This window comes from Heptranchias perlo, chromosome 1 (assembly GCF_035084215.1).
Source record: "Heptranchias perlo isolate sHepPer1 chromosome 1, sHepPer1.hap1, whole genome shotgun sequence".
NCBI lineage: Eukaryota > Metazoa > Chordata > Chondrichthyes > Hexanchiformes > Hexanchidae > Heptranchias > Heptranchias perlo.
In genome coordinates, this window is record NC_090325.1 from 52,874,925 (window position 1) to 53,163,282 (window position 288,358).

Here is a 288,358-nt window from a genome sequence, read left to right on the forward strand (position 1 = left end):
AAGGAAGTTCTGGTCTATGTAGGCAGAATGCCCAAAAAAATCACTGCAAGCCGTTTTTTCCAGTGTAAAAATCGCTACTGAAACTCTTCACACTCTTCAGACTCACTGATTCCTCACTTCCGCTCATCACAACTGATCCTGGCAACTGGTGTGTTCTCTAATTCTGGGTCTAAGTTACCCCGGGCAATGATTTCGGGTCGAAAAACCGGCAGCTTCCGTCCCATTTTGTTACCAAGGCAAAAGTTACATGTTTTTCTCTCTCCACAGATGCAACGTGACCTGACCTGAGTGTTTCCAGCATATTTTTGTTTTTATTTCAGATTTCCAGCAGCCACATTTATTTATTTTTTTTTTGCTTTGGCAAAGGTTACTTGCCCTGATTACACCCCGACAATGAGGCTGGGACAGAAATTCTAAAGGAATCTCAGTGCATGCAACAGAGGTCCAAGTCCCAAGGCTGAACATTAATGTAATTTGTCCACAGCACGTGCAGCAGCGCTCACTGTAATTTCGTTTCGGGCGAGGTTCGAGTGATGTTCCGCCAGGCCGCGCCCCGGGCGCCGGGCACCAGTCAAAATTGGACGCTGGGTCCGCCCACCCGCAGGTTACCCGTGTGTTTACAGGTTGCTATGGTTTGCTCCCCAGCGCGCAGGCGCCGGGTTGGTTTCCTAGCAACGGTTTGTTGTCCCATATTTGTAAAAAGCGGCGGGGCGGGGCGGGCGGCGAGCTCCCGCTCTCTGCAGATGGAGGGAGTGGTGTGCGACGAGTCTTCTGTCACCAGGTTGCCTCCTTTTGAAGCCGGTGGGCACAGCGGGGGAGAGAGCGGCGACAGCGGTCCCAGATACGATGCAGGGAAACGAGGGGAAGAGGACAAGTACGGATGTCCGAAGTTCAGTGAAAGGCAGGGTGCGGGAGGACAGCCGGAGAATGGGATAAGTGAATACGGATGGAGGGAGGACGGCGCCGTGCAGGATGCGGCGGGATCAGGGGACGATACAGCGCAGCAGAACATTGAAGACCGCATTAAAAACAAGTGTCTGATCGGGAACTGGCAGGAACAGGTACTGATCCTTAAGCGAGGAATTGATGTGCAACTCCCAAAATCACTATGCTTTGAAGACAGCAATGCAATACTACTTGCCTCATTTTTTACCCCCATCTCATTTTCTCTCCCAGTTTCCGCTCCTCATCTCTTGAAGGTATTGATCCCTGCTAGGTTGCCACAGGTGCCACTTGCCCGCCAGTATCTTGCCCAAGTGGCCATTATTTGTGTGAGCCTTGACAACGAGCATTGTTAGGGGCACTATAGAAATGTAAATTGATGTTATTTCACTGTGGGATACTCATGTGAGCCCAGTTCTGTCCCCCATCCCATAGCCACATGTCTTTATTTCAAGCAGGGGTTATTGGCAGCAATGAGGTGAGGGAATCTTGACCAAATTTTCTCCTAGAAAACAACAGTGACTACAATTAAAAAGTAGCCCATTGGTTGTGAAAAATTTGGGGTGTCCTGGGGCCGTGAAGTGCTACAAAAGCTGGGAGCGTAAAACTGCTGTTAGTTTATTAAATTTAATAACTTAAATTAGTTTATTAACTGGACTAATAAAACTATAAATAAACAGGGGAAGGAGCTGATTGGCTGCTAGCTGGCGAGCGTTTCTTTTTTCTGTTGAGTGTTTTTCTTTAAGGCTTAATTTATTTTTGTTAAGTTTAGTAAACAATCCAATAAATCAAAGCATGTCAGGGCAGCTAACATCCCGTCGAATGCACAGCCTGTGCCATGTGGGAACTCCAGGATGCTTCCCGTGTCCTGGACGACCACAGGTGCAGGAAGTGTCGTCAGCTGGAGGAGCTCGAGCTCCGGATTTCGGAGCTTGAGCAGCAGCTGGTGCCACTACAGTGTATCCACGAGGTTGAGAGCTACGTGGAGAGCACGTTTCAGGAGGTGGTCACCCCACAGCTGAAGAGAGTACAGGCAGAGAGGGACTGGGTGACCGCCAAACAGAGAAGGAGGACCAGGCAGGTAGTGCAGGAGTCCCCTGAGTGAATCACGCTCTCTAACCAGTATTCAGTTCTGAATACTGGTGAGGGAGAGGGTTCCTCTGGGGAGTGCAGCCAGAGCCAAGTCTACAGCACCATGGATGGCTCAGCTGTACGGGGAGGGGGAGGGGGAGGAGAAAGGTCAGGAGAGCAATCGTGATAGGGGACTCTATAGTTAGGGGAGCATACAGGCGTTTCTGCGGCCGCAGACGTGTTTCCAGGATCGTATGTTGCCTCCCTGGCGCAGGGTCAAGGATGTCACTGAGCGGCTGCAGAACATTCTGGGGGCGGGGGGGAGGGTGAACAGCCAGAGGTCGTGGTCCATATCAGTACCAACGACATAGGTAGAAAGAGGGATGAGGTCCTGCAGGACCTCAAAGGTAGTAATCTCCGGATTACTCCTGTTTTTTTTTATTCGTTCACGGGATGTGGGCGTCGCTGGCAAGGCCGGCATTTATTGCCCATCCCTAATTGCCCTCGAGAAGGTGGTGGTGAGCCGCCTTCTTGAACCGCTGCAGTCCGTGTGGTGGCGGTTCTCCCACAGTGCTGTTAGGAAGGGAGTTCCAGGATTTTGACCCAGCGACAATGAAGGAACGGCGATATATTTCCAAGTCGGGATGGTGTGTGACTTGGAGGGGAACGTGCAGGTGGTGTTTTTCCCATGCGTTTGCTGCCCTTGTCCTTCTAGGTGGTAGAGGTCGTGGGTTTGGGAGGTGCTGTCGAAGAAGCCTTGGCGAGTTGCTGCAGTGCATCCTGTGGATGGTGCACACTGCAGCCACAGTGCGCCGGTGGTGAAGGGAGTGAATGTTTAGGGTGGTGGATGGGGTGCCAATCAAGCGGGCTGCTTTATCTTGGATGGTGTCGAGCTTCTTGAGTGTTGTTGGAGCTGCACTCATCCAGGCAAGTGGAGAGTATTCCATCACACTCCTGACTTGTGCCTTGTAGATGGTGGAAAGGCTTTGGGGAGTCAGGAGGTGAGTCACTCGCCGCAGAATACCCAGCCTCTGACCTGCTCTTGTAGCCACAGTATTTATATGGCTGGTCCAGTTAAGTTTCTGGTCAATGGTGACCCCCAGGATGTTGATGGTGGGGGATTCGGCGATGGTAATGTCGTTGAATGTCAAGGGGAGGTGGTTAGACTCTCTCTTGTTGGAGATGGTCATTGCCTGGCACTTATCTGGCGCGAATGTTACTTGCCACTTATCAGCCCAAGCCTGGATGTTGTCCAGGTCTTGCTGCATGCAGGCTCGGACTGCTTCATTATCTGAGGGGTTGCGAATGGAACTGAACACTGTGCAGTCATCAGCGAACATCCCCATTTCTGACCTTATGATGGAGGGAAGTTCATTGATGAAGCAGCTGAAGATGGTTGGGCCTAGGACACTGCCCTGAGGAACTCCTGCAGCAATGCCTTGGGGCTGAGATGATTGGCCTCCAACAACCACTACCATCTTCCTTTGTGCTCGGTATGACTCCAGCCACTGGAGAGTTTTCCCCCTGATTCCCATTGACTTCAATTTTGCTAGGGCTCCTTGGTGCCACACTCGGTCAAATGCTGCCTTGATGTCAAGGGCAGTCACTCTCACCTCACCTCTGGAATTCAGCTCTTTTGTCCATGTTTGGGCCAAGGCTGTAATGAGGTCTGGAGCCGAGTGGTCCTGGCGGAACCCAAACTGAGCATCGGTGAGCAGGTTATTGGTGAGTAAGTGCCGCTTGATAGCACTGTCGACGACACCTTCCATCACTTTGCTGATGATTGAGAGTAGACCGATGGGGCGGTAATTGGCCGGATTGGATTTGTCCTGCTTTTTGTGGACAGGACATACCTGGGCAATTTTCCACATTGTCGGGTGGATGCCAGTGTTGTAGCAGTACTGGAACAGCTTGGCTAGAGGCGCAACTAGTTCTGGAGCACAAGTCTTCAGCACTACAGCTGGGATGTTGTCGGGGCCCATAGCCTTTGCTGTATCCAGTGCACTCAGCCGTTTCTTGATATCACGTGGAGTGAATCGAATTGGCCGAAGACTGGCTTCCGTGATGGTGGGGATATCGGGAGGAGGCTGAGATGGATCATCCACTCGGCACTTCTGGCTGAAGATGGTTGCAAACGCTTCAGCCTTGTCTTTTGCACTCACGTGCTGGACTCCGCCATCATTGAGAATGGGGATGTTTGCAGAGCCTCCTCCTCCCGTTAGTTGTTTAATTGTCCACCACCATTCACGACTGGATGTGGCAGGACTGCAGAGCTTTGATCTGATCCGTTGGTTGTGGAATCGCTTAGCTCTGTCTATAGCATGTTGCTTCCGCTGTTTAGCATGCATGTAGTCCTGAGTTGTAGCTTCACCAGGTTGGCACCTCATTTTTAGGTACGCCTGGTGCTGCTCCTGGCATGCTCTTCTACACTCCTCATTGAACCAGGGTTGATCCCCTGGCTTGTTGGTAATGGTAGAGTGAGGAATATGCCGGGCCATGAGGTTACAGATTGTGCTGGAATACAATTCTGCTGCTGCTGATGGCCCACAGCGCCTCATGGATGCCCAGTTTTGAGCTGCTAGATCTGTTCTGAATCTATCCCATTTCGCACGGTGGTAGTGCCACACAACACGTTGGATGGTGTCCTCAGTGCGAAGACGGGATTTCATTTCCACGAGGACTGTGGAGATGAAATCCCGTGGAGATGGTGCCACGAGCTAGTGAGTGTAGAAATAGGAGGATAGAGCAGATGAATACGTGGCTGGAGAGATGGTGCTGGAGGGAGGGCTTTAGATTCCTGGAACATTAGGACCAGCTCTGGGGAAGGTGGGACCTGTACTGGCTGGACGGGTTGCACCTCAACGGAACTGGGACCAATGTCTTCGCTAGGGAGGTTCGCTAGTGCTGTGGGGAGTTTAAACTAATTTGGCAGGGGGATGGGCACCAGGATGTAGCAATGGAAAGGAGAAACAAGGGGCACAAAGGATTGAGGGAGAAGGCTAGCACTAGAGCAAGTAATAGTACAGTATTAGGTGGGATCAGACTAAGAGAGAGTACAAGAAAGTCTAAGACTGCTTTACAGTGCATGTGTAAACACACAAAGCGTGGTAAACAAGATTGGTGAGCTGCAGCTGCAAATAGCCGCATGGGAATATGATATCTTGGCGATAACAGCGACCTGGCTCAAGAAAGGGTATGATTGAATACTAAATATTCCTAGTTACAAGGTGTTCAGGAAAGATAGGGAAGGAAAGAAAGGAGAGGGGGGTGGTGGCAGTATTGATTAAGGAGAATATTGCAATACTGGAGAGAGAGGATGTTCTGGAGGGGTCAAGGACAGAATCTATTTGGTTAGAGTTAAGAAATAAAAGAGATACCGTTACACTACTGGGTGTATTCTATAGGCCACCAACTAGTGGGAAGGATATAGAGGAGCAAATTTGCAGGGAAATTACAGAGAGATGCAAAAGCTATAGAGTAGTGATAACTGGGGACTTCAACTATCCTAATATAGACTGGGATAACAATAATAATATAAGGGGCAAAGAGGGGGTGGAATTTTCGAAATGTGTTCAGGATAACTTTCTTAACCAGTACATTTCCGGCCCAACGTGGAAGGAGGCATTTCTGGACTTGGTTCTCGAGAATGAGGTGGGCCAAGTGGAGCAAGTGTTAGTGGGGGAGCATTTAAGGAGCAGCGATCATAGTATCATAAAGTTTAGAATAGCTATGGAAAAGGACACGGACTACTCTAAAGTAAAAATACTTAATTGGAGGAGGGCCAATTTCAATGGGATGAGAATAGATCAGGCCCGGGTAAATTGGAATCCCCAAAGATTGGCAGGCAAAATTGTAATTGAACAGTGGGCGGCCTTTAAGCAGGAGATGGTTTGGGTACAGTCTAGTTACATTCCCACGAGGCAGAAAGGTAGGGCAACTAAAGCCAGAGCTCCCTGGATGACAAAAGAGATAGTGTGTAAGATCAAACGTAAAAAAGGGGCGTATGACAGATGTGAGGTTGATAACACAAGTGAGAACCAGGCAGAATATAGAAAGTTCAGAGGGGATGTGAAAAAGGAAATAAGTGGGGCAAAGAGACAGTATGAGAATAGACTAGCGGCCAACATAAAAGGGAATCCAAAAGTCTTCTACAGGCATGTAAACAGTAAACAGGTCGTAAGAAGAGGGGTGGGGGCCAATTAGGGACCATAAAGGAGATCTACTCATGGAAGCAGAAGGGATGGCCGAGGTACTAAATGAGTACTTTGCATCTGTCTTTACGAAGGAAGAAGATGCTGCCAGAGTACCAGTAAAGAAAGATACAGTTGAGGTACTGGATAGGCTAAATATTGATAAAGAATAGGTACTTGAAAGGCTAGATGTACTTAAAGTAGATAAGTCACCTGGTCTGGATGGGATGCATCCTAGGTCGCTGAAGAAAGTAAGGGTGGAAATTGTGGAGGTACTGGCCACAATCTTCCAAACATCCGTAGATACGGGGGTGGTGCCAGAGGACTGGAGAATTGGAAATGTTACACCTTTGTTCAAAAAAGGGTGTAAAGATAAACCCAGCAACTATAGGCCAGTCAGTTTAACCTCAGTGGTGGGGAAAGTTTTAGAAACGATAATCCGGGACAGATTTAACAGTCACTTGGACAGGTGTGGATTGATTAGGGAAAGCCAGCATGGATTTGTTAAAAGCAAATCATGTTTAACTAACCTGATAGAGTTTTTTGATGAGGTAACAGAGAGGGTAGATGAGGGCACTGCAGTTGATTTGGTGTATATGGACTTTTAAAAGGCGTTTGATAAAGTGCCGCACGGTAGGCCTATCATCAAGATTGTGGCCCATGGAATAAAGGGGGCAGTAGCAACATGGATACAGAATTGCCTAAGGGTCAGGAAACAGAGAGTAGTGGTGAACGGTTGTTTATTGGATTGGAGGGAGGTGTACAGTGGTGTTCCCCAGGGGTCAGTTTTGGGACCATTGCTTTTCTTGATATATATTAATGACTTGGATTTGGGTGTACAGGGCACAATTTCAAAATTTGCAGATGACACAAAACTTGGAAGGGTAGTAAACAGCGAGGAGGATAGTGATAGACTTCAAGAGGATATAGACAGGCTGGTGGCATGGGCGGAGACATAGCAGATGAAATTTAACCCAGAAAAATGCGAGGTGTTACATTTCGGTAGGAAGAACGAGGAGAGACAATAGAAATTAGAGGGCACAACTCTAAAAGGGATACAGCAACAGAGAGATCTGGGGGTATATGTGCAGAACTCATTGGAGGTGGCAGGGCAGGTTGAGAAAGTGGTTAAAAAAGCATACTGGATCCTGTGCTTTATAAATAGAGGCATAGAGTACAAAAGTATGGAAGTCATGATGAACCTTTATAAACACTGGTTCGGCCATAGTTGGAGTATTGTGTCCAGTTCTGGGCACCGCACTTTAGGAAAACTGTGAAGGCCTTAGAGAGGGTGCAGAAGAGATTTACTAGAATGAATCCAGGGATTAGGGACTTTAGTTATGTGGATAGACTGGAGAAGCTGGGGTTGTTCTCCTTGGAACAGAGAAGGTTGCGAGGAGATTTGATAGAGGTATTCAAAATCATGAAGTGTCTAGACAGAGTAGATAGAGAGAAACTGTTCCCTTTGGCGGAAGGGTCAAGAACCAGAGGACATAGATTTAAGGTGATTGGCAAAAGAACCAAAGGTGATATGAGGAAAAACTTTTTTACACGGACTGGTTAGGATCTGGAATGCACTGCCCGAGTGGGTGGTGGAGGCAGATTCAATCATGGCCTTCAATAGGGAATTGGATAAGTACTTGAAAGGAAAAAATTTGCAGGGCTACGGGGATTGAGCAGGGGCGTGGGACTAGCTGGATTGCTCTTGCGTAGACCTGGCGCAGACTCAATGGGCCGAATGGCCTCCTTCTGTGCTGTAATCTTTCTATGATAAGTGAAAACCTCTTTCTTTTGTTCTTCTGAAATCCAGGTGTGTAATGAAGAGTAAACTGGGATATACTGAGTATATTCACATTTTATTTTTAGAGGCAACGTTTGGCAACATATAATCGAGGGTCTGTGTGTACCCACTTTTTATTTTTGGAGGCTGAGGTCCTGGCTCCAAAAGCACAAGATGACAGATCACACAAGGGGTTCTGAGTGTGTGTGTTCTGGGTTTCCCATTGTTCACATTATTCATAAATCATGTGGGGGAGGATGGTCTTGTAATAATATTATTAAAATTAGTTGATGGCACTACTGTGTGACCAGCTGACAAGTTTGAGAGATACTGATAAGGCAGAACAGGTCTGCCAGGATAGGTGGATGTAAAAGATCCCACGGTGCTATTCAAAGAAGAGCATGGAATTCTCCCAGTGCCCTGGCCAGAATTCCTCCATCAGTCACCACCAACAAAAGTATATCTGGTCATTCATTCATTTGCTGCTTTTGGGATCGTATTATGTGCAAATTGTTGCTATGCTTACCTGCATAACAATAGTGACTGCAGTTCAAGGGTAATCCGTTGGCTGTAAAGAGCTTTGGGATGTCCTGAGGATGTAACAAGGCCCTGTATAAATGCAAGTTCTTTTAATTGGCATTCCTAATCAAAGAGGCCACAAGAATGTCTCATGAGATTTGGAAACATTTCTGTGGCAATCAAGTGAAATTCTGTCTAATGAGCCACTATTATCATCATTTATTCCTTTACTTACTTACCTTAACTTGTGAATGGCAGCAATTTGCTTTCTTGAAATAACGTGCAGATATTTTGCTTTGTACTGAATGATTTAAGTAGCCTCTATTTCTGCATATTGACAAGATTCTAGGCCTGCTCATTTCTCAGCCACAAACCACAAGCACTCAACTGTGAAACAAATGCATTAAGTACAGTACTGGTCCATCACTGACATCCTTTTCATCACTAGCAGTAGCTATGAGATGTTTTTCTGCAGTAGGAGCTAAGTCATATTGGCCTAACAGAGTCATGGCAACTTTACTCTGTAGTTGACTGTGCTGTACCTTATCTGGGATTGCTTAATGCTGGCGATAAATTTCTGACTTTATGCTGCTGGCAGGCTGCCTCACAGCTATTGATAATTCAAGTGATTGCGGCCCACAATTTTCCAATTGTTAATTTCCAATGTGTGTGAGGAAGGCTCCCCTAGCAATGCAAAGTCAGAAAATTAGTCCTTAGGTGCTTGAAGTAGGAAAGTGTTCCATTGCCCAGCACTAACATGATCAGTTTACAACGAGAAAAAGTAACTGATAAGCTCAAGATGATGGGACTGTAAGAGCAATATATTTCCTTAATCAACTTCAGATTTCCAAAGTGATTTTGTTCGTAAGAGTTTGAATATCCTGAATCAACAGCCGGGACTCCTTGTTTTGCACATCTGTGGCAGTTGATGAACATTTCATCGCAAATCAAATGGAAGATTATTGTAAAGAAACAACTCCCTTTGTACCCAATTCTTCTTAGTAGTTCAGGTAATTACAATTACACATAATTGCAGTGTTGTTTTTTGGGATATAATAAGGAAACATAGATTTAAATGTCCTCAAATCAGCACTTTTGTTTTATTATGCTATGCTAATCACCATAATTGGACACATTTTTGTGGCAATCAAGTGAAATTGTCAAAAAAAAGTAGAACAGTAGCCTTTCAATAATGAATCATAGAATCGTAGAAATTTGTGGCACAGAAGGAGGCCATTTGGCCCATCGCGTCTGTGCTGGCCGAAAAAGAGGTTTCCAGATTAATCCCACTTTCCAGCTCTTGGTCCGTAGCCTTGTAGGTTACGGCACTTCAAGTGCATATCCAAGTATTTTTTAAATGCGATGAGGGTTTCTGCCTGTACCACCCTTTCAGGCAGTGAGTTCCAGACCCCCATCACCCTCTGGGTGAAAAACATTCTCCTCAACTCCGCTCTAATCCTTCTACCAATTACTTTAAATCTGTGCCCCTGATTATTAACCTATCTGCTAAGGGAAATAGGTCCTTCCTATCCACTCTATCTAGGCCCCTCATAATTTTATACACCTCAATTAAATCTCCACTCAGCCTCCTCTGTTCCAAAGAAAACAACCCCAACCTATCCAATCTTTCCTCATAGCTAAAATTCTCCAGTCCTGACAACATCCTCGTAAATCTCCTCTGTACCCTTTCTAGTGCAATCACATCTTTCCTGTAATGTGGTGACCAGAACTGTACGCAGTACTCTAGCTGTGGCCTAACTTGTGTTTTATACAGTTCTAGCATAACCTCCCTGCTCTTATATTCTATGCCTCAGCTAATAAAGGAACGTATCCCATATGTCTTCTTAACCACCTTGTCTACCTGTCCTGCTACCTTCAGGGACCTGTGGACAGGCACTCCAAGGCCCCTTTGTTCCTCTACACTTCTCAGTATCCTACCATTTATTGTGTATTCCCTTGACTTGTTTGCCCTCCCCAAATGCATTACCTCACACTTCTTTGGATTGAATTCCATTTGCCACTTTTCTGCCCACCTGACCAGTCCATTGATATCTTCCTGCAGTTTACAGCTTTCTTCCTCACTATCAACTATAGGGCCAATTTTTGTATCATCAGCAAATTTCTTAATCATGACCCCCTACATTTATGTCTAAATCGTTACTATATACCACAAAAAGCAAGGGACCTAGTACTGAGCCCTGCGGAACCCCACTGGAAACAGCCTTCCAGTTAGAAAAACACCCGTCGACCATTATCCTTTGCTTCCTGCCACTGAGCCAATTTTGGATCCAACTTGCCACTTTCCCTTGGATCCCATGGGCTTTTACTTTTCTGACCATGATATGCATTAATGACTATAATAACTTCAAATTTTACATAATTAACCACTATTATCATCATTTACTGTTTTATTTACTTAGCCTCATTGGTAGACGGGATCATTTTATTTTAATGAAACTGTATGGATGTTTTGCCTTATACTGAATAATTTAAGGAACATCTATTTCTGCATGTTGAGAGATTTTGTACATCACTCATTATCATGTGGGTGGAATTATATATAATTCACCCTGATACCAGCAAATTTATTCAACAGAGTTCAAGACATCTCAAACAATGCTATATTTAGGTATTGTTATCCTTGCTACATTCTTGTATTTCAGCTGCCTGGTTTGAATCACTTTATAAAACCAAGAGCAGAACATTTATTTCGAGTTATTAATGGAAGTAATGTCTGTGCATGGTACTGATCTGAAGTTAATGACAATGGCCTAGAAATTGAGCCATGCAGTGCCCATATTTCAGGCGCTACGCGTCCCACTGAGGCCCCAAAATGGCTGGCAGGAAGCGTACACACACTTGCAGCAGAAGTGCGCCGACCGGCATATTGGGTGAAGGCAAACAAGAGATGTCCTTTACCCAAACCTGGAGTTAGTACCTTTGCATATGCAAATAAGGGGCCTAACGCCCGCTTGAGGCCATCGCGGGCTGCACTCAGGGAAACTAGCCCTACTGAATGTCTGTCAATCAAGAAGGTAAATAACTTACCTGAATGTGGAGACGGGAGGAGCTGAAGTGCTCAATCCGACCCCACATTAAAGGATCCAATTGCCGTTCCTGACCACCCCCCCGCCACCCCCACCACCATCACCACCACTCCCCACCTGCAACATGCTATAGACAGAGCCAAGCGATTCCACAACCAACGGATCAGATCAAAGCTCTGCAGTCCTGCCACATCCAGTCGTGAATGGTGGTGGACAATTAAACAACTAACGGGAGGAGGAGGCCCTGCAAACATCCCCATCCTCAATGATGGCGGAGTCCAGCACGTGAGTGCAAAAGACAAGGCTGAAGCGTTTGCAACCGTGTTCAGCCAGAAGTGCCGAGTGGATGATCCATCTCAGCCTCCTCCCGATATCCCCACCATCACAGAAGCCAGTCTTCAGCCAATTCGATTCACTCCACGTGATATCAAGAAACGGCTGAGTGCACTGGATACAGCAAAGGCTATGGGCCCCAACAACATCCCAGCTGTAGTGCTGAAGACTTGTGCTCCAGAACTAGTTGCGCCTCTAGCCAAGCTGTTCCAGTACATCTACAACACTGGCATTTGTCCGACAATGTGGAAAATTGCCCAGGTATGTCCTGTCCACAAAAAGCAGGACAAATCCAATCCGGCCAACTACCGCCCCATCAGTCTACTCTCAATCATCAGCAAAGTGATGGAAGGTGTCGTTGACAGCACTATCAAGCGGCACTTACTCACCAATAACCTGCTCACCGATGCTCAGTTTGGGTTCCGCCAGAACCACTCGGCTCCAGACCTCGTTACAGCCTTGGCCCAAACATGGACAAAAGAGCTGAATTCCAGAGGTGAGGTGAGAGTGACTGCCCTTGACATCAAGGCAGCATTTGACCGAGTGTGGCACCAAGGAGCCCTAGTAAAATTGAAGTCAATGGGAATCGGGGAGAACTCTCCAGTGGCTGGAGTCATACCTAGCGCAAAGGAAGATGGTAGTGGTTGTTGGAGGCCAATCATCTCAGCCCCAGGACATTGCTGCAGGAGTTCCTCAGGGCAATGTCCTAGGCCCAACCATCTTCAGCTGCTTCATCAATGACCTTCCCTCCACCATAAGTTCAGAAATGGGGATGTTCGCTGATGATTGCACAGTGTTCAGTTCCATTCGCAACCCCTCAAATAATGAAGCAGCCTGAGCCCGCATGCAGCAAGACCTGGATAACATCCAGGCTTGGGCTCATAAGTGGCAAGTAACATTCGCGCCAGATAAGTGCCAGGCAATGACCATCTCCAACAAGAGAGAGTCTAACCACCTCCCCTTAACATTCAACGGCCTTACCATCGCCAAATCCCCCACCATCAACATCCTGGGGGTCACCATTGACCAGAATCTTAACTGGACCAGCCATATAAATACTGTGGCTACGAGATCAGGTCAGAGGCTGGGTATTCTGCAGCAAGTGACTCACCTCCTGACTCCCCAAAGCCTTTCCACCATCTACAAGGCACAAGTCAGGAGTGTGATGGAATACTCTCCACTTGCTTGGATGAGTGCAGCTTCAACAACACTCAAGAAGCTCGACACCATCCATGATAAAGCAGCCCGCTTGATTGGCACCCCATCCACCACCCTAAACATTCGCTCCCTTCACCACCGGCGCACAGTGGCTGCAGTGTGTACCATCCACAGGATGCACTGCAGCAACTCGCCAAGGCTTCTTCGACAGCACCTCCCAAACCCGCGACCTCTACCACCTAGAAGGACAAGAGCAGCAGGCACATGGGAACAACACCACCTGCACGTTCCCCTCCAAGTCACACACCATCCCGACTTGGAAATATATCGCCGTTCCTTCATCGTCGCTGGGTCAAAATCCTGGAACTCCCTTCCTAACCGCACTGTGGGAGAACCGTCACCACACGGACTGCAGCGGTTCAAGAAGGCGGCTCACCACCACCTTCTCAAGGGCAATTAGGGATGGGCAATAAATGCCGTCCTCGCCAGCGACGCCCACATCCCATGAACGAATTTAAAAAAAAAACAATCCTCCCCCACTGACCCCTGATCTCCCTGGCCCCGACCCCTGCTAGCAGTGGGCCGATTTTTCTCTGCACTTCCTCCAGTCATCGCCGGCAGGCCGTTACGCCACGTAGGCTCTGTGACAATGAGACTCGAGGCCCAATATCTCAGGAGCCTCGGACCTCACCATTCTGCTGCAGGGTACTTACGCTTTGCCCCGAGTGCCCAAAAATGGATGCTCCCGAATTTCTAGTCCAACCAGTCTTAAATATGGTGTACTTCAAAGATGCTCAAGCGACAAAACAGGATAACATGCCTGTGGGTCCTCACTGCTCTCTTTTTCCTGCTGGCTGTGGACTATGCCAAGATTGTCTTCCGAATTCAACCAAATTAGGGTAGACACAGCCTTGAACCCAATTTCTGATTACAAAGAATGGCATTATGGGGTAATTTCCACCCTTGTGCTCTCAGCAGGGAGCCTTGTCCGCTGTGAATGTATATTGGAAATTTGGGTGCACACTGATCACAATTTTCTGATCATCGAGCGCACAAAATCAGAAAATTACTCCTAATGTATCTACTATTGCCCTGTCAGTAAATAACCACATAGTTTGAATATTCAGGGTATCCGCTGCTTTTCCACTGCAATTGGCAGTGTATATGTCAATGTAACTTTGGAAACCAATTATTTTAAACCAATATCGCATAATAAAATGTACACTTGCAGTATACATTCAAATTTTTTTGACTCTTCTATTTTCTCAATTATCTTCACTTTTGTTCTTCCTTTTATATATAAATACATAGGTTACAATACAAAAACAAGCCATTTGACCCAACCAGTCCATGTCAGCGTTTAACCTCCACATGAGAAAATAGTTATAATCCTGTTTCCATATCCCTACAATCCCCTTTCCTTCATCCACCTATCCAATCTAAACTTAAATGTTGACTGTTTCTGTCTCAACTACCAATGCTGGAATTGAATTCCACAGCTTCACAACTCTCTGTGTAAAGAAGTTTCTTCTGCCTCTGTTCTAAATCTCTTACATTTAATCTTGTATCCATTGCCCCTCATTCTTGACCCCTCAAATACTGGAAACAGTCTGCTTCTATCTACCCTTTCCCATCTTTTCATAATGTTAAATGTTTCTATCATATTGCTCTTAAAATGCGTTCTTCTAAGAAAAGATACCACATTTTCCTCATTCCAGGCAGTATCCTAGTGAATCTGCATTATACCCTTCCTAAAACCTCAATAGTTTCCTAAAGTGTGAGCCCTATACTGAACGCAGTAGAATAATTCAGGTTGCTTAAAGTTTTATAATAGCTTATCGTTACCTCTTGGCTTTTATATTTTACCTTGTGATAAAGTCTAGAAGTTCATTAGGTTTTTTTTTACAGCCTTATCAACCTGAAGTGCTGCCTTTAATGTCCTGTGAACATGTATTCCCAAATCCCTCTGGTCTTCCATAGCACCACGCCCACTTCCATTTAGAATAAAATTACTGCTGTTTTTTCTTACTAAAATGTATCACCTCACACTTATTATTGACATTGAATTCCATCTACCACTTTTTAGTCCATTTTCCATCTTATCAATATCCCTTTGCAGCTTCCTTTGGTCTTCTAAAGAATTAACTACACTACCTATGTTGGTATTATCTGCAAATTACAGTGATCAAAGTATCTTTAGGTTTAGATTAGCTATGGAAAAGGACAAGGAGCAATCTAGAGTAAAAATACTTAATTGGAGGAGGGCCAATTCCAGTGGGTGAGAACGGATCTGGCCTGGGTAAATTGGAATCAAAGATTGGCAGGCAAAACTGTAATTGAACAATGGGCAGCCTTTAAAGAGGAGATGGTTCGGGTACAGTCTAGGTACATTCCCGTGAGGGGAAAAGGTACGGTAATCAAAGCAAGAGCTCCCTGGATGTCGAAAGAGATAGAGAGTAAGATGAAACAGAAAAAGGGGGAATATGACAAATGTCAGATTGAGAACCAGGCTGAATATAGAAGGTTCAGAGGGGAAATGAAAAAGGAAATAAGACGGGCAAAGCGACAATATCAGAATAGACTGACAACTAACATAAAAGGGAAACCAAAAGTCTAATCTAAGGGCATATAAATAGTAAACGGGTAGTAAGAGGAGGGGTGGGGCCGATTAGGGACCAAAAGGATAACCTACTCATGGAGGCAGAGGGCAAGGCTGAGGTACTAAATGAGTACTTTGCAGGAAGGAAGAAGGTGCTGCCAAAGTCACAGTAAAAGAGGAGGTAGTTCAGATATAGGGTGGGTTAAAAATTGAAAAAGAGGTGGTACTAGAAAGGTTAGCTGTATTTAAAGTAGATAAGTCACCCGGTCCGGATGGGATGCATCCTAGGTTGCTGACGGAAGTAAGGGTGGAAATTGTGGAGGTACTGGCCATAATCTTCCAATTATCCACAGATCTGGGGGTGGTGCCAGAGGACTGGAGAATTGCAAATGTTACTCCCTTGTTCAAAAAAGGGTGTAAGGATAAACCCAGCAACTACAGGCCAATCAGTTTAACCTCGGTGGTGGGGAAACTTTTAGAAACGATAATCCGGGACAAAACTAACAGTCCCTTGGACAAGTGGGGATTAATTAAGGACGGATTTGTTAAAGGCAAATCGTGTTTAACTAACTTGATTAAGTTTTTTGATGAGGTAACAGAGAGGGTTGATGAGGGCAATGCAGTTGATGTGGAGTATAAGGACATCCAAAAGGCGTTCGATAAAGTGCTACATAATAGGCTTGTCAGCAAAGTTGAAGCCCATGGAATAAAAGGGGCAGTGACAGCATGGATACGAAATTAGTTAAGTGACAGGAAACAGACAGCAGTGGTAAACAGATGTTTTTCGGAATGAAGGGAGGTATACAGTGGTGTTCCCCAGGCGTCGGTACTAGAACCATTGCTTTTCTTGATATATATTAATGACTTGGACTTTGGTGTACTGGGCACAATTTCAAAATTTGCAGATGACACAAAACTTGGAAGGGTAGAGAACAGTGAGGTGGATAGTGATAGACATCAGGAGGACATAGACGGCTGGTGGAATGGGCGGACACGTGGCAGATGAAATTTAACGCAGAAAAGTGTGAAGTGATACATTTTGGTAGGAAGAATGAGGAGAGGCAATATAAACTAAAGGGTACAATTCGAAAGGGGATGCGAGAACAGAGAGACCTGGGGTTATATGTGCACAGGTCACTGAAGGTGGCAGAGCAGGTTGAGAAAGTGGTTAAAAAAGCATATGGGATCCTAGTTTTATAAATAGAGGCATAGAGTACAAAAGCAAGGAGGTTATGATGAACCTTTGTAAAACACTGGTTCAACCACAACTGGAGTATTGTGTCCAATTCTGGGCACCGCACTTTAGGAAGGATGTGAAGGCCTTAGAGAGGCTGCAGAAAAGATTTACTAGAATGGTTCCAGGGATGAGGGACTTCAGTTACGTGAATAGACTGGAGAAGCTGGCGTTGTCCTCCTTAGAGCAGAGAAGGTTGAGAGGAGATTTGTTAGAGCTGTTCAAAATCATGAGGGGTCGAGACAAAGTAGGTAGAGAGAAAACTGTTCCCATTGGCGGAAGGGTCGAGAACCAGAGGACGCAAATTTAAGATGATTGGCAAAGGAACCAAAGGCGACATGGGGAAAAACTTTTTTACGCAGCGAGGTGTTATGATCTGGAATGCGCTGCCTGAAGGGGTGGTGGAGGCAGATTCAGTTGTGGCTTTCAAAAGGGAATTGGATAAATACTTAAAGGGAAAAAATTTGCAGGGCTACGGGGAAAGGGCAGGGGAGTGCAACTAGCTGGATTGTTCTTGCAGAGAGCCGGCATGGGCTCGACGGGCCGAATAGTCTCCTTCCGTGCTATAACAATTCTATGATTCTATGATTCTAAATTGTGACACCACTCTGGTCTTCCATAGTACCAAGCCTACTTCCATTCAGAGTGTAATTACTGCTGTTTCTTCTTTCTAAAATGTATCACCTCACACTTATTATTGACATTGAATTCCATCTGCCACTTTTTAGTCCAATTTCCATCTTATCAATGTCCCTTTGCAGCTTCCTTTGGTCTTCCAAAGAATTAACTACACTACCTATTTTGGTATTATCTGCAAATTGTGACACCACTCTTTCTAAAGCTATATCCAAATCATTGATATACACAGAGAACCAAAGTGGCCCCAGAATTGCACCCTGAGGCACATTACGAACCACTTCCAACCTTTCTGAAAAACTGCCTTTAACTCTTAATCTGTTTTCTCCCTTCTAACCAATTTTTAATCCAGTTTTTTTTTATCCTTTGCCGAAATGAGCCAGGATTAATTAAGTAATGAGCCAGGATTAATTAATAATGTCCTAGTTAAGGATCCCCTTGGAATGAGTGACCATAACATGGTTACATTCCATATCCAATTAGAGGGTGAGAAGGTTGGTTCTCAAACAAGCGTACTGAGCTTGAATAAAGGAGACTATGATGGTATGAGAGCGGAATTGATTAAAGTGGACTGGGAAAATAGATTAAAGGGTAAGACGGTACATGAGCAGTGGTGTTCATTTAAGGAGTTATTTTACAACTTTCAAAACAAATATATTCCACTGAGGAAAAAAGGGTGTAAAAGAAATGACAGCCATCTGTGGCTAAGTAAAGAAATTAAGGATAGTATCCGACTAAAAACAAGGACATATAAGGTAGCCAAACTTAGTGGGAGGATAGAAGATTGGGAAGTCTTCAAAAGACAGCAAAAAGTAACAAAAGGATTGATTAAGAAAGGGAAGATAGATTATGAAAATAAATTAGCAAAAAATATAAAAACAGATAGCAAGAGTTTCTACAGTTATATAAAAAGAAAAAGGGTGGCTAAGGCAAACGTAGGTCCTTTAGAGGATGAGACCGGGAAATTAATGGTGGGAAACATGGAGATGGCAAAGGTCCCGGCAGATTGGAAAACTGCCAATGTAACACCCTTATTTAAAAAGGGTAGTAGGCAGAAGGCTGGAAATTATAGACCAGTTAGCTTAACATCTGTGGTGGGTAAAACTTTGGAATCTATTATTAAGGAGACAGTAGCAGAACATTTGGATAAACATAATTTAATAGGACAAAGTCAGCATGGCTTTACAAAGGGGAAGTCATGTCTGACAAATTTGCTTGAGTTCTTTGAGGATATAACGTACAGGGTGGATAAAGGGGAACCAGTGGACGTAGTGTATTTGGACTTCCAGAAGGCATTCGACAAGGTGCCACATAAAAGATTATTGCTCAAGATAAAGAATCACTGGATTGGGGGTAATATTCTGGCATGAGTGGAGGATTGGTTATCTAACAGGAAGCAGAGAGTTGGGATAAATGGTACATTCTCGGACTGGCAACCTGTAGCCAGTGGTGTTCCGCAGGGGTCGGTGCTGGGTCCCCAACTCTTTACAATCTATATTAACGATTTGGAGGAGGGGACCGAGTGTAACATATCAAAGTTTGCAGATGATACAAAGATGGGAGGGAAAGTAGAGAGTGAGGAGGACATAAAAAACCTACAAGGGGATATAGACAGGCTGGGTGAGTGGGCAGAGATTTGGCAGATGCAATACAATATTGGAAAATGTGAGGTTATGCACTTTGGCAGGAAAAGTCAGAGAGCAAGTTATTATCTTGATGGCGAGAAACTGGAAAGTACTGCAGTACAAAGGGATCTGGGGGTCCTAGTGCAAGAAGATCAAAAAGTTAGTTTGCAGGTGCAGCAGGTGATCAAGAAGGCCAACGGAATGTTGGCTTTTATTGCTAGGGGGATAGAATATAAAAACAGGGAGGTATTGCTGCAGTTATATAAGGTATTGGTGAGACCGCACCTGGAATACTGCATACAGTTTTGGTCTCCATACTTAAGAAAAGACATACTTGCTCTCGAGGCAGTACAAAGAAGGTTCACTCGGTTAATCCCGGAGATGAGGGGGTGGACATATGAGGAGAGGTTGAGTAGATTGGGACTCTACTCATTGGAGTTCAGAAGAATGAGAGGCGATCTTATTGAAACATATAAGATTGTGAAGGGGCTTGATCGGGTGGATGCGGTAAGGATGTTCCCAAGGATGGGTGAAACTAGAACTAGGGGGCATAATCTTAGAATAAGGGGCTGCTCTTTCAAAACTGAGATGAGGAGAAACTTCTTCACCCAGAGGGTAGTAGGTCTGTGGAATTTGCTGCCCCAGGAAGCTGTGGAAGCTACATCATTAAATAAATTTAAAACAGAAATAGACAGTTTCCTAGAAGTAAAGGGAATTAGGGGTTACGAGGAGCGGGCAGGAAATTGGACATGAATTTAGATTTGAGGTTAGGATCAGTTCAGCCATGATCTTATTGAATGGCGGAGCAGGCTCGAGGGGCCGATTGGCCTACTCCTGCTCCTATTTCTTATGTTCTTATGTTCTTATTCCATCGCCCTTAATGTTCTCTAGTAATCTCCCATGTGGTACCTTATGAAAGCATTTCCTAAAGTCCTATACTCACTGTATTTCTCCATCTACTGTATCTGTTACCTCCTCAAATAATTCTATGGGGTTTGCCAAGCACGATTGTCCCCTTTGAAATGTGCGCTGGCCACTTCTAATTATTTTCTCTTTATCTAGATACATGTAAAATTTTCCTTACCACAGTTGTTAAGCTAACTAGTCTGTAATTACCTGGATAAGCTCTGTTTCCCTTTTTAAAAATGGGTATTACATTGGTCACTTTCCAGTCCTCCGGCACACATTCATGCTCAATAGAGCCCTGAAATATATATTATGAGGGCAATTTTAACTTAACCTGCCAGTCAGGAAACAGACGAATTCAGGTACAATACTAATTTTACACCCCATCCGATTTTACTCACCATTGAAGTCAATGGAGACTAATATTGGGCAAGGTGTAAAACCGGCCTTCCACCCAATCCCATGGGTTTCCTGCCCGGCGACTTAGGTTAAAATTGCTCCCTACAGAGCCTGGGCAATTTCCTCCCTCATATCCCTCAGGATCCTAGGATGTAGCCCGTCAGGCCTAGATGCGTTGGGGGTGATTTTAAACCCCAAGAACGGGTGGGTTGGGGGCAGGTGGGAGTTGAAAATAGTTGTTTTATGGGTAGCGACCACAACCTCTTGCTGGCATCAAGTGGCAGGACAGGGTTCCTAACAGTGATTTCCTCAAGTGCTGCAATACAACTGGAATTGAGGCCATGATCTAAAAGGTCCAGTTGCATTGGTCTGGGCATGTAATTTGCATGTCTGTTCATAGAATTCCCAAAGTCATCTGCTACGGTAAGCTGCAGCCTGAATATCGCATCCGAGGTGGGCAGATGAAACACTATAAAGACACACTGAAAGTCACCTCAAGATCTTGCAATATTCACCCCAACGCCATGGAAGACACAGCCCACCGACTGACTGCAATGTCAGCATGTCCGCCGGGTCGGATTGAATGAATTTGCGGCTGCAAGGTTGCGAGATCTGGCTGTCAATCACCTGTCACGCACAGCAACACATCTATCCTGGCTTTCACTGTGATATGTGCAGCTGTATATATGCGCCCATGATTGGGCTCTTCTCCCATCAATGCACCCACAACAACTGAGAATTATCCATCAATTCAATGGGAAACTCTATAAATATCCTTCTCTTTAGTAAAGACTGATGCAAAGTATTTATTAAATACTTTATTGATCATCATTTACAAATTTACAACCATCAACTCTCAGGAGTCGCACCTCACTTAAAAATTGCCTTTTTACTGTTATACTTGTAAAGTACTTCAGGAGAGGAGGAAGGATGAGAAGGTTCCCTGGTCTGTGGTGAGTTAATGATTTCAGTCTGTGCTGAGTTAGTTGAAAGTTGGCAGGCCATCTAGAATACTGAAATTGGTCTTGGTGCCATGTGCTAGAAAAGGAGTAAGAAGGTCAACAAGGCATCCCACATCTGATCGTGATCTAGTGACTCTTTCTGAAAAGTGAGTGTATGTGGATGTCAGGTGAGGATCGGATTGGGCTCTCTGTGTTGCTTTCTACAATCAATTGGTCTAGTAACACTTACTATCTGGGTCTACGAAGAATGTTCACTAGAAACATGAGGAGGAATGAGATTTTTTTAAAATCTTGATTCTGTCACAAACTGTGTAGGCATCAGAAATGTTTTGCATTGTAGGTTTTATTTTGTAATCTCAAATTTAGCTTGTTCTAAGTGACAAATGCTGACCATTAACAAACTGTATAAAGATTTTGACTAATACTCTTGTGGTTTAACTTAAAAAATCTGAACACCGTGAGTAATGGCAGGTGGTGCAATTTAATATCCTTTGACTTTTTCTTCAATTCTTATTCTAGCGAATTGTAGCTCCTTTAGATCAACATGAAGAAAAAACCATGTCGCATGCTATAGCATTCAAGAATGGACATAAAGGTCTTCTCACCACTGATTACTTGTCAAAAATATCTGACATAACCACATATCAAGAATCATACCCTCCCAAGGGAATTAGAGAACGGCAAAAAGGTAACCATCAGTTGGAAAAAGAAATAGGTTTTCATAACACTCATTCTCACTGCATACATTTCTTTTCTAACTTACGTAGATAGTTGTTACCTACAAAACTTGGCTGGGTTACTGTGTTATGGGCTGAGCATTCATTTAAATTTAAGCTACTGAATATTTTTTACATCTTAGTAAATCGAATAAAAAAAAAGAAATCCATTCTTTCAAAGATAGCCATTTGGTTTCTGTCCTCTACACTTTATAAAGGTAGCTGAGAAGGGCTTAGGTTCAATTCCTAGCTTGTGCTGAGTTATCCAATTGTAGCCAATGAAGTTGTGGGGCTGTTGCAATTTGGCTTCAGCAGTCCTGGCCAAAGGAAGAGGAAAAAATTGGTCAGGAATCCTAATTGTTTTTTGTGATCTCTGCTGGAACATGTTAGTGACATTCCAAGGTCAGTTTTATTGACGTCATAGGACCCCGATTTAAATACCTAAATTAGCTGTGCGCTTGCGGCCACCTGTTCCCCAGAAAAATGGCGACGGCCACTGTAATGGGAGGAACAGGCTTTGCCCCCCCGCCTTATTTCTCTAACCTGCTTCAGCCCTATCGCCCTCCCAGAACTCTTCTCCGACACTGGCCTCTTGTGCAACCCTCCCACCCTTTGCAGATAAGCAGAAAAATTCACTAACAAAGAATATAACACATAAAATGGATCTCATCATGCCCATGCCATGATGAGATCCATTTTATGTGTTTGGAATTAAAAGTTTTCAATTGAAATATAGCATCTCACTACACAGTTGGAAGCATAATTTTGAATGCTACAAGCTTTGTATTTATTGATGAATAATAAATTGGTTTAAGTGTTCTTTTGTAAAGTGTACAATCCAGAGTACATTTTATGAATGCATGCCATTAAATTAATTATAATTAAAATTAATTACACAAAGCAAGCTCCGAGTGGGTGAGTCTTCACGTGAGGAATATACATTTGTAAAGTTTACCCTTTTATGTCTTTATATTGTAACTATAGAAAGTGACATGTTGTGGCAAGCAATTTATAAAAATGCTCAAATATGCTCAGAAACTGGCATTTTCGCTACCTCTGGGACTTTTAATGCAAAATATGGGCAGCCAATCACTACAACATTCAATAAGTGTAGAAATTGTTTGTGAGACATTGCAGTGCATTGCAATCATGAATGTGCAAATACATGTGTATGTAGTGTATATTTGTGGGTTACTGAATAGAAGGGAGAAGCAATAATGTGTGTGGTGGGGGAAAAAGTTGATTAATTTTGAGTGCTGCATAGTCTCATTTGCACACATGTGAAATTAATTTTTATAGCTACCACCGGCTAATGTTGCTGTCCAGTAGCCAATAAACAATGCAACATAAGAATTTAAGTAATAGGAAAAGATCATGAAGCTTAACTGACCTATTCCTTTTTCATAGTTTTCACTCTCAGTCTCTACCTTCTTACCATATCCTTCAATCCTGTCTTTAGAAGCTAATCTAATTGCCTCTTGAAGGCATTTTTACTGGCCTCTCCTACTAACTTATTCCACAAGTTAAGTATGACAAAAAGTCCCACCTGACTTCATCGTTTTTAACTTTCATGATATTTGGTCCTTCTATTTCAACCCTTGACTACAGTGAATAATTTATATGGATCAATTTTGTCAACTTTTTTGATATTCTTAAACGATTAATTAGACTGCAATAAATATTCTATCATACACAGTTAATAACAGTGGTAATGTATAAATGGTGCTAAAATTAACCTGGCATGTATATATGGTTGAGCTAGATGTGTAATCTCCTTTTGTTTTTTGTACAGGAATAAAGAAACAACTTATTGAAAAGTACCTGAATCACAAGATATGGTAATTACAGTGGTGGATGTGGGGAGCAGCTGCGGAGGGAAGAATTTGATTTATGTGACATATTAAAATCGATTTTGTTCCTTATGCTGAGCAAAAATAGCTTCTCTTTCTAGCTATATTGCACCCCAAAATTTCTGTCAAATTTCATGTTGATTCTTTCCCGTCCTTAAATTGCTAATATCTTTACCAGATTCAAGATTGTCTTACAAGGGGCTTCATTTCCCTCTTTGTGCAAAAAGAGGTTAATAACTTTCTTTATCATTGCTTTTTACATGCTAACAAAATGGCAGGTCTACTTGGTTTTTAAATGGACAATTTTAGCCTTTGCAATTCTGGTTATGGTCATTACAAGAAAGGTTAATCAATAAACATTTGTAATTTTGAGAAACTTAACTTTTTTTTATTCATTCTCGGAATGGGGGTGTCGCTGGCAAGGCCAGCATTTATTGACCATCCCTAGTTACCTTGAGAAGGTGATGGTGGGCATCTTCTTGTGCTCATATTGTGTCCAGTTCTGGGCACCACACTTTAGGAAGGATGTGAAGATCCTAGAGAGGGTGCAGAAGAGATTTACTAGAATGATTCCAAGGATGAGGGACTTTAGTTACGTGGATAGACTGGACAAGCTGGGGTTGTTCTCCTTGGAACAGAGACGTTTGCAAGGAGATTTGATAGAGGTATTCAAAATTATGAAGGGTCTAGACAGAGTAGATAGAGAGAAACTGTTCCCTCTGGCGGAAGGGTCAAGAACCAGAGGACATAGGTTTAAGGTGACTGGCAAAAGAACCAAAAGTGATATGAGGAAAAACTTTTTTACACAGTGAGTGGTTAGGATCTGAAATGCACTGCCCGAGGGAGTGGTAGAGGCAGATTCAATCATGTCCTTCAACAGGGAACTGGATAAGTACTTGAAAAGAAAAAATGTGCAGGTCTATGGGGATAAGGCAGGGCATTGGGACTAGCTGGATTGCTCGATGGGCCGAATGGCCTCCTTCCGTGCTGTAACCTTCTATGATTCTATGATTCTATTGATTCTTTAACCACTGCAATCCACATGGTATTCCTTGTAGCAGTTTGATACAACTGAGTGGCTTGCTAGGCCACCAGAGGGTAGTTAAGAGTCAACCACATTGGCATGGGGCTGGAGTCACTTATAGGCCAGACTGGGTAAAGTCAGTAGGTTTCCTTCCATAAAGAACATTAGTGAATCATTTGGATTTTATGAGGATCCAGCTTCATAGTCACTTTAACTGATACCAACTTTTTATTTCCAGCTTTTTTTTTAACCTGGTGTAAGTAATGAAGAATTTTGGTAATCAAGCTGTGGAGAATGAAAACTGAGAAAATTCCAATTCACCCATAAGTCCTGTATGTAGATAAAACCGCTTTTTTTCCCAAATGTATAGGATGGTAATATATTGCCTTCTCTTTAAACTTGTGCAGTCAGTTCAGTGCTTTAAAGCAACTAGAAGTAAGTATTCCAGTTAAAACACAGAAGAGAGTTAATTTTTTACTTTTTTTTATTCATTCATGGGATGTTGGCATCGCTGACGAGGTCAGCATTTATTGCCCATCCCTAATTGCCCTTGAGAAGGTGGTAGTGAGCTGCCTTCTTCAATTGCTGCACCCCATGTGGTGAAGGTTCTTCTACAGTACTGTTAGGTAGGGAGTTCCAGGAATTTGACCTACCAACGATGAAGGAACAGCGATATATTTCTAAGTCAGGATGATGTGTGACTTAGAGGGAAACGTGCAGGTAGAGGTGTTCCCATGCACCTGCTGCCCTTGTCCTTCAAGGTGGCAGAAGGCGCGGATTTTGGAGGTACTGTCAAAGAAGCCTTGGCGAGTTGCGGCAGTGCATCTCGTAGATGGTACACACTGCAGCCATGGTGCGCGGTGGTGAAGGGAGTGAATGTTTAGGGTGGTGGATGGGGTGCCAATCAAGTGAACTGCTTTGTCCTGGATGGTGTCGAGCTTCTTGAGTGATGTTGGAGCTGCACTCATCCAGGCAAGTGGAGAGTATTCCATCACATTCCTGACTTGTGCCTTGTAGATGGTGGAAAGGCTTTGGGGAGTCAGGAGGTGAGTCATTCACCACAGACCACCCAGTCTCTGACCTCTTGTAGCCACAGTATTTATATGGCTGGTCCAGTTTAGTTTCTGGTCAATCGTGATCCCCGGGATGTTGATGGTGGAGTATTTGGCGATGGTAATGCCGTTGAATGTCAAGGGGAGATGGTTAGACTCTCTCTTGTTGGAGATGGTCATTGTCTGGCGCAAATGTTATTTGCCATTTATCAGCCCAGGCCTGGATGTTGTCCAGGCCTTGCTGCATGTAGGCACAGACTGCTTCATTATCTGAGCGGTGCGAATGCAACTGAACACTGTGCAATCATCAGCAAACATCCCCACTTCTGACCTTATGATGGAGGGAAGGTCATTGATGAAGCAACTGAAGGTGGTTGGGCTTAGGACACTGCCCTGTGGAACTCCTGTAGCGATGTCCTGGGGCTGAGATAGGAACGTAGGAACAGGAGTAGGCCATTCAGCCCCTCATGCCTGCTCCGCCATTTGATAAGATGATGGCTGATCTGTGATCTAACTCCATACACCTGCCTTTGGCTCATATCCCTTAATACCTTTGGTTGCCAAAAAGCTATCTATCTCAGATTTAAATTTAGCAATTGAGCTAGTATCAATTGCCGTTTGCGGAAGGGAGTTCCAAACTTCTACAACCCTTTGTGTGTAGAAATGTTTTCTAATCTCACTCCTGAAAGGTCTGGCTCTACTTTTTAGAGTGTGCCTCCTACTCCTAAAATCCCCAACCAACAGAAATAGTTCCTCTCTATCCACCCTATCTGTTCCCCTTAATATCTTATAAACTTCGATCAGATCACCCCTTAACCTTCGAAACTCGAGAGAATACAACCCCAATTTGTGTAATCTCTCCTTGTAACTTAACCCTTGAAGTCCGGGTATCATTCTAGTAAACCTACGCTGCACTCCCTCCAAGGCCAATATGTCCTTCTGAAGGTGCGGTGCCCAGAACTGCTCACAGTACTCCAGGTGCGGTCTAACTAGGGTTTTGTATAGCTGCAGCATAACTTCTGCCCCCTTGTACTCCAGTCATCTAGATATAAAGGCTAGCATTCCATTTGCCTTATTGATTATTTTCTGCAGCTGCTCAAGACATTTCAGTGATCTGTGTACCTGAACCCCTAAGTCCCTTTGGACAACGCTTCAGCCTTGGACAGGTAATTGGCCTTCAACAACCACTACCATCTTCCTTTGTGCTAGGTATGACTTCAGTCACTGGAGAGTTTTCCCCCTGATTTCAATTGACTTCAATTTTACTAGGGCTCCTTGGTGCCACACTTGGTCAAATGCTGCCTTGATGTCAAGGGCAGTCACTCTGACCTCACCTCTGGAATTCAGCTCTTTTGTCCATGTTTGGACCAAGGCTGTAATGAGGTCTGAAGCCAAGTGATCCTGGCAGAACCCAAACTGAGCATTGGTGAGCAGTTTATTGGTGAGTAAGTGCTGCTTCATAGCACTGTCGACGACACCTTCCATCACTTTGCTGATGATTGAGAGTAAACTGATCGGGTAGTAATTGGCCGGATTGGATTTGTCCTGCTTTTTGTGGACAGGACATACCTGGGCAATTTTCCACATTGTCGGGCAGATGCCAGTGCTGTAGCTGTACTAGAACAGCTTTGCTAGAGACATGGCTAGTTCTGGAGCACAAGTCCTCAGCACTACAGCCAGGATGTTGTCGAGGCCCATAGCCTTTGCTGTATCCAGTGCACTCAGCAATTTCTTGATATCACGTGGAATGAATCAAATTGGCTGAAGACTGGCTTCTGTGATGGTGGGGATCTCGGGAGGAGGCCGACATGGATCATCCACTTGACACTTCTGGCTGAAGATGGTTGAAAACGCTTCAGCCTTGTTTTCTGCACTCACGTGCTAAGCTCCGCCATCCTTGAGGATGGGGATGTTCATGGAGCTTCCTCCTTCGGTTAGTTGTTTAATTGTCCACTACCATTCATGACTGGATGTGGCAGGTCTGCAGAGCTTTGATCTGATCCGTTGGTTGTAGGATTGCTTAGCTCTGTCTATAGCATGTTGCTTCCACTGTTAAGCATGCATGTAGTTGTATGTTGTAGCTTCAGCAGGTTGGCACCTCATTTTTAGGTACGCCTGGTGCAGCTCCTGGCATGCTCTTTTACACTCCTCATTGAACCAGAGTTGATCCCCTGGCTTGTTGGTAATGGTAGAGTGAGGGATATGCCAGGCCATGAGGTTACAGATTGTAGGTGGAATACAATTCTGCTGCTGCTGATGGTCCACAGCGCCTCATGGATGTCCAGTTTTGAGCTGCTAGATCTGTTCTGAATCTATCCCATTTAGCACAGTGGTAGTGCCACACAACATGGTGGACGGTATCCTCAGTGTGAAGATAGAACTTTGTCTCCACAAGGACTGTGCGGTGGTCACTCCTACCAAGACTGTTATGGACAGATTTAGTGTAGGGTAGCATAACGGTTATGTTACTGGACTAGTAGTTCAGAGGCCTGGACTAATAATCTGTAGTCATGAGTTCAAATCCTGCCATGGCAGCTGGGGAATTTAAATTCAGTTAATTAATTTTTTTTAAAAATCTGGAATTTAAAAAAAGCTAGTATCAGTAATGATGACTATAAAACTACCAGATTGTCATAAAAACCCATCTGGTTCACCAGTCTCCTTTAGGGAAGGAAACCTGCTGTCCTTACCCGACAGCAATGTGGTTGATTCTTAACTGCCCTCTGAAATGGCCTTGCGAGCCACTCAGTTGTACAATCCCACTACAAAAAGTCATAATAAGAATAAAACCGGACAGACCACCCGGCATCGGACCACTAGGCACCGGACACGATAAAGGCAAAGGCAAACCAAGCCCAGACGACCCTGCAAAATCCTTCTCACTAACATCTGGGGACTTGTGCCAAAATTGCAAGAGCTGTCCCACAGACTAGTCAAGCAACAGCCTGACATAGCCATACTCACAGAATCATACCTTTCAGCCAATGTCCCAGACTCTTCCATCACCATCCCTGGGTATGTCCTGTCCCACCGGCAGGACAGACCGACCAGAGGTGGTGGTACAGTGATATACAGTCAGGGGGAGTGGCTCTGGGAGTCCTCAACATTGACTTCGGACCCCATGAAATCTCATGGCATCAGGTTAAATATGGGCAAGGAAAACTCCTGCTGATTACCACCTACCGCCTTCCGTCAGCTGATGAATCAGTCCTCCTCCATGTTGAGCATCACTTGGAGGAAGCACTGAGGGTAGCAAGGGCACAGAATGTACACAGGGTGGGGGATTTCAATGTCCATCACCAAGAGTGGCTCGGTAGCACCACTACTGACCGAGCTGGCTGAGCCTTGATGGATATAGCTGCCAGACTGGGCCTGCAACAGGTGGTGAGAGAACCAACACAAGGGAAAAACCTACTTGACCTCGTCCTCACCAATCTACCTGTCGCAGATGCATCTGGATCGATACTACTCATCTTAATTTGAATTATCTAATAATTCAAACTTTTTGAGCACCGAATGCCCACTTTGCTGTGTTATTTACATTGCTTAATTTAAATTATTGAATAATTCAAATTTTTAATGCTAAAAATGACTGAATTACCAGGAGTACACTCTAAACTGAAGCTAAATAGGTTACGAAGAAAGGGAACATGTGTCTTTTCATAGACTGGGAACCACCCTCTCCCCAAAAAAAACTAGTTTTTTTACTTCTCCTTCAACAGTAATATACTTTTATATATATTTATGCCTCTGAGATTTTTTTTCTAAATATACAATTTAAAAAAAATATTGTCTTATGAAAAAAACCTCACCCACTCAAATACACTGTTAGAAATATGACCAAGATAATGAAACATTTAGCTTAATTTTAGTCTGTGAAGGGCATTTTATGGATTAGTTATATACATAAATATTTTTTACTGTGAATGAATTCTCCTTTTAAATCAAAGATTTAATTTGTAGGCATTCATTAATAACCATAGCCCATACATTATTGTTTACAATATTAGATTCCAGCCACTTAATGTATGACATTTCTTTGTCCATTGTTTTAATCCATTAATCCAGCTGGTAATCCATTTAAAATGAATGGTTTAACACCTCTGTTAAAACAGCAGACAAAAGAATGTCACATAAACAATGATATTTCTGAATTTCTTGAAAGCTGCAGTTGCCGTCTGCGTGAGCTATGTGTTAAAGAGTCTCCTTCTTTTCACAAGTGTATATTAAGATCCACAACAAACTCAATCACAGGTGTTCTGTGCTTTAGGTTCTTGTTAAATCAATTTGAACATTTCCAGATTCAATTACTTAAATCATACATCAAATTTACTACAAATTCTGGCCATCCCTGATTAATGTTTGCTGGAGGGGTTGCTGCCACAGAGGAACAATACGACATGCATCGTGGTCTGACCACCCAAAACCACCCTCTGAGGCCCTCAGACTCTTCTAGACTCAACTGTGTTTTCTTGACCTCCAGCTTCTTGTGGGCTAACAAGGTTCCCACCACTTGCAACAAGGAGATTCATTCTGCTATTGTGGCACAACATACTCAAACCCTATAGTAAACATGTGGGCACAATAACTTTGAGATATATGGTACTCTGACCAAATGTTCTACTAGATCAGTATTTACAGTCGAAAAAGAGGATAGCATGCCGGAAATCCCAAGAAAACTTATATTGAATCGGGGACAGGGACTCGATAAAATTAACATAAGTAAAGCAACAGTAATGAAGAAAATAATAGCACTAAAGAGTGACAAATCCCCAGGACCAGATGGTTTCCATCCCAGGGTTTTAAAGGAAGTAGGTGAGCACATTGCGGATGCCCTAACTATAATCTTCAAAGTTCTCTAGATTCAGGAACTGTCCCTCTAGATTGGAAAATTGCACATATCACTCCGCTTTTTAAGAAAGGAGAGAGAGGGAAACTGGGGAATTATAGACCAGTTAGCCTAACATCTGTTGTGGGGAAAATGCTGGAGTCTATAATTAAGGATAGGGTGACTGAACACCTCGAGAATTTTCAGTTAATCAGAGAGAGCCAGCATGGATTTGTGAAAGGTAGGTCGTGCCTGACAAACCTGATTGAATTTTTTGAAGAGGTGACTAAAGTAGTGGACAGGGGAATGTCAATGGATTTTATTTATATGGACTTCCAGAAGGCATTTGATAAGATCCGACATAAGAGACTGTTAGCTAAGATAGAAGCCCATGGAATCCAGGGAAAAGTACGGACTTGGTTAGGAAGTTGGCTGAGCGAAAGGCGACAGAGAGTAGGGATAATGGGAAGGTACTCACATTGGCAGGATGTGACTAGTGGAGTCCCGCAGGGATCTGTCTTGGGGCCTCAATTATTCACAATATTTATTAACGACTTAGATGAAGGCATAGAAAGTCTCATATCTAAGTTTGCCGATGACACAAAGATTGGTGGCATTGTAAGCAGTGTAGATGAAAACATAAAATTACAGAGCGATATTGATAGATTAGGTGAATGGGCAAAATTGTGGCAAATGGAATTCAATGTAGACAAATGTGAGGTCATCCACTTTGGATCAAAAAAGGATAGAACAGGGTACTTTCTAAATGGTAAAAAGTTAAAAACAGTGGATGTCCAAAGGGACTTAGGGGTTCAGGTACATAGATCATTGAAGTGTCATGAACAGGTGCAGAAAATAATCTAGAAGGCAAATGGAATGTTGGCCTTTATATCTCGAGGACTGGAGTACAAGGGGGCAGAAGTTATGCTGCAGCTATACAAAACCCTGGTTAGACCGCACCTGGAGTACTGTGAGCAGTTCTGGGCACCACACCTTCGGAAGGACATATTGGCCTTGGAGGGAGTGCAGCGTAGGTTTACTAGAATGATATCCGGACTTCAAGGGTTAAGTTACGAGGCGAGATTACACAAATTGGGGTTGTATTCTCTAGAGTTTCGAAGGTTAAGGGGTGATCTGATCGAAGTTTATAGATATTAAGGGGAACAGATAGGGTGGATAGAGAGAAACTATTTCCGCTGGTTGGGGATTTTAGGAGTAGGGGGCACAGTCTAAAAATTAGAGCCAGACCTTTCAGGAGCGAGATTAGAAAACATTTCTACATACAAAGGGTGGTAGAAGTTTGGAACTCTCTTCCGCAAACGGCAATTGATACTAGCTCAATTGCTGAATTTAAATCTGAGATAGATAGCTTTTTGGCAACCAAAGGTATTAAGGGATATGGGCCAAAGGCAGGTATATGGAGTTAGATCACAGATCAGCCATGATCTTATCAAATGGCGGAGCAGGCACGAGGGGCTGAATGGCCTACTCCTGTTCCTATGTTCCTATCTCCATAGACAAAGGAAAGCACCAGGCAGTTTGGCCCCACCCCAACTGACCTTATCAATCCTCCCCAACAACCAGAAAAGGGTAGAATCTAGTTTTATAGCTGCAGTCTTTAACACAGATATCACACACACAAAAGTGTGTTGCTTTGATCTTTTTTCTTTACCATGGCACTTGGAACATTTTAGAAAATAAGGATTTATCAAATTATGAACAAATGCAGCTTTTCTAACCAGGTGTGAATCTGTGATTCACTCCAAGTTGACTGATCCACTGACTGGCTGGCACACTGCTCCTTTCAACTGTGAAACATGAAATGAGTCTTTTCTGTTCTTTCTTCTTTTTCTTTAGTGTTAAAGTATCAGCATTCCTTTTCTGGAAATAATTTTTAGATCATTATTGAAAACTATTAAAAATGGAAACCATCACCGTCTTGAATTCTAGCGATTTGTTTTATCCTGATCGGGTTTCATTCAAAATGTTGTTTACATTTTATTGTAGTAACTTACTCACTGTTGGCCTCATTTCTAAATCCAACCAAGTACCCAGCATATGACTGGCTGCTCATTACAGATTTCTGAAATTAGCCGGAAAATTGAAACTTAAAAGACTTCTTTGTGTTGGTTGAAATAATAGTGGAAGTTTAGTTTGGGTTTTATTACTGTTACACCATATTCTGTAGGTGAGTAAAGTTGCTTTCAAAAAGCTAGCTTGGAAATATTAACCATAATGCACATCCGCTTTTGTTAAACTCCTTTTGGTGTATTGCTTCCTCTGACACAAATAACTGGTGTGCCACACTTTAGATATGATGTGGAGATGCCGGTGATGGACTGGGGTTGACAATTGTAAACAATTTTACAACACCAAGTTATAGTCCAGCAATTTTATTTTAAATTCACAAGCTTTCGGAGGCTTCCTCCTTCCTCAGGTGAACGTTGTTGGAAATGAAATCCTCGTGAGGTTGTCACGCAAGCCCACGGACAACCTCACGATGCTCCACTTTTCCAGCTTCCACCCTAACCACGTCAAAGAGGCCATCCCCTATGGACAGGCCCTGCGAATACACAGGGTCTGCTCAGACGAGGAGGAACACGATGGACACCTACAGACGCTGAAAGACGCCCTAGTAAGAACGGGATATGACGCTCGACTCATCGATCGACAGTTCCGATGGGCCACAGCAAAAAATCGCATAGACCTCCTCAGGAGACTAACACGGGACGCAACCAACAGAGTACCCTTTGTCGTCCAGTACTTCCCCGGAGCGGAGAAACTACGCCATGTTCTCCGCAGCCTTCAACATGTCATCAATGACGACGATCACCTCGCTATGGCCATCCCCACACCTCCACTACTCGCCTTTAAACAGCCACCCAACCTCAAACAGACCATCGTTCGCAGCAAATTACCTAGCTTTCAAGAGAACAGCGTCCACGACACCACACAACCCTGCCACGGTAACCTCTGCAAGACATGCCAGATCATCGACACAGATACCACCATCACACGAGAGGACACCACCCACCAGGTGCATGGTTCATACTCCTGTGACTCAGCCAACGTTGTCTACCTCATACGTTGCAGGAAAGGATGCCCCAGAGCATGGTACATTGGCGAGACCATGCAGACGCTGCGACAACGGATGAACGGACACCGCGCAACAATCACCAAACAGGAGGGTTCCCTCCCAGTCGGGGAACACTTCAGCAGTCAAGGACATTCAGCCACCGACCTTCGGGTAAGCGTACTCCAAGGCGGCCTTCGAGACACACGACAACGCAAAATCGTCGAGCAGAAATTGATAGTCAAGTTCCGCACCCATGAGGACGGCCTCAACCGGGATCTTGGGTTCATGTCACGCTACACGTTACCCCACCAGCGAACAAATGTTATCTGTTTTTAATATAACGGGTCAGTTGCTGTCTTTTCTATGTTTCAACATCTCCATCTCTCTTTTTTTTTTGGTGATTTGTATATTCGGAGACCTTGCAGGTAACACCTGTCTATCTGCACACTGATTGCCTTGGCAACGGGCAGTTGAAAAAACTGTCTGTAATCACCAAGCATTGTTCTGTGATTTATAAATGCGATTTCATTTCGAGGATTTCATTTCCAACAATGTTCACCTGAGGAAGGAGGAAGCCTCCGAAAGCTTGTGAATTTAAAATAAAATTGCTGGACTATAACTTGGTGTTGTAAAATTGTTTACACTTTCGATAGTTTAATTGAATTACATTTCCTCAGCTTATTATGGAACTTGACTTTTACAGACAGATCCCAACCCAGCTGTTTTGTTTTATCTGGCGTCTGTTGTCATGTGTAAACCTTATGTGGCATATGAGAATTTTGGAGGCCTCTTGCTTCCCCGCTTCAATTCTTTGTGCTTTTCCATGCAATGGTGGTGGTAGACATGCAACAAACTCAATGGTTGATGCAATGCTAAGTGAACTCTATGCTAACACCCTTTTCTTGTACCTCTTTGTTCATGTTTCAGCAAGGAAGTATTTGATGAACACAATGCTATCTTTGCAATTGCACCGATGGAATCACTGTCCGTAACAGGACGTGACTTCAGAATGGAAGGCTTTAAATCTGTTCCATCTCCTCCTACTATGGTAAGCATCTGAGCATAAGACACTGATTATTTAGCTTCATGCCTCAATACCAGGTACAAATAAACTGAAGAAAGTCCAGTCATCCAAACATGGAAAAGACAGAACAGTCTAGCCATTTGGCACAGCACTATTTGAAATGCATGTGTGTAATGTGGGGGAGGGTTGTTGAAGCTGGATATCAAGTAACATTTCTAAAAGAGTAATCAGGAGAGAAAAAAAACTCAATGAAACTTTAACAAATTATAAACAATAAGAAATATCTTGCAGCAAATTCTGTATAATTTGTTTAGAATGGAAAATGCATGGGAACAAAAATATTTATAGAAATTTGACTTAATTTTTTGAAGCCCATTTACACTTCATGATTCCTGTGAGAACTACAGTTTATCTGTCATACCTTTAAACTATATTATACTCTGACTCCTTATTGAACAAGCAGTGGAAAAATCATATGAAGGTTTACTCATGTATTTCATTTATTATATACAAAACATGTCCTGACCATTCCCAGGCATTTGCCTAAATGGGGATAGTTATAAAAGAAGTTGTAACTTTATATACAGAACTGGAAAACTTATTATTGATTCCTATGTGATTGTAGCTGTTATTAACTATTGTATATAACTTCAATCAAGCATTTTCTTGTTCTTGGTTGCTGAAGATGACCAGGCGTTTCTATGAATTACTGCTGAATTAATTTATGTGAAAACTGGATAGAAGCAAATGATTACCAAGTTCCCAATCTGCTCCTGACTCCAGCCCCTATTCAAAGCTTTTGCTGATCCACTAAAATGTAGTTTCCCACAAATGGCTGGATTGTAAAACAAACAAGAATGTTTGCAAAGTAACATATGGACAAAATGCAGAAAATTGCATCCTAATATCTCAGGGGCTGTTTTGTGGATGAGGACCTTAGCTGGCACAGTACTGATATATTCACTTCTATTATACACAAGCTATTATATGTCAAGAGAAAACAAAAATAAAACTACAAGTGTTGGAAATCTGATCATAAAATACTGGAAGTCACAGCAGTTTGACCAGCTTCTGAAAGAAAAAATAACTTAATGTTTTTGATACAGCTCTTCAGCATAATGGGGATTGCTGCATTTTTTCAGCATATTCTGCTTTCTTTTTCATTATAAGTAATTTTTTGCAATAATAACTTACTGTTTCACGTGTGTCTATGTTTTCTTAAAATTATGTAAAGTTCACTTAAAGGCAAATGAACAAAAGTTTATTCAATTTTTTCCCCCAAATGATCACTATTTTAAACTAAATATGATATATAGGATCTTAGAAATCAGTTTATGTTACCATGTATTGTCTTTACCTGTTTTTTTCTGTATTTATGTGTGAACATTTACTTGCAGAACCATAATTACAAAACTGAACAACCTATTACGATCTGGTCTGACCATGTCAAGCAAGTACATGTAAGCCTATTTTTTTTTTTGGGGGGTAACATATTAATAGCTATGTTATGATAATACAGAGAAGAATCTATACAGTTGCATTTAGAGGTGTGCTTAAAATATTACACGGAGGGAATTAAAGACAAAGGTATACAATATACCAAAGCAGGACATTTTTTGGATCTAAATTTAACTGAAAACATAAGATCAAATAGTATTCAATTGATAATTTTCATTTGATAATTAAGGAAAATGCAGAGTTGCAAGATTTGATGTTGAAAATGTCCTTTATATAGTCTAATAAATTAAAGAAAAAGAAAAAAAACTGAAATTGTATCCTTGATAATAACTAGATTTTATCAGCTGTGGACACATTTGCAGACACTCTTACGCAAGCTTAAAAACTATTTCCCATCCATAAGCAATCTTGAGAAAACTAGTCTTTTTAATTGGATTATGCAAGTCTAGGTTGAATGCCTCATGTATTGAGATCAGTTAATTCGGAATTTCTGCCCACACTGGGCTCTCTGTTTCAACCTGAATCCCTGTGTGGTTGAGTATATGTGTTCCCATCTGAAAAGGAACTGTGTATAATTAGAAACCTCACTGACAGCTGTAGATTTACGAGGCAGGGGGTATGGAGGAGGAGGCCAACATTGACAGCTGCTTGACGCTTGTTAGAACAGTAATGGAAAAAAATGGCTAGGCCCAGAAGGTTATTTCAACAATCATATCTTGGGTTTAACTGGCTCAGTCCAGCTATTTTGAAGATTTATGGATGAGTGACATATTGGAATACTACAGTCCTTCTGTTGTTTTAGAGTCACATACTGTACATCAGAAAGCAAATGACTATTGAGGACTAACAAGCAATTTTGTTCAATTAAAGAAAGAAGCATGAATAATAGCCTAAAATAGGGATAAACTGGAATTGAAAATTAGTTGACATGCTTTTATATTTATGCAAGAAGCATAGGAACAAATTATTAGATTCAGAGGTATATACTGCTAACAAAATTGAGATCATTGAGATCGTTAAAATCATGAAAACATGGCTGTGAGACATAAGATAGAGCTAAGAATGTTTTACAAAGATGAATCTATTACGCTAGACAGAGGAGTGGTATTATTGCTAAGGTATGACATGACAACGTTTGAAAGGTTATACTAGCAGAAGGGTAGAAAGCAGGAGCAACATGACTAGAAATTAGTTGAATTAAAGGCAACAAAGTAGCAATTGATAAATGCAATTGATCATCAACTGAAATGAACTAGCTGTTTAGGCAATAAAGAGGTTGCAGTAATATAATTATGGTAGAATTCTCATATCCCAAAGGTAAAGTGGAAAGATCTGCGACAACTAAAAATATGGGGTAAAAGTTCAAGTAATTCCATACAGAAAGTGGACAACATGGGATGGATAATATGTTACTTTAGCATTTATCTATCCACCAGAGCTGACTAGCAACATGTTAATGCTAGGTTCTAATACTATTTGCATGGTTGGGTTGCATGTCATACTAGGGGGAACATTTCCACTGTTCACTATATGTAAAAAAAAATTATGAATCAGTGCAGAACATGTTTACAAATTTGTTACACATAGCACGCAACGGAAATCTTCCCCAATGAAAACTACAGCCTAAAATATATACATAAAATATATAGGTGCAAGACCTTAAAAGAGCACACTTTGAAGCTATAAAGAGAGTTCTAAAGAACACTAGGTTACAAGTGGAATTGGAAAACAAAACAGAGGAAAAATAAGAAAATGTTAAGACTACTGTCGGGAATGTGGGAAAGAAATATATGCCATGGAGAAAAAGAAGAAAATTGGCAAGACATAGACTGCAGTGGCTGAATGAAGAGGTCAAAACCAAACTAAAGGCTAAGCCAAATTGTTTGAATATGTGGTTACAAAAAAACAAAAATTGGGAATCACATCATCTGTCAAGGATAACTATAAGAGATAAAACAACCATAGAAAGGCTTTTATTAACACTGGAGAAAATACTCAAGCATTTTATAGGTTACTTTCAGTGTTCATTTAAAGATCAAAGACAGTGGAAGGATTAATCAGCATAGCTTTTGATGCAATAGGTCATAACGTACACATGCACTGGAATTTTTGAGGAAATAATTAAAATATTATCTACTGACTAAAAGATATCAATATAAATTTACAGATCTATCACTGCTAGAAGGGATCCATACACAAAAGAAGCGTGGGTTGGAGAATTAGCACTGTAGTGTTGTAATCCGATCTGTGTCCTGCATTCCCTTCCCATCTGGCTCTCTAGTGAGAGCGCAGGATCAGTGAAGTTACCCTATAATTTACTTGGATTTTCAGAAAGCATCCAATGAAGTTACATTAGAGGCTTTTAAAGTTATTAAAGTCCTTGGAATTGATGACAAATTAGCATCTACCTTGAAAAAGATATTGATGCTTTGGAGAGAGATCAGAGAAGATTGACAAGAATATTTCAATGACTTTCTATGGACTTGAAATTATGCTGGTGCGAATATTATACCCAGTAAACTCTCATGGTATCAGGACAGACTAAAGATCAGTGTCTTTACCCATTGAACCTGCAGAGGAAGACACACTTTTTTTTTAAAAAAGGACAACTTCTGTTGCGTTTTTGGGCCTTGCCTTGTGGAATGCTTTAGTGTTCGGTGAGGTTGTTAATCCAGTGAGATGTGGGCTGATTTAATTAGATCCTGTTACATTTTATTGTAAGATTAAGGTACCGAGTGTAACAATTTTTATTCCATCCGATACAAGGCACCTGGACTAAGAGGGTAGGTCCTCTATTTACTACCGGGACATGTCTTTTCTAATCTCTGCCATGCCTAAGGAACCCAAATTCCCCCTGTGTCCATTCGCAGGCACATTTTGGCCGCTGCTCCCCTTTTTTTTTTCTGTTGGCGCTTCTTGGTCCCTTCTCCCCTGTCTCCTCCCTTTCCTATCACCTAGCCACACCACCTTTCATTTCTCCTTTCTTATTTTTGGTGATTTCAGTCTCCATCTCAGCTCCTTTGCCCTTTCACCTATGAATTCTCTGCCCTCCTGTCTTCCCTAATCCTCTCCCTTTACATAAACTCTCCTACCCTTATTCATGTCTATACTCTTGCGTTGCTATCGCCTGCAGCCTCACTACTCCCATAGTCTCGATCACAAACTGCAGCTAAAAATTATTTTCCACAATTCACATGCAGTGGGCAATGTTGCTTTCCCCTGTATCTCAAGTCCATATATTTTTTAGATTGCTTAACTTTTTTAATGTATACCAAAGCTAAGGTCCCCTTTTGGACCATCGTGCTAATGTAACTTGTAAGATTTAGTAATGTGATAACAATACCCATTTTGTCCATTGGTCACTGACTCGCCGTATAATTAGGCAATTGAGCGGAAAGGCCTGCGGCCTACTCCACAACCAATGCGCCTAATGCTCCCCAATATTGCTGGCTCATGCATAGTTTGTTGGCAGCCTGAACACAATTTGTGCACAAGGCTTGTTACAGTTCCGATTTTTGTTTTATTAAGCCTGTTCCCCGTACTACAGTTGAAGTGCCTGAGCAGCAGACTAGTCGATCAGCACCCATTACAAATGAATGCTTTAAAGAAGGGCAAGCAGAAAATCTTTAACATTTTTTACCTTCCGCTAGGGCTATCCAGCTTACCTCCTGCTCCACGTAATGCCTCAAAAGACTTTTTTTCCTGCAGCATTGTGTTTCTCCCCTCCGCCCCCTCCCCCTCCCAAAAAAGGTCTTTCTGCTAGTGGTAGAAATCCCCCTTTCTCTACATTGGTCTCTCTGAGCATCCCATGACCTCGGAGTATGGGACTTAATCATCCCCATAGGGGAGGGGGGAAGATTGAAGAAATAGAGCCTAAAGCAACTTAGTATCACAACATTCAGTTATAATGATGCGTTAATGTCTGTGTTTAACAACATGTCATAAGTTATCAAATGGATTTGAAAATGGAACCTCTTACCAAATAATCCTCCGGCAACCATTACTTAGTTTAAGACAATTAGCAAGTTAAATGTAGAGCAGATCCATGAATCTTCTTTAAGTATTGATGATCAGCCATTGCTAATGATGGTATCCACACCTGGATTTTCATTGACACCAAATCCTAACACGAACTTCTGTGTTGAAAATATTTGTTCTAAAACTAAGCAAGAGTAATTGTTTTCTCTCTCTCTTTCAAAACAGGGCGTCACTGCAATAAAGACTGGTGATACTCCATTTAGAAAACATACCTCATTTACTAAACCAATCATGGAAACATTGGATAGCTAACAACTTACACCCTGGAAAATAACCTGGTTCCCATTCACAGAAATAAATCATTTACAGAAATCAGACAGAATGTATATATTGTACATGTTGCTCCTTATTGTCTTCGAACTAATACCTAGTCTATGAGGGACTTTTTCTTCTTACTTTTTTTTTGCAGAATCTGTATCATTAATTTATCATCAATTCTGAGACAAATAAAGGTCTGCTAAAAGATTAGAAACTAAACTTTTTGTACGTTTCAAAGTGTCTAGTAATAATGCAGATGAAATGAACAGTTTGTGCCAGAAACTGGGTCCCACCTAGTTAGACAACAGAAATTATGGGGTAAAAATTCCACAACACCTCCCCTGCTGTATGCCTGCAATGCAAGTTGCAAAATTGTACATTCCCAGCCTGCAATTTTGTATCCATTAAAATTAATGGGCATAAAATCATAGGTTCGGAGTGCATGAATTTGCGCAATGCTCTACCAGCATACACTAGTGGCATAGTGAACTTTTAACCTCTATTTTATCAGTTTTTGACGTTGTGCTTGCATTCTCAGTAAAAAAAAAATGTGTTCTCCACGGGTGGATTTGAACATACAGGCCCTGAAGACCCGTGATCCAGCTCTGCCACCGTAACAATGACGGGGTGGGATTTCCATTGCACCCCAGAGCAAAGTGCCATTGGATTTCTTAGGGTCAGTCAATTTGAATAATGTTGGCGGGCACCCAAACCAGTATCAGCAGAGCTGGGCCAGCCACTAGATAAGGTGGTAAGAAAAATACAGTGCTGGGCAACTATTTGGGGGCGAAGCAGGCAGGTCCAGCTGAGGAACGAAATAAACAGAACAAATCGGACTCTTTTCAGGAAGGCCTTTAATCTGGTGCCAAAAAGTCTTTTCCTAAGTGTTCCAGGCTATAAGTCCAGTATGGAAAACTCTTGTGGGCCCCACTTCCGCTGCTAAAATCTACTTGCATGCATACGGTACATTGGGGGCACAGGAGGCCAGACTAACCGGAATTCTGCCCAATGATGCCACCACACTCGGCACAACTCCATTTATTATGTCAGGTCGCAAGGGGGCTGACGCAACAAGCACCCGCCTCCACCCGCACAGCAACTCCTGCTGTAAGTTTCAATGGGACGGAGACCCGGCATCATCAGGTCCCATTCCAATTTCAGCCAGTAAAAGTCCTGAATCCGCAGTTAAGTGTGTGGGTTTTGGAGCCAAAAAATGGTCTCATGCAAGCCTTTCCAAGTACAATTAATGTTATGTGGTATTCCAAGAGGTAAAAACAGGCCGGTTTTGTCTGTATTTCAATTCTTTATTAGAAGCTTCACTTTGAAGTTTGTAGATGATATGAAAATTGGCCGTGTGGTTGATAGTGAGGAGGAAAGCTGTAGACTGCAGGAAGATATCAATGGACTGGTCAGGTGGGTAGAAAAGTGGCAAAATGGAATTCAGTCCAGCGAAGTGTGAGATAATACCTTTGGGGAGGGCAAACAGGCAAGGGAGAACACAATAAATGGGAGGATACTGAGAGGTGTAGAGGAACAAAGGGACCTTGGAGTGCATGTCCACAGATTCCTGTAGGTAGCAGGACAGGTAGGTACGGTGGTTAAAAAGGCGTATGGGATACTTTATCAGCCGAGGCATAGAATATAAGAACAGGGAGGTTATGCTAGAACTGTATAAAACATTGGTTAGGCCACAACTTGAGTACTGTGTACAGTTCTGTTCACCACATTGCAGGAAAGATGTGATTGCACTAGAGAGGGTACAGAGGAGATTTACGAGGATGTTGCCAGGGCTGGAGAATTTTAGCTATGAGAAAAGATTGGATAAGCTGGGGATGTTTTCTTTGGAACAAAGGAGGCTGAGGGGAGATTTAATTGAGGTCTATAAAATTATGACGGGACTAGATAGAGTGGATAGGGAGGACATATTTCCCTTAGCAGAGGGATCAGTGATCAGGGGGCATAGATTTAAAGTAATGGGTAGAAGGATTAGAGGGGAGCTGAGGAGAATTTTTTTCACCCAGAGGCTGATGGGGTCTGGAACTCACTGCCTGAAAGGGTGGTAAAGGCAGAAACCCTCAACTCACTTAAAAAGTACTTGGATATGCACTTGAAGTGCCGTGACCTACAGGGCTACGAACCAAGTGCTGGAAAGTGGGATTAAAGTGGATAGCTCTTTTTCGGCCGGCACGGACACAATGGACTGAATAGCCTCCTTCTGTGCCGTAACTTTCTATGATTCTATGAAGTAGCAGCAGTAACCTCCAACGAGTCACATACATGGGCACCTGGCTAGCTGGTAAGAACATACTTCATCCCAAATGTTCTTTATAAAATTCTTTGGAGAAATTTCTAAATTGAAATAAATCAATAAATAATTGCTCATGGTCGATGCTTTGTGAACTGGATATTACATCGAACTTGGCTTTGTTGAATATCAACAAGAAGTTTTGTAGGTTGATTTTGGATTTCAAATCAACAAACTTGCAATATAGTTAAACAAGTTTGATGTGGTTCATATGTACCTAATTGTAACAGAGTGAGAGAGGGACGATATGTAAGCCATAGAATGTTGCGAGATCTATATCCAAGATAGGAATTCCAAAAGAGATTCTGACAGATCCGGGACTCCGTTTGTATCTAAACTAATGGGAGACCTATGCACATTGTTAAAGATTAAGGCTCTACGAACCTCGGTATATCATCCCCAGACCAATGGGTTGGTAGAGTGTTTCAAAAAAACATTGAAAAGTATGTTAAAGTAGTAGACAGAACTGTGATGCCTTGTTACCACACATACTGGACTGGATTTTCCTGTGAGCAGCGAATGAGCAGAGAATGAACAGCGCCCACAGTTGGTTAGTCTTGCACTTGCCCGTATACTTTGCATGGGCTTTTGCACGACAAATTCCTCTCATGGAGCTCTCAATCCAGCACGACACCCTCTTCCGGGCATCTGGGACCTGTGTGAATGGATCAAGCAGCTGTGTATCCCCTTAACCAATCAGATTGAAGCAGTGTAGAGTCTGAACCAGGAAGTGTTAGAATAGTGAATTCAATGTCAAATCAAGTACAGAAAATGAAATAAAGAGAGGGTAAGAAATATTGAATTAAGAGACGGAAATAAAAGAGTCAAAGAAAAAGTAAAAAAATTTTTAAAAATTACTTTTTTTTAAATGTCCAACAACAATTAAAATCTGAAGGAATGAGTCTCCACACTTGTAAAAGTTAATTTTCAGTGCCAGAAAGCTTGTTTGGCAGTCATTAAGACTTACCACACCGTTAAAGGTGTGCTTAGACTTGAAATGACTTGACGTACCTTAGTTCGTATCCATCAGGTGAGTGCAGGAACTTCCGTTCATTTGAATAGGGAGTCAGCCAGCGAGATGCTGTTCTCGTAGAGTTTTTGGAGGAGGCGTGCATCTGGTACAGCAACTTCCGGATTTCCACATTTAACTGTGCATGTGCAGTTGCCGGAAGTTGCTCCACCAGATGCACAGAAATAACGGTGAGCCCTGTTAGTCTCGCTGTTATTTTCACAGGAAAATCCGGCCTAATGTTTGCAATTCGTGAAGTTCCCCAGGCCTCCACTGGGTTTTCACCTTTTGAGTTTCTCTGAGGGAGACAACCTCATGGACTTCTAGATATTATTAGAGAGGAATGGGAGGAACAGAATAGTCCATTGCGAAATGTGGTGGAATACATCCTGAAAATGAGGGAGAGGGTGAAGACAGTCACCCAAAGTAAGGGAATACCTGGAAAAGGCCCAAGCAAAGCAGGCCAGGGTCAGGCAGTTATGACAGGGCGACCGCGTTTTGCTTCTGCTTCCCATGCCTGGGAACAAACCAATGGCTCAATGGCAGGGCCCATGCGAGATTGTAGAACATGTAGGGTAAGTAAACTACAAAGTTAGGCAGCCTGGGAGAAGACAGAAGGAGCAGATCTAGCATATTAATCTGCTAAAACCATGGAGAGATTAGGAGATTCTTATGTTCGAGTCGGGGCCTCATTTGGAAACTAAGACCCGAGAAACCGGGGCAGTTCACCTAGGTACAGTAGCGACTAAAACTGCTAAAATTAGTTGAAAGAAATAGGGATTTTTTACCTCTTGACTCGGGAAAACTCATGTTATTAAATATGATATCATAATGCCTCTAGGGATAACAGTCTCGGTGAAACCGTATCGGATTCCTAAGGTGAAGAGACAGGAGGTCTCCCAACAGGTCAGGACCATGCTAGATCTAGGGGTAATAGAAGAATCTCACAGTGAATGATCAAACCCTATAGTCATGGTATGAAAACCCAATGGGTCGTGGAGATTCTGTAATGATTTTAGAAAATTAAACCATGTATCCAAGTTGATGCTTACCCCATGCCTAGGGTGGATGAGCTAATTGAACATCTGGGAAATGCCAACTTCTTGTCCACTCTGGACCTTACGAAAGGGTATTGACAGATAGCGTTAAGGGATTCTGCCAAAGAAAAATCTGCCTTTGTAACACCTGGCGGTCGATAGCAGTACCGAGTGGTGCCAATTGGTGCATGGGATCCTGCCACTTTTCAGCGGCTAATGGATCAGATTTTGAGGCCTCATGCTCATTACACCGCTGCGTATCTAGATGATATCGTAATCTATAGCAGCGACTTAGAGTCGCATCAACAAAAATTAGAAGCAGTGCTGGATAGATTAAGAAAGGCAGGTTGACAGCCAACCCAGGGAAAAGCCATTTGGGTTTGCTGGAGGCACGTTACTTGGGGGTATGTAGTCGGGGGCGGACTAGTTAAGCGCCAGCTTGACAAAGTAGAGGTTAATAGGAAATGGCCTAGACCCGTGACAAAACAAAAAGTAAGAACTTTTCTGGGCCTCGTCTGATATTATCAACGATTTATCCTGGACTTCACCACCAGGACAGCCCCTTTGACAAATCTAATCATTTCTTGGGAGCCGAATATAGTCCGACGGAGTGGAAACAGCATTTGGGGACCTCCAGGATGCCTTGTGCTCTGACCCAGTACTGATCGTTCCGGATTTCTCCCAGGAGTTCATCCTCATAAAACATAAAAGTGGACTGTAAAAGCTTCTACAAGTATGTAAAAAGAAAAAGATTAGTGAAAACAAATGTAGGTCCCTTACAGTCAGAAACGGGAGAATTTATAATGGGGAACAGGGAAATGGCAGAGCAATTAAACAAATACTTTGGTTCTGTCTTCACAGAAGAGGACACAAATAACTTCCCAGAAATGCTAGGGAACCAAGGGACTAGTGAGAAGGAGGCATTAAAGGAAATTAGTAGTAGTGAAAAAATAGTGCTGGAGAAATTAATGGGACTGAAAGCCGATATATCCCCAGGGCCTAAAAATCTGCATCCCAGAGTACTAAAAGAGGTAGCCATGGAAATAGTGGATGCATTAGTTGTTGTCTTCCAAAATTCTATAGATTATGGAACAGTTCCTGTAGATTGGAGGATGGCAAATGTAACCCCGCTATTTAAAAAAGGAGGGAGAGAGAAAACAGGGAACTACAGACTGGTTAGCCTAACATCAATAGTTGGGAAAATGCTAGCGTCTATTATAAAGGATGTGATAACACGACATTTAGAAAACATCAACGGGATTAGACAAACTCAACATGGATTTATGAAAGGGAAATCATGTTTGACAAACCTACTGGAGTTTTTTGATGATGTAACTGGTAGAATAGATAAGGGAGAACCAGTGGATGTGGTTTATATGGATTTTCAGAAGGCCTTTGATAAAGTCCCACATAAGAGGTTAGTGTGCAAAATTAAAGCACATGGGATTGGGAGTAATATACCGGCATGGATTGAAAATTGGATAACAGACAGGAAACAGTAGGAATAAATGGGTCTTTTTCGGGGTGGCAGGCGGTGACTAGTGGGGTACCGCAAGGATCAGTGCTTGGGCCCCAGCAATTCACAATATATATCAATGATTTGGATGAGGGAACCAAATGTAATATTTCCCTGTTTGCTGACGACACAAAATGAGGTGGGATGGTGAGTTGTGAGGAGGATGCAAAGAGGCTTCAAGGCGATTTAGACAAGTTGAGTGAGTGGGCAAATACATGGCAGATGCAATATAATGTGGATAAATGTGAAGTCATCCACTTCGGAAGGAAAAACAGAAAGGCAGAGTATTATTTAAATGATGATAGATTGGGGAATGTTGATGTACAAAGGGACCTGGGTGTCCTTGTACACCAGTCACTGAAAGCAAACATGCAGGTGCAGCAAGCAGTTAGGAAGGCAAATGGTATATTGGCCTTCATTGCAAGGATGTCTTACTGCAGTTATACAGGGCCTTGGTGAGACCACACCTGGAGTATTGTGTGCAGTTTTGGCCTCCTTACCTAAGAAAGGATATACTTACCATAGAGGGAGTGCAGTGAAGGTTCACCAGACTCATTCCTGGGATGGCAGGACTGTCGAATGAGGAGAGATTGGATCGACTCAGCCTGTATTCACTCAAGTTTAGAAGAATGAGAGGGGATCTCATTGAAACATATAAAATTCTGACAGGGCTAGACAGACTGGATGCAGAGAGAATGTTTCCCCTGGCTGGGGGGTCCAGAACGAGGGGTCACTGTCTCAGGATACGGGATAGGATGTTTAGGACTGAGATGAGGAGAAATTTCTTCACTCAGAGGGTGGTGAACCTGTGGAATTCTCTACCACAGAAGGTTGTGGAGGCCAAGTCACTGAATATATTTAAGATGGAGCTGGATAGATTTCTAGACACAAAAGGCATCAAGGGGTATGGGGAGAGAGCGGGAATATGGTATTGAGATAGAGGATCAGCCATGATCATATTGAATGGCGGAGCAGGCTCGAAGGGCCGAATGGCCTACTCCTGCTCCTATTTTCTATGTTTCTATGTTTCCAGATGGATGCATCAGATGTTGGGCTAGGGGCAGCATTGTCCCAGGTTATTGAAGGGGCCGAGCATCCCATAATGTATCTGAGTAGAAAGTTGCTACCTCGAGAACGCAACTATGCTATAGTCGAGAAAGAGTTTTCAGCAATCAAATGGGTGGTGGAGACACTAGCGTACTATTTATTAGGGAGAATCTTCCGGCTGGTAGTTGATCATTAAGTGGATACAGGCAAATAAGGAAAAGAATGCCCGGGTTACACGTTGTTTTTTGTCCCTCCAACCATATGTCTTTACAGTTGAGCATAGAGCCAGATTGGCACATGAGAATGTGGATGCCCTCTCTCGAATGTCGTGCCTTATGATAGAAATCACTCAAGCCCCTGTCTCTTTGCTGGTGGGGGGAATATGTAGCAGAGTGAGAGAAGGACGATATGAAAGCCATAGGATGTTGAGGGCTTTGTATCCGAAATAGGGATACAACTATAAAAAGTTATATAAAAGGTGGTATAGCATTAAGAAATCGTTGACCTTAATTGCCTTTAACCAGAAACAACTCCCAGCCTGTGAGAATAAAAAGCAGGGAAATGGTTCAGTTAGGGAGAGGGATAAGAGGTAAGCAATACCCTATCACTGTCTTATTCATTGCTGGAAGTAAAGACCCTATGTGGATGTGGGCGTTCATGGGATCTGGGTGTTGCTGGTGAGGCCAGCATTTATTGCCCATCCCTAATTGCCCTTGAGAAGGTGGTGGTGAGCCACCTCCTTGAACTGCTGCAGTCCGTGTGGTGAAGTTTCTCCCACAGTGCTGTTAGGTAGGGAGTTCCAGGATTTTGACCCAGCGATGATGAAGGAACGGCGATATATTTCCTATTCCTATCTCCCTTGTGTGTTTATCCAGTTTTCCCTTAAATGCATCTATGCTATTCACCTCAACTACTCCTTGTGGTAATGAGTTCCACATTCTCACCACTCTGAGTAAAGAAGTTCCTCCTGAATTCCCTATTGGATTTATTGGTTATTATCTTATATTTATGGCCCCTAGTTTTGGACTCCCCACAAGTGGAAAGATTTTCTGTACGCCTGCCCAATCAAACCCTTTCATAATCTAAAGACATTGAGCCAGTTGGATTTATTACAACAATCTAGTAGCTTTCATAGTCACTTTTTCCTCTGGTGTCAGTTGACAAATTGCCAGATTCACTGAATTTAGTTTCTCAGCTTGCAATCATGTGAACTCCTGACATCTGGGGTATTAGTCCTTTGCTAATCAGCTCTTGATTGTTTCCCATTGTTCCAATTTGTTGCTCTTTGTAGTTGATTTTCATTCCTGGTAAAACTTTCACCAGATTGATGTGCAGCTATCAACAGAAGAAGCCCAAAAGTTCATGGCCGTAGAACTGAAATACCTACCCAAGACTTGCATTCAAACAAGTATGACTGGAAGAAACAATTTTGGTTCTTTTGTGTGTCATACAAATAATTAAACTACCAAGCATCAGTGGAAAAATGCATTTTTACTTACTAACTTTTTTTTGTATGCCAGAGAAATAAAGAGTGTAAGGATAAACCCGGCAACTACAGGCGAATCAGTTTAACCTCGATGGCGGGGAAGCTTTTAGAAACGATAATCTGGGACAAAATTAATAGACACTTGGACAAGTACGGATTAATAAAGGGAAGCCAGCATGGATTTGTTAAAGGCAAATTGTATTTAACTAACTTGATTGAGTTTTTTGATGAGGTAACAGAGAGGGTTGATGTCGTGTATATGGACTTTCAAAAGGCGTTTGATAAAGTGCCACATAATAGGCTTATCAGCAAAATTGAAGCCCATGGAATAAAAGGGGCAGTGGCAGCATGAATACGAAATTGACTAAGTGACAGGAAACAGAGTAGTGGTGAACAGATGTTTTTCAGACTGGAGGAAGCTATACAGTGGTGTTCCCCAGGGGTCGGTACTAGGACCACTGCTTTTTTGATATATATTAATGACTTGGATTTGAGTGTACAGGGCATAATTTCAAAATTTGCAGATGATGCAAAACTTGGCAATGTAGTAAACAGTGAGGAGGATAGTAATAGACTTCAAGAGGACATAGACAGGCTGGTGGAATGGGCGGACACATGGCAGATGAAATTTAACACAGAGAAGTGCAAAGTGATATATTTTGGCAGGAAAAATGAGAAGATGCGATTATAAACCAAGTGGTACAATTCTAAAGGGGGTGCAGGAACAGAGAGACCGGGGGGTATATGTGCACAAATCTATGAAGGTAGCAGGACAGGTTGAGAAAGCAGTTAAAAAGCATACTGGGATGCTGGGCTTTTTAAATAGAGGCATAGAGTACAAAAGTTATGATAGAGTCATAGACATTCACTCAGAGGGTTGTGAAGCTTTGGAATTCTCTACCCAAGGGGGCTGTGGATGCTGAGTCGTTGAATATATTCAAGGCTGAGATAGACAGATTTCTGGGCTCTAGGGGAATCAAGGGATATGGGAATCGGGCAGGAAAAGTGGAGTTGAGGTCGAAGATCAGCCATGATCTGATTGAATGGCGGAGCAGGCTCGAGGGATCAAGTGGCCTACTCCTGCTCGTATTTCTTATGTTCTTATAAAAAGCTCAATGGGCTGAATGGCCTCCTGTGCTGTGTAACCATTCTATGATTCTCTATGATAAAGTTGATAGCTATAAGGCTACAAAATATTTTTCCATATTATATAAGTGATAGTTGCATTTTAATGGCAGCAGACCACCATATTCCAGTACTCCAAACAGTTGGATAAATTAGTCTGTTATTGTATTATTTGATTATTTTCTGAGTGAAGGTAAGGTGCTGCTCATAAGCTTTATCTTTGGGACACATCAGTTATCCATACTAACTCTCTGGCATCAGTTGTAATATATCCTGTGAGGCAATATCATTTGTGAACATCATTTCAGTAGTGAACAAGGTAATTACTGAAAATACAACAAAATATAATTTAGTGCTTCTGTGATTTTAGTTTATAAAGCATGCACTGGAGTAATTAAGCATCTGGTAACTTTGGAATTCATTTGAAAAATCAATGTGTTTGGTTTGTCAATCTAGAGTGTCAAAATCTGGACTTTACATCTCCAGTGTGGGATTTTAGATACATGATCACAATAACAATAAAAGAATTATTACAACTTAATGAATTTGTAATGTTAAGCTAATTAATTCATACATTTTGCATATCTGTTGGCTAACACTTTCATTGGTATGAAGCTTACTAGATGGTATACCTTGGGGAGAAGAGCATTGAAAAAGTTGTCAATCTTAATTGCAAATAAGGACTTGATCTCACAATTATCAGACTTCAGCTATTAATTTCTATGCATGTACTTAAAGTTTACATGAAGCTGTCTGAGGTAATGATTCTTGTAATCAGAATATGTCATTTGCATCTAATTTCACATGTTGCTGTTAAAGAAAGATAATTCTTGATTTCAACGACTGCATTATCATGGGGATGATAATTGGATGGGTTGTATAATGGACCGATGATCCGCTCCTCCAGACTACCGTCCAATGGTGAAGATGAAAATTTACTCCAATACGTTTTTGTATGTCTCACTCCCAACTCAATTAAAAAAAAAATTGTTCTTGACATGTGGTGAGCCTTCTCCTTGAACCGCTGTGATAATGGTGTGGTGATGTTAGGTACAGAATTCCCGGATATGGACCCAGTGACAGTGAAGGAACGATAATTCAGGGTGGTATCTGACTTGGGGAAGGGGGCAAGTTGTTAGTTTTTCAGTATTTTAAGTGATTTATTTACAATAACAAGTGACATTCCCAAATGTTTTACAAGGAAAAATGAATGGGAGTCTAAAACAATCAACAGTAAATTGAATGCACTATGTTCCACATTTTTATTAGTGCTATTTGAAAATGCATCAGAGCATCAATATTATCCTTTATTTGTCCACTGGTTATTATTTGAACAAATGGAACATATTTGACTTTGTTCAAGTGATCAATATGGTACAGGTTAGTTGGAATAATGCGATCTCCCTTTGGTGTGCTGACTGTGCATTTACCTGAACTGGAGAAGACAAACTTCTACTGCATGGACCAAGCTTTCCTAAGTTATTAACCTAAGACTTATTGCTGAGAGAACTAAGTTGGAGGGATGCAGTCAGAGACCTTTTCCTGTATTTTCCTATTATTTTTGTTGCTTTTCTCCCATAGTTTACTATGTAAATACGTGTGCAAATTCAACAATGATCTTTTTTTCCCTCATTTTTCTTTATTGGAATAATTTTATGAATTCCATGGAGCTTTGCATAGCAGGAGCGCATTTTAGTATTTCAAATGCTTGCTCCCTATAGTTTTCTGTCCATTAAAATGAAAATGATTTTCACATTTATGCACACATAAACCACCACCTGGAATTTCAGCAGGGGTTCTCCTGATCTCCCACTACAACCGCGGAAGCTGCAGAACCCCAGTGAAAAATCAACTGATATGTATGATGTGCTCCCTAAGGCAACCAAGCAAAGCTGCAGGAGACCATGGTCCCAAGTAACTCTCCCAATCACAGCTACCAGCATCTTTCCTTGATATAAATTAAAATGTCCTCTTCACTTGGGAATCTGTCAAGCTTCCTTTTTAAAGGACTGCAGTGAATTCATACTGACCACACAGTCAGGTAATCTGTTCCAGAGGGTGATGGTACTCCACAAAAAGAAATATTTCTTGTTATCTAACCTAACTTTTTGCCTATGGTTTGATATGGATGTCCTCTAGTCCTACCATTCCTCTCCATCTCAAATAAGCTATGTAACTAGAACAAGCACAATCCCTTTAAAAACCTCAATGATGATTTTTTTTTTATTCGTTCATGGGATGTGGGCATCGCTCGCAAGGCCAGCATTTAGTGCCCATCCCTAATTGCCCTTGAGAAGGAGTCATGAGTTCAAATCCCGCCACGGCAGCTAGGGAATTTAAATTCAATTAATTAAATAAAATCTGGAATTAAAAAAAATTAGTATCAGTAATGGTGGCCATGAAACTACCGGATTGTCGTAAAAACCCATCTGGTTCACTAATGTCCTTTAGGGAAGGAAGCCTGCCGTCCTTACCCGGTCTGGCTGATATGTAACTCCAGACCCACAGCAATGTGGTTGATTCTTAATTGCCCTCTGAAATGGCCCAGCAAGCCACTCAGTTGCAAAATCTAGTAAAGAAAGTCATAATAAGAATAAAACCGGATGAACTACCCGGCATCGGACCACTAGGCACCGGACACGACAAAGGCAAACCAAGCCCAGTCGACCCTGCAAAGTCCTCCTCATGAACATCTGGGGACTTGTGCCAAAATTGGGAGAGCTGTCCCACAGACTAGTCAAGCAACAGCCTGACATAGCCATACTCACAGAATCATACCTGTCAGCCAACATCCCAGATTCTTCCATCACCATCCCTGGGTATGTCCTATCCCACCGGCAGGACAGACCGACCAGAGGTGGCGGTACAGTGATATACAGTCAGGAGGGATTGGCCCTGAGAGTCCTCAACATTGACTCTGGACCCCATGAAATCTTATGGCGTCAGGTCAAACATGGGCAAGGAAACCTCCTGTTGATTACCACCTACCGCCCTCCCTCAGCTGATGAATCAGTCCTCCTCCATGTTGAGCAACACTTGGAGGAAGCACTGAGGGTAGCAAGGGCACAAATGTATTCTGGGTGGGGGACTTCAATGTCTGACACCAGGAGTGGCTCGGTAGCACCTCTACTGACCGAGCTGGCCGAGTCCTGAAGGATATAGCTGCCAGACTGGGCCTGCGGCAGGTGGTGAGCGAACCAACATGAGGGAAAAACCTACTCGACCTCATCCTCACCAATCTACTTAAATGCATCTATCCATGACAGTATTGGTAGGAGCGACCACCGCACAGTCCTCGTGGAGACAAAGTCCGGTCTTCACACTGAGGACACCATCCAACGTGTTGTGTGGCACTACCATCGTGCTAAATGGGATAGATTCAGAACAGATCTAGCAGCTCAAAACTGGGCATCCATGAGGCGCTGTGGGCCATCAGCAGCTGCAGAATTGTATTCCAGCACAATCTGTAACCTCATGGCCCGGCATATTCCTCACCCTACCATTTCCAACAAGCCATGGGATCAACCCTGGTTCAATGAGGAGTGTAGAAGAGCATGCCAGGAGCAGCACCAGGCATACCTAAAAATTAGTTGCCAACCTGGTGAAGCTACAACTCAGGACTACATGCATGCTAAACAGTGGAAGCAACATGCTACAGACAGAGCTAAACGATTCCACAACCAACGGATCAGATCAAAGCTCTGCAGTCCTGCCACATCCAGTCATGAATGGTGGTGGACAATGAAACAATTAACGGGAGGAGGAGGCTCTGTAAACATCCCCATCCTCAATGATGGCGGAGTCCAGCATGTGAGTGCAAAAGACAAGGCTGAAGTGTTTGCAACCATCTTCAGCCAGAAGGGCCGAGTGCATGATCCATCTCGGCCTACTCCCGATATCCCCACCATCACAGAAGCCGGTCTTCAGCCAATTCGTTTCACCCCACGTGATATCAAGAAATGGCTGAGTGCACTGGATACAGCGAAGGCTATGGGCCCCGACAACATCCAGGCTGTAGTTTTTTTTTTATTCGTTCACGGGATGTGGGCATCGCTGGCGAGGCTGGCATTTATTGCCCATCCCTAATTGCCCTCGAGATTGTGCTCCAGAACTAGCTGCGCCTCTACCCAAGCTGTTCCAGTACAGCTACAACACTGGCATCTACCTGACAATGTGGAAAATTGCCCAGGTGTGTCCTGTCCACAAAAAGCAGGACAAATCCAATCCGGCCAATTACCGCCCCATCAGTCTACTCTCAATCATCAGCAAAGTGATGGATGGTGTCGTCGACAGTGCTATCAAGCAGCACTTACTCACCAATAACCTGCTCACCAATGCTCAGTTTGGGTTCCGCCAGGACACTCAGCTCCAGACCTCATTACAGCCTTGGTCCAAACATGGACAAAAGAGATGAATTCCAGAGGTGAGGTGAGAGTGACTGCCCTTGACATCGAGGCAGCATTTGACCGAGTGTGGCACCAAGGAGCCCTAATAAAATTGAAGTCAATGGGAATCAGGGGGAAAACTCTCCAGTGGCTGGAGTCATACCTAGCGCAAAGGAAGATGGTAGTGTTTGTTGGAGGCCAATTATCTCAGCCCCAGGGCATTGCTGCAGGAGTTCCTCAGGGCAGTGTCCTAGGCCCAACCATCTTCAGCTGCTTCATCAATGACCTTCCCTCCACCATAAGGTCAGAAATGGGGATGTTCGCTGATGATTGCACAGTGTTCAGTTCCATTCACAACCCCTCAAATAATGAAGCAGTCTGAGCCCACATGCAGCAAGACCTGGACAACATCCAGGATTGCGCTCATAAGTGGCAAGTAACATTCGCGCCAGACAACTGCCAGGCAATGACCACTTCCAACAAGAGAGAGTCTAACCACCTCCCCATGACATTCAACGCCATTACCATCGCCGAATCCCCCACCATCAACATCCTGGGGGTCACCATTGAACAGAAACTTAACTGGACCAGCCATATAAATACTGTGGCTACAAGAGTAGGTCAGAGGCTGGGTATTCTGCGGCGAGTGACTCACCTCCTGATTCCCCAAAGCCTTTCCACCATCTACAAGGCACAAGTCAGGAGTGTGATGGAATACTCTCCACTTGTCTGAATGAGTGCAGCTCCAACAACACTCAAGAAGCTCGACACCATCCAGGACAAAGCAGCCTGCTTGATTGGCACCCCATCCACAACCCTAAACATTCACTCCCTTCACTATCGGCACACTGTGGCTGCAGTGTGTACCATCCACAGGATGCACTGCAGCAACTCGCCAAGGCTTCTTCGACAGCACCTCCCAAACCCGCGACCTCTACCACCTAGAAGGACAAGAGCAGCAGGTACATGGAAACAACACCACCTGCCCGTTCCCGTCCAAGTCACACACCATCCCGACTTGGAAATATATCGCCGTTCTTCGTCATTGCTGGGTCAAAATCATGGAATTCCCTTCCTAACAGCACTGTGGAAGAACCTTCACCACACGGACTGCGTGCGGTTCAAGAAGGCGGCTCACCACCACCTTCTCAAGGGCAATTAGGGATGGGCAATAAATGCCAGCCTCGCCAGCGACGCCCACATCCCATGAACAAATAAAAAAAAATGATCCATCAACTGCAGGTACAGGTAAAAAATTTTCTACGCAGAAGAAGAGATAAGGGGGTTAACAAGGTTCTGTCCCATCTGGACAAGTATGTGTTGTTTTGGGAAATACTTGATTGGATGTGTTTTACTGCAATTCCATTCTTTTTGGGTATAATTGGAGGGGGTCTGAGACTTTGTTAAGTGTAGGAGCGAGAGGCAATAGAAGCCAAAGGAGCGAGAAGCGGACACACCTTCTACTCAGGACGGAATGGGTAATAACATTCTTGTTCTGCACTGATAACTACTGCTTAGATATTTGCATGTGTTGATCCTTGTGTGAAGTTAATAAAGAATCATTATATCCAATTGGAGTCAGATTGAATCTTTATTAAGATTGTTTTATGCTCCATGGTCCTAGCTCTGCAACCTAAAATCCTAATTATATCCCGTTTTCCCACATTACACGGCTTCTGCACCTTTAATGAGTGATGAATAATTACCACCTGGTCAACTTTTTCGAGCCTTTGTCTTGTATCATTTCTGCCTCTGAGTCAGCAGATGCAGAGTTTGAACCTCACAACAGACAATTCCGGCAAATGGAGACTGGAGCTCCAGCTCCGAATTCTGGGTAGACATCCAGACATACTTGTGTCTGGTGGAAGTAGGTGCCCCACCTCTCATCGTATCAGTTGTGGGAGCCCATAAAGTCCTCCCGCTATATAGGAGTAACCACCCTATCGGCCGGTATAAAGATGGTTACGGCCATGGAAGAAGTGTTCACGTCACAGACTATCTCGACTGCACAGGCAATCTTAGTACAATTAGTGCATTAGAAGAGGGAATAGTGCCAGAGGACTTGCGGATAGCTGATCATCATATCATAGTATCGTAGCAGGTACAGCACAGGAGGAGGCTATTTGGCCCATCGTGCCTGTGCTTGCTGTTTGAAAGAGCTATCCAATTCATCCCATTCCTCTGCTCTTTCCTCATAGCCCTGTAATTTTTTTTCCCTTCATATAATGAGATTCCTATATTTAGAAAGGAAGATAGAACAAGTCCAGGGAGCTATAGACCAATTAGCTTAACGTCGGTGGTAGGAAAGATAATGGAATCCTTACTCAAAGATGTAGTAGAAAAACATCTAGAAACCGAAAATATAATAAAGAACAGTCAGCACGGATTTCAAAAGGAAGGTCATGCTTGACCAACCTTATTGAATTCTTTGAAGCAGTAACAGAAAGAGTAGACAAGGGTAATGTAGTAGATGTAATATATTTGAATTTTCAAAAGGCCTTTGATAAGGTACCACACAGTAAACTCATGACTAAGGTCAGAACATGTAGAGTCAGGGGACAAGTAACAGAATGGATAGCAAGCTGGCTACAAAACAGAAGACAGAGAGTAGGGGTTGAGGGTAGCTACTCAGGCTGGCCAAAGGGAGGAAGTGATGCTCCACAAGGATCGGTGCTGGGACCACTGTTGTTCACCATTTACATAAACGATTTGGACTCCGGAATCGGAAGTACAATTTCAAAATTTGCAGACGACACCAAATCTTTTCTATGGTTTTATGGTTCTAAATTGGGGGGTATATTTAACACTGATGAGGACTGCAACAAAATACAGGAACACATTAATAAACTTGCAGAATGGGCGTGTAATCGGCAAATGAATTCAATATAATAAATGTGAGGTGGTACATTTTGGTTGGAAGAATAAGGCCACAAATTCCTTCGAAAATAAGAGTCTAAATGGGGTGGAGGAGCAGAGGGATCTGTCAGTACAGATACACAAATCACTAAAAGTAGCAATGCAGGTTATAAGGTCAAAAAAAAGCAAACCAAGCACTGGGGTTCATTTCTAGAAGGATAGAATTGAAAAGCAGGAATGTTATGTTAAACTTGCATAGAACCTTGGTTAGACCACTTGGAGTACTGTGAACAGTTCTGGTCTCCATACGATAAAAAGGATATAGACGCACTGGAGAAGGTGTAAAAATGATTTATTAGGATAATACCAGAACTGAGAAGTTATACCTATCAGGAAAGATTGAACAGGCTGGTGTTCTTTTCTCTTTAAAAAAAAGACTGAGGGGTGACCTGATAGAGGTCTTTAAGATAATGAAAGGGTTTGATAGGGTAGACGTAGAGAAGATGTTTCCACTTGCGGGGGAGAACAGAACTATGGGCCATAAGTATATATATAGGTAGGCACTTATAAATCCAATAGGGAATTCAGGAGAAACTTCTTTACCCAGAGAGTGGTTCGAATGTGTAACTCGCTATCACAAGGAGTAGTTGAGGTGACCAACATAGAAGCATTTAAGTGTAAGCTAGATAAACACATGAGGGAGAAAGAAATAAAAGGATATGTTGCTGGGGTTAGATGAAGAAGGGAGGAAGGAGGCTCGTATGGAGCATAAACACCGGCATGGACCTGTTTGGCCAAATGGCTTGTTTCTGTGCTGTACATTCTATGTAATCTATGTAATACATTTCTTGGTGCTCTTTAGTCACTGATTTACGCCTGTTTAAATCCAATAGGGAATTCAGGAGAAACTTCTTTACTCAGAGAGTGGTTAGAATGTGGAACTGGCTACCACAAAGAGTAGTTGAGGTGAATAGTATAGATGCATTTAGGGGAAGCTAGATAAACACATGAGGGAGAAAGGAATAGAAGGTTATGCTGACAGGGTTAGATGAAAAGGAGTGGGAGGAGGCCCGTGTGGAGCATTAGCACCTGCATGGACTGGTTGGTCTGAATGGCCTGTTTCTGTGCTGTACATTCTATGTAATTCTATGCAAAAACAGATCGCAAAGGTTGGGTATGCAATTATATTGAGTTACATCAAACCTACAGCACAGAAACAGGTAATTCGACTTCATCTAACCCTATCAGCATACCCTTCTGTTCCTTTCTCCCTCATGTGCTTATCTAGCTTCCCCTTAAATGCATTAATGCTATTTACCTCAATTACTCCTTGTGGTAGCGCGTTCCATATTCTTACAACTCTTTGGGCAAAGAAGTTTCTTCTGAATTCCCTGTTGGATTTATTAGTGGCAATCTTATATTTATGACCTCTAGTTTTGGACTCCCATACAAATGGAAACATTTTCTCTAGGTCTACCCTATCAAATCCTTTCATAATCTTAAAGAAGTCTATCAGGTCACCCCTTAGTCTTCTATTTTCTAGAGAAAAGAGCCCCAGCCTGTTCCGCCTTTCCTGATAAATATATCCTCTCAGTTCTGGTATCATCCTTGTGAATCTTTTTTGCATCTTCTCCAGTGCCTCTATATCCTTTTTATAATATGGAGATCGGAACTGTTCACACTACTCCAAGTGTGGTCTAACCATGGTTCTAAAAAGGTTTAACATAACTTCTCTGCTTTTCAATTCTATCCCTTTAGAATTCTATCCCTTCCTTCCCTAAGACCTTGATTATGACCTCTGCAAATGGGGTGAGTGGTTTCACTCACCATCAATTTGTCCTCCCTAATGCTTGAGAGTTGACTGAGTGGCACTGCTAACTCTATGTGAGTCCCAAAAATTCCACTTTGTGGAGATACCAGTGGAAACCCCAATCTCCCACCAAGAAATTGTTATGGCTACAGAGACAGGGTTACATTAGGTTCCTGCCATTTCTGTGAGTTTCCAGGTTGCCTGGTAAAGGATGAAATTTCTGTCTGCTCCTTACAAGGAAAATGGCTGTCCAGGGTAGGGGACTTCCTAAGGTGGAAGTTCCCCCTCCTGGCCTTGGATGGGGTTCTGGTGCATCAGTGGAGGCCAGTATGCCATGTGAGATGAAACATACTGGCTTTGCCACCAGCAGGATCCAATCATGGCAAGTGACCTGGATCCCAAAAGATGGAAAGGTGGAGATTTGGTGGATATGAGTATAGAGGGCATGTATACACTAATGGCCCCTGGTGAAGAGCTGGACCGATCTATGCAGCCCATTCTTGTGCTGGCTAAACAGATCCGTGAGGTGAAAAGAACTCTGGAAATGTTTGAAACACTCTGCAAATAACCCTGGCTCTGTTGATATGTCTAATAATTGAGCATTTTTTTGTTGAAATATTCCTTGATTTGCTTGAAGGCCATTCAGAATCATGCCAGGGTTGGGGTGTGCTTGGGGTGTGAGGGGTTGGGCACTGCCCCTCCATGGTGGGGGGGTCAACACTTCTGCTTGCTGACCCCATGCTACCGAGGTGCCCTTCCACTGACCTTGCAAACTCCAGAGAAAGTTAATGGGTGAGAGCCCAAACTGCCAAGATTGCTGCCTGTGGAATTTGGGAGCCAGTCAGCCTCCAATGTTTCTCATCTGCATCTTTCTAGGTTATCATTTTATGGCCTGGTCTAACAGTTCTTAACAACTTTCATTATAAACCTACAAACATGAAAACATTGGACAGGAAGAGATCAGCTTGTCCATCTAGCCTGCCCCATACAGTTGTGCTGCCTTATGCATCAGGTCAAAAGACAGCCCACCCCCAAGGTGCCATGTAGTCTTCTGGGAGAGGTGATAAACCACATGAAAAACTCAAGACCAATTAGGGGAAAATAGTCTGGAAACTAGTTCAGAAGACCACACTGACCATGACTTATATTAATTAATTGGTACCTACCCTTTGTATGATGCAATCTCCGCCCCAGGTATCACATCCTGAGAGGAGCGGATCGGAGCGGAGGGAGCATCGCATAAAAAGGCGGGATTTCAGAGCGCTGAGAACAGCTGAGAGGAGTGGATCGGAGCAGGGGGAGCATCGCATAAAAAGGCGGGATTTCAGAGCGCTGAGAACAGCTGAGAGGAGCGGATCGGAGCAGAGGGAGCTGCGACCGAGTTCGAAGTGCCGTCAGGAATCAGAAAGGGACGCGACACAGGGGAGGCACCTGATTGGTGAGTATTTCTACTTATCTACAGCAACTAAAGTAAAAAGAAAGGTAAGGTCTGCAGGTCTTATAGCAAGTAGCGTTTTTTAGTGAATCAAGGTCCCTAGTGTAGTGAACATTCTCCAAATTAAGAATAATTTAAAGGAATAAACTCGTTAAAGGGATTGGTAAGTAGTTTTTCTTTCCTTTTTTTTCTCTTGACATTGTAGTTGTTGTTAAGCTAACTTGAGGGTTAAGTCATGGCAGGAGATCCCAGAGCTGTGTCATGTTCCTCTTGTGGGATGTGGGAATTCAGGGATCCTTCCTGTGTCCCTGGTTCCTTCACCTGCGGGAAGTGTGTCCAGCTGCAGCTACTGTTTGACCGCTTGACGGCTCTGGAGCTGCGGATGGACTCACTTTGGAGCATCCGCGATGCTGAGAAAGTCGTGGATAGCACGTTCAGTGAGTTGGTCACACCACAGATAAAAATTACTGAGGGAGATAGTGAATGGGTGACCAACAGACAGAGGAAGAGTAGGAAGGCAGTGCAGGGGTCCCCTGCGGTCATCTCCCTCCAAAACAGGTATACCGTTTTGGATACTGTTGGGGGAGATGGCTCACCAGGGGAAGGTGGCAGTGGCCAGGTTCTTGGCACCGTGGCTGGCTCTGCTGCACAGGAGGGCAGGAAAAAGAGTGGCAGAGCTATAGTGATAGGGGACTCGATTGTAAGGGGAATAGACAGGCGTTTCTGCGGACGCAACCGAGGCTCCAGGATGGTATGTTGCCTCCCTGGTGCAAGGGTCAGGGATGTCTCGGAGCGGCTGCAGGACATTCTGGAGGGGGAGGGTGAACAGCCAGTTGTCGTGGTGCATATAGGCACCAGCTATATAGGTAAAAAACAGGATAAGGTCCTACAAGCTGAATTTAGGGAGTTAGGAGTTAAACTAAAGAGTAGGACCTCAAAGGTAGTAATCTCAGGATTGCTACCAGTGCCACGGGCTAGTCAGAGTAGGAATAACAGGATAGCTAGGATGAATACGTGGCTTGAGAGATGGTGCAAGAGGGAGGGATTCAAATTCCTGGGCCATTGGAACCGGTTCTGGGGGGGTTGGGACCAGTACAAATTGGACGGTCTGCATCTGGGCAGGACTGGAACCAATGTCCTAGGGGGAGTGTTTGCTAGTGCTGTTGGGGAGGGTTTAAATTAATGTGGCAGGGGGATGGGAACCGATGCAGGAAGTCAGTGGGAAGTAAAGTGGTGACAGAAACAAAAGGCAGTAAGGCAGAGTGTACAGAACATGACCGGACAGATGGTCTGAGAAAGCAGGGCAAAGACCAAGGGAAGTCTAGATTAAACTGCATTTATTTCAATGCAAGAAGTCTGATGGGCAAGGCAGATGAACTCAGGGCATGGATGTGTACATGGGACTGGGATGTTATAGCTTTAACTGAAACATGGCTAAGGGAGGGGCAGGACTGGCAGCTCAATGTTCCAGGGTACAGATGCTATAGGAAAGAGAGAGCAGGAGGTAAGAGAGGAGGAGGAGTTGCGTTCTTGATTAGGGAGAACATCACGGCAGTAGTGAGAGGGGATATATCCGAGGGTTCGCCCACTGAGTCTATATGGGTAGAACTGAAAAATAAGAAGGGAGAGATCACTTTGATAGGATTGTACTACAGACCCCCAAATAGTCAACGGGAAATTGAGGAGCAAATTTGTAAGGAGATTACAGACAGCTGGAAGAAAAATAGGGTGGTAATAGTAGGGGACTTTAACTTTCCCAAAATTGACTGGGACAGCCATAGCATTAGGGGCTTGGATGGAGAGAAATTTGTTGAGTGTATTCAGGAGGAATTTCTCATTCAGTATGTTGATGGCCCGACTAGAGAGGGGGCAAAACTTGACCTCCTCTTGAGAAATAAGGAAGGGCAGGTGACCAAAGTGTTAGTGAGGGATCACTTTGGGACCAGTGATCATAGTTCGATTAGTTTTAAGATAGCTATGGAGAAGGATAGGTCTGGCCCAAAAGTTAAAATTCTAAATTGGGGAAAGGCCAATTTTGATGGTATTAGACAGGAACTTTCAGAAGTTGATTGGTAGAGTCTGTTGGCAGGCAAAGGGACGTCTGGTAAGTGGGAGGCTTTCAAAGGTGTGTTAACCAGGGTTCAGGGTAAGCACATTCCTTATAAAGTGAAGGGCAAGGCTGGTAGAAGTAGGGAACCTTGGATGACTCGGGAGATTGAGGCCCTCGTCAAAAAGAAGAAGGAGGCATATGACATGCATAGGCAGCTGGGATCAAGTGGATCCCTTGAAGAGTATAGAGATTGCCGGAGTAGAGTTAAGAGAGAAATCAGGAGGGCAAAAAGGGGACATGAGATTGCTTTGGCAGATAAGGCAAAGGAGAATCCAAAGAGCTTCTACAAATACATAAAGGGCAAAAGAGTAACTAGGGAGAGAGTAGGGCCTCTTAAGGATCAACAAGGTCATCTATGTGCGGAACCACAAGAGATGGGTGAGATCCTGAATGAATATTTCACATCGGTATTTACGGTTGAGAAAGGCATGGATGTTAGGGAACTTGGGGAAATAAATAGTGATGTCTTGAGGAGTGTACATATTACAGAGAGGGAGGTGCTGGACGTCTTAACACGCATCAAGGTAGATAAATCTCCGGGACCTGATGAAATTTATCCCAGGACGTTATGGGAGGTTAGGGAGGAAATTGCGGGTCCCCAGCAGAGATATTTGAATCAACAACTACAGGTGAGGTGCCTGAAGATTGGAGGGTAGCAAATGTTGTACCTTTGTTTAAGAAGGGCGGCAGGGAAAAGCCTGGGAACTACAGACCGGTGAGCCTGACATCTGTAGTGGGTAAGTTGTTAGAGGGTATTCTGAGGGACAGGATCTACAGGCATTTGGAGAGGCAGGGACTGATTAGGAACAGTCAGCATGGTTTTGTGAGAGGAAAATCATGTCTCACGAATTTGATTGAGTTTTTTGAAGGGGTAACCAAGAAGATAGATGAGGGCTGTGCAGTAGACGTGGTCTACATGGACTTCAGCAAAGCCTTTGACAAGGTACCGCATGGTAGGTTGTTACATAAGTTTAAATCTCATGGGATCCAAGGTGAGGTAGCCAATTGGATACAAAATTGGCTTGACGACAGAAGACAGAGGGTGGTTGTAGAGGGTTGTTTTTCAAACTGGAGGCCTGTGTCCAGCGGTGTGCCTCAGCGATCGGTGCTGGGTCCGCTGTTATTTGTTATTTATATTAATGATTTGGATGAGAATTTAGGAGGCATGGTTAGTAAGTTTGCAGATGACACCAAGATTGGTGGCATTGTGGACAGTGAAGAAGGTTATCTAGGATTGCAACGGGACCTTGATAAATTGGGCCAGTGGGCCGATGAATGGCAGATGGAGTTTAATTTAGATAAACGTGAGGTGATGCATTTTGGTAGATCGAATTGGGCCAGGACCTACTCCGTTAATGGTAGGGCGTTGGGGAGAGTTATAGAACAAAGAGATCTAGGAGTACAGGTTCATAGCTCCTTGAAAGTGAAGTCACAGGTGGATAGGGTGGTGAAGAAGGCATTCGGCATGCTTGGTTTCATTGGTCAGAACATTGAATACAGAAGTTGGGATGTCTTGTTGAAGTTGTACAGGACATTAGTAAGGCCACACTTGGAATACTGTGTACAGTTCTGGTCACCCTATTATAGAAAGGATATTATTAAACTAGAAAGAGTGCAGAAAAGATTTACTAGGATGCTACTGGGACTTGATGGTTTGACTTATAGGGAGAGGTTAGATAGGCTGGGACTTTTTTCCCTGGAGAGTAGGAGGTTAAGGGGTGATCTTATAGAAGTCTATAAAATAATGAGGGGCATAGATAAGGTAGATAGTCAAAATCTTTTCCCAAAGGTAGTGGAGTCTATAACGAGGGGACATGGATTTAAGGTGACAGGGGAGAGATACAAAAGGGTCCAGAGGGGCAATTTTTTCACTCAAAGGGTGGTGAGTGTCTGGAACGAGCTGCCAGAGGCAGTAGTAGAGGCGGGTACAATTTTGTCTTTTAAAAAGCATTTGGACAGTTACATGGGTAAGATGGGTATAGAGGGATATGGGCCAAGTGCAGGCAATTGGGACTAGCTTAGTGATATAAACTGGGCGACATGGACATGTTGGGCCGAAGGGCCTGTTTCCATGTTGTAACTTCTATGATTCTATGATTCTATCCCTTTGCCTGACAATTGCAGCGTGTTACTGGGTGAATTCAGGTTAAGTGTGATAAGCTACTCAAGCAAACATGCCTGACATCTGTAACCTACTTTTGTTGGCATAAATAGCTTCCTACATATATGGCAGCCTACATTTAGTTGTGAGGATCCTTATTATTAGCTGGGGACTTTTCTTGATGTCAAACACCTTTTTTCCAGGCCTCAGTTTGTAAACTATTAGTTGCAGATCCTCATTTGACAATCAGGCTTTGACCTGCTGCACTTTCCCTCCATTTTATCCAGAAATTGTTTACTCCACTGTACACTTTTATATCAATTCAAATTGTTGCTTGGCTAGTGAACAGCAGTGTTGCTGGTGCTTTCAGATTGGTATTAGTTTTAGAGCAGCCTAAAATACCTGAGCTGTTCGAATGTGCGCAGAATAAATTCAAGTGCAAAAAAGGGCAAAAAATGTAGTTTCTATTTAATACACTGCCTGTTGAATCACAGTGATCAGAAAAAACGAAACATTTCCCTGTAAACTACTTGCATCTAACAGGGTAATAAGAGTAATCCAATGCCAGGATTACAATTTTTTACTTGTCAACAGTTTACAAAAATAAGGACATCACCATAAATGTGCTTATTAGATATTTGTGTCTTTGACTGGATAGTCACAAAAGTGAACAACTTAGCTTGACATAATCAGATAGCTGTAGTGAATTATGTATATTATGACAATAACAGGTCTGTAGGCGCTTTAGCCTCAGTATAAAGTGACACAGGGAGAAGTTTGATATTTTATTTTATAGTCTCCACTAATGGTTTTCTGGCAGGGTAATAGCTGATTCATACTGTGTATACTGTACAGATCAGGTTGCTGCTTTCTATGATGTCAGTCGTTAAAATTTATCTTTTATTCTACCTTTTAAGACTGCTTTAGAGCTTCCAAATTATTTTCACAATTAAATAAAAAGACAATTACTGAGCTCTATCAGTTTATTTGTGATTTTAATAGTGGTGCAGATTGCTACCATTATCTGTCATGTTACTACTGTATTTATTTTTAGGTTTCAAATGGTTTAATTTTCATTTGCACTGCTTCAAACACAAATAAAACCCTCTATAAATTTTGCGTAAGGTGTTTTAGCAATAAATACGGCTAATGCTTTCTATTTGTGGATTATTTCAGCCAGTAAAAGTATACAAATTGAGCACTGCTGTTTCCTTACGAAGTGAGGGAATTGGAATATACACAATGGAAGAGCCAAAGCCATTATTTTACAGTCAATGCTTTCTACAAGGGTAACAGTTGAATCATAACACTGTGTGGATTGGGTTGCTTCTTTCTATGCTAAATAAATTGTTAAAATTGATCTGATGCCGGTGTCTGAGCTCACAGACAACCAACTTGGGTACGTGAGCCTGACACAAATAATCAGCTAGCATCCTCCTGCCTGATTCCTCATCTGGGTCAGTACTTAGATGTAGCACTACATTAGTTAGTTGAGCACAAAAGACACAGGGTTGAAAATCTGTAGCCTTTCCTGCACAGTGCTTGGTAATTGGCTGCATTAGATTTATTCTTTTTTTCAATGGATTGGACATACCTGGGAAATTTTCCACATTGTCAGATATATGCTAGTGCTATAGTTGTATTGGAACTGCTTGGCAAGAGGGGTGGCTAGTTCAGTTCCACAGGTCTTTGGCACTACAGCCGGGATGTTGTCAGAATCCATAGCTTTTGCTGTGTGCAATGCACTCAGCTTTTTCACATGTCACATGGAATGAGCCGAATTGACTGGACACTGGCATCTATGATGCTGAGAATGTCAGCAGAAGGCCAAGCAGGATCATCCATTTGACATTTCTGGCTGTAGATGCTGGCAAACACTTCAGCCTTTTTTTCTCATACTCACGTGCTACGTTCCACCATGGTTGAGGGTGGGTTTGTTCATGGATTCTCCTTTTCTTGTTAGTTGTCTGATTGTCCTCCGCCATTCTTAATTGGCTTTGCTGGATGTTCATATCTTTTGCAAATGTCCTTCTTCAACCTCTCTGAAGGCAGACCGAGCAAACACTCAGGAATACTTGTTCCAGGTGCAGCCTAACCAGGGGTTCTTAAAGGGACAGCTGGAGACCGCCACCAGAAAGGTAAGTTTTAAAAAAAATATTTGCCTTAATGTGGAGCTGGGAGGAGCAAGACTCTTCATCCTAGCTCCTTAGCACTAGCACTACTGTGGACCACTGACAGCCCCCCCGTTCGCACCCCCCTCCCCCAAATCACCTCCCCTCCTCCCAGGGCCAACCTGAGGGCCGCTACTGGCATCACAGTGGCCTGACATTCGTCCTTGCTTCATAGGCGAGCTGCCTGGGGACACGCGATAGGCATCCACAGCTCACCGGTATTACTTAAAAAAGGCCTGATATCGATGGATGTTTGTTGTCCACAGACGTAAGCAAGGTCCAATGCACTGAAGGCAGACCGAACAAACACTCAGGAATACTTGTTCCAGGTGCAGCCTAACCAGGGGTTCTTAAAGGGACAGCTGGAGACCACCACCAGAAAGGTAAATGGAAAATATGATGGCACACCATCATTACCCATTCATTTAATTATGCCCTCGAACATTGGCCACGCATTTCCAGTGTCCAACGAAAGATGATAAATGTGAGGACTAGGACTTTGCTGGCAGAAGGGGAGTGGTAGAAGCATAAGCAGGCGATGCTTCAGTGGTAAGAAAAATAGTCTTGGTAACAAGTTGAATATGACGAAGGAAGTTGAGCTCAGGGTTGTGTAAAGGTTCTGCACCTTTGGGATTAATCTGAGAAAACACCTGAGACGTAGCTGGAGTCAAGGCCAGAGGAAAGTCGCTATTTGTGGGGGTAAAAGAGATGGCTTTGGTTTTGCTGACATTAAGCTGGAGGAATCTTTGTCTCATCCAGGTCTTAATGCTGGATAGGCTGGAGAGAGTGTACAAAAGTACAACTGAGTGTTGTTGGCATATATGATTGCAAGCTTCTGAATGAGGTGGCCAATGGGTAGAATATAAGTAATGAAAAGGAGAGGGCAAGTATTGAATTCTGGGTACACCAGAGGTGGCCATGCAAGGATGGAAGGAGAATCTGTTGGATTCTGTCTTTCACAGAACACCTCAGATGAAGAGACCCATGTGAAATGTTAACTAATCTTTCTTTTTCAGATGCTGACTGATGTGCTGTGCATTACCAGCATTGTTTCATTTTAGAATAACTGGATTGTTGTTTCTTATGTAGTTAGTTTATTAAAACAAGTTACACCGTTTTCACTTTGATTATCAAGATACAACATTGCAACTAAAATCAAAGAATATATTTTTTGAAATTGACATGATGAAGAAGGTTTCACAGCTTTATCTTGCAATGGTGCTGCAGATCTTATATTGTCTTCTACAGTATTGTTAATAAGCTAGATTTTCTGCCAATCAAAAAACAGCAGCACATCATCATGAACTAAAAGTGGTGTCCAAGATTTGTTTCGAAAAACAAAGCCTAATTTAGGCAAACCTTCACACTCTTAATGATATTATTCAGACAGTATGTTATTTTTGCAACAGCTGGTTGTATTTATGTTTTCTGCACCTACACAAAATGACCTAATTCAGTGAACTGACCTATGGATAACCTCTGACTCATAGCTATTTCTGGGAGGCTTGAATTCCTTTTGCATTCCATTACTTTTTAATGTTTTGGTGCGTAACGCACTTAATAAAGTGCAAGTTACTGCAGTTCTAATGTCGCACAGACCTCACAGACCTTTCTATAAGCATTCTTCTGTTCTAGAAATATCTTTGTTCGTATTTTTTCCAATAACACCACTTTATTTCCTATCACATCGGTTCAGCGTCATTATTCAAAAAAACCCTATGATTAAATGGTATTTATACACTAGTGAATTTGCCGTACATTTTCTGTTGTTGAGTACATTTTTAAAAATATATTGACCCAGATTGAACAATCATCAGAACATCAATATTTTATACTGGTGTGCTTTTTCTCCTACCATGATGTTTGTTCATCCTTTTTACTTAATGTTGTTGTTTAGTGCTGACTTGCAAACCAATTTCCCATGGCAACAGCTACTCTTTGATGCTTTTTGTATTTTAAATATAGCTGAACAGGAAAGGTACAGTCATATTGCAGATAAGAAACAGAGGGGAGGTGAGGAGAATGTTTTTTACGCAGCGAGTTGTTATGATCTGGAATGAATTGCCTGTAAGGGTGGGGGAGGCAGATTCAATAGCAACTTTCAAAAGGGAATTGGATAAATACTTGAAAGGGAAACATTTGCAGGGCTCTGGGGAAAGAGCAGGGGAGTGGGACTAAATGGATAGCTCTTTCAAACAGCCAGCACAGGCACGATGGTTCGATTGGCCTCCTTCTGTGCTGTAAGATTCTAGGGGGAGAATTTTAACCCTCCAGGATGGGTGGGAGAGGGGTGGGGGGGTTAAAAATTAAAAAATGGGAAACCTGACCCCATCCCCCCTCCAATGGTTTTAACGGAGGCGGGCTGGGGGTGGGAGACTAACCTGCTCTCGAGAGGCGGGTCCCTAATTTAAATATTTTAATGAGGCTGCGTGCCTCACATCTTACCTCACCATTTACCTGTTTCAAATTTAATGGCTGAGGGCTGGGTTTCCCAGGGCTCAGGAAACCCGGCATCTGAAGGGAGGTGAGAACGGCTGGATCCAACAGGTAAGGGTCTTTCCAGAGCTGCATCCGGGCCAGGAGGAGCAGGACTAATTCCCCCGGCCCCCCAACAAAACCTGTTTCCCACTCCATGCGATCGGACCCCTGTGATTGGACCACACCACTGCGATCGGACCCCTGTGATTGGACCACACCACTGCGATCGGACACCTGCGATCTATCCACAGCTACCCTCCCGCCCGATTTCTCCGGCTTGTGATCTCTCCACGGCGCCCTGCCCCAATTTCTCCGCTCCCCCCGATCTACCCATGGCCCCACCTGATCTCTCCGGCCCCTGACCTATCTCTCCGCAGCAACCCCCCCACCCCGATCTATCCAGTGCCCCCTCCCCCCGCCCCCCCTGCTGATCTCTCTGCCTCCCCTCTCCGATCAAACCGTGGGAACCTCTATATCCCCTCGCGATCTCTCCCTCCCTCCCTCGTCTCAGCCGCAGGCCTTCCTGCCCGACTGCCAGCCGGCCTCTCAATCTGGCTGGCTGCTGGCCGGGAAACAGAGTCCAAACATTTAAATCAGGTCCTGCTTTCACCTTCCCCCACTCCCTCCCCGCCTCCCAGTAAATATCTGGGCCAATGATTCTATAATCTGTAGAGAGCGATTCTCAGTCGACAAATCCAATTATGCTGCCAAATGTTGCTTGTGATTAGACAAAGGAGCTCTGCACATACGTGTTTGGAGGCATGTGCAGACCATTGTTACATGGGTGGTTAATATTTAATGGTATGAAGGCAAGAAGGAGTGTATCTTTGCTCTTAAAAGTTAAAAAGATTGAAAAATAATTTTATAAAGTCTCCAATTCAATGGACCACTTGGAGGGGTGAAATTCGGGCCATTTAGCGCCTGTCTTTTAGGCGCTACGTTGCCAACTAAGCCTTGAAAATGGGGTCCATGATGCGCGCGCACACTTATGATGGGAAGTACGTAGGACGCCATCTTGATAAAGGGATTTGCGCGCGCACCTAACGACCGCCGGCAGCATGTAGAGTACGGTGAATATGACGCGAATCAGTGTGCAACATTGATTTAAAGGGACCGCTGCTATTTTGGAATCCACATTCCATCCAACGCATTAACCTCACACAGCTGAACATGACTTAAAGGGTATGAAAGACCCCCCACCCCACCACCAGCGGTATTAAAAGGGATCATGCAGGAGTTACAGGTTCGTTGCTGGATTATCTCTTCTGGCTATTGGTGCATTTGTACATGTTTTTGGAGGTTTCTTTTACTTGGATAAAGTTTTAATACTCTACAGGGAGTGGGCTGGCTGGCTGACAGGCAACAGCAAGGGCATTGGCGGAGTGGCAAGAGCAGGAATGCTGTCATCCTGAGAGAGGACAGCACGTTCATGATCCATGGCGCCACTGCCACTTGCTGCCTCTAATTGTGCACTACCTTCTCCTGCAAGAAAGAGGGAAGTGTGTCAGTGAGTGTCCTGCAAGATGTTGGGTGATGTGGCTGTCATGGTTGACTAGCTACCAGTGTGTGTGACCTGTGAATTGTTGGTGTGAGGCTTGCAACAGTGCTAAGTGTGTGAGGGTGAGATAAAGTGTATGATTTCAACAGCTGAGTATTGACTGAAAGATATTGTTGGTAAGTAGGTGATGGGAGTTTAATGAATTGAGCAGTGGAGGAGACTAGTTGTGCGGTTGGTATGATATGCCACTTGAAGCTTGAACTCACTCACCTTGACAACTCATTTCAAATCATCTTCCTGTGCTGCATCCATGTTCTTGGAGCTATGCTCCTGGCATTGACCTCTTCCCCTGCTTCCTCCCACTGCCTCCTGAGCATTTGTCTCAAGAGCCTCCTGCACCTCTATGGCTACAGGATGCCCTTCCTTCTCTCCATTTCTTGCACCAAGCCCTCCAGTGCCAGAGAACCTTGGGGCACGCTCCCTCCCAGACGCAGCCACTCTTCAAAGTATCACAGCACAGATTCAGTTTTGAAACGACTCCCACCACTTCTTGTAGCCACAATGCACCTCCCCTTTAAGATGTGCAGGCTGGCTTTAAAAAGCATGAGCACTGGCGATATCGGGGCCCCCTGCTGATGTATGCAGCCAATCAACAGCGCAGGTGTTGCTGGCTGCACGCAGCAATCATTTAAAACAGCAGGCAGCCCAAATGTATCGTACTGCCTGCATCGCAACCAATGGGCATGGGTTAATTGCGCTCCACGATCCCCATGCCCGTTTTCAAGGGTTATCCAATTTAACCCCTGGACACTTTTAATCTGCGGCTTTGAACTGGATTGGAGTTATACTACACTTAGTAGGAAACACAAGCACTGTGAGATTATGTACTACGAGCGTTCTCCCCGTGTCCTGGCTAACATTCCTCCCTCAATCAGTACCACAAAAAATACATTGACTGGTCAATGTCATATTTGTTTTTGGGATGTTGCTGTTGCAGAATGGCTGCTTTGCTTGCCTGCATAACAGTAAGTGCACTTTAAAAGTAATTTATTATTTGAAACATTTTTGAGACAATGTCTTGGTGCCTTCTCAGCAGAAGAAGAACCGGAGAAATTTCTGGTGATGGAAACATGGTACCTCTTATTAAAGACAGAAAGAAAGAGTCACTTTGATGTGATTGATGATTGTATACTGAAAGTGTTGAGCCCATGTGAAGCTGGTATCAACAAGGTTAATTGAGTATTAGGATACATCTCAAAGCCATTCGATCAAAAGTCAAAATAACTTTTTCTATCCTAGTATAATTCAGGCCACCTTTTGCCAAGTTTTACACACCCTGGGGATGAAGTTCCATGGGTGTTCCATCAGCTGTAACTCCAGTGGGAAACTGCTGAACCCATGTGGAAATTGAACCCCTTTTATCTTTAAAAGGGCATCGATGTATTGGTAAGGATTCTGAGAAGATTGTCATTGATGATCCAAGGATATAGAACTTAAGTTATGCATTGAGATTCACACAACTGTATATTCTTTCATTGGAGAAAGAAGTGCGCATCCCTGACTTTCATCGCTCCGCCATTGGCGGCCGTACCTTCAGCTGCCTAGGTCCTAAGCTCTGGAATTTCCTCCTGAAACCTCTCTGCCTCTTTATCTCTCTCTCCTCCTTTAAAATGCTTCTTTAAACCTATCTCTTTGACCAAGCTTTTGGCCACCTGTCCTAATATCTCATTATGTGGCTCGGTGTCAAATTTTGTTTGATAACATTCCTGTGAAGCACCTTGGGACGTTTTACTACATTAAAGGCACTATATAAATGCAAGTTGTTGTTATTGTGGGAGGACATGATCCAGGCTTTTTTTTAATACTGAAAGGTACTGGTTACGTAGATGCAAGTGAAATATTTTAGTTTCACTGTGAACACAAAACTAGAGGACAAATAAAATTAAGAATGTTCAAGCAAAAATAGGTTAGAACGTTTTTCATAGACCAGTGAATTTGAAGAATAGAGTCTCTGCAAAAGGGGTAGAAATTGGTTATGGCCTGTTTTCGGATCCATAACTAGCTGCGTGCCAAAAGTGCGTGCACCAACCAATAGGCCTGAGGTCACCCTGAAATTAGTCAGCGGGCCTTATTTGCTTAATTTGCTGGTGACTGTCGTGCCCCCCAGGCAGCTCAGCACTTTTCCAAAGCTGAATGTTTGGCTGTAAGGCCCGAAGATAAGTCACGGGGGGTGGGGGGGTGCTGGAGCAGCAACGAGTGGGGGGAGGATTGGGGGCGATCGAGAGTGCTGTGGAGTTGAGACCACTCCTTATCCTCCTGGTTTCACTTGCAACATTGCTTCCTCTGTTCCATATTTGTGATGAAATCCAAAATCAGAATATAAAGTTTTTATTTCAAAGGAATGTTCTGCTTTTCAGATGAATCATCAAATTGAGGCCCTGTATGTCTGTTCAGGCAGATATAAAAATCCTTTGCCATTATTGAAAGCAGGGTGAGATGTCCTGGCCAGTATTTTTCCCTCAACCAACATTTATCTTATTCGCTTTTTGTGATACTTCACTGTGCATAAATTAGCTGCTGTGTTTGCTGACAAGACAATAGTTACTACACTTCAAAATTAATTAAATGTATGCAAAAGCACTTTCAGACATTCTGAGGAGGTGATACGATGTTATATAAATACAAGTTCTTTCTTCTTTTCCCAATATCTTTTGTGCACGTAATTATCCTATGGAGTTTATATTCTCTGTTTGTGCAGAACATGCTTAAGGACTGCACAGTACTTTCCACTTATCGTCATCTATTACTGGCACTTGTTATACAAAAGGAAGCCTAAACTATTTTCTAATGATTTCTCTTCAAAATAAATTGGATTCAAAATCTTTGTTAATATTAGTGTGCATTTGCTGATGTCTATGGGAGACCGGCTTAGTCAAATTAATTAAATAACATTCCCAACTCTTTATTGTCGTCAAGCCCAGTTTACTTTCAGGCTGACAGTGTTTTAAATCTCTCCACTCAGCTTTATTTTATGTGATAGTCACAAAGTAAACTATTTAGCATTGGATATTTATTTTGGATTGTTTTCAACTAATTTAGATTCCTATGTTCCTATGCACATAACATTTGCAGTAGGCTTTGCAGAAGATGTCCGATAAATAAATTGGGCCTCTCCAGGATTAGGGCTTCCCATTTGGGTACTTGTCACAGAGTTCCCTTGTAGGGGGTGGTGGTGTGTGTCAGCTTCACCTCTGACTTCTGAGCGGTCCGAATCGCTCCCACTCCCTGGGTTCTAGACCTTGGATTTATTTGGGGGTTGTGACAAAGTGCAGCAGACAACTGATTTTGGTGCAAGAAACTTTGACCTTTATTCAAGAGAGGAAATACAACACAACAATCTTAACGCTCTAATAAAATGGGGAACACTTCGGTACACGCGAGGGAAATTACAGTAGAAAGATACCTCACCCCACCCAAATCCCACTGTACTAGTTAGGTTGGACTCTAAAGGACCAGGGATAATGCTCACCAAACGAATCCTTGACAGTAATTCACCCAGAGGTAAGTCAGGAATAGATCGTAGAGTGGAAACTTTGTGGATCTTCGGTTTTCTCCCGAGTTGGTTTTCTTTGATCGCGGTGGCTCAATATTACCCGGTTGGTTGGTGGTAATAATCGGTTGGTTGTTTCGTAAGGCCCTTGTTGCCGCGAGGTGTCTGATGGTCACTGGGACTGTTGCTCTGGTTTCTTCTTGTGTGTCGGCCTGCTTCTAGAGCTGCTGTCCTTCCCTGTCGAACTGCTTTCCTTGTTGTCTGCTAGAAACTGCTCTTCTTTCCAGACACAGGCAGAACCAAGACAAGCAGCCCACCAGAGCCAGCAAGCCAGAGAGAGAGCGAGAGAGAGAGCTTTCGCCTTGTGGCTGTCTCTCCTACAGTGGTCTGTTTAAAACAGTTCTTACAAAGTTCTTTGATGGCCTTTTGATGGTCCCAATCATATTGCAAATTGCTTCTCCCAATGTGTCATTGTTTTAATTCTGATTTAGAGCTTGTCACATAAGGCTTCCTTTTGTATCCAACGTCCTAGGTGTTGTTGGTTTTGCTTTAAAACAAAAGCATGGCCCCACCATGTCTGGAAAAGTTACCTCTTTCAATGGGAGTGATTGTCGACCCCCTGCGGTCGGTTTTGCATTAAAACAGAGACGTGTATGAAGCTCCACGGTGTGTGTGTTGTTGATTTCGTCTGGTGACCTCTCACCTATCCTTCCATCTTAGGATTTTAGTCAGGGTCCAAAGTTTTTCCATACTCAGGGAAAAGGTGAATTTCTTTAGGGCTTTTCTCTGAGTTTTTGGGGGATCTGTGAATTTTGAGAATCTTACACCCTCTAACTCCAGTCACTGATTTAATTTCCCATTCTGGAGCTGCCACATCCTGATGCCATGGATTCATGTATTCTGCCTTGGGCGTGGGATCATGTTCCAAACCCTTCCAGCTACCTCATGGTGCAACTTATATCCCCATCCCACCAAGTGAACAGAGATAAAATGCCTTTATCAGGCTAACTTTAAGATTAAACTGTTGAAAAAGAAACATCAGTTTCAATTCTGGCTGTGTGCAGTGGCACAGAGGCCAATCCCACAGTGACAGCTGATAGTTTAAATCCAAACAACTAAGATTCAAAACAACCTTTCAACAGGGTGCTTTATACCCCCAACCGCAACCTGAACTAACATGCACCAGATGTAATTTTGTGCACCCTGTCCAATGTTAAAATGTTCGATTAATCAACTGTTACTTATAGTCTGTGATGGCTAACTATTTTCACCAAACACTAATCTTCTGTTTTATTAAGCAAATTTTTACAAATTTGACATAAATTTATTCTTTTGCTAAATGGGAAAGAAAATATATCTGCACCCTGTATCAAGCAGCAAAACTATCACCCTGAAGAGATTTTGATGGTTTGAACATACAGGGATAATTCGCACTGCGCAGGTCCGACCAGTTCCTACCTAAAATGGCAATGGTTTCAGTAGGACCACATCACATAACATCAATATTTTGGTTGTAGCCCTGAGTTGAGGGGAAGCCTTAATCCTTTTATGGCCTTGGTTTCTATGGTGGCTGTGGCAAATGTTCATTCCTATTTTACCTTTATAGAAGCTCCTTTAATTCAGTCACTATCATAAGGGACCTGAAATGCCTGGGTTTGTGGGGGGGGAGGCGGGTGTTTTTGGTGCTTTAGGAGCGGGGACAGAACGCAGATCCAGCAGGTTTTTGACCCTGTTTTCAATCTGTCAGAAATGTTTCCAGAAATGGTGGCAGATGCAAGAAGTGCCTGCTCCCTCCCGGCTAACATATCGGGGATAATTTTAACCCCAAGGACAGGTGGGTTGGGGGCAGGTGTGAAGGTAAAAATTGTAAAAATGCAAAACTCTCAGGAGGCGGGTCGGTCAGTAAAATCTTTTAAGGCGGCTGCGGGCCTCCATTTCAATGGCTTTTTTATTTTGAACTCCTGCGGTCCAGGATTCCCGGGCCTTCTGATTCTCGCCTCGAAGCGGCCCGGATCAAAGGTAAGTGCCTTTTTACACTGTTGTGGGCAGGAGAAGCAGGAGTGTTTCCTTCAGGCCCAACAAACTTACCTGCTGCGATCCCACACATGCGGTCGGCTGACCGCCCCCCCTGTGTCCAACCTCTTCGATATCTCTGATCCCCTGATCTATTCACGGCCCCCCCCCCACCCTGATGTCTCCTCCTCCTCCTCCCCGATGTCTCCGACTCCCCCCGATGTCTCCAACATCCCCCCCACCGATGTCTCCGACCCCCCCCCCCCCATCAGATGTCTCCGAACCCACCCTCACGATGTCTCTAACCCCACCCCGCAGATTTCTCCGACTCCCCCCCCCCCCAATGACCAGCCCCAACCCCCGATGACCGGCCCCAAACCCCCGATGTCTGACTTACCTGGAATCCGCTCCCCAGCTGCTTTCCTCTCTGACAAACAGCCAACCTGTCAATCTGACTGGCTGTCATGTGGGAAACCTGCTGAAAAAGTTTAAAAGATGTCCTGACGTCAAAATCGCTAGGATGTCGGGGAAACCCATACTTCCATGTTTCCCATCCCGAAATCCCCACCCCTCCACCTCCACCATGGCTCGGAGTAAAAATCAAGGCCATGGTAACAATGGGAAAATGTCGCGTTGATGTCATCTGTCATAAATTCTGTCACCTTTGCCTTCCTGGACACCCTGGCAAAGTACAACTGTATCAAGCTGGTGAACTCGGCAGGACCAGCTGATCAATGCTCTCTTCAGGGAGCAGCACTGAAGTTGAGATTGGAATTTTACTATTTTTGAACATATGTTGGGAATTCATAGACCCATTTGACATTTCCTTTTCCCAATTCATCTGAAATCTTTGCCATCATTTTTGATCAGGTGGGGCACCAAAGAAATTTGGTATAAAGCCAGAGAAGCTGTAATTCCCTAAGGGAATTCTATTATACATGCTGCACCTATTGAAGAAGAGGAGGAGGAGGTACTGAGGGAAGTCAGATATATCTGGCAACATCAGAGAGTCAGAGACCTTCCTGGCGGTTATGTGCCACAAGGATCTATAGATCCTACCACAGCAACTGGCCAATTGCTGGGGTGACTTATGTTACTTGCACTCTCAGGAGTATATTAATATGCTGCCCCCAGTATTTGTAACGGGAAGGATGTGGGACTGACTCAAAAGCTGGAAGTCCTACCCTGCCACACTTCTGAGAGCAGAATAGAGACCCAGAAATGTTAAAGTTTAAAAATAAATCTATCTACAATCAAAAGGGGAGAATTTCCTTGCCGTTTTCAATGCAAATGAGGTGTATAAACAGGGCAGGAATTTTTTTTAGGCAAAAAAATTGGATGTAAGTCCACCCATTTTGTGCCATCAAAATGCTTCCCTTGAGTTTCCTTGTGCTTTTTGAACCCTCTGTGATCGGCCCGCTCAGTCCTCAGGTTTCATGGGTTTGCACTGCTAATGGGTTTGTACTCTGGGGAAGCTAGACTGAGATGTATGATGAGGAAAAGTTGCCAGGAGCACCTGTTCAAGGCAGTGAGGAGTTTTGAGTCTGAAGATAGTCTGAAGAGTATAAACATTGGCTTACACAGCTGGGAAACACTTTTTAAAACATTCTAATTTTGGATTTTTGACTACAAATACCTGGAATTGCTTCTGACAGGATATTTTCAGACCTCCGCCAAATGCTTTCAGGGCTTCTCAGGAGCAGATATGGCATTCCCTATGAACATACCATTGGATGCCATTATAATGGAGGAGCAGTAGCATAGGACGGAGCAAAGGATAAATGGGCACCATTTAAGGAGAATGCCCCCACCAGGAATTACCTCTTCCATTGAATATACAGGCAGCACAGGGCTTTTGAGGACATTTTTTTGGAGTTGTGCATAATTAAAGTGCACTTCAGCAAAAGGCCAATAGGGCATGGCTGTGATTGCTGCAGGAAGGCCTCTAGCCACAGTCAGCAGCTCGCATTACTCTCTGTGACTATAAGGTGGCTTATAGCTATACAGGTGCCAAGCGCTAGTGAGTTATAGAAATAGGAGGATAGAGCAGATGAATGTATGGCTAGAGAGATGGGAAGGCTTTAGATTCTTGGGGCATTGGGACCAGTTCTGGGGGAGGTGGAACCTGTACCAGCCGGACGGGTGGCATCTCAACGGAGCTGGGCCCAATGTCCTCGTGGGGAGGGATTAAGCTAATTTGGCAGGGGGATGGGCATCAGGATGTAGCATTGGAAAGGATAAACAAGGTGCACAAAGGATTAGGAGAGACAGCTAGCACTAGAGCAAGTAATAATACGGTATTAGATGGGAACAGACTAAGAGAGAATACAAGATGGTCTAAGATAGGTTTAGAGTGCATGTGTGTAAATGCACAAAGCATAGTAAACAAGGTTGGTGAGCTGCAGGCATAATTAGCCACATGGGAATATGATGTGGCGATAACGGAGACCTGGCTCAAAAAAGGGCACGATTGGGTACCAAATATTCCTGGATCCAAGGTGTTCAGAAAAGATAGGGAAGGAAAGAAAGGAGGTGGGGGAGGGGGGAGGTGGCAATATTGATTAAGGGGAATATTGCAGTACTGGAGAGAGAGGATGTCCTGGAAGGGTCAAGGACAGAATCCATTTGGTTAGAGTTAAGGAACAATAAAGGCGCCATTACACTACTTGGTGTATTCTGTAGACCACCAACTAGTGGGAAGGAAATAGAGGAGCAAATTTGCAGGAAATTACAGAGAAATGCAAGAGCCATAGAGTAGTGATAATGGGGGACTTCAACTATCCTAATATAGATTGGGATAGTAATAATATAAGGGGCAAAGAGGGGGAGGAATTTTTGAAGTGTGTTCAGGAGGACTTTCTTGACCAGTATGTTTCCAGCCCAATGAGGAAGGAGGCATTGCTGGATCTGGTTCTGGGGAATGAGGTGGGTCAAGTGGAGCAAGTGTCAGTGGGGGAACATTTAGGGAACAGTGATCATAGTATTATAAGGTTTAGAATAGCTATGAAAAAGGACAAGGAGCAATCTAGAGTAAAAATACTCAATTGGAAGAGGGCCAGTTTCAGTGGGATGAGAATGGATCTGGCCCGGGTAAATTGGAATCAAAGATTGACAGGCAAAACTGTAAGTAAACAATGGGCGGCCTTTAAAGAGGAGATGGTTCAAGTACAGTCGAGGTATATTTCCACGAGGTGGAAAGGTAGGGCAACTAAAGCCGTTGCTCCCTGGATAAGAACATAAGAACATAAGAAATAGGAGCAGGAGTAGACCACATGGTCCCTCGAGCCTGCTCCGCCAATCATTTAGATCATGGCTGATCCTCAACCTCAACTCCACTTTCTTGCCCGATTCCCATAACCCTTGATTCTACTAGAATCCAGAAATCTATCTATTCTCAGCCTTCAATATATTCAACGACTCAGCATTCTCAGCCCTCCGGGGCAGAAAATTCCGAAGATTCACAACTCTCTGAGTGAAGAAATTCCTCCTCATCTCAGTCTTAAATGGCCGACCTCTTATCCTGCGACTATACCCTCTAGTCCTAGACTCTCCAGCCATGGGAAACAACCTCTCAGCACCTACCCTGTCAAACCCCCTCTTAATCTTATATGTTTCAATTATATTACCTCTCATTCTTCTAAACTCCAGAGAGTATAGACCTATTCCACTCAAACCTCACCTCACAGGACAACCCTCTCATCCAGGAATTAATCTAGTGAACCTTCACTGCACTGCCTCTAAGGCAAGTATATCCTTCCTTAGATAAGGAGACCAAAACTATACACAGTACTCTAGGTGAGGTCTCACCAAAGCCCTGTGTAGTTGTAGTAAGACTTCCTTACTTTTGTACTCCAACCCCCTTAAAATAAAGGACAACTTTCCACTTGCTTTCCTAATAGCTTGCTAATTTTTGTGTTTCTTGCACAAGGACAGGCAAGTCTCTCTGAACACCAACATTCAATAGTTTCTCACCATTTAAAAAATATTCTGTCTTTCTATTCTTCCTACCAAAGTGAATAACCTCACATTTCCCCACATTATACTCCATCTGCCACCTTCTTGCCCACTCACTTAACCTCTCTATATCTCTTTACCGACTCTTTGTGTCCTCCTCACAGCTCACTTTCCCACCCAGCTTTGTATTGTCCGCAAACTTGGGTACATTAACATAAGAACATAAGAACATAAGAAATTGGAGCAGGAGTAGGCCAATCGGCCCCTCGAGCCTGCTCCGCCATTCAATAAGATCATGGCTGATCTGATCCCAACCACAAATCTAAAGAACACAAGAAGTCGGAGCAGGACCCGGCCACATAGCCCCTGGGCCCTCTCCGCCACCCACAGGGCATTGACCGATCCGAACTCAGCTTCACGTCCAATTTCCTGCCCGCTCCCCATAACCCCTAATTCCCTTTACTTCTAGGAAACTGTCTATTTCTGTTTTAAATTTATCTAATGATGTAGCTTCCACAGCTTCCTGGGGCAGCAAATTCCACAGACCTACCACCCTCTGAGTGAAGAAGTTTCTCCTCATCTCAGTTTTGAAAGAGCAGCCCCTTATTCTAAGATTATGCCCCCTAGTTCTAGTTTCACCCATCTTTGGGAACATCCTTACTGCATCCACCCGATCAAGACCCTTCACAATCTTATATGTTTCAATAAGATCGCCTCTCATTCTTCTGAACTCCAATGAGTAGAGTCCCAATCTACTCAACCTCTCCTCATATGTCCGCCCCCTCATCCCCGGGATTAACCGAGTGAACCTTCTTTGTACTGCCTCGAGAGCAAGTATGTCTTTTCTTAAGTATGGAGACCAAAACTGTATGCAGTATTCCAGGTGCGGTCTCACCAATACCTTATATAACTGCAGCAATACCTCCTTGTTTTTATATTCCATCCCCCTAGCAATAAAAGCCAACATTCCGTTGGCTTTCTTGATCACCTGCTGCACCTGCATACCAACTTTTTGATTTTCTTGCACTAGGACCCCCAGATCCCTTTGTACTGCAGTACTTTCCAGTCTCTCGCCATTAAGAAAATAACTTGCTCTCTGATTTTTCCTGCCAAAGTGCATAACCTCACATTTTCCAATATTATATTGCATCTGCCAAATCTCCGCCCACTCACCCAGCCTGTCTATATCCCCTTGCAGGTTTTTTATGTCCTCCTCACTCTCTACTTTCCCTCCCATCTTTGTATCATCTGCAAATTTTGATATGTTGCACTCGGTCCCCTCCTCCAAATCGTTAATATAGATTGTAAAGAGTTGGGGACCCAGCACCGACCCCTGTGGAACACCACTGGTTACTGGTTGCCAGTCCGAAAATGAACCATTTATCCCAACTCTCTGCTTCCTGTTTGATAACCAATCCTCCACCCATGCCAGAATATTACCCCCAATCCAGTGATTTTTTATCTTAAGTAATAATCTTTTATGTGGCACCTTGTCGAATGCCTTCTGGAAGTCTAAATACACTATGTCCACTGGTTCCCCTTTATCCACCCTATACGTTATATCCTCGAAGAACTCAAGCAAATTTGTCAGACATGACTTCCCCTTCATAAAGCCATGCTGACTTTGTCCTATTAAATTATGCTTATCTAAATGTTCCGTTACTGTCTCCTTAATAATAGACTCCAAAATTTTACCCACCACAGATGTTAAGCTAACTGGCCTATAATTTCCAGCCTTCTGCCTACTACCCTTTTTAAATAACGGTGTTACATTAGCAGTTTTCCAATCTGCCGGGACCTCTCCTGAGTCCAGGGAATTTTGGAAAACTATCACCAAAGCATCCACAATCCCTACTGCCACTTCCCTCAAGACCCTAGGATGGAAGCCATCAGGTCCAGGGGATTTATCCGCCTTGAGTCCCATTATTTTACTGAGTACCATCTCCTGAGTGATTTTAATCGTATTTAGCTCCTCCCCCCCGAGAGTCCCCTGTTTGTCCAGTGTTGGGATATTCTTAGTGTCCTCTACTGTAAAGACTGAAACAAAATATTTGTTCAGCATTTTTGCCATCTCCATGTTTCCCACCATTAATTTCCCGGTCTCATCCTCTAAGGGACCTATGTTGGCCTTAGCCACCCTTTTTCTTTTTATATAACTATAGAAACTCTTGCTATCTGTTTTTATATTTTTTGCTAATTTCTTTTCATAATCTAACTTCCCTTTCTTAATCAATCCTTTAGTTACTTTTTGCTGTCTTTTGAAGAATTCCCAATCTTCTATCCTCCCACTAAGTTTGGCTACCTTATATGTCCTTGTTTTTAGTCGGATACTATCCTTGATTTCTTTACTTAGCCACGGATGGCTGTCATTTCTTTTACACCCTTTTTTCCTCAGTGGAATATATTTATTTTGAAAGTTGTAAAATAACTCCCTAAATGAACACCACTGCTCATGTACCGTCTTACCCTTTAATCTATTTTCCCAGTCCACTTTAATCAATTCCGCTCTCATACCATCATAGTCTCCTTTATTCAAGCTCAGTACGCTTGTTTGAGAATCAACCTTCTCACCCTCTAATTGGATATGGAATTCAACCATGTTGTGGTCGCTCGTTCCAAGGGGATCCTTAACTAGGACATTATTAATTAATCCTGACTCATTACACAGGACCAGGTCCAAGGTTGCCTGCCCCCTTGTAGGATCAGTTACATACTGCTCAAGAAATCCATCCCTGATGCATTCAATGAACTCGTCCTCAAGGCTGCTCTGCCCAATTTGATTTGTCCAGTTAATATGATAATTAAAATCCCCCATAATTATGGCTGTTCCCTTATTACATGCCCCGACTATCTCCTGATTAATACTTCTTCCAGCAGAGTTGCAACTATTAGGAGGCCTATATACTACGCCCACTAATGTTTTTTTCCCTTATTATTCCTTATCTCCACCCAAACTGTTTCATTATCTTGATGCTTTGTCCCAATATCATTTCTCTGTATTACAGTGATTCCTTCCTTTATTAACATAGCCACCCCACCTCCCCTTCCTTCCTGCCTGTCCTTCCTGATTGTTAAATACCCTGGCATATTTAATTCCCAGTCGTTGTCACCCTGCAGCCATGTTTCTGTAATGGCCACAAGATCATACCCATACGTAGTTATTTGTGCCGTTAACTCGTCCATTTTATTACGAATGCTACGTGCATTCAGATAAAGAACTTTCAAATCTGTTTTGTGACGCTTAATTCCTGCTTTTTCCTTTTTTAACACTTTACCTATTACTCCATACCTTCTGTCCCTTCCTGTTACGCTTTCCTCTCTCTCCCTGCTCAGGTTCCCAACCCCCTGCCACTTTAGTTTAAACCCTCCCCAACAGCACTAGCAAACACTCCTCCTAGGACAGCGGTCCCGGCCCTGCCCAGGTGCAGACCATCCGGTTTGTACTGGTCCCACCTCCCCCAGAACCGTTTCCAGTGTCCCAGGAATTTGGATCCCTCCCCCTTGCACCATTCCTCTAGCCACGTATTCATTTGAAATATCCTCCTATTTCTACTCTGACTAGCACGTGGCACTGGCAGCAATCCTGAGATTACTACCTTTGAGGTCCTATTTTTTAATTTACCTCCTAACTCCCTATATTCTGCTTTTAGGATCTCATCCCCTTTTTTACCTATATCGTTGGTGCCTATGTGCACCACGACAGCTGGCTGTTCGCCCTCCCCCTCCAAAATGTTCTGTAGCCGCTCCGAGACATCCTTGATCCTTGCACCAGGGAGGCAACACACCATCCTGGAGTCTCGGTTGCGGCCGCAGAAACGCCTGTCTATTCCCCTTACAATTGAGTCCCCTATCACTATAGCTCTGCCACTCTTTTTCCTCCCAGCCTGTGCAGCAGAGCTACCCGTGGTGCCAGGAAGTTGGCTGCTGCTGCCTTCCCCTGATAAGTCATCCCCCCCAACAGCATCCAAAGTGGCATATCTGTTTGAGAGGGGGATGGCCACAGGGGACCCCTGCACTACCTGCCTGCATCTCTTACTCTTCCTGGTGGTCACCCATTCACTTCCTGCCTGTATACCCTTTACCTGCGGTGTGACCAACTCGCTAAACGTGCTATCCACGAGTTTCTCTGCATCGCGGATGCTCCACAGTGAGTCCACCCGCAGCTCCAGCTCCGAGATACGATCGGTCAGTAGCTGCAGGTGGACACACTTCCCGCACACATGGTCGGCAGGGACACTGGTAGTGTCCATGACTTCCCACATCTTGCAGGAGGAGCATATCACGGGTGCGAGGTCTGCTGCCATGACTTGCCTTAGCTGAGTTACCCCTTTTAAATTACGTTGAAATTAGAAAATGTTAACTATACTAGGGACCTAGGTTCACTAAAAAAAAAACACTATCTGCTATAAAACCTGCAGATCTTCCCTTTCTTATTACTTTACTTACAGTAAAATGGTAGAAATACTCACCTGAACCTACTCACCAATCAGCTGCCTCCCCTGTGCCGCGTCACTTTCTGACAGGTGACGTCACCCCGAACTGCCGCTGGTCTCAGAGTCTCGCTCTCAGAGTAAGCTCTGGTCTCGCTCTCTCCGCGCTGTTTATATCTCCGCTCTGGTCTCGCTCTCTCCCGCCGCTCACCGACTGGACTCTCGCTCTCTCCGCGCTGTTTATATCTCCGCTCTGGTCTCGCTCTCTCCCGCCGCTCACCGACTGGACTCTCGCTCTCTCCGCGCTGTTTTTATCCCCGCTCTGGTCTCGCTCTTTACCGCCGCTCACCGACTGGACTCTCGCTCTCTCCACGCTGTTTTTATTCCCGCTCTGGTCTCGCTCTTTACCGCCGCTCACCGACTGGTCTCTCGCTCTCTCCGCGCTGTTTTTATCCCCGCTCTGGTCTCGCTCTTCACCGCCGCTCACCGACTGGACTCTCGCTCTCTCCACGCTGTTTTTATCCCCGCTCTGGTCTCGCTCTTTACCGCCGCTCACCGACTGGACTCTCGCTCTCTCCGCGCTGTTTATATCCCCGCTCTGGTCTCGCTCTTTACCGCCGCTCACCGACTGGACTCTCGCTCTCTCCACGCTGTTTTTATCCCCGCTCTGGTCTCGCTCTTTACCGCCGCTCACCGACTGGTCTCTCGCTCTCTCCGCGCTGTTTTTATCCCCGCTCTGGTCTCGCTCTCTCCCGCCGCTCACCGAAGTTCCTGGAGGGCACGGTCAAAAGCCACCCCGTACACGCCAAAGGTGGACACGTGGCAACTGTACCCGCCTTGGGAGAGCGGCGAGCTGAGCAGTGTATCTGTGGTGTTAGATGTTGCAGACTGCACTGGGGTAAGAGGTCAGAGCATTTTTTATTTTGACACAGTCCCTTCATCTAAGTCATTAATGTAGATGGTAACTGCCGGAGGCCCAAGCACTGATCCTTGGGGTACCCCAATAGTTACAGCCTGCCAGCCTGAAAATGACTCGTTTATCTCTACTCTCTGTTTTCTGTCCATTAACCAATTGTCTATCCATGCTAATATGTGACCCCCAACCCCATGAGCCCTTATCTTCTGTCATAACCTTTTATGTGACACCTTATTGAATGCTTTTTGAAAATCCAAATTTACGACATCCACTAGTTCCCCTTTGTCTACCCTGCTGGTTACATCCTCAAAAAACTCTAATAGGTTTGTCAAACATGATTTCCCTTTCATAAAACTATGTTGACTCTGCCTAATCATATTACGATTTTCTAAGTGCCCTGATACCATTTCCTTAATAATGGATTCCAGCATTTTCCCGATGACTGATGTCAGGCTAACTAGCCTGTAGTTCCTTATTTTCTCTCTCTATCTCCTTTCTTGAATAGCGGGGTCATATTTGCTACCTTCCAATCCACTGGGACCATTCTAGAATGTAGAGAATTTTGGAAGATCATAACCAATGCATCCACTATATCTGCAGCCACCTCTTTTAGAACCCTCGGATGTAGGCCATCTGGTAGTGACTGTTGGAGGCCAATCATCTCAGCCCCAGGGCATTGCTGCAGGAGTTCCTCAGGGCAGTGTCCTAGGCCCAACCATCTTCAGCTGCTTCATCAATGACCTTCCTTCCATCATAAGGTCAGAAATGGGGATATTCGCTGATGATTGCACAGTGTTCAGTTCCATTCGCAACCCCTCAGATAATGAAGCAGTCCGTGCCCGCATGCAGCAAGAGCTGGACAACATCCAGGCTTGGGCTCATAAGTGGCAAGTAACATTCGCGCCAGATAAGTGCCAGGCAATGACCATCTCCAACAAGAGAGAGTCTAACCACCTCCCCTTGACATTCAATGGCATTAACATTGCTGAATCCCCCACCGTCAACATCCTGGGGGTCACCATTGACCAGAAACTTAACTGGACCAGCCATATAAACACTGTGGCTACAAGAACAGGTCAGAGGCTGGGTATTCTGCGGCGAGTGACTCACCTCCTGACTCCCCAAAGCCTTTCCACCATCTACAAGGCACAAGTCAGGAGTGTGATGGAATACTATCCACTTGCTTGGATGAGTGCAGCTCCAACAACACTCAAGAAGCTCGACACCATCCAGGACAAAGCAACCCGCTTGATTGGCACCCCATCCACCACCCTAAACATTCACTCCCTTCACCACCAGCGCACAGTGACTGCAGTGTGTACCATCCACAGGATGCACTGCAGCAACTCGCCAAGACTTCTTCGACAGCACCTCCCAAACCCGCGACCTCTACCACCTAGAAGGACAAGGGCAGCAGGCACATGGGAACAACACCACCTGCACGTTCCCCTCCAAGTCACACACCATCCCGACTTGGAAATATATCGCCGTTCCTTCATCGTCGCTGGGTCAAAATCCTGGAACTCCCTTCCTAACAGCATTGTGGGAGAACCTTCACCACATGGACTGCAGCGGTTCAAGAAGACGGCTCACCACCACCTTCTCAAGGGCAATTAGGGATGGGCAATAAATGCTGGCCTCGCCAGCGACGCCCACATCCCACGAACGAATAAAGAAAAAGGTCCAGGGGATTTATCAGCTTTTAGTCCCATTAGTTTCTCAAGTACTTTTTCTCTACTGATATTAATTACTTTAAGTTCCTCACTCTCATTAGACCCTTGGCTCCCCACTATTTCTGTTATGTTTTTTGTGCCTTCTACTGTGAAGACAGATACAAAATATTTGTTTAACACATCTGCCATTTCCTGATTCCCCATTATAATTTCTCCTGTCTCAGCCTCTAAGGGGCCCACTTTTGCTACTCTCTTCCTTTTTACATACTTGTAGAAGCTCTTACAATCTGTTTTTATATTTCTTGCTAGTTTACTCTCATATTCTATTTTCTCTCTTTTTATCAATTTTTTGGTCATCCTTTGCTGGTTTCTAAAACACTCCCAATCCTCAGGCTTATTACTCTTCTTGGCAACATTATAGGCTCTTCTTTTAATCTTATACTACCCTTAACTTCTTTAGTTAGCTAGGGGTGGATCCCTTTTCTCATGGAGTTTTTATTTCTCAATGGAATGTATATTTGTTGAGAATGTTGAAATATTTCTTTAAATGTTTGCCATTGCTTTTCAACTGTCAAACCCTTTAATTTAATTTCCCAATCTACCTTAGCCAACTCGCCCCTCATACCTATGTAATTGGCTTTATTTAAGTTCAAGACTCTAGTTTCTCTCAAACTCAAGGTGAAATTCTATCATGTTATGATCACTCTTCACCAGAGAATCTCTTAATTTGAGGCTACTAATTAACCCTGTCTCATTACATAATACAAAATCTAAAATACCCTGTCTCCTGGTTGGTTCCATGATGTATTGCTCCAGGAAACTATCTCAAATACATTCCATGAACTTGTCCTCCAAACTAACTTTGCCAATTTGATTTGTCCAGTCTATTGGAAGATTAAAGTCCCTCAAGATTACTGCATTACCTTTGTTACAAGCTCTTATTATTTCATGATTATACTCTGTCCAATGGTATTAGGGGGATTATAAATTACTCCCACCAGTGTTTTCTGCCCTTTGATATATCTTATTTCCACCTATAATGATTCTACTTATACTGATCCATATTTGGATGACGATAGAGATAGAGAGTAAGATGAAGCAGAAAAAAGGGGCGTATGACAGATGTAAGGTTGATAATACAAGTGAGAACCAGGCTGAATATAAAAAATTCAGAGGGGAAGTGAAAAAGCAAATAAGAGGGGCAAAGAGAGAGTATGGCGGCTAACATAAAAGGGAATTCAAAAGTCTTCTATATGCATATTAACAGTAAACAGGTAGTAAGAGTAGGACCAAAAAGGAGATCTACACATGGAGGCAGAGGGCATGGCGGAGGTACTAAATGAGTACTTTGTATTTGTCTTTACCAAGGAAGAAGATGCTGCCAAAGTCACAGTAACAGGATACGGGGTATGCCATTTAGAACCGAGATGAGGAGAAATTTCTTCACTCAGAGGGTGGTGAACCTGTGGAATTCTCTACCACAGAAGGCAGTGGAGGCCAAGTCATTAGATGTATTCAAGAAGGAGATAGATATATTTCTTAATGCTAAAGGGATCAAGGGATATGGGGAAAAAGCGGGAACAGGGCACTGAGTTAGACGATCAGCAATGATCATTTTGAATGGCAGAGCAGGACCGAGAGGCCAAATGGCCTACTCTTGCTCCTATTTTCTATGTTTCTATGTAACAGAAGAGGTAGTTGAGATACTGGATGGACTAAAAATTGAAAAAGAGGAGGTACTAGAAAAGCTAGCTATACTTAAAGTAGATAAATCACCCCGACTGGATGGGTGGCATTCTAGGTTGCTGAGGGAGGTGAGGATGGAAATTGCGGAGGGGCTGGTCATAATCTTCCAATCATCCTTGGATACAGAGGTGGTGCCAGAGGACTGGAGAATTGCAAATGTTACACCCTTGTTCCAAAAAGGGTGTAAGGATAAACCCAGCAACTACAGGCCAGTCAGTTTAAGCTCAGTGGTGGGGAAACTTTTAGAAATGACAATCCAGGATAAAATTAACAGTCACTTGGACAAGCGGGGAATAATTAAGGAAAACCAGCACGGATTTGTTATAGGCAAATTGTGTTTAACTAACTTGATTAAGTTTTTTGATGAGGTAACAGAGAGGGTCGATGAGGGCAATGCAGTCGATGTGGTGTATATGGACTTCCAAAAGGCGTTTGATAGAGTGCCACATAATAGGCTTGTCATCAAAGTTGAAGCCCATGGAATAAAAGGGACAGTGGCAGCATGGATACAAAATTGGCCAAGTGACAGGAAACAGAGAGTAGTAGTGGACGGTTGTTTTTCAGACTGGAGTGAGGCATACAGTGGTGTTCCCCAGGGGTCGGTACTAGGACCACTGCTTTTTTTAATATATATTAATGACTTGGACCTGGGTGTACAGGGCACAATTTCAAAATTTGTAGATGACACAAAACTTGGAAGTGTAGTGAACCGTGAGGAGGATAGTGATAGACTTTAAGAGGACATAAACAGGCTGGTGGAATGGGCGGACACGTGGCAGATGAAATTTAACGCAGAAAAGTGCAAAGTGATACATTTTTGTAGAAAGAAGGAAGAAAGGCAATTTAAACTAAAGGGTACAATTCTAAAAGGGGTTCAGGAAGAGAGAGATCTGGGGGTATATGTGCACAAATCATTGAAGGTGGCAGAGCAGGTTGAGAAAGCGGTTAAAAAGTATACGGGATCCTGGGCTTTATAAATAGAGGCATGGAGTACAAAAGCAAGGAAGTCATGATGAACCTTTATAAAATATTGGTTTGACCACAACTGGAGTATTGTGTCCAGTTCTGGGCACCGTACTTTAGGAAGGATGAGAAGGCCTTAGAGAGGGTGCAGAAGAGATTTACTAGAATGATTCCAGGGATGAGGGACTTCAGTTATGTGGATAGATTGGAGAAGCTGGTGTTGTTCTCCTTAGAGCAGAGAAGGTTGAGAGGAGATTTGATAGAAATATTCAAAATCATAAGGGGTCTGGACAGAGTAGATAGAGAGAAACTGTTCCCATTGGCGGAAGGGTCAAGAACCAGAGGGCATAGATTTAAGGTGATTGGCAAAAGAGCCAAAGGCAACATGAGGAAAAACTCTTTTACACAGCGAGTGGTTATGATCTGGAATGCACTGCGTGAGTGAATGGTGGAGGCAGATTCAATCTTGGCTTTCAAAAGGGAATTGGATAAGTACTTGAAGGGAAAGAATTTGCAGGGCTACGGGGAAAGGGCGGAGGAGTCCGACTAGCTGGATTGCCCTTGCAGAATGCCTGCACGGACTCGATGGGCCGAATGGCCTCCTCCCGTGTTGTAACCATTCTATGATTCTACCATTCTATGAGAAAGATGACCAACACCCTCAAAGTCCATGGCATGGAGTAATATTAGCAGGTGACAGGTGTCAGGGATCAGCACGGGCAGGCATTCATTCGGTCACTGGTGCCTTTTGCAGGAAGGAGGACTACTTCATCACCTTTGGCATTACAGCAAAGCAGCAGCGAAATTGGGCCATACAGTTTTGTGGGGTTACTGGCTTCTTCAAGGTCCAGGGTTAAATCAATGACACCCATGTTGCTTTGAGGGATTCCACTGAAGACGCACTCAACTATATCAACAGGAAGGGCTTCCACTCCCCTAATGTCAAGCTAGTGTGTGACAAAGCTCAATATACAGGAAGGTGCCATGATGCCATCATCTTCAATAATTCAACCCTCCCTGACGTCTTCAGTGAAAAGAATCAAATTAACGGATGCGACCAAGCCTATTCCTGCTCCCATCACTTACAAAGACAATAAGAGGAGCTGAAGTAGTACCTAAGGAGCATCACAATGAGGCACATACCTGTACTAGACTGGAGTTTGGCCTCGCCTATAGTCTATATTGGCATTTATCCTCCACCCTCTCCTGTCGCTTTATCCCCTTTTTCCTTCAACTACCTATCTAATCTATTCTTAAATGTTGATATGGCTGTGGTGATCTTAATGCTTTTATTATGTAGTTCTCAAACTCTACTCTTGAACACTTTGGTGTGTCTTGGAATCAGAATTTTGCAGTACATTCGGCCCATCGCGCCTGTACAGACTCTCTATCCACTTAGTCCCATTCCCCTCCCTTTTCCCCATAAACGTTTTTACATTTTTCTTTCTTAAATATTTATCTGCTTCCCTTATAAAAGCTATTATGGATCCTGCTTCCACCCTTTCTTTCTCGTAGGGCATTCTATGTCTGACAATCCTTTGTGTATCTTTTGATCATGATCTTAAATTCATTCTCCTATTACCAATTCACCATTCAGTGGAGCCATCTGCCATTGCCTTGGACACTTTCAAAGCTTTTCACAAAGTCTGGCATCATGTGCTTCTAAATAAGTTACCAGCATATGGGGCATGATTTTAATATTGAAAAACGGGTTGGTTGGGGGCGGCGGGGGGGCATTCAAAATCACAACGACCTCAGACCCACCCCCAACCAACCTCCAACCCGCCCATTTCCGGTTTTCACCGGGGCGGGGCGGGACGAGGGGCAGGCGACCAACCCACTCCCAGGAGGCGGGTGGGTGTTTAAAACCTTTCAAGGAGGCTGCGGGCCTCCATTTTTGCAGAATTTGCAATTTCAACCCCTGGAGGTTGGGATTCCCGGGCCTTCTCCTTCACGCCATGTGAAAGGAGGTGAGAAGGCACAAAACTGCAGGGAAGTGCCTTTCTGGCACAACTTGTGGGCCCGGAGGAGCAGAAGTGCTTCCCCCAGGCCCAACAAGTCTACCTGCAATGACCTCCAAGGATCGCGAACCCCCCGATCTCTGACACCCCCCAATGATAACGGACCCCCCCGATCCCCAACCCCCTACAACGATCATGGACCCCCCAATCCCCGACCCCCCCAACGATTGCAGGCCCCTGCAATGACCCCCGATCCCGACACCCCTCCGTGATTGAATCCCTATCCCTCCCCCCATGACTGACTTCTCCCCCCATGACCCCCATGCCCACCGGTACCCCCATGCCGACCCGTGCCCACCTATGCCCCCCCAAACCATACAATCAAAGACTTACCTGAAGACGTCCCTGAACATGTCCTCTCCCTGGCTGGCACCCGTCTGACTGAGACCAGCTGTACTTCCGGGTTTCCCGTCCGCAATTTGACCCCCCTGCCCTCTTCCTGGCTCGGGGTCAAAATCACGCCCATGGTCTCCAATAAAAGCTACGTTCATATCCATATCACATCCTTTTAAATCAGTCTCTCCATGTTGTAGTTGATGGTTCATCCTCCGACTCTTTTTTCATGTTAACTCTGGGGTTCCTAGGGCTCTGTCCTCTCTCCCACTATTTATTATAGTTTGGAATTCAGCTTCACACAAGTGCTTAATGCTTAGCAAACCATCGCTCAAACAGTTCTCATATTAATCAGTGTTCCAAGTTTTCTGAGTTTGACCTTTTTTCTCAGCGTTAATGGTAGCACCCTGGTGAAATGTTATGTTTAAAAAGCAACATTTTCAAGTAGTCCTGGAGCCCGTTACAGAAGTGATATGGAAATAAAAAAATGTCTCGTGTTGCTGCAATCCTGTGAGTTGTGACCCATTACAATGTGAAGAGAAGCATAAAATAAAATACAACACAACAGAAACCAAACAGCTATTGTGAATATTTACTCATTTAGGAATGCCTAATTTAGGTTAACTTTTGAGAAGCAAGGTATAGAACATCCAACATGGATTAATTTATGGTACTCTTGAGGAAAATTTATTTTTTATACCATAGTTCAAACTTCTGTTGAAGACCTCTCATTGTTAAATGTATATTGGAATGTTTTGTTTCTTTAATTACTAATAGCTATTCCAAATGAATCAACTGACATTGAAGTTCATTTATGGGATATTTTACAAATATCATAAAATCACTGAGCTAATGGTATAATAACTGAGAAAACTGGAAAAACTAAATCAAAGTAGCATATGACGAATGATTGATAGTTAAATTTAAAACATAAAATAAAGGGTAAGAGAGATCTTTGGGCTGGTACTATAATTTTGTTGAAAAGAGCCTTTATTTCTCACTCTGGAATTGGCCCTGTCGCCCATGTATTGGTGCATGTCAGTGCAGGTTCAAGTTAATGATAATTAGTTCCTTAACTGGGGTTACAAACAGCCAGTCTTTAACTTGCTGTGCAGGGGCAAACAGTGGGAGAATGGACAATTGCCGCAATATAAAGGCATCAAGAGCAGCTGCCAAGAAAGTGGGCACAAGCCCACATGATGTGCTGCTGGTTACCTTACATCAGTTGTACATTAATAGAGTGAATTCATGAAGATAGCCATGTTGTGTTAAAGAGCCCGCTGACCCTTGCGGACATAATTGAAGACATGGGGGGTGATTTTAAACCCCAAGAATGGGTGGGTTGGGGGCGGGTGGGAGTTGAAGATAGTTGTTTTCTTGGGTTGCAACCGCAAAATTTTTGGACTTTGCATTCCCAGTGGGAAACCTGTACTTTTACTCGCCGATGTTAAACCCGGAAATGAAGCCGGGTTGCGGTCGTGACCCAAAAAACAACTATTTTCAACTCCCACCCGCCTCTAACCCACCCGTTCTTGGGGTTTAAAATCACCCTCATGGGGTCACCTTCCACATGTACGCTGATGACACCCAGCTCTACCTCTGCACCACCTCGCTGGACCCCTCCATTACCTCTGTGTTGTCAGACTGTTTGTCCAACATCCAGTCTTGGATGAGCTGCAATTTCCTCCATTAATCATTGGGACGACCATGCCATCATCTTTGGCCCCCATCACAAACTCCATACCCTCACTACTGAGTCCATCCACTTCAACCAGCCACTGTCTCTGGTTGCACCAGAATAATTGCTACCTTGGTGTCCTATTCAATCCTGAACTGCAAATCTGACACCATATCCTTTCCATCGCCTACTTCCACCTCTGTAACGTTGCCCATCTTTGTCTTGGCTCAGTTCATCTAATGCACATCTGTGCATTTGTCACTTCCAGACTTAACTATTCCAGTGCCCCTCTGGCCAGACTTCAATCCTTCATGTTCTGTAAGGTTCAGCTCATAAAAAACTCTGTTGCCCATATCCTATCCCACACCATGTCCCGCTGACCAACCACTCCTATCCTTGCTGACCTACATTGACTCCCGGTTTTCCAATATCTCAAATTTAAAATTCTCATCCTTGTATTTAAATCCCTCCATGGCCTCGCCCCTCTCTATCTCTGTAACCACCTCAAGCTCTACATCCCCCTCAGAACTCTCTATTCCTCCGACTCTGGCCTCTTGTGCATTCCTCCCTCCCTCTGGCCCACCATTGACGGCTGTGCCTTCAGCCGCCTAGGCTCCAAGCTCTGGAATTCCCTCCCTAAAAACTTACACTTCTCTACATTCTTTTCTTCCTTTAAGCAATTCCTTAAAACCCATCACTTTGACCAAGTTTTTGGGCACCTATCTAATATCTCTTTCTTTGGCTCAATGTCAGTTTTTCTGTCTGATCATGCTTCTGTGAAGCTCCTTAGGGCATTTTTCTTCATTAAATATATAAATGCAAATTGTTGTTGCTTTCTATAATGACTCACTCTAATAGGTGAGATAAGCACAATAGCCAAGATGAGTCAGAGGGATGCAGCTCGGCATCAAACTATTTTTTAAAAATTTGAATATTGCTTCAACTTTTTAACTATTGAAATTGAAGTTTATATTAAGAAAAATATCAAGTAAATCTTTTTATGAATGAATTGGCATTCCTAGTGCAACACAATAAAGATCGTGGGGGATTGGCTGATCATGGGATACTGGTCTATAGTGCTCAGCCAGTTACAGTGATCATTTGTCCTACTTGTCAGATCAATCATTCTATCGAATTCTACTGCATTAGTATGTACAATATGTAATAAGTACCGGTCCAGTATCAGCAGCGTTGCTAGAACAGAAGATCAGGGAATGCCACTGAAGTAAACAGTTTAAAAGTCAGCAAGATATGTTCTTGAAGAGAGCAGTGATTTAGAAGGTGAGAAGTTGGGGTTGAGATCAATCAAAAAGGGTCAGGCTAGTTGGACCAATTGGCCTTTTTCACATTTCCCCCAAAAATCTTATGATCTTGAAAATGTAGCTTAAATTCTAATCCAGAATATTTTACACACAGTATGACCATCTCTCAATATGCTGAGCATTTACTGAAATGACAATCAAGTAGGTTTTATCTGGTTTATTTGAACAAAATATTTAGCAATATCTTAGATACACAGTATATTCAGCTTGTAGAAGGGGAAAATATTATATTTACATATCTTCTCAAACACATTATATAAATCTTAATATAGAAAGCACAAAAAATAAGGGTTTATTGTTGAAAAGTATTCACCTAAGAAGAAAAAAGATCTTAATAAAAATGACTTGTTTTGCAGCTTTGTTCAGGTACAAAATATACCCGGGATACATCTAGGCTACAGATATTTTCTATAAGATCTGTTCTCCAGAAATTAACATGGCCAAAGTTTGTTTCTGTAACAAATAAACTACAGCTTGAACAATCACTGCTCTGCAGTATAATAGTGTACAAGCAATTCACACCAGACTTCACGTTAGATGTTGGGAACACCCTTTTGCTCGCCAAGCAGCCAGTAGGTCCTCAATTTGCCTTTACCCTTTCAAAGAAGACAAAGCAAATGTTACTCAGATGCTGACACCATCATAAATCCTTAAACACTCGCAAATCTTTGAAAGAAGTATGGACACTACTTCCAGTGGCTTTGTTGATGAATGCACTGAACGCTATAGACAAGAAAGGTCTCAGATTGGATGCCCTGGATGTGCACAGTTAGTTTACCTCAATAGGCAGCATTTATGGGTCCTGGAATTGATCTCAGCCCTGTTAAATTAGGAAGGCAGGGGAGAAATAAACCAAGGTTCCTACTCCTAACTGCTAATCGTAATAATTCTGAGTGAGGAGTCAGATGTAATAGGGACAACTGAAACATAGTTAGATAAAGAACAGGACTGGCAATTAAATATTGCAGGATATAACGTATTTAGGAAGGATAGAGAAGGAAGAAGGGGGGTGGAGTAGCTGTATTAATTAGAAACAACATAATGGCAATAGAAAAAATGGACATAAGTAATATTAAGATGGAAATAGAATCTATATGGATTGAGACAAAGGATAGAAGGGATTGATCACGTTAATAGGTATATTCTATAGACCACCTAATAGTGGAAGGAAAGTGGAGGAAGAAATATGTAGGCGAATCTATGAAATGAGTAAAAAGCATTGATGAATAATTAATGGGAGATTTCAACTACCTGGCAATAAACTGACAAGAGATAGGGAAAGGGGAATAGAGTTTTTACAGTGTGTACATGACCTCTTTCTTACCCAGAATGTGAGAAGCCCAACAAGAGAGGAATCACTGCTGCATCTAGTAATGGGAAATGAACCGGAGCAGATAAGAGAAGTAAGTATAGGGGAACATCTAGGTAATAGCGGTCATAACATAATAAGGTTTAAAATAATGATTGAGAAAGACATAAGTAAGTCAAAAACCAATGTAATAGATGGGAAGAAAACTAATTTTATGGGAATGAGAATGTAACTAGGGAAGGTAAACTAGAAAAAAATATTGACAAAGAAATAGAACAGCAGTGGGAAATATTTAAAACGATGATCAATAGAGTTCAGGAGAAATATATTCCTCTAAAAAACAAGAACAAACTAGCCAATAATGAAACACCATGGATGAATAAAGAGATAAGGTTAAAACTGAAACAAAAAAAGGTATACTCTAAGTACACAGACAATAAAGGAGAGGATGACAAAAGGGAATACGAAAAGGTTAGGAAAGATGTCAAAAAATCAATTAGTAAGCAAAGAGGAACTATGAAATTAAATTATCAAGGAACATTAAAAGAAATAGTAAAGTATTCTACAGATACATAAATAACAAAAGAAAAAATCAGTATAGGGATTGGGTCACTAAGGGATGCATAAGATAAATGCACAGATGACAGTGAAATGGCAGAAATGCTGAATAGTTACTTTGCCTCATTATTTATCAGGGAGACTAACAAGGTGGGTATGGCATTAGAAGAGGAGAGCAAAAAAGGTACAAAGATATTTAAGATAGAAAGGGGGGAGGTAATTGATAAACTAATCAAACTTAGAGAGGATAAAACTCCTGGTCCGAATGGATTGCATCTGTACATATTAAAAGAAGTTAGGGAAGAGATAGCAGATTATCTATGTTTTTATATATTACATATATAAAAAAAAACATTAGAAAAGGCAACATTGCCAGAGGACTGGCTGACAGCTAATGTTATTCCTATATTTAAAAAGGGAGATAGAACCAGTCCAGGGAACTATAGACTAGTTAGCTTAATGTTGATGGTGGGAACAATAATGGAATTTTTTTTACTCAAAGGTGTAATAGAAAAACATCTAAAAAACAAAAATATAATAAATAGTCAGCACGGATTTCAGAAGGGAAAATCATGCTTGACCAACCTTATTGAATTCTTTGAAGAAGTAACAGGAAGAGTAGACAAGGGTAATACAGTAGATGTAATATATTTGGATTATCAAAAGGCCTTCAATAAGGCACCACATTGTAGACTCATGACTAAGGTCAGAGCATGTGGAGTCAGGGGACAAGTAGCAGAATAGATAGCAAGCTGGCTACAAAACAGAAAACAGAGTGTAGGGGTTAACAGTAGCTACTCAGACTGGCAAAAGGTGGGAAGTGGTGTTGCACAGGGATCGATGCTGGGACCACTGTTGTTCACAATTTACATTAACGATTTGGACTCGGGAATCAGAAGTACAATTTCAAAATTTGCAGATGACATGAAATTGGGGGTGCAGTTAATACAAAGGAAGAACAAATTAAAATGCAAGAAGACATTAATAAACTTGCAGAATGGGCATGTAATTGGCAAATGAATTTCAATATAGATAAGTGTGAGGTGATGCATTGTGGTAGGAAGAATAAGGAGGCCACATATTGCTTGAATAATAATAGTCTAAATGGGGCAGAGGAGCAAAGGGAACTCGGGGTATAGATACAGAAATCACTAAAAGTAGCGACATAGACTAATAAGGCCATAAAAAAGGCAAGCCAAGCACTGGGGTTCATTCCTAGAGGGATAGAATTGAAAAGCAGAGAAGTTATGTTAAACTTGTATAGAACCTTGGTTAGACCACACTTAAGAGTACTGTGCACGGCTCTGGTCTCCATATTATAAAAAGGATATAGAGGCATTGGAGAAGGTGCAAAAAAGATTCAAAAGGATAATACAAGAACTGAGAGGATATACTCATCAGGGAAGACTAAAAAGGCTGGGGCTCTTTTCTCTAGAAAAGAAAACGCTGAGGGGTGACCTGACAGAGGTCTTTAAGATAATGAAAGGGTTTGATAGGGTAGATATAGAGAAAATGTTTCCACTTGTGGGGGAGTCGAAAACTAGAGGTCATCAATATAAAATAGTCACTAATAAATCCAATAGGGAATTCAGGAGAATTCTTTACCCAAAGAGTGTTAAGAATATGGAACACGCTACCACAAGGAGTAGTTGAGGTAAATAGCATAGATGCATTTAAGGGAAAGCTAGATAAGCACATGAAGGTGAAAGGAATAGAAGGATATGCTGATAGGGTTAGATGAAATAGGGAAGGAGGAGGTTCGTGTGGAGCATAAACGCCGGCATAGACCAGTTCTGCTGAATGGCCTGTTTCTGTGCTGTAGACTCAATGTAACTCAATGTAATCAATAACTCCTGCTGAAAAGTGTATTTGTGGATGGTGGGTGAAAACACGAGTGGACTTAGCTGTGATGCTATCCACAAGTGATTAGCATGCTGGCACTAACTGTTTTGGCTCGTATATGAAATATGGCTATTTAGGTGAAGTACCAGAGGAGTTTAGGCACCTTTGAAACTATACTCAAAACATGCTCGAGGGGCTGGATGACCTACGCCTGTTCCTATGTGTTCAGTGTGGGCATCCCCAGGCAGCTCACCAGCAAAGAGGTTTGGAATTTCGGGCTGCTGCATCGCTGGCAGCAGTCTCGGGTAAGTGCTTAAAGGGGAAGGGAAGACGATCAGGAAGGAAGGTGACCAGGCATGGGGGGGGTAATGAGCGGCCGGCAATGATCTGTGGGACTGCAGTGGTCCCTTTAGGAATGGCTGGTTAGGTCTCGTGCAGACCTGGTTTTCCTGAATGCAGCCCCTTATTTGCAATGCAATGGGTCTAATACCTGCTTCTGGCGTGGGCCTTGGACGCTTATTTTTTTGCTTATACCAATATGACGGGCGGCACATTTCCAGCTCATAAAAGGCACGCATGCCATATTGGAGGCTTAGGCACCCATTTAGTGCCTGAAAAACGAGCGCGGTGCATTGAATATCTAAGCCATTTTGTTTTTTTAATATATTTTGTGCTCATCAAGGTAAGGGACGACTGTGTTCAGGAATGGAACTCTTCCTGTTTCAGACATTTAGCATCAGCATTAATCATTTTCAGGTCAGTGCAGAGTAAAGCTCCCTCAACTCTGCCCAAACAACATGCCTTAACTCAGAAGATGTGTGATATTTTTACCATTTCTCACACCAGCCATCCTGTGGCTTCTCTGAGTGAGATTGCCAAATTAGAAACCCATTTTGTACTGTACACTGATGCCCATTAGGAACTGGATTGAAAGTGCCCAAACTCATATCACATAGGGCCTTTACAGCCAGCAGACAGACTAGACTTTTAGCACAAGAAAATACTGCGGATGCTGGAAATCTGAAATAAAAGCAGAAAATGCTGGAAATACTCAGCAAGTCAGGCAGCATCTGTGGAGAAAGAAATGGAGTTAACATTTCAGGTCGATGACCCTTCTGATCTGACGAAGGGTCATCGACCTGAAACGTTCATCACATCTGTCCGGGCTGGATTTAAACCCAGGTCCCAGATGTGAAAAGCCACCCAGTTCTCTTCAACACAGATTTTATCAAGAATAGTGCCTTTGCTGCCTCCAGATATCATTGGAGGCTGGTGCACCTTCATAAAAATTAACAAATTTATAGCAGTGGTATCTTCAGCCCCCTTGCTTATGGTACATGACAAAAATCTTGCATAAGCACCAATGGCAGCAATCAAAATAAGGGATTTTTTTATGTGTGCCTGATAAATTATTACCCAACAAGTTATGGGACTAATTTAATTTAGTGGCAGCACACCTACTAATCAAATTTAGCCCAAACTTTTTTTTTGGAGCATACCATGAATTTCAACTAAGTCATTATTTTTAGAATTTTGCATGTTTTGATCCTTTAAATGTAGCTGGCAATATATATGGTTAATGAGAACACTGGTCAGATTTTCTTGCTCTGCTTCTTTACGGTAATCCTTATTTTGAGCTACTATTCTTAGCTGTTTGGCATTTTGTCTTTGATGCTGCCTTGTTTGAAAGCAGCTGAATGTAATGGAAACAGAAATGCCTGAACCTGAAATCTTCCACATTAGTATAATGTGTTTGAGAAAATATAAAATCGGGTGAACGCTGATTGGCTGCATCGATTTTGAGTCGGCTGTTTATTTGTAATGGCAAAATGGAAACTGGGAATTGAGCCAACTCTTTATTACAGCAGTGAGCAGAAAGAACACATTAGGATGTTAGCAGTTCAGATCATTAATATGCACACCTAGCCCTTCTGAATGGAACTGGTAAATGGTTTGCTCCACATCTAGGGCTTGGGGTTAATTACTTCTTCAAAACTGCCAATTTACGTGATTTTTTTTTATTGGTTAGATTGCCCAATGGTCTGATTGTGCATGTTACTTGTTTAGATTTGATGCATTTGGCTCAGTTTTCCCTGGAACCAACTGAACCACCTCGTTCATTCAACAAGCATAAACTCATCTTTTAGCTTAAGTTACAGGCCAGTGGTCACTTGATAAGGATATTGATGTCAAGAATGACACATGAAGCAGTTGGAGTCATTCTTTAATATTGGTCTGAGAATCCAAAGCCATGGTCTTCGGTCCCCGCCACAAACTCCGTTCCCTAGCACCGACTCCATCCCCCTTTCTGGCTATTGTTTGAGGCTGAACCAGACAGTTCACAACCTTGGCGTCCTATATGTCCCTGAGCTGAGCTTCTGACCCCATATGCTCTCCATCACTTAGGCTGCCTACTTCCACCTCCAACATTCCCTGCCTCTGCCCCTGCCTCAGGTCATCTACTGCTGAAACCCTCATTGTTACCTCTAGACTGGACTATTCCAATGCTCTATCAAAAGCAAAATACTGCGGATGCTGGAAATCTGAAATAAAAACAGAAAATGCTGGAAAAGCTCAGCAAGTGAAGCAGCATCTCAGATCTCAGCATTTCAGATGCTGCCTCACTTGCTGAGCTTTTCCAGCATTTTCTGTTTTTATTCCAATGCTCTGCTGGCTGGCCATCCACCTTGCAACCTCCATAAACTTGAGCTCACCGAAACCTTTCCGCCCATATCCTGAATTGCTCTGAGTTCCGTTCACCCATCGTCCCTGCGCTTTCTGACCTACGTTGGCTCCCGGTCCGGGAACGCCTCGATTTTAAAATTCTCATCCTTGTTTTCAAATCCCTCCATGGCCTCACCTCTCGCTATCTCTGTAACCTCCTTCAGCCCTACAACCCTCCGAGATCTCTGTGCTTCTCCAATTCTTGATTCTTGCGCATCTCTGATTTTAATCGCTCCACCATTAGCAGCCGTGCCTTCAGCTGCCTAGGCCCTAAGCTTTGGAATTCCCTCCCTGAACCTTTCAGCCGCTCTACCCCTCTCTCCTCCTTTAAGGCATTCCTTAAAATCTACTTTTTTGGCCAACCTTTTGGTCACCTGTCCTAATATCTCCTTTTGTGGCTCAGTATCAAATTTTGTTTGATAACGCTCCTGTGAAGTGCCTTGGGACGTTTTACTACATTAAAGGTGCTATATAAATGCAAGTTGTTGTATTTGTTGACTGCTGTCATTCCAAATGGTATTGACATTAATATTATTAAAAATTGCAGTTATTGCAAATAGAGGGGTGGAACAAGTTGTTTTTCTTTAAATTGCATATTTTCTCCTTTCTCCTTCAGATCCCCAGCTCCTATTATTTTCTTTTCTCCTGTAGTTTAGAAGACACTTTCCAACCCACAGTGATCTCAACAGTCATTGTTAATGCTACTCCTTAGTTATTTCACCAGAAGGTATCAACAAGCACTGAATGAAACTGTGATTCACATTCAATTTGCTTACCTTCACTGCACCAGTTTTGTCAGTTCTTAAACAGACATTAAGATTGAGAAGAGACATGATCCCAGGACTTTAAAATGTGAGAGACATGGTTGGCACAGGTACAAGCAAGCAATTTAATTCAACTATGAGCACCGAAGTGGACAAAATTTTAAAAATATACAATCTTGAAGCTACACCAGAGAATAGAAAAATATAGCAGTATTTATGGACAGTAGATTCCTCGCAAAACCAGTTAATGTTACTTTTTTTAAAAAATGGATGTGGCTCCCCCGATGATTCAGCTTTTTAAGACATGATTAACTGACCTATACAGATCAAAAAGGTCCCTAGAAGGTTAGCTGATCTCAAACAGGGTGATACTAGGGCTGCTACAATTGGCCTCAGTGCCCCATGATCAGAGAGGGGAGAAATGGCCAGGGTTTCTATTGCTGATTGCTATTCAGTGACCTGTGACAGGGGTACATGTGTGGATATCATGGAGGGCAGGATTGGGTTTGGCTGTGATGCCCCCACTGCCTATAACTGGCTTATTCCTCACAGAATATTATAACATGTTATGGTCAAATATGTCAATATCTTACAAATATCATGGTCCACTTAAAAACAGAATTATAAGCTATTAATATATTATTGCAGTGTATAGTATTTTGGGATCACAAGCATGTCTTGATGCTTTGGGTCATAAAGCCATGGTGCATCTTCCCTGCCAATACATTAGACAAAACCATTATTATTCTACAAACTCTTAGAGAAATGACTAACACGTCTACTAATATAGAATCATAGAAACTTACAGCACAGAAGGTCATTCAGCCCGCCTTGCCTGTGCTGGCTCTTTGAAACAGCTTTCCACATCCCAGCTTTTTCCCCATAACTCTGCAATTTAGTTCCCTTCAAGTACATGTCTAATTGCCTTTTGAAAGTTCCTATGGAATACGCTTCCACTACCCTTTCAGATAGTGCATTCCAGATCTTAACAACTCTCCATGTGAAAGATTTCCCCTCTATTTCTTTTGCCACTTATTTTAAATCTATGACCTTTGGTGACCAACCCACTTGCCAGAGGAAATAGTTTCTCCCTATTTGCTCTATCAAATAGGGGTGTAACGTTTGCAATCCTGCAGTCCTCTGGCACCACTTCCATATCCAATGAGGATTGAAAGATTGTGGTCAGAGCTTCTGCTATCTCCACCCTTGTTTCCCTCAGCAATGTAGGATGCATCCCATCTGGACCGGGTGACTTGTTAACTTTGAGTGACGCTAACCTATTTAGCACCTCCTTTCTATCTATTTTTATCCTATCCAATACCTCTACTCTCTCCTCCTCTACTACGACATTAACTTCATCCTCTTCTATTGTGAAGACTGCAAAGCACTCATTCAATACCTCACTCATGCTCACTACCTCCACCAGAAGATTTCCTTTTTGGTCCCTATAAAAGATTTTTGGGTTTTTGTTACCTGCTAATCTTTTCTCATACTCTCTCTTTGCCCTTTTTATATCCTTTTTCAATTTCCCCCTGCACTTTTTGTATTCTGCTTGGTTTTCCACTGTATTTTGCACCAGACATTTGTCGTAAACCTCCTTTTTCTGTTTTATTTTAATCGAAAATAGCTCCCAAGAGCTCTCCAGTGGTATTCATGACAACAGCTGCATAACCAGTATTCCAGTTTTGTCATATCTAATGGTACAGTCCTATAGAATAGGCAAAAAACCCAGCATAAGCCTGCTGGACACTACATGTATACAATGTGCATGCCTTACACCATAACGCATTGTGATTCATCAGTCCTCATTAATTAGTCAAATACAAGGTAAATTTTGTGAGGAGTGGCCTCCAGCACGGGGCCTTGCAAAATTTACTCTAATGGCTATTCAGTAGATTCCTGACATGCATCTTTCGTCCTTATGGGAATACGCTAACTAGTTGTCCTAAAAGAGACCGCTGCAAGGTGCTCCAGAATCGGAAAAGGAAAATTGAGCCGTTGATTTCTGTAGGGCCAGAGAGGCATGAATGGGACATCCAGTTTTTTTTAAAAGTAGAGTTTTTGTACAATCTTATGCTTAAATATTTCTGTTCAATTGTGCTGTTTGATAGTAATCCAGCTATGTGGTATTTGGATATCATTTACCCTCTTTGGATTTGGTGATTTATTAGTGGAAATATGTTGAGTGATGTACTTGGAACTTTGTTAACTTGCATCTCCATAAAAAAGGAGGGTGCATGTCAGGAATCTACTGAATAGCCATTAGAGTAAATTTTGCAAGGCCCCGTGCTGGAGGCCACTCCTCACAAAATTTACCTTGTTGTATTTGACTAATTAATGAGGACTGATAAATCACAATGCGTTATGGTGTAAGGCATGCACATTGTATACATGTAGTGTCCAGCGGGCTTATGCTGGGTTTTTTGCCTATTCTATAGGTCTGTACCATTAGATATGACAATACTGGTTATGCAGCTGTTGTCATGAATACCACTGGAGAGCTCTTGGGAGCTATTTTCGATTTGGGTGGACATCGAGACGGTGGTGTGCGAAACGATTGCACCGCCCACCTGATCGCCACCAGCCAGAGGCTTGAACCATTTTCATGATTGAGCCACATTACAATATTTTTGGCCAGCTGCCAATGCTCAACAAGTGCTGCTAGGCAGCTCGGCGATTGGGAGGGAAGCAGGAAATCCCGTCGGTTCCTCTGCGGAGCCAAGCTGGAAGTAAGGCCTTAAAGGGGTTGGGGAGGTCCCACTGTGCAACTGAAAGCGGGTGGGAAGATTTTGATAGGACCAGAAAGAGCATTCATGCCTTTTAGTTCAACTAGTTAGGCCGTTCTATGTCCAGTATCAAGGGTGCAGCGTACGCAAGGGCATGCTCTGCTGATTGGTACTTGAAAATTACATCATGCTCCTATATACGGTGTAGGATCCCAATTTAATTTGAATGGAAGTACTGCTCACCTATTTCCCAGCATGGTCCAAAATCACAGTGGACCAGACGTCAGCGGGAATGGAGTGGTAAGTAGCGTCCTTTGATTTTTGAATTGCTACCTCCCCCTTCCAGTCATAAAACAAGGATGTGAATCTATTCTCTTTCTTTTGCGGAATTCCTCCTCCCCCCTTCCCCCCATATCCTTATTTCCTGAAGGTGGCAACTCATGTTAGAATACAGGCCTACATATGGTGGTGGGCCTCCAGTAGATCATACAAGTGGTTATTCTTCATCTGCAGAGTGAGAATTGGTGCACTATTCACCAATACATGTTCATTGCTAGCTGGGATCGGTGGAAAACAGTCAGCAACCTGCCTAAATCTTCCTCTCCTTTGCCTTGGAATGCTGAGGCCGCTTGCAATGCTTGCATTCTCCACAGGTTTTAACTCAGCATAAACTAGAGGTCTGAAAACGTGGGCCTTTCATGATGTGGCTCAGTGGGATGATTTTCATCTTCACTGCTTGGTAGTAAACTGCCTAATTTTCATTTCAATGGACATGAAAAATGAAAATAAAAGCCTATGGGATCCAAAGGAAAGTGGCTAGTTAGATCCAAAATTGGCTCAGTGGCAAGAAACAAAGGGTAATGGTTGACGGGTGTTTTTGCGACTGGAAGGCTGCTTCCAGTGGGATCCTGCAAGGCTCAGTACTAGGTCCCTTGCTTTTTGTGGTATATATTAATGATTTGGACTTGAATGTGGGAGGCTTGATCAAGAAGTTTGCAGATGATACAAAAATTGGCTGCGTGGTTGATAGTGAGGAGGAAAGCTGTAGACTGCAGGAAGATATCAATGGACTGGTCAGGTGGGCAGAAAAGTGGCAAATGGAATTCAATCCAGAGAAAGGTGAGGTAATGCATTTGGGGAGGGCAAACAAGGCAAACTAGTACACAATAAATGGGAGGATACTGATAGGTATAGAGGAACAAATGGACCTTGGAGTGCATGTCCACAGATTCCTGAAGGTAGCAGGACAGGTAGATAAGGTGGTATAAAAAGGCATACAGGATACTTTCCTGTATTAGCCAAGGCATAGAATATAAGAACAGGGAGGTTATGTTAGAACTGTATAAAACATTGGTTATACCACAACTTGAGTACTGCGTACAGTTCTGGTCACCACGTTACAGGAAAGATGTGATTGCACTAGAGAGGGTACAGAGGAGATTTATGAGGATGTTGCCAGGGCTGGAGAATTTTAGCTATGAGAAAAGATTGGATAGACTGGGGTTGTTTTCTTTGGAACAAAGGAGGCTGAGGGGAGATTTAATTGAGGTCTATAAAATTATGACGGGACTAGATAGAGTGGATAGGGAGGTCCTATTTCCCTTAGCAGATGGGTCAGTGACCAAGGGGCATAGATTTAAAGCAATTGGTAGAAGGATTAGATGGGAGCTGAGGAGAAATTTTTTCACCCAGAGGGTGGTGGGGGTCTGGAACTCACTGCCTGAAAGGATGGTAGAGGCAGAAACCCTCAACTCATTTAAAAAGCACTTGGATGTCCACTTGAAGTGTCGTAGCCAACAGGGCTACGGACGAAGTGCTGGACATGATGGGCCGAATGGCCTCCATCTGTGCCGTAACTTTCTATGATTCTATGAAAAAAGTGATTTATGTAATGGACAGGAAATCCACCTACTGGTTCATAGTGGTGAAGACGAAAATCAACCCCAGTGAACCCTGGAGGAATGGAAATTTTTGGTTATTTACTACAAGTGTTTAGCAGAATAATTAGTGGTTCTATAGTTCCCAAGATACGTGTTTCTCATTTATAGGATAGAACCAGACGTTTTGAGGTTAAAGAGTAAATATTCAGAGGCATATAACACTGCTGGAAATGCAGCTGGATGGAACTTCTGCCCTTCATTTTCACTTGACCATTACCCAATCCTAAATCCCAGGGATGGGGTTATTTAAATAATTGTGGCAGCCCTGTAGTGGTGTAACAAGTGGGTCTAACTCATGGATCCACCGTAATCTGGGAGCGCCACCTTGATTTTCCAACAGTTGGGTGGGGGGGGGGAGGTGGGGATATCTGAGGCCAGATCGAGCCGAAGAACAAGCTGGGCCAAAATTCTTTCTTCTAATTCCAATGACAGAAGGTGTAGTCTGGAACAGTAATTAATTCCTCAGTGTTGGGGCTTACACTCAGCCCAGAATGGAACCTATGTCGTCTCTGAGGGGATGTACATACCTCGGGGCCTATTTGATGGGATTTCCAAAGTAGCCTGGGAATAATCGAGCATTCCACCCCAAATTCCAACCCCTCTGCTGCACTTTTGCCAGTACTCTGCTTCCCGCCTCTCCCCAACCCCCAACCTCCAGATAGAATGTCTAAGCTTGAATTTTTGAATATTTAACATATTCTAAAATAAAATATTCTAGTCCAAAACTAGGGGTCATAAATATAAGATAATCACAAAAAAATCTTATAAGGAATTAAGGAGAAAATGTGGAACTTGCTACCGCATGGAATGGTTGGGGCAAGTAGCATAGATGCGTTTAAGGGGAAGCTACGTAAGTACATAAAGGAGAAAGGAATAGAAAGATATGCTAATAGGGTTAGATGAAGTAGGGTGGGAGGAAACCCATATGGAGCATAAACACCAGCATAGACCAGTTTGGCCGAATGGCCTGCTTCTGTGCTGTAAATTCTATGTAAAAGGAATTATAGGAGTTCCATAAAAATCATTCATGATTGTGATTTGGCTGACTAAATAATGAAGCCCAAGGTTTAGCAAGAGTAATAATGAACATAACTTGAATATAAATTTACCTTCATTTCAACATCTCCACGGAGTTCCAGTTCAAAACTCCCAAACTCATCCAAAACATTCTTGGTCGTTGAGGATACATGGATTTTCAATGCTAACAAATAAAGAGGTAAAATGTCAGACAGCAGCAGAATGAAGACAGAAACATATTTGGACTGAATTTTCTTTAAATTGACTGTTGGGTATTATGTTTAACTGCCAAATTCTTTATATGGTTCTAATTTCATGAACTGTTTAGCTTAAGGGTTTAAATTAGCTTGGACTATTATTTGGCTTCTGAGAGTTCTTGCAGCCACATAAAGTTAGAAGATTGAATTTCAAGGGTACAAGAGTACACAAAGGGAAAAATATGGTCAAAGATTCGGACTGGCTGTCCTAATATCTGTTTGTAGCTCGTAAATTAGTCCAAAGAATGTTACAGAAATAACTGCTAACACATTTAAAAATAAAATAATGTTTGCTTTCCTTTAGAACTTTCACTTTTGACTTATTATTACAAAAAATTGTTCATAAATTTGCACACTGCGTAAATTGCTGATTCTAAATGTGTCTCTTTTTCAGCTACTTGCTGCAAGGCATGTGCAACAGTAACAGTGCTCTTTGGGGCTAATTGACAGGATGCAAATTCACAAGGGAGCGATCCTTTCTGCTGCAATCCTGCAGCAATGTTCCACACACAGACATAAAATGTCCGCCGGGGTTCTCCTGATGTCCTGCTGCGACTGCCGTGGAAGATCAGCGGAAACCCTGGGGAAACGGCATAAACAGCTGTTTGTGTTGTTTCTCCTGGATTTCTGCCAAAGTTACTGCGTGAGTTTGGGAGAACCTCGCAGAAATTCTACCCCATGTCATTTTACACTTGAGGGTAAAACCTGAAGCTATGAATTTCGCATTTCAGTGATATCCCCCCATTGTGGCAATAGAACAGTTAACTCGTACAAAAAATGAAATACTGGTAGACCAGATCATTTTTCTTTCACACCCTGTTGGAAGGAATGGAAAATTTAGAATCCTAATTTCTAAGCCATTATACAAGGAATAGGCATCTGTAAACTTAGAATAATGCAAAAGCAAAGAAAGGGCCTGCTGTTGTAAATTGTCTGGTAGCAATTACAAACAAACAAAAAATACATTTTATATGCTTTTCCTTCTATGAAAAACACCCTGTTAAATTCTACATTGCAGCGTGAACCTTTCAATGAAAATATCCTTCTTCAGAATAAGTGGTAAAGAATTTACTGATCGTATTACTGTAGCTCACACAGCAAGTAACACTTGTCAACAGTCTAACACTTTCTTTTCTTACTCTGTCTTTCCGACAATCCAAATGCTTATTATGGTCACTCTTGCAGAGAATAGTTCAATGGCAATACCCATTTCAAAAAGTAAGACTTTTCAATATAATTGGGGATGGCAAGATTACATTCTTTTTGTTTTTTTCTTTGTCACAGCCTTTCAGAATTCTTAACGAATAGAGATTCTGAACGAAACAGAACGGCTGTGAATTCAAGCAATAATCAATGACAATTTGTATAATGTAACAAAATATCCCAAAGCACTTCACAGATAGGGGTCAGACCCAGACTGGGGGGTGGGGAATTAAGGGTTCAGCAGGACTGATCACTCTTGTAAGCAGCTCCCTCGTCTTGCGTTCAGCGGCGTGTCCATACCGCCTAATATATAATCATACGCAGAGGCATAAAAGTATTCTCGTGATCAGAACTGAATATCACAAGAGTGAAATTCAACTTAGGTGGGGGTGCAAAACAGGCCATGGCAGATCAGCCACCTGTTATGCACCCGTCCGAGTTTCCTTTCCATTCAAGTCAAATGGAAAGGGAAATCTGGTGGGGTGTATAATGGGCAGCCAATCTGCTGCCGCCCATTTTACAATCCCACCAAAGTTAAATTTTACTCCCAATGTCTTTCTCACGTGTGCTTCTCCAACTTTCAGTAGGCAGACTGAGGCCATAAACAACTCGTTAAGCTACTTTATTTTACACACGGCAAGCAAGCATACAGAGTGACAGTTATAATTAAAACTTATTAGATTTAACCTCACACCCCGACTCATAAATAAGAAATATAATAAACCACATCACACTACCCCAAGTCAGTGAGCTAACTTAACCTATCCTGGTCAGCCTTCTGCTTCTGGCCAGCTCTGAGCGTAAGATGAAAGAGATTTTCCTCACTAGGCTGGGCTCCCTTACCAGATCTAACTAGGGCCACTGAAATAGAACTATAGTTTTTCTTTCCTTTTTGTTAGTTCTGACCATTGGAAGTGGGTGGGCTGTCCCTCCAACTCGTTCCCTTTTCAATGATTCACCACAAGGCCTGTCAATACGCCACATATCAAGAAACGGCTGAGTGCACTGGATGCAACAAAGGCAATGGACCCCGACAACATCCCGGCTGTAGTGCTGAAGACTTGTGCTCCAGAACTAGCCAACAATGTGGAAAATTGCCAGGTATGTCCTGTCCACAAAACAGGACAAATCCAATCCGGCCAATTACCCATCAGCCTACTCTCAATCATCAGCAAAGTGATGGAAGGTGTCGTCGACAGTGCTATCAAGCAGCACTTACTCACCAATAACCTGCTCACCGATGCTCAGTTTGGGTTCGGCCAGGACCACTCGGCTCCAGACCTCATTACAGCCTTGGTCCAAACATGGACAAAAGAGCTGAATTCCAGAGGTGAGGTGAGAATGACTGTCCTTGACATCAAGGCAGCATTTGACCCGAGTGTGGCACCAAGGAGCCCTAATAAAATTGAAGCCAATGGGAATCAGGGAAAAAACTCTCCAGTGGCTGGAGTCATACCTAGCACAAAGGAAGATGGTAGTGGTTGTTGGAGGCCTATTATCGCAGCCCCAGGACATTGCTGCAGGAGTTCCTCAGGGCAGTGTCCTTGGCCCAACCATCTTCAGCTGCTTCATCAATGACCTTCCCTCCATCATAAGGTCAGAAATGGGGATGTTTGCTGATGATTGCACAGTGCTCAGTTGCAACCCCTCAGATAATGAATCAAGACATGGACAACTTCCAGGCTTGGGCTGATAAGTGGCAAGTAACATTCACAACACACAAGTGCCAGGCAATGACCATCTCCAACAAGAGAGAGTCTAACCACTTCCCCTTGACATTCAACAGCATTACCATTGCCGAATCCCCCACCATCAACATCCTGGGGGTCACCATTGACCAGAAACTTAACTGGACCAGCCACATAAATATTGTGGCTACGAGAGTAGGTCAGAGGCTGGGTATTCTGCAGCGAGTGACTCACCTCCTGACTCCCCAAAGCCTCTCCACCATCTACAAGACACAAGTCAGGAGTGCGATGGAATACTCTCCCCTTGCCTGGATGAGTGCAGCTCCAACAACACTCAAGAAGCTCGATACCATCCAGGACAAAGCAGCCTTCTTGATACCCCATCCACCACCCTAAACATTCACTCCCTTCACCACCAGCGCACCGTGGCTGCAGTGTGTACCATCTACAGGATGCATTGCAGCAACTCGCCAAGGCTTCTTCGACAGCACCTCCCGAACCTGCGACCTCTACCACCTAGAAGGACAAGGGCTGCAGGCGCATGGGAATACCACCACCTGCACATTCCCCTCCAAGTCACACACCATCCCGACTTGGAAATATATCGCCGTTCCTTCATCATTGCTGGGTCAAAATCCTGGAACTCCCTACCTAACAGCACTGTGGGAGAACCTTCACCACACGGACTGCAGCGGTTCAAGAAGGTGGCTCACCACCACCTTCTCAAGGGCAATTAGGAATGGGCAATAAATGCTGGCCTTGCCAGCGACGCCCACATCCCCTGAACAAATAAAGAAAAAAACAACGGGTGTCTCCTATTCCCGTAGCAGAAGAGTAGATTCCTGGCAGAAATCCCATTCTGGGGTCAGATGATTAGGTCATCCCAATGATAATAGATATGTGTGTTAATAGGAAGCTAAGCGGAGATAACAAATGAACTATTGCCCTCGGATGTTGTGTAAATACATCTTTAATGCCGGCACATAGGCTGGTCACAGCTGCTTCTGCTCCGCCGCCGAAAACTTCGCTGGAAGCGTGACGGAAACCCTGTTACGACAACGGAGCTGAAGCAGCTCTGAGGAAATTCCCAGTCAGAAACTCCTTTTTTGTCTCAGCGGCTGCAGCATATGGGCGTAAGGAGAATTCTATCCCTGTGTGATCCACTTGAATTGAAAACACGGCACTTAAATGTCAAAACAAAAGCGAAATACTGTGGATGCTGGAAATCTAAAATAAAAACAGAAATGCTGGAAAAGCTCAGCAGGGCAGGCAACATTTGCAGAGAGAGAAGCAGAGTTAATGTTTCAGGTCGGTGACCTTTCATCAGAACTGCAAGATCATCAATGAAAAGCCATCGACCTGAAACATTAACTCTGTTTCTTTCTCCACAGACGCTGCCTGACCTGCTAAGTGTTTCCAGCATTTTCTGCACTTAAATGTAACTCATTTTGAAATTCTTTCTGTGGAAAAATGGCCCAAAAAATCCTGAAACATGACAGCAATCGAAAGGTGAGGAGGCTTTTGGAGGTGGGAGCGATGTAGCAAGATGGACGGGTTTAGGGAGAGAGCCCCAGAGTGTGGGGGAAAGATGGCTGGAAGCTCTGCCAACAACAAAACAGAAGAAGGAGGAGGGAACGCGCAATAGGCGAGAGTTGACAAAGTGAGGGGTTCGAGCAGGGAAGTGGGGTTGGAGGAAGTTATAGTGGTCGGGTGATTGAGACCATGGAGGGATTTGTAGAGGTGGACAAGGATATTTTCCTTCCTGCAGGATTAATTCAACTCAGTTAAGAATCAACTGCATTTAATCTCTGATAGAATCAAATGCCATTCATAATGGAAAGATTTCAAAGTCCTAATGCAGTCAGGCTGACAAAAATGGCTTAGAAACAGTGAAACCCTTCTTATAATAATACTTGGATATCACAAATAATATTTCATTATAGTAAACCTCTGGCTTTCATTTGCTAAATAAAAAAAAGATTTTGAGTTTTCTATGTATATAAACAGGTATCAATGCAAAACTTGATTTTATCTTTTCTTTCTTAAAGCAACCACTTACCCTCTCCAGTAGATTCCATACGGGATGCTGTATTAACTGTGTCTCCAAATAGACAATAACGTGGCATTTTTAACCCAACAACCCCTGCGCACACTGGGCCTGATGGTAGGTAGAAAAGAGAAAAAGGTTCCCTAAATTATTTTTTTAATCATACATACCATTTAAGCATTGTTTCAGAAGTACTGAACAGGATTTCACTGTGAATCCTTTCGGAACAGTAACAAAAAATGAATCCATTTTAAAAGTTTTCTTTTCTCCCAAATAACTCCATTATGCATATTTTGTTGTTCAAAGTTCGCCTACTGCCACATTGCAATCCAAAGTGAATTCAATCTCCAGGTGGAACTGAAGATTCATACCCCATTCATACTGCAGCTCTGCTTTTAAATGTAGGCCTGGCTTTGGATGCAGTGCACCACTAGAAATAAGATGGAATTTGTGCCTCTGAAGACATTGAGATTCAATTCAGGAGGTGGTTTTGCTGCCTGCCTTTGGGACAACAGTAAACTGCACTTGGTGTTGGATCCACCATTTTATTACTGGTCACTCAATCTGCCCATCCAGACCATGCAGTTTTAACACTGTTGGCTCCTGCTGGCATGCAGAGTTGTTCCAGTGTTGCTGAGGCTGCTCTAATGTATAAATGAAGCAAGTTCTGCAGCACAGAGACATATTGAAGTGATATAAATTGGGTATCTGAGCATGGGAAGATTACCACAGGAATGAAGGAGAGCTGACAAAGGATTGAAGGAATAGCTGGCAGGTACACACACCAGACCAGCAAGAGAAAAAAAATATGGGCAAATAGCAAAGGAAGGGGGAAGGGCATTAGCTGCCAATGGAAAATCACTGTACTCACTAACATCAGCCCCAAGGTTGCTTTGTAGATTTTTTCATCAAATGCCTCATTAATATTATTTTATATGATCGTATGAAAAGAAGTGCAGGAAAAGACTATCAAGCCCATTAAGCGCACCCCACTGATACATGGTGCAACTACATACATCACTGGCCAAGCCCCTAAATCACAGTAGATCCTGCGAGAGGCAAAAAGCAGCGGAAGCATTTATGACTCATGTAGGATAAATGCTGGGAAATTCCTCTCCAATTCCCTAAAGCAAAGCCCTAGATTGGTAATCCATAACATCTCATAATCCCAGCTAATTAGCAATTTACCATTTGTAATTGGAAATGTTCCCTTGTCTCAGGAACTTGTCAAGTTCTCTTTTAAAAGACTGCATCAAATCCTTATCCACCACATGTTTCATCAGTCTATTCCAGAGGGTGATGAAATACTTGCTGTTAGAAATACTTACTAATTGTTTGCTTACATATTTAAATACATCCCCTTTATTCCCACCATCCCGATCCATGTCAAATAATCTGTCCAATCAGCCTGAATCCAATCCCTTCATTGTTTTAAAACCCTCCATCATATTCACTCTAAGCCTGTTTCTCTAAAGTAAACAGTCCAAACTCCAGGAAACTACCCTCATGACATAAGCTAGATGTCTTCTATTGGTTGCAATGAAAAAGTTTTGCTCACATCAGCAACATGGAAGCCAGCAAGAATTGTTTTTTTTATTTCCAGTTTTCTCTGCTTCTTTCCGAGAAGCACTGATTCATGTTGGGGTAGCGTTTTACTGAAGCTGGCAGCCTTGTGGCACCTCACTAAAACGCCCATTTTTTATATGTGAGCCCTGACAGAGTAGCAACCCTAGCTGATTTTTTTTCCCCTTCCTCGGTCTATTGTATTACCTTAACGTGTCCCCTGCTGAGATCAGTTAATATAGCACAGGAACTGAATCTGCGGCTTTCCTAGTCATTATGGCTCAGTACCCAACCAGTTGAATATTACTTATGACCAGACAATAAAAGTGCAGAGTCCTGACCCCTGTGTTGGGAGTCGTTTGGATGAAATTTATTCCCAATCATCACAACTGGATACTGAAACCTATCAAGGGAAAATAAATATCCCCACAGAGATCTGTGGCTTGGATTAATGTAACTTACCAGTGTGCATTCCTATTCTTAGCTTCAGCTGGTCACTGGGTCTGTGCCGTATTTTAAATGATCTCACAGCTTCCAGTAATGCTAAGGACATTCTGGCAGTCTCTCGTGCGTGGAGTTTACCATTCCGCACTGGAAGGCCAGACACAACCATATAGGCATCTCCAATTGTTTCCACCTGATAGTGAGAGAACCAACACTGTGTTAATCAGAACCACTTAAAGTGGGAGATTTGATATTTACTATTAATACACTAAAGTGCAACATTACAGTTAACGTAGAATCTTTGGCTCTGAAAGTCCACTGGCGTTATAACTTTGGCGGGAGATCAGCACAACTCCCAGAGAAACATTGCAAATGTCCATTTTCATCTGTTTACACTGTTTCTCCGGGGCTTCTGCCAATTCAGGGCCATCAAACTGTTGAAGGTTACTGTACAGAAGGAGTCCATTCAGCCCATCATCTCTTTTTGCTCTTTGCTAAAGCAATCCAAAATGAATCCCACTGCCCTATGCTTTCCCAAAGCCCTTGAATGCTTCAAATGTGTACCCAATTTTCTTTTAAAATATGCAATGATCTCTGCCTCAATCACTCCCTGTGGCAAAGCATTTTGTGCTCCCGCAACCCTCCCTGCAAAGAAATTTATCCTAACCACTCTCTTAGTGATGATTATAGATTGATTATCCCTCGTTACTGTCTCCCCAATCCCGTGACCTCCACCACCTAGACGGACAAGGGCAGCAAGCGCATGGGAACACCACCACCTTCAAGTTCCCCTCCAAGTCACACACCATCCTGATTTGGAAATATATTGCCATTCCTTCATCGTCGCTGGGTTAAAATTCTGGAACTCCCTACCTAACAGCACTATGGAAGAACTTTCACCACACAGATTACAGCTGTTCAAGAAGATGGCTCACCTTCACTCAAGGGCAACCAGGGATGTGCAATAAATACTGGCCTTGCTAGCGACCTCCAAATCCCAATAATTAATTTTTTAAAATAGTCTTTCCCTATTCATCGTATTAAAACCCTTCATAATTGTAAAATCTTTAAAAGCATACAAAAATGAAGGATAGAAATAGACCAGCTGGTCTATCAAGCCTGCCCCATGCTATCATGGTGATTTACTACATACCATTATCCCTATCCAGGCTTCCCCCCCACCTCCCCCAACGACCACCCCCCCTCCCCAAACCCACACATACCAGCAGACAATCTCTCTAGGAGATGCAAAAAGTAACAGAAAAAACTTTAGGCCAATTTAAGAAAAAAACTCTCGGAAATTCACCTTTGGCCCACAAAGGCGATCAAACAAATTTCAGGAAATCATAGCGACTTGGAGACACATCCTCCAATACCCAGGCCCCATATGGAGTTAGGTCACAGATCAGTCATGATCTCACTGAATGGCGGAACAGGCTCGAGGGGCTAAATGGCCTGTTCCTATGTTCATATGTTATTTCTACAGGAGATATACACCTTTTTTTTGGCTGCTTCACTGTCTGGGATATTGTATAAATGAATACTGGTTACGCTCCTGTGCTCAAAATATTAGATATTTGGCTGATACTTTTCAGCTCACCATATTTAAAGCACAAGTATGAATTGATAGTGAGACATACGTGAGTTGTACAATACAAAAATGCAAACAAATTATTTCGACATGTGCATGGATGATCCAAAATTATGTATATTCTATAAACACCTCCTTAGAGTACAGCTGCATTGTGGTTTCCTGTGGATTGTTTAATTTCCTTTAATAATGTTACAAAATGTTACACAGCAGAGATTATTGATATCATGATTGTGTAATCACGTCACATAACAAAAGTTGATGCATTTCAAAGAAGGAATTGGAAATATTTCTGAGACATGAAATAAAGGGCCCGATATTAGGAGGGAGGCGGGTTGGCAGCAGTCGGGGGGGGGGTCGACTGGATGCGTGGGTAACAGGCCCAGTGAAATCGGTGGGTTTGGCACACGACTGTAAGTAAATTGAAGCCACTTACCTTGGCTTCCGGGTTTCACCCTCGAAAGCTGTGCAGCGGGCGGACTGCACACCCGCATCATAGGCCGTTAGCTGGAGGAGCCCTATTTAAAGGGGCAGTCCTCCATTGACTGATGCTGCAGAAAATAGGAAAAATTACAGCATGGAGCAGCCCAGTGGGGAGGCTGCTCCCAGGTTTAACGATGCCTCACTCCAGGTCCTACTGGATGGGGTGAGGAGGAGGGGGCGGACAGAGATCTTCTCCCCGGCGGACGGGAGGAAGTGGCCTGCTTCAGCACGCTGTTCAAACCATGCAGAGAAATTGCATTGAACCCAATTCTATCTTCGTTGGCATCTACATCACCCAGCAGGTGTTACTGGTTAGTAATCAGGAGCAGAAACCATAGCTGATTTTTTTTTTCTTTCCTCAGTTTGTGGTTACTGAGGCCAACTATAGTTTCCCTCTGCTGCCCTGGAGATCAGTTAACCCAGTATAGTCTAGTGAACGAACCAGAGTCCCTGGTCAGTCCACATCCCCACTGAGCCATCAGCAAGTCCACGCTACATTGGTTTTGTTGTGGTGTAATTCAACTCCCGTATCTTTGTTATTAGTTCCAGATAAAACTGATTTATATACCTCATGATCTGTGTACATTTTAACAGAAATCAGGTCTTTGTGCTTCACTGTGCATAAGTAAAGCTCACCAGACCAGAGAATTGTATCAGTGCCTGGAACATAAATAGGGCAGCTCTAATTGTTTACCATCTGTACTTGTGGCAAATTGTATTAGAGTAGCTTCAGGTGTCACTGTTGGATCTGACCCAAACCAGTCACCTTGAAAACTAATCCCATATTATTTGCTATGTATAATCAAATATTTAGAAATCATCTGGAAGCCACTTCAAGAGTGTTTGTCACAATGGATGTAGCATGACTATAATAAATCATATAGTTTTCAGTACAGTAAATAATATCATTAGAGCACTTGACAAACTGTTTCCACTGACAGGATGGTCGGTAAACAGAGGACACAGATAATTGGCAAAAGAATCAGGGGGGAGATGAGGAGATTTCATTTTATGCAGTGAGTAGTTACGATCTGGAATGCCTCGCCTGAAAGGGTGGTGGATCAGATTCATTAGCAGCTTTCAAAAGGTAATTGGATATATATTGTAAAAGGAAAATGTTGCAGGGCTGTAGGGAAAGAGCTGGGACTAATTGGATAGTTCTTTCAAAGAACTGGCACAGGCATGATGGGTCAAATGGCCTCCTTCTGTACTGTATGATTCTATGATTCTATTTAGTCTGATGACCATGAGGTAAGCTCAGCTAATTTAACACATACAGCTTGTATAAATATATAGCGAGTGGATCCTCGTTTACCTGAATATCGCCACATATGTTGGTGTGGTAATCACTTTTTCTCAATTCTCTTTGTACTCTTTTTTACATGCTTCATCCTTTTAGGCGTTTAATATGTCTGAATTTTTTTTCAGTTCGAAAAACTATTAAGACTGAGATATGATTCACATGTTATGTATTCACAGAATACAATATTTCATTAACAGCTGGCATTGCTCAACAAGTTTAAACAGTGTAAAAAACAATCTCTTAAGCAAAAACTAATCTAAAAACGTTAACTGGTGTCCTAAGCGGAACGCTGCACATAATGCAAATCCACATGTGCAGAGCTCTGCATTGTCAGGGTACAGGGTGAAACTGCCATTATTAAATTGGTGCTATTGGTTCACACCTCTCTAAAGGAGACACTGATGTCAAAGCAATATCTACAGTATGAAAGGACCATAAATAGCCTAATGCAAAATTAGTTAGTCTTACACTAATGTCATCAAGTTTCAGAAAACAACGCCCATTATGTTTGTTTGCATAACTATATCACTAAGTTTAGAAATTATATGGCACATAGCTGCTGCCTGAAATATAATTTCCATACCTTGTAGACATCAAAGTTGTCAATAATAGCATCAAAACAGGTATAGAGGTCATTCAGTAAGGTCACAACCTGCAAAAAAAAAACTTTTTAAAAGCTGATTTTTGAAACAATTCAGCAACAAACAAAATAATCGATAAGAATCGTTAGAGACAATAATTTTGGTATTAGCAGAGTAAAGCAAACTTTACAAGGAAAAAAATATTACAGAAAGGTACTTACTCAGGCAACCTCTTTCTAGAAATGCATCTCATTGTGTTTTGAACTCATTTATACTGTTTGCTTAAATGGCCTTCCCTGATAACTTGGGGAGAACTCCCACCATAACTTCGAAGGAATGACGTAAACAGCCATTTTTAACCCACGGAAATTCCAGGTGCTTATCAATGAAGATAATTATTTTGAAGATTTAATTTGCTATGAGGTGTTGGACTAACGCATGATTCATGCTATACTACAAATTGAGAAATAGCAGAGGCTACAACATCAGGTTATTTGAGGAAAGTGGAAGCCCCCTGCTAACTCAAAAATGTGAAAGTTTTTCACAAGTGCAATAAAGTGGGGTTTCCACTGTCCCCTAGTGTGTACTCTGTTCATGTGGCATCTGTGGGATTCCAGGATAATTACAGATAAGGCCATTCGCCCATATTAATTCATCCATCCAGAAAGACCTTACATTCCTCCCAGTGCAGCGTTTGTTTCTTAAATGATTCCAGGGGTTTCACATCCATCACTGCACATATGCAAATGGCCTAATGCCAATTTTTTGGCCTTTACCAATATGGCGGGTGCTGCACTTCCAGCTCGTAATGAGCATGCGCTTCCTGACCACCATATTGGAGGCTTACAAAGCAGTTTTTATAGGCCAGTGACTCATTTATATGGTCATCAATTTACAAATTTCCTCCCTAGGCTCTCTCAGAAAGCTGGGATAAATATCATCCAACTGTTTTGAACCCATTTTAGCCTATGATTTTTATTTTGTTTATATCAAGTCACTAATTATTCTTCGGTTATGTCTTCCTTAATGAATATTTGGAAGAAGTAATCATTCAGAATATTTACTATTCTGTGCTCATCCTCAGTTTTTAGCTCATTTTCATATTTTATGGTTTTCACTTCTTCTCTGACTGCCCACTCACTATTGCACTACTGAAAGAATATTTTACTATTATATGTTACCACTGCGGCTATGCTTTTTCTCGGTCTTTCTCTGCCCATTTGATTTTTTTAACATGATTCTACATGTTCTTATAGTAATCCCAGTGAACCCCTCCCCCTTTCTCCCCGCAGGGTTTGTAGAGATTATTTTAAGACGTTATTTCATGTTGAATTTGTTTGTTAATCCATTTAGGATCACATTTGTTTAATCTAAGCTTTCGGATTCTAGTTGTGTATTTATCCTACATTCTTGGCATTATCCCTTCAAGGACATTCCACCTTTTCTCTATTATAGTGTTGTTAGAAATCCGCCTCCAATTCATTTCCTTTGGTTGTTCCCTCATTTCATTGAATTTAGTCCTTTTAAAGTTATATATCTGCTTTTGGTTCTTGCTATAGCTGAATCTCAGATCATGTTAAACTTGGCCATCCTGTGGCTGCTGTCTGCCAGTAGTACTACAACTTCCTTTTTCTATTCATTGTCAGGATAACTAACAAATAGGTGAGCATTATCGCCTACAGCTACCTTGGCACACTGAGTCCTGAAGCAGTCATGCATTACATTTACCAATGTTGACTCTGAACTGCTTGGGTTTTTCTGCTTTATATTTGTCAATGAAGTCTCCCGTTAAAATAACTTTGCTGTTCTTACATACCCTTTTTATTGCTTCATAAAGCAAATTGTCCTCCTTCTTATGATAACTTGGTGGTCTGTACCACACCTCTAGGGCTTTTTCACATTTTAGATGCCTAACCAGAGTAATTTGTTTAGTAGCTTTCCACGACCCACAGGATCAACTTCATATACCTCCCAGGTGCTCCTGAAATATATGGACATTGTGTCCCTACACACCAGCTGATTACCTTCTACCCTATGATCCATCTTGTCTAGGATCCCATCTCGCATGACTCTTTGTTCCTTATTGGTTCTCTCCTGTGCAAATCATTAATTTTCAGAAAATGTTTCTAGTTATTTATGAAGGCAGCATTGTTGTTTTCACATATAATGCCAGCCACTTATTAACAAATCTCATTAGAAATTAATTCAAGTTGCATGTAGCTTTATTTTGTGAAGATTGTTAGAATGGGGAATGAATTAATAACTCATTATATAATATACAATGTCTCTCATTTCTCTCCAGGCGTCATCTTGGAATCATAGAATCTTACAACATAGAAGGAGGCCACTCAGCCCATCATGTCTGTACCAGCTCTTTGAAAGAGCTGTCCAATTTAGTCCCACTTGAACCACACCACCAGAATGGATTTAAATTAAGGATTAAAATCACAAAGAGAGTTATCTTGGTCCCAAATACTACCAGCTTCACTCGTGAGTCATGGAGCTAGAAGAAATTTGTTGTTCGATGACTTAAGACGAACACAAATCTAAATATCTTTCCAAGTCATGGTTGATCGAAAGACATTGCTGTTGGCACTTAATTCCCACCCATCAGGTTACATCACTGCTGTAAAATATGAAACAAGATCAATTTCTGCTAATCGCTAATGCTCTGATATGCAGACGATTGTCCTGCATCACCTTACCTCATGCCCATGGAATAAATTCCATACTTCACTCCTGTGAAACAACAGGTTAGATTCTCAACTTGCTGCCCAGGCCTAAAACTGATGTTGCAAATCGGCTGCCCATTATAGAAACCATTGATCTCAATGGAAATGAAAATCAAGCGATTTCTACAATGGGCTTATCATCAGCAACACCAATTGTTGCAAGGGTGACAAATTGAAAATCTACCTCAACATGAATTCAATTTATATTAATTTGCTGGCTAATCAAAATATTTTTAGTAATGGCAATGCTTCTGAAAGGATACAGAAGTTACTGTTTTGTTAAGTTTTTGACCATGTCGAAATGGTTTGAATTGTTGGCATAGTGCACATTACATCCCTTCCTTTCTTCTCCCAGTCCTAGGCCCAACTAATGAATATTGGTACGTATTTGCACACATTAACAACAGTTTAGTATTAGCTTTAAGTGCTTAGCCAGAAACAGCAGAGAGTCCTTTTGGTTTGTCAAAGTGTGTCTAATTTCATCAATAATGAAAATTATTTGTAGGAAATGAGTTTTCAAATGTTAAACGGCACAATATGCTGGTATCTATTGGAAGTCTGATATTAGATCCTTAAGGTAGTGCAGGGCCTTTCTCATGCCAATTAGACTGCGATTCACATTGAATTTATAATCACACAAGAATATAATACCATTTATAAGAATTGGAATTAAATTTTACTTTGGTACCATACAGAAGACTGAAGATAAATAGACCCCCAATTAATGATGTACTACCTGCAGCGGTGTGCTTTCTGCAGACATTGAAGTGAATCCAACAATATCGCTGAAATAAATTGTGACACTGTCAAATGCCTCTGCTTGTACTGTCTCACCCCACTTCAGCTGTTCTGCCACAGAGCTGCAACAAAGAATAACAAGCATTTAAATAAGCACAGCATCTCACATCATACAGCTTTTTCACTTAGACACATGACATGAATGATTGGATGTTTGAGGTTGATTTTCATCAGTCTGACTATGACACAAGTATCATATATCTTTAAACCATCACCTACACTAACACCTCTTTGAAATATCTATTTATTTTACTTCCTGACCTTTTATGACTCAGTTAATACACTCAGAACCTAAATTATTTATTTGTTGTTGAACTGCATTAGACGTTTTAATTTTTCAAAAAACCACAAGTTTGTTGAATTTTGAAATAAACAGTTTTTAATTATCCCTGATTCTTATCCCTGATTATCACCTATATTATGTGGAGAATTAGAAAAGCCTAAATTATCATTTATTTACCACCTGGGTTTCGTTGATAGTTGGGAAATGTAATCATTCTAATTGCTAACAGCCATCAGGCACAGAGAGACAAAGAGGGATACATACAGGGGAGTAGATTTTTGCCTTCACCCCATGGGTGATAATCTGCTGGAGCAGATCACCCATCCTTTATTGAACTCATCCAATTATCATTCCAGTAGCTCCACTACAGGAGTGTCAAACTCCAGGACCCCAGACCAATTGTGCCAAACCTCAGGGCCATTGCCCAATACAATCAAAGCCCAGGACTGTTCCCATTGCTACCAAAACTCAGGATTATCCCCAAATGCAGCTAACCACCATTCCCCACTCCAGCTCTGCTAGATACTAATATCTATCTCCAATTGGTGCATCTTGTAAGGATTAAAAATTATGTATATATATATATATATATACTTATGTGTGTATGTATAGTAACTCATGTACAGTTTTTGCAGAATAATGGACAAAGTTCTGGAATTTGATCTCCAAAGCACCAGTAAAAATTCCAAGATACCATTTAATAAAAATTAATTTTGACTTACACAGTCACTGTAAATCAGTTACCCCTGCACCCTTATTGTTATAAAGCACTGAATCTTCTAACTCAGCATGAGCAGTGCCATTGGAAAACTGTTAGTAATATTATTATGTTAATATATCTGTGTACTGTCCCTGACAACTATTTCTATTATATATTTCCATGTCAACATTTATAATGGAAACTACCTATGTAAATTTGTCACACTGTAATTATATCCTCCCACCCAGTGGAGGCACTCCATAGCCAAAAAAGCATAGACGGGGTGTGGGGGGGGGGGGGGGGTCCATCATTTTCTGCTTTGCACTCTCAGTAAATGCCAGCAGTGCTGAAGTGGAAAATCCAAGCAGGTATATTCATGAAAATATGTTTGACAAATTTAGCTACAAACTCATAGTGTAATTACATAAATCACATCAAAATGGATTATGATGTCAGTTGTGCCACACACTACCATGACAAAAATTAATCATTCTTATTTCTCATTGTCCTCTTCAAGTAAAAAAAAATTGGCCAAACATTTTTTCTTGAAACAGTCCACCTTAAAATTCCAGATATTTGCCTGAAGTAAATGCAAATATACAGTCATAATTTTAACTACTCCATTCTAATTGGGGGGGGGGGTGCAGGAACGGAGAGACCTGGGGGTATATGTACACAGGTCGTTGAAGGTGGCAGGACAGGTTGAGAAATCGGTTAAGAAAGCGTACGGAATACTGGGCTTTATAAATAGAGGCATAGAGTACAAAAGCGAGGTTGTTATGTTGAACCTTTATAAAACACTGGTTCAGCCATAACTGGGAGTATTGTGTCCAATTCTGGGCACCGCACCTTAGGAAGGATGTGAAGCCCTTAGAAAGAGTGCATAAAATATTTACTAGAATGGTTCGAGGGACGAGGGACTTCAGTTACGTGGATAGACTGAAAAAGCTGGGATTGTTCTCCTTAGAGCAGAGAAGGTTGAGAGGAGACTTGATAGAGGTATTCAAAATCATGAAGGGTCTAGACAAAGTAAATAAAGAAAAACTGTTCCCACTGGCGGAGGGGTCACGAACCAGTGGACACAGGTTTAAAATGATTGGCAAAAGAACCAAAGGTGACATGAGGAAAAACTTTTTTATGCAGCGAGTGGTTAGGATCTGGAATGCACTGCCTGAAAAGATGGTGGAAGCAGGGTCAATTGTGGCTTTCAAAAAGGAATTAGATAGGTACCTGAAGGAGAAAAAATTGCAGGGCTACGGGGAAAGAGCGGGGGAGTGGGACTAGCTGGATTGCTCTTGCAGAGAGCTGGCACAGGCTCAGTGGGCCAAATGGCTTCCTTCTGTGCTGTAACCATTCTATGATTCTAATTGTTCAAACCTAAATAAATTAAGTGAACACAACTAATGACATACCTAATAGAGAGAGAAATACAGCTTTGATTAATTGTAGATTTACTGTACTATTTTGTAACCTTGCTGGGCTCACAATTATGATTTTATTGCTTTAATAAAATATTCAAACTGCCATGAGTAACAATAGATTTTCTACAAGTGTAGACGACATTAAATTTGATAATAGCCTGGAGTCATTAAACCATGAGCTAATAAATTTGCAATCATTCTCAGATTCCAACTGATGTACTCAGTTACGCAGATTGTAGCTCAACTGCTCACATTTGTACTATAATAATTTTATATGTACTAGCAGATCTCCCATGGCAATTCTCATGGAGAGTTGAAAGATTACACTGTTTTACAGCAATAAAGGTGTTATGCAACGTAAGAAAAAAAGAACTTGCATTTATAGAATGTTTATTATAACCTCAGGATGTCCAAAAGTGCTTTACAGCCAATGAAGTGTAGTCACTGTTGTAACGTAGGAAATGCAGCAGACAATTTTGTGCACAGCAAGGTTTTTAGGTGCTGGTTGAGGGATAAATTTTGGGCAGGATAACTCCCTGTTCTTCTTCAAATAGGTCTGTGGAATCTTTTACCACCTGAGAGGACTGACAGGGCTTCGGTTTAATGTCTCACCCAAAAGTCAGCACCTCCGACAGTGCAGTGCTCACTGAGTACTGTCCTGGGGTGTCAGCCTAGATTATATGCTCACGTCTACTGGAGTGGGGCTTGAACCACTGACCTTCTGACTCAGAGGTGAGAGTGAAACCACTGAGCTAAGGCTGACACACATGTATTATTATCAGGCCTGCTAATTTATGTGCATGGCATTCTGGGATTTTTATTGGTGTTTTGGGGGAATAAATTTTGCAATTCTGTCCACTAAATGCTCAATTACTAACTCTTAGCTTAATTATTGTTGTCATAATTGTGGTCACATTTTTGTGTCAACATTTCCCATTACAAATTCCTCAGACCACATTTCCCATTCAGTTTTGCTATGTCATCTAGCACCTGTCACAAGTAATTACAGGCTCTGGCCACTAGGTGGTGCTGCATTATCTTTTCCCCATTAATCATTCAAATGCTTTCTGAAAAATATTCTTTGCCATTTTTTGTCAGTAATTAAAATTTATAATGTCCTAAATAAGGTTTAAAATAACATTAAACAATCAAGTAATTACATATTTCACAATTTGTTGATAAAATGTATGAATTATAAGTTAAATTGTCTTTTCATGCCTATATTTTTACTTTAAAGCCTTAGCCTTTTTCAAAAGCCTGGGTTTCACCTGGATATTTTTACCTCACAAAAGTTAGAAAGAATTTTCAATAACATTTGTGTGTGCTGGGTATGTTTTCAGGATTTCATAGAAAGCAATTTATACATTCTGAACAAGGGCAGTTTGCTGTATTTCCCAGCTTGCAATCCTATGTGTCCTCTCGTCCTGTGAGGATTTGAGAGTTTCTTGACTTTTTCCAAAAGACTTTAAAAGAACTGGAGATTGAATTCTCAAGGCTTTTATTTCAGGCAATTGAATTACATTTATATAAATCTATTCCTAATAGTGCCTTTCTGTGGTGAACTCCTCACAGACAAAGAACACCTGTGAACAGCATGTGTAAACACAAGCACCTACGATTGTGGTGTCTTTGTTAAAGGTCAGTAAAGAAAGCAAAAAACTCTCGTAGAGAATGGATTACTGTTTGCCGCTGTTGAAACTTCAGTGAAAAAATATCTCTGACCCATTTTTGAGGCTTATGAATTTTTTTTATAGATATGACAATTTGGAAACTGCTCAAACAATGAACTTTTGAGCAATTAATGAGGCAACTTTTATTTGTTTCTGAAAACTTATGTTCATTAAAGTCTGAATATATCAGCAAGCTCACTAATAGTGCACTTCTGTACTCGAAAGCACACCAGGAGCACACATCTGGAAATTGCACTGGAGGTATCAAGGAAAGTGTGCCTCAGCCATTTCTTAACCATTTTCCTCAATTTGAAAACAAATTGAGGAAAATGGTTAAGAAATGGCTGAGGCACACTTTCCTTTATACCACTGTGTCCTGTCGGTGACCTCAAATATACGTTTCGCCGTCTAACTACTCTGAAGGCCCATTTCACAGAGGTGTAATTTACGATTGACATCCTGCACACCGAAATGCTGGGAAATGGTGTGCAGGATGAACATGCTTCCAAATGAATACTGTAATGAAGTGCCTGCCTGTTTGAAGTGGGCCGTTCCACCACCGCTGTATCGTGTTAGGACATAGAGTGGATGGAGTTCTGATGGGGTAAGTCAGCCACCCAGTCTCTGCTCCCAGATACCCATTTTGCATTTTTACAGCAGGAGGCCAGCAGCAGAAATTCTACACCACAGATTTAGTTTGGTTGCATAATTCAGATTCCGCATCAACATGTACAATATGACATTTCATACTTGATCGAGCAAAAATAGCCCAGGGCTACCCACAAGCTAAAAGAGTTTGAAGTAGCATTCACCCACTCTACTTTAGCACCGCATTACTTTTAATAAACACCACCCTACATTTGATATGAAATTAATTGTAAGTGTCACTTACATCCTTCTTTTAATATTACACAAGCCTTCTAACTTGTGTAAAGTATTTAAGTTAGAATTTAAAAGCAGCAATATTTACATGCAAATTGCAGCAGATTTGTGGTTTTAATGATTATGATTTCAGTCCTCTCTCCATTAGACGGTCCTTTCATACCTTTTTGTTTCTCCTCAATTATCATAATAGCACAATATTATTTTGAAACATTTATAAATCCCTTCAATATTTTGGGATTATTTTGTGACTCATTAATGATAAGCATGCTATATTCAAAACCATGACAGTCTTACTGAGGTAAAATTTGATAGAGTAGATTTTCTGCTTTTCTCTTTTCCTCAAGATAGGCCTGCGTTCTCTCTTCTACAAGCTTCTCCAGGTTATTGGCATACTGTTCCATTCTTGAGAGCAAATTGTCCAAGATACTACTGCTGCCCTCCCTAAAAGAGATGAATGCAAAGAAAGGAGATGGATGAGAGATCAGTGTCATTCCAGTTTGACCCTTTTAGTGATGTGGTTAGATACAAACATATGTTTAGGTATCTATATAATTTCAAACAATATCCCCACATACTAGAAGACATACATTATATAGACGATCATACCAAGCAAAACTGTCTTTAATTATATTTTTGCTCCAGGTTCTCTCCATTTACAAATTTAACTTAACTTGAGTCTATTTACAGAGGAGAGCAGGATGGTTGAATCGAAATCTTAGTACCCAGGTTCCAGTACCTCTCTGACAAAATGACTGGAGATGGGTTTGCAGCAGGTTGATTTCAAGAGTGTACCTGTGCTTTAATTCCTTGTCAGTGGAATACTCTGTAAACCATTCCAACTACTAATTGACAAAACCCATTACAATTGAGGTGGGTAACTTTGAGTGTCAGGCTGCTCTGGAACCAGTGAATGCTGGACAGTGAAATAAATGCATTTCTTCAAATACTGGGATAATTCAGATCAGTGTAATAGCACTCGAGAGTCAGTCTAACTCAAACCAGAAACCATCATAGTTAACCAAAAATCTTATTGCTACATTCTTACTTTGAATTTTTTCTTAAGGAAGCACTGTTTATAAACATAGGTAAAGAATCTTACAACACCAGGTTATAGTCCAACAATTTTATTTGAAAATCACAAGCTTTTGGAGGCGTTGTCCTTCGTCAGGTGAATGGAACAGGTGTCAGCCTTTCAACTCCTCGGGCTCGATGTTACCAGGCCTGCGGGTTTCCGGCGGGTTGGGTTTCGGGAGCGTGGTCAACACGCTCGGTGAAATTAGTGGGTTGCCCGCGCGATCGTAGCAGGCAACACACTAATTGGAATCAATTAACTGCTCCTCCGGGGTCCGCGCTGCTGGCCTGTGCGTCGGGCGGGCTGCGCATGCGCAGTACGATCTGTCAGCTGGAGGCGCTCTATTTAAAGGGGCAGTCCTCCACTGACAGATGCTGCAACCAATGGAACAAATTACAGCATGGAGCAGCCCAGGGGGAAGGCTGCTCCCAGTTTAATGATGCCTCACCCCAGGTATCATCAGATGGGGTGAGGAGGAGGGCGAAGACAGAGATCTTCCACCCGGCGGGCGGGAGGAAGCGGCCAGCCTCTGCCACCAAGAAGGCCTGGCTCGAGGTGGCAGAGGGGGTCACCTGCACAACCAACATATCGCCCACCTGCATACAGTGCAGGAGGCGCTGCAATGACCTCAGTAGGTCAGCCACAGTGAGAACACGAAGTCTTTCCCCTACACTCCATCTGCCACAACACTGCCCCAACCCCACATCTCCTTCAGCACCGCCAACACTACTCTGTCACATCACCCCTCATACCCACTCAAACCCCATCCTCGTCTTACCTCCACCTACTCACCTCGCCAGTACTCATCCCGCCACTAACACGCGACCCAATCCTCATACAATCTCATGGCTCTATCCCATACTCACCCTCTCGTGCATCTCCCTTACGGCCAGCCTCACTCAACCTGCCACCACCTGTGCTGCAGCCACAGGGCATGCATCACATATGTGCAGTAGGCAGCGTAAGGCAAATGTTTCGTGAGCATGAAGGGGGTGCACAAGGGTGTCGGAGGGTTTGCCATGGGTGTTACCTATATTGAATTTCAGAGCAACAAACAGCACACATTATATTGGCACCATCACTGCCATGTCTCCGCGAATCCTGTCTGTTGTGTCCAATAATGCCCGCTCCTGGGTATCACTATGAGGACCCACCACTGATGCCACCCATTGTGTTACTGCAGAGTAGGTGCAGGTGTATTTGCAGGGCTCTTCCGCGCAGACGACTGAGAGACATCCGAGGTGTAGCCAGCTGCACCCTGGAAGGATGCGGAGGAGAAGGTGTGGAGGGCAGTGGTGACTTTGACAGCGACAGGTAAGCAGTTGGTGCTGGGGCCAGCCAGGAGCAGCTCGGCATGAAAGAGCCTGCAGATCTCCACGACTACATGTCGAGTGAATCTGCGCCTCCCTGTGCACTGCTGCTCGGAGAGGTCCGGGGAGCTGCGCCTCGGTCTGTGGACCCTGTGGCGAGGGTAGTGCCCTCTGCGATGCGTCTCTCTCTGCGGTAGCCCTCCCTCCTGCTGTGCAGGTGGGCGTGCAACAACACCGTGTTGGGGGGCTCCACGTCTCTGCGGCGGACGGCGTGGACTGCGAGGCTGCTGGGGCTGGTCATGCTGTTCGTCCTCTGAGGGTGTCCACGCACCACCCATCTGGCAGGTGTTGGTCTGAGGGGTTGTGCAGGGTAGGTGGGTGGTTCCTCGGAATGGGGCTGCAGATTCGTGTCGGTCTGTCCTCTGGCTTGGCGGGGGGTGGTGGGGGGCAGGGGTTTCCCTATGTGACGCGGTGGCCTCCTACGTGGGTGAGGGCTCTCCCCCGTGGGGTGCACCTTGGCTGCTGGCTGCAACACTTCCTCTTTTGACAGCTGATTCAGCTCATTAACTGACCTCAACAAGCAAGGTAAGTACTCTTTAATTGCCTCCGGGATTCCCACCAGCGGGGGCCACGCACGCAGCCCCGCACGTCATCGGGGAACCCGGAAGTGGTCGGGATCGCGGGGCGATCCGGTCACGTGACCGCATATTGGGATTTTCGGGGCCCCCCCGCTGGAAACCCGCAGGAAACCCGACCCTAAAATCGAGCCCCTCGAGTCTGTTCCACCATTCAATTAGATCATGGCTGAGCTGTACCTCAACTCTATTTACCCGCCTTTGCTCCATATCCCTTGATACTTTACCCAACAGAGATCTATCACAGAATCATAGAATCATAAAAAGGTTGCAGCACAGGAGGAGGCTATTCGACACATTGGGCGTCATTTTAGCACCCGCTATCGGGTGCGTTCCTGGTGGGGGGGCTCCGAAAATCGGAGAATCTCGGAGCGGGACCGGATCCCGCCCCGAACCTGCCCACTTCCGGGTTCCCCGCTGACGCGCCGGCGTGCGCGCGCAGCCCCCGCTGGTGGAAATCCCGCAGGCAATTAAAGCCAGCGGGATGCCACTTGAGAGTATTTATTTAGGTATTTCAGGTCATTAACTGACCTGATTAAGGGATTATGTGAGGAGGGGTGGGATTTTAGAGCAAATTGGGACTGTTTCCCACACTGGGGGAAACACTCCCAGGTCAAATGGACGTGTTGCAGCTGTCAGCCTGTGGCAGCTGCAAAGGTCCATTTGACAGGTGCGGGGGGGGCGGGGGGGGGGAGACCCTCACCCATTGCAGGAGGCCACTCTGTCACTTGGGACAAAGTTTAGCCTCCACCACCCTCCTCCTGACAGTCAAAGTCACCAACCTGCACACTTACCCCGGGGTCCGGAGACATGTACCTACCTTGTGGACCCCCTCAGATGTACATCTTGCGGATGGGGGCCGCCGTAGCTGCAGTCATGACCTCCTCAGAAGGCGAACAGCATCACCAGTCTCACCAGCCTCGCCATCCACCCCGTCCACCTCTGACACGTGGAGCTCCACAACAGAGTGCTGTGACACATCCACCTGTACAGCAGGAGGGAGGGCTACCGCAGAGAGAGATGCGTCGCAGAGGGCACTACCCTCGCCACAGGGTCCACAGACCGAGGCTCAGCCTCCTGGACCTCTCTGAGCAGCAGTGCACATGGAGGCTCAGAGTCACTCGACATGTAGTCGTGGAAATCTGCAGCCTCCTTCATGCCGAGCTGCTCCTGGCTGGCCCGAGCACCATCTTCTTACCTGTCGCTGTCAAAGTCACCACTGCCCTCAACAACTTCTCCTCCGCATCCTTCCAGGGTGCAACCGGGGACATCGCCGATGTCTCTCAGTCGTCTGCGCAAAAGAGCCCTGCAAATACACCTACACCCACTCTGCAGTGACACAATGGGTGGCATCAGTTGTGGGTCCTCATAGTGATCCTCAGGAGAGGGCATTATTGCACAAACCAGACAGGATTCGCGAAGACATGGCAGTAGTGGTGCCAATATAATATGTAATGTGAGTTGGTCAGAAATTCAATATACGTAACACCCATGACAAACCCTCAGACACCTTTGTGCATCCCCTTCATGCTCACGACACATTTGCCTTACGCTGCCTACTGCACATATGTGATGCATGCCCTGTGGCTGCAGCACAGGTAGTGGCAGGTTGAGTGAGGCTGGCCGTGAAAGAGATGCACAAGAGGGTGAGTATGAGATAGAGCCATGAGATTGCATGAGGATTGGGTTGAGTGGTAGTGGCGGGATGAGTACTGGCGAGGTGAGTAAGTGCAGGTAAGATGAGGATGAGGTTTGAGTGGGTATGAGGGGTGATGTGACAAAGTAGTGTTGGCAGTGCTGAAGGAGATGTGGGGTGGGGGCAGTGATGTGGCAGACGGAGTGTAGGGGAAAGACTACGTGTACTCACTTTGGCTGACCTACTGAGGTCATTGGAGCGCCTCCTGCACTGTATGCAGATGGGCGATATGTTGGTTGCGCTGGTGACCTCCTCTGCCACCTCGAGCCAGGCATTCCTGGTGGCAGAGGCAGGTCGCTTCCTCCCTCCTCCTCACCCCATGTATTGATACCTGGAGTGAGGCATCATTAAACTGGGAGCAGCCTTCCCCCTGGGCTGCTCCATGCTGTAATTTTTGCTATTTGTTGCAGCATCTGTCAGTGGAGAACTGCCCCTTTAAATAGAGCTCCTCCAGCTGACAGATCTTACTGCGCATGCGCAACCCGCCCGCGCGCAGATCAGCAGTGGGGAACCCGGAGGACCAGGTAAGTGGATCCAATTAGTGGATTGGATGCTACAATCGCGCGGGAAGCTGACTAATTTCACCGGGCGCGTTACCCACGCGCCCGATAGCCCCCCCGCCGAGATCCCGCAACCCTACTAACATCGGGCCCATTGAGTCCGCGCCAGCTCTATGCAAGAGCAATCCAGATTGCCCCACTCCCCTGTCCTACCCCGTAACCCTGCAAATGTTTTCCTTTCAAGTACTTATCCAGTTCCCTTTTGAAGGCCATGATTGAATCTGCCTCCACCACCCCCTCGGGCAATGCATTCCAGATCCTAACCACTCGCTATGTAAAAAGGTTTTCCCTCATGTCATCTTTGGTTCTTTTGCCAATCACCTTAAATCTATGTCCTCTGGTTCTTGACCCAGCCACCAATGGGAACAGTTTCTCTCTATCTACTCTGTCTAGACCCTTCATGATTTTGAATACCTCTATCAAATCTCCTCGCAACCGTCTCTGTTCCAAGGAGAACAACCCCAGCTTCTCCAGTTTATCCACGTAACTAAAGTCCCTCATCCCTGGAATCATTCCAGTAAATCTCTTCTGCACCCTCTCTAAGGCCTTCACATCTTTCCTAAAGTGCGGTGCCCAGAACTGGACACAATACTCCAATTGTGGCCAAACCAGTGTTTTATAAAGGTTCATCCATACTTATGTACTCTATGCCTCTATTTATAGAACCCAGGATCCTGTATGCTTTTTTAACTGCTTTCTCAACCTGCCCTGTCACCTTCAACAATTTGTGTACACATCTCTCAGTTCCTGTACCCCTTTTAGAGTTGTGCCCTCTAGTTTATATTGCCTCTCCTCATTCTTCCTACCGAAATGTATCACTTTGCATTTTTCTGCGTTAAATTTCATCTGCCACGTGTCCGCCCATGCCACCAGCCTGTCTATATCCGCTTACCATAAGAAGATAAGAGATAGGAACAGGAGTAGGCCATTTGGCCCGTCAAGCTTGCTCCACCATTCAATGAGATCATGGCTGATCTGATTCTGGCCTCAACTCCACTTTCCCGCCTGTTCCCCGTATCCATAGAACCATAGAAAAGATACAGCATAGAAGGGGGCCATTCAGCCTATCGTATCCGCGCCGGCTCGAAGAACAACCAGGTGCCCATTCTAATCCCACCTTCCAGCACCCGGACCATAGACCTGCAGCTTACAGCACTTTAGGTGCAGGTCCAGGTACTTTTTGAAAGAGTTGAGGGTCCTTGCCTCTACCACCAATTCGGGCAGCGAATTCCATACACCCACCACCCTCTGGATAAAAAAGGTTTTCCTCATGTCCCCTCTAATCCTTCCGCCAATCAGCTTAAATCTGTGTCCTCTATTTCTTGAATTCTCCGCTAGGGGAAACAGGTATTTCCTGTTTACTTTATCTGGGCCCCTCATAATTTTGTACACCTCAATCAAGTCTCCCCTCAGCCACCTCTGCTCCAAGGAAAACAATCCCAGCCAATCTCTCCTCGTAGCTGCAATTTTCAAGCCCTGGCAACATTCTTGTAAATCTTCTCTGCACTCTCTCCATAGCAATTACGTCCTTCCTGTAATGTGGTGACCAGAACTGCATACAATACTCCAGCTGTGGCCTTACCAGCGTTTTCTACAGTTCCATCATTATATCCCTGCTTTTGTATTCTATACTTCGACTAATAACGGAGAGCATTCCGTGTGCCTTCTTCACAACCCTATCTACCTGTACTGCCACCTTCAGTGACTTGTGCACATGCACTCCAAGGTCTCTCACTTCCTCTACCCCACAATATATTCCCATTTACTGCGTATTCCCTTTTACTGTTTGCCCTCCCTAAGTGCATATCTTTTGATTCCCTTGCTGATCAAAAATTTGTCTAACTCAGCCTTGAATATATTCAATAACTCAGCCTCCACCGCTCTGGGCCAAAGAATTCCAAAGGTTCACAACCCTCTGAGAGAAGAAATTCCTCCTCATCTCCGTCTTAAATGGACGACCCCTTGTTCTGAGACTATACTCCCTAGTTCTAGATTCCCCTATAGGGGAAAGATCCTCTCAACATTTACCCTGTCAAGCCCCCTCAGACCCTTATATGTTTGAATAAGATCTCCTCTCATTCTTCTAAACTCCAGTGAGTATAGGCCCAACCTGCTCAATCTTTCCTCTTAAGAAAACCCTTCCATCCTGGAATCAACCTAGTGAACCTTCTCTGAACAGCCTCCAATGCAAGTATATCCTTCCTTAAATAAGGGGACCAAAAGTGTACGCAGTACTCTAGGTGTGGTCTCACAAGCACCCTGTACAGTTGTAGCAAGACTTCCCTGCTTTTATACTCCATCCCTCTTGAAAAAGGTCAATATTCCATTTGCCTTCCCAATTACCTGCTGCACCCGAATGCTAACTTTTTGTGTATCGTGTATGAGGACACCCAAATTCCTCTGTACCGCAGCATTCTGTAGTCTTTCTCCATTTATATAATGTTTTGCTTTTTTATTCTTCCTACCAAAGTGGATGACTTCACATTTTCCCACATTATACTCCATCTGCCAAATTTTTGCCCACTCCCTTAACCTGTCTGTATCCCTTTGCAGACAATTTGTGTCCTCCTCAGAGCTTATTTTTCCACCTTTGTATCATCAGCTATTTGGCCACAGTACACTCGGTTCCTTCATCCTCTTGAAGTCTATCACTATCCTCCTCACTGTTTACCACCCTTCCAAGTATTGTGTCATCTGCAAATTTTGAAATTGTGCCCTGTACACCCAAGTCCAAGTCATTAATATATATCAAGAAAAGCAGTGGTCCCAGCATCGACCCCTGGGGAACACCACTGTACACCTCCCTCCAGTCCGAAAAACAACCATTCACCACTACTCTCTGTTTCCTGTCACTTAGCCAATTCTGTATCCATGTTGCTACTGCCCCCTTTATTCCATGGGTTGCAATCTTGATGCTAAGCCTACCATGCGGCACTTTATCAAACGCCTTTTGATACCAATTGATACTAGCTCAATTGCTAAATTTAAATCTGAGATAGATAGCTTTTTGGCAATCAAAGGTATTAAGGGATACGGGCCAAAGGCAGGTATATGGAGTTAGATCACAGATCAGCCATGATCTTATCAAATGGCGGAGCAGGCACGAGGGGCTGAATGGCCTACTCCTGTTCCTATGTCTTTTGAAAGTCCATGTACACATCAACTGCATTGCCCTAATCTACCCTTTCTGTTACCTCATAAAAAAATTCTATCAGATTAGTTAAACACAATTTGCCTTTAACAAATCCGTACTGGCTTTCCCTAATCAATTCTCCCTCATCCAAGTGACTGCTAACAATCCCGGATTATTGTTTCTAAAAGTTTCCCCACCACTGAGGTTAAACTGACTGGCCTATAGTTGCTGGGTTTATCCTTACTCCCTTTTTTGAACAAGGGTGTAAAATTTGCAATTCTCCAGTCCTCTGGCATCACCCCCATATCGATGGATATTTGGAAGATTTTGGCCAGTCCCTCCGCAATTTCTACCCTTACTTCCCTCAGCAACCTAGGATGCATCTCATCCGGACCGGGTGATTTATCTACTATAAGTACAGCTAACCTTTCTAGTACTTTATCAATTTTTAGCCCATCCAGTATCTCAACCATATCTTCCTTTACAGAAACCCTGGCAGCATCTGCTTCCTTGGTAAAGATAGATGCAAAGTACTCATTTAGTACCTCGGCTATCCCCTCTGCCTCCATGAGTAGATCTCCTTTATGGTCCCTAATTGGCCCCACTGCTCCTCTTACTACCCGTTTACATGACTGTAGAAGACTTTTGGATTCCCTTTTATTTTGGCTGCCATGCTCTCTCTTTGTCCCTCTTATTTCCTTTTTCACTTCCCCTCTGAACTTTCTATATTCTGCCTTGTTCTCACTTGTGTTATCAACCTGACATTTGTCATACACCCCTTTTTTCCATTTCATCTTACTCTCTATCACTTTTGTCATCCAGGGAGCTCTGGCTTTAGTTGCCCTGCCTTTCCGCCTCATGGGAATGTACCTAGATTGTACCCAAACCATCTTCTTTTTAAAGGCCGCCCACTGTTCAATTACAGCTTTGACTGCCAATCTTTGAATCCAATTTACCCGGGCCAGATCTGTTCTCATCCCATTGAAATTAGCCCTCCTCCAATTGAGTATTTTTACTTTAGAGTGGTCCGTGTCCTTTTCCATAGCTATTCTAAACCTTATGATACTATGATCGCTGCTCCCTAAATGCTCTCCCACTGACACTTGCTCCACTTAGCTCACCTCATTCCCTAGAACCAAGTCAAGCAATGCCTCCTTCCTCATTGTGCCAGAAACATACTGGTCAAGAAAGTTATCCTGAACTCATTTCAAAAATTCCTCTCCCTCTTTGCCCCTTATGTTATTATTATTTCGGTCTAGATTAGGATAGTTGAAATCCTCAGTTATCACTACGCTATAGCTTTTGCACCTCTCTGAAATTTCACTGCAAATTTGCTCCTCTATATCCTTCCCACTAGTTGGTGGCCTATAGAATACACCCAGTAGTGTAATGGCACCTCTTTTATTTCTTAAGTCTAACCAAATTGATTCTGTCCTGACCCCTCCAGCACATCCTCTCTTTTCAGTACTGCAATATTATCCTTAATCAATACTGCCACCCCCTCTCCTTTCTTTCCTTCCCTATCTTTCCTGAGCACCTTGTATCCAGGAATATTTAGTACCCAATCCTGCCCTTTTTTGAGCCGGGTCTCCATTATCGCCACAACATCAATCTCAGTCTTGAAAATTTCAATTGACCCAGCATCCACAGCCTTTTGGGGGGGGAGAGAATTCCAGATTTCCACTACCCTTTGTAGATCCTGTGCTCCAACTGGGGAGCCGCCCTCAAAGGGTGCACGGATCAGAGATCAGTGTTTAGCCTGCATCCTTGAAGGTCTCCTATTGCTTATTTACTTTTTTACCTGTCAAATCCTTGATACCAATCCACCTGGGCTATATCCCTTTTCAACTCACTGAAATTAGGCTTCTTCTAGAACTTTTGATTGTTCCTTGTCCTTTTCCATAACTACTCTAAACCTAATCATATTGTGATCACTGTTTCCCAAATGCTCTCCCACTGAAACATGCTCCACTTGCCTGTTCCTTCCACCATCTGTATAGCTCAGGTGCTCACCAAAAAAGTTTGTTATGGCATCAGGGGAGCCCTAAAACCTTGATAACTTTGACAATTAATACTTCCACATTATTAGACATAAAAGCAAGCAAGAAAAAAATAACTTCTGTTCTAAAAGTCAGATGATAGCACGTTTATATTTTATACAATTCCAGACACTGCACTCAAAAACTAGACTGTCTGGTCAGAACTAAAGAGTGGCGACCCCACTTTAGAGGCACGTGGAAGATGCCTATGTAGGTAAACCATTGTGACGCTGTCAGTTACCAAAATTGTTGATTTCACTGCAAGCTTTCAGACACTTCTTCAGGTTTTGAAGGCTACAAGAGATCATGTTCCTTCTGAGTTAAGTCATGTACTTCGTAGACCTGATGCCAATAATTACCACATTAAACCAGAATAAGGATCTGTGCTCTAAGCTATAGATGTTTGAGTGCTGGAAGAAATGCTGCCGTTGCCGAGTTAAAAAAGTCAGCCTGGCTGTCGAGGGAAATATAAGGATTATTTAAATGAAGTGATGCACTTTTGACTTACTTATTGAATCTTCTGATCAGAATCTTAATTTGGCTAAAATCAGGTCTTTCAGCAATGTCTTCAGCCCAGCACTTCTCCATGAAGTGGCCCAGTTCTTCACTGTGACAGTTGATGTCTGTTGTGGGCCTGAAATAAGGCTTCTGACCATTTCTGACCTTCTGGACAATTTCTGAAAAGATTATGATTTGCAGTGAAAACTGTTAAAACATTTTTGTGATGTAATAAAATACAGAATAATATTAAAACTATAGTGAAGCTAACAGAATTTCTTTAGGGCTCAGCCTCAGTAGTGCTGAAAGCCAATGACAAATGGATGGTACAAGTTGGATGCAATAGACGGTGCAAACCCTTGCATTGTAATGGCTCCAAGTGGCATTCTTTAAGACCGAGTCCAGATAGTGAAAGTCAATAGGCTATTTAACCATGAAGGGCTGATGCCAAACCTGATCTTGCCCTCACCTTGCCTCCAGACACGCATTTTCAACAGGAATCACTGCCATGAACCGAAACCCTGGCTGTTGTTCCTCTTCCTAATCAAGTGTGCTGAGGTTAACGGTAGCATCCCAACCGCTGCACTGGCTGAGTACAACTAATTCCCCACAGGCCAGTGTACGAAGCTGGGAGCTTTGCCCTTTATGCTTGAGTACCACACCATGTAATGTATTTACCCATAAAGTCTTCAAGATAGCTACCAGATTTGCTTTAATTGTTTTGATGGATATAACAATAGAGGAGGTGCATTCTAAGAGATGAAAAGTACCTTTTGGACTGAGATCCATTCCTTCTATGTAAAATGGACCATTTCTTAAGGCAATCTCTTGAAGAATAATGCCAAAACTGTACACGTCTCCTTTCGGGGTACCTTGAGGAGGTGCTCTTCCCCATCTTATTAATTCTGGTGCTGTCCAAAGTTTTTCTGTTGCAAAGATAAAGCATACACTTAATAATTTTTCACTCTCTCCACAATTATAGATAAAAATGTATAGTATACAAATCTGATAAAAGTAAACAAGACTCTCATGTTTGAAGCTCTTTGGCTCAGTTGTGTCTCATGTAGGTGCATGCTGTAAAATGGGTAAACTGCCCAAGTTAACAGGAGCTGATATCAGAGAGCAGGGCAAGTCATGCTTGTGATTAAGGAGCTAATATTCATTTGTCCAGTGAGCTTGGATGGGTACATTAGCTGAATGGAGTACCTCTCATAAATGGGACACAATTCCTGTATGATATCCGCACTCATTTTTTTTTCCAAACATAGGGTGACCTGTACCTCAGGCTGTTATTTCATGAGTGATCCTTATCTCACAGTCCACATGTAACAAATTCAAGAGCAGCTTTTGGAGTGCAGGGTCATGAGCAAGAAACTTTCAATGTCCCCAGTGACAAGAGGTCTATTCTGTATCCTGCATGTTTGGGTGGGGAGGATGAAGGGCTTTATAGTTTTAAATTTAATGCACAATTTAACAGCTAACATAGAGCACATGGCTAACCCATGATGTCACCAACATCAATATGAAAAAGATCCAGCAGCACAATGAGACCACATGAACAATGTAATCTTGTATATTTAAGAATTCATGAGCCAACAGAATTGGGGCAGTTTTATTTATTTGTGCTCCTGGTGTGGATCTTCAGAATTGGGCACATGAACTGCATGGTTTTCCATCCATTCCTGATGTGCACTCCTGGTGCACAAAGCTCCACACCTGGAACGTGAGTTCACAAAATTTCCCCTAATGGGTTATGGCGGAGCATACTGCAGGTCCTTTGCCCTGTGATACAGACTGGTAGGGTGCAGGTTTGTATCGGTGATAGGCGAGATCCCAATCCTGTCGGAAGGGGATAGCGTCAGGTCGCTCTGAGCCAATTGACCTTCAGCTGCTTAGAATGCCAGATACTTCGAGGCAGGTTATCCTCCAGTCGGTACTGTGAGTGAAAAAGGTGATCCAAGTCTAAAATAGAAATTCAAATGTGCACTGACCTTTTACTGATCACAGCAAAATATACCTTAATTTAACTTGCTTAACCTTTTGGCCAGGGAATGATGCATGTTGTGAGTAATACTAAAGAAGAGCATGTAGGAAAATGTTAAAAACTTACAAAAACCAAAATGTACCTGACAGGTTTATTATCCAAACAAATTCTGTTACTTGATTATTTCCATTACAATGTTCTCACTCCCCATAAACTGCAGAACTCTAAAATAGCCCAACCACACGATCCCTGGCTGTCGTTTAATTTAACATGCTTTATCTCACCTTGATTATAAAGTATAATATATTTCTTATTCTTGTTTTCTAGCCTATTCAATAAATTGACTTCATTCTCACAATGACCTTGACATATGAGAAAACAAACTTTCATTTTTAATTAGAATTACTTAACTTCTTTCTGAACCAGCAAAGTTTTAAAACTCCTTTATCTTCCTTGACTGACAAATTAAATACCTTCATTTTCTCTGTGAATCCCCACTCAGTCTTACCATATCCTGCACCATCTTTTATTGGCTGGCTAGATAGGCAAGAGAGCCCTAGGCTCTGCCAATGCTTTTCTCATTAGGATCTCATGGATGATAATCTGTAGGTGACTCACCTGATGATTTTCTCTTCCTCTGTGTGAGCTTGCATGTGTGCACGTGCATGTGTGTGTACATGCAAGTAGCAGATGTATGTGGGAGCGTGTGTGTGCACTTTTGTGTGCCCATGTGCATGTGCCTGTTTATATATGTATGTATGTGTGTTTGTTTTTGTATGTGTATGTGTGTGTTTGTGTATTGAAGGAGGCTGTAACTGAGTTCCCTGCTGGTTTGCAGAATCCTCTTATTTTCACCGGCTGACTGTTATTTTCAGACTTTGGCCATCTAAATTTCAGGTGGATGTAAATCTAATTTTTTTCAAATGATGATCTCAACACAAAGCCTACACTGATTACCTGACACAGACTTAAACTTACTTGCATAGAGTGCATATGAATCTTCATTATCACATGATGAATGAAAACTTGCCAAACCATAATCTGTGATTTTTAGCACAAAACGACTGTCAACAACGCAATTGGATGACTTAAGATTTCCATGTGACCCAATTATGCTGTTGTGTAAAAATGCCATTCCCTGCAAAGCAAAAGAGATCGGATTAGTAAACCATTTCGATCTCATATGGACTTTTCTTCATCCAGTTTCACTTGACTGCCCCCAGAAAAGGAAAAACAACAGCATGAAAGGAGCTTCTTTCTTTAAATCTGACTGATGAGATATATTGGTACAGATTCATTTTCTATCAGCAGCATCTGACGCTAGTAATTTTTGGTATGTTGTATCAGTCAGCATATTGCAATACCAGTAGTGAATGCGGTAATGTGCTCATATTATACTCCTTGTCCTCTGTATTAAGGGAGGCGTTAACCTAATTGTTTTAAGTGGATTTGTGTCTTTGTAAAAATGACACAGATAGAAGAATTTCATACAAACATGTTTACTGCTTTGTTACTAACGTTGCACTGCAAAATTTCAATCTTTTATACTTTTGTTAAGGGTTTTTTTTTTAAATAGTGATAGTGTACCATTGGCAGCAGGTGGCCAACCAGTGCCAACCATAAACTATCCATATAAAGAATACAAACTCCATAGCTTCAATGGCATTCAGGACCTGGCAATTCCTGAGTCCCAAAAGTGGCACTTCCTACTGACACTTCAATGGGCCTGGTAGGGTCTGACGACACACCAGTAAATTTAAAAAGAGGAGAGCAGCACTCAGAGGTCACAGGTCTCTATTTCAGTCCTGCTTTCCAGGAGCCCCAGCATCAGTGGAAAAATGCCTTTAAACTAGGGTCTTTGCACTGAATTTACCGCTGTCAAAATTTGACATGGATACTGAAGAGCAGCCAAATTTGCACTCTACTTCAGTTACTCCACTTCCACTGAGCCCCACTCAAGGGCACAGCTCAAGAGCAGTAGCACTGTGTCAGCTGTCACATGATACCTAAAATTAACACAGGAACTCAGAAATCAATGCGCATTCTGACCTTGCACTGTTGTGCCAAAACTGTAGAATGGTAGATTTTTCTCAGTCAGTAGATTCAATGGGGGTGAATTTCCGCAGGGTTGTCCCACTCATAATCCCGGCAGGAAATCCTGGACAAATGGCGTATATGGCATTGACAAAGTTATGGCAGACGAGCGGGAGAACCCCGTGGAAATTCACCCATAATAAGAACATAAGAACATAAGAAATTGGAGCAGCAGTAGGCCAATCGGCCCCTCGAGCCTGCTCCGCCATTCAATAAGATCATGGCTGATCTGATCCCAACCACAAATCTAAAGAACACAAGAAGTCGGAGCAGGACCCGGCCACATAGCCCCTGGGCCCTCTCCGCCACCCACAGGGCATTGACCGATCCGAACTCAGCTTCATGTCCAATTTCCTGCCCGCTCCCCATAACCCCTAATTCCCTTTACTTCTAGGAAACTGTCTATTTCTGTTTTAAATTTATCTAATGATGTAGCTTCCACAGCTTCCTGGGGCAGCAAATTCCACAGACCTACCACCCTCTGAGTGAAGAAGTTTCTCCTCATCTCAGTTTTGAAAGAGCAGCCCCTTATTCTAAGATTATGCCCCCTAGTTCTAGTTTCACCCATCTTTGGGAACATCCTTACTGCATCCACCCGATCAAGACCCTTCACAATCTTATATGTTTCAATAAGATCGCCTCTCATTCTTCTGAACTCCAATGAGTAGAGTCCCAATCTACTCAACCTCTCCTCATATGTCCGCCCCCTCATCCCCGGGATTAACCGAGTGAACCTTCTTTGTACTGCCTCGAGAGCAAGTATGTCTTTTCTTAAGTATGGAGACCAAAACTGTATGCAGTATTCCAGGTGCGGTCTCACCAATACCTTATATAACTGCAGCAATACCTCCTTGTTTTTATATTCTATCCCCCTAGCAATAAAAGCCAACATTCCGTTGGCTTTCTTGATCACCTGCTGCACCTGCATACCAACTTTTTGATTTTCTTGCACTAGGACCCCCAGATCCCTTTGTACTGCAGTACTTTCCAGTCTCTCGCCATTAAGAAAATAACTTGCTCTCTGATTTTTCCTGCCAAAGTGCATAACCTCACATTTTCCAATATTATATTGCATCTGCCAAATCTCCGCCCACTCACCCAGTCTGTCTATATCCCCTTGCAGGTTTTTTATGTCCTCCTCACTCTCTACTTTCCCTCCCATCTTTGTATCATCTGCAAATTTTGATATGTTGCACTCGGTCCCCTCCTCCAAATCGTTAATATAGATTGTAAAGAGTTGGGGACCCAGCACCGACCCCTGTGGAACACCACTGGTTACTGGTTGCCAGTCCGAAAATGAACCATTTATCCCAACTCTCTGCTTCCTGTTCGATAACCAATCCTCCACCCATGCCAGAATATTACCCCCAATCCAGTGATTTTTTATCTTAAGTAATAATCTTTTATGTGGCACCTTGTCGAATGCCTTCTGGAAGTCTAAATACACTATGTCCACTGGTTCCCCTTTATCCACCCTATACGTTATATCCTCGAAGAACTCAAGCAAATTTGTCAGACATGACTTCCCCTTCATAAAGCCATGCTGACTTTGTCCTATTAAATTATGCTTATCTAAATGTTCCGTTACTGTCTCCTTAATAATAGACTCCAAAATTTTACCCACCACAGATGTTAAGCTAACTGGCCTATAATTTCCAGCCTTCTGCCTACTACCCTTTTTAAATAACGGTGTTACATTAGCAGTTTTCCAATCTGCCGGGACCTCTCCTGAGTCCAGGGAATTTTGGAAAACTATCACCAAAGCATCCACAATCCCTACTGCCACTTCCCTCAAGACCCTAGGATGGAAGCCATCAGGTCCAGGGGATTTATCCGCCTTGAGTCCCATTATTTTACTGAGTACCATCTCCTGAGTGATTTTAATCGTATTTAGCTCCTCCCCCCCGAGAGTCCCCTGTTTGTCCAGTGTTGGGATATTCTTAGTGTCCTCTACTGTAAAGACTGAAACAAAATATTTGTTCAGCATTTTTGCCATCTCCATGTTTCCCACCATTAATTTCCCGGTCTCATCCTCTAAGGGACCTACCTTTGCCTTAGCCACCCTTTTTCTTTTTATATAACTATAGAAACTCTTGCTATCTGTTTTTATATTTTTTGCTAATTTCTTTTCATAATCTAACTTCCCTTTCTTAATCAATCCTTTAGTTACTTTTTGCTGTCTTTTGAAGAATTCCCAATCTTCTATCCTCCCACTAAGTTTGGCTACCTTATATGTCCTTGTTTTTAGTCGGATACTATCCTTGATTTCTTTACTTAGCCACGGATGGCTGTCATTTCTTTTACACCCTTTTTTCCTCAGTGGAATATATTTATTTTGAAAGTTGTAAAATAACTCCCTAAATGAACACCACTGCTCATGTACCGTCTTACCCTTTAATCTATTTTCCCAGTCCACTTTAATCAATTCCGCTCTCATACCATCATAGTCTCCTTTATTCAAGCTCAGTACGCTTGTTTGAGAATCAACCTTCTCACCCTCTAATTGGATATGGAATTCAACCATGTTGTGGTCGCTCGTTCCAAGGGGATCCTTAACTAGGACATTATTAATTAATCCTGACTCATTACACAGGACCAGGTCCAAGGTTGCCTGCCCCCTTGTAGGATCAGTTACATACTGCTCAAGAAATCCATCCCTGATGCACTCAATGAACTCGTCCTCAAGGCTGCTCTGCCCAATTTGATTTGTCCAGTTAATATGATAATTAAAATCCCCCATAATTATGGCTGTTCCCTTATTACATGCCCCGACTATCTCCTGATTAATACTTCTTCCAGCAGAGTTGCAACTATTAGGAGGCCTATATACTACGCCCACTAATGTTTTTTTTCCCTTATTATTCCTTATCTCCACCCAAACTGTTTCATTATCTTGATGCTTTGTCCCAATATCATTTCTCTGTATTACAGTGATTCCTTCCTTTATTAACATAGCCACCCCACCTCCCCTTCCTTCCTGCCTGTCCTTCCTGATTGTTAAATACCCTGGCATATTTAATTCCCAGTCGTTGTCACCCTGCAGCCATATTACTGTAATGGCCACAAGATCATAACCATACGTAGTTATTTGTGCCGTTAACTCGTCCATTTTATTACGAATGCCACGTGCATTCAGATAAAGAACTTTCAAATCTGTTTTGTGACGCTTAGTTCCTGCTTTTTCCTTTTTTAACACTTTACCTATTACTCCATACCTTCTGTCCCTTCCTGTTACGCTTTCCTCTCTCTCCCTGCTCAGGTTCCCAACCCCCTGCCACTTTAGTTTAAACCCTCCCCAACAGCACTAGCAAACACTCCTCCTAGGACAGCGGTCCCGGCCCTGCCCAGGTGCAGACCATCCGGTTTGTACTGATCCCACCTCCCCCAGAACCGTTTCCAGTGTCCCAGGAATTTGAATCCCTCCCCCTTGCACCATTCCTCTAGCCACGTATTCATTTGAAATATCCTCCTATTTCTACTCTGACTAGCACGTGGCACTGGCAGCAATCCTGAGATTACTACCTTATAGTTGGATATAGTTGGATAAAATGGACCACATACACGGGAGCCTTCGGTTACACCCTTGTTACAGAGGAAGAGCGCCCTGTAAACACAGCAATTATAGAGTGGCACACCAGATTACACCCGCCTCTAGGTGCATTATTGACTGACATGAGGAGTCGGACTCAGTCGTTAAGTGGCTCCTGTCACATGTTCGATTCTGAATGTTCTGTATGCTCCTGTGGTTAGAATGGTGTGAACACAATGCTATTGAATTTTCAGACTACTACTTTGACTGGCTCATAAAAGACTAAAACAGATGAGGGAGGTTATTCAGATCTAGCTCATCCTTCCATAGAAACCATCATGTCCCCATTACACCTTCTGAACAGGAGTTGGTACAGTCAGGGCTGTTTTTAGAGTCATAGAGTCATAGAGTCATAGAGTCATACAGCACGGATAGAGGCCCTTCGGCCCATCGTGTCCGCGCCGGCCATCAGCCCTGTCTACTCTAATCCCATATTCCAGCATTTGGTCCGTAGCCTTGTATGCTATGGCATTTCAAGTGCTCATCCAAATGCTTCTTGAATGTTGTGAGGGTTCCTGCCTCCACAACCCTTTCAGGCAGTGAGTTCCAGACTCCAACCACCCTCTGGGTGAAAAAGTTCTTTCTCAAATCCCCTCTAAACCTCCCGCCTTTTACCTTGAATCTATGTCCCCTTGTTATAGAACCCTCAACGAAGGGAAAAAGCTCCTTAGTATCCATCCTATCTGTGCCCCTCATAATTTTGTACACCTCAATCATGTCCCCCCTCAGCCTCCTCTGCTCCAAGGAAAACAAACCCAATCTTCCCAGTCTCTCTTCATAGCTGAAGCGCTCCAGCCCTGGTAACATCCTGGTGAATCTCTTCTGCACCCTCTCCAAAGCAATCACATCCTTCCTGTAGTGTGGCGACCAGAACTGCACACAGTACTCCAGCTGTGGCCTAACCAGTGTTTTATACAGCTCCATCATAACCTCCTTGCTCTTATATTCTATGCCTCGGCTAATAAAGGCAAGTATCCCATATGCCTTCTTTACCACCTTATCTACCTGTTCCGCCGCCTTCAGGGATCTGTGAACTTGCACACCAAGATCCCTCTGACCCTCTGTCTTGCCTAGGGTCCTCCCATTCATTGTGTATTCCCTTGCCTTGTTAGTCCCTCCAAAGTGCATCACCTCGCACTTTTCTGGGTTAAATTCCATTTGCCACTGTTCCGCCCATCTGACCAACCCATCTATATCGTCTTGCAGACTGAGGCTATCCTCCTCACTATTTACCACCCTACCAATCTTTGTATCATCAGCGAACTTACTGATCATACCTTTTACATTCATATCCAAGTCATTAATGTAGACCACAAACAGCAAGGGACCCAGCACCGATCCCTGTGGTACCCCACTGGCCACAGGCTTCCAGTCACAAAAACAACCTTCGACCATCACCCTCTGCCTTCTGCCACTAAGCCAGTTTTGTATCCAAAGTGCCAAGGCACCCTGGATTCCATGGGCTCGTACCTTCTTGACCAGTCTCCTGTGGGGGACTTTATCAAAGGCCTTACTGAAATCCATGTATACCACATCCACTGCGTTACCCTCATCCACACGCCTAGTCACCCCCTCAAAAAATTCAATCAAATTAGTCAGACATGATCTTCCCTTGACAAAGCCATGTTGACTATCCCTGATTAATCCTTGCTTCTCCAAGTGGAGACTAATTTTGTCCTTCAGAATTTTTTCCAATAATTTTCCTACCACTGATGTTAGGCTCACTGGCCTGTAGTTCCCAGGTTTTTCCCTACTCCCCTTGTGCCACAAAATCCCACAATGGGATTTTGTGGCACATTTCTACTGTTACAAGTGTAAACGCAGTGTAATAATCCTAGTATAATGACACAAGGAACACAAATCAAAATGGTTACTGTTCTTACACATGTTCACCTGTGCTAAGGAATCACGAAAGAGAAACACTCCTATTTAGACTGCGTACAGTAACCTTAAAGGGGCATTGCCTGCATGAAAAAGTGTTTGGCAAGCCTTTTATTGTTTAGAGGAAGAATTGTTTATTATTTTTGCACAATGATACCACGTACAAGTGACAATAGGATGCACAGTGACATAATTCATTTCAATGCATTATGTGTTTCTAAAAAATGAGAGAAAGGATTGCCAAATGCTTTATTGTCAAGACATCTTCTTGTTGAAATTCAGATGTCGAAAATAAATAACAACAACTTGCATTCATATGGCACCTATAACAAAGTAAAGGTTCCAAGGCGCTTCAGAGGAGTGTAATCAGACGAAAGTTGACAACGAGCCAAAGAAGGAGACATTAGGATAAGTGACCAAGAGCTTGGTCAAAGAGGTAAGTTTTAAGAAGGGTTTTAAAGGAGGAGAGAGAGGTAGAGAGGCAGAAAGGTTTAGGGAGGAAATTCCAGAGCTTAGGATCCAGATGGCTGAAGGCACAGCTGCCAATGGTGGAGCGAAGGATGTGGGGGATGCACAAGAGGCCTGAGCTGGAGGAACGCAGAGAAGGTTACAGAAACAGGGAAGGGTAAGGCCATGGATGAATTTGAACACGAAGATAAGAATTTTAAAATCGAAGCATTGGTGGACTGGGAGCCAATGTAGGTCAGCGAGCACAGGGGTGATGGGTGAACAGGACTTGGTGCAAGTTAGGATATGGGCAGCAGCATTTTGGATGACCTTAAGTTTATGGAGGGTGGAAGATGAGTAGTCAGCCAGGATAGCATTAGAATAGTCGAGTCTGGAGGTAGCAAAAGCATGGAAGAAGGTTTCAGCAGCAGATCAGCTGAATTTGGAAGGCCAAAACTTCAGACTATCCAAAGCAGAATCTGGTCTAAACATATTCAACATTGGCCTCTAATATGTATTTATTAAAAAGAACAATGCTTTCAGAACTCTCATAAACCAAAACTGTTTTATTGTTTTTTGTTCCCAAAGTGCAAGCATAACTTTTCATAACTGCTTGTATCAAAAATAACCGAGCCTGTGTTGTAACCATCTATATTATCTGTGGATCTTGTAACTAAACACTTTTAATATCAGAAGGCGCTAATTTCTTGGTTGCTTTTACTAAAATGCCCATCCTCCCGGGAACCAATAACCATTTTATTGGTTGCCTTTCCTAACATTTCATTCAACTTTTCTTGACTAAGCCCAGCTTGATTTCAATAGGAATATAAGGCTGCTGGGATGTATTTTACTAATATAATTTCAGGAATACATTTCATGCTTTAAGTCACATTTCTGTATTTCATTTGTGCTCGTGCCTCTTACCTTCACAATGTCATTAATCAGTGAATATCGAAACACCCAATCAAGGTTAATACTTTCATTTTCAAGTATATCCTGAAAAGACAAAAACAGAAGCCATTAAAATAAACTTACAATTCCCTTCTAATACATAATAAATCTGCAATGATTATATATTTTTTTCAGGTAGCAATTTCTTTAATCATTGTTTCCATAACAACAGCGATGGAAATGTTAGACAATTAATTTTGGAAAATTTCCTCGGAACATAAAATGCCTTCTTTAAAACAGAGGCAAGTTCAACTGGTCTGATAGATGGTATAAACCTGCAGACTCAAGTTTAAATCTGTCTGCTGACATTTGAACTCTCCTAAAGGTCAAGGTTCACCAGTCTTAGAACAATCATCTGTGGCCCGGATAGAAAATCAGCAGCAACACTGATAAAATAAATTAATTTTACTGGGCTTTGTCAAATCGTAATAAAAAGTGTTAACCATGTCTAAAAGTCATAAATGCAATTTTTAATAATTAGATTCATAGGGTATTAATTTGCTCTAAGCACACTGATTTTGCATTCAATAAGATTATTCCTGTCTTTTTTCAGCCCACTCATAGGAACACAAATAATGCATTCCTGGAACCTGGATGATTTACAATTAAAGCACAATTGAACAGCCAATCAGAAAAAGAAGCAATAATAGAATCACTTATCAAGCCCTCAGGTGCCATGTAAGCACGATAGATAAAACTCATTGTGTATGCAATGGAGTGTACAAATTGAAGGGAGTAAGGTGTAGAAAGACCTTATTTACTGGTGAGGTACTTCAATTTATTATGGATGCTCTAAGCGAATGGAGAAGTGCCCTCTACAGGTTAGAAGGACAACCCACCACTAAACATAGTGCCCAGCAGGCATATGAAGCAATTACAAAGGGGTCAGCATGATCGCCATAACCTGCTATGTTTGGAGGGATGTATGGAAGAAGATGTCAGATTTGATAAAGTGCCAATTTAAGCAAATAGAATCACTGTCAGTTACATTGCTATCCTGCACATGGGTATGACTGCCAATTATTTTATATTGTTATATATGGGTATGAGTGAGAGCATGCATTGGTAGAAAATGTCTTATTAAGAGGATTTCAGTTGTCAACAAAGTTTGCATAAATTGATTCACATAAGAGTATTGCTAACCCAAATTTAGCCAGTACCTTGCTGTAAGTTAAACATAAAAGAGACATACTGAAGACATTTTAAAACTATTACAACAGCTTAGAAGAGGTAAATATGCTTACTAGCAGCTGAAAAAATTGTTCACAAACTGTTCTTACACCGATCAAACCGACTACAGATAAGAGCAAACTCTGGGCTCGATGTTAGGAGGGAGGCGGGTTGGCAGCGAGGGGTCGACTGGGCGCGTGCGTAATGCGCCCAGTGAATTCGGGGTGCTCCGCATGCGATCGCAGCCTAATTGAAGGCACTTACCTTGGCTTCCGGTTTTCGCGCTGGAAAGCTGCGCAGCGGGTGGACTGCGCAGCCGCATCATAGGCTGTCAGCTGGAGGAACCCGATTTAAAGGGGCAGTCCTCCACTGACTGATGCCGCAGAAAGGAGCCAAAATTACAGCATGGAGCAGCCCAGGCGGAAGGCTGCTCCCAGGTTTAATGATGCCTCACTCCAGGTCCTACCGGATGAGGTGAGGAGGAGGGGAGGACAGAGATCTTCTCCTGGCGGATGGGAGGAATTGTCCTGCCTCTGCCACCACGAAGGCCTGGCTCGAGGTGGCAGAGGAGGTCGCCAGCACCATCAACATATCATGCATCTGCATACAGTGTAGGAGGCGCTCCAATGACCTAAGTAGGTCAGCTGAAGTGAGTACACTTACTCATTCCCCTACACTCCGTCTGCCACATCACCGCCCCCACCCCACATCTCCTTCTGCACTGTCAACACTACTCTATCACATCACCCCTCACACCCACTCAAAGTTCATCCTCAACTTACCTGCACTTACTCATCTCCCCAGTACTCATCCCACCACTACCACTCAACCCAATCCTCATACAATCTCATGGCTCTATCTCATACTCACCCTCTTATGCATCTTTCATGGTCAGCCTCACCCAACCTGCCACTACCTGTGCTGCAGCCACAGGGCATGCATCACATATGTGCAGTAGGAAGCGTAAGGCAAACGTGTCGTGAGCATGAAGGGGATGCACAAGGGTGTTTGAGGGTTTGTCATGGTTTTTACTTATATTTGATTTCTGATCAACTCACATTACGTATTATATTGTCACCACTACTGCCATGTCTTTGCAAATCTTGTCTGGTTTGTGCAATAATGCCCTTTTCTGAGGATCACCATGAAGACCCACACCTGATGCCATCCATTGTGTCACTGCAGAGTGGGTGTAGGTGTATTTGCAGGGCTCTTTTGTGCAGACGACTGAGAGACGTCGGCGATGTCCCTGGTGGCACCCTGGAAGGATGCGGAGGAGAAGTTGTTGAGGGCAGTGGTGACTTTGACAGCGACAAGTAAGAAGGTGGTGCTCGGGCCAGCCGGGAGCACTCGGCATGAAGGAGGCTGCAGATGTCCACGACTACATGTCGAGTGACTCTGAGCCTCCATGTGCACTGTTGCTCAGAGAGGTCCAGGAAGCTGAGCCTCGGTCTGTGGACCCTGTGGCGAGGGTAGTGCCTTCTGCGAAGCATCTCTCTCTGCGGTTGCCCTCCCTCCTGCTGTGCATGTGGACGTGTCACAGCACTGTGTTGTGGAACTCCATGTGTCAGAGGTGGACGGCATGGCCGGCGAGGCTGGTGATCCTGTTTGTCCTCCAAGGAGGTCATGACTGCAGCTATGGCGGCCTCCATCTGGAAGATGTACATTTGAGGGGGTCCACAAGGTAGGTACATGTGTCTGCACACCGGGGTTGAGGTTCCAAGTTTGTATTGTTAGGAGAGGGGTGGTGGAGGCTAAACTTAGTCCAAAGTGACAGAGTGGCCTCCTGCAGTGAGTGAGGGTCTCCACCCCCCACCTGTCAAATGGACCTTTGCAGCTGCTACAGGCTGGTGGCTGCAACACGTCCATTTCAACTGGCAGTGTTTCCCCCAGTAGGGGAAACACGCTCAGTTGAGATGAAAATCCCACCCCTCCTAAAATATCCTACAAATCAGGTCTGCACACAACCTGAACTATCTAATTAATTGCATTAAGTGGGATCCCACCGGCTGTAATTGCCAGCGGGAGTCCCGCAAGCGGGGGCTGCGCGCGCATCTAAGCGCATCACTGGGGAACCCGGAAGTGGGAGGGTTGGAGCCGGGCTCCAGACCCGCCTCGGGAATCCCCGATTTTCGGAGCTCCCCCGCCACAAACCCGTCGGCTCGGACATCCAAAAATCGAACCCTTTGTTTTCGTCTTTAGTTAGCAAGCTATTTCTGCTCTCTGCAAAAAGATAGTGCACAAATCTTTGAAGGTGGCAGGACAGGTTGAGAAAGCAGTTAAAAAAGTGTATGGGATCCTGGGCTTTACAAATAGAGGCAAAGAGTATAAAAGCAAGGAAGTTATGTTGAATCTTTATAAAACACTGGTTCGGCCACAACTGGAGTTTTGTATCCAATTCTGGTCACCGCACTTTAGGAAAGATGTGAAGACCTTAGAGAGGGTGCAGAAAAGATTTACCAGAATGGTTCCAGGAATGAGGGACTTCAGTTATGTGGACAGACTGGAGAAGCTGGGATTGTTCTCCTTAGAGCAGAGATGGTTAAGAAGAGATTTGGTAGAAAAAGTGCTCAAAACCATGAATGGTTTAGATAATGTAAATAAAGAGAAACTGTTCCCATTGGCAGGAGGGTCAAGAACTAGAGGACACAGATTTAAGGTGATTGGCAAAAGAACCACAGCGAGTAGTTATGATCTGGAATGCGCTGCCTGATAGGGTGGTGGAAGTAGATTCAATCGTGGCTTTCAAAAAGGAATTGGATAAATACTTGAAGGGAAAAAATTTGCAGAGCTATGGAGAAAAAGTGGGGAAATGGGACCAACTGGATTGCTCTTACAAAGAGCCGGCACAGGCTCGATGGGCCGAATGGCCTCCTTCTGTGCTGTAACTATTCTATGATTCTATGATTCTTAACTAAAATGAGTTTTTCACAAACACTCAGACCTAAAATTTACAGGCATCTTTTGGCACCACCACAAATGACCTTGTATTCAGTGTTGTTATCAATTAAACTGAAAACACACCTCCCTTTCACTGGTATGTCTGCTTCCAAGTACACCATCACTCATTTTAGCATCTTGTAACATCACTTGAACATGACATTCACTCCAATGTAATGCTTCAGTCACCATGAATAACAGTTCTTAATCGTTCTCATTTGTTTGTATTGCACCTACTGCTGGCAACAAGTGAATTTTCCTCCATAGCATGAATGTGATTTTGCTTGTTCTATGACTTGCAACATCTCACATAGTATAAACTTTGCCACAATTTCTATATACTTTCCTAAACATTGGGCAACTTTTGGGTCTGTGCTGCATTCCATAATGTCTGCATAACTTTCTCTTTTTTCTCTCTCTTGTTTAACTTCGATGTTTAGCATTTCTTTGATTTTTTTCTTAACACTTTCCTAACTACTGCCTGAATGATTCCATCTTCCTCACTTCACTTTATCTTGCCCTTTTCCTGTTTCTGCTGCTCGACTTTTCTGTGCTATCTTGTTTGTGATCAGTTCCGTTTCCTCAACAGCCTTTCTCTCAGATAGATATCTGGTATTCCACAAGGAGGAAAGAACAAAAGGGGAGGTTTGTGATAGGGTAGAGGGCACGAGTGATTAAATGACAAATGGGATGATGGTGCAAGGGAAGGAGGGTGGTAATGGGTCAAGTTAAGAAACAAAAGATTGGTCTAGAGGAGCTGTAAATATCAACAGTAGAGCCATAACCGTAATGTGGTGACCAGAACTGTATGTAGTACTCTAGCTGTGGCCTAACTAGTGTTTTATACAGTTCTAGAATAACCTCCCTGCTCTTATATTCTATGCCTCGGCAATAAAGGAAAGTATCCCGTATGCCTTCTTAACCACCTTATTTATCAGTCCTGCTACCTTCAGGGATCTGTGGACATGCACTCCAAGGTCCCTCTGTTCCTCTACACCTCTCAGTATCCTCCCATTTATTGTGCATTCACTTGCCTTGTTTGCCTCACACTTCTCCAGATTGAATTCCATTTGCCACTTTTGTACCCACCTGACCAGTCCATTGATATCTTCCTGCAGCCTGCAGCTTTCTTCCTCACTAGATTGCCCCCAATGGCTGGTTTGTAGTTTGGTGGTAAATGAATGAAATTACAGAAACGCCTTTATTTTCAATAGCAGTGAAAATAGATCCCTATGTCACTAAATATTGCTAGTGGCCCTTTTTATCAAATGGGTAAAATTAAAAATTCACCACTCTCTTACAAGACCACCTACTTTCACCTCTGTAATATTGCCTGTCTCTGCCCCTGCCTTAGCCCATCTGCTGCTGAAATCCTCATCCATGCCATTGTTACCTACAGACTCAACTATTCCAATTCTCACCTGGCCAGACTCCCATCGTCCACCGTCCAAAATTTCAGCTCATCCAAAACTCTGCTGCCCATATCCTACCTCGCACCAAGTCCCATTTTCCCATCACCCCTGTGCTCACCGACCTACATTGACTCCCCTATCTCTGTAACCTCCTCCAGGACTACAGCCCTCCAAGAACTCTGCACTCCTCCAATTCTAGCCTCTTGTGCATCCCTGATTTCCTTTGCCCCACCATTGGCGGTCGTGCCTTCAGCTTTCTAGGCCCTAAGCTCTGGAATTCCCTCCCTAAACCACTTTGCTTCTCTACCTCTCCCCCCTCTTTTAAGACATTCCTACCTATTTGACCAAGCTTTTGGTCATTTGTCCTAATATCTCCTCATGTGACTCGGTGTCATATTTTGTCTGATAACGTTCCTGTGAAGCGCCTTAGGATGTTTTACTATGTTAAAGGCTCTATGTAAAACACTAAAGGCACTATATAAATGCAAGTTGTTGTTACATAACAACCAATCCCTGGGCTATGCTGCAACCAGATATTTTGTGAATAATTACCATATGATCTCATCACCAATTATTTAGCTTAGCGACTTGGAACCACTGTCCCTCCCCACACATTCATTTTGCTCTCTTTCTCCCCCTTTCACAAACAAATGTATCCACCAATTCATAAATGAGAGACTAGCTCATTCACACTAATGCATTAAGCATGCTGCATAATTCTTAAATTTTACACATTTCATGGGGTGCTCTTTATGCCAGTAAGGATTTGCTTCCTCTGTTCCCATTACATATTATTGTTGAATTCCCATTAGTTGCTTCAGCCGGCCTCACTTCTATGAGTTTTACACCACTTTGTGCATGAGGGTATGGTGTGGTGATAACAATCAGACCACAATATTTTTTTAAAACTATATCAACACAGACATATTCTGCCAAGTGCATACTCCAAATCTCAAATTCTTCTTCAAACATAACAGTACAGGAGTAGTAGAGGATGGAGCCCGATCAGGTTAAATGAAACATTGAAAATGTTTTTAAAAATGCTTCAAGCCTGGAGCAAGTCTCAACTGGGATTAGGAGGAAAAAAATAGAAAAGAAAACTGTACAAAAAATATAGAGAATGATGCTTGCCCACCAATTTTCCTTCAGAGGATCACCAGAGGTCTGCATAAATGCTCAAATGTATCTTAAGGACAGTCGAGAGAACCTTCAAACTCAACAAAGCAAACTAACAGTGAGTTCTAGGTTTTGACTTAGATTTGGAGAGCTGATTTTTACTTCCTGGTGTGCAAAATGGTTTTAATTGTTTCTACATTCTGACATCATGAAGCCCATCACGCTTCTTGTAATTGATTGCTAGGGAGTAAGTTTGACTTTGTGCGATAGTGTAAAATGGGTGCTAACGAATCGGCAGCCCGTTTTACATCAAACACGATTTTTATTTCCATTGACTTCAACAAACTGCCGATTCAATATCACCCGTTTTATGCTGTCGCACAAAGTCAAAATTAACCCCATAAAGTGTAGCCGAGCACATGCATTATTTAAAAAATGTTAATTTAATATTATTCAAAATTATTAAAGAGAGACAGTAAAAATGGGCAATGTAAACTCCACTTACAGCCTTTCACTTCTGATCTGAACTGTGTAAGACTGTGTTTGAACTGTGGTGTGGGATCTGGAGCTCAGGTGTGAATCTCCAGATGTTGGAGTTCTCACTTCTACTCCAATGTGAAACATAGTGGCACTGCTTGGGAAAATTCTTGTTCACGCACCAACTTTAGCAACAGCAAAGTGGAAATGGCATCTGCTGTGATGCTGAAGTTGATGTATAAATGCATCCTGAGCTGCAGGCCAAATATATATAAAGCAATGCAGATAAACATACTACGTTTGAAAGCTCGTGCAGTTTTGGATATTCTACCTTCACAAGGACATTGATAATCAATTTTCAATTCACAAGCACAATAATGGGATATGTAACATGTAGCAATCACTCATTATTTTAGTAAAATAACTAGAGTTTCCCTGTTAGAAACCGAAGTTAAGAACCTCATTTCTTATAACCAGCTACATTAGTGCCCAAACACGCAGTGGCGAGTTCCAGCAAAAAACATTTCTAACCAGAAGTTAATGGAACATTAAGAAACTGCTGTGGGCTCAGTATTAATTTCTCATAAGTAGAGCACATCTTACCTGAAGACTTCCTCTAGGGCAATATTCTGTTACAATACAGATATTTGGTGGATCAATACAGGCTCCAATGAACCTTGTCAAATGATTAAACTGCACATCCCGCATCTGGAACAGAGACAAAAACTGGGTACACCTGTGATCAGGCACTTGCACATAGCTGATAAGGTACTGATAAGGTACTCTATGATGTGAGAGATGGGAAATTACACACTTACATGTTTTAATTCAAACAGCACTTGTCTGGTGAGCTCAATCCTTTTCTTATTTACATGTTTTATTGCAATTAAATTACCCTGAAAATAAAAATAAATACTTTAATTTAACAAGTAAAATAAAGGACATGGTGACGGAGAGAATTAAACAATCTTCAGTGTCTTTCAAAAGCAGTCTAAAAGGTAATTTAAATCATCAAAATTAAGTTTATTTTATTAACAGAAATAACACAAAAATATATTTTAAGAAAAAATATTTTCTAGTTTTGGATAAATATTGCACTTATGATAATCTGCTACAACAATTTACATCTATGTTGTGTCATTAATAGGTTTGATTTTTACATAAGAACGTAAGAAATAGGAGCAGGTGTAGGCCATACGGCCCTTCGAGTCTGCTCCCCCATTCAATAAGATCATGGCTGATCATCTACCTCAACTCCACTTCCCCACCCTATCCCCATATCCCTTGATTCCCTTAGTGTCCAAAAATCTATCGATACCAGTCTTGAATATACTCATCGACTGAGCATCCACAGCCTATTCTTTAGAGAATTCCAAAGATTCACAACCCTCTGAGTGAAGAATTTTTTCCTCATCTCCGTCCTAAATGGCCGACCCCTTATCTTGAGACTATGACTCCTAGTTCTAGACTCGCTAGCCAGGGGAAACAGCCTCTCCGCATCTACCCTGTCAATCCCTCTAAGAATTTTGTACGTTTCAATGAGATCACCTCTCATTCTTCTAAGCTTCAGAGAATATAGGCCGATTCTACTCAGTCTCTCCTCATAGGACAACCATCTCATCCCAGGAATCAATCTAGTGAACCTTCGTTGCACTGCCTCTAAGGCAAGTCTATCCTTCCTTGGATAAGGAGTCCAAAACTGTATGCAGTACTCCAGGTGTGGTCTCACTAGAGCCTTGTATAATTGTAGCAAGACTTCCTTACTCTTGTACTCCAACCCCCTTGCAATAAAGGCTAACATGCCATTTGCCTTCCTCATTGCTTGCTATATTTAATTTTTTAAAACATTTTATTCTAGTTTGTTATTATTACTTTACCAAGTTAGCATCAGCCAAGAGGGTGGGATGGTCCAACCCATGAACTGAATCAACACTGCTCATTTGCCCAGGAGATGTTCCTGAGTAGCATAAAAAGCACATCCATTGCACCCTCAAAGGATGACCTGTTCAAGACAATGAAACTCACCCACTACAGGGAGTCTGAATGTGAGTGTTAATTGCAAGTAGGAATTAATCTCATGCCTCCTGCTTCATGAGGCTTTCTGTAACTACCATACCACAAAAACATTCTGTGGGTTATATTTAATAAGCAGGAGAAAGGCATAGGTGAGAATTAGACTTACAAGCAGGCTATTTTTGTGAAATTGTGGAACTTTACATAGAATTACACTGAATCTACAGCTATTTGGCCCAACTGGTCTATGCCAATTTTTATACTCCACACAAGGTCCTCCCACTCTAATTACCTCTTCCCACCGTGCTCCTATATCTCTATTCCCTTCTACCTCATGTATGCAAACAACTAAACAAACTCAATGTTAGCGCTTGAAGAAAACCATTACATAAGGAATGCATAATAACATAATAGAGCTCATGACTAGATTTTTTGAATTCTACAATGAATTTGTGAGAGAATAAAGAGCAAGAGAGAAAGATTAAAGCAGAATCAGAGAAAATAGAACCTGCAGAAATAGGCAACAGTTTGCACAAGCATTTTTGCTATATTGGTAGTTGCAATTCATGCAGGGGCCTTTGAAATATAGATATAAAACATAACATGAACCATTTATCAACATCACAGTCAGTTTGCTGAGTATCACAAAATGGACTAAACATTTTTTCACGATGCTTGAGGATTTTGAGTGTGTGATAGTATTAAATCTATATTTAGTCCCACTCTCCCTAATTACTTCCCCCACACTGCATGAAGTTAAGTAGGTGACAAGTAAATCCAGAGAAATGTATAATCTATTCCTGTTCAACTGTAGTTTCTTCAGAAAGTAGTCAGGACGTTAACATTAAAATCTTGAATTTAAATTTCAAATACAGCTTAATTTTAAGTTTTATATTTTAAAAATGGAAAATTTCAAGAACACTTCAACTTCTAAAATAAAACTACATCCAATTGGAAAAAAAGGAGGGAAATTGGAAGGCTAGGTAGGGGATAGATGCTGCTAAAAGTATTATATAATATGTAATTGCTTAAAATTCTAAAAATGTCTAGCTTTAAAATATATATTTTTAATTTTTCTATTCTGGGTAGAGTTTTTAAAAAATTCCACTTCTAAGCATCTGGAAATAGCTTTTAAAATTACATAATCATGGTATGTCAATTATCCACATTCCTGTTATTTGCCATGGAAATTATCCACTAGAATTTATGCAAAGCAAAGCCGGCACAAGACATCGCCTAATTGTACACTTCCTTTTGTCATTTGTATTTCATCTCCTTTCCTTCATGAATAAAATGACATCATGTTTCTTTGTTATTTGCCTTCATTCCTCTATCGAGTGTGTTTTTATATCATGAGAGTAAGACCAAAATTTGAGGGCTCTAAATTACCCATCGGTTTGAATTACCGTTAACAGATACTATGCTTGAAAAGTCTTAATGAAAGCAGCATTGAAATGACAAAGGGACTTGATATTCACTCTTTCAGGCACCAATGTGACTTTTTTGCACAAATGTGATACAAAATGCATTTATTTACAGTTTTGCTCCATCTTGCAACAATCCGTCTGTTTCCAATTTGTTACTTTTACTTATATTCTGTAAGGTCATATGGGGCCAAAGTGTATTAGAGCACAAATATGTGACAATATTAAGCAGAGGTATGGTCAATTCCTGCCTCATTTCGCTGCGTTCCTAATATCAGTTGTGTTGTTATGGGGAGGTCTGGCACCTGGTTGGCCTCTGCTCTGTAGCTTCCTATGATTGAGGGGACAATCATTGCTGGGCCACTGTCATTAGCCTTTTACTGGCTGAAGAAAAGCATTGGCCAGATACCAGAAAGCAGGTTGTCTGCTCACCCTGTCACCTACAGAAAATGCTTAGCCTGGCAAGATCTACACTACAGGGATTTTGTTACCTATAAAAACACTTTAATGATATTGCAGTGAAGTTAATAAACTGCAGCTTCAGTACAGGAACTATGGTTCTGAATGCTAAGTGTATCATTATTTTATAATCTTCAGCTTTACGCAGAGATAAAATCGTCTCCTTACTCCTTTTTATTTCGATCATTGCACGAAGGGAGGATTAAGAGGTTTAGAGCTTGCCCCTTCCCCATCGATGTTTTCCTGTAACTATTAACTAGTACAACCCCTTTATTTAGGTAAAATGCAATTTCTGTTGTGCTTATGTTGGTAGGAAGGAATTATTAAGGCATTATCACAAACCCTCTATTTGTATTTATAATGGGTGGGGGGAAGGGATTTTTTAGTGATGTCACCAACACAATTACAGCTGAGTAGCAAGAGAAAAATCCCGCTCCATTACTTCTCCAGATGGTGCTTGGCCAAGGGAAAAAAAATGACAGTAAATATCTAGTTTAGCACTTTTAGATTGATTTTGCAATGAATCTATTTCCTTTCTGGGTCATATTTACGTGTGGGAGAATGGCAGGTGATAGTCAGTTTTTCTGTCTATGGCCTTGTTTGGCATTCTGCAGTTACATGCCTTGTAGATGTATGTCCTGACCAAGGGCCACCCCAGGGAGTTTACAGCATTAAAGCAATCTGAGGAACAGATTTCATTCTGAGTTGAAAATGGGAATAGATTTGTTGTTTCTGGCAGCTATGGATTTCTGGCGTCTGGCTGGTGCATTATTGCAAATCCTACTTCATTTTCCTTCACCCTTGTTGATTTGAAAATCTGACATCATGGCCACAAAGAAAACAGATACACTGGAGATAAAATTGAGATCAGTACCTTAAAGTACCCAGTCTTTGCAAAAAGCTGGTATTTCCCTTGTGTTGTCATTAACGAGCAATAACTGGAACCCCGCTATAGATGAAGCAAATAAGAAAATTAAACAATATGTCAGTAAGAGAGCATATTATCTCATTCACTTTAACTTGCAAAGCATTATAACCCAGTAACATTCAATGGTTTCCAAAACACAACAACATCCCTACTTTTTTCCCCTCAATGTACAGCTTTAGAAATGATACTAAAAGGGTAATTTTCCATCTTCACTCTGCCAGTAGGCTATGTCGCCCACCAAGGATTCAGATCAGAAATGTGGGCATACACATTTAATTTAAATGGTCAGAAAATTAGGCACAGCTTTACCTGAATTTCCGATATGTGCTACCGGCAATTGAGGCTTTTGGCTAGCATTGCAAAGTCAGAAAATTACCCTTTAAAGGTTTGGTGTACTGAATGTATTACAGCATACAAATATTTGTCCAGCTATCAGCGGCTGTGATTCCTCACACTGAATTTGCTGACCTAGGAAAGTCTACCAAAGGGAGGTGCTGAGAAGCTACAACATTCTTCTGTAGGTAGGAGGAAAGAAGTTACAAGGCAGGTCACTGCAGCTGTTCCAATGTACCTCTGACAGCTACTTACAGAACAGTATTAGCAGTAAGCAGCAAGTTGGTTTCCTGCCTGACTTCCAAAGAACAACAACAAGAAGCTGCATTTAATATAGTGCCTTCATAATGAAGAAAAATGTCACAAAGTGCTTCACAGAGGCGTAATCAGACATAAATTGTATGCTGAGCAAAGAAGGAGAGGTGACCAAAAGCTTGATCAAAGACGTGGATTTTAAGGAGATTCTTAAAGGTGGAGGGGTTTAGGGAGGAAATTTCAGAGTTAGGTGCCCAGATGGCTGAAGACACAGCCGCCAATGGTGGCCGGAGGGTGAGGGATGCATAAGACCAAAGGCAGAGGAATGGAGTGTTCTAGAGAGGTTGTTAGGCCAGAGGAGATTACAGAGTTAGCTAGGGACAAGGCCATGGAGAGATTTATCCTCCCTGCATCCAGCCTGTCTAGCTCTGTCAGAATTTTGTATGTTTCAATGAGATCCCCTCTCATTCTTCTAAACTCGAGTGAATACAGGCCGAGTCGACCCAATCTCTCCTCATACGACAGTCCTGCCATCCCAGAAATCAGTCTGGTGAACCTTCGCTGCACTCCCTCTATGGCAAGTATATCATTTCTTAGGTAAGGAGATCAAAACTGCACACAATACTCCAGTTGTGGTCTCACCAAGGCCCTGTATAACTGCAGTAAGACATTCTTGCTCCTGTACTCAAATCCTCTTGCAATGAAGGCCAACATACCATTTGCCTTCCTAACTGCTTGCTGCACCTGCATGTTTGCTTTCAGTGACTGGTGTACAAGGACACCCAGGTCCCTTTGTACATCAACATTTCCCAATCTATCACCACTTAAATAACACTCTGCCTTTCTGTCTTTCCTTCCGAAGTGGATAACTTCACATTTATCCACATTATACTGCATCTGCCATGTATTTGCCCACTCACTCAACTTGTCTAAATCGCCTTGAAGCCTCTTTGCATCCTCCTCACAACTCACCATCCCACCTAGTTTTGTGTCGTCAGCAAATTTGGAAATATTACATTTGGTTCCCTCATCCAAATCATTGATATATATTGTGAATAGCTGAGGCCCAAGCGCTGATCCCTGCGATACCCCACTAGTCACTGCCTGCCACCCCGAAAAAGAGCCATTTATTCCTACTCTCTGTTTCCTGTCTGTTAACCAATTTTCAATCCATGCCAGTATATTACCCCCAATCCCATGTGCTTTAATTTTGCACACTAACCTCTTATGTGGGACTTTATCAAAGGCCTTCTTAAAATCTAAATAAACCACATCCACTGGTTCTTCCTTATCGATTCTACCAGTTACATCCTCAAAAAACTCCAGTAGGTTTGTCAAACATGATTTCCCTTTCATAAATCCATGTTGACTTTGTCTAATCCCATTGATATTTTCTAAGTGTCCTGTTAGCACATCCTTTATAATAGACTCTAGCATTTTCCCTACCACTGATGTTAGGCTAACCGGTCTGTAGTTCCCTGTTTTCTCTCTCCCTCCTTTTTTAAATAGTGGGGTTACATTTACCACCTTCCAATCTGCAGGAACTGTTCCATAATCTATAGAATTTTGGAAGACAACAACTAATGCATCCACTATTTCCATGGCTACCTCTTTTAGTATTCTGGGATGCAGATTATCAGGCCCTGGGGATTTATCGGCTTTCAGTCCCATTCATTTCTCTAGCACTATTTTTTTTACTAATACTAATTTCCTTTAATTCCTCCTTCTCACTAGTACCTTGGTTCCCTAGCATTTCTGGGAAGTTATTTGTGTCCTCTTCCGTGAAGACAGAACCAAAGTATTTGTTTAATTGCTCTGCCATTGTTCCCCGTTATAAATTCTCCCGTTTCTGACTGTAAGGGACCTACGTTTGTCTTCACTAATCTTTTTCTTTTTACATACTTGTAGAAGCTTTTACAGTCCACTTTTATGTTCCTTACAAGTTTACTCTCATACTCTATTTTTCCCCTCTTAATCAATCTCTTGGTCCTTTTTTGCTGAATTCTAAACTGCTCCCAATCCTCAGGCTTATACTTATTCTGGCAACTTTATATGACTCCTCTTTGGATCTAATACTATCCTTAATTTCTTTTGTGGCTGGAATGAAGCTGAACTATCAAACTTTTCATCCAGTGAACCAAAAAGAAAAATGTCTGGTGTTACCTAAACCCAAAATGGAGATTAACAGCAGATCAGTCAGCTAATATTTCTTATTTTCTTATCAGGCTACTATAAATGACTATGCTGCAGCATGAGTGCCCATCAATTGTCTCCAAATCCCAGACACAGTCGTCTCTTACTAGGAGTTTATGACTAAATGTAACATTGCTAATTTTAGTGCAGCGTGACATTCAGAATCAAAAGGTGGGACTGATGGTTTAGGACTTGCTTTTGGTTTTGTCATTTTTGCTCTTAAATGTCTTTGATCCTGGTCTTTTGTTTTGAATTCAGCTTCAACACACACACCATTCACTAAAACCAAAGCCAGAGGTTTTTAGATTGTTCTGGTTCTGTTAAATCAAATCTCAGCTCATCAGAACTCTGTAGCAAAATGACCAAGGTATTTCATAGCTGGGAGTCAGGCCTGAGCAGGAGTTGTAGGAAAAATAAGGAAGAGATGAAAGGCTCAAAGAGATAAGTTTTAAGGAGCCTTTGGAAGATGGAAAAGATGTAGCAAGACAAAGGGGTTTAGGGATAGAGTTCCAGAGAGTCAGAGCAAGAAGGCTGAAGGCTCTGTCATTGACCACAAGTCACCAGTAGACCACAAGAGGTTGCAGAAAAAATGAAGAACAAGGCCATGGAGAGATTTGAAGACAAGGATGATTCTTATTCAACAACTGAGAAGTAATGTTTGACTGAAAAGGTGGTTCATTGTCAGAGACCAGCTTGGCAGGAAGTCCATTTTGGGCAAACAAATAACGTAACTCATCAATTGTCACCAATGCATCTGTTGATGACACCGTAACCACTTCGAGCCATTTGGAATGAAAATCCAAAATAAGTAAAAATTTCTGCGTGGAATCAACACAAATACGCCACTGTGGTTTTGTTGGCCATTGCCAAGTACTAGTTACCGCATTTTAATTTTAATTTTTAATGCTTGTTTTATGTTTTCTGGTTTAAAATTCAAAGTGTTCTATTGGACAAGATCATCATACCATTGTGACACCATACAGAAATATGAGCCTGCAACCTACATTGTGTGATATCATATGAGCATCTGTATCAAATTCCTGCCTTCGCTATTTTCACGAAGGGTTAACACTTTTATTTCAAATGGGTTGACAGTTCCGTTAAAATAGCAGACAAAGGAATTTGATACAAACATGTTAAATATTCATATGATAATATCACACCGTATGATTTCTAAGCTATACTTTTTATTTTACTGTTTATTCCAGATGAGCAAACAAATCTGAACTCTGGCTTCCTTTTTAACCTAGAATTTGTGCAATTCATGTGCAAACAGCAGTAATCTGCACACATTTCTTAAAATATTTATTTTTAGGATAAAATAACACTATTCTTGACAAAAATGTTATCCGTTATAATTTTTAAAAACAATTCAGTCCCAAAAAAGAAAAGTATGCCCCATGATTCTGCTATAAAAGGAATCAACAGCGTATTTTTATGCTCCCACATAAGTGTTAGGAAAGCATCTTAAAACTGTTTACATACTCAGTCAACTGGCGCCAATAAATTAACAGCACAGAAGAACACCGTACTTGTATTTTGTTTTAATCTACTTTTAGATGATGATTTATTCAGTAGTTAGGTCATTCCTCATAAGCCATCAGCTCGTTGTCCAAAAAGCTATATGTCGTATTTCTCTAGCTGTGGGGAGTAGATTACATGCAATTACACTTTTTGCTATAATATTACGATAGTGGTGCAGGGAGAATAGCTTTGTTTTCAATCAGTGTGTTGAGCATCTGATTTGAGTGTAAAACCAATACTGCTGAATGGCCTAAAACTACACCTTCTTTTAGTAACAAAACTATAAGTTTTTTTGCACTGCCTCTTATTAACAGCACATTAAAATGGGTGTGCTTGTGTGATTTTCTTATTTCTGTCTGATTTTCTTCCCTCCCCTTTTGAAAACAGTAATTCATGCCGAGCGGTTGCAGTTTGGGTATCTTGCTCAAATGGCTAGTCTTCAGATAGTGAGTGTAAACTATTTCATTATGGCCGGGTGGGCTGGCATTGCAGCTGGGCTCGTTCCTGTCCACAACGAGCAATCCCATGCATTGTACTTTCCAGCAGAAGTCATCAAATAATGATCAAGAGTGGGACCTTTGGACGATTTTCCCTTCCCTAACCCAAGGTTACTGAGCCCAATTGTAATGTCTCTACTGGCACCCTGGCTGAGATCAGTTACTTTGCATAGATCAGGGATTGAAGCTGGGACTATCCTGGTCTGTTCGGCTTGGTTCAATACAATTTCATCTAAACCATTAGGAAAGTCTCAATACTCCCTAAAATCTGACACCTAACACACCTGCATATAATGGGGATTAAATTGAATAACCCCCGAATCCGGGCTTGGGGGTCTCAGTGCGCGATTAACCCACGCCCGGTTGTTGAGATGCAAGCAGAACATAAGGTTCATGCTGCCTGGTCATTCACCTGATTCCTGCGAGCAGCCAGGCCTAGTTGTGCTATTGAATGGCTGCTCACCAACAGGGGGGCCCCGATATCGCGCAAGTGGCCAGCACCATTTAAAGGCAGCCTGCACCTCTTATTTGCAAAATATAAGATACAGGTCCGCACGGAATCTGAATGGAGATCCGACATCACACACGTAAAACTCAGATGCAGGTCCCGCTCTATGATTACGACTGTTGAGTTATGTCAAAACATTGAATAAACGTTACGCACTACTAAATCCCATATCCTCAATCTGCACGCCAGACCTCACCAATCTGCCGATCTGAATTTGTACCAGGCCTGCGAAAGAGCGTGCATCAGGGTTCTCTGATGATGCACTAAAGGCCTTGGTGCAAGAGGTAGACAGAGGAGGGGCATCCTCTATCTGCAGGGGCGACAAGAGGCCCTCCAGACATACGCTCAAGAGGCAGTGGGAGGCAATAGGGGACAAAGTCAATGTCAGGCGCATAGCACCACAAGCATGGATGCAGTGCAGGAAGAAGTTCAATGCTTTGACAAGAGTGGTCAAGGTGAGTGAGGTCAACTGTCAAGTGAATCTCCTACCAACTGCACCACGAGCTGCATCCACTGCTCCACTCACTACACCACCCATCTCCCACATACCAACAAACTCTTTCAATCAGTACTCAACTCTTCCAATCAGATGCTTCCTCTCACCCTCACACATTACCACTGTTGCAAGCTGCACATCCACAACTCACAGGTCACACACACACTGGCAGCTATTCAACCATGGCAGGCACATCATACAAACATCTTGCAGGACACTCACCGACACACATCCTGCTTTCTTGCAGGAGAAGGTGGCGCATAACAGGAGGCAGCAAGTGGCAGTGGCTCCATGGAACATGAACCCGCTGTCCTCTCTCAGGGTGACAGAATTCCTATCCCACCCCTGCCACTCTGCCAGTGCCCTTGCTGTTGCCTGTCAGAAAGCCAGCCCACTCCCTGTAGAGTGTTGAAACTTTATTATAGGAACATAGGCAGATAGGAACAGGAGTAGACCATTTAGCCCCTCGAGCCTGTTCTACCATTCAATGAGATCATGGTTGATCTGTGACCTAACTCCGTATACCCACCTTAGCCCCATATCCCTCAGTGTCAGAGCAGTGGGAGGCATTTAAGGGGGAGATTCAAGGGGTTCAGAGTAAACATGTTCCCATGAAGAAAAGGAGTGGGACTGCCAAAACTAGAGCCCCCTGGATGACAAGGAGCATACAGGGTAAGATAAGGCAAAAAAGGGAAGCTTATGTCAGACACCAAGAGCTCAATACTGCAGAAAGCCTAGAGGAGTATAGAAAGTGCAGGGGTGAAATTAAAAAGGAAATCAGGAAAGCAAAGAGAGGGCATGAAAAAACACTGGCAAGTAAAATTAAGGAAAACCCAAAGATGTTTCATAAAAACATAAAGAGCAAGAGGATAACTAAGGAAAGAGTAGGACCTATTAGAGACCAAAAAGATAACCTATGTGTGGAGGCGGAAGATATGGGTATGATTCTTAATGAATACTTTGAGTCTGTCTTCACAAAAGAGGGGGACGACGCAGAGATTGTAGTTAAGGAGGAGGAGGAGTGTGAAATATTGGATGGGATAAACATAGTGAGAGAGGAAGTATTAAGGAGTTTAGCATTTTTGAAAGTAGATAAATCGCCAGGCCTGGATGAAATGTATCCAAGGCTGCTAAGAGAAGCAAGGGAGGAAATAGCGGAGGTTCTGACCATCATTTTCCAATCCTCTCTGGCTACAGGTGTGGTGCCAGAGGATTGGAGGACTGCTAACGTTGTACCATTGTTTGAAAAGGGAGAACAAGATAGACTGAGTCAGTCTAACCTCGGTGGTGGGCAAATTATTGGTATTGATTCTGAGGGAGAGCATAAATCGTCATTTAGAAAGGCACAAGTTAATCAAGGACAGTCAGCATGGATTTGTTAAGGGAAGGTTGTGTCTGACTAACTTGATTGAATTTTTTGAGGAGGTAACAAAGAGGGTCGATGAGGGTAATGCATTTGATGTAGCGGACATGGATTTTAGCAAGGCTTTTGACAAGGTTCTACATGGCAGACTGGTCAAAAAAGTAAAAGCCCATGGGATCCAAGGGAAAGTGGCTAGTTGGATCCAAAATTGGCTCAGTGGCATTAATGCAGGAAGCAAGGAGTAATGGTTGATGGGTGTTTTTGTGACTGGAAGACTGTTTCCAGTGGGGTCCCGCAAGGCTCAGTACTAGGTCCCTTGCTTTTAGTGGTATATATTAATGATTTGGACTTGAATGTGGGGGGGCTTGATCAAGAAGTTTGCAGATGATACAAAAATTGGCTGTGTGGTTTATAGTGAGGAGGAAAGCTATAGACTGCAGGAAGATATCAATGGACTGGTCAGGTGGGCAGAAAAGTGACAAATGGAATTCAATCCAGAGAAGTGTGAGGTAATGCATTTGGGGAGGGCAAACAAGGCAATGGGAGGATACTGAGAGGTGTAGAGGAACAGAGGGACCTTGAAGTGCATGTCCACAGATCCCTGAAGGTAGGACAGGTGGATAAGGTAGTTAAAAAGTCATATGGATACTTTCCTTTATTAGCCGAGGCATAGAATATAAGAGCAGAGAGGTTATGCTAAAACTGTATAAAACATTGGTTAGGCCACAGCTTGAGTACTGCGTGCAGTTCTGGTCACCACATTACAGGAAAGATATGATTGCACTAGAGAGGGTACAGAGGAGATTTACGAGGATGTTGCCAGGGCTGGAGAATTTTAGCTATGAGAAAAAATTGGATAGGCTGGGGTTGTTTTCTTTGGAACAAAGGAGGCTGAGGGGAGATTTAATTGAGGTCTATAAAATTATAATGGGACTAGATAGAGTGGATGGGAAGGAGCTATTTCCCTTAGCAGAGGGGTCAGTGACCAGGAGGCATAGATTTAAAGTAATTGGTAGAAAGGTTATACGGATGCTGAGGAGAAATGTTTTCACCCAGAGGGTGGTGGAGGTCTGGAACTCACTGGCTGAAAGGATGGTAGAGGCAGAAACCCTCAACTCATTTAAAAAGTACTTGGATGTGCACTTGAAGTGCTGTAACCTACAGGGCTACGGTCCAAGTGCTGGAAAGTGGGATTAAGCTGGATAGCTCTATTTCGGCCGGCGCGGACATGATGGGCCGACTGGCCTCCTTCTGTGCCGTAACTTTCTATGATTCTATTTCTATGATTTGGTTAACAAAAATCTATCAATCTCAGATTTAAAATTAACATTTGAGCTAGCATCAACTGCCGTTTGCAGAAGAGAGTTCCAAACTTCTACCACCCATTGCATGTAAAAGCACTTCCTAACTTCACTCCTGCAAGTCCTGCCTCTAATTTTTAGGCTATGTCCCCTAGACCTAGTATTCAACTATAGGATACCTCCAAAAACAGGTACAAATGCATCAGCAGCCAGGAGCAAGAATCCAGCAACTAACCTGTAACTCCTGCATGATCCCTTTAAATAGCGCTGGTAGGGGTCCTCCATGCTGTTTATGGCCTGTTCAGCTGTGCGAGGTTAAGATAGTGCATTGGCTGGAGCACTGAGTTCCAAAATCGTATCTGTCCCTTTAAATCAGCGTTGCACGCTGATCTAACACATATTCTCCCTGCTTTACATGCTGCTGGCGTTCTTTATCTGTGCGTGCGCAAACGCCTTTACCAAGAGGCATTAGGCACATGTCATACTAGAAGCATGGGCGCGCATTCCGAATGCCATTTTAGATCCTTAGGAGGCCACGTAGCACCTACAAAATGGGCGTAATGCGGGCCAATTTATCGCCCAACATGTTCTGCTATTTAATAATTGCCATTTTGATAAAATTACAATAGCATATAAATTAATCCCTTATATTCACAAAGCATAAAAACATGCTTGCTAACTACAACTACAACTACTACTATTACTACTACCTACAACTATGATTATTACAGAAACAAAACAATGTACCTTTAACGCAGGCTAGGAAATTAAAGACAAGGATGAGGATTTTAAATTTAACATGTTGGGGCCAGGGAGATAATGTAGGTCAGTAAAGATGGGCAAATGTACAAGTGGGTCTTCGTGATGGACAAGATATGGACAGCTGAGTTGCACTACAATTGAACTGCATGAGCGTCAAGTTCACACAAAAGAAACATCTTGAAATGTCACAGTTACCGTTTCTTTCACTCCCACTCCCACTGTCATCTCAAGCTTTGGCACCACATGCCACAGGCACTTTGAATCACTCAATCTATTATTTTTCTCCTTTATCCCAATTTTAATCTGCTTTTTTTTTCTTCATCCTCTACTTTCGATCTATCCTGCACCACCTGCCAATTCCCAGTCTGAGAGGTCAGACAGCCAACCGAACTCCCAGGCCTCTGCTAATGCTGCTCTGTAGCCATTTGCAATGGAGAAGGACAACCCAGGATGTTCCCACTCTTCCAATAGGTTTCCCTCTCTCATCTACCCTGTACCTTCACCCAATGCTGTGATGAAGATTAAGAACTCACTGCTCGATGAATTGCAGACATGAACCCACATTCTATTATTATGTGGCAATGCATCACCAGAGCAACAAAAACTATGATCTGGAATTGAATGAAGCACATGTAAAAGCCTTATGGCTGTGATTCTCAGAAAGCTTGTGTATTTGCCTTTGTTATAACTTTACAGTGTGTTCCTCTATGGGAAACAAATAAATTATTTTTTTGGTGTCTGTCACATTTGAAAGGAAGATGCCACATACAGGTACTGGTGACGAATGCCACTCTTACCACTTCTGGGGAACGAAATGGGGCAGATGGAGCATGTTTCAGTGGGGGAGCATTTGGGGACCAGTGATCATAATATCATTAGGTTTAGAATAGTTATGGAAAAGGACAAGGAACAATCAAATGTGAAAATACATAACTGGAGGAGGGCAAATTTCATTGAGTTAAAAAGGGATCTTGCCCAGGTGGATTGGAATCAAATATTGGCAGGCAAAACAGTAGCTGAACAATTGGAGGCCTTCAAGGAGGAGTTGGTTCAGGTACAGAGTAGACACATCCCTACGAGGGGGAAAGGAAGGGTATCCAAAGCTAGAGCTCCCTGGGTAACTAAAGATATAGAGATTAAAATGAAGAGGAGAAAGGAGGCTTATGACGAATGTATGGTTCATAATACAATAGAGAACCAGGCTGAACACAGAAAGTACAGAGGAGATCAAAAAGGGGAATAAGAGGGGCAAAGAGAGAGTATGAGAATAGATTAGCAGTGAACATAAAAGGGAACCCAAAAGTGTTTTATAAATGTATAAAGGAGGGGTGGGACAAAAAAGGCAATCTTCTTGTGGAGGCAGAGGACATGGCTGAGGTATTAAATAAATACTTTGTATCCGTCTTCACTAGAGAAGATGATGCTGCCATTGTATCAGTAAAGGAGGAGGTAGTAGCGATATTGGATAGGATAAAAATAGATAAAGAGGAGGTATTTAAAAGATTGGCAGTACTCAAAATAGAAAAGTCACCCGGTCCAGATGGGATGCTTCCTAGGTTACTGAGGGAAGTAAGGGTGGAAATTGCGGAGGCTCTGGCCACAATCTTTGAATCCTCCTTAGATATGGAAGTGGTGCCGGAGGACTGGAAGATTGCAAATGTCACACCCCTGTTCAAAAAAGAGGAGAGTAATAAACCCGGCAATTACAGGCCAGTCAGCCTAAGGTCGGTGGTGGGGATAATTTTGGAGACAATAATCTGGGACAAAATTAATTGCCACTTGGAAAAGTATGGACTAATAAACGAAGGTCAGCACGGATTTGTTAAAGGAAAATCATGTTTGACTAACTTGATTGAGTTCTTTGATGAAGTAATGGAGAGGGTTGATCAGGGTAGTGCGGTTGATGTTGTGCATATGGACTTCCAAAAGGCATTTGAAAAAGTACCACATAATAGACTTGTTAGCAAAATTAAAGCCCATGGGATTAAATTGACAGTGGCACCATGGATACAAAATTGGCTAGGGGTCAGAAAGCAGAGAGTAGTGGTGAACGGTTGTTTTTCAGACTGGAGGGAAGTATACAGTGGTGTTCCCCAGGGATCAGTATCAGGACCACTGCTCTTTTTGATATATATTAATGACCTGGACTCTGATATACAGGGTATAATTTCAAAGTTTGCAAATGAAACAAAACTCGGAAATGTAGAGGATAGTAGCAAACTTCAGGAGGACATAGACAGACTGGTGAAATGGATAGACACATGGCAGATGAAATTTAACGCAGAGAAGTGTGAAGTGATACATTTTGGTAGGAAGAATGAGGAGAGGCAATATAAACTAAATGGTACAAATTTAAAGGGAGTGCAGGAACAGAGAGACCTGGGGGTGCACATAGAGTACAAAAGCATGGAAGTTATGCTAAACCTTTATAAAACACTGGTTAGGCCTCAGCTGGAGTATTGTGATCAATTCTGGGCACCACACTTTCGAAAGGATGTCAAGACCCTACTGAGGGTGCAGAAGAGGTTTACTTGACTGGTACCAGGGATGAGGGAACTCAGTTATGTGGAGAGACTGGAGAAGCTGGGGTTGTTCTCCTTAGAACAGAGAAGATTAAGGGGAGATTTGATAGTGGTGTTCAAAATCATGCACAGTTTTGACAGAGTAAATAAGGAGAAACTGTTTCCAGCGGCAGAAGGGTCGGTGACCAGAGGACACAGATTTAAAGTGATCAGCAAAAGAACTACAAACGGCATAAGGAAACATTTTTTTAGGCAGTGAGTTGTAATGATCTGGAATGCACTGCCTGAAAGGATGGTGGAAGCTGATTCAATAGTAACTTTCAATACGGAATTGGATAAATACTTGAAGGGAAAAAATTTACAGGGCTAAGGGGAAAGAGCAGGCGAATGGGATTAATTGGAGAGCTTTTTCAAACAGCAGGCACAGGCACAATGGTCCGAATGGCCTCCTCCTGTGCTGTTCCTGCTATGATACTATGATGCTATGATACCACAGCCAGGCTGCTCCTAGAACTTATTTTTATCTCAGTTCACTTTGGAGTTTTATACATGTAACCAAGGAAGAAAAGAATATTAAGCCTCTGTAACTGCATTCAAAGAGATCCTTTCAGACTGATCAGAATGCCAACAAATTCAATGTGCTTACAGTAGATTAAGGAAGGAAAGAAGCTGCAGCTATCCAACTTTCTATTCTGAGACTTCTGTTAAAGATAACTGTTGTGTGACTTGGTGCCAGCCTGTGAAGAAACGGATGCTTTATCAGTGGAGGGAAAGACACTGTTGCAAAAGTCTGTTGTCACCAGACATTCCTAAAAATGTATCGTTTCTCAGGTAGAAGGGGGGACAAAGCAGCCAGAGTTCCCATTCGTGATCATTGTCCAGTGACATGTGAATAAATCATAGGATTGGGCTCAGCTGTGATAAGCTTTCCATAGTTCAATAATCTGTCAACACTCATTCTCTTGAGTTCATACATAAAGAATGGCTATTTAGATCAGCACCCGTGAGACTGGAGCTTAGCATGAGACAGCATCCTAAGCCCTCAAAATTTTGAGGAGTTTGAGGAGCTAGGGGCTAAATTAATAAGCAGAACCTCAAGGTAATAATCTCTGGATTACTACCTGAGCCACACACAAATTGGCATAGGGTCAAACAGATCAGTGAGTTAAATGCGTGGCTCAAAGAGTGGTGTGGGAGACAGGGGTTTCAATTCATGGGGCACTGGCACCAGTACTGAGGGAACAGGGAGCTGATCCGTTGGGACGAACTCCACTTAAAACGGGCTGGTACCAGAGTCCTGGTGAATCGAATAACTAGGGTGGTAGATAGGGCTTTAAACTAAAAAGGTGGGGGGGGGGGGGATAAGGTAAGGAAAATTTAGAAATCTAAAGAGAAAAGTCAAGGCAGTAGAGCAGCGTAGCGATTTGAGTAGAAGTAAGTAGAGTGTGACAGGAAGGGACAGAGAGTTTATCGATAATAGTGCATCAGTGAATGAGGTCAAATCAGGGAAAAATGATAAAAAGTTAAAATTAAAGATGCTTTACCTGAATGTACGTAACAAGATAGATGAATCAATGGCACTGAGATAAATGGGTAGGATCTAGTAGCCGTCACAGAAATGTGGTTTCAAGGTGACCAAGGTTGAGAACTAATTATTCCAGGGTATTTGACATTTCGAAAAGACAGGCAAAAATAAAAAGGAGGGATGATAGCCCTGATAATAAAGGATGACATAAGGACAGTAGTGAGGAAAGAACTTGGCTTGGAAGATCAGGAAGTAGAATCAATATGGGTGGAGATAAGAAAAACAAGGGGCAGAAAACACTGGTGGGAGTAATTTATAGGCCCCTGAACAGTAGCTATACTGTTGCACAGAGTATTAATCAAGAAATAATAGGAGCTTGTAACAAAGGTAATGCAATAATCATGGGGGACTTCATATAGACTGGACAAATCAAATCGACAAAGATCGTTTGGAGGACAAGTTCATGGAATGCATTCATAATAGTTTCCTAGAACAATATATCATGGAACCAACCAGGGAGCAGGCTATTTTAGATCTTGTCTTGTGTAATGAGACAGGGTTAATTAGTAATCTCATAGTAAGGGTCCTCTGGGAAAGAGTGATCATAATATGATAGAATTTCACATTGATTTCGAGAGTGACGTACTTAACTCAGGAACTAGAGTCTTAAACTTAAAATAAAGCCAATTACATAGGTATGAGGGATGAGTTGGCTAAGGTAGATTGGGAAATTAGATTAAAAGGAATGACAGTAGATGAGAAATGGCAAACATTTAAAGAAATATTTCATAATTCTCAATGAAAATACATTCCAATGAGAAATAAAAACTCCAGGGGAAAAGTGATCCATCTGTGGCTAACTAAAGAAGTTAAGGATAGTATTAGATTAAAAGAAGAGGCTTATAATGTTGCCAAGAAGACTAGTAAGCCTGAGGATTGGGAGAGTTTTAGAAACCAGCAAAGGATAACCAAAAAATTGATAAAGAGGGAGAAAGTAGAATATGAGAGTAAACCAACAATAAATATAAAAACAGATTGTAAGAGCTTCTACAAATATGTAAAAAGGAAGAGAGTAACAAAAGTAAATGTTGGCTCCTGAGAGGCTGAGACAGGAGAAATTATAATAGGGAATAACGAAATGGCAGAGACGTTAAACAAAGATTTTATATCTGTCTTCAAAGTAAAGGACACAAAAGAAATACCAGAAATAGCGGGGAACCAAGGGTCTAAGAGTGAGGAACTCAAAGTAATTAATATTAATAAAGAAAAAGTACTGGAGAAATTAATGGAACTAAAAGCTGACAAATTCCCTGGACCTGATGGCTTACATCCTAGGGTTCTAAAAGAGATGGCTGCAGAGATAGTGGATGCATTGGATAGTGGATGATCTTCCAAAATTCCCTAGATTCCAGAATGGTCCCAGTGGATTGGAAGGTAGGAAATGTAACACCGCTATTCAAGAAAGGAGGGAGAGAGAAAACAGGGAACTACAGGCCAGTTAGCCTGACATCAGTAGTCGGGAAAATGCTAGAATCTATTATTAAAGAAGTGGTAACAGAGCACTTAGAAAATCATAATATGATTAGGCAGAGTCAATATGATTTTATGAAAGGGAAGTCATGTTTGACAAATTTATTAGAGTTTATTGAGGATGTAACTAGCAGGTTGTTAAAGGAAAACCAGTGAATGTAATATATTTGGATTTGCGAAAGGCATTCGATAAGGTGCCACACAAAAGGTTGTTACACAAGATAAGGGCTCATGGCGTTGGGGATAATATATTAGCATGGATAAAGGATTAGTTAATGGATAGGAAACAGAGAGTAGGAATAAACAGGTCATTTTCAGGTTGGCAGGCTGTAACTAGTGGGGTGCCGCAAGGATCAGTGCTGGGGCCTCAGCTAATTACAATCTATATTAATGACTTAGATAAAGGGACCGAGTATAATGTATCCAAGTTTGCTGATGATACAAAGCTAGGTGGGAAAGTAAGCTGTGAAAAAGATACAAAGAGTCTGCAAAGGGATATAGAAAGGTTAAATGAGTGGGCAAGAAAGCGGCAGATGGTGTATAATGTGGGGAAATGTGAGGTTATTCACTTTAGTAGGAAGAATAGAAAAACAGAATATTTTTTAAATGGTGAGAAACTATTAAATGCTGGTGTTCAAAGAGATTTGGGTGTCCAATTACACAAAACACAGAAAGTTAACATGTAGGTACAGCAAGCAATTAGGAAGGCAAATGGTATATTGGTCTTTGTTACTTCCAGGCTGGACTACTCCAATGGTCTCCTGGCTGGTTTCCCATCTTCCACCCTCCATAAACTTGAGCTCATCCAAAACTCTGCTGCCCTTTTTCTAACTGGCACCAAGTCCCGTTCACCCATCACCCTTGTGCTTGCTGACCTACATTGGCTCTCGGTCCGTGAACGCCTTGATTTTAAAATTCTCATCCTTGTTTTCAAATCCCTCCATGGCCTCGCCCCTCCCTGCCTCTGTAACCTCCTCCAGCTCTACAACCCTCCGAGATCTCTGCGCTCCTCCAATTCTGGCCTTTTGTGCATCCCCGATTTTAATTGCGCCATCATTGGCGGCCATGCCCTCAGCTGCCTAGGTCCTCAGCTCTGGAATTCCCTCCCTAAACCTCTCTGCCTCTTTACCTCTCTCTCCTCCTTTAAGATGTTCCTCAAAACCTACCTCTTTGACCAAGCTTTTGGTCATCTGTCCTAACACCTTCTTATGTGGTTCGATGTGAAATTTTGTTTGATAACGCTCCTGTGAAGTGCTTTGGGACATTTTACTACATTAAAGGCACCATCTAAATGCAAATTGTTGTTGTTGTTGTTGATTTTTGCTAGGGGATTGGAGTACAAGAGTAAGGAAGTCTTGTTGCAATTGTACAGGGCTTTGGTGAGATTACATCTGGAGTACTGTGTATAGTTTTGGCCTCCTTACCTAAGAAAGGATATACTTGCCTTAGAGGTGGTGCAACAAAGGTTCATTAGATTGATTCCTGGGATGAGAGGGTTGTCCTCTGAGGAGAGATTGAGTAGAATGGGCTTATATTCTCTGGAGTTTAGAAGAATGAGAGGTGATCTCATTGAAACGTATAAAATTCTTAGAGGGCTTGACAGGGTAGATGCTGAAAGGCAGTTTCCCCAGGATGAATAGTCTAGAACTAGGGGCCATAGTCTCAGGATAAAGGGTCAGGCATTTAGGACTGTGGTGAGGAGGAATTTCTTCACTCAGAGGGTGGTGAATCTTTAGAATTCTCCAGCCCAGAGGGCTGTGGATGCTGAGTCGTTGAGTATATTCAAGACTGAGATCGATAGATTTTTGGACTGTAGGGGAATCAAGAGATATGGGGATCAGGCGAGAAAGTGGAGTTGAGGTCGAAGATCAGTCATAATCTTATTGAATGACGGAGCAGGCTCGAGGGGCTGTATCCTTGGAATTTAATTATTTTCTCAAAGAAGCCGCTAACCTGATGATTACCTCAGTAGAGAACCAACATACAGCACTCAACATTGAAAATTTGCTTAATCAAATTTTTGGTCTACTCCTGTTCCTATTTCTTATGTTCTTATGTTCTTAAAATATTATAATTTCATTGTGAATATTAAAGAATATGGCCAAGAAATTCGTGTAACGACGGAAGCCAGCACGTAATGGGTTATGCGACTGGAATACGCGCTCCATGATGTTGGCTTGAGGCTCACTGGGAATTGGGCCTCAGGCCTCACCTGTATAATACCAGTGAGCTGCGGACGTCAATTGGGCACCCCGATGCAGCTCGCCGGTTGAGTCCTTAGGAAAATCAGCTGGCTCTGACGTCGAGCTGGCCTGCGGGCAGGTCCTAGGGGATAGAAGAGAACGGGAGGGGGTGGGGGGCAAGCCCAGACCAACTGAAGCTCACAATATTGTTGTGAAGCCGGGAGAAGCACTGATTTGGCTGCTGTACACCCAGAAAAACTGAGCAAAGTACGCACGGCACAGACAGTTTATGACGAATATTGAGCGGGGTCCTAAAACAAGCATTAGGCTTGGATTAACATATTCAAGGTACCTAATGCTTGTTTCAGGCGGGCACCCTGGACACTTGAAAGTCGCCGGCTTCCAATTTGGCAGCAGGCGCACTTCCAGGAGAGATCGGGCATGAGAGATCGCTCCCCGAAATTGTCCCAACACTAAAGCAAACCGGTGCAATGGAGAACAATTTTTCCCCCTATGTATTTCTGACATTTCAGTCGTTGAAAGTACAGAGAGGTGACCCTTAATGTTATTGGAACATGAGCTGATATTTAGTTATGAATAGAAACAAATGAATAATAGACTTCAGAAACAAACTACAGCATCATCTCCAATGAGAACAGGTTTCAGCTTCAGCCTCTCCATGAACATAATGCAGCATCAGCCTGTCCATGAACAGACTACAGCATCAGCCTGTCCATGAACAGACTACAGCATCAGCCTCTCCATGAACAGACTACAGCATCAGCCTGTCCATGAACAGACTACAGCATCAGCCTCTCCATGAACAGAATACAGCATCAGCCTGTCCATGAACAGGTTTCAGCATCAGCCTGTCCATGAACAGACTACAGCATCAGCCTGTCCATGAACAGACTACAGCATCAGCCTCTCCATGAACAGACTACAGCATCAGCCTGTCCATGAACAGACTACAGCATCAGCCTGTCCATGAACAGACTACAGCATCAGCCTTTCCATGAACAGACTACAGCATCAGCCTTTCCATGAACGGACTACATCATCAGCCTGTCCATGAACAGACTACAGCATCAGCCTGTCCATGAACAGACTACAGCATCAGCCTTTCCATGAACAGACTACATCATCAGCCTGTCCATGAACAGACTACAGCATCAGCCTGTCCATGAACAGACTACAGCATCAGCCTGTCCATGAACAGACTATAGCATCAGCCTGTCCATGAACAGACTACATCATCAGCCTCTCCATGAACAGGTTTCAGCATCAGCCTGTCCATGAACAGACTACAGCATCAGCCTGTCCATGAACAGACTACAGCATTAGCCTGTCCATGAACAGACTACAGCATCAGCCTGTCCATGAACAGACTACAGCATCAGCCTGTCCATGAACAGACTACAGCATCAGCCTGTCCATGAACAGACTACAGCCTCAGCCTGTCCATGAACAGACTACAGCATCAGCCTGTCCATGAACAGACTACAGCATCAGCCTGTCCATGAACAGACTACAGCATCAGCCTGTCCATGAACAGACTACAGCATCAGCCTGTCCATGAACAGACTACAGCATCAGCCTTTCCATGAACAGACTACAGCATCAGCCTGTCCATGAACAGACTACAGCATCAGCCTGTCCATGAACAGACTACAGCATCAGCCTGTCCATGAACAGACTACAGCATCAGCCTGTCCATGAACAGACTACAGCATCAGCCTGTCCATGAACAGACTACAGCATCAGCCTTTCCATGAACAGACTACAGCATCAGCCTGTCCATGAACAGACTACAGCATCAGCCTGTCCATGAACAGACTACAGCATCAGCCTGTCCATGAACAGACTACATCATCAGCCTGTCCATGAACAGACTACATCATCAGCCTCTTCACCAACATGATACATACATAGTATTATTTGTTACTGGTCTTGTCGTGATGATAATATCAAGACTCTGCAACATTAATACAATTTCACAAGAAAAGCCATGTGAGCACTTACTAGTGATAACGTAAGCCTGCTACCAGCACTCTTCCGATATTTATCACTGTTTCCCATTTGCAGTTCTTCCCAGCGGATTCGCCACATCATACTGGCCAAATCCTTCTCCAGCTTCAGTTTCCTATTTAAGTATCATTTTAAACAGGAGTATTAACATCCTTCACTGAATTATACATTATCTGCACCCGTTACAAATAAATCAACTGTAAAAGTAGTGGTGCTTAGAGGATTAAGGTAGGAATAAGAACAATTATTTACATAACGAGCATAAGAAATAAGAGCAGGAGTAGGCGATAAGGCACCTCGAGCCTGCTCTGCCATTCAATAAGATCATGACTGATCTTCTACCTCAACCCCAATTTCCCACCCGATCCCCAGAGAGTACAAGCCCATTCTACTCAATTGTTGAAAATACTGTAAAATTTTAATAGACAACAATTCTTAATCTGACTCTCATGTAAGAGAAGCTTTAATTGCTGAATGTAAATGATATATTTACCAAAATCAAAAATTGTCAAATTTCTTCCTAGTTTAAATGGACAAATATCTAAATACTATACCGGTAAACAAGAAAACTGGAGATTCCAAAAATTGCCATTGTGAGGCCTGTTCCCAGTGCAACTATTCCAAGTAGAGAGAAGGTGGCTAAGGAAACAAAAAGAGAATTACGTAAATGGACTCAGAAGCAGGGTCTGCTTTCTCGCTTCACTATACAACTCTCCTGTTTATCTGGTATTTTGCCTGAAAGACATTTTAAATGCCTGGAAGGCAAAGAGCTACTCATTCTTGCAAAGATATATTGACATTCAAATGACAGGAATTGGTCTTCTTCAGTTATAGATGATGTACTCAAGACTTCCAAATAATGAACCGTTTATCAGGCACAAATCTAGTTTAGGATTTGAAGTTTCACTGGGCAGGAATATCATTACCAAATTTTCCACAGGGCTTCCCCAGCCTCTATTGGGGTAACTATCTTTTGCACAACCCATATAGGTGGAATACATTAGTTGGGGATAGACATCTTTATGATGATCCAGTCTTGATTCTGCCCATTACAAATTTTCCTCTTCAGCGCCCAGATCTAAAAGTTTGGCAGACTGGAAGCGCTTATCACAAATTTGGCGCGAGCTGCTCAGAACTTTTTGTCCATTATAATTAATGGCTGGAAAATCAGAAGCAGATTTTGCCCTAATTTAAGACAAGCATTTGTTCGCCACCAAATTCCTACAGCTGGCTACTGAAGAGGAAAATCTGCACTGTGATGTTAACAGGAGAAAGAAAACAGTTCTTATTGCCATTTAATTTATTTAAGTTGGAATCGCATTCAGGATCCGAACCAGCCTGGAAACTTCCTAACATGGTGACATTGTGCACCCATACCCCTTTAATCAACATTATTCTTTTTGAATACTGACATGTTAACTAGCTCCAGGTTAATTTTGTAGGTTTAACAAGTAACTTACTTTGTGATTAGGCTGATTAAATTGTTGGCAATAGGACTGAACAACTTTTTAAAACTCATGTCCTCGGATAAAAAATTGCAGAAATTCAAATTCAAAAATGCATAGTTTTCAACTGTTAGATGTAAAACCTATCATACTAAATTCTGTACAGTAATTGGAAAAAATCTTCAGTTTAATAATTGCTAATCTGATATTTTATAAAAGAAATCTTCTGAAACTATTTTGTTATGTAATCTATGCTTAGGGGCATAATTCAAAGAAGTCTAGGGGAATGGTCCATCAAAGAAGCTGAATTAGAATTAAATGTTTGGTCAAGACAACTGAATATAAGATATTTCCATTTTAAATCTCTAGACATTGAATATAGGACTGCCCATTCAACCTTTGTGTTTCTACATTGTTTCTTGTTTTATTACATTGTAATACAGATCTATCTAAGGCAACTGGAGCTTTTCAGAACACCACATGACGAGAATCAATGCAATACCCTGCTTGCAGGCCGCGATATCAATTTCAAACACACACGGGGGGTTGTCTGTGGGAACAGAGCCCGACGGCCAGTGAATCTCTACATTGGGAATCCAGTAGATCTGCTTTTTTATGCCCAGATAGTGAGCTACAACCTGTGCAATATAAAGAAAATCAATTAAATCAGCACTACTTGACTTTAACCAATCTGATATATTCAAGATGAAACAATTCCAATCATACTTTTCTTAAACCTCAAAAAAGAAAGGAGGTATAAATATGAACTTGCTTACAGCACACTCTCCAAAATAGTTCCAATAATCATTAGTGAGAGGTACTGGTGACCCCAAAACAGAACACAGAGATGTTAGATTTTACGAATTGTTGCTTTCAACGCAGGCCTACCAGGAATGCATGTTGGGAATTTGGGGAGATTTGTAGACCCAGCAGGATTATCCATCCATTAGAATTGATGGATGTTAAATCTTGGAGGGCCTGCTGACTTCTGTGCCCGAATTCTGTGTTGTGGGCAAACAAAGCCCAAATTCGTAAAAATCTACCCTATTGTATTATCCCCTAAATCAACTGCATAATGGACACTGGCAAAGGTTTTCCCATTCTCTCAGGTCAATAATTTTTTTTCCAGTATATGTAGTGTTTACATTGACACTCACTGCACTGGCCACCTTCTTCCATAGCTCTCTTTGGGGCCATCTGTCTGTTTGTTCCCTCCTCGCCCAGCTTCCTATGGAAGCCCTTCTAACATCTGAATCTGCAAAGCTGGCAGCTTTGTGTCCTGTAACAGACATCTCTGAAATTTGGACAATAATAAGTGGGTTTCTCACAACCAAAATGATGCCTGGCTCTTTAAATCCTGCAGCAGCACATTATTTCCCACTTCTCAACATGTGAGTTCTCAATCTGAGGTCTTTCCAATGCCAGTAACTCAACTGAATTATTCAAATGAAGCTGATTCTGACTATTACAGTGAGGTCAGTGCTTGTGATATTAGGCAGGCATCATTTCTGGCAGGGATTGCCCCCTGTGAGAAAATGTAGTCTACAATATCCTAATTTGACCCAATGTATACCTAACCAGTTTCCATCAATACCCCATATCTATGCTTGAAACTTTCACCCTGTACAATGGACTATAGTGATAAGTTTTTCTTCCATCATAGTGCTTTTTTGCAAATGGCTAACAATTTTGTTGTAGCCATGGTAAAAAAAAGTGATTTTTAAATTGAAATCTATATAAAGATAAATTCAGTAATCCCATGTTTCTATTGGGGAGTATCGGCTGGAAATAGGAACACAACACTGTGATGTCAATTCTCCAACCTGCACTCCCTTCACATGTAACTCCCAGTTGGGAGTGAGGAATTTCTGAATTTATACTATAGATTTTAAACTTAGCTGTTTCTGAACAGTTTGAAGGGTTTCATACCTTGCACAGTCATCTATCATCATTAGAAATACACATTCACACATAACACATAAGTATAATAACCTCGTATTCTCCAGTTTCTGTGTTGACCATGTCCCAGAGACTAAAGTCGGTATCTCTGTCACCATTTTTATCAATGCTCACTAATCCAGTAACGCCTGAAATAAAATAAAAAAGGCATACAAATTATGGAAAATTAAATAAAACATCTAAAATAAATTTCAAATTCATAATACCATTTGTACACCTGAAACTAATTCCTAACACTGAAATAAAAAGTTATTTTATTTAATACATTTCTTTCTGCAATGAAAGGCACATTTAGATTTCAACTAAAAGGCCTTGTGTTAGATTATGGGAGCGGTTAGCACAAGATTTCTGATGGACGTCATACGCTCATTTGAAAATTGGTATATAAACATTTTCTATGTTAAGTTGTCCACACTTACCTGTTAGACTATTTAGCCCTGCCCACTCGGCAGAAACCAGGCAGTTAAAATTGCTCATGGGATCCACCTGCCAACATCCGCAGGCTTCTATTTTAACCAGCTCTTCTGAGCAGGCAAGAAGGACATCTACCAGAAACTGGCGGGATCCTTCTTTAAATATGTACATCAGGCTCCAATTACATCATTAGGGCCCGACTACTATTTTAACCATCAATCTGGGGGAGCGGTTGTGGTATTCCCACTAGGCCAACCTAAAGGAAGAGGAGTTGGGGCCAGAAGAAGCCCAAAGAGGTAAGTTTTTAAACTTTTTTTTTAACTTTCCTTGTAGGGCCAGGAAGAGCAGAAGTGTTCCTTTGGGCCTTACAAGGAAAGTTTAGGCCTTCCCTTACCCAGGCTCCTCAATCGCGAGACCCTCCCGAAAGCCCTCCCTTGCGACTTACCTGAGTACCAGGGGCCATTCTTTTGGTTAGCAGGCAGCTTGCTAAACCCAGGGGCCAAAAATGTGGTCGCTTTTCCTGGCCTCACAAAAATTCTCCAAAAAAATGTTGCAGGCCCAGAATCCCAAATGTTAACTTGTCTCCCTGATGCCTGGCTGAAAGATATCATGGAATGGGTGGAAAAACTCCTGGAACGAGAGGCAGAGCAGCCAAAAGTCATGGTCCGTGTTGAAACAATGAGATAACTAGAAGTACCTTTGAAGGTTTGCAGAGGGAGTTTAAGGAGTTAGGCTGTAGATTGAAAAACAAGACCTCAAGAGTGATGATCTTGGATTGGTCACTGTGCTAGACACTGAACAGATTAAGCAGAGGAAGATTAGGAAGGTCAATGCGTGGCTGCAGGTTTCATGCAGGAGGGAAAGATTTGCACTCTTGCGGCATCGGAGTTAGTTCTGGAACAAGGAAAGGCTACACGGTAGCCTTCTCCTCAATCAAAATGGCTGCCAGGACCCATGGAGAGGGTAAATAGAGCTGTGGGGAAGGATTTAAACTAATATTATTGGGGTGGGGAGGGGAATCCAGGTTCAAGACTAGAGAGGGAGAACAGGGTTAATAAAGCTGTTGCAATAGAAGCAGAAGGCTTAGCTGAAATAAATGGTGAGAAAATATTATCAGAGGGGAAAGCGGAAGAAACTGGCTGAGGCAGTGAAAGATAAAAATGACATTGTTGAAAGGTAATATATATTCAAAGAAACCGAGTTGTGCTCTACTTTTTTTCCCTCATCTGTTTCTTCAAGCCCTGTTATGTGCTCTTTTTCTTCCTCTAACTGCATTTTCTAGCCCCATTGCATCCTGTTTTTCTTTAACTACTTTGTTTTTTCAACCTTCATTGTATGTTGTTTTTCTTTGCCTGTTCTAAAAGGCCTGCTTCCTACACTTTCAGTTAAAATGCCTGTTCCCGCTGTCTTTTTTTAAAAGCATGTTTCCTGTGGTTTTTTAAAAGGTATGTTTCCCATGTATTTTTTTAAATGCCTTGCTTTTTAAATGCCTATTCCCCTTGGTCTTTTAAAAAAAAATGCCTTGTTTCTGGCAGTTTGTTTTTAAAGGCCTGTTTTTCTTTCATTCTTTAATTCTTTTTCTTTTTTTCATTTCTTCTCAACTAATCTTCTCCCTGTCCTTATTGTTTCTTCAACTCCGGTGTCATTGTCTTTTTCTTCTTCAACCACCAACCACTCTGCACACCCAACTCCTCATTGCTCCAATTCCCCGAATTACTCACTACTCCATGACTTCCTCCACCCCTCAACTACTCACCCATTCACTAGTACCTTAGTACCGACTAATTCCTCCCCAAAAATCCTCAATACAATCTTTCCCAATACTCACTATGCACACAACTTATACTTTCCCAAGTAATTACTCGCGCAACTCTCAAATCCTTACAAACTAAATAACCCGCTCCCACAAGCCACATCATCTCACTACCATAACCAGTGCCCCAGCAGGTCCACTTTCTCATAAAAGGGCAGATCCTCTCACTACCCTTGAGCAATGTTACAGGAGATATCTCTCACAAACTCTGAAGGGCAATCTAATTTTGAACTAAATTTTCCTAGAAATTATTAAAATCACTGCCCATTCTGGTATTGTTTCCAGTGAAAAAATGCCCTCATTAACATGCCCTCCCATTCAGACTCTCCTCGCCTGCTTCCTGTTCTGTTGCCGTGATTGGAGCCTCCCAGACAGACTCATCTCGCTTGCCTGTCCACTTGCTGCCTATTACAACTGTAAATTCCCACTCAGTGCCTCCTTGCCCCGTTGCCAGAAAAAATTCCCCCCATATTGTGGACTCTTGTTCTAGCGCTGTTGCTCTTCTTGGGAATGTACAAATCTTCCCACAATATAAAAAGACTACAGCCCCACAAAACGTCCTGTCTCCCCTGAGAATGCCACCACAAATTTAGCCTTGGGCCCTTGTGCTCTCCTCACTCCATGAAAATTTTCAGTTCCAAAAAATTTGAAATTACTTGCTTCCCCTAAAATCGCCACCTCGAATTAGGCCTCGTGTCCTCCTGGTTTCCTCACCCGCCCCTCTCCCTAGGTATTGCCCGTGGGGAGTTCAGACCTGTGCAGTGTTGAAAAGTTTTATCTCAATGTTCCCAAGGAATTTGATGACAATACACACCAAAGCAGTGGTCATCAGAAGTTGCTACTGCAATAACATGGAGATTAAAAAACAATAGAATAAACTAGAGATTGAATTAGAACAAAATGTGTTACTATTTATGATACCTTACATTTGCAACAGGAAAACTGGACCCACAGAATCCAATACAAACGACATGTATCACAACTTACTGACAACAATGAAAGGACACTGATGAACACTGTAGCACAGCTAAGCAGCTACCAGTGAATTAATAATTGAATGGAGCAATGGGCTCCACTGAATCAATAAAGTCATGGAGCAGCTGGAACTAGCGAATTAAGAAATTTAATACAACAGTGGGCACCAGCAAATTAAATGTAGAAATGGGCAGCAGGGAGATGCATAACCTGCACCAAGTGCTACGAGTGGGAGTAAGCTGCAACTACATTGTGACAGGCTACTGTTTACATAGGAAAATTCCCACTGTAAGTGTTTATATTTGCAGTTTCAATTGTAAATATTGACATAAAAACATTATTAAAAATCGTGACAATAGGAAGTAAGATTTATAGATGGGAAGTACAAGTTTTAACGTTCTGTAGATAAATCTCTTTTATACATATATAAATGTCTTCCATCTAATATGTATCTGTCAAAACCAGATATTACACTTCAAAGTCCCACATATTACTGATGCAAAACTATCTTAAATAAAAAAAGAGAAAGAAAGCCAGTCATTTCATGATGTGTTTTCCTAACCTGGACCCATAAATTTACAGGTAGTTACAACTGCCCTCTGATTGACCTCAGGAGTTTACAAGCAACTAAAATTATCTCGGTTTGCCTATTAAGACCACTTCCCCACAGGGACTTCTTGTGCAGTGACCTGAAAAGAACAAATCAACTTGGCGACTAAAAATCATAATTGTGTATGAGACCCCAGACTCTGTGTGAGCAATGCCACGGAAGATCAGCTAGTATATGTAACATATATATTTCCCACTAATCCACTGCAGGCTAAATTATGGCAATGTTGCAGTAACTACAACACAAATTTTAATCAGGCTTCTGCCCTCTTCAGACCCCAGGAATTTCAAAGCCATAACATGAGTTTTTCATGAAATCAGGCTGCGACATTCTATTAAATCATTTCACCGTTGTCTGTGTTCATTGCCAACATCTATAAATAGACAGCACCAAAGTAATCAAGCAAAGTTTTTCAAGTGTAGCAAAGTTTCCTCTCCCCAAAAATTGTTGCAATCTTTCAAGCTTTTATTGGAACTCTATGCACATTTTGACATTTGTTTAGAGTTGTATCATTTTAAAAAAACAAATGCTTAATCTCTAAGCACTGGATGTCCCTTGCATCTTTCAAAAAGATATATAACATGCTGTCAAAGAACATCTGCAAAAATTATTGCCTGCATATTTCTAATGTCAATTTATTATAAAATAGAATGTAAGAGCCTACAGAGTCACAAGATAGTTATGGTTTCTCTAAAGGGATTAAAACAAATTTGGCTAGAAAATCTGCAGGGGCAAGAAGCTGACAGTTACATCAGGATCACGCCCGGTGCGGACCCTACCCAAGTTGGCAGGATCAGGGAAAGGGACTTCCAAGAATGAGCCTTCAGCCAATTAGGGTGCAGCTGTGGCATCCCTCTGCCAAATATGACTGAACTGCCAGTGGAAGTTGACCGTTTCCCCCCCCCCCCCGACTCCACAAAGATTTCCCACTGATCTCCGGGACCTGACCCCCGGGAAAGCCCCACCTCCATCAGTAACGACCAGGTACTCCTGCTGAGACCAGGAGCACCTGCTACGCTGAGTCCTGGCTGAGGGCCAAGGGTCAGGAACTCCTGGCCTAGGGAGTCTCCACATCCCTCTTACGTCCCTTGTAGGCGTAGGCAGAGGCTCTGCACCCATCAGACAATCCCAGAAACTGTGGCTAAAGGTCGGGTCCCAGCTGACCTCGTGGCAATTTGAAATGTAAGTTCAACAGAAGGTCAGCAGAAACCCTGGAGAAAAGGCATAAACAGCTGTTTTTAACCATTTACGCAAGCTCTCACTCGGTCTTGTAAAAGGTGAAGCTTCCTCCCACCCCTTTCAAAGCCAGTGACATGGAGGGGATGGGGCTGGGTACTTCCTCCATTGAGACATTGAGAATCGTCACAACCTCGGTCTTGTAGAAGGGCATCTTTGGTAGTCAGTACACCCAGTAAGAAAAAATGTACAGACATCTTCCTAGGCAGATGTGGTGACCACAGCACAATATTCCCAATCTGAGAAGATACAGTACCTGCTCCCAGGCCCCTGCCAGTACTGCTCTTCTGTTGAATGCCAAGAATTGCAAGAGAGACCCTCAGGCTGCTTAGCAATCTGGTTTTCATTTGCTGCTTATTAGGAAATGGCCTCGATTTAGCTGCAACACCAATTCCCAAAATTGCGGCTGTGTTCAGGAGATTACCAGGCATTAAAGGGTTAAATTGTGGGAATGGTTGCATAAACTTTGCTTGTATTCCCTTGAGTTTAGAAGGTTGAGGGATAATCTAATTGAGATAGTTAAAATGATAAAGGGATTCAATGGAATAGATACAGAGAAACTATTTCCTCTGTTGGGGGAATCCAGAACAAGAGGGTACACTCTTAAAATTAAAGTTAGGCCATTTAGGAGTGAAATCAGGAAGCACTTTTCACACAGAGTGTAGTGGAAATGTGGAATTCTCTCCCCCAAAAGGCATGTAGATTTGGGTCAATTGAAATTTTCAAGACTGAGATTGGCAATTTTTTATTAGGTAAGGGTATCAAGGGGTATGGAGAAAAGGCAGGTAAATGGGATTGAGGTACAGATCAGCCATGATTTAATAGAATGGCAGAACATGCTCAAGGGGCTGAACAGCCTACTTCTGTTCTTATGTTCCTATATCAGGATACCAGAACTCCCGAGCTTCTTTAGATAATGCCATGGGATCTTTTACATCAACCTAAGCAAGTAAATTGGGTCCAGTTTAACATGACATCCAGCAGACAGCATCTCTGACAATGTAGCACACTCTCAGTAGTGGGCCAAAGTGTCAGCCTAGATTATGTACTTAAGTCCATAGTATGGCTTGATCCTACAGCCTTCTGACTCAGAGGCAAAAGAGTTACCAATGCACCAACCATCATGTTAATCCTATGACTGGTGTCATTATTCTGGTTCATGTATCAGGAATCACAGAGTAGGTACTTTGTAGTTTATAAATTGTGCAATTTATTCCTCAAAGGCAATGATGCATTTAGATAGATAAACAGATAGGCAGGTATAGATTGATATCCATGATGTCATTTTATATAACAATTCTAACCCCACATCCCCAAGATTGCCTACTTCCACCTCCAAACCATCACCTATTTCCAATCCTACCTCACTTCCAGTGCTGCTGAGCCTTTATCCATGTTCTTTTCACCTCCAGGTTCAACTTTTCCAATGCCTTCCTTGCTCTACCTTCATAAACTCCAACCCATCCAGAACTCTGCTGCCTGCCTTACCTATCACCCCAATCTGTACCAACCTCTATTGGCAACCCATCCCTCAGTGCATCAATTTCAAAATCTTCATCCTTGACTTCAAATTCCTCCATGGCCTTGCTCCTTCCTATCTTTATAACTTCATCCAGTCCCACGCTCCTGCTCTTGTCCCCACAGTCTAGAACTCCTTTCATCTTTGTACGTCTCTTTGCACCTTCAAAATTTCCATTATTACCAACCTCTAAACTGCTCCTTACATCACTTCAGGAAAGGAAAGGACTTGTATTTATATAGCGCCTTTCATGACCTCAGGACGTCCCAAAGCATTTACAGCCAATTAAGTACTTTTTGAAGTGTAGTTACTGTTGTAATGTAGGGAAACTTTCCCTAATCTTGTTTCCTATTCCTGCTCAAGTGTGACGCTCGACTGTGGGGCATCTTGCTATGTTAAAGGTGCTATATAAGTACAAATGATTGTTACAGGCAGGGAGATTAAACAATTCCCCATTATTAAAAACAGAGGATTTTCATAAATTAGGTTGAAATCATGCTGTGCAATATTAGTAATTAATTTGTTAACTGTTTGTATGAAATCTTTCTGCCTGCTAATTTTTGAAAAAAGGGGTTAACCATTTAAAATAAAAAGCTAACACTTAGCAGATGAAAGAATTTTATATGAACACTTTAACGCATATGTTAGTAATTTCATACATTGTAATTTCAACCTAAAGATGTCCTATGGTATGCTTTGCTAAGGATCTGAAAGAATCCCTAGATACATAGTGCATTTGATCTATTAGGGACCCTTTTAGTTACACTTTAATAGAGATTTGCTACTGACAAAGAAGAAGTTGACATTCTGGCCGCCTAGTGGTGATTTGGGTGTATCATGCTATCATGTATGCTGGACCACTGATCAGATCAATATTAAATGAATGACATTCTGTGTATAAAGGACACAGATAAAAATGCAATCAAATCAAATCTAGCATGATCACCAGGGATTGGGTAGTACTGTGATTTGGAATGTTGAGCCATAATTTGCTGTCAAAATAACGATGAGGCTAATGGCACGCGCCGTTATTTATGCGCAAGTGCTACAGCAATTTCAGGCGAGGGCAGACACGAGGTTGAACTCGGAAATCCAAAAGTTCCAGTCCGAGTTGCGCCGTTCTACCGTTAGCTTCACGAAAACGGCATCTCGCTGTCTGCCTCATCATTGAAATGCATTGAACGGCGTGAAGTTGTTGTATTTTCGCAGTTGATATGGACGAAACTCGCCACAGAAAGTTAAGTATTGTTTATTTCAGTCTAAGTACCCTTTTAATGATGTGATAAGTGTTAATTACTGCCAATCAAACTCGCTGGCACTGAAAATTAACTATTACAACTATGGAGTCTCATTCCTTCAGGTTTTAATTGTTGTTGGAGATTTTTAAAATGTAAAATTTTAACATTTTTTTTACTTTTCCTTTCTGTCTCTTTTTTTCTCTCTCTCACTTATTCCAATCTTTCTTTCCCTCTCTTTATTTCTCTTTCTGTACCTGATTTGACATTGAATTCACCCACTCTAATTTACACTTCCTTCTCAGTCCTTGCGCTGTTAATTTCACAATCCTTCAATCTGATTGGTTAAGGAGAATCAGAAGCAGTGGAAAAGCCGCCCAGGTAAGTTAAAAATCTTTCTAAGTACTTAATCTGTCACAGGTAAAGTGCCTTAAGTATCTCAAAGAGGTACACTTGGCTCTTTAACTGTCATCCTGCCAGGTTTAATTGCCGGCGGGATTTCCATTTTCAGGTCCCACGTGCACACACAAGTGAGTCCCTGGGAAACTCGGAAGTCGGCGGGTTGGAGCGAATGGGATTTCTGCGATTTTCAGAACCCCTAACACACCCGCAATTGCCTCCTAAAATCACCCCCCAGAACTGTGCATGGTACTCCAAATGTGGTCTAACCAAGATTCTATACAATTTTAACATAAGTTCTCTGCTTTTCAATTCTATCCCACTAGAAATGAACCCCAGTGCTTGGTATGCCTTTTTTATGACCTTATTAACCTGCATCGCTACTGTTTGCGATTTGTGTATCTGTGCCCCCAGATCCCTCTGCTCCTCTACCCCAATTAGACTCTTACCGTCTTAGAGAAGCAACGTTGTTACCTATTAGTAGAATGGAAATACTATTATACTATAGTGGGAGGGTTCACTCTTGTGAGATTGGAAATCAAAACAGATTGTTTAAGTAATGCAGAAAAAGTGTTACCCTGCATCCAACTCGTGCATCTAACTGTGGTTCCTTCATGCTGAGACTAGGTACTAAAGTAAGGAACTGTTCCATTTCCAAATAGTGACTCCCTTTACCTGCATGAGTACAGACAAATTACGTCACCAAATATTATGACCAGGAACTTTCATGGAACTGCTCCCGCTCTGCCGCCAAAACATCACAGCAGCAGAAACCCTGTTTACACCATAAACCTGGTCTCCACTGCATGTCTGGCAAAATTACAGTGGGAGCAACTCTGAAGAAATTCCAGACTTATATAATTATTTTTCATTCAATCACAAAACGCTAGAGAATAAGAAATGTTCTCACAGGTTGCATGATGCAATAAGTCACTACAGAGCGGTGAGGGTGGCTGCAGGTTTGCGTTTATGATACGCTCCCATCACTGGTACTCATCTTAAGCAGCTAATTGTGGCGAAGCATTGACTGAAACTCAAGGCCTTCTCCTCAGAGAGGGGAAAATCAGAGGCAAAAACCACTCACGTATGCCATTCTAGTGGCCAGTTTCAGAGATGCCTAAGAGCAGGTTATACATTCAGCCTCTCAATTGTGAATGGTACAAGGAGGCCTAACGGGGAAAAGCCATTAAAATAATTTGAAAAAGGGAATGTTGCTCTCACAAAAAAGGAGAGCTATTTGTTTCTGCCCATTTCTAAAATTATACTTTATGTCAATTGCTTTTAGATATCTGTGCATAATTCCTGTACAGGCCGATTCTACCAAAGCAGTTTGTGTTGGTATGAAGCAGTTTTGGCTTTGCATCAATGCAAACTGTGTAGTCTAATTTTGGTGCAAAGTAACCTGAAGCTCAAGCCTGAGGCCACCTCCGGGAGGTATTCTCACAGAGCTTGGCCTCATACCCGCAGCAGTATAGCTGCAGACCTGTGTGAAGCCAAGTTTTAAAAGTTCTCAGTCCATTGGACCACCTGGGACTTTTTAAATTTGATTTTGAATGTTAGGAAATTTCGACTCTTTCCTAACATTCAAATTAGTACTCAGATGCTGATGCTATCCTTGGGCAAACAATGACAAAGTAGCCATCAGTGTAACTTGGATCTGATAACTCCCATATCTCATTTAATAACACTCTTTATAGATGCTACATTAAAGAGGAGATCTGTAGTTTGAAAGCTGAAAAGATCTCTCAGTGCTTTACAGAGTTAATAAAAACTACAGCAAGATAAACTATTTCTCTGCTACATAAACAGGAAATGACTGCAGCTGTCACAAATGTGACGAGCGTTTTGAGGGTTAAAATAGATATAAAGTACATTACTTTCTGCTGTAGTTTCCTGGATGCCTCACAGTTTTAAATATTTATGGAGTTTAGTTTAAAGATGCATTACTTCATCCTATTAAGAAATACAGCAAGATAAACACTGCTGATTACACAACATCAACATTTATAAGCTGCAACAGAATCCTTTTCCAAACTAATTATTGACCAGTTAAAAGAGCTAAGTAGTGTTTAGTGGCCATCAGACTGACCTCTCCTCTATCCTTTAACATAAATTATGACCATTTTATATAATGTAGCAACTTTGCCAGGAAGAAGGCAATGGAGACAACTGCCTTGAATCAACAGCACTTGAATGTAATATTATGCTTTTTGCTGCCTTCCTACTTTGTGTTATTTGGAGGACTGATCATTGACAAGTTACATTTTTATAATGACTTTAATGTAAAAAAATGTCCTAATGTGCTTCATTAATGGATGTTGGGAATTGATGCTGAGTCAGGGAGAGAAAGATTATGATATGAGGTGGAAAGCTTGGCTGAAGAGATGGGTTTTAAGAAGATTTTTTAAAGTTGTATGAGACAGGGAAAGGTACAGTGGTCAAGGGAAAGAGTTCAAGAGAGCAGGACCAGTACCAATGAAGACTCTATCACCAAAGGTGTGCTGATGGTAGGGGAGGATGAAAAGAAGGCCAGAATCAGTGAAATAGAACATTCAGAAGGAGTTATAGAGCTGGAAGAACTTGTAGAGTAGGGTGGGATAAGATCATGGAAGGCTTCATAGACAAGGATGGGGTTCAAACATTTAAGAATGGGGAGCCAGCAAGGACAGGGGTCATGGACAAATGTGGCTTAATGTGGGAAAGGACAAGTTGGACTTTATGAACGGAGAATGATCAAAGATCAGCAGGAGAGTGTTGAAATAATTAGCCTGGAAATGACAAAAGCATGTATGAGGGTTTCAGCAGCAGAGGGACTGAGGTAGGAGCAGAGACAGGTAATGTTCTGAAGGTGGAAGTAAGCAACCTTGGTGATGGATAGGATGTAGCGTTTAAAGGTCAGTTTCGGATCAAATATCATGAATGGTCTGATGAAGCCCGAGAGATTGGTTGGGAAAGCAGATGGAATATAGGCAAGGGACGAGGACCAAAGATAATGGGTTCAGTCTTCCCATTGTTGAACTGGAGGTAGTTGGTTCTCATCCAAGACTTAATGTCAGACAAGCAGTATGACATCAAATCCTGCATGAGAACCAACTACCTTCAGTTCAACATTGGGAAGACTGAAGTTGAGGGGTCAAGTGAGATTGTTAGGTAGAGTCATACGTCATCAGAATACATGTGGAAGCTAACAACATACCTGCAGATGATAGCACCAAGGAGTAACATATAGATCACAAAGAGGAGAGGACTGAGGATAGATTCTTAGGGAACTACAGAGGTGCCAATGTAGGGGAAGGAACAGAAACCATTGGCTGCTTTTGGATATATAGGAATGGAACCATGCAAGGGCCGTCCCATGGAGCTGGATGATGCAGGAGAGGCATTGAAGGATGGTATGATCAACCTTGTCAAATGCCAGATAGGTCCGGGAGAATAAGAAAGGATAAAGTACCACAATCATAATAATGAGAATGCCATTCAAGGCTTTGGCAAGAGCCTTTTCAGTGCTTTGAGAATGGCAGAGGCCAGACCGGAAGAGTTCAGAAGGGAGTTTCAGGAGAGATGGACATGGAGCTGGGAGCTGGTTCAAAAACCCTAGGGAGTAAAAGGAGGCCAGCAATGAGGAGATAATTAGAGAGAACAAATGGGCAAAGAGTGGGGTTTTCAAGGAGGGGAATGATGATGTTGGTTTTGATGAAGGTTGCTGCCTGAGGAAATGGGAACCATTTAAGATTATGACTAGCATAGAGGCTAGGAAAGCAAGTTGAGTGACCAGGAGTTGTGTGGGAGAGAATTAGAAGAACACGTAGTGGGTCTCATGGAGAAGGTAGGGGGAGAGTTGGGGGCAAAACTGCAAAAAAGGCAAAGGTGCAGGATTAGAATGAGTAGGAGACGAGGGAGAGGTTAGGGGTAGGATGCAAGACAGGAGTGAGGAATTGGTTGAGGTCGTTTCATGGATGGTCTCAATCTTTGACAGGAAGAAACCTATGAGCTTCTCATACCTGGTGTTTGAGGTGAGGGTAGGTGATGGAAGAGGGATTTAAGGAAGTAACTGGCCATGGAGAAAAGGAGCCTAGGATTTGCCTTACCTTCCAGGATGATCCTGGAGTAATTGTAAACAATTTTACAACACCAAGTTATAGTCCAACGATTTTATTTTTAATCCCACAAGCTTTCGGGGGCTTTCCCCTTCCTCAGGCGGTGTGGAGATGACAATTTCGAATCCTTCGCATTTTAAGATCACATAACAAAGCCTGGTGATTACTGCCCATTGCCAAGGCAATCACAGTGAGCAGACAGAAAGGTGTCATCTAAAAGGCCACTGAATATACAACCCCCCCAAAAAAAAAGAGAGACACAGAACGAAGACAGTCAATGACCCGTTACATTAAAAACAGATAACATTTGTTCGCTGGTGGGGTTACATGTAGTGTGACATGAACCCAAGATCCCGGTTGAGGCCGTCCTCATGGGTGCGGAACTTGGCTATTAATTTCTGCTCGACGATTTTGCGTTGTCGTGTGTCTCGAAGGCCGCCTTGCAGTATGTTTACCCGAAGGTCGGTGGCTGAATGTCCATGACTGCTGAAGTGTTCCCCGACACGGAGAGAACCCTCCTGTTTGGCGATTGTTGCGCGGTGTCCGTTCATCCGTTGTCGCAGCGTCTGCATGGTCTCGCCAATGTACCATGCTCTGGGGCATCCTTTCCTGCAACGTATGAGGTAGACAACGTTGGCCGAGTCACAGGAGTATGAACCGTGCACCTGGTGGGTGGTGTCCTCTCGTGTGATGGTGGTATCTGTGTCGATGATCTGGCATGTCTTGCAGAGGTTACCATGGCAGGGTTGTGTGGTGTCGTGGACGCTGTTCTCCTGAAGGCTGGGTAATTTGCTGCGAACGATGGTTTGTTTGAGGTTGGGTGGCTGTTTAAAGGCGAGTAGTGGAGGTGTGGGGATGGCCATAGCGAGGTGTTCGTCATCATTGATGACATGTTGAAGGCTGCGGAGAACATGACGTAGTTTCTCCGCTCCGGGGAAGTACTGGACGACGAAGGGTACTCTGTTGGTTGCGTCCCGTGTTAGTCTTCTGAGGAGGTCTACGCGATTTTTCGCTGTGGCCCGTCGGAACTGTCGATCGATGAGTCGAGCGTCATATCCGGTTCTTACTAGGGCGTCTTTCAGTGTCTGTAGGTGTCCATCGCGTTCCTCCTCGTCTGAGCAGACCCTGTGTATTCGCAGGGCCTGTCCATAGGGGATGGCCTCTTTGATGTGGTTAGGGTGGAAGCTGGAAAAGTGGAGCATTGTGAGATTGTCCGTGGGCTTGCGGCAGAGTGAGGTGCTGAGGTGCCCGTCTTTGATGGAGATTCGTGTGTCCAAGAAAGAAACTGATTCTGAGGAGTAGTCCATGGTGAGCTTGATGGTGGGATGGAACTTGTTGATGTTATCGTGTAGTCTCTTTAGTGATTCCTCACCGTGGGTCCATAGAAAGAAAATGTCGTCGATGTATCTGGTGTATAGTGTTGGTTGGAGGTCCTGTGCAGTGAAGAAGTCCTGCTCGAACTTGTGCATGAAAATGTTGGCGTATTGGGGTGCGAATTTGGTCCCCATGGCTGTTCCGTGTGTTTGGGTAAAGAACTGGTTATTGAAGGTGAAGACATTGTGATCCAGGATGAAGCGGATGAGTTGTAGGATGGCGTCTGGAGATTGGCTGTTGTTGGTGTTGAGTATTGATGCTGTCGCAGCGATGCCGTCATCGTGGGGGATATTGGTGTATCGTGCCGAGACGTCCATCGTGGTGAGAAGTGTTCCTGGTTCAACAGGTTCGTGGGTACTGAGTTTTTGTAGAAAGTCTGTAGTGTCGCGACAGAAGCTGGGGGTTCCCTGCACGATGGGTTTCAGGATGCCCTCGATGTATCCAGAGAGGTTCTCACACAGGGTTCCATTGCCTGATACGATAGGACGTCCGGGTGTGTTGGCTTTGTGTATCTTTGGGAGGCAGTAGAAGTCTCCCACGCGGGGAGTACGTGGGATGAGAGTGCGTAGGATGTTTTGAAGGTCTGGATCGAAGGTCTTGATCAGTTTGTTGAGCTGATGGGCAGGCCATCCCCTATGGACAGGCCCTGCGAATACACAGGGTCTGCTCAGACGAGGAGGAACGCGATGGACACCTACAGACGCTGAAAGACGCCCTAGTAAGAACGGGATATGACGCTCGACTCATCGATCGACAGTTCCGACGGGCCACAGCGAAAAATCGCGTAGACCTCCTCAGAAGATTAACACGGGACGCAACCAACAGAGTACCTTCGTCGTCCAGTACTTCCCCGGAGCGGAGAAACCACGCCATGTTCTCCGCAGCCTTCAACATGTCATCAATGATGACGAACACCTCGCTATGGCCATCCCCACACCTCCACTACTCGCCTTTAAACAGCCACCCAACCTCAAACAAACCATCGTTCGCAGCAAATTACCTAGCCTTCAGGAGAACAGCGTCCACGACACCACACAACCCTGCCACGGTAACCTCTGCAAGACATGCCAGATCATCGACACAGATACCACCATCACACGAGAGGACACCACCCACCAGGTGCACGGTTCATACTCCTGTGACTCGGCCAACGTTGTCTACCTCATACGTTGCAGGAAAGGATGCCCCAGAGCATGGTACATTAGCGAGACCATGCAGACGCTGCGACAACGGATGAACGGACACCGCGCAACAATCGCCAAACAGGAGGGTTCTCTCCCTGTCGGGGAACACTTCAGCAGTCATGGACATTCAGCCACCGACCTTCGGGTAAGCGTACTCCAAGGCGGCCTTCGAGACACACGACAACGCAAAATCGTCGAGCAGAAATTAATAGCCAAGTTCCGCACCCATGAGGACGGCCTCAACCGGGATCTTGGGTTCATGTCACACTACATGTAACCCCACCAGCGAACAAATGTTATCTGTTTTTAATATAACGGGTCATTGACTGTCTTCGTTCTGTCTCTCTCTCTTTTTTTGTTGGGGGGTTGTATATTCGGTGGCCTTTTGGATGACACCTTTCTGTCTGCTCACTGTGATTGCCTCGGCAACGGGCAGTAATCACCAGGCTTTGTTATGTGATCTTAAAATGCGAAGGATTCGAAATTGTCATCTCCACACCGCCTGAGGAAGGGGAAAGCCCCCGAAAGCTTGTGGGATTAAAAATAAAATCGTTGGACTATTACTTGGTGTTGTAAAATTGTTTATAATTGTTAACCCCAGTCCATCACCGGCATCTCCAGATCCTGGAGTAGTAAGTGATTTTGGCTGAGGACAGTGAGACACAGTAACGTGGTCACGTCAGATATAGCAATTGATAACAAGTGTAATTGCATCCCACAAATGTTCAACTTTGTGCCTCTTGGTCTTGAGGGAGAATGATGGGGGTGGAAAATAGTGATCAATTTGAAGGTAACAAGGACAATGAAAAGAGAAGTGAGAGAAGAGTTAAGCAAGTCAATCATGGCAGAGAAATCAAGACTTGTAGAACGTCAAAGGTAGGTAAGAAGAGAGTTACAGATTGGGTTTGTGAAGGAGCTGGACAGAGATTATTCCAGCAACAGAAGGTAAGAAAAATGGGATGAAAGGTGGTGGGGAAATGTGAATGGAAAGAGAGACAAGAACGTGGTCAGAGATAGCCTTGTTATTGTTGAAGATCTTAGATGCAGAGAGGGAGCGAGAGATGATGAGTTCAAAGGATAGCAAAGGATATAGAAAGAAAAGAAAGAGAAAGAACTTGCATTTATACAGCACCTTTCATGACCTCAGGAGTTTGCAAAATGCTTTACAGCCAATGAAAAACTTTTTTTTGAAGTGTAGTCACTGTTGTAATTTAGGAAACATATGGGTGAAAAGGTTTCTATAACCTGTGGGGTTAAGGAAGAGCAGGACAGTGGTGAAGTCAGAGGACAGGGGCTGGGAGAATTAAGGTGTAGATTGAAATCAATGAGGATGAGAAGTGACAAAAGTTTTTTTTTTATTATTCGTTCATGGGATGTGGGCGTCACTGGCAAGGCCAGCATTTATTGTCCATCATTAATTGCCCTTGAGAAGGTGGCGGTGAGCCGCCTTTTTGAACCGCTGCAGTCCGTCTGGTGAAGGTTCTCCCACAGTGCTGTTTGGAAGGGAGTTCCAGGATTTTGACCCAGCAACGATGAAGGAATGGCGATATATTTCCAAGTCGGGATGATGTGTGACTTGGAGGGGAACGTGCAGGTAGTGTTGTTCCCATGTGCCTAAAGCTCTTGTCCTAAAGGTGCTAGAGGTCGTGGGTTTGGGAGGTGCTGTCAAAGAAGCCTTGGTGAGTTACTGCAGTGCATCCTGTGGATGGTATACACTGCAGCCACTGTGCGCCGATGGTGAAGGGAGTGAATGTTTAGGGTGGTGGATGGGGTGCCAATCAAGCGGGCTGCTTTGTCCTGGAAGGTGTTGAGCTTATTGAGTGTTGTTGGAGCTGCATTTATCCAGGCAAGTGGAGAGTATTCCATCACACTCCTGACTTGTGCCTTGTAGATGGTGGAAAGGCTTTGGGGAGTCAGGAGGTGAGTCACTCGCTGCAGAATACTCAGCCTCTGACCTGCTCTTGTCACCACAGTATTTATATGGCTGGTCCAGTTAAGTTTCTGGTCAATGGTGACCCCCAGGATGTTGATGGTGGGGGATTCGGCGATGGTAATGCCGTTGAATGTCAAGGGGAGGAGGTTAGACTCTCTCTTGTTGGAGATGGTCATTGCCTGGCACTTGTCTGGTGCGAATATTACTTGCCACTTATGAGCCCAAGCCTGGATGTTGTCCAGGCCTTGCTGCATGCGGGCTCGGACTGCTTCATTATTTGAGGGGTTGCAAATGGAACTGAACACTGTGCAGTCATCAGCGAACATCCCCATTTCTGACCTTATGATGGAGGGAAGGTCATTGATGAAGCAGCTGAAGATGGTTGGGCCTAGGATACTGCCCTGAGGAACACCTGCAGCAATGTGGTGTGGCTGAGATGATTGGCCTCCAACAACCACTTGTGCTAGATTTGACTCCAGCCACTGGAGAGTTTTCCCCCTGATTCCCATTGACTTCAATTTTACTTGGGCTCCTTGGTGCCACACTCGGTCAAATGCTGTCTTGATGTCAAGGGCAGTCACTCTCACCTCACCTCTGGAATTCAGCTCTTTTGTCCATGTTTGGACCAAGGCTGTAATGAGGTCTGGAGCCAAGTGGTCCTGGTGGAACCCAAACTGAGCATCGGTGAGCAGGTTATTTTTGAGTAGGTGCCACTTGATAGCACTGTCGACGACACCTTCCATCACTTTGCTGATGATTGAGAGTAGGCTGATGGGGCGGTAATTGGCCAGATTGGATTTGTCCTGCTTTTTGTGGATAGGACATACCTGAGCAATTTTCCACATTGTCGTGTAGATGCCAGTGTTGTAGCTGTACTGGAATAGTTTGGCTAGAGGCGCAACTAGTTCTGGGGAACAATGTAAGGGAAGATAAGGGAAGGCAGAAAAGAGGACATCTCAGGAAGGAAGTTGATATTAAACTTGGGGAGGCAATAAATGATGAGGATTTGAATAAGAGGCACAATGGATTACAAAGGTGAGGTATTCGAAGGAGAAGAAGCCAGAAGAATTAAGGGAGACGCCAAGATGAGACTTAGCAATTATGGAATGTGGGCCTATTAAAGACAGATGCAGGTAATAATAGTATCATGGATAATGAGGAAATGGCAGACTTGTTAAATGAATACTTCAAATCCGTTTTCACGGTAGAGGAAGAGGACAAAATATTAGCAGTACAAGGGAAACTAAAAATAAGTCAAAGGGAGAGACATAGCGGATTTAATATAAATAAAAAAACTAGCCATGGAGAAAATACTGGGACTTAAGGTAGACAAGTCACCAAGTCCTGATGGTTTCCACCCTAGGGTATTTTAAAAAAAAGGTGAGGTAATTGTAGATACATTTATCATAACTTTCCAAAGCTCTCTAGATTCGGGAAATGTGCCCTTGAATTGGAAAATTGCAACTGTTACTCCACTATTTAAGATAGAAGGGAGGGCAAAACCAGCAAACTACAGACCTGTCAGTTTAACATAAGTTGTAGGGAATTTATTGGAATCTATCATCAGGGACAGAGTGACTGAACATTTGAATAAGTATACTCTGATCAAAGATAGCATGGATTTGTGAAGGGCAGATGTTGTCTGACTAATCTAGTTGAATTTTTTGAGGACATCATAACAAGGTGGACAGGAAAGTGTCTATGGATTTTGTTTATTTGGATGTCCAGAAGGCATGTGATATGGTTCTGCACAAGGGATTATTAGCAAAAATGAGAGCGTATAGAATTGGAGATAACTTTGGGAATCGGTTGATAATTGGTTGGGAAGTAGGAGACAGCAAGTAGGGATAAAGGGAATGTACTTTGATTGGCAGAATGGGACAAATGGTGTTCCCCAGGGATCTTTACTGGGGCCTCAGCTTTTCACCATATAAATCAATGACTTGGATGAAGGAATGGAGAGTTGTATATCCATGTTTGCAGATGACACTAAGTTAGGAGTGTAATAGTAAGTTATGTAGATGGGAGCAGAAAGTTGCAAACAATGAAGTCAATGGAAATAAATTTTGGGAGAGATGCAAAATGGGCTGCCGATTTGTTATCACCTATTTTACACGATCACACAGTCAAAATTACCCCCATTAAGTGAGTGAGCAAAACTGTGGCAGATAGAGTTCATGTGGAGAAGTAAAAGGTAATCTACTTTGGATCCAAGAAAGACAAATATTTTCTAAATGGCAAGAGACTATAAACTGTGGAGGAGCAAAGGGATTTAGGTGTCCAGGTAAATAAATCACTAAAAGCTAGTGCACAGGTACAAAATATAATCAAAAAGGCTAGCGGAATGTTGCCCTTTATCTAAAGGGGACTGGAATACAAAGGGGAGAAAGTTATGCTTCAGTTGTACAGAGCCTTGATCAGACCCCATCTGGAATATTTCATTCAGTTCTGGGCACCTCACCACAGGAAGGCTATATTGACCTTGGAGGGGGTACAGTGAAGACTTACCAGTGGGCTTTAATGGGGACTGGTACTTTTGTGCAAGGATAATTCAGGTGCAATTTATTTTAGCAGTAAATTTGAGACAACAGGTTTTAAGAACCCATTTTACTCCATTTGCTACCCAAAGACAAGGAATGCAAACCTAGGGTCATTGGATATAACATTACCAAAACAAGATAGTAAATATACTAGTGACATTTATTTATTTAACCCACTTATTAACTGTTCATTTAAAATCTTTAATACATTAAAAAAATATACATCTACTTTTTGAATCAAGTTGTCTTTTGACAACCAACACATGTGACAGGAGACAACAAAGGTGGAATAAAAGGTCTCAATTAGAAGCATGAGGAATAGATTTCAACACATACCTTGGAACCGTCTATCTTTCATGTTCCTGGTAATTGCCAATCCATCTTTCTTGGATCCCCCTGCTGCAAGCGTCTCATTCAGAGCCATAGCATACAGTATGATACCATCATAAAAACAACCAGCAATAAAATTCACCTGCAAAAAAATTGGAAATGCATTTTCAGCTAAGCCTTTAGGCACAATAATAATGAGCCAATCTAATAGACTGGTGGGGAATGGTCCTGTGATTTAGTAACACTGAGAAATGGTCCTCGGCTTTGTCCGCACTGCAGTAGAGGGTCCTGTAGTTTGGTAGTAGCGTGGTGGGGCTGCTTGGGCTTGGCAGCATGGGGGAGTTTCTTAAATCCAGCCTCACTTGGGAGGGAAAGATGGGATTTGGCAAGACTTTAGTAGGGAACTTGAGGTTTGGCATTTTCCAGTGCTACAAAAAAATCAGGACCATCCATCCCCCAGTGCTACCAGAGCTCTGGATCGTCCCCATTGCTACCAAAGCACACATTGTTCTCAACTGGAGGACCAAGAGGGACAAGCAGCACTAGAGTAAAGAATAGTTCTGAAATAGGAGGGATCAGATAGGGGGCAAACGCGAGGTAGTCTAAGATGAGATTGGGATGCATGTGCGTAAATGCATGTAGCGTGGTAAATAAGGTTGGTGAGCTGCAGACACAAGTTGGCACATGGAACTATGGTATAGTGGCAATAACACAGCCTGGCTCAAAGAAGGGGTGGATTGAGTACTTTATATTACTGGCTACAAGGTATTCAGGAAAGCAAGGAGTGGGGGCAATATTGATTAGAGAAACTGTTATAGCACTGGAAAGGGATGATGTAGTTGAGGGGTCAAAGACAGAATCTATTTGGTTAGAATTAAGGAACAATAGAGGAGCTATTTCACTACTGGGTGTATTCCATAGGCCACCAAATAGTGGGAAGGAGATAGAGGAGCAAATTTGCAGGAAAATTACAGAAAGGTGCAAGAACTATAGTGATAATGGGGGATTTCAATTATTCCAATATAGACTGGGACAGTAACAGTGTAAAGGGCAAAGAGGAGGAGGAATTCCTGAAATGTCTTCAAGAGAACTTTCTGGAACAGTGTGTTTCCAGCCCAACCAGGAAGGAACAGGCTCGAGGGGCCGATTGGCCTACTCCTGCTCCAATTTCTTATGAACAGTGCTGGATCTAGTTCTGGGGAATGAAATGGGGCAGGTGGAGCATTTTTCAGTGGGAGAGCATTTGAGGAATTTGAGTTATGGAAAAGGGCAAGGAACAATCAAATATGAAAATGCTTAACTGGAGGAGGGCAAATTTGAGAGAGTTATAAAGGGATCTTGCCCAGGTGGATTTGGAATCAAGAATCGGTAGGTAAAACAGTAATTGAACAATGGGAGGCCTTCAAGAAGCAAATGGTGTGGGCACAGAGTAGATACATCCCTACAAGGGGGAAAGGAAGGACATCCAAAGCTAGAGCTCTCTGGATGACTAAAGATATAGAAATTAAAATGAAATAGAAAAAGGAGGGTTTTGACGAATGTAAGGCTCATAATAGTGGAGAAGCAGGCGGAATACAGAAATTACAGAGGAAATCTAAAAAAGGGGAATAAGAGGGGCAAAGAGAGAGTATGAGAATAGATTAGCAGTGAACATAGAAGGGAACCCAAAAGTACAAAAAAGGGTGGGACCGCTTAGGGACAAAAAAGGAGACCTTCTTGTGGAGGCAGAGGGCATGGCTGAGGTACTAAATGAATACCTCGCATCTGTCTTCACTAGAGAAGAGAATGCTGCCATTGTAGCAGTAAAGGAGGTAGTAGCGATATCGGATAGGATAAAAATAAAGAGAAGGTACTTAAAAGGTTGTCAGTACTCAAAGTAGAAAAGTCACTCTGTCCAGATGGGATGCAACCTAGATTACTGAGGGAAGTAAGCGTGGAAATTGTGGAGGTTCTGGCTACAATCTTCCAATCCTCCTTGGATATGGGGATGGTGCTGGAGGACTGGAGGATTGCAAATGATCCACCCCTGTTCCAAAAAGGGGAGAGGGGTAAGCTGAGATTGATAGATTTTTGGACTCTAGGGGAATCAAGGGATATGGGGATCCGGTGGGAAAGTGGAGTTGAGGTCGAAGATCAGCCATGATCTTATTGAGTGGCGGAGCAGGATCAAGGGGCCGTATGGCCTACTCCTGCTCCTATTTCTTATGTTCTTATGTTCTTATAAACCAGGCAATTACAGGCCAGTCAGCCTTACGTCAGTGGTGGGGAAACTTTTAGAGTCAATAATCCAGGACACCCTGTACATCTTGGGTGTACAGGGCATAAATTCAAAATTTGCAGATGACAAAAAACTTGAAAGTGTAGTAAACTGTGAGGAGGATAGTAATAGACTTCAAGAGGACATAGGCAGGATGGTGGAATGGGCAGACATGTGGCAGATGAAATTTAACGCAGAGAAGTGCGAAGTGATACATTTTGGCACGAAGAACAAGGAGAGGCAATTTAAACTAAATGGTACAATTCTAAAGAGGGTGCAGGAACAGAGAGATCTGGGGGTATATGTGCACAAATCATTGAAGGTGGCAGGACAGGTTGAGAAAGCAGTTAAAAAAGCATACGGCATCCTGGGTTTATAAATAGAGGCATAGAGTACAAAAGCAAGGAAGTTCTGTTGGATCTTTATAAAACACTGGTTTGGCCACAACTGGAGTATTGTGTCCAATACTGGGCACTACATTTTAGGAAGGATGTGAAGGCCTTAGATAGGCTGCAGCAAAGATTTACTAGAATGGTTCCAGGGATGAGGATTAGGTATGTGGATAGACTGGAGAAGCTGGGGTTGTTCTCCTTAGAGCAGAAAAGATTGAGAGGAGATTTGATAGAAGTGTTCAAAATCATGAAGGGTTTAGATAAAGTAAATAAGAGAAACTGTTCCCATTGATGGAAGGGTCAAGAACCAGGGACGCAGATTTAAGGTGATTGGCAAAAGAACCAAAGGCAACACGAGGAAAAACATTTTTAAGCAGCGAGTAGTTATGATCTGGAATGCGCTGCTTGAAAGGGTGGTGAAAGCAGATTCAATTGTGGCTTTCAAAAAAGAATTGGATAAATATTTGAATGGAAAAAATTGCAAGGCTACAGGGAAAGAGCGGTGGAATGGGACTAACTAGATTGCACTTACAAAGAGCTGGCACAGGCTCGATGGGCCGAATGGCCTCCTTCTGTGCTGTAACCATTTTATGAGTCTATGAAATGTAATTGGCACTTGGAAAAGTATAGGCTAATAAATGAAAGTCAGCACAGATTTGTCAAAGGAAAATCATGTTTAACTAACTTGATTGAGTTCTTTGATGAAGTAACGGAGAAGGTTGACGAGGGTAGTGCGGTTGATGTTGTGTATATGGATTTTCACAAGGCATTTGATAAAATACCACTAATAGACTTGTTAGCAAAATTAAAGCCCATGGGATTAAAGGGACAGTGGAAGCGTGGATACAAAATTGGCTCGGGGACAGAAAGCAGAGAGTAGTGATGAACGGTTGCTTTTCAGACCGGAGGGAAGTATACAGTGCTGTTCCCCAGGGGTCAGTATTAGGACCACTGCTCTTTTTGATACATATTAATGATCTGGACTTATGTATAGAGGGTATAATTTCAATGTTTACAGATGACACGACACTCAGAAATGTAGTAAGCAATTTGGAGGATAGCAACAGACTTCAGGATGACATAGACAGAGGGGTGAAATGGGCAGACACAAGACAGATGAAATTTAATGCAGAGAAGTGAGAAGTGATGCATTTTGGTAGGAAGGATGAAGTGAGGCAATATAAACTAATTGGTACAATTTTAAAGGGGGTGCAGGAACAGAGACCTGGGGGTATATGTACACAAATCTTTGAAGGTGGCAGGAGCAGCTGAGAAGACTGTTAAAAAGCATTAAGAACTTGGGCTTTATTAATAGAGGCATAGAGTTAAAAAACAAGGAAGTTATGTTGAACCTTTATAAAACACTGTTTAGGCCTCAGCTGGAGTATTGTGTTCAATTCTGGGCACCAAACTTTAGGAAGGGTGTGAAGGCCTTCAAGAGGGTGCAGAAGAGATTTATTAGAATGGTGCCAGGAATGGGGAACTTCAGTTATGTGGAGAGACTGGAGAATCTGGGATTGTTCTCCTTAGAGCAGAGAAGGTTGAGGGGAGATTTGATAGAGGTGTTCAAGATCATGAACGGTTTTGATAGAGTAAATAATGAGAAACTGTTTCCAATGACAGAGGGGTCGGTAGCCAGAGGACACAGATTTAAGGTTGTCGGCAAAAGAGCCAGAGGCGACATGAGGAAACATTTTTTTACACAGTGAGTTGTAATGATCTGGAATGCACTGCCTGAAAGGATGGTGGAAGCAGATTCAATAGTAACTTTCAAAAGGGAATTAGATAAATACTTGAAGGGAAAAAAATTACAGGGCTATGGGGAAAGAGCAGGGGAATGGGACTAATTGGGTAGCTCTTGCAAAGAGCCGGCACAGGCACAATGGGCTGAATGGCCTCCTCCTGTGCTGTACCTACTATAATACTATGCTACTATGAAGTGCAACTATACCCCATTTCCTCTTCCCAATTCCGATTGGCGCAGAGTAGCAATCCTGGCAAATCTCTGGATTGGCACCAGAAAACAGGGTGGAACCCAGTTCCGCCAGGATTCTGCCCATATTTTCCATTCCACCATTTTCCGTGGGGCTCTGTCTGCCCCATGTCAAGGGGGCATGTGTACGGGAGTTCTGGGCTACCCAGGAATTCAGCTTTTTACGTTCTCTTTAGGACTCAGAGGACCTCATGCTAACTGACAGCTGCCTTGAGTTCTGCTGAGGCCTACTAAAGGGTCCCAAACCTTTTTTAGGGAAAGTTATTTGATTCCTCAGGGGATCAGTAAGTTTCCCAAAGAGACTCGCCTCTTGAAGAAAAGGAGACATTTCTTCAGGACATCCTCTCTGCTGTCGGAATGCATTGGCGCCGCACCAAAATTCTGCTGCCAATTCGAAGTGGGATGCAAATCGGGCGGGTTATACAATGGGCAGGCAATCCACTCCGTTAAATTATCGTCCAGTCAGCAAAGTTGTAAATTACCTCCTCAACCTGCCATAAGCAGCACCAGAGATCAATGAGTATATATTTTATCAACACATCGTAATATTTGGTCTAAGATTTTCACAACATGTTGATGTAACATTGGATTCCGGCCAGGTTGCAACGTTTACAGCTTTTTTTTTTGCCTAAAACTGAGGTTTAGTTCAGAATAAACAGGCTTTAAAACCACAGGCAGCTTGGAAGCAGAAGTTATCTGCCCACTGTAAATCTGTCTGCCTTCAAACTGCAGTATCTTTGAGGCCAGTGCAAACTAATGCCTTGAGCATTTTGTGGCTATAAACAAGATAGTGGAAATAAAGTGCCAAAATTTCAGGTATTAAGGACTTCAGGTCTGAGGAAAGGTAATAGAAATTTCCCTTATTTTCCTTGGAAAAGAGAATTTGGGGAACTAAAGGCCAATTAGTCTAATGTCAGTTGTGAGCAAACTCTTAATTCATAATTCAAGATAAAATGAGTGAGCATTTAGAAATACATGGGTTAATCAAGGGCAGCCAGGATGGATTTGTTAGAAGTGTTTGGTAAATACAGAGGGGGTCATTTTAACTTTCGGTATTGATGTAAAATGGGCAATATTGGATATTGGAGAATCTGAGTTCACATCCCACTAAGGCAGCTTAAGAACTTGAAGTCAGTTTTATCAAAAATCTGGAAATCAAGAGCTGGCATCAGTAAAAATGACCATGAATCTGTCAGATTGTTGTAAAAACCCAACTGGTTCACTAATGTCCTTTACGAAAGGAAACCTTCTGTCCTTACCCGGTCTGACCTATATGTGAATCGAATCCCACACCAGCGCGGTTGACACTTAACTGCCCTGCGAAATGACATAGCGAACCACTTAGTTGTATTAAACCATTACAAAGAATTTCCCACCACCACCTTCTCAGACCAACTAAGGATGAGCAATGAATGCGACACCCACATCCCGGAAATTAATTTTTAAAAAATTGATAAAGGGAATGTGGTAGGTGCAATTTATATGGATTTTCAGAATTCATTAGTTGTGTAGTACTTCGCAATATTCTGAAGATGTGAAAAGTGCTATATATATGTAAGTTATTTCTTCTTTACTCTCAACATATAGGTTGTCCTCAATAAATGGTCTCCGTCCTTATTTTATTCCCCTAGTTACCTATCTTTCCTATGTGCATTTGCTCTCGTTATAGCATGGCCGTTCCATAATGCATCACCTTAATTAAACTGTCAATCTTGACATCCCATCACCTTGATTATATTGTTTATCTCCCTGCCATACCATTTTTGTTAAATTGTCATTGTCAATATCTTCTCTCTCCTGTTTAATGGAGGAGGAAATAACTATTCTCCTTGGGAGCAGTTAAGCAAGGTCAGCTTGGCTCAGTGGTAGCACTCTTACCGCTGTGTCAGAAGATAATGGGTTCAAGTCATATGTTAGGGACTTGATCACATAATCTAGGCTGACACTTCAATGTGGTACTGAGGGAGTACTGCATTGTCAAAGTTTCTGTCCATCAGGTGAGACATTAAACTGAGACCCTGTCTGTCTGCCCAGGCAGATGTAAAAAATCCCATGGCACTATTCAAAGAAAAAAAGGGATTCTACTGTCATGGCCAACATTTCTCCATTCTAGTTTCTTGATGAACCAATTACCCAAAATATTTTTAAAATAAATTGGTCTGTCTTTTTATTCTTAGTAACCAAGGTTCTGTGTTTGAAATTTCCACAGAATCCAGGCAAGTACGGCAGAGTGTGCTTTCCATCTGTAGCTTTGGCCTTTCTATAACCCCATCAAATACAAGGGACAGGGTCATTTAAATATTTGGGGGGCATCCTGTGCCTGTAAAGACACAGCAGAGATGGCCGCCTGGCTTTGCCACTGGTGCCCTGCCACTCCAAGAGTGGAGCCCTTAGCCCTTATCGCAAGAGGAACTGGCAAAAAATGCTTTGAAACTCCACAGGGAATGGAGGGGCAGGGTGTTATAGGTAATTGATCTCACTAGGATTGATTACCTTTGATGTTACATTTATTTGGGTCTTCAGGGCCCAGAACAGAACCCACACTTGCTTTCCTACATCACAACAGTGACTACACTTCAAAAGTACTTCATTGACTGTAAAGTGCTTTGGGACGTCCTGAGGGCTGTAGAGGAGTTTGGGTAGATGTGGCCGCCTCCCCTGGTCAGGACTTTCATTGTGGATGAATGGGTTGGAAACCTGGCAGACACAGTTCCACCATAAATTGTAACTCTTCTCAGTGCCACAGATACCCTTGCACACAGTTGATGGTCACTAAGCTTTGTCTCTAGACTTGAATATATAGGGTGTGCCCCTGGGAGGCGGCCGTGGGGGGTGGGGGAGGGGCAGCGTTGTTGATAGCGTGCACTGCATATCAGGCAAACACAAACTCTATTTGCATTTCTCAGTTTGGTTCAGGGATTCTTAAGCATGTTGTTGGGTTTGTGCTTATGTCAAACACCTAGCTGATCAAAAAAATTCCCTGCCTTCACAGTACAGTATCACAATACTCACTGTCCCATCAGTCTCATTATATGGTGTCCCACACTATCCCATCACCACTGTTACATTGTTACCTCATTATACAATCTGTCTTGCAGCACCTTTATTAACTGCTTGCCTTTGCTGCCATGGTCTTTAAATGGCAGCAAATGGGTGTTAGCAGTGCAATGGAGGCATTGTTGTGCCTGGACTAAATGGCAACAACAAACTGGAAGTTAATGGTATTTCTGGACTTCGTTGCTGAAGATTCATAGTCAGCTAAGCACTATTTTAAGTTGAGATTGATACTTTCCCTGAGAAGGGTCATAGCAGTGCCAGTCAGGTTAGTGATCTGTCTGAGCTGTGTTGTGATAATGTAATGAGGCTTTGTTGTCTATTTGAGATGGGCTGTAAAGCTCCTTCTATTTGTCTCCACAGAAGTAAAGGAAGCACTGTGTGCACTGAGGTGAGTTGTAAAGCATTTACTACCAGGATGGTTTCATGGTCAGAATATTGGTTTTGGGTGTGCACAGTGAGCAGTGATTAACAATTTGAATAAAAATGCACATCATTAACTTCAATAGCAGTGATGGATCAGCAACAACAATTTGCATTTATATAGCATTTAAACATGTCAAAGCATTTTCCTGGGGGAGAACTTGACATCAAACAGGATGTAAGGGATGGGTGGCAAACCAAAGGCATGGATGAAGAACTAGGATTTTCAGAGGCTTTTGAAGGCAAGTAGGGAGGCAGGAAGTCTAAGCGTTTAGAGAGAGTTTCAGATAGGAAGAGCATAATGATAAAACTGGTATTGGCTTCTGATGGTGCAATGGAAGGGTAAGTAGTAACCTGGAATCAGAGGAAAGGCAAATTATGGCTGAGATGTACGGCTGGGAAGGATTCCCAAAATAGGGTGGGGCAAGGCCGTGGAAGGATTTGAAAATGAGGGCGAGGACTTTGTTGATTTTCTAGACAATGGGGAGCTGGGCAAAGATGGAGGTGATGGTTATGAGGGAGTTTATGTGGGTGAGTACTCAAGCTGCAGAGTTCTGGGTTACTAAAGTTTGTGAAAGATGAGGGTGGGGAGGCATATGAAAAATTAATCCTCGAGGTAATGAAAATGTAGTTGAGGGTTTTAGCAGTGGAAGAAGGGAAGCAGGAACATAAATGAGCAATCTTGGTGGAAGAAGGTGATCTTGACAACAAAGCGAATGTGGTACAGAAAGCTCAGTTCAGGGTCAACCAGCTCACTGAAGTTGTGCACCATCAACTCAGCCCAAGTGAGCAGTCAGCAAGCATGATAAAGCTAGCAACATGTCAGCAAGAACCAAACAGAATGGCTTTAGTTTTGCAAATGTTAAGCTGCAGGGAGTTTTAATTCATCCATGACCTGAATAGGCATCCATTGTAATCTTCTAAATGTCAGTCTGGTTCAGTTGGTAGCACTCTGAACTTCTGTATAAGTAAGCTATGGGTTCAAGCCCTACGCCAGGACTTGAGTACATAACATAGACCCACACTTACTTGCTGTCAGTCAGATGAGACATTAAATTGAGGCCTGTCTACCTGCTCAGTTGGATATAAAAGATCTCATGACAAAGAAGAGCAGAGAGTTCTCCCAGTGTTCAGGCTAACATTTCTCCCTCAAGCAACACCAAAAAAAATTCTAGACATTCATTTGCTGTCTGCGATACAGGCTGCCATGTTTCATAGGAACTTAGGAATTGCTAGATGAGAAAAGGCCAAGATGCATTTAGTTTGTCTTCTACCATCCTGGTAGTCGCATGATACGACAATTTTGTCATTGTTAATGGAGATATTTATGACTGCACTTCATAAGTAATTCATTAGTTATGAAGCATATTGAGGCATCCTGTGGCTGTATGAAGGTGCTATTTCCAGCATTTGCAGTTTCTCATTTATATTTCTATATAAAGACAAATGTTTTTCTTTCTATTTCTACTTCGCGGAATAGCAGATATGTAACAAGGTGAAATTGTTTTGTTTCGCATTATTAACTGCTCAACTACATGAACTTTAGTATTTTAAAACAGTAAAAAATAGACTATAATTTAGGGAACCAAGCAGAAATAAAGTTGTATCTGAAATTATGATGATAAAAGCTGTCGTTTAGAGATTCTGCTGTTTATTTATTACTGTAAATTTAGCATCACAGTCCATGAACTGAAAACAACCAAATATAGTCGGCTCAGGCTGGCAAGAATTTCTCTGGACCTCTCAATAATCTATAGGGTAATTCTTTAACATGATACTAATGTATGCTGTGCCTTTGTAAACACTGCCTAGTTGCTTCTGAGAAGATTAGATTTACTCATGCGTATATTTTCCATCTTTATCTCATTCTGAAATTTATTTTATGCAGGTAGAGAAAAGAAGCACTAACCTTTCTATAAAAAAAATCTTTATATCGGTTTTATATTATGTTTTAATATCTTTCTTTTCCCTTTTGAAATCATATTCCCACAATCAAATTCAAAATAAAAATTTTATTGCACCACAATCACAAATCCAACAGAAACTGTTCTATTTCCAACAATAAAAGAAATTAATTCTCTCTTTTAGCACTCTGGTATTGGAGTACCTCTGTAACATTCTCCTTTCTTACATAAGTATTCACCCTCATACGCACATGCGAATTAAGAGCAGGAGTAGGCCATTCGGCCCCTCGAGCCTGCTCTGCCATTTGATAAGATCATGGCTGATCTGATTGTGACCTCAACCCTACTTTCCCGTCTATCTACTATAACCTTTGACTCCCTTGCTAATCAGGAATCTATCTAATTCAGCCTTAAAGATATTCAATGACCCTGCCTCCACCGCTATCTGGGGAAGGGAATTCCACAGAAGTATAACCCTCTGAGAGAAAAAATTTCTCCTCATCTCCATCTTAAATGGGAGATCCCTTATTTTTAAACTGTGGCCCCTAGTTCTAGTCTCTCCCACAAGGAGAAACATCCTCTCAGCATCTACCCCTTCTAGTCCCCTCAGGATCTTAATTGTTTCAATAAGATCACCTCTCATTCTTCTAAACTCCACCGTATACATGCCCAACTTGTCCAACCTTTCCCTCATCCCAGGAATCAGTTGAGTGAACCTTCTCTGAACTGCCTCTAAAGCAATTATGTACTTTCTTAAATAAGGAGACCAAAACTGCACACAGTATTCTAGATGTGGTCTCACCAATGCCCTGTACAACTGTAGCAAAATATCTCTACTTTTATATTCCATTCCCCTTGCAATAAATGACAACATTCCATTTGCCTTCCTAATCACTTGCTGTACCTGCATACTAACTTTTTGTGATTCATGTACTAGGACACCCAGATCCCTCTATACCTCAGAGTTCTGCAATCTCTCTCCATTTAAATAATACTGCTTTTCTATTCCTCCTGCCAAAGTGGACAAGTTCACATTTTCCCACATTATACTCCATCTGTCAATTTTTTGCCCACTCACTTAACCTATCTACATCCCTTTGCAGACTCCTTGGGCCCGATTTTACCAGGGGTGCGGGTTCCCGGCGGGTAGGCCTGCGGGCGCGTTCAAAACGCGCCCGGTGAAATTAGTGGGTTGCCCGCGCGATCGCAGCAGGCAACACAATAATTGGAGCCACTTACCTGCTCCTCCGGGTTCCCCGCTGCTGATCTGCGCGTCGGGCGGGCTGCGCATGCGCAGTAAGATCTGTCAGCTGGAGGCGCTCTATTTAAAGGGGCAGTCCTCCACTGACAGATGCTGCCACAAACAGTAAAAATTACAGCATGGAGCAGCCCAGGGTGAAGGCTGCTCCCAGTTTAATGATGCCTCACCCCAGGTATCATTAGATGGGGTGAGGAGGAGGGGGAGGACAGAGATCTTCCACCCGGCGGGCGGGAGGAAGCGGCCTGCCTCTGCCACCAAGAAGGCCTGGCCCGAGGTGGCAGAGGGGGTCAGCTGCGCCACCAACATATCGCCCACCTGCATACAGTGCAGGAGGCGCTCCAATGACCTCAGTAGGTCAGCCACAGTGAGAACACGTAGTCTTTCCCCTACACTCCATCTGCCACAACACTGCCCCCACCCCACATCTCCTTCGGCACTGCCAACACTACTCTGTCACATCACCCCTTATACCCACTCAAACCCCATCCTCATCTTACCTCCACCTACTCACCTCGCCAGTACTCACCCCGCCACTACCACGCAACCCAATCCTCATACAATCTCATGGCTCTATCCCATACTCACCCTCTCGTGCATCTCTCTCACGGCCAGCCTCACTCAACCTGCCACCGCCTGTGCTGCAGCCACAGGGCATGCATCACATATGTGCAGTAGGCAGCGTAAGGCAAACGTGCCGTGAGCATGAAGGGGATGCACAAGGTTGTTTGAGGGTTTGTCATGGTTCGTACTTCTATTGAATTAAAGAACAACTCACATCACACATTATATTGGCTCCACTAGTGCCATGTCTTCGCGAATCCTGTCCGGTTTGTGCAATAATGCCCGCTCCTGGGTATCCCTATGAGGACCCACCACTGATGCCACCCAGTGTATCACTGCAGAGTGGGTGTAGGTGTATTCGCAGGGCTCATCTGCGCAGACGACTGAGAGACACCGGGGATGTCCCCCGTGGCACCCTGGAAGGATCCGGAGGCGAAGAAGTTGAGGGCAGTGGTGACTTTGATGGCGACGGGTAAGAAGATGCTGCTCTGTCCATCCGGGAGCAGCTCGTCATTAAGGAGGCTGCAGATGTCGGCGACTACCTGGCGAGTGACTCTGAGCCTACGTATGCACTGCTGCTCAGAGAGGTCCATGAAGCTGAGCCTCCTGCGACGCATCTCTCTCTGCGGTTGCCCTCCATCCTGCTGTGCAGGTGGATGTGCCACAGCACCGTGTTGTGGGGATGCATGTCTCTGAGGCGGACAGCGTGGACTGCGAGGCTTCTGAGGCTGGTCATGCTGTTCGTCCTCCGAGGATGTCAACACAGCACCCATCTGGCAGGTGTAGGTCTGCGGGGTTGTGCACGGTAGAAAAGTGTGTCCTCGCACAGGGGTTGCACTTCCACGCCGGTGAATCTTCTTGCTTGGAGGAGGGTGGTGGAGGACAGGCGTTGCCCAATGTTATGGAGTGTCCTCCTGCGTTGGGGAAGGCTCTCCCCCCCCACCTGTGGAATGCACCTTGGCAGCTGCCAGAGGCTGCTGGCTGCAACACGTCTGTTTGGAGTGAGACTGTTTCCCCCAGTATGTGAAACAGACTCAGTTGAAGGTAAAATCTCACACTTCCTAATAAGACAGCTGAATCAGGTCATTTAATGACCTGAACAAGCAAAGTAAATACACTCAAGTGGCATTCCGCTGGCTTTAATTGCCTGCGGGATTCCCACCAGCGGGGCCTGCGCACACACCCCCGCACGTCAGCGCGGAGCCCGGAAGTGGCCGGGATCGAGGCGCGATCCGGTCACGTACCTGGATATCGGGATTTTCGAGGCCCCCCCGCCGAGAACGCACCGGAAACCCGGCGCTAAAATCGGGCCCCTTATGTCCTCTTCACAACTTAATTTCCTACCTACCTTTGTGTCATCAGCAAATTTAGCAACCATACATTTGGTCCCTTCATCCAAGTCATTGATATAGATTGTAAATAGTTGAGGCCCCAGCACTGCTCCCTGTGGCACTCCACTCGTTACATCTTGCAATCTGAAAATGACCCATTTATGCCTACTCTCTGTTTCCTGTTAGCTAACCAATCCTTTATCCATGATAATATGTTACCCCCTATACCATGAGCTCTTATTTTGTGTAATAGCCTTTGATGTGGCACTTTGTCAAAAGCCTTCTTGGAAATCCAAGTACACCACATCCACAGGATCCCCTTCATCCATGTTGCTTGTTACTTCCACAAAGACCTCTAATAAATTATTCAAACACGATTTCCCTTTCACAAAGCAGTGTTAACGCTGCCCGATTGCATTGAGATTTTCTAAGTGCCCTGCTATAACCTCCTTAATAATAGATTCTAGCATTTTCTCTATGACAGATGCTAAGCTAACTGGCCTGTAGTTTCCTGCTTTCTGTCTCCCTCCTTTCTTGAATAGAGGAGTTACATTCGCTATTTTACAATCTGGTGGGACCCTTCCTGAATCTAGGGAATTTTGGAAAATTAATACCAATGCATCTACTATCTCTGCAGCCATTCTTTTAAGACCCTAGGATGAAGTCCGTCAGGACCTGGGGACTTGTCAGCTTTTAGTTCTAATATTTTTTTCAGAACCCTTTCCCTGGTGATTGTAAATATTTTAAGTTCCTCCCTCCCTTTCACCTCTTGATTCACAATTATTTCTGGCATGTTATTTGTATCTTCTACAGTGAAGACGGGCACAAAATATCTGCTCAATTCATCCGCCATTTCCTTATTCTCCATTATTAATTCCCCAGACTCTCTCTCTAGAGGACCAACGCTCACTTTACTTACTCTTTTCCTTTTTAAATACATGTAGAAACTCTTATTATCTGTTTTTATATTTCTAGCTAGCTTTCCCTCATACTCTAATTTCTCCCTCCTTATTATTCTTTTAGTCATTCTTTGCTGTTTTTTATATTCTGTCCAATTTTCTGACCTGCCACTAATCTTCTGGGAATTGTATGCTTTTTCTTTCAATTTGATGCTATTGTTAACTTCCTTAGTCCTTCCCCTAGAGTCTTTCTTTCTCACGGAATGTATCTTTGCTGAGTGTTATGAAATAGCTCATTAACTGTCTGCCACCGTGACTCTACTGACCTATCCCTTAACCTAAGTTCCCAGTTCATTTTAGCCAGCTCTGTCTTCATGCCCTCATAATTGCCCTTATTTAAGTTTAAAACACTAGTCTGAGACTTACTCTTCTTGCCCTCAAACTGAATGCGAAATTCAATCAAATTGTGATCACTGCTACCTAGAGGCTCCTTTACAATGAGGTCATTAATTAATCCTGTCTCATTACACATCACCAGATCTAGAATAGCCTGCTCTCTGGTTGGCTCCAGAACATACTGCTCTAAGAAACTGTCCCGAAAGCATTCATACTCGTGCTTCACCTTATGAGATGCCTTCAGAAACCAACTGAAATAGGTTATCTCGAAACACTTTCTTTGCCCTAACATTCAGTTAATATGGGGCTGACATTTCTAGAAGCTTATCGGGCTTTAAATTTCTATTACGGAAGAAAATATGTGTAATATACTGTCGAAGGATTTTAAAAGTAAAATAAACAGAAATACTCTTTCCTTTTACCAGCTCAAATAACCCATCCTGACTCAATAGGGTGATATTCTGATTTTGTGCTGTAGACAGGGTACCTCGCCCACAGGATCACTTACCTCCCTCCTCCTATAAATTTCAAATTTTATAATCTAAGCTTCTTGTCACATAATCAGTACTTCCTGAATAACGTCCTCCTTGTTTTTACTCTTTACATCCTTGGTGCCATTCTGCCGTGGTCATTCAACTTAAGTTTCACAATAAATAAAATAAAAATCTAACTATTTCATTTGATAAAATAATCATCAGTGATCTGTGCACTCTGATTTATTTAGAATCGGCGTCAAAACCAAAAGAGAAAAAGGTGCAGCATTAAAACTTCATGTTTATCTGAGTATGAACTAACACTGTGGCTATACAATCTACCCTTGTTAATTCAAAGTTGTTTGGGCACTAAAAAAACCTTAATTACCCAGTAATTTGAATTAAGCAGCTTTGAATTAACAGGAGCAGACTGTGCTGCACTGGTAGTTAAAGATCAATAGCTCGAGAGTGCAATTCCCAGCTGCCAACATCCGGGTTATGCTGTGGATTATGAATCACATCTGCACACCAGAAGAGACCTCTGCACATGCGCGCTTACAGATGTGTGCACAGCTCTGCACCTTGGCCAATATATTTTGAATGTTTTCAGAATGTGGGCTGGTGTAGCTGCTTTCTCAAAAATGACCCTGGTTAAGTTTATAAAGTTCTCAGGTATTCCAACAGGCCTTAACGTCTATCTGAACAGGTGCATCAATTTAACATCTCGTCCAAAAGAGAAGACCTCCGACAATGCAACCTAGATTATGTGCTCAAATCCAATACAGGGCTTAAAACAACAACCTTCTGATTCAGAGATGAGAGTGCTACCAACTGCCAAGATGACATTTAAAAAGTAGTGACTATTTGGAGAAAAAATGGAACAAGTACTGAAGTTTTAACCACCTTTCATTTAGAAAAAATGGTGGTTATCAGAAACTATCGGGAAATATCTGAAAACACTCTATAATGAAATGTGGAATCCAGGTAATGTAAGCACAGTAACAGGAAGCAGGAGGTTAATAGCCTGAAAAATTGTTCTACACAGTGAATGATTTCCAATGGTGGTCTTTTTAAAGTAAACTAAAGAATGTGATTATAAAAAGACAAAAGATGCTCTGTTGCATTTTTTTCCCCAAAATGAATAGTCATGCCATCTAAAAACAATGAATTGTTACATGTTGGGGCCCCCAACAACAGTAAACCATCTGTTAATTGTCTGCACAGGATTATGTCAGCTAGCTAAATGTAACTGAAGGTGGTTGAGCTGTTCAATCCAGCAAAATCTAATACCAGTGTTAAAAGGACAAACAATAAATAATCACCACTGAAAAAAAATGTATTTGTTCAAATGCAGATTATTCATCTTCCACTTGATTTATTGTTTACTTGTACTAAATGGGCAAAGTTTCATAGCCTGCACTTAATCCTTCAAGAGCTGCCAATAGTACTCGTGCAGGAAGATAAGGCAGCTGTTCTCTGGAGAATGCATCGCAAAGCTACTAAGCATCATTTACTTTTGTAAGATTTGACTCCACTTTCTTTAAATCTATGACATTAATTTCAATTCTTTCACTTTTTTTTTGCAGCAATGGCTATAGCCAGGTGTCTATTAGGGATGAGCCTAGAATTACATTTTGAATCCAAATAGATCAACAGTTAAACTAACCTATATTTATTCTGAAGTTACTGTTTGCAACATTTATGTATGAAATATATTCATAAGATATTTCTCTATTGTTTTAACAGCAGTGTTAACCTATTTATTATAATGATGTTAACATGTTATGTGTTCATTCACTATTATTTCTAACAGTCATTTCTAGGCTTATAACGTTTGAAAAAAAGTCTTGATATTTTTGTGGAAGCTGAACTTATATCCTGATGTTGTTACTTTTGAAAAAGGTATCTACTAAATGAAAAAAAACTTAATTTTTATCCTGATATATATATGATTAACATAACTAATCCTGGGCTAAATCTTTTATCACTAATACTCCAAACACTCCTTCATACTTCAGTTATCCCATAATTGCTTTTTTAAAAAAGAAAATAACTGATTATAAAATGTAAGTATGACTATAGGATGATACAACGCATCATTGAATTAACTGACTAAAAACATGATTGTATACAAAGATATTCCAGAGGTAGCGACAACAAAATTGCAGGAAACAAAATATCAGGTATTCCAAATACTCAACTTTATATTACATCAAGTTTTGCAACAGCATTACCAATAAATTCAGCAAGTTGGTAAATAAAGCACATGACATTAACTTCATTACATATATAGTCCACTTCCTGGTTAAAGGAGCAGAAACATCATCTTGCCCAATACATCGGAAGTAGAATATTGCTTTGAAAAACTCTGCCACTAGGTACAATAAACTGCAGAGGTCAGCTGAAATGTTTGTTTGATAAACAAGTAGTGCATCACACCAGCAGCATGTGATTTACCTGCTAAACATCAGGGAGCCACAGCTAACTGCGATGACTAATAATATGAGGTCACTGGTTGCTGTCTGGTAGTTGCGGTGGCAAATATGGGATTACATGTTAGAGATGGCATAAGATTCCATTAGATGTTGACTGGGAATGCAGAATAATATAAGCTGTTGTAATACATTTGGATGGTCTAGATGACATAGTAAATTGAGAGAAGAAAACCTAAGTGATTTCTAAAAGTTGTTTGACCATGAAATTGGACTATAATTTTCAACTCACTTACTCCTTTGTGTTTGCCATTTTACACAATACACAACATTTTACATATTATTTGATTATATTTGTTATTAAAGGTTATTATATTGGACATAACAAGTGACTGAATGTGACACAGGCTGAAGAATTAAACATCACATCACAGGTGTTGTAGTTTAGAAGCAGCTTACTATTTATGCATTACATGTGACTGACTAACAGTTGGTTAATATTGAAGTACAAAGCAGTAATTAGGCTGAGGGGTTCTGAATACATTGTAAGTCATGAATATGATGCTTTAGCAGTTTATATCATTAGAAACAAAAACGTGGAAGTATTCTATTTCAAGCTGCTTTACTATTGTTAATGATATAAACTGCTAAAGCTTCATATTCATGAGCAGATAAATGGTAATAAAGATATGGATGACATTTGACCCAAAGGCATATAAGGTCACATGACTGCTCTTGTTGTAACACTAAATTTTTGGTGTTCACTGAAAACAAACATTTGGTAGCAAAGTACAGAAAAGGGTGAAATCTGAATCACCCACATTGAAAAGGGTGCAGAAACTTCTATTTGCTGAAATAAAATGCCAAATGCTTTCTCAATCTGTTTCAAAACAATGTTCAGTCCCTTAAGTGAGTCAGAATATGTCATGATCCAAATTAACCAATTTAAATGACCATAGTCTTTGGTATGCATTTGGTTACATAGTGGCATATTGTGTAATTAAATGTGGTGTTGTAAATCATTCCATAAAATGAATACAGTCAGAGAAATAAAATGAACTTAAAGTCATAGACAAGTCCTCTATGAAAATCAAAGTTTAAAACACACACACATTTATAATAATTTTGCTGGCGTCAACACAAATCAAATTCCTAAAACAGTCTGAACAGAAAAATAAGATTAGCATTCACAGTTGGGATTGGCTGCAGTCATGTTTACTTTTTACTTGATGTGTAATATAGAGGTACCAAAATATTAATCTGAATAGTGTGGGAATTTAACAATGATAATTAGAAAATTAAATTTGGTCTAGAGCCAAAAATGATATAGTTGCCAGCCATTAATAACGTCGTTACTTGAATTGTCTTTAAGTCTGCAGATTTTGCATTGTAAGTCTGCAATTACCAGCCTTCCTATAGGAATCATCGCTTCTGCGAGAGAAGTAAACATCGTAGTAAATGATTGGCGTTATATTGGTTACAACGGGTCTCCTAGATCGACATTGTTTTAAACCAACTGTATTTTTATCTCCTAAAACGATATAGCAGTAATATGCCGTCACTTCAAGATAGCAGTACACCAATCTACTACACAGGTCATTAGATCAAATGAAAGTAAACAAATGAATCTGAAATGTGATAAATATTCTGTGCTTAAATGAAACGTGAAGCACGTCCAGTGTTTACACTGCAGTATGACCAGAATCACCATTGGTCGCAGGTCCCTGTGCCAGATAACTGCCAGAATCTAACTTCTTTAGTTGCTCCCTTCAGTGCAAGGAAAATGAGTGAAGGATCTTTCTATATATTAGTACTGTTTGTCTGTCTATCTCTCTATCATCATCGTCTTCTATCTCTCTCTCCGCCTGTCTATCGATCAATCGATCTTTTGATCTGTCCGTCTATCTATCTATCTAATTAATCATTCTCGTTTGTATCCAGTAACTGACTTTCCAGTACTGTATTCCAGCGGATGCTTACCAGAGTGTTGTCCAGATCCACACTCGACACATTTTTGGCTCTTCTCCGTAAATCTTCTTGAAACTCCAAATATTCCGGTTCTTCTGGGTGTCGGTAGGTGATAATCATCACAGACTGAAACAAAAAAGCAGAGCAACAACGTCCCATTTAGTCTTAGTTCATTATAAATCCCCAAGCAGGTCCCATGCAGTTTGTGGGATGAAGAGCAGAGTACGAAGATTATGCTTTGTGGAGACTCAACTCGTTTCACAACCAACTTTTTAAACGTCATTCCACAAAGAACACAGAAACCACAGAGTCATAAAAACTGGGAATTTCAACATTTTGAGCAACTTTTAATGTAATCTCTTTTTGAGGAGGGAGTGTTGCTAACAAAATATGAAGGATGATTTTTTCTGAATTGCAAATAGGTTTCTTGTGAGTGGATGTGAGTCCATCAAAACGGTAATTTTCATTTGCCCGTGCTTTAACAGGGTCGTAAGAAAACTTACAGCAAAGCGAATATTTTATTCAATGCACGTCCTTGCTTCATTCTCATTATTTTCTGAGATTGAGATTGATAGATTTTTGTTAGTTAAGGGTACCAAGGGATATTGATCAAAGGTGGGTAAATGGAGTTCAGGTATAGAGCAGCCATGATCTGATTGAATGGCGGAACAGGCGCTGAATGCCCTACTCCCGTTCCTATGTTGACTTTTAAAGGCCATTGCTGTTATTATTATTGCTTACTGTAGGTAAAAACAGACGGCAGCGCCACGTTATATAAAGCATCTGCATAACCCTTTACAAACTGCACTTTTACAAACTGTACAAGACAGTTCTACTTGTCAGCACAAAGATTGCTAACAGGAAAGATACAGTTATATATTTTTTTAAGTACACAGGCAAACTATCTCCTAGATTATTTGAAATGAATTGAAAGAAATGAGTGTACTTTGAAAGCCTCCTTGAGGACGGGCTCGCTGTTGTGATTCATTTGCCAAGGTTTGTAGGACTCTCCCGATGACTTCACTTTTAGACTTTCTCCGAACACATCCACATAGAAAAAAACATAGTCTCCCCCCGTCAGTCCTTCTTTTTGCGCGTAGAACATTATCTGACGAAAAGCTTCGAAAGGGAAACATATGTACACAACTGGAAGAAAAAGGGAGAGACACTGTGTAAATCAGAGTCATTTGTGCACAGCAAAACACTCAATAGACCAATAAATGGTCCTTTACCCCTTCAAACTAACGAAACCGATATTAAGCAAAATACTTTTTCAGGCATGACGTTGTATTTTAGCTTTTTAAAATCCAGGTTAATCGTTTTGTGTCAAACAGGTGGTGCAAAGGTTAATATCGCGGAGATCTGTACACAAAGGGAAGCCACATTGTGAGCACTATTTAACGGCGAAGACCTCGCTGCCTTTTAATCGGTGCTCACACGCTCCTGCAGGCAATGCGCTGCTTGCTGTTGATGTAGGTGTTGTGTCTTTCACTATTTATTGCTGCAAATGGATTATGGCGAATTGTAAAAACAGGCGACGGCACTTGTGTGTATCTGCAGTCAGCGTTCGTGCTCCAGAACTCACATCTAATTTTGTACTATCTGCATGTCCAATACAATATACACACCACACCTGTTCCAGAGTTTGTAGGTCTTGAGATTCGAATAAGTGTACGAATCAACACCATTGAGTCGATTTCGCACATTATTATTCATAGAATTTCCACTTATAACGCTATCCAATTGTGTAGTAATTTCTCCTAAAAGGCTAACTTCCTTACTGTTTTCAACTGACGGATAGTTCTGGCTGGGCAGATGTGTTACAGATGTGTTTTTACATCGTACATTGTATTCTGGTTTGCCATCATAAACGTTATTTGGTGTGATACACCAAGAGTCAGAACTGCGTTCTTTTAACAGTTAAAGTGTCAATGTTGCACTGAACCCTTTGCAACAATCTACCCCGTCAAATTCAGGACAATTTCTTAAATCGAACCCCCCCCCGTTAATCTCTCTCTCCGGCGGGATAAAGAAGTTACGACCGCGGTCAAAAAAAGGATGGTTTAATCAGATTCAAATAATCCGCAATGAAAAAAAGGGTCCGCGGGAAATAGGATTGAAATCAAATAACACAATATGATGCTTATTTTTTTTAAAAAGTAAATGTCTATTAAAAACGCAAGAGACTGCACCGTGGAGAGAGAAATGTAGCCTTAACTGTTAGGATGCAAAATGTTAGATCATTTGATGACTTCACCCCTCTGAAACATGGAGTCTGGGGAATAAGCGAGAATTGGGCAAACATTTTCATATATATAATGGTGCGGCGTCGCATCCTAAACAATACCAAACCACTTTACTATTACCACATTTCATACAAGGGGTGGGGTCTGTAAATCCACTTACTCCGTGCATTGTCTTTAATGAATTGTACAATATCTATGATAGCCGTATGGTCCAGCTCTTCCACCACAACATTGTGGTAATTCACCGTGAGGTTTGTAAACTTGGTTTCCAGAGAGGTGTAAATTCCTTCCGTGATAAAGAAAAAAAGACGATCATCCGACTTGAGGTCCAGGTAAACGAGGGCCGCCCTCGAGGTCCAGTTGAAGATCTCGTGGATGTGGTTGGTAAATTCCCCGAGTTTGGAATAGATCGGTCCCGTCCGGATAGTCGTGTTGTATTCTCCCGTCTTGGCGGAGAAGCCGAAAGCCGATGCCCCGGCTGTGACCAGGGGCAGTCTCCAGTGGGTGGCGAACCTGGCCACCGGGGCGGCGGTGTAGATGCACCCGGGACCCACGAACACATCGGGGTCGTCCTCCAGCTTTAGGTCCACGGCGTGCAAGGGGGCGAGGGAATCGGCGCATTTGCCGTTCTCTTCGCTGCTCTTGAACTTGTAGGTGAGGACGTAATTCTTCAGGAGCTCCCCGTCCTTGTTAATCCTTTCGATGGCCAGTTGGATGGCGGGTCCGACCCTCGGCCAAGCCCAGGCGTACTTGGTGTTGTTATGAGGCAGCACGATGGCGATGTTGATGGTTTCAGGGGGACTTTGCGATCGCCCCATGCCGCTGGCGAAGTAGAGAAAAAGAAAGAAACATCCCACCTTCATGGTTCATGGAAATAAGCAAAATGTCAATGTTGTAATGAAACCTATCGATTTCTCTTCAAAATCCTTTCATGTTTTCGACGCAGGCTAAAGTGTAACTGACGAAGGTTGCTGAAATTGACCAAAAGTAATGAAATTAACGAGGAGCAGTAAAGCATGTGCTTTCTTTTTTTTTCCTTCTTGTTTTCCTCACTTAGTCATCAGCAGGTTATATTATTTCTCCTCCTTCAAACCGCACTCAAAAGGTTTCTCCTCGTCTTCGTTCTCCTGGTCCGCGCTTTTCCGTCTGGGTGACATTTGACCAGACCTGGTCCATTCATCTTTTTTTTTTGTTGCTCGTCTCTCGAACCACATCGATCGTTTAAGAGAAAAAAAACCCTCCCAACCTCAGTCATTACCATATCGGGCCTCCACTTGGTGTGATCAGCCCTTTCTCAGCACGTCAGCGAGAGGCAACACGTTACACACAACCAGGACTAAAGCGCCATCTGCCAGAGCAAAGCGCCACCGCCACCGACTCAATGCATTCTTCCCATTCAAAACACCGCAATAAGATTGTTAATGCTTAATATAGTACCGCGCCGACTTTATAAAATTACATTAAAACAATGCACGAATAACGAAATCGCTGTCAACAGTAAACGTGTGCATTGTCAGTTTGTCAATTGTTTCGTATTTCTCCCCATTTTATTCAGTCTCCCGAGGTTTTCAAAATATTAATTTCTAACAGGAAGCCGATAGAGAGGTTCGGAGGAATGCAAGCATTCTGGAACTTGATTCTGGATTATAACAATTTACACGAAATTTTAACTTCATTCCGCTTTCTATAACTGTTGCTACTCGGTTGGGCGGCTGTAATTCGCAATCGCATCGCTTGATAGGGCCCAGAACCTAACAACTGCCATATCAATAAAAAAAAGGTACTGAGCTCAGTTAATGTAATATATAAGTAGTGGATAGACTTTTTTTAAAAAAAATAACTTCTTATCTACAATGTATTTGCAATTCTGAGAGGGTAAGCACTCCGGCGTTGTCTGTTTTAAGGATATCGGCCCCTTTTTTCAGGCTCACGAAGACTGGGATTATTGCTCAACAAAAGTCTAACCTTTACCAGAGTCGTTTTTTATAATCTCAAGTTGGTGTTTGAAATAGTTCAAGCTCAAATAATACAAGGAAGGAGAGATAATTTGGTGATATTGGATACATTAGATCTACTGGTATTTTAAAAGGATGACAGCAATCAATGATTAGAATAAGCAGGCAAATTCTGTGAGGACAATTTGGAGACGATAGAAGCTTAGTAGAATGAACTTCTTTGGTTTCCACCCTACACTGACCAAATCGATATATCGATTTAAAATTAAATTTAGTAATTAACGTGATATCCAGTATGACACCTGCTGCATTTTTAATGACAAATTGAAATTTTGTTTGAGTCATTTTTACGCAATGAACCACGGCTGTAAGACTGGTATAGGGACATCTGGATAGCAAGAGTAGGATAAAGGTAATAACAGTGAAATGTTTCAGTCCAAATTACAAGAAACGGCGGTTTACCTTATAGGCTGCGCCGACCGTGACAATCTCGAACGTCTCAACACTCATTCTATCATTTGGGCGAATTCTGCGTTCATTTCGTTTTCCACTCACTGCAGAAATTTCAGAAAGTCCACGTTTACTTTTCTCCCAAACCTATGTCAACATTTAATAATCAAAATAAGACGAATGCTCAATTGGAACGAAACGGATTGTTTTGCTAGATTTCTATGTGTATATTGTAGCTTTAGTCAGTTTTCTTTTCCAATAGCTATTTTCATTTCGTTGTGAAATGAAGGAAACTGCGTCCAATCCCATGAGATGCCCTCCTCTTCTCAAACACACGACAAAAAAAAAACTATTCTTTAAAGGGAATTGGTTTTCATTTGCACGAAACTGTGTCAGAAAAACGGGAACAGGCTTTCGCAGCTTTAGAAACGTCACTTTGAAGGTGGAAGTTAGATTTGATCTGGATGGGCGCTCAGCCCTCACAATACACTGTAACCTGTGGTAACTGAAGTCAGTAAATAATAAGTGGCATTGGGAATATCGGGAGCATTTTAATGCTATCCAATTATTTGTGCCTCCCAGTTGGAACTGAATAGTTTAGGAATATAATAATAAAAATCATCTCTTAATATTAATTATATTGAACATAATTTTGTTAAATTAGATTTTCCAATTTTATTTATCAATTGGGCACCAGACCTCAGGAAGGATTTATTGGCCCTGGAGAGGGTGCAGCACAGGTGCACCAGAATGATACCAGGGTTAGAAGGTTAAATTATGAGGTCATGTTGCATAAACTTGAGTTTATATTTCCTTGAGTTTAGAAGGTTGGGAGATGATCTAATTGAGGTGTTTAAAATGTTAAAGAGATCAATAGGGTAGAGAGAAACTATTGCCTCTGGTGGGGGATTCCAGAACAAAGGGGGCACAATCTTAAAATCAGAGCTAGGCCATTCAGGTATGAAATCATGAAGCATTTCATAACTCAAAGCATAGTGGAAGTTTGGAATTCTCTTCCCCAGAAGCCTGTGGATGCTGGGTCAATTGAAATTTTAAGACTGAGATGGACAGATTTTTATTAGGTAAAGGATTTGAAGGGATATGGAGCAAACGCAGGTAACATGAGTTGAGGTGCGGATCAGTTATGATCTAATTGAAAGGTGGAGCAGGCTGGAGGGGTTGAATGGCCTACTCCTACTGTGTACCTCATAAATCAGAATTAGTTTGCAGTTGAGAATGATGGGAATAAGGTTTTATCTCCTGTCATCTGTATGGATCCAACGTATAACAATGTATAACATTCAAATTTTATTGATACATATATATATATACACGGAAATGTGTGTGTGTGGAGAGAGAGAGTGAATGAATGGAAGTACAAAGTGAACTCTGCCGAATTCAATTGTATTTATCACAAAGCAGTTTGCAAGTTTATTTGCTTCAACAACTATGGTAAAATGCGTATCTTGCACAACGCAGTCCGAAGTAGGATTTTGAAAGTTGCTAGGTTAAAAGCACAGTGGTTTGAACAGTGTAGTATTATTTTGTGTTAGCCAGATTAAGCGATTGTGAATCATTTATAACCTGCATATCTATGTAAGTATTGAATCTTCTAACAGTTAGACTTCGGCATTCACAAGAATTCGACTTGCCCATGTCGAGCTATTTTTTTTCATCGTCCATACATTGGTCGCTAATTTTTAATGTTATTAAAATATCATTTTCATCTACATAGAGCAGTGGAATTACACACGTGAGGAGTTCTGTTACCGGTCAGTTTTTTTTTTGATAATGTTAACGGTGTTGTAATCATTGATAAAACAGACATGGCACGCACTGTAAAAGAATATCAGGTAGTACAAAGTTAATATGCAATCTGAAAGATCATACCGAGTGATTTATAACAAGAGAACCAAGTCTAGCATCACGGTCTCATCCAGCAACAGCCTGAGCAAACACGCAAGACCTCGCTTGTGTCTGAATGTAATCGCAGTGACGGACTTATATGAACAGGATTTTGCCTCTAAACTATTGCAAACCGCGTTGCTGTTTATTTTTTTAGAGTATCGTGATTTATTCACAGTCTATTTAGGGACTGGTCACCACAAGCTCCAATGCGGGATATTTGGAAATAATTGCAGCCTTTCCTGTTTCCTTTCGGATTGTTTTTCTCTTTTTCAAACCTATTCTGCCATCTGCTGGCCAGTAACAAGTATATTTCTTCAAGATTAACATAGCGACCAAGTTTATTAAACGTTTACTTCTGATCGTGCCAAGCAGAATAAACAAAGTGTAGTGCGTTTGATTATTTATTCGGATCTCGGTAATGACTTAAGTGAAATACTTTTTTTTATGTTGTCCCCATTTTTCTCACTGAATCAAATACTGAAGTATTTATTTAATTAGAATGATATTGTCTTTGAAAAATACCTTCAGTTGTCCTAAACCACATTTTACAGCAGTAGTGCCCCCTTACGGTTAATGGGAATTACAAGTTACCCGAAATAAAAATAATTTTATCCCGTACAAGTGTCCACATCTTAAATGTTTCAATTTAAATCCCTGTATTCTGATTACTAGGTATCGTGGGGTTGAATTTCCGCTAGATCGTGCTGGTTTTATCAGCGAAATCTGGCCGAATCAGCACAGAAGATCAAGGAATTTCAATGTACGTCCAGCGTAATTCGAGTTTCCGCGACCTTTTGTGCTAGGTCAAAAATTATTGCGCTGAATAATTGACCTCGCCCACAAAACTGGTCATTGTCCCTTAACCTCATAATGAGGATGGCGAGTTTCCGCTGATTGCGCCTGTCTGTGGCCATTCGAGGAGGGTCTTCAAATTGAGCTCATTTTTATAGGCGCACTGACCCTAGTAGGCACGTTTTAAAAGTTTTTATACATAAAACAGTATTTAATTTACTAATAAACTGACTGGGTATACACAAATGAAAGTAGTAATTGGCTCAGTATAGATTTTTAAGTCATTTTCAGTGATTTAAAATCAGGTTACTCAGGTGGAGGATTAGACACTCTTATTAGAAGTGCTTATTGTTTGTGATAAACCCATTTTCAGCTGTATTAATAAAACTTCATCAGGTTACCACTCTTAAATAAATCAATAAATATTTTTTATTACAAAAAATAACTGTTGAATTGCGCTAATTCATGAAAGATTTAATGTTTGTGATTATGTTTATGCATTTTAGCAGTAACTCAAATTGTAACCCAGCTGGCGCAATTTTCACGCGCAATTTGCTCCCAATTGCAGATTGCACCCAAATTGGAAACTTTAACCTCCCCCACCGTGTTTTGCTGCAATAATGCGTCACTATCAAAAAAATATATACTGTATAAGGAGTGATTCATATATTTATACTGTATATAGAGTGATTTATATATATACTGTATATAGAGAGTGATTCACATATATATACTGCATATAGAGAGAGTGATTCATATATATATACTGTATATAGATGGAGTGATTCATATATATACCGTATATAGAATGATTTATATATATATATACTGTATATAGAGAGTGATTCATATACATATATATATACCATATATAGAGAGTGATTCGTATATATATTGTATATAGGGAGAATGATTCATATATATACATACTGTATATAAAGAGAGTAATTCTTGCAGAAATAGTTGGCCTAGACATTTGGATCAGAATTGTTATAACTTGTATTTATATTGAATCGACAACTTGTATCAACCCAACCAATCAATAATGTTTGATATAACTGCAAAACTGGGGTATTTTGAAAGACACTAAGGACAATTGTCAGGATATGTGATAACAATATTAGCCTAGAAAATCCTGTACCAATACGTAATGTGTTGGTATGGTATTGCTCTGTCCCTTATTCTAACAAGCGTTAACCCCTTTATTGGAAGACAGGGGCTACCTTTTGGGACGGGAGAGGGATTTCGAAGGTGGGTTGTTTTAGGCAACTCTTGCTCAGAGTACAAACGAGCTGCAGAATGACACTGACCAAAGACTACCAACAGGTTGCTTGTCTGTCCGCTTTCTTGGCGAATGGTGTGCGGTTGAGTAATAAATGATAAAATGAAACAAAATAAAAGAAACCCAGAATTGGAGGAAAAAAACAGAGGATAGCTTAGGATAAGAGAATAACTTACATTTACAGGGTGCCTTTTGTGTCCTCAGAATATTCCAAAGCACTTCACAGCCAATTATTTACTTTTGAAGTGTATTCACTGTTGTTATGTAGACAAACACAGCAGTCAATATGCACACAAGGTCCCACAAACAGAAATGAGATAAATGACTAGTTAATTTATTTTTCTGGTGTTAGTTGAGGCATAAGTGTTAGCCAGAGTACTGGGAGAATTCCCTTGAGCTTCTTCAAATAGTTCCATGGGATCTTTTACATCCACCTGAACAGGCAGGTGGGGCCTTAGTTTAATATTTTATCCAGAAGCCAGCACCTCTGACTATGCAACACTTCCTCAGTATTATACTGAACTCGACAGTTCAGTATAATACTGGTTGTTGTTACTTCTGTAAAATCGTCCTGCTCCTCGCTCCATGTTCTGCCTCAGCCTGGACTCCTGAACTTACACCTGAACCTCCATGCCTCAGCTTGGGAGCATTGCTCTGTGAGACGTACTAGTCATACATATGTGGATGTATGTGTATATGTTTATATTACATTATCAAACAGGAAAAAACAATTCCTATAACTGCTAAGCATTTTGTGTTATCCAATTATTTGTGCCTTCTGTTTGGAACTAAATAGATTACAAATATAATAGTAAAAAAAATCATCTCTTAATATTAGTTATATTGAATGTAATTTTTTGTTAAATAAGATTTTCTGATTTTATTTATCAGTTGTTGGAATATGTTTTCTTTAATTAACAAAATAAAGGACTGAGCAGTTAGAATCTAATTGCTTTACCTCATGAATTAGTTTCCAGCTTAGAATTATGGGCTAACTGTATGGAGCCGACGTGAAATGAACTTGGGTTACGTCAGCTTAGTTCTTAGTGGATGTGTGTCCATTCTGCAAAACTCTCCATAATTTAGCGCAACTGGTAGTTTCATTTGGAGAGGTTGCAAGATTGGCTCAAGCAGGAAATTGAAATCTGCATGAGGCAGATTGTTGTGACAGACTGGAAGAATATTTGCTTCACATCTCGCTTGTGCTATGCCTGACCTGGGTTTGCTTGATGCAAAATGGAAAGGAATTCTAATTCCTCAAAGTGACACCCCCCCCCCTTTAGTGAGAGATCACTAAAAATAATAATAATTGGTAATATTCATTTGTTTCATTTAACAGCTAAAATTCTCGGGAAAGTTATACAGCATGTTTAGAGAGGACAAGCAATGGTCATGTTAATAGTTTCCTCTCCAGCATGAATTTCGTGAAGGAGAATGGATAGAATTTCCTTTGTGATAAAAATGTGTTATTACAATCTAGATTCTCTCTTATTGGGCTCGATTTTCGCGTCGGGTTACCTGCGGGTTTCCAGCGGGGGGGCCCCGAAAATCCCGATATCCGGTCACATGACCGGATCGCGCCGAAATCCCGCCCACTTCCGGGTACCGCGCTGACGTGCGGGGCTGCGCACGCAAGCCCCGCTGGTGGGAGTCCCGCAGGCAATTAAAGCCAGTGGGGTTCCACTTGAGAGTACTTACCTTGCCTGTTGAGGTCAGTTAATGAGCTGAAGCAGCTGTCAAAAGAGGAAGTGTGGGATTTTGGGTTCAAGGCAGTGAGTTTCCCACACTGGGGGAAACAGTCTCTCTCCAACCAGGCGTGTTGCAGCCAGCAGCCTGTGGCAGGTGCCAAGGTGCACTCCACGGGGGAGAGCCCTCACCCACGCAGGAGGCCACTGCGTCACATAAGGCAACCTCTGCCCTCCACCACCCCCCGCCAAGCCAGAGGACAGACCGACACGAAACCGCAGCCCTAGTGCGAGGAACCACCCACCTACCCTGCACAACCCCTCAGACCAACACCTGCCAGATGGGTGGTGCATGGACACCCTCGGAGGACGAAGAGCATGACCAGCCCCAGCAGCCTCGCAGTCCACGCCGTCCGCCGCAGAGACGTGGAGCCCCCCAACACGGTGTTGTTGCACGCCCACCTGCACAGCAGGAGGGAGGGCTACTGCAGGGAGAGACGCATCGCAGAGGGCACTACCCTCGCCGCAGGGTCCACAGACTGAGGCGCAGCTCCCCGGACCTCTCCGAGCAGCAGTGCACAGGGAGGCGCAGATTCGCTCGACATGTAGTCGTGGAGATCTGCAGGCTCTTTCATGCCGAGCTGCTCCTGGCTGGCCCCAGCACCAACTGCTTACCTGTCGCTGTCAAAGTCACCACTGCCCTCCACAACTTCTCCTCCGCATCCTTCCAGGGTGCAGCCGGCTACACCGCCGATGTCTCTCAGTCGTCTGCGCGGAAGAGCCCTGCAAATACACCTGCACCTACTCTGCAGTAACACGATGGGTGGCATCAGTGGTGGGTCCTCATAGTGATACCCAGGAGCGGGCATTATTGGACACAACGGACAGGATTCGCGGAGACATGGCAGTGGTGGTGTCAATATAATGTGTGCTGTTTGTTGCTCTGAAATTCAATATAGGTAACACCCAGGACAAACCCTCAGGCACCCTTGTGCACCCCCTTCATGCTCACGACACGTTTGCCTTACGCTGCCTACTGCACATATGTGATGCATGCCCTGTGGCTGCAGCACAGGTGGTGGCAGGTTGAGTGAGGCTGGCCGTGAGGGAGATGCACGAGAGGTTGAGTATGGGATGTAGCAATGAGTTTGTATGAGGATTGGGTCGCGTGTTAGTGGCAGGATGAGTACTGGCGAGGTGAGTAGGTGGAGTTAAGATGAGGATGGGGTTTGAGTGGGTATGAAGGGTGATGTGACAGAGTAGTGCTGGCGGTGCCGAAGGAGATGTGGGGTGGGGGCAGTGTTGTGGCAGACGGAGTGTAGGGGAAAGACTTCGTGTTCTCACTGTGGCTGACCTACTGCGGTCATTGGAGCGCCTCCTGCACTGTATGCAGGTGGGCGATATGTTGGTGGCGCAGGTGACCCCCTCTGCCACCTCGAGCCAGGCCTTCTTGGTGGCAGAGGCAGGCCACTTCCTCCCGCCCGCCGGGGGGAAGATCTCTGTCCTCTCCCTCCTCCTCACCCCATCTGATGATACCTGGGGTGAGGCATCATTAAACTGGGAGCAGCCTTCCCCCTGGGCTGCTCCAGGCTGCAATTTGTCCCATTGGTTGCAGCATCTGTCAGTGGAGGACTGCCCCTTTAACTAGAGAGCCTCCAGCTGACAGATCGTAATGCGCATGCGCAGCCCGCCCGACGCGCAGACCAGCGCCGTGGACCCCGGAGGAGCAGGTAATTGATTCCTATTAGTGTGTTGCCTGCTACGATCGCGTGGGCAACCCACTAATTTCGCCGAGCGTGTTGACCACGCTCCCGGAGGACCACCCGCTGGGAACCCGCAGGCCTGCTAAATTCGAGCCCATTGTCTCTTCCCTATCCTCTGTTTATAACCAGGATATATCTAACCTAATCTTTGCCATGCCTATGTAACCTGAATTTCCTCTGTATCGATTTGTGTGCTCATTTTGACTGCTGCTTTGGACCCAAGCCGATTATTTCTATCTCCCTTTTTCATTCTCTTCTCTTTACCCTTCTTGGATCGTACTCCTGCCCATCTTGTTACCCAGTCATTCCTTCTTTTATTCCTTTTTTTTGGGTACTTTGCACCCCCAAATCCCTATCCCAAGCCTTCACTATTCCTCTACCTTGCTACATCCCTGCTGCCATCTCAGGCTTGACCACGGCATCCTTCTCCAATGCCTCTCCTCCTTTGTCCAGCTGAGTGGGACTGCCCTCACCTGGTTCCACTTTTACCTATCCAAGCACAGCCAGAGAATCTACTACAATGGCTTCCCTTTCCACCCCTGCACCGTTACCGATGGAGTCCCCCAAGGATCTATCCTTGGTCCCCTTCTATTTCTCATGTACATGCTGCCCCTCAGCCTCTGAAGACATGGGTCTAGAAATTCTATCGCACCTGTTGCAAGTGACTCAGGCAACACGTAATATTCATGCTGCCTGATCATTACCGTCATGCAGGAATGCGCCTTGGGACCTTTTCCTGTGTTAAACGCGCTATATAAATGTGTTGTCGTAGTTGTTGTTGTTGACGTTGACGACAACATGCTACAATGCCAGAAGAAATTCAATGATCTAACTAGAGTTATTAAGGTAAAAATACTGTTCTCTTACCCTGTGGTCACAGCTGCACCACTTACAGCCTCATTAATCACAACACTCACAGCACTCACAAGACTGCCTCCCCACTTCCCATCACTCTCTTACAATCACTACACCACAATTCACTACAGCTTCTGCTCCTCATACTCACACATTCACCACTATTTCAATCCTCATTTACCAACAATTCACATCTCAAACACTGACTAATAGCTAGTCTACCACGGTAGCCACAGTCTCGGAACACCTCACAAGACTCTCACTAACACACTCCCTTCTTTCTTGCAGGAGAAGGTTGCACACAACTTCAGACATCAGGCTGGCACAGGAGGAGGAAGAATACATCTGCACACCCTCTTCCCCCTCGAAGAAAGTGTGCTTGCCATCATGCAGGGGCAGAGTCAGGATCATGGTGACTGGCAACGCTGGAGGAGATATCGCGCAGGGTTTCTTCTTACCTTTGTCCCTCCTGAATTTTCTTTCACCCCATACACTCTGCAAGACAAGCTGCAGGTACTTTCATCACCCACTTCTTTCTTTCTGCTCTCCCTTCACACCACAAGCTAATCCTTGTCCCTCTCGTTCATTTCAGCTGCAAATGTGGAAGCCCCTGTGCCAGTGAAAGAAGATGAACCCAGCCTTCAGGAAGATGCACCATCACTCGATCTGATTCTCGCAAATACCAGCTCAGAAAGTGGCACCCCGGGGATGTTAGAGGGCAAGTTAGAGAAGGGATCTACATACTCACTGGGCACAAGTGGGCAGGAGATAGAGCAGGGGGATAGGAAGCCACAGGTTGCATATTAGTTCTGTTGTAGAGGACTCAGATGCTGAATTCGAGGGCCCAGACTACTGTAGAAGGCTGATGGGCATCTACCAGGAAATGCTAGATGCACTGAGCAGCCGGCCAGAGAGCTTGCGCACAATGTCGTGGAGCATGGAGGAGTCCAGCTCCAACTTGTCTCAAGGTTTTGCACAAAGCATGTAGATCATTCTGTTCAACATAGACCAATAACAACGCAATGGCACCTACCATGATGGAACCTCTGCTGATAGCTCGGACAGCTTCCATGGCAGCACAGTCTGCTATCGCCACATACATGGCTGCTATCTTGGCTCTGGGGGCCAATGTCGACAGGGCCCTCCAAAATGTTATAGCAGTATGAGTGCTGAGTTGCAGTCCCAGGCGAGTGGCCATGGAAAAGGTACCTGCTGTCCTCAAGGCGGTTCACAGGAGCGTTATCAAACAAAATTTGACACCGAGCCACATAAGGAGATATTAGGTCATGACCAAAAGCTTGGTCAAAGAGGTAGGTTTTAAGGAGTGTCTTAAAGGAGGAGAGAGAGGGGTAGAGAGGCGGAGAGGTTTAGGAAGGGAATTCCAGAGCTTGGGGCCTAGGCAGCTGAGGGCATGGTCGCCAGTGGTGGAGCGATGAAAATCGGGAATGTGCAAGAGGCCAGAATTGATGGAACGCAGAGATCTCGGAGGGTTGTAGGGAGGGGCGAGGCCATGGAGGGCTTTGAAAATGAGGATGATAATTTTAAAATCGAGACATTGCCGGACAGGGAGCCAATGTAAGTCAGTGAGCACAAGGATGATGGGTGAGTAGGACTTGGTGCGAGTTAGGATTCAGGCAGCAGAGTTTTGACTCTGCTCAAGTTTAAACTCAAGTTTAAGGAGGGTGCAAGGTGGGAGGCCAGCCAGGAGAGCATTGGAATAGTCGAGTCTAGAGGTAACAGGCATGGACGAGGGTTTCAGCAGCAGAACAACTGAGGCAGTGGGCAAAGGCTTTGGTCTTCCCAATATTTAGTTGGAGGAAATTTCTGCTCATCCAATTGGACAAGCATCTTCACAAATCAGATGCTATGGAGGGGTCGAGAGAGGTGGTGGTGAGGTAGAGCTGGGTGTCATCAATATACATGTGGAAGCTGATGTTGTGTTGATGCTAAGGGGCAGCATGTGAAGTGTTCCTCGATGAGTTGGTCTCTTGTGAGCTCTGGCAGGTAGGGTCACTGGTGGTTGCTGCCTCGCCTCCTACTCCTCCTTCTCCTCTTACTGCTCCTGCTCATCTTGATGCTGCTCCTCTTCCTCCTCCTCCTCCTCCTCCTCCTCTTCTCCCTGGCTCCTTCTCCTCTTCCTCCTCTTCTTCTCCTCTTCCTGCTGCTCCTCTTCATGCTCCTCCTCCTCCTCCTCTTCCTCCTTCTCTTCCTGCTCTTGCTCCTCTTCCTCCTCCTCCTTCTCTTCTTCCTGCTGCTGCTCCTCTTCCTGCTCCTCCTCCTCTTCCTCCCCTTCTTCCTGCTCCTGCTTTTCTTCCTGCTCCTGCTCCTTTTCCTTCTCCTCCTCCTCTTCCTGCTCCTGCTCCTCTTCCTGCTCCTCCTCCTCCTCTTCCTCCTCTTCCTGCTTCTCCTCGTCCTCCTCCTTTTCTTCCTGCTGCTGCTCCTCTTCCTACTCCTCATCCTCCTCTTCCTCCCCTTCTTCCTCCTCTTGCTATTCTTCCTGCTCCTGCTCCTTTTCCTGCTCCTCCTCCTCTTCCTGCTCCTCTACCTGCTCCTGCTCGTCTTCCTGCTCCTGCTCCTCCTCCTCCTCCTTCTTCTCTTCCTGCTGTTCCCTCCTCCTCCTCTTCTTCCTGTTCCTCCTCCTCCTCCTCCTCTTCCTGCTCCTCTTCCTTCTCCTGCTCCTCCTCCTCCTCCTTCTCCTCTTCCTGCTGCTCCCTCCTCCTCCTCTTCTTCTTGTTCCTCCTCCTCCTCCTCCTCCTCTTCCTGCTCCTGCTCCTTTTCCTGTTCCTCCTGCTCTTCCTGCTCTTCCTCCACCTCCTCTTCTTCCTCTTCTTCCTCCTCCTCCTTTTCCTCCTTTTCCTGCTCCTGCACCTCTTCCTGCTCCTCCTCCTCCTCTTCCTCCTCTTCCTGCTCCTACACCTTTTCCTGCTTCTCCTCCTCTTCCTGCTCTTCCTCCTCCTCTTCCTGCTCCTCCTCCTCTTCCTGTTCCTGCTCCTCTTCCCGCTCCTCTTCTTGCTCCTCTTTCTCTTCCTGCTCCTGCTCCTTTTCCTGCTCCTCTTCCTGCTCTTCTTCCTGCTCCTGCTCCTCTTCTTGCTCCTCCTCATCCTCCTCTTCCTGCTTTTCCTCCTGCTCCTGCTCCTGCTTCTCCTCCTGCACTTGTTGCTGCCCAGGTGGTGGTAAAGACTCATCCCTCGTGATGGCGAAGTTTTGGAGCACGCAGCAGACAATGACAAAACTGGATACCCGCTCAGGGGTGTACTGCAAAGGTCCTCTGGAATAGTCCAGGCAGCAGAAGCGTTGTAAGTCGATTGTTTGCTCGATAATGGTTCTTCTGGCAGCATAGCTCTTGTTGTGGGCCTGCTCTGCCATAGTAGCCATAGTAGAGTTATCATAAGACACTCCATCATGGTGGGTTCCACTGTGGCGCTGATGAGGCTGAAAACTCCATGTCGGACAGAATGGTCTCCATGTTCTGTGCAGAGCCTTAAGAGAAGTTCGAGCTGGACTCCTCCATGCTACGCAATGTTGCATGCAAGCTCTCTGGCAGGCTGTTCAGTGCACGAAGCATTTACCGATGTATATCCATGAGTCTTCTTCGGTAGGCTGGGCCCTCAAAGTCAGCATCTGAGTCCTCTGCAGCAGAATTAGTTTGCGACCTCACTTTCCGGCAAGCTGGCACCTGTGGCGTCCTATTCCCCTGCCCTTGCTCTCGCACATTGTGCCCGGTGAGTCACGACATGCAGCTCCCTCCTCTAACCTAGACTCTAAAGTCCGCATGGTGTCACTATCTGAGCTGGTGCTTGCGACAGTCAGATCAAGTGGTGGTGCATCTTCAGGAACACTGTGCTCCTCTTGCTGCACTGGCTGTGGGCTTTGGCATTCTCAGCAGCTGAAATGACAGAATGAGACAAGGTTGTGGTACGAAGGAGAGCAGAGAGAAAGAAATGGGTGTTGAAATCATCGGCAGCTTGTCGTGCAGAGTGTGTGGGGTGAGGGAGAAGTCAGGAGAGGGAAAGAGGTTTAGGTATAAAGAAACCCTGTGCAGCCTTTCCTCCAGCGTCACCAGTGCCCACAGCCTCCACTCTGCCATTCCCATGATTGCCAGGATGGTTTCCTCAAGGGGGGAAGAGGGTGTGCAGACGGGCTCTTTCTCCTCCGGTGGCAGCCTATTGTCTGCTGTTGTGTGCGACATTCTCCCGCAAAACAAACGGAAGTGTGTTAGTGAGAGTCTTGTGAGGAGTTTGGAGAATGTAGCAGTCATGGTGGAATAGCTGACAGTTTGTGTGTGAGATGTGAGTGATGGGTAATTGAGGGTTGTAATAGTGGTAAGTGTGTGAGCATGAGGAGAAGGATGTCTAGTGAAGTGTGGTGCAGTGATTGCAGGACAGTGCAGGGTAGTGGGGAGGGCGGTGTCGAGAGTGCTATGAGTGTTGTAATCAATGAGGCTGTGAGTAGTGCAACTCTGATGAGAAAGTATTTTAGCAGTCTTCTTACCTTAACAACTCTTGTTAGATTATTGTTCTTGGGGCAATGCTCCTGGCGTTGACATCCTCAGTGATCTCTTCCCACTGCCTATTGAGCAGCTACCTGGAGGGCTTCCTGCTTCTGCTCTACAACCTGAACCAAGGGTCTCCAGTGCAGCATTAGAGACTCTAGAACCTGCTTGCTCCTTCCGTCAGCCATTTCTTCCAGAGCTTGTTGCACAGTTTTTGCAACCAGAACGTACCTCTCCCTTAAGATGGGCTGGCAATCTTTAAGTAGTGTCCTAGACTCCCGATATTGGACCCCACGATAGGCGTGCAGCCACTGAATAGTATGGGAAGCACTGGCTGCTTGCACGAATCATTCTAATCAGCAGGCAATACGGATATTGGGTGCTGCCTGCATTGGTAGTTACTGGTGCGGGTAGTCTCGTGGCAGCATGACTCTCGTAGGCCTGCTCAGCAGCTGAAACAAAAGAAAGGGTTAGGTTGTGTTGTGAGGGAGAACAGAGAGAAAGAAAGATGAGGGTAGTCCGCGCCCCGCCCCCGCCCTGAAAATTCTTGCTCCTCCTGACCCCACCAAGAAAGATTAGATATTCCTTGGGCTGTGTTGTGAGTGGCCTCCAGTGGTCCCTTTTAGCTGCTCATCGCCTAGTGCAAATGGGAATAGCGTGCACGGTGCATGCTTTGTACCTTGAAATTTCAATTGGAGACCTATGTACGTTATAGAACTCCGATTTGCATAACTTAGTGAGGCTCCCGCTTGATTCAGGCGGATGCCTGGGCCACCCTTGTACAGGTCCTGGGCAAAGTGGTGACGAGTGGGATTGGAGCAGCAAGTGCAGCATTTAGATTTTAGTGCTCGTACCACCCGATTCTTGCCAAGTGGACCATGTTAAAATCAGGCCTAGAACCTCTGACAGTGCAGCACTCCCTCAGTACTGCACTGAAGCATCAGCCCAGGTTATGGAGGGAGGGTTGAACCCACAATCATCTGAGTCAGAGGCGAGAATGCTACGACTGCTCCAAGGCTGAAAAGACCAAGTTTAAAAAGGGAAATGAGTACCACCAGCTTCTTAACACCTCACACAGGACCATGGGATACGTTGCAGATTGCTTAAATTGGACCTTTAAAAAGGACCTTACAAGGCAAAGAGTACACCTTAGTGGTGGTAGATTGCTTTTCCAAATGGGTAGAAGACTTTCCAGTTAATAAGGCTAAAGCCATTCAAACAGCTAAAGTACTCACTAAGCACGTATTCACCCGATGGGGTCTGCCCAACATAATTGAAACTGATCGAGGCACTCACTTCACTGGACAGGTGATGAGAGAGACCTGCAGAATTTTGGGCACAAATACCAAATTTCACATCCCGTATAATCCCCAGGCTTCAGGGTATGTGAAGCGAATGAATCGCATAATTAAAAACCGATTGCTAAAGGCTCTATCTGAATCAGGCGCACAATGGGATACCCATTAGCCAATGATTCTTAAGACAATCCGAGGTCCCCAGGGAAAAGTACCGGGTACAGTCCATATTAGATAATGACTGGCCGCAAAATGCGCCTGCCAGAAGTATGGACGGCGGACCATATGTCCCAGCCTCAATTAGACGGGGTGGAAATGGACATTAGAATGCAAAAACTGCAGAAGCAATTGGGCCAAACAATTGGCCCGGAACTTAGGGCTTGCCCGGGGTCAGGTCCCTCCTCACATCCAGAACCCAACACTATGGGAGTCAACTTAGGAGGCCAGGTGATGATCCGCATCTACCTGTCTCAAGGCCATTGGCAACCCAAATTTGAAGGCCCCTATCCCGTAGTAGATGAAGTCAGCCCCAGTGTATATGAAATGCACTGTCAAGGCCAAAACCGGAAAGCAGGAGACTGGTGGGTCCACATCCATCAACTAAAATCTTACAAGGTTCAGAACTAAAAGGTCAGATAGATAGCACACGCACCATGATATTGGAAACTGCAGACGAATGGTGGCTGCACCCTGAGCCTATGAACATAATAAACATTGCGGCTTCGAGCTTGACCCACGGCAACACCACAGTGGATTGCCTCCGGTGACTATGTCTGCATCGTGACACCCCCTCAACTGAAATCAAGAAGGAAAATAAAGAGGGTGTTAATCAGTCCCCGATTCAGTAAACAGTACAAGTAAATATGATCTACGCTGATACTAATATTTACTAATTGATCTAACCAGGTACGACAAACAACCCAAAGCGGCTGATACACCAACTGTGCAGAGAAATACCGCCACGAGAAGGATAGGAGTCCGAGGGATGATAATAGCAACAACAATGATTTTTCTGATAACAAACAGCTACGTGCAAACCGGCTGGGTCAATAAGGACGGAAGATACATTGGCCGTGGATACCTAGGCAGAGAATACCAATGTACGCTCTTGTTAAAAGGAGGCAATGCCTTTACTAACACCTCTGGCCCCGAATGATCATGGTTTTTATAAACTGTAACCAATGGCAGGTAGTCCTGCAACTCTACTTGCAACATATCAATGACTAGGCCCAGTTATGAAATGCCGGAAAGACAAGGGATATGCATTTTATGCAGCTGCTCTTTTGTATGTTCGGCTGTAACATCATTGGACACAGCGGCCGAGGTACAGCCACCACCCATATTCTGGAAAAGGGGACAGGGAGGGTCCAACTGGACTGGGATAGGAAACAACATGATCCCAGCTCAGGAAGGACACAAACTATGTTGGCTCAGTTCTGGTCAACTAAAAAGGGCACATATACCCGTCGATGTAATAGCGAAAGGCCAAGTGTAACCCCCTTTACCGGGTCGTGCTATGATATGTGGAGCATAAAGCTAAATGCTATACAGTTATCAATATGAAAGTACAAGGTACCAAGGATGATGACCCAGAATCACACCTGCCCCACTAATGGACTAAAAGCTTGAGACACGGGACAATATCTATTTAATGATGTGCGATATGAAATATTTCCGGTGATGTTTAACTTTAATAATGTGCCTGTGCCAGAGATTCCGTGCAACCCGACATATGTAACCTTTTACAAACAGTTGATAGAGCGCATGCTCTAGAACTCCCTGGATCGAGTTCCAGCCCCCGCCCCCACCACAACAAATGAGGTTAACCAGTCTTCTGCTCTACCTCTCTCCTGACCCTGTAAAAGGCAGGGAGTGGCCGAATGGTTGGGTGCTGGAGCCATGGGGGGCACTGCTAGGTGGAATAGGATGGACATCACGTCCCTAGTGGAGAGTGATGAGAAACTGCAACGGCAGCTTAAAAGAACTTTGCTGAAGGTAAAACCAAATGCTAGATGACCAGGGAGGGGAGGTTAGACAGGTGTTGTTCTCAATGACTGACTTAATGTCAAATGACCAGGACAAAATTAACATAGTCATCAAAGAGGATGCCCAGGCTTCAAGTGACGCCTCAAAAGGAGTTGCTTGTAGCGTGTATGGGGAATTCGTTCTGTCCCAACTGGGACTGGATGATATCGAGAACAACAATATCCCCACCTTTGTGTCAGGAGAACAGCTCGCGAAATGGAAACTGATTGCTTCCACGCATCCCATCTGTGAACTAAGGAGGTTGGGCAGGGAATGGGCTACATCTCATCAGTGTCATGATAAGGCCAAGAGTCTGGTAGGAATGGTTATTGCACTACCAAACTTGGAGGCCCACCTATCCAAAAAGGTATGGGCAGTAGAATCAATTGTGGTATTTGAAGGGTTCTCAAAATTCCCACATTTTTCATATCATCAACAAGGATATGACTTTTGGACTTTTATTGCAGAGGACCCAACTGCTGGGTTAAATGTGGAACCCTGCAGACAGGAGGTTAGGCTCATAAGGGCCTGGGGCTTGACATGCCCGGGCTTGTTGGGTGCAGTGTGGATTGTTGCCTGAAACCAGACAACGAGAGTAGACAGAATACGCATTCATCCCTTTAAAACAATCAACCCAGAGAAAGACTTCATCTTACACGAAACTAAAGCCCATCAAAACCTTGCATAAATAATCACTACTAACTACTAAGGCAGGAAGGCAACAATGGAGAAATTATGCAAGCCCATCAAGACTTCACATATACAATGGCTTTCAGTTCAAGACTAGTTACGGGTGCAGGAAGGCAACGATAAACACTATGCAAGCCCATTAGAAATAATGAAACAACCGCCCCAAGGGCAGTGTCCTCGGCCCAACCATCTTCAGCTGCTTCATCAATGACCTTCCCTCCATCATAAGGTCAGAAATGGGGATGTTCGCTGATGACTGCACAGTGTTCAGTTCCATTCGCAACCCCTCAAATAATGAAGCAGTCCGAGCCCGCATGCAGCAAGACCTGGACAACATCCAGGCTTGGGCTCATAAGTGGCAAGTAACATTCGCGCCAGATAGGTGCCAGGCAATGACCATCTCCAACAAGAGAGAGTCTAACCACCTCCCCTTGACATTCAACAGCATTACCATCACCGAATCCCCCACCATCAACATCCTGGGGGTCACCAGAAACTTAACTGGACCAGCCATATAAATACTGTGGCTACGAGAGCAGGTCAGAGGCTGGGTATTCTGCGGTGAGTCACTCACCTCCTGACTCCCCAAAGCCTTTCCACCATCTACAAGGCACAAGTCAGGAGTGTGATGGAATACTCTCCACTTGCTTGGATGAGTGCAGCTCCAACAACACTCAAGAAGCTCGACACCATCCAAGATAAAGCAGCCCGCTTGATTGGCACCCCATCCACCACCCTAAACATTCACTCCCTTCACCACCGGCGCACTGTGGCTGCAATGTGTACCATCCACAGGATGCACTGCAGCAACTCGCCAAGGCTTCTTCGACAGCACCTCCCAAACCCGCGACCTCTACCATCTAGAAGGACAAGAGCAGCAGGCACATGGGAACAACACCACCTGCACGTTCCCCTCCAAGTCACACACCATCCCGACTTGGAAATATATCGCCGTTCCTTCATTGTCGCTGGGTCAAAATCCTGGAACTCCCTTCCTAACAGCACTGTGGGAGAACCGTCACCACACGGACTGCAGCGGTTCAAGAAGGCGGCTCACCACCACCTTTTCGAGGGCAATTAGGGATGGGCAATAAATGCTGGCCTTGCCAGCGCCGCCCACATCCCGTGAACGAATAAAAAAAAAACAGTTAAGGCGAAAACCATAATCACCTGAAGAAGCCCACCTAAATCAGACAAAGATTTGGCGCTCAGATAAGAAATTCGAAAAACAGTATAACTGGGCCACCAGTTACGAAGGGGGCAGGTTGTAAGCAGGGTTGTAAGCAGGTTGAAGCAGAGTTTAAGCAGGGAGAGGTAGCTGAGCCAAGCGGAGGAAGGAGATCCGGAGGTTCGCAGGCCCGCAGGCAACATCATGGCAAGGGGCACGGTGTGGCAGGCTCAACCGAAGACAATAAGGCCGCAACCGAAGACAATAAGTCCGCAACCGCAGCCCTCCACGAAGATCGACCACCTACAACCCGCCTTACTGCATCAGCGGACTCCAACCAACTGAAGAACCTTCGCAGATTCCATAAACCAGGACCACGTGGGGATGGCAGGCCCCAAAGGACACAAAGAGCGCACCCCAAAACTGCAACCGGCTTACCTGGCTGGATTTCGAACTGTCAAGGAACCCTGGTTGGTGAGCATGATCCCTGACCTCTCCTAGTTCAATTTAGTTAGGTTTTGGGGGTGGGACAAGGGTAAGGGGATTAGTGGCGTGATTTTCCCTCGTTATGCCGTGTGTTCCCCATTCTTAACTAAGTGTACTTTTGTAGGTCTGTATAATCTCAGTGTAATCCTAATGTCATAAGTTCATTTGTGACTTCAATAAACCCAGTTTTTCTTGCACCAAAACTAGTTGTCTGCTGCACTTTTTGTCACAACCCCCAAATAAGTCCAAGGTCTAGACCCAAGGGAGTGGGAGCGATTCGGACCGCTCAGAAGTCAGAGGTGAAACTGACACACACCACCACCCCCTACATATTGGAAGGGCAAATTCTTAAGGAGTATCACCCCTTCCCACCGTAAGCGAAACATGGACAGTGCCAGACATGGCAGGATGTTCCTTGATCAAAGACACATGGTTGTGTCGATATTATCTAATAGAAACATCCTATCTAATAAACCACATGTGGATTTGCGTGGAATAAAGAAACCCCCAATTGTACCATGTCTGTAACAAGTTGGCACCTGAGACAAACTAAACATACTATGTCAGGTAGGGACACTATTGTGTCGTTACAACTGCGACCTCTTTTGAGTATGGATCCCTCAGATGCCCTGTCATCCACTCCTCTTTGTTTTGAACCAAGGTAGACCATGAGGTCCCAATACCAGTGACCAAGCATGGTTTTACTAAATTCACAATGGACGTTGGCACGCTCTCAGCAACTGACAAATTGTTGATTTGATATGGATATCCGATTTCCCCCCGACACTTAAAATAAAGGAGATTATAGAATGAACCGAGATCTCAGTAAATCATCTGTACCAGTTACATCAGGAATATCAGGAGCTGGCAAAAGAAATTGAGGGGCCAGGAAGGAAATCATGGTGGGAACATGTAAATAATATATCGATATACCCCTGGGTATGAATTGGTGCACAACTGTTAGTTATTTTACAATGTTGCGTATTGTTGCTGGTGATTTATCATATGTGTGTTGCTTAAACAAACCCATACCAAATTGAAGAGGAAAACAGCCAGCCAAGTTAAAGAGCTGTCTCAAGTTTGGAGTACAGGGAACTAAAAGAATGAGTAAATAAAAGAAAAGGGAGCTATTGAAGCAATATGTATATGTTATGTATGTTTATGTAAATATAATGTCAATAAAATGTAAATTCAAGATGATCCTAGGCAAAACCAACAAGAAAGTTAAGGGGTAAGGTGAAAATTAAACCAGAGTGGTTTCACTCAGGTTCAAAAGGAGGGAGAAATAAGAAAATGGTTTAAACAAGCATGGTCAAGTATCCCATCTCGCATAGCTCCAAGCATTTTAGCAAGAGGGTGGATGTTGGAGGGGGCAGAGTCGTGTCTCTGTGTGTGAACAAAGACAGTTTGTAAAAGAAAGAGAATGATGAGACTTCAGAACTATAAAACACCCAAAGGTCAAGAGATGGCCCATATCTAGATAAGGGATGTGGTTGCTAAGAGACCGACATTGGTGGTGCTATGCAAGGCCGTAAGTAGGCTGGTACCCAGATAAGGGGATCCTACGTATCCCTGAGAGGGACAAACTGTTTATACAGCCAAGATAAGGATGAGGTAGTAACGCTGCATGATACAATTGATCCCGAGTTGTTTAACACAGAGTCAGCATGTGGGTGTGATGACTTACGACTAGATGATAAGACCAGAGATGCTTACATGCAGAACAAAACAGCTGAATAGTATAAAGATAAGGCATGCTCCCTCCCAAGAGTTAGAGCTCTCAGGACAGTCGGAAGTCCATAGCCTAGAAGGCAGCCTATGGACATCAAGTCTGATCACCTTGAGTCTGTGGGGAACCAAGTTGTATTAATTGCTTGCCATTTAATGTAATGCTGAAGAAGGTTGTATTATAACACTGTTGTGAGTCAATATATTAAAGCTTGTTGTTTAATAACCACTCATCCCCAAATCACGTGGAAGTTATTGTTGAAGGATTGATAACCCTTTTGTTGCGATAGTAAACGAAAAATCCGCTTACAACCCTGGAACAACTATTGAGTGCACATAACAGAATTTCTGCAATACAGGAGCATTATTTTGAAAAGATACAAGTTGGATTCCTGCTCCTCCTGAGCCCCAAAATAATTCTGGACTTATCCTTTGGCACTTTCTTCATTTCACCGCTGCGTGGACTATGCATGGCGCATGTTCCGCCCAGTTGCCCCTCGCAATTACCTCGGGGACTTACATACATTATAGGACCCTGATATGCACATTATACTGAGGCTCCTGCCTGATTCAGGTGGGTACCTGGGCTGCCCAGCAGCAGGCGGGATCTGAGCAGGATTGAGGCAGTAAGTGCAGCACAGCCATTTTAGGGCAGCTACCACCCCATTTTCTCCAACTGGGCCATTAAAATCGACCCTTTCGTTTGTTCAGTCTCTCATAACTAATGCTTCTGATCTACGGTGTCATAGAATCATAGAATCTTACAGCACAGAAGGAGCCCATGTGGCCTATCATGCCTCTGTGGGCTCTTTGAAAGAGCTGTCCAATTAGACCCATTCCCCTGCTCTTCCCCCGTAGCCCTGTAAATTTTCCCCCTTCAAGTATTTATCCAATTCTCTTTTGAAAGTTACTATCTGCTTCCACCTCCCTTTCAGGCAGTGTATTCCAGATCATAACAGGTCATCTTGGAGAATTGCTTCTGTACACGCTCCATCACCTTGCCACCCTTCCTTAAAGTAGGGCACCCAAAACTGGACACAATGGGGTAGAAATTCCTTTGCTTTTTGCCGAGTTTTTGAGCGAAATCGGGGTTCCACTTACCAATTACTTGGTGGGACATCCTGAGCCGGAAGTGTGCACAAAAACCAATGGCTGCCTTATTGATTAAGATGGTCATTTGATGTCCATAGTAGCTGCCTGACATGAACGTTGGCCTCATTTAACTATGTACATAGGGGTTTTGTGCTTGTATTAGGACTCCTTAGGGAATTTGGTGCCTGGGAGCATTTATTCGCTCATTGTTTTGACCACTCAGAAGAATACTCAGAAAGCAGGCTGAAGCAACAATATTTGAAGCAACGTTATTTGGAGGGACCCCCCAGCTCCATTCAGGTAAGTCTATGGATAAATGGTGTTTGGCTGCTGGGGACTTTTGGAGCCATATTTTGGCTGAGTTTTGGCAGTTTTTGATACAACTGAGGTGTTGGAGAGCTGACATTTGGTTGCAGCTGCACTGTTTGACTTCATTGGCTGCAGCAGTACTGGAACAGATTGGTATGTTGCTTGGACTACCATTGAGGCTGCCACAACAGCAGCAACAGCATTAGCAGCAGTAAGCACCGCAGCACAGACCTGTGGAGGCTCAAAGAAGACAGCGAATGAGGCAAGGGCTAAGGAGGCGTCACAACGTGCAAATCATCCCAAACAGGATGTCTTACCTCAACATGACAGATGAGCAGTGTGTGAGGAGGCTGCACTTCCAAAGGAAGGCAGTCATTGACCTATGTCACCTACTGCAGCAGGAAATGGAGCCAAACACCAGGGCACACGCAGAACTGTATGTGGCTGTGAAGGTTATGGTGCCCCTCAACTCCTATGCCATAGGTCCATTCCAGGCTACAGCAGGTGACAGAAGCAACATCCATACGACCATGAAGCAGATGATGGATGCTCTCTTTGCAAGAAGACAGCAATACATCACCTTCCCAATGCAGGCTGCTGCTGATCAGGAGGAGCGAGCTCTCGGATTTGCTTGCATTGCTAGGTTTCCCAAGGTGCAAGGTCCCATTGACTATGCACACATTGCCCTGCATTCTATCCTTCCAGAGATGGCCCGAAGAGGGTGGGGTTCCACTCCGAGTGTTGAGCTGGTCTGTGACCACAGGCAGTGATTAATGCAGGCCTGTGCCCGGTTTCCTGGCAGTAGTCATGATGCCTTCATAGTGTGCCAGCCCTCAATCCTCTCTGTCTTCGACACAGATCAGCGGGTGTCAGCCTGGCTCCTTGGAGACAGAGGATATCCGCATTGCACCTGGCTTATGACTCCTGTCAGGAACCTTGGCACAGACGCTGAGCAGCGATACAACGAGAGCCATACGCAAACCAGGCCTCTAACTAAGCAAACCATAAGTGTCCTAAAGCAAACGTTTCGGTGCCTGGTCCAATCCGGAGGGGTCCTTCAGTTTTTTTTATTCATTCATGGGATGTGGGCATCGCTGGCAAGGCCAACATTTATTGCCCATCCCTAATTGCCCTTGAGAAGGTGGTGGTGAGCCGCCTTCTTGAACCACTGCAGCCCATGTGGTGAAGTTTCTCCCACAGTGCTGTTAGGGAGGGAGTTCCAGGATTTTGACCCAGCGACGATGAAGGAACGGCAACATATTTCCAAGTCGAGATGGTGAGTGACTTGGAGGGGAATGTGCAGATGGTGGTGTTCCCATGCGTCTGCAGCCCTTGTCCTTCTGGGTGGTAGAGGTCGTGGGTTTGGAAGGTGCTGTCGAAGAAGCCTTGGCGAGTTGCTGCAGTGCATCATCTAGCCATGGTGCGCTGCTGGTGAAGGGAATGAATGTTTAAGGTGGTGGATGCGGTGCCACTCAAGCGGGCTGCTTTGTCCTGGATGGTGTCAAGCTTCTTGAGTGTTGTTGGAGCTGCACTCATCGAGGCAAGTGGAGAGTATTCCATCACACTCCTGACTTGTACCTTGTAGTTGGTGGAAAGGCTTTGGGGAGTCAGGAGGTGAGTGACTCACCGCAGAATACCCAGCCTCTGACCTGCTGTTGTAGCCACAGTATTTATATGTCTGGTCCAGTTAAGTTTCTGGTCAATGGTGACCCCTAGGATGTTGATGGTGGGGGATTCAGTGATGGTAGTGCTGTTGAATGTCAAGGGGAGGTGGTTAGACTCTTTCTTGTTGGAGATGGTCATTGCCTGGCACTTGTGTGGTGCGAATGTTACTTGCCACTTATGAGCCCAAGCCTGGATGTTGTCCTGGTCTTGCTGCATGAGGGCATGGACTGCATCATTATCTGAGGGGTTGCGAACTGAACACTGTGCAATCATCAGTGAACATCCCCACTTCTGACCTTATATAGTACAGTCTCAAACGAATCTCCGGATTTGTAGTAGTTTGCTGCATACTACGCAAATATGCACTCTAGAAAGCCATACCTTGCAGCCGCCACAGGAGGACAAAGATGAAGAGGAGGATGAGGAAGAGAAAGACCAAGGCCGAGCATTGAGCAAACCATAGGCGACCTGGTAATGTCCTGCAGTATAGCCCCAGTGAGTCTCCGGATTTGTAGTGATTTGCTGCATGCTACACAACTATGCCATTCTGAGCTTTGCTTTGCTGCTGCCACATGAGGAACTAATGCAGGAGCAAGATGAAGAAAGGAGCAAGGAAGAATAAGATAAAGAGGAAGACCAAGGCTGAGCAGTACTGCCAGTTGCTAGAACTGTATGGCAACAAATTATTGAGGAGCGATTCTCCTAAGCAAACCCTCCTTCTGAATGCTCTCCAGTATGGCTACCTCAAGGGTCTTCCTCTTACGTAACTGTGAATATGAAGACCAACCTCAATTCAAAAAAGTCTTCTTTAACTCTCATTGTGCACATTGTTGATTTAACAATTTTTCCTTCTCTTGCTAATGAACTGAAGTCACCCTAGCGCAGTCACTCAGTGCCTGGCCTCTGTGCTCGTATATCTATTCCAGTGCTCCTACAAGATGGTTCCCCTGTCACAGGAGAAAGGAGGTGGAAGTTGCTGATCATCCACTGAGGGCACTTGAGCTGGCTGTGTTGCGTGACCTCAAGAAGCTCTGGGCCTTGAGGTCCTGGCTGCAGACTGCTGTGTCTCGGCATTGTCTGGGGCAGTCTGGGATAGCTGGCTGTGTGGAACCAACAAAGGCACTGGGTCAGAGGCTGGTAAGGAAGTTGGCACGCTGTCATCCTGAGAGAGCAGAGCATAAGCCTCTCCCATGATGGCAATGCCGCTGTTATGGGGATGCGCCTCTACCCTGCTGCTGCTCTGCAAGAGAATAATGAGTCTAGTGATGCACTCCATGCACTCCTTCATGGATTGAAAACCTGAGGAGATGCTAGACCCCAGAGCCACGATGGCAGCAGTCTGAGCTCCCAGTGAAGCTGTCTGAGCTGTCACCAGAAGCCCCGTCATTGTGGGCCCCACTGCAGTGCTCATAGAGCTGACCACTCACTCCATGGTTGACTGCATGTTCTCAATGCCATGCTGGATGATCCCACACAAGCTGAAGCGGGACTCCTCCATGCTCTGTGCCATTATGCACAAGCTCGCTGGCAAGCTTTATAGTGCACTTAAAAATTCTTGCCTCTTTCGCATCCCCGATTTCCTTCGCTCCACCATTGGCGGCCGTGCCTTCAACTACCTAGGCCCTAAGCTCTGGAATTCCCTCCCTAAACCTCTCCACCTCTCTACCTCTCTCTCCTTCTCCCTCTCTCCTCCTTTAAGTCACTCCTTAAAACCTACAACTTTGGCGCAAGGTATCAACACTATGCAGTCAACCATGGACTGTGTTGTCACCTCTATGGATGCTGCAACCAGATCCTCACAACTGGAGTCTGTGTCACCAACTTTTGCAGTTTTATTGGATGCTCAAACTTGCGCCGTTCAGTCTCTGGGCTACAACATCTGGTCTACCTTGGAGGGATTAGTAGGCCACATGGATAGGGGCTTTAAAGGTGTCACTGATCTCCTGAAGTCTGCTCTCCTGCAGATTAGTGGGAGTGCTGAGCTGCAGCCCCATGGTAGTGGCATTGGCACACTGGGAATGGCACGTGTTGTTCTCTCTCATGGTGACAGCATGCCTGCTCCCTGCCATCCCATCAACCAATGCCTGCCATGGTGCCAGAAAGCCAGTTGGGGCAGACTGCCCCAGCAGCAGTTGAGGTGCTTGGTCTGCAGCCAGGCCCTCTCAGACCCAAGCTCCTAGAGGTCTCAGGGCCCCCCTACTGAGCATTAGCTGCCTTCCGCAATCCATGTTGAATCCATGGGGGTGTACTTTGTAGTTGTAGCAGAATACGAGAAAAGAGACATAAAAAAGGCATTATGGGATGATGTCTGAATGACTGTTATTTCTTTTGGCATTTATGAGCACGATTAAAGTGTGAAACCTTTTTATTTTATGATGTTGTCAGCAGAGTATTTCTATAGTAGCTGCAGACTTGGCAAAGCCAGGTGACATGTATATGAATAATGGTTAGTGGGGTGGAAATTCTTTATTGCAGGATAGATGGATGGGTTCTGCTGATGTTCTGGGTGGGAAGTGGAGATTGTATTGGGGATGGGGGAAGGAGTTGTTTCGGAGAAGTGATTTCAATGAGATGCTGACGTACAGCTCTGGCGGCAGACTGATGTTGGAGACCTGCCACTGCTAATGCTCAGCAGCTTCCTCCTCTTCATGTGGCAGATGGCCCTCTTCATCTGCCAACAGTAGCTCTGCCTCTTGAATGGAAAAGTTACGCAGGAGGCAGTAGTCCACTTGACACTCTCTCAGGCAGTGAAATCATTGTTTAATGACTCCTATGGATTGCTCGATGACTGCTCTAGTTAAGCCATGACTGCTGTTGTACCTGATCTCTGCAGGCATCCATGGGTTTTGGAGTGTTGTCATCAGCCAAGCCTGGAGAGGGTATCCCTTGTCCCCTAGCAGACAGCCTGTGACATGTTGCCCCTTGTCAAAAAGAGGGGTAATATTGGACTGCCGTAGGATGTAGGTATCATGACAACTGCCTGGAAAGGGCACAAACGTATGGGAACCATTGCCAGTGGTCACAGACCAGCTGGACATTAAAGGAGTGAAACCCATTGGGAATCATGAAGGTGCCAGACTGCTTGGCAGGAGGCCACATGTGTGCAATCGATGGCACCTTGTATGTGGGAGTGTGGGAATCATGCAATGGTTGAAAACCTCACAGCGCTTTCTTGCTAGCTCCTAGAGTCTATGGGGAATGAGACAGAACCATGGTTAGACCACACATGGAGTTCTGTGCGTAGTTCTGGTCTCCATGCTACAAAAAGTACATTGAAGCACTGGAGAAAGTGCAGAAAAGATTTACGAGGATGTTACCAGAATTGAGAGGATGCAGCTGTCAGGAAAGATTGGAAAGGCTGGATAAGAGAAGATTAAAAGGAGAACTAAAATTATGAAGCGGTTCGATAGGGTAGACACAGAGAAACTTTTTCCGCTTGTGGGTGACTCCAGAACAAGGGTCATGAATAGAAGATAGCCATTAACAGATCTAATAAATAATTTAGCAAGAACTTCTTTACACAGAGAGTGGTGAGAATGTGGAACTTGCTGCCACATGGAGTGGTTGAAGCAGATAGCATTGATGCATTTAAGGGTTTGATGCATACATGAGGGAGAAGGTAATGAAGGGATATTGGGGACAGGGTGAGAAGAGGCAGTTTAAATGGGAGGAAGCTCATGTGGAGTATAAACGTCGGCATAGACCAGTTGGGCCGAATGGCCTGTTTTTCTGCTGTAGGTTCTATGTAATTCTCTGAATTCATTAGCCCTGGCAAAGAGCACGTCTGTGACCTTTTTTATACAGGAGTGCACTATAACCTATTGCATATGTCTCCAACTCCAGCCTGAAATGTCATTGATGCATAGAAATTCAGGGCTGTGGTCAACCTTAACTGCCAGAGTCAATGTAGTGTCAGCTGTGGTCATGGGCTCCAGCTCCAGCTGCAACACTCTGCAGATTTCGGATACAGTCTCCCATAGGAAGCACAATCTACTCCTCACTGAGATACAGATAGCTCTGTCTGGGCTTGCAGGGTAAGGATGCCTGCGCGTAGCTGTCCTCTTTCCTGCATTTCTTGCAGGGCCATGTGTTCCTCGTTGAAGCTCCCCACCTGTTTTTGCTGCTGCTCTTGTTCCTGCAGCCAGTAAGAGATGGCCAATGTCACTCTTGTGAATCAAGCACCTCTCTGTGTTAAGAGAATGGTTGAAATGGCAAAAAAGCAACATTTCAGCCAGAAAACATTCTCAGAAAAGCTCCTTCAACATAGATACCAATGAGCTGACTATTTGCAGGTGAGCGTCCCTTTAAATATCGTTAGAGATGTTCATTTCCGACCTGTACCACCCAATAGTACTGGTTGGGTCCAGTACTGAGCGTTCACCATGTTAAACTGAATGAAAATGACATCATGGTCCTTTTAATTCACAGATCTTTGATTTACACACTTTAATGAGTCTCCTGACTGTTTGAGGCGGGAGTTCAGGCTGTCTATGTTTAGGCTTGAAATGGCAGCAAATGGATCAGCAGCAAGTCAGTAAGTTCTGCCCACCAATTTTCATTTGATACCATCCTGTTCCTGCCCAAAAACAGGGATGGAAATCAACCCCAATAATTTTGTCAACTCTTTCTGGGAAATCTTACAAGGTTCTTCCCCTTCTCTCGCTCTCTTCCAGAGTGGTCAAAGCATCAAAAATGAACATAGGAAGCTACATGTGAATAAGGGCAACTGCCTCGACATTGATGACAGAATGTACCGAACAATGGTTCAGGCCAAAGATATCCATTGATAGGCACTGGAACATCCCTGGCGTCTAGAAGTTCAGTCTCTCATTACAATGATTGCCAGCAAAACAAGAGTCCTAAGTGTTCAGTGTGACTGCAGGTTGTGCTCCAAGGGATAGCTTATGTCACTGACAGTCTCCCCGGATGGCTTAGCCTGAGCCTTTTCTCATGGCTCTTCTCAGGTAGCTGATCCTGGGGCAGTAGATTCATTGCCAGCGATAGGATAGGGAGGGTGTGCTCAGTGGCCTCTGCAAAAGACAGACAAAATGGAAAAGGAAGGTGGGGGAAAGCCCTGATAATAAAGGCTGACATAAGGACAGTAGCGAGAAAGGATCTTGGCTCGGGAGATCAGGAAGTATAATCAGTATGGGTAGAGATAAGAAATAACAAGGGGCAGAAAACACTGGTGGGAGTAGTTTACAGGCCTCCTAACAGTAGCTATACTGTTGGACAGAGCATTAATCAAGAAATAATAGGAGCTTGTAACAAAGGTAATGTGATCATCGTGGGGGACTTTAATCTTCATATAGACTGGTCAAGTCAAATTGGCAAAGGTAGTCTGGAGGACAAGTTCATGGAATGCATTCCAAACAGTTTCCTAGAACAATATGTAATGGAATCAACCAGGGAACAGGCTATTTTATATCTTGCCTTGAGTAATGAGACAGGGTTAATTAGTAATCTCATAGTAAAGGATGCTATGGGGAAGAGTGATCACAATATGATAGAATTTCACATTGAGTTTGAGAGTGACATACTTAAGTCCGAAACTAGAGTCTTAAACTTAAATAAAGCCAATTAAATAGGTATGAGAGGCCAATTGGCTAAGCTAGATTGGGAAATTAGATTAAAAGGTGTGACGGTAGATAAGCAATGGCAAGCATTTAAAGAAATATTTCAAAATTGTCAACGAACATACATTCCATTGAGAAATAAAAACACCATGGAAAAAGTGATCCATCTGTGGCTAACTAAAGAAGTTAAGGATAGTACTAGATTAAAAGAAGAGGCTTATAATGTTGCCAGGAAGAGTAGTAAGTCTGAGGATTGGGAGAGTTTTAGAAACCAGCAAAGGATGACCAAAAAATTGATAAAAAGGGGAGAAAATAGAATATGAGAGTAAATTAACAATAAATATAAAATCAGATTGTAAGAGCTTCTACAAGTATGTATTAAGGAAGAGAGTAACAAAAGTAAACATGGGTCCTTTAGAGGCTGAGACAGGAGAAATTATAATGGGAATAAGGAAACGGCAGAGATGTTAAACAAATATTTTGTATCTGTCTTCACAGTAGAAGACACCAAAAACATAGCCGTAATAGTGGGGAACCAAGGGTCTAATGAGAGTGAGGAACTTAAAGTAATTAATGTTAGTAAAGAAAAAATACTAAAGAAATTAATGGGATTAAAAGCTGACAAATCCCCTGGACTTGATGGTCTACATCCTAAGGTTCTAAAAGAGGTGGCTGCAGAGATAGTGGATGCATTGATTGTGATCTTCCAAAATTCTTGAGTAGTCCCTATGGATTGAAAGGTAGCAAATGTAACACTGCTATTCATGAAAGGAGGGAGAGAGAAAATAGGGAACTATAGGCCAGTTAGCCTGACACAGTCGTCAGAAAAATGCTGGAATCCATTATTAAGGAAGTGGTAACAGGACACTTAGAAAATCATAATATAATTAGGCAAAGTCAGCATGGTTTTATGAAAGGGAAATCATGTTCAACAAATCTATTAAAGTTTTTTGGGGATGTAACTAAAAGGGTTTATGTGGTATATTTGGATTTTCAAAAGGCATTCAATAAGGTGCCACATAAAAAGTTGTTACACAAGATAAGGGCTCATGGGGTTGGGGGTAATTTATTAGCATGGATAGAGGATTGGTTACATTCAGAATATATAGAGTAGGAATAAAAGGGTCATTTTCAGTTTGGCAGACTGTAACTTAGTGGGGTGCCGCAAGGATCAGTGCTTGGGCCTCAGCTATTTACAATCTATATCAATGACTTAGATGAAGGGACCGAGTGTAACATATCCGAGTTTGCCGATGATACAAAGCTAGGTGGAAAAGTAAGCTGTGAGGAGGACTCTAAAGGGAATCAAGGGGTATGGGGATTGGGCGGGAAAGTGGAGTAGAGGTTGAAGGTCAGCCATGATTTTATTGAATGGCGGAGCAGGCTCGAGGGGCCATATGGCCTATTCCTGCTCCTATTTTTTATGTTCTTATGTTCATTTATGAGCTGTTGAGTCCTTTTCCTCCTCCAATACTTTATTAATATTGATACTGGATTCTCCCTTAATGCTGATCCTGCCAAGAAAAACAAAATGCCACTGAAACTAATTTGCTGCCAAGATCTTCACAGCTTTTCTAGCAGGAACCTGTACTGGTCTGATGGCAACACTTATTTGGAGAGAAGCACAGTACGGCCCAGGATTTCCTGCAATGGCGTGATTGGCAACGTACGTCCAAAATCTTGTATTGTGTACCAATTGTACTGTTGCGAACTTACTCCAAAATTTCCTGGATTTGTCATTTGAATACACCTCAGCGAGCGTAGTAGCAAATCAGAAGTGGCGCAGCCAATATCCGAATACGTTATAGAGAGTTCCACCATTTACTTCAATACCCAGGACAGAATTAACAGTCACTTGGACGAGGGTGGGTTGAATAGGGAAAGCCAGCACAGATTTGTTAAAGGCAAATTTAACTAACCTGATAGAGTTTTTTGATGAGGTAACAGAGAGGGTAGATGAAGGCAATGCAGTTGTTGGGTGTATATAGACTTCCAAAAGGCTTTTGATAAAGTGCCACATGGTAGGCTTATCATTAAGATTGCTGTCCATGGAATAAAGGGGGCAGTTCCAACATGGATACAGAATTGGCAGGAAACAGAGATTAGTGGCAAATGATTGTTTTTCGGACTGGAGGGAGGTGTACAGTGGTGTTCCCTAGGGGTCGGTGCTGGGACCACTGCTTTTCTTGATATATATTAATGACTTGGACTTGGGTGTACAGGGCACAATTTCAAAATTTACAGATGACACAAAACTTGGAAGGGTGGTAAACAGTGAGGAGGATAGTGATAGACTTCAAGAGGATATAGACAGGCTGGTGGCATGGGCGGACACTTGGCAGATGAAATTTAACCCAGAAAAATGCAAAGCGATACATTTTGGTAGGAAGAACGAGGAGAGGCAATATAAACTGGAGGGCACTATTCTAAACAGGAACAGAGAGATTTGGGGGTATATGTGCACAAATCGTTGAAGGTAGCAGGGCAGGTTGAGAAAGTGATTAAAAAAGCATACGGGATCTTGGGCTTTATAAATAGAGGCATAGAATACAAAAGTATGGAAGTCATGATGAACCTTTATAAAACTCTGGTTCAGCCACAACTGTATTGTGTCCAGTTCGGGGCACCACACTTTAGGAAAGACGTGAAGGTCTTACAGAGGATGCAGAAGAGATTTACTAGAATGATTCCAGGGATGAGGGACTTTAGTTACGTGGATAGTCTGGAGAAGCTGGGGTTGTTCTCCTTGGAACAGTAACGGTTGCGAGGAGATTTGATGGAGGTATTCAAAATCATGAAGGGTCTAGACAGAGTAGATAGAGAGAAACTGTTCCCATTGGCGGAAGGGTCAAGAACCAGAGGACACAGATTTAAGGTGATTGGCAAAAGAACAAAAGGTGACATGAGGAAAATCTTTTTTACACAGCGAGTGGTTAGGATCTGGAATGCAGGAGGTGGTGGAGGCAGATTCAATCATGGCCTTCAAAAGGGAACTGGATAAGTACTTGAAAGGGAAAAATTTGCCCGGCTACGGGGATAGGGCAGGGGAGTGGGACGAGGTGAATTGCCGTTGCATAGAGCCGGGGCGGACTTGATGGGCCGAATGGCCTCCTTCCGTACTATAACCTTTCTATGATTCTACGTTCATTGCCAGCCATCGATTTAAACCTGCTCTGACGACTGAACTGCTGAAACTGACAATTGCCTTTAGAAGACTTATCCTACCTTAGATGAGAATTTGACTTAATTCTTCTTTCTTTGGAAACTGCTGAATAATTTAAGTGTTAATTAAAACAGACAATACCTTTTTATGTGATTAGAAAGTTGTGTGTTGTTTTATAATTCCAACTTTATGCAGGCACCATATATATTATCAAGTCTCCTAAGTGTTATAAAATATCTGATGCAGTTTATGAAATACTATTGACTGTGAGATGTGCGTTAATGAATTATATATTACCTTTTACTGAAGAAATTAGGTGTTTTCTGAAAATGACTTTTAGGAATTTTGGTCATTTGGAACAATTTCAATGATTCCTGCAGCAATTGGCAATCCATATGTAATTGCTTTAGATTCTGGTCATCATCTCAGGTATAAATGAATCTCAGTGTCCATTATGCCTCCCTCCCCCCAAAATATAATTGTCTTGTTTGCTATACACTCCGCTTTTGTCATATTACAACTAGATATAACAATATAAATAAGCTCAAACAATTTTTGTCAAAGTAAAAACAATTTTCTACAATGGCAATATAACTTTTTCACCAGTGATTTATTTATTGCTTAAATAGATATAGGGCTCGATTTTAGGGTCGGGTTTCCTGCGGGTTTCCAGCGGGGGGGCCCCGAAAATCCCGATATGCGGTCATGTGACCGGATCGCGGTTCCCCGATGACGTGCGGGGCTGCGTGCGTGTGCGTGGCCCCCGCTGGTGGGAATCCCGCAGGCAATTAAAGCCAGCGGGGTTCCACTTGAGAGTACTTACCTTGCTTGTTGAGGTCAGTTAATGAGCTGAATCAGCTGTCAAAAGAGGAAGTGTGGGATTTTACCTTCATCGCAGAGTGTTTCACACACTGGGGGAAACAGTCTCCCTCCAACCAGGCGTGTTGCAGCCAGAAGCCTGTGGCAGGTGCCAAGGTGCACTCCACGGGGGAGAGCCCTCACCCACGCAGGAGGCCACTGTGTCACATAGGGCAACCCCTGCCCCCCAGCACCCCCCGCCAAGCCAGAGGACAGACCGACACGAAACCGCAGCCCCAGTCCGAGGAACCACCCACCTACCCTGCACAACCCCTCAGACCAACACCTGCCAGATGGGTGGTGCGTGGACACCCTCGGAGGACGAACAGCATGACCAGCCCCAGCAGCCTCGCAGTCCACGCCGTCCGCCGCAGAGACGTGGAGCCCCCCAACACGGTGTTGTTGCACGCCCACCTGCACAGCAGGAGGGAGGGCTACCGCAGAGAGAGACGCATCGCAGAGGGCACTACCCTCGCCACAGGGTCCACAGACCGAGGCGCAGCTCCCCGGACCTCTCCGAGCAGCAGTGCACACGGAGGCGCAGATTCGCTCGACATGTAGTCGTGGAGATCTGCAGGCTCTTTCATGCCGAGCTGCTCCTGGCTGGCCCCAGCACCAACTGCTTACCTGTCGCTGTCAAAGTCACCACTGCCCTCCACAACTTCTCCTCCGCATCCTTCCAGGGTGCAGCCGGCAACACCGCCGATGTCTCTCAGTCGTCTGCGCGGAAGAGCCCTGCAAATACACCTGCACCTACTCTGCAGTAACACGATGGGTGGCATCAGTGGTGGGTCCTCATAGTGATACCCAGGAGCGGGCATTATTGGACACAACAGACAGGATTCGCGGAGACATGGCAGTGGTGGTGCCAATATAATGTGTGCTGTTTGTTGCTCTGAAATTCAATATAGGTAACAGCCATGGCAAACCCTCCGACACCCTTGTGCACCCCCTTCATGCTCACGAAACATTTGCCTTACGCTGCCTACTGCACATATGTGATGCATGCCCTGTGGCTGCAGCACAGGTGGTGGCAGGTTGAGTGAGGCTGGCCGTGAGGGAGATGCACGGGAGGGTGAGTATGGGATGGAGCCATGAGATTGTATGAGGATTGGGTCGCGTGTTAGTGGCAGGATGAGTACTGGCGAGGTGAGTAGGTGGAGGTAAGATGAGGATGGGGTTTGAGTGGGTATGAGGGGTGATGTGACAGAGTGGTGTTGGCGGTGCCGAAGGAGATGTGGGGTTGGGGCAGTGTTGTGGCAGATGGAGTGTAGGGGAAAGACTTCGTGTTCTCACTGTGGCTGACCTACTGAGGTAATTGCAGCGCCTCCTGCACTGTGTGCAGGTGGGCGATATGTTCGTTGCTCAGGTGACCCCCTCTGCCACCTCGAGCCAGGCCTTCTTGGTGGCAGAGGCTGGCCGCTTCCTCCCGCCCGCCGGGTGGAAGATCTCTGACTTCGCCCTCCTCCTCACCCCATCTGATGATACCTGGGGTGAGGCATCATTAAACTGGGAGCAGCCTTCCCCCTGGGCTGCTCCATGCTGTAATTTGTTCCGTTGGTTGCAGCATCTGTCAGTGGAGGACTGCCCCTTTAAATAGAGCACCTCCAGCTGACAGATCGTACTGCGCATGTGCAGCCCGCCCGACGCGCAGACCAGCAGCGCGGACCCCGGAGGAGCTGGTAATTGATTCCTATTAGTGTGTTGCCTGCTACGATCGCGCGGGCAACCCACTAATTTCGCCGAGCGTGTTGACCACTCTCCCGAAACCCAACCTGCCGGAAACCCGCAGGCCTGGTAACATCGAGCCCATAGTGTGGAAAAGCTTTTGCTCAGCATTCTAATTAGTTGCAGTACATTTTCAGTGAGATAATGCCAATTGCAGTGAAGTTGATGTAAAGTGGTTGCTGGCCAATATAACAATGTGCAGTTGTGTTATCAAGAATGTTTTGTGTGTCTGTTCAGGGCTGTGATTCAGCTCTATAAACAGGCTGGCTGAGTCAATCTGGCTCGACCCTGCTCACTGGTGAAAAGGAGCAAATGTGAACGGAAACATCAGTTAAAAAAATACTTTGTTTCAATCAACTGACGATCCTTTTAGTTCCACAAACAAACCTGGCTAACTTTTTGCATGATTTGTTACAGCCACGAGCCACATTTTAAATGCATCCATTAAATCATAACACAGTAATTAAACAGTGACTAATTTACCAAGGTAATGAAATCCCTATAAATCTCCCAGCAGGTAGCTGAAGTAATTTCCTGCAGTTTGCCTCCACATCCACAGAAGCACAAACTGCAGTTCTGGTGGCAACGGGAGAGAGAATAGACAGCACATTGTGTACCTGCTTCTAGACCATGGTGGCCACAATGCTTGCTGCTCTCTCTCAGGACTTATAGGATCTGATAGCTACAGTTGGACCAGCCATCCTTGCTGATCAATGGGGAAATAGATCCAGGATTCAGTGGAATGTCAACGGCTGGGGTCCACCTGCCTGATACTGCCATCTCTCAGGACATGAGCACATGCAAGGCCTCCGGCCTTCCCCCTCAGAGCACCACGTCAATGGAACATAGGATGCAATACCAGACTCCCTGCCAAGAGCCAGCTGTCATGAAAGGAAAGCCTTCTCAGTCCCATGAACCTTTTGTATAACATCTGTCATATTACTGGCTCTCAGGTTGTTCCTAGGAGAAGCACTAGAATAGGTGAAAGAAAGGCATGTTTAGCCAGCCAGCAGAAATTTGTTGGTTTGTTGTAATTAAATAGAAAGTGTACTGATGTTGTACTTTGTTATTCATGGAGTTTATAGTCATACAGGAAAGGATGCAATTATTTGGTGCTGACTTATTTAGTCAGATGATAATTGTTGGCATGCCCTTGTAGGGGCAAAAGATTGCTGATGTGTTGTCATGTTACAGGATAGATTGAAGGAAGGTCCACATAAGTTGGAGTGTACTGCAAAACTCCTCCTGACATGTCTAGGCAGTGAAAGCGTCATTTTGAAGACCCATTAGTCCTCTTGATGATCAATCTTACAGAGGCTTGTAGGTCATTGTAGTTCTCCTCTGCTGCTAGTCAGATCCCTCTAAGTGGGATCATTATCCAAGGGAGCAGGGCAGTAGGCTTTGTCACCCACAAGCCATTTGTTGACATGATTTTCTTCCCTGAAAGTGTCAGGAAAAGCTGAATTTCGAAGAATAAACGCATCATGACATCTTCCAGCATACGTCATGTTGACGTGCAGGTTTTTTTTGCATGTTGTCACACACAATCTGTACATCCTGGGAGTGGAAACGCTTCCTGTTGGGATAGTTGAGGTGGCTTTCTGTTGGAGTTCGCAAAGCAATGTAGGTGCCGTCAATTACACCCTGGACTTTGGGAAAACCAGTAACTCCATAAGACTGGATGACCCAATCATGCTGCTGCCAGCCGACCTGTAAAGCATATCAGTCACCTGATGAATGCATGATTATACTGCAACCTCGCTGATGTTACAGAGATCCCTAAAATGTGGCTACCTAAAATGAACCTGTGCCTGTGTCACCTTTATAGCCACAGAGAGCTGTGCAGGCACATGACATTGGCTGCAGGTTGTCATGCAGTAGGTGGTAGGACTTCCCTATTGCCTCTTTGGTGAAACGGAGTCTTCTTGTACAAATCTTCTCAGTAAGGTCCTCATATGACCTATACTCTCTATATATCATATGGGAGGGAGCAATATCTGGAAGTGTGCATTCTTATTAAATTCTGTTTGACTCTCATTTGCTCTATCCTGTGCTGCTCGTTATTCTCCTCCATGATAATCGCATATAACGAAGGTTCACTAGATTAGTTCCTGGGCCAAATGGCCTCCTTCCATGTTGTAACCATTCTATGATTCTATGTATATTGGGCCACTCAGGACTCAGCGGGTGGATCACGGGAAGAGCCAAAAAGTGCAAAGGTGTTTGTTGGGGGGGGATTGTTATTGGGGTTGAAAACTGGAGTAGACGGCGTCCATTCTATTTTGCTGCCAAAAATAATTACTTGCCTCAATTATACACTGAAATTGCGCTGAAAATGTGTGGATGTTCTCCTTTTTTTAATTCTTTGGCCCCCATTGGAACCACTCTAACTAGAGAAGAGATCAATTATCTTACTTTAAAGGTTTGAGGACTTTAGAAGGTCTGAGAAGAACTTATACTAGGGGGCAGAAATTGGTTATGGCACATTTTCAGGTGCATAACCAACAGTGTGCAGACAGCGCGCAATCCTACCAGGAGGCCTGAGGTCGCCTCATTTTCAGGCCTCATAATTTGAGTGAACTGCCAGCTCCTCGTGCACCTCCAGAGGGAGCTTGCTCTTTGCCCACTGATCAAATTCGGGCCACTTGCCTTGCCGGCAGTGACTCTCAGGTAAGACCCAGGGAGGGGAGAAGATCAAGGCGGGGGGGCTAATCAAGGGCCGTTAGTGGCCTTCAGGAGTGCTGTTGAACCAGGAAGAGCACTCCTGCTCCTCCTGGTTCCACATTAAAGACTTGAAAAAATAAATTTAGTTTTCTGGTGTTTGCCACTTGCTAGGCCGCATCCACACCAGGAAAAGATGAATGGAGTAAGCCCAATGCCTGGTCTGCTCAGGATAGCCTAATTTCTCAGAGGGGCCCTAAAACAGGAGTTAGGCCTCCCATAAGCATTTGCAAGGGCCCTAAGGTCTGTTTTAGACGGCCACCCTGGACGCCTGAAAATCGTCCAAGGCCAATATGGCGTCAGCCAATTTTTAGGCTCTTTGGGGCTCAGGTCATAGCCCTGCGAAATTGCTAATTTTTGCCCTCATATGCAGTCTGGAAAACAGCTGCAACAATTTCTACCCCTAGGTCTCCACTGGCATGAGTTCTGCTGAGGCCAGTCGAAGGCGAAAAGGTAGGAATTTCCTGGAGAAACCCAGGACCTCCCCTGAAACACTCCCTTGACGTACGGGGCATTGATTCAAGGTGCAGTTGAAATGTGGAAGAATCCTGACACATCCAGGACCCAGTCCATATTGCAGGCTTGCCAGCACCCGGGTGTAACTGCTATTTATGCCCTGTCCAGCCCCAGGAATTTCGGGCCCACTGGATGTTTGTGTCTATCAATCCTAATTGAACCTTGTTGGCTGTGTCAGTGAAAAATAATTTATTGTGTACTTAAGTTAAAGATTGTTCTCATCAATTGTGGCCCTGAGTTCTATTCGTTCATCAAAATAAATAAGAGTTTCCTGAGAGAGATTGGTCGCTCCATTAAAAAAATCATGGGGTGTAAAGTTAGTTTAGGAGAGTCTAATTATGTATCTGATACTCGCACATGTATATGTAACTAAATCTACAAGTTTTTAAAGCTAAATTCCTACAGTTTACAGGCTTTTAAAACCACCCTTGTCATTACCTGACCATGACTTCTTCAATCTTGATGGTTTCCCGCAATCCAAAGGTCCTGTCTTGTGACGGTAAGGCATGTCTATTTGCATTTAACATACGACCTTTGCATTTTCATACTGCTTTAGAATTTTAATTGTAAACAATTTTACAACACCAAGTTATAGTCCAGCAATTTTATTTTAAATTCACAAGCTTTCGGAGGCTACCTCCTTCCTCAGGTGAACGATGTGGAAATGAAATCCTCGAAATGAAGTCGCATTTATAATTCACAGAACAATGCTTGGTGAGTACAGACAGTTTTTTCAACTGCCCGTTGCCAAGGCAATCAGTGTGCAGACAGACAGGTGTTACCTGCCAGGTCTCACAGAATATACAAATCACCAAAAAAAACAACAAACAAAAAAAAACAGAGATAGAGAGGTAGAAACATAGAAAAGACAGCAACTGACCCGTTATATTAAAAACAGATAACATTTGTTCGCTGGTGGGGTAACGTGTAGCGTGACATGAACCCAAGATCCCGGTTGAGGCCGTCCTCATGGGTGCGGAACTTGGCAATCAATTTCTGCTCGACGATTTTGCGTTGTCGTGTGTCTCGAAGGCCGCCTTGGAGTATGCTTACCCGAAGGTCGGTGGCTGAATGTCCTTGACTGCTGAAGTGTTCCCCGACTGGGAGGGAACCCTCCTGTTTGGTGATTGTTGCGCGGTGTCCGTTCATCCGTTGTCGCAGTGTCTGCATGGTCTCGCCAATGTACCATGCTCTGGGGCATCCTTTCCTGCAACGTATGAGGTAGACAACGTTGGCCGAGTCACAGGAGTATGAACCATGCACCTGGTGGGTGGTGTCCTCTCGTGTGATGGTGGTATCTGTGTCGATGATCTGGCATGTCTTGCAGAGGTTACCGCGGCAGGGTTGTGTGGTGTCGTGGACGCTGTTCTCTTGAAAGCTAGGTAATTTGCTGCGAACGATGGTCTGTTTGAGGTTGGGTGGCTGTTTAAAGGCGAGTAGTGGAGGTGTGGGGATGGCCATAGCGAGGTGATCGTCGTCATTGATGACATGTTGAAGGCTGCGGAGAACATGGCGTAGTTTCTCCGCTCCGGGGAAGTACTGGACGACAAAGGGTACTCTGTTGGTTGCGTCCCGTGTTAGTCTCCTGAGGAGGTCTATGCGATTTTTTGCTGTGGCCCGTCGGAACTGTCGATCGATGAGTCGAGCGTCATATCCCGTTCTTACTAGGGCGTCTTTCAGCGTCTGTAGGTGTCCATCGCGTTCCTCCTCGTCTGAGCAGACCCTGTGTATTCACAGGGCCTGTCCATAGGGGATGGCCTCTTTGACGTGGTTAGGGTGGAAGCTGGAAAAGTGGAGCATCGTGAGGTTGTCCGTGGGCTTGCGGTAGAGTGAGGTGCTGAGGTGCCCGTCTTTGATGGAGATTCGTGTGTCCAAGAAAGAAACTGATTCTGAGGAGTAGTCCATGGTGAGCTTGATGGTGGGATGGAACTTGTTGATGTTATCGTGTAGTCTCTTCAGTGATTCTTCGCCGTGGGTCCATAGAAAGAAAATGTCGTCTATGTATCTGGTGTATAGTGTTGGTTGGAGGTCTTGTGCAGTGAAGAAGTCCTGCTCGAACTTGTGCATGAAAATGTTGGCGTATTGGGGTGCGAATTTGGTCCCCATGGCTGTTCCGTGCGTTTGGGTAAAGAACTGGTTATTGAAGGTGAAGACATTGTGATCCAGGATGAAGCGGATGAGTTGTAGGATGGCGTCCAGAGATTGGCTGTTGTTGGTGTTGAGTATTGATGCTGTCGCAGCGATGCCGTCATCGTGGGGGATACTGGTGTAGAGTGCCGAGACGTCCATCGTGGTGAGAAGTGTTCCTGGTTCAACTGGTCCGTGAGTACTGAGTTTTTGTAGGAAGTCTGTAGTGTCGCGACAGAAGCTGGGGGTTCCCTGTACGATGGGTTTCAGGATGCCCTCGATGTATCCAGAGAGGTTCTCACACAGGGTTCCGTTGCCTGATACGATAGGACGTCCGGGTGTGTTGGCTTTGTGTATCTTTGGGAGGCAGTAGAAGTCTCCCACGCGGGGAGTACGTGGGATGAGAGTGCGTAGGATGCTTTGAAGGTCTGGATCGAAGGTCTTGATCAGTTTGTTGAGCTGGTGGGTGTGTTCTTTGGTCGGGTCTGTGGGTAACCGTCTGTAGTGTTCCTGGTTGTCCAGTTGTCGGTATGCTTCTTTGCAATAGTCCGTTCTGTTCTGTATGACTATGGCTCCTCCTTTGTCCGCTGGTTTGATGACGATGTTGCGGTTGGTCTTGAGAGCGTCGATGGCGTTGCATTGAGCTCGGGTGACATTCTGGACTGTCTTCTGAGTGCGGCTGATGAATCTGGCATTGACGCATTTCCTGACAGCTTGAGCATACATGTCCAGCTGAGGGCAGCGACCCTCTGGAGGAGTCCAGTTTGACTCTTTCCTCTTCGGTTGTTGTACCGCGGATCCCTCTGTCTGCTGTTCCGGATCGTCGATTGTCTCATTGGGTTCGCTGCTGAAATTTTGTGGTTTGTGGTAGAATTCCCGGAGCCTCATTTTCCTGATGAATTCCTCTGTGTCTGCCGCGAGACTAGTGGGGTCCATTTTGGTAGTGGGGCAGAAATTGAGCCCTCGGCTGAGAACTTCGATTTCGTCTGGTTGAAGGGTGTGGTCGGACAAACTGATGATAGACTTCCCTGTGGTTGCAACCGTGGTACCAGGGGAAGCTTGGTCGATGCTGGTGGTGATGCCGAGTTTTTCAAGCTTCCTGCTCTTGGTTTTCATGTAGGCAGCGTAGTTCCGTTGCCTCGTCTGTTTGGCGGTATATCGTAGCTGGTCTGCTGTGTCCTGAGTACAGGTTGAGAGTATGGACTCTATCTTGGTTTCGAGGTTGTGGCGTCTGCTGTATAGTTGGTGTATGAGATGGTTGCGGAGTGTGCGAGAGGTACGACGGCAGAGTCTCTCAGCATAATCCGAGTTGTATGTGGACCTGAGTGGGTTCGTGATCTGGAGTCCTTTCGGGGTCTTGTCTGCTTTCTTGCAGCTCTGCAAAAACTTGATGTCTGTGTCTAAATGTTGTTTTTTTTGGTGATTTGTATATTCTTTGAGACCTGGCAGGTAACACCTGTCTGTCTGCACACTGATTGCCTTGGCAACGGGCAGTTGAAAAAACTGTCTGTACTCACCAAGCATTGTTCTGTGATTTATAAATGCGACTTCATTTCGAGGATTTCATTTCCACATCCTTCACCTGAGGAAGGAGGTAGCCTCCGAAAGCTTGTGAATTTAAAATAAAATTGCTGGACTATAACTTGGTGTTGTAAAATTGTTTACAATTGTCAACCCCAGTCCATCACCGGCATCGCCACATCATTAGAATTTTAAAGTCTTGAAATTACATTGTGTGATAATAGTCTGCAAACTATCTATTACAGATTCATAGGAACATTTGTGTTTGCTATTTTAGCAGAGATATTAACCCACTTAAATAGGTTAATGTCGCCACTAAAATAATAGACAAAGAAAGTTTCGGCAAAAGTGTTTGGTATTTGTATTTTGTTAGCACACAAGGTAATTTCGAGGGCTAAGATTTTGGTTCCCTCGGCAAGTTATGATAAAACAGTTTACCTTGCACTAAAGCCAATTGGCTGTGCCAAAAATAATTCTTCACCAAAGGATTGAAATATATCTGCTGCAAGTTTGGCAGTATTTCCTACATAAAATTCTAGAGGTCAGGGTGACCAGATAAAAGATTTCCTCAATGCTGCCATTTGGGTATCCTTTTATATAGACACACAGGGAGAAAGGCATTTTGAAATATGTATTTCACAGCAATATTTTCCTAAAATAATACAAAACTGCCAACATATTAAATTAACAATTTTCTTTAACAACAGAGCATTATTTTCAAAAACCAAACCCCAGTCAGAGTTTGTGAGCTAAACATAGAATATAATTATGAACATTCATATATAAACACCCTGCAATATGTAAATATTCAAATACAAGAATACTGCAAGAATTGAACATTTAAGAAGGAAAGAAGGAAAAAGAAAGGACTTGCATTTATATAGCGCCTTTCATGACCTCAGGACGTCGCAAAGCATTTTACAGCCAATGAGGTACTTTTGAAGTGCAGTCACTGTTGTAATGTAGGAAACACAGCAGCCAAATTGCACACAGCAAGGTCCCACAAACAGTAATGTGATAATGACCAGATAACCTGCCTTAGTGGTGTTGGTCGAGGGATAGATATTGGCCAGGACATCAGGGAGAACTCCCCTGCTCTTCTTCAGAGAGCGTCAAGGGATCTTTTAGATTCATCTGCGAGGGCAGACAGGGCTGTGATTTAATGTCTCATCTAAAAGACAGCACCTCTGATAGTATCAGTCTCTGGAGTGGGACTTGAACCCTTAACTTTCTGACTCAGAGGTGAGGGCGCTACCAATGAGCTAAGGCTAAAAACAAACACCGGCCTATTATTTAACATACAGATATCAATACACTACCTAATGTGAAAATTCAAAAACACTTTGCTTTATGTGAACATTCAAAAGCAAATACACTTATACATGAGCAATCAAAAACACAGTGCAATACATCAGATGAGTCACAAAACTGGTAGCATTTTATAAAAAGCAGAGAGAAGAGTTCCATAGAGATATATCACAAAATGGTCCTGCAGAGTTTAAGGACCTCAAAATTAATAAATTGTGTGGAGGAGTACATGGTACTGAGTGAGATGTAACAAACACAACTGGAAGAATTAGAGAGTGTAGCTAAGATTTAGTAATTACATATATATATATTTAAATATGTATAAAACCTTGGAAAATACTCTGCCTGAGAAAAAATAACCAGTGGATTTCCAAGGGGATATTTTCTGGGACTCCTGCTATTTACAATATTTGTAAATAATAAGGGGCAGGATGTCTGTAGTAGTATTATTAAATGTCTTGACAACATAAAGATCTGTGGTCAGGTAATGATTAGAAAGGAGATTGACTATGTACAGAATGACTTGGGCTAATTATGTTGATAGTCTGATGTATGGCAGATGGATTTTAAAGTAATGCATATAAGAGCAGATAACAGTAAACATGTGTATAAAATGAAAGGGTCCCCACTGGCAAGGGCTGAAAGGGAAAATGATTTGTGAATGATCATTGATCACAGTCCGGCAGCATCTGGTCAGTGTGATGTAGTTATTCATAAGGCGAAGTCAGGTACTTGTGTGAATCTGGAAGACATTGGACTACAAGTCAAAACAAGTTATACTGACAATGTGAAGATCAATAGTGAGCTGAATTCTGGAGTACGGTGTGCAGGTTTTGTAAACCTCTTGCAAGTGATATTGATGCATTAGAGATTATTCAAAAAAAACTGTCCCGAATGAGTTATAAAGAAACCATTAAGTGGGACACATGAGGTCTGATTTTTGGATGGCCGAGCGGATGCATTGGGAGCAGGGGTGCTCCGAAAATGGCGGAATCCTGGAGTGGGTTCAGAGCCCGGCTCCAACCCGCTCACTTCCGGGCTCCCCAGTGACACATTCGGGTGCGTGCGCAGCTCCCGCATGCGGGACTCCCACTGGCAATTAAAGCTGGCGGGATGATAATTTAAAGTTATTTAGCTAGTTGAGGTACTTGACAGACCTCATTGAGTGGAGGTTTTGGCAGGGGTGCAATTTTGAAGGATCCTCAGCGTGTACCCGTGCTGTGGGAAACACTCCCTTTTGGAGCAGACGTGTTTCAGCCAACAGCCAGTGGGAGATGCAAAGGATTAGAACCGTAGAACCATAGAAAAGATACAGCACAGAAGTGGGCGGCCCACCGTGTCCACGCTGGCTCGAAGAACAACCAGGTGCCCATTCTAATCCCACCTTCCAGCACCCGGTCCATAGCCCTGCAGCTTACAGCACTTTAGGTGCAGATCCAGGTACTTTTTAAAAGAATTGAGGGTCCTTGCCTCTACCACCAATTCAGGCAGCGAATTCCATACACCCACCACCCTCTGGGTAAAAAGTTTTTCCTCATGACCCCTCTAATCCTTCCGCCAATCAGCTTAAATCTATGTCCTCTAGTTCTTGAACTCTTCGCTAGGGGAAACAGGTACTTCCTGTCTACTCTATCTGGGCCCCTCATAATTTTGTACACCTCAATCAAGTCTCCCCTCAGCTTCCAACCCCAGCCGATCCAATCCCTCCTCGTAGCTGCAATTTTCAAGCCCTGGCAACATTCTTGTAAATCTTCTCTGCACTCTCTCCAGAGCAATTACGTCCTTCCTGTAATGTGGTGACCAGAACTGCACACAATACTCCAGCTGTGGCCTTACCAGGGTTTTATACAGTTCCATCATTACATCCCTGCTTTTATATTCTATACCTCGGCTAATAACGGAGAGCATTCTGTACGCCTTCTTCACAACCTTATCTACCTGTACTGCCATCTTCAGGGACCTGTGCACATGCACGCCAAGGTCTCTCACTTCCTCTACCCCTCTCAATATATTCCCGTTTACTGCGTATTCCCTTTTACTGTTTGCTCTCCCTAAGTGCATTACCTCACACTTCTCCGGGTTGAACTCCATTTGCCACTTTTCTGCCCACTCCACCAACCCATTGATATCTTCTTGGAGTCTACAGCTATCCTCTTCACTATCAACTACATGGCCAATTTTTGTGTCTTCTGCAAATTTACCAATCATGCCCCCTACATTCAAGTCCAAATCATTAATATATACCACAAACAGCAAGGGACCCAACACTGAGCCCTGTGGCATACCACTGGAAACAGATTTCCATTCGCAAAGACATCCATCAACTTTTACTCTTTGTTTCCTGTTACTGAGCCAATTTTGGATCCAATTTGTTACATTTCCCTGTATTCCATGGGCTTTTACCTTTCTGACCAGTCTTCCATGTGGGACCTTGTCAAATGCCTTACTAAAATCCATTTAGACAACATCCACTGCACTACCCTCATCAATCCTCCTTGTCACTTCCTCAAAGAATTAAATCAGATTTGTAAGGCATGACCTTCCTTGAACAAATCCATGCTGACTATCCCTGATTAAACCATGCCTTTCCAAGTGACAGTTTATCCTATCTCTCAGTATTGATTCTAATAGTTTGCCCACCAATGAGGTAAGACTGACCGGCCTTATTATTTTACAGTTGGGGGGAATACCACATTTATTGCAGCAGGGCACTCTGTCACTTCAGACAAAGTTTTGGCTGCAACACCTTTGTCTTTCCACTCAAAATTATTAATTTGTACCCTAAACTCTGCTGCGAACACATTTACCTACTTTGCGGACCCCCTCAACTTCACACCGTGAGGATGGGGGGCGCTATGGCTGCATTCATCACTTCATCCGAGGACGAGCAACACCACTAGCCTCGCCAGGCATGCGTACACCTCCACCACATGGAGCTCCACAACACAGTGCTGCGCCACAGGCACCTGCACAAAATAGTCATGCAACTACACATACACCCACTGTAGGGTGACCCAATGGGTGGCATCAAGTGTGGGTGTTCATGGTGAACCTCATGAAAGGGTCTTATTACACAAGCCAGTCAAGAATGGCCAAGACTTTCAGTAATGGTGACAATAGTAATATTTAATGTGCCATTAACAAAAATCAAATGTAAATGAAAAACATGACAAACCGTCAAACACCCTTGTGCATTCCCTTTGTGCGCACAAAACCTTCTCCTTATGCCTCCGAGTACTCCTACGTGGTGCTTCCCCCGTGGCTGCAGCAGAGGTTGTGGCAGGTTGCTCTTGTTCATGCCCTGACCGATTAGGTGCTTTGGGCCTACAACCTCTGGGTTTCGATGCCCGTGAGGGCCCCTCCAAAGACTGCTGCACCTGCACCTGTGCAGGGGAAGACTTGGCCACCTGGAGAGGAGGCATCATTGCGGGTACTAGTTGAGAGGGGGGCAACGGGTGAGACGCGGGAGTAGGGTGTCCCTACTTCCATGTCCACTTTCGCCATCATCACTCTCTTGGGCCAGGCCCACATCACTCCTACCACTCCACTGGACAACAGTTTGGAGGACATGTGTGAAGCCTTGTAAGGCCAGTGCTAGTGTATCTTCCTGCCTGTTTAAGGCGGCAGAAAGTTGCTCACCCTGAGTCCGAAGGGCCGTTGTCAGGGCCTCAGTGGACTCATTGGTGAGCCTTGCTTGAAGCTCGATGGAGGCTAGCCTTCCCTCCATTGCAGACATTCCTGCACTTACCCGCAACACTATCTCAGAGATGTCCTCATGTCCCTGTGACAGTATCTCAGAGATTCCCTCCTGTACCTGTGCCACCATTCCACTCATGCAGGAGTTGGACTCCTCCATTCTCTGTGCGATTGTGGAGAGTACGCGTGGCACCTGATCCAGCACCTCGCAAATGTGCTGCTGCCCCTCGATCATTCTCCTTTTAAAGGATGGCCCCGAGGGTTCAGCATCTGTGTCCAGCTGAGCAGAGCCTGGAGACGAGTGCTCCCACCGACGCAGACTCTCCACAGATGCCCCTGCCACCAGTGTCTGCTCATGCTCACATGTGTGTGGTGACTCACTGTGTGCGACCCCAACTCAGTGAGGACAGCGTCCCAGCGAGGTGTGAGTATCTGCGCTGGTGAATGACTGGCTCAGATGTGACGCACCCTCTGAGGCCGGCAGGTCCTCTGAGGAACCGCCATCTGCCGTCATGGCAGTCGCTGAAGGCCCTGTAAGAGAACAGAAGGCAATATTAAGCAAGATGACAGATGTTGAGGTGCTGAAGATGGCAAGGCATGTTAACACCATTTGCTATTGCAAGTGCTGAATGTTAAAGTTCTGTCACCAGCCGTTTGTCAGCTGGCAGTCCCGGCGTCCCCGATGGACAGGCACTCGAGGGTACGGCTCACTTGAAGAGTTTCCTGCTCCGCGTCCGTGAGGACGACCAGATGTTGTGGCCCCCCTCAGGTCTTTGCCCTCTCCCATGCATTCTGGGCTCTCTTCTCCTACAAGGGGAGAAAGTAAAGAGGCGTGAGTGAGGGATGGTGACGTGGCCAACCACTGAATGCATTGGTTTGGGTGAGGCTGACCATGAAAGAGATGCCTCAGAGGGTGAGTATGAGACAGAGCCATGAGATTGTATGAGGATTGGGTTGAGTGGTAGTGGTGGGATGAGTACTGGGGAAGTGAGTAAGTGCAGGTAAGTTGAGGATGAGCTTTGAGTGGGTGTGAGGAGTGATGTGACAGTGTAGTGTTGGCAGTGCAGAAGGAGTTGTGGGGTGGGAGTAGTGATGTGGAAGACGGCACGTAGGAGAATGAGTAAGTGTACTCACTTTGGCTGACCTAGTTAGGTCATTGAAGCGCTTCCTGCACTGGATCCATGTGCGGGAGATGTTGCCGCTGCTGGTGACCTCCTCTGCCACCTTGAGCCACGTCTTCTTGGTGGCAGAGGCAGGCCACTTCCACCCCTCCGCCGGGTAGAAGATCTCCCTCCTCCTTCTTACCCCATCCAGTAGGACCTGGAGTGAGGCATCATTAAACCTGGGAGCAGCTTTTCCCCTGGTCTGCTCCATGCTGCACTTTTGGTTGGTTGCTGCAGGAGCAGCATTGGAGGACTGCCCCTTTAAGTAGAGCTCCTCTAGCTGACAGCCTGTGATGCGGGTGTGCAGTCTGCCCGCTGTGCAGGTTTCCGACGGGAAACCCGGAAGCCACGTTAAGTGGCTCCAATTTACCCACGATCACGTGGGGGAACGGACGGATTTCACTTGGCGGGTTATCCACGCGCCCAGTCGCCCTCCCCGCTGCCATCCCGCCTCCCTGGTAATATCGGGGCCATGATATCCATCTTCAAATAATGAAAGGTATATGTGAAGTGAAAGTAAACAAGTTATTTATCTTGTCACAGTGAATGCAGGATTAGGGGACACAAGTACAAATGTAACAAAATCCCACAGGTAAGTGCATAGGTGGTAAAACTCCCAAAGATGGTGGCTGATAAGAGTCAATTGGACTTTTAAAGAGGAGCTGGATGGATATCTGCCGAGAAGCAGGATTGATATTTCAGAAAAATGCTTTACCTTTTTTTCAGATGAGGTCAGGTAAGGAAATTATTGTTCCCTAAATTAGGGGATTAACAGGTGCTGTGAGAAGAAGGAGCGTTATAGAATCCGTACATGGACTCTGGGTGGAGTGGGTTTGATGACTGAATGACTTTTCCTCAATCTGGATTTTCTTAGATTCTAATAAAGTTACCGACTGCTGGTATTGTGGAGAAGATCAGTGAAGTAGGAGAAATGGTGTAATCACACATAATGATGCCTGACATAGTATCATAGTAGCACAGGGGGAGGCCATTCGGCCCATCATGCCTGTGCTGCTTCTTTGAAAGAGCAATCCATTTAGTCCCATTCCCCTGTTCTTTCTCTATAGCCCAGTAATTTTTTTCCCTTCAAGTATTTATCCAATTCCCTTTTGAAATTTACTATTGAATCTGCCTCCACCAGTCTTTCAGGCAGTGCATTCCAGATCTTTACAACTCGCTGAGTAAAAATATGTTTCCACATGTCGCCTCTGGTTCCTTTGCCGATCACTTTAAATCTGTGTCCTCTGGTTACCGACCCGTCTGCCAATGGGAATGGTTTCTCCTTATTTACTCTGTCAAAACCTATGCCCGCTGATCTACATTGGCTCCCGATCCACTATCACCTCAATTTTAAAATTCTCATCCTCGTGTTCAAATCCTTCCATGGCCTCACCCCTCCCTATCTCTATAACCTCCTTCAGCCCTACAACCCTCCGAGAATGCTGTGCTCCTTAACTCTGGCCTTTTGTGCACCCCGACTTCTTTCACTCCATTTAGGCCCTAAACTCTGGAATTCCCTCCCTAAACCTCTCCATCTCTCCTCCTTTAAGACACTCCTTAAAACCTACCTCTTTGACCAAGCTTTTAACCACCCCTCCTAGTATCTCCTTCTATTACTCGGTGTCAAATTTTGTCTGATTACGCTCCTGTGAAACGTTTTCCTGCAATAAAGGTGCTATATAAATGCAAGCTGATGTTGTTATATGTATAGCTGCTCTGGCGTCTGCACATGTTAGGGAGAAAGTGATGCAAGAAGCTGGCAGCTTCTGTTCTAGGCCTATAATGATGGAAAGGAGCAAATGTTAGAATGATGGCTCCAAGACACCTTCCAAAAGAGTTTGCATTATAAAATACTAAATATGTGTGGTGCTTGTGTGGTTGTGTGTGTGGGAGAATGTAGTGAGCATTCCATTATTCTCCAGTAAATAATATACCACAACTAGAGTTATTTGCCAAGCTAAGCACACTCAGCCATACACAATGGAGAATAAAGATTTGGGCCACCCTGCCAGTATAAGTACAGCAAAGCAGACACCCCCCACCCCACCCCACCCCAATCCTCGTCTGTCCTCAAACAAGGTCAGAGGCCTCATCAAAAATTCCCGGAACTGAGTCATTTGCATAGTCAGGGAGGGCTGACAGTACTTATCATTGAATCATAGAATGATACAGCACAGAAGGAGGCCATTCAGCCCATCATGCCTGTGCTGACTCTTTGAAAGAGCTATCCAATTAATCCCACCCCCCTGCTCTTTCCCCACAGGCCTGCAAGTTTCACCACCCTTTCAGGCAGTGTATTTCAGATCATAACAACTCACTGCATCAAAAAAATTCTCCTCATCTCGCCTCTGGTTCATTTGCAAATTACCTTAAATCTGTGTCCTGTGGTTACCATCCCTCCTGCCACTGGAAACAGTTTCTCCTTATTTACTCTATCAAAACCCTTCATGATTTTGAACACCTCTATCAAATCTCCCCTTAACCTTCTCTGTTCTAAGGAGAACAATTACAGCTTCTCTAGTCTTTCCACATAACTGTTACCTTTCTAGTAAATCTCTTACAAGGCACATTGGTGTTTTCTGCCCAGCCTAAGCTGCCCCGCTCTTCAAAAGTGGAAAGGAGTTCTTGAAAGACCCAAATGGGCCAAAAAAATCTTTTTTTTTTAAAGACTTGATTCCTACTGGAGCCACTCCAACTAGAAAAGGTGATGGATTACCTTACTGGAGTGAAGGTTTGGAGCCTTCAATGGGCCTCAAAGGGACTCACCATAGGTCTGAACTGGCATGAGTTCCACTATTTGAACTGTACTTTATGTATCTTGCAAATTGTATGATCTGTATTGTGTACGTTTGAAATGTAATATGACAACTGTATTGTATGTATTGTTGCAAATTTTATGAATAAAGTATACTTTTTGAAAAAAAAATGAGTTCCACTGAGGTCTTTCAAGAGTGTAAAGGAATGAATTTTCCAGAGAAGCCTGGGAACTCCTCCCAACACATAGCCTTGATATAGGGGGGCAAGCAGAAGATCCACCCATGGCTCCCCTGACTGGAATTTAAAGGTCCATTCCAAGTGGGGCAGAATCCTAGAAGATCCAGGATTTGGCACATATTCCAGGTCCCCTGGGCGTAAATGTTACTTACACCCTCTCCAGCCCCAAGAGAATTAATATGCTTCTTAATGAAATTGTAGTCCAGAGGGTAGATTTTCTGAGTGCTTGCCTCCGCTGCCACTTCTGGGATTTTGCTGGTGGACATTATGTATTTTCCAGGTATATACAAATGATAGGTGATTGAGAGGAATACATGGGTGATTTAAAAGAAATCTTAAAAAATTATGAATTTTTATTCTTCGGCCTGCACCTATGCTGCAACTTCCTTCCTCCTCCCTCATTCTGGGCAGATGCCCCTTGGCATCAGGAATGCCCACCTGGAGCCCACCACAAATATTATCCATCTGAACTGATATGAGACTGTAGAATTCCCACATATTATCGGTAACAATAAAAGGATTCATTGTCCATCCTGGAAACTCTACATCCTAGATAATGTTCATAAAAAGTGAATTCTCTGGTCATACGGAGCACATATCCACCTATGGAAACTGCTGTGTTAAGCATGAGTAGAAAATATCTGGAAAAGGTCTGAATTGTAACAATTGTTAGAAGCTATGATTTAACAGTTGTTAAAAAGGACATTGCATCAATTATAATTCACCTAAATTAGATTAGTTAAGATATTTAATTACTTTGTGTAGCTTTGGCACATACCAATAAAAAGAACACAGCTCTGTTTTGTAGTAAAGTCACAGATTTAACAATAGTTATGATAGTTTTCTACCAAGTATGCTGAATTATATGCTACTTCTCTTGTGCATGCATCCAGCTAATAATATTGTGATGAATTTCCTTGGAGCTTCTCCTCCTACTAAATTCACTAGAAGTGTGGCCACTGTTTTCCCGTTTACATGTGCAAACGGGTTTTCCGCCGCTCTTCCGGCAAAGTTACGATGGTGGAGCGGGAGAAGGTCTGAGGAAATTCACCTTGTATTTTTTGACATCTAGTAGGGAATCATTACTGTTCCACAGTGCATTACGGGTAATATTAAAGCTCTGTAATTGCTTTGTTCTGTGACTGTGTGATGTAACATTGCATTTTCGTTCATAAATAAAATTTAATCTTTGTTTTAAATAGATCAAAGAATATAGAATAACTAAAGGAAATGATTACAGGCTGGTAATTTAATAAACAGATTCAAATAATGTTGCAAACAGTTGATGAATTCTAAATAAACTGCGTTCTAGTACCTGAAATGTGTGCTGGATATTTTAGGTTATGCTGTCGAGTTAGTCCTTCCATTTTCATCCTTGATCTAACATCTGGATGGTGTGTGAGATAAGGAATTTATGAATTCATAATAACTATTGACATTGTTTTATATTTTACTAATTACAATTTTTGTGTCAGTGGTAAACATATTTCTGTACTTATTGGTAGCAATGCTAAAAAATAATATGGACAAAAACTGGAATTACAAAAAAAAATCCCTGCAAAACTGCATACAATTTTACCTGAAGTGAACTGTGTAGGAAGTCGTCTGGCATCTGGGATGGAGTAAGCTCAAATCAGATTTTTTTTTTCAGCGTTAGTGAGTGGGAAATTAAAGCAATATACACAAACTCTGTCCAAAAGCAGCACAAAAGAATGAGCACCACAATTATGTGCCATTCACAGCAAAAGAATGTAAAATATTTTCATGAGAGATGCTTTGAAGACAATTCGCAGAAGCCGGAAAAGCCCTAGGCAAACTGACCTTCTGTCTCGAGATATAATTTATCATAAGTTTTTTTTTTTAAATCACAAATGCTCCTTTGTGGGTTACCACATTGTTTATAATGTCTTTCTATCCATTACAAATAATGAGGATTCTTTCTTGCTGTATTTGCAATGCCATTCATCTGAATCGCTCTCAATTATACAAAAGTCAAAAGCAGATGAGAATAGATGAGGTTAAATGCAGAACAATGTGGCAAAGTTGTTCACCGCAATAACTCTTGAGAAAATCTGATATCTTAGGCTATCTTGTAAATTGCTCATATGTGGCGCTTGTCTGTCTCCGCGATAAAATGAGAAACATGTGAGAAATAAGAAACAGATTTGGTTAGTTATTTTCAATTTGTCTCCAGTGGGACTATTTCTAGGTTATATAAAATGTATAGCCTTCCAAGCTATCAAGTAAAATTTTGTTATTCTACATATGTTGATACAGATATTATTCAACATATTTGGATTATCACTGTAACTGGCTTTTCCAGCACACATAAAACATTTACATTCAAACCTCTTAAAGGCTATACATTTCATGAAGCCCTCCACACTCCCAGTAGAAATGTCAGTTGCCTGGATTCTTTGCTCAAAATTGCTTTCAACTCACTTTGCCTGCCACAAGGGCTTATGCCAGTCTTCAAGAATACTTCTTTTAAAAGGGACAACGTACCATCACATATCATTATCATGACGTGCATGACCTCACAGGGGGAAAATCTCTATGACACTCACAGGCCAGTAACATGTCTTCTCTCTCTCCAGAGGAGAAAAGGGCATACAACCAGCGCCACAGAAAGATAACTGGGAAGGATCACCATCACCAAAAACCCTGAGTCCACAGGAAGAGGAAGGGTTAGATATAATAGGCAGATAGACCGGAGAGTCTGTAGGAGAGGACAAGGTTGGATGCGAGCTGGCAAGAAAAGGTTTAGTAAAGGCTGGGCAAGGCTTAGCATAAGTAGTTGCAATTTCTTGTGCTTTCTTAAAGAATTGCAATGCTCTTACATTCACTCACTATTTCTCAAGGGCAAATATTACTGTGTGCACAGCCAAACAAGCTCTTCTCAGTTTCCTCCTGCAGCAAATCACTGATTGCTTCTGTAATGTTCTGCAGCATTGGAATTGTTGTTATTGTTTGTATCTTGTCAGGATCTGGCTTAACATCTGCAAAGTCTATCATGTCATAAGACCTTCCTGCTGACTTTTGAGAATTCACACTGATCATTCAATGTAACTCTTCCCAAGGGCTTGAATCATTGAGCTGCCTAATGACATTTGCTGGAGACCTCACACAGTAGGTTTCTTGTTCTACCAGTTTAAACAGGTATCCTAGGAACTTGACATTTACAGCTCTGGATCTATTGTATAGAATTGCATAGAATTTTACAGCACAGAAACAGGCCATTCGGCCCAATAGATCTATGCCCCTCATGAGTCTCCTCCCACCTTACTTCATCTCACCCTACCAACATATACTTCTATTCCTTTCTCCCTCATGTACTTATCTAGCTTCCCCTTAAATGCATCTATGCTATTTGCCTCAACTACTCCATGTGGTAGTGAGTTCCACATTCTCACCACTCTCTGAGTAAAGAAGTCTTTCCTGAATTCCTTATTGGATTTATTAGTGACTATCTTATATTTATGGCCCATAGTTTTGGACACATCCACAAGTGGAAACATCTTCTCTACATCTACCATATTGAATCCCTTTATAATTTTAAAGACCTCTATTTGCCTTATGTCCTTGTCCTGGGTAGAATTTTGAGGGGTTTCTGAGTGAGATTTCTTTAGTGAAGAATTTTTGCGGGGGTTCTCCGAATCCTCCTTGGTGGAAGAGCTGCGGAAACTCCGGAGAAATTATGTGAATGGTGCTTATGCCATTTTCCCGGAGTTTCTGCAGCTCTTCCCGAAATGACATTGGATGAGCGGGAGAAGACCTGCAGAACACTGAGCACCTTGTATCTCTTGCTGGATTAGCATCTCTCGGGTGTGGTGGTGAAAACCCACAATTGTCACAAGCTTCAGTTTAAACTGTATCCTTCTCTCTCCCTTTGTGGGCCTGCTTCAGAGGGTACTTAGGCTGGAACAGTTTTTGTAGGGCTGCTGTTTCCCCCCCCCCCCCCCAACAAGCTGATCTACATCTACTTTCTCCTCTGGCTAGTTTCTACCTACTGCCTGTAGCAGCTTCACTCAGTCTTGCCTGTCACTTTGCCTTCTCAAGACCAAAGTGGAGTTGAAGCCTTTCCAACAGTCTTTCATCTTATAGGCTAACGACAACATAATCACAAACTGTTTCATCGTGCAGCAAACCATGCCTATAACTTCTGTTAAGCAGTATAAGGCTGTGACCAAACTGTCCGCACATTCCATTTGTTTTCTTTGCTTGAATCTTGTTCTTTTGAAAAATACATTTCTACGCATCGCAATGCTTTTCAAATCTTTCTGCAACTACATCTTTCAGTCAGCTTAAACAAGTAAAGGATACCTGATCCCTCTTTCCCCGTCAAAAAAAAAATCAACAAACAGACCTAAATCTTTGAATAAACTTAACCCAAAACTCAGCTGTGTCTCTGGGGGAATTAATTTCTTCAGGGGACTTAGTTGAAATGTTGCCATTATTCTGCTCATTGGCTTTCTGTTGCCTTCACTCACTAAATGCTGCATCCAGCCACATAAATACTGCAAGAGCAGGTCAAAGGCTGGGTATTCTGCGGCGAGTGACTCACCTCCTGACTCCCCAAAGCCTTTCCACATCTACAAGGCACAAGTCAGGAGTGTGACGGAATACTCTCCACTTGCCTGGATGAGTGCAGCTCCAACAACACTCAAGAAGCTCGACACCATCCAGGACAAAGCAGTCCGCTTGATTGGCACCCCATCCACCACCTTAAACATTCACTCCCTTCACCACTGGCGCACCATGACTGCAGTGTGTACCATCTACAGGATGCACTGCAGCAACTCACCAAGGCTTCTTTGACAGCACCTCCAAAACCCACGACCTCTATCACCTAGAAGGACAAGGGCAGCAGGCACATAGGAATAACACGACCTGCATGTTCCCCTCCAAGTCTCACACAATCCCGACTTGAAAATATATCACTGTTCCTTCATCGTCACTGGGTCAAAATCCTGGAACTCCCTTCCTAACCGCACTGTGGGAGAACCTTCACCACACGGACTGCAGTGGTTCAAGGCGGCGGCTCACCACCACCTTCTCAAGGGCAATTAGGGATGGGCAATAAATGCTGGCCTTGCCAGTGATGCCCACGAATGAAAAAAATCTGCTGTGTCGATTCTGATAGGTTGTTCTCTTCCTTGTTTTTTTACTGAAAGTAACCAGCTGCATCATGTGGTGTTGTAGGTTCTTCTAAACAGGCCAAAATACATGGAGTAACAAACATTCAACAAAATGGCAGAGCTATTAAACAAATACTTTGGTTCTGTCCAAATGGCAGAGCAATTAAACAATTAAACAAATACTTTGGTTCAATCTTCACAAAAGAGGACACAAATAAATTCCCAGAAATGCTAGGGAACCAAGGGACTAGTGAGAAGGAGGAATTAAAGGAAATTAGTATTAGTAAAAAAAATAGTGCTGGAGAAATTAATGGGATTGAAAGCCGTTAAAGTCCCCAGGGCCTGACAATCTGCTTCCCAGAGTAATAAAAGAGGTAGCCATGGAAATAGTGGATGCATTAGTTGTCATCTTCCAAAATTCTATAGATTACAGAACAGTTCCTGCAGATTGGAGGGCGTCAAATGTAACCCCACTATTTAAAAAAGGAGGGAGAGAGAAAACAGGGAACTACAGACTGGTTAGCCTAACATCAGTAGTAGGGAAAATGCTAGAGTCTATTATAAAGGATGTGCTAACAGGACACTTAGAAAATATCAATGGGATTAGACAAAGTTAACATGGATTTATGAAAGGGAAATCATGTTTGATAAACCTACTGGAGTTTTTTGAGGATGTAACTGGTAGAATAGATAAGGGAGAACCAGTGGATATGGTTTATTTGGATTTTCAGAAGGCCTTTAATAAAGTCCCACATAAGAGGTTAGTGTGCAAAATTAAAACACATGGGATTGGGAGTAATATACCGGCATGGATTGAAAATTGGTTAACAGACAGGAAACAAAGAGTAGGAATAAATGGGTCTTTTTCGGGGTGGCAGGCGGTGACTAGTGGGGTACTGCAGGGATCAGTGCTTGGGCCCCAGCTATTCACAATATATATCAGTGATTTGGATGAGGGAACCAAATGTAATATTTCCAAGTTTGCTGATGACACAAAACTAGGTGAGATCGTTTGTGAGGAGGATGTAAAGAGGCTTCAAGGCGATTTAGACAAGTTGAGTGAGTGGGCAAATACATGGCAGATGCAGTATAATGTGCAGTTATCCACTTCGGAAGGAAAAACAGCAAGGCAAAGTATTATTTAAATGGTGATAGATTGGGAAATGTTGATGTACAAAAGGACCTGGGTATCCTTGCACACCAGTCACTGAAAGCAAACATGCAGGTGCAGCAAGCAGTTAGGAAGGCAAATGGTGTGTTGGCCTTCATTGCAAGAGGATTTGAGGACAGGAGCAAGGATGTCTTACTGCAGTTATACAGGGCCTTGGTGAGACCACACCTGGAGTATTGTGTGCAGTTTTGGTCGCCTTACCTAAGAAAGGATATACTTACCATAGAGGGAGTGCAGCGAAGGTTCACCAGACTGATTCCTGGAATGGCAGGATTGTCATATGAGGAGAGATTGGGTCGACTCAGCCTGTATTCACTCGAGTTTAGAAGAATGAGAGGGGATCTCATTGAAACATATAAAATTCTGACAGGGATAGTCAGACTGGATGCAGGGAGGATGTTTCCCCTGGATGGGGGGTCCAGAATGAGGGGTCACAGTCTCAGGATACGGGGTAGGACATTTAGGACTGAGATGAGGAGAAATTTCTTCACTCAGAGGGTGGTGAACCTGTGGAATTCTCTACCACAGAAGGCTGTGGAGGCCAAGTCACTGAATATATTTAAGAAGGAGCTAGATAGATTTCTAGACACAAAAGGCATGGGGAAGAGAGCGGGAATATGGTATTGAGATAGAGGATCAGCTATGATCATATTGAATGGCGGAGCAGGCTCGAAGGGCCTACTCCTGCTCCTATTTTCTATTCTACTTCTCCTCCCTCCCAACCTCTGTGCTGTTTAGAAGAGGCAATCCCTCTGCTCACAGGCTAACCTGTACATTCACACTATATAAGCATAGCCCTGTAAAGGAAAGGACTTATATTTCATGACCTCAGGATATCCCAAAGCACTTTGCAGCCAATTAAATACCCTTGAAGTGTAGTCACTGTTGTAATGCAGGAAACACAGCAACAATGTGCACATAGCAAGGTCCCACAAACAGCAATGAGACAATGACCAGAAAGCCTGTTGGTTGAGGGATGGATATTAGCCAGGACACCAGGAAAATTCCCCTACTCTCCTTCAAATAGTACCATGGGATCTTTTACATCCACCTGACAGACCGGGCCTCAGTTTAACGTCTCATCTGGAAGACGACACCTCCAACAGCGCAGCACTCCCTCAGGGCTACACTGAAGTATAGGCCTAAACTTTGTGCTCAAGTCTCTCGAGTGGGATTTGAACCCACAACCTTCTGACTCAGAGGTGAGAGTGCTACCACTGAGCCATGGCTGACACCTGAATAAACTTTACAGATGGTAGATGTCTTAGGTTGTTGATGTATCAATGCCCACCATCAATACAGCTCTACAATCAGTTGGCAGGAGACAGAGTTAGAGGAGGGTGATAGCAGTATTTTCCTTTCCTGGCCCCTCACATCCAGATATCTTTTATTCTGAGTATGATAAATACAAGCTGTCAGGTCACGCTTGGAACATGCAGTGAATTCCAATGCTTTTCACATCATGTGATGTACTACTACTTCTACCCAAGTCACCTGATTTGATAGTGGGGATTGTTCCATTTTTCACTATGGGGGTAATTTTCTGAGTGAGCACTGGTAGCAGGGAACCTCGTCTTTTCGCAGTATGTATTGGAAAATCAGGGGCTGTACTGCTGGTAGCCAAGGGTATGGGCCGATTTATGAAATTGTGCTTTCAGTGGGATACCTCACCTATTGGCAGATGCGTATTACAGAATTCTGAGTCTAGCGTCAATGATTTTCTGACCATTAATTCAGAAAATAGGTTCTAACACGATACCCATAACATGGTGTAGTCACAGCTCGCATACAATTTGCGACTCATCAATCTCAATTTGTGCTTTGTCCTGATTTCCCCTTTTACATAACTTCAAACCACATGCACATTCCTATCCTAATCATTATGGCACAACTATGTAAGCAGGAGAAACATGTAGATCCTTGCAAGACACATTTACCACAAGATACTCAAATCGTTAATAAAACCTCAAAATAAAAATAAGTAGACTCCCATTCCTTTCTGACAACAACAGAAAAAGTTGGAAACACACAGCAGATTGTTCAACATCAGATGAAATCGTAGTTAAAACAGTGGGAAAATGGGGCAGTGAGGCCTAGTGGGATTTCCCTCCTCCTGCTCCTGCCAGAAACGCCACTGCCCGCTTCTTCCCTGCTTACTGCATGCAAATAGTGATGGAAGGGAGGGGGTGGGCATGGAAATGGGTTCGCTGCAGATCTTCCTTCTTCCCACTCTATTAATGCCGCTTCCCAGGGCCTCCATGAGAAAGGTGGCAGTGGCCCCCATCATGCGGTAGTAAATATACTGAAATGCCCCCATGTCCTCCTCTCGATCCATTCTGTCCCCACTGACTTACCTGCTGAAGATCTTGATCTCCGCTGAGCCTTCAGTAGGTTTTGGTTTCCAATCTTCGAGGTATTTCTGCAACTTTATGTTCCTTCCCTCGAACTTCTGGCGCGACAGCAGCACCTCCCTCGCAGCATCGCTGGAGCTGGCTCTTTTTGCACTGGCCGCCTCCCTCTTGACAGCAGGAATCCTGCCGGGGAATCCACCATCCACATTTAACAAGCTCCGACTCAGGAAATTGGGTCAGATACAGAGGGGCCGGCAGAAGTCCCACACTGCCGGAACTCTGCCCTGAAGAGGAGAATTCTGCCCTGAACAGCTAAGTCACTGGGGCTGTTTTCTCTAGAGAAGAGAAGGCTAAGGGGCGACCTAATAGAGGTCTTTAAAATTGTGAAGGATAGAGGTAAAGTAGATGTTTCCACTTGTTGGGGAGATGACATGAATTTTCAACTGGTTCTTGTTAAAGTTTTACATAAAATACAAAATATTATTTAATTAGATTAATTAAAAATTATTAGATGAATTTTAAAAAATCAAATAGCATTTTAATGAAATGCTGCATGAGTGGAATGGGGCACAGGTACGGGATGGAATCTCTGAGGTACCGTCGCAGGGACGTGAGGGCATCTCTGCGATAGTGTCACAGGTAATGTCTGCGATGGAAAGAAGGCTAGCCTCCATTGAGCTTCAAGCACGGCTCAAAAATGAGTCCATTCAGGCCCTGACGATGGCCGTTCAGACTCACAGTGAACAACATTCTGCCGCCTTAAACAGGCAGGCAGATACACTAGCACTGGCCTTACAAGGCATCACACATGTCCTCCAAACTGTTGTCCAGCAGAGTGGTAGGAGTGATGTGGGCCTGGCCCAGGGAAGGGATGATGGCGAAAGGGGACATGGAAGTGGGGACACCACTCAAAGCGCTCCCACTTCTCACCTGTTGCCCCCCTCTCAACCAGTACCCGCAATGC

General features: G+C 43.4%; 2 protein-coding genes and 1 long non-coding RNA gene across 3 annotated transcripts; 1 reads left to right on the forward strand and 2 right to left on the reverse strand.

Moving 5' to 3' along the window:
* Positions 1-602: 602 nt before the first annotated feature.
* spag8 (sperm associated antigen 8) lies at positions 603-41,121 on the forward strand. Its single transcript, XM_067994220.1, has 6 exons — positions 603-1,061; positions 21,921-22,089; positions 23,910-23,955; positions 34,875-34,995; positions 36,369-36,431; positions 40,633-41,121. Exons 1-6 carry the CDS (start codon positions 630-632, stop codon positions 40,717-40,719), a joined length of 918 nt encoding a protein of 305 aa, XP_067850321.1. The 5' UTR covers positions 603-629; the 3' UTR covers positions 40,720-41,121.
* Positions 41,122-74,437: 33,316 nt separating this feature from the next.
* LOC137328118 (uncharacterized) lies at positions 74,438-77,126 on the reverse strand. The gene is made up of 2 exons (XR_010964650.1): positions 77,055-77,126; positions 74,438-75,665 (listed from the first exon to the last, which is right to left on the reverse strand). It is a non-coding gene; the product is annotated as an uncharacterized lncRNA (long non-coding RNA).
* Positions 77,127-95,844: 18,718 nt separating this feature from the next.
* Positions 95,845-226,960, reverse strand: npr2 (natriuretic peptide receptor 2). Its single transcript, XM_067985205.1, has 22 exons — positions 225,884-226,960; positions 224,424-224,623; positions 223,490-223,603; positions 204,140-204,275; positions 184,508-184,602; positions 183,018-183,153; positions 181,625-181,709; positions 181,065-181,185; positions 161,997-162,071; positions 158,045-158,122; positions 157,830-157,934; positions 150,085-150,156; positions 142,128-142,287; positions 139,936-140,091; positions 139,176-139,344; positions 128,517-128,663; positions 123,202-123,325; positions 119,736-119,804; positions 115,794-115,968; positions 113,781-113,879; positions 108,666-108,757; positions 95,845-96,289 (listed from the first exon to the last, which is right to left on the reverse strand). Exons 1-22 carry the CDS (start codon positions 226,584-226,586, stop codon positions 96,227-96,229), a joined length of 3,174 nt encoding a protein of 1,057 aa, XP_067841306.1. The 5' UTR covers positions 226,587-226,960; the 3' UTR covers positions 95,845-96,226.
* Between the last annotated feature and the right edge of the window lie 61,398 nt (positions 226,961-288,358).

Coding starts and splice junctions, on each gene's coding strand:
- spag8 (XM_067994220.1), top strand. CDS start 630: ATGGTTTGCTCCCCAGCGCGCAGGCGCCGGGTTGGTTTCCTAGCAACG. Junction 1,062..21,920: donor TCGGGAACTGGCAGGAACAG/GTACTGATCCTT, acceptor TTCTTATTCTAG/CGAATTGTAGCTCCTTTAGA. Junction 22,090..23,909: donor AATTAGAGAACGGCAAAAAG/GTAACCATCAGT, acceptor TTTTTTGTACAG/GAATAAAGAAACAACTTATT.
- npr2 (XM_067985205.1), bottom strand. CDS start 226,586: ATGAAGGTGGGATGTTTCTTTCTTTTTCTCTACTTCGCCAGCGGCATG. Junction 181,710..183,017: donor TATCGCGGCCTGCAAGCAGG/GTATTGCATTGA, acceptor TTGTTTCCTTAG/CCACCTTCTCTCTACTTGGA. Junction 96,290..108,665: donor GTGGAGATGTTGAAATGAAG/GTAAATTTATAT, acceptor CTTCTTTGAAAG/GGTAAAGGCAAATTGAGGAC.